Source organism: Pholcus phalangioides, unplaced genomic scaffold (genome assembly GCF_987345545.1).
Source record: "Pholcus phalangioides strain wild (caught in Gottingen) unplaced genomic scaffold, Ppha-v1.0 ptg000002l_1, whole genome shotgun sequence".
NCBI classification, from domain to species: Eukaryota; Metazoa; Arthropoda; class Arachnida; order Araneae; family Pholcidae; genus Pholcus; species Pholcus phalangioides.
Genome location: NW_028301595.1, coordinates 6000892 through 6206409, shown reverse-complemented (window position 1 = coordinate 6206409; position 205518 = coordinate 6000892). Strand labels below are relative to the sequence as shown.

The window sequence follows — 205518 nt, the reverse complement described above, 5'->3', positions numbered from 1 at the left end:
TGAATTATTTTCATTCTGAAATTATTTCTTTCATTACTTTTGATTTTTTTTTCATTCTGAAATTATTTCCTTCATTATTTTTGATTTTTTTTCATTCTGAAATTATTTCCTTCATTATTTTTGATTTTTTTTCATTCCGAAATTATTTCCTTCATTATTTTTGATTTTTTTCATTCTGAAATTATTTCCTTCATTATTTATGATCTTTTTTTCATTCTGAAATTATTTCCTTCATTATTTATGATTTTTTTTTTCATTCTGAAATTATTTCTTTCATTATTTTTGAATTATTTTCATTCTGAAATTATTTCCTTCATTACTTTTGATTTTTTTCATTCTGAAATTATTTCCTTCATTATTTTTGAATTATTTTCATTCTGAAATTATTTCCTTCATTATTTTTGATTGTTTTTTTCATTCTGAAATTATTTCCTTCATTATTTTTGAATTATTTTCATTCTGAAATTATTTCCTTCATTATTTTTTATTGTTTTTTTCATTCTGAAATTATTTCCTTCATTATTTTTGAATTATTTTCATTCTGAAATTATTTCTTTCATTACTCTTGATTTTTTTTTCATTCTGAAATTATTTCCTTCATTATTTTTGATTTTTTTTTTCATTCTAAAATTATTTCCTTCATTATTTTTGATTTTTTTCATTCCGAAATTATTTCCTTCATTATTTTTGATTTTTTTTTTCATTCTGAAATTATTTCTTTCATTATTTTTGAATTATTTTCATTCTGAAATTATTTCCTTCATTACTTTTGATTTTTTTCATTCTGAAATTATTTCCTTCATTATTTTTGATTTTTTTTCATTCTGAAATTATTTCCTTCATTATTTTTGATTTTTTTTTTCATTCTGAAATTATTTCTTTCATTATTTTTTATTTTTTTTTTTCATTCTGAAATTATTTCTTTCATTATTTTTGAATTATTTTCATTCTGAAATTATTTCCTTCATTATTTTTGAATTATTTTCATTCTGAAATTATTTCCTTCATTATTTTTGATTGTTTTTTTCATTCTGAAATTATTTCCTTCATTATTTTTGATTGTTTTTTTCATTCTGAAATTATTTCCTTCATTATTTTTGAATTATTTTCATTCTGAAATTATTTCCTTCATTATTTTTGATTGTTTTTTTCATTCTGAAATTATTTCCTTCATTATTTTTGATTGTTTTTTTCATTCTGAAATTATTTCCTTCATTATTTTTGATTGTTTTTTTCATTCTGAAATTATTTCCTTCATTATTTATGATCTTTTTTCAGAATTCTTTTTCATTCTGGAATTAATTCTTAATTCCTTTTTATAATGAATACGTTTTTATTTTGAAACTAACTATGAATCTTTTCTATTCGAAATCAATTACGATTCCGTTTTTTATTGGGAATTATTTCTTTCATTAGTTCCAAAATTATTTCTCACAGTAATTCCTGATCCTTTATCATTCTGATTTTTTTTCATTAACTCCGAATTTCTTCATTTCTGAAAGCATTTGCTACATGCAGTCAAATGCCGTTATAACGAACTCCAAGAGACCGGAGAAATCATTTCGTTATAAAGGAATTTTAGGTTTTTGCATTGTTCGTATGTAAACTTATCTGAGGGATTAGATAAATGCTCGTTAAAACGAGATTTTCGCTACAACGGTATTCGTTAAAACTGGATTCTACTGTATTAATTCTGAATTTTTTTTTTCCTCGTTCTGAAATTATTTATTTCATTAATGGACTGATGCCAAGGGGGTCATTCAAGTATTACGTCAACATCAATGGGGGTTTTCCGATTTGCTGACTGTTGATGACAAGGGGGGGGGGGTTGGATGATGCTTACGTCATCAACCACCCCCTTTATGAAAATATAAAATATTCTTCATGGCATCTTACTCGGTGCGCCAAAAACGAGGAAACTCTTTTGATAGTTTGTGGGCACCTGAACTAACATTCTCCTTATTGATAGGTCCTCTTTAATAGATCTACAATAGTGATCGCTAAATGTTCCGCGGGTCCTTTAAGTGATCTGGCAATGTGCCCGAACTGCTCACGTGCTCTAGAAATGCGTCGTGGACCGCTCAAGTGCTCTGATACTGTGCCGCGCGTCACTCAAGTGACCCGTAATTATGTCGCGGATCACTTAAGTAATCTGGGAATGTGCCGCGGGTAACTTGAGTGATGTAGAACGACACTAGGGGGGGCCGCTTAAGTGCTCTAAAACGGTACCACATGTCACTCAAGGGATCTCTCTAAATGCGCCACGGACCGCTTAAGTGTTCTGGAACTGTGTCGCGAATCATTTAAGTGTTCTGTGAATGTGCCACGGGCGTACTTGGGTGATCTTTTAAAAATGTGCCACGGGCCACTTGAATGCTCTGGAATTGCGCCACGGTATCTGCTCACATTTACAGCGATCTGTAAATGTGACGCTTAGTTCATTTTCACAAAATTAGGTTCAGGGTTGCAAGCTATATCAGATAACCCCCCAGGGCCACATTTGGTCCGCCGGCCAAGGGTTTACCATATAAGTCACTTAGAAGGTGGGTCGCAATGAATTTCTTTAAGATAAATTTTGAGTTTTTAGCCTTCAAACAGCATTGCCTGTGGTTCCCAACTTCGAGGCGCAAATGCGAGCCGATCTTCCCATTAAAAAGTCTCGCCACAGAGAGCAACAGGCCTACAAAACGATAAATCATTCAATCATTACACTTCACTGATAGTTAGAAAAACTGGTGGCAGATGGCAGCACTACACATAACAAGCATTACACAGAAACAAACTTCACGCCAGGTTTCACTCTACACGTATACACACATTCCAACATGTACCAATTCGTTAGAGGTTCAGCAGAGGAATATGGACGAGGTTCATGTCTGGTTTAGTAGTAGTAGTAGTAGTAGCAGTAGCATTGAAATTAAGAGAAGTTGATTGTAATAACACATGAAAGTATTTTATTTCGAAATTTTAACTTTTTTTAAATATTTTTTGCATTAAAAAAATTGATTTTTGACTGTCTGGGGAGGGGCGAGCCTCTCCTCTCCCTTCCCCCCCCCCCCCCGCGTACGTCTCCGACCCCATAATATGCGTTAGGAGGTAGGGGGGGCAAAGCTGACGAAATTTCGCTGACAAGGTGGGGGGGGGAGGTCAGAGTTTTGCGAACTTTTGCTGACAAGGGTGTGGGGTCAAAAATTTGCTAAAGCTTTGCTGACGTAATACTTAAACGGCCCCCAAGGCCCCGGCGGTTGAGAAACACTGCTGTAGTATACCGGTATTTATTTGTCACTATCTGCTTCATTTCTTCATATCTGAATTTTCTCACATACCTCTGTGACTCCCCCCCCCCCAAAACAGTTGTCATGGCTTCCCCTTCAACCTTGATTTTCACGCTTAGAATGTTCCATTACCACCACAAGAAGGGGGGGAGGGCATATGGTCCGAGATCGAGAACCACTTGTTTTTACTTTCTAACTTTATAATACCCAACCATTATAAATTCTTAACTTGATGGAGCTCCACCGTAATTTTTTCTCGGATCGCAAATCCCCCCCAGGAAAAATCAAGATCCAAAATCCCTTTTACGAGTCGTAAACACTCGGTGTCTCGTACTTAAAAAGCAGGAATCCGGCTATTTAAGTACCAGTTTCGAGTCCCCGGATGTGATTCATGGTACAATAATATAATCCTCCAGAAGAAATTTCCCAACGAAAATCTCTGTCTGAAGGTCACCTTTGATGGACAAAATGACACTCTTTTTCTTTCCGGGACCCGTCAATATTTTAAAGCACTTCCATTGATTAAAAGAGGGCGTAAAAATCACGGGTTATGTGTGTATTGAAAGTCCAAATTAGAGTCTTTCAAGTTTGCTTTTAGTATTTTACGGGCTCTTGTTATGCACTCGTAAAAGTAAAGCTTTGACTATATGAGCAGGTATTGGAAAAAAAACGTTCCCCTCCTGGCGCTCGTTACACTGGTTTTGACAAATTTTGACCAAGTTTGTACGTCTGGTCATTTCTTATGTAATGACCTTTCTCCTTACCCTATTTAATGTTATCCATTTTTCCTCATGTCGGACACAGTTTCATTGTTGTTCGGTGTCATTCACGTTGACTTTTAATAACAGAAAGTGTTGGTCGCATGTACAGACTTTGGGGTCTTGATTCGTAGCACGCGGAAAGAGCTTTTTCGAACGTCCCCAAGAGATTTCTCTAGTTCTTAAAGGAGAAGGAATGGCGGCGTCGCGTTGCGTTGATAACGACAACTGGTGGCTGTAAAACGGATGAAAATCCTTATTCCTAAATTGAAGACTATCCTTAATAATTAAGCGGGATCAAACGAACGTGTTCCAAGAGAAATGTCGGGACGTTGAAGGCAAACGTTTCCGGTGATGGAGGCCATTTCCATTTTCAATACATATGGCGGTGGCATTAGTTCGTTGATTGTCGGGTGGCTTCTTTTGTTTGTGTCCGGAAAATTCATCGCTGGGAAAATTCACCGACAAATAATTCTCCGACATCAGTTAGATATGAGTGAATGAATAATCGAGTGAGTGAATGAAAATGAGCGAAACCGGCCTGTCACTATTGAAAATAATTGTAGAGCTAAGACGCCTTCATATACAGGGGGTTCTAACTAGAGCTAGTTCGCTCGTTCTCTCACTCACGAGGTCATTCAATAGATCATTCAGTATCACTCATTCACTGGGTCTCTCATTGTATCGCTCACTCACTAGGTTGCTCATTACATCACTCACTCACTGGGTCATCCGCTTACTCCCTAAGTCGCTCACTTGCTCACTGACGTTGTCATTCACACCCTACGTCACTCATTCTACCATCAGCTCACTAGGATGCTCACTGTGTTACGCACTCAACCACCTGGTCGCTCACTCTGTCACTCGATCACTCACTATCCAAGTCGTTCACTCTGACACTCGCGTTCTCACTAATTGCGTCGCTCACTCTGCCGCTCCATGACTATTATTACTACTAAAAAACACATGTAACATGTACCTCGTCCATATTCCTCTGCGGAATTTCTAACGAATTGGTACATGTTGGGATGTGCATGCCCGTGTTGTGAACCTAACGTGAAGCTTGTTTCTGTGTAATGCTTGTTATAGTGCTGCCATCTACCACATATTTTTCGACGCCGCTCTATGACTAGGTCGCTTATTCAATCACTAACTCACCAGGTCGCTCGCCCTGTCACTCATTCACACACTAACTAGGTCGCTCATTCCGCACACGCACTCAATCACTACATCAGCACTTACTTACTCGCTCACTAGTCTACCACTACTTCACCAAACACCAACTCTGGCCATATCGCGATATTGCAATTTACTGCCATTAATGAGACGGGCTGCTGGAAATGAAGGCGCTGTCTACACGTGGTGGCCTCAAGTTCCGTTATAGGGAAAATATCCTATCTATATCCTCCCTCGTGTTGAAGATGTTATTAATTTCTTATCATTATGATTACAACGGGTCGCGGAATGGCAACAGTATGGCGTAAGAAGCGGGCAATTCATTAAATCACGTGTCCATCATGATATGGCAATCAAGAAAACAGTTTCACAGCGACCCTGTCACCGCCAAGACACTGTGACATTCCTACTTAAGACGCAAGAGCCTGGGTACAAGCCAGAAAGAAGTGGGTCTTGAATCTCCAGCAACCAAGGGCGAGGTATCACCCGCAATGCCAGGCTCCGACACCGCAGAAACAGGTAAGAAGACCCATCATCACAGACAACCTGGGAAAATGTAAGACGCCTTCATATACTGTATTAAGGGGTTCTAGGATAATGGATCTTGCACGGTCACAAGATCGGGTCACCTGGTGGAGCTTCCATCCAGGTTGACTTACTCTCACAAATTATAAAAAACATGGTTTCTGCCCCCTGAAGCATAGTTTCCTAACGTTTTTTTGCCTCATCGCCCCCCTTCTTCAGAAATTTTTTTTCTCCCATCGCCCCCAACGCAATCTAATCCATAAGATCCTATGGAAGGGGGGGGGGGCATTAACGCCCACGTTGGGAGTCACTGCCCTAAAGGAAGGAAAATGTTGAAGATGCTATTAATTTATTATCATTATAACGGGTCACGGAATGGCAACAGTATGTCATTCCAATGTCGGCTCGGTTGTTATGGTCATGAATGTCTCTGCTGGATGTTCATTAAAATTTTAGTTATGCTCTCGTTCGTAAGGGACCGTTCAAGTATTACGTAAGCAAATTTTAAGCCCCCTCCATTCCCCCCCCCCCACGTCAGCAAAATTTCGTCATCGGCTCTACCCCTCTGAATCCTAACTCATATTTTCATAAAGGGTGGTTGCTGACGTAAGCATTATCCAAACTCCCCTCCCTCCCCCCCCCTTGTCATCAAAAGTCAGCAAATCGGAAACCCCCTCCCCTCATCGATGATGACGTAATACTTGAACGGCCCTTAATCGATGTAGCATCGCATCATTAAACACCTCGGATTTGAACCCATGACCGTGACAGCCTTCCCCGTGGTAGACGAGCATCTTACCCCCATGCCACTCGGGTGCCTCAGTCTACCAATGGGTCGCTCATCATGATACCCACTCACTAGGTACTTTATTCTATCTCTAGGTCGCTCACTCTGTCACTCGCTCACTCACCAACACTAACCACTCTGTCACTCACTCACTAACTACTGATATCCACCCAACCCGTCATTCCTCACTCACTTACTGGTCCACTAGCTCGTGTCGAACTGTTGTCGGTGGATTTTCCGTAAACCCTTTTTTCACACGACATTTTAACCTTTCAAGCTCTCGGCGCTGTATCAGTGGCGTAGTTACGGGGGGAAGTGCTAGGTGAGCTATAGCCCAGGGCGGAAAATTTGAAGAATAAGTAGTCAAGAAAATTAGGGAAGCAGTGGATGATCGGTGGCAAGGTAAGTATAGCCCACAGGCGGTAAATCTACAAATCCGCTTCTGCCTAGAGAACGAGGGACTCAAAAGGGTCAGACTGAGCGAAAAAACGAGTGACTTGGAAAAGGAGGGACCCGGTCAGTTAGTGACGGGCTTAAGAAATCCGATTGCCTTTTCTCGTCACTTTTCTATAAAATGGAGTGAACTTTGACAATATTTTTTGATAGAAAGTGTCCCAAAATGTTGAAAACAACAATAAATTTTGGACTGACCCTTTGCCATTTTCTATGAAATTTTTATGCCAAATTTTAAGCAAAATTCTTGCAATATTCCAAAAACGATTGCAAAAAATTCTATGAATGAAATGGAATTTTAAAATCACATTCAACTATTAATGGTAAAGGTTATGAATCAAAATTCATGTACACTGCTCAAAACAATTAGGGAAGCACATGGTTCTAACAAAATTACGCAAAGATGTATACCGATAAGTAACATAAAATTGAATCATCCATAATTTAAAGCCTAGCAGGAAACGGAAGAAGAAAACTTCATATGCAAATCAAAGTTCATGACGTCAAAAACCAGAAAAAGGAGATAAGGGCAGAAATCGGGATGTTGCAGAAACGTCTGTTTTACTGCCGTAACTGTGAAATTCGATTGCTTTGAGACAAGGTGACTTGAGGATGTCTCAACAACGTGATTTACCGGAATCCATGGCATGGCGTGTTATAGGCAGACTGGAATCCGGGCAAACACAACGTAGTGTCGCGGACGCTGTTGGAGTCGCCAGAAGTGTTGTTGCGAGGCTGTGGAATCGATTCCAAGAAACAGAAAATGTTAGACGTCGACCAGGGCAAGGTCGGCCACGCGCCACTACAGCAACTGATGACCGGTATATACGGTTAACATCCCGTCGAAACAGAACAGAGAATGCTACGCAGCTGCAAAGACGGTTGCTCTTGGCAACAGGACGAAGGGTGTCCAGCCAAACAGTACGTAATGGGCTTCATGAGGGAGAGCTCTATGCACGTAGGCAATGGTCTGCATTCCGCTGACCCCACGCCACCGTGCGGCCCGAAGAAGATGGGCTGCTGAACATCGAGATTGGGAGCAACATGATTGGAGCCAAGTGCTGTTTACAGACGAGTCCCGATTCAGTCTGGAGTGTGACACCCGACGTGTTCTGGTATGGAGGGACAGGGGCACTCGAAATAACCCCGCATTCGTTCGTGAAAGGTCACAATACAGACGAGCTGGTTGGATGGTATGGGGTGGAATCAGCATAGGCGGACGTACGGACCTGCATATCATTCGGAATGGCACTTTGACGGCCCGAAGGTATGCAGACGAGATACTGAGACCTCATGCCATCCCTTACGCTGGAGCCATTGGAGATTCCTTTGTTTTCTAGGATGATAATGCCCGACCGCATAGAGCTCGTCTGGTGGAGAACATGCTTGAAGCTGAAACAATACAGCGTATGGAATGGCCAGCGTGCTCTCCTGACCCGAATCCATGCTCGGACGACGCATTGCTGCGCGACCAAGGCCGCCTGTTACTGTCCGAGACTTGCAGATTGCACTTCTTGAGGAGTGGAACAGTATTCCCCAAAGTCTGATCGATAACCTCATCGCATCCATGACAAACAGGTGTGCAGCAGTCTTAGCTGTTCGAGGAGACCACACGCTCTATTAAAACTCATGCATCATGTCTAAACAGTACTTTTTTTTATCGTTTACATGTAACCAAATTGTTGTCCTAAATCATCTTTTCATGTTTTTTCCATATTTTCAAAGAATTAAAGCTTAATTCCAAATTTTTTTACGTCTTTTTTCTGTATTGCGCATTGATACGCGTGTACTATCCATTGTATGCCAATACGTGGCTGTCTCGCACGGTTTTCTTCACTTTTTTGCTTGCTCCCCTAATTGTTTTGAGCAGTGTATGTTATAAATCTGTATCCTGTATGTTCTCAAATAATAGATACTGATTCCCCCCCTCAAAAATATGTATAATCAGGGTCCTAAATATTTCCTGCTGCCCCGAAATTGTTGGGACACACTTGGTCTCGACATGGTTTTCGCACCAGGGCCCGTATGCGGGTCATGTCAATGAGCGGGTCGAAGCGTCAACCATGCAATAATTTCTTCTTTTTTTCGAGACGAACATTGTCTCAATGTGACGTGGGCTCTGATACTAGTTTTTTGTTTTTCGTGGGGGGGAAAAGACCATAAAAACAGAAGCAAAAGTGACGGAAATATGACGTTATATCCGAGGTCGTTGCGTACTCATCGGGGTTATAAGCGAGGTTCGTTAACGTTATTCTCCGTGAGAGTCAGTCCGGAAAGACAATTTATTAACGTTTTAGCCGAGGTTTCGTAACAACCAGAAGCGGGTTTGTGATTTTTGCCGCTATTTTGCCGCTATTTTTGCTAATTTTGCCGCTGTTCTCCTATTTTAGTCAAATTCTTTTGACCACAAATTCTTTAAATTTGTCACCATGGGCTATAGCCCGCTCCTATAAATATGCCTCTGTCGTCAAGTCACTCCCTCGGTCACTCCCATGCTTGTAAACTTCTTTGGTTATTATTGGTCACGCTTATGGTCGATCAATGATCTCGTCCTCGCTTTTTGTCACCCCCCCCCTTACAGATTACCAATACAGCGATCCCTCTCGGAGTTGCTCCCGTGCTTACACATTCTCTAGGAGGTCAGGCTTTTTGTCTCTCCCATGCTCACGCACTCCCTAGGTCATTCTTTTCGTTGCTCACTGATCTACATATATATAGTCATTCTTTAAGTCACATTTTTGATTGTTCACATGCTTGCACACTCTTTTGGTCGCTCACATACTTGCACAGATTCTTGATCACTCTTTTGGTAGTTCACTGACTTGATCCCTCCCTCTCTAGGTCGCTATTTCGATCACTCCTATGCTAACACACAGAGTCGCAACTAGATGCTTGGTCAACCAGGGCAAGATCGAATTTTGACACCCCCACATCCCGCTAATGTTGATGGGGAGGTTAATGAGTGACATTTGCGCCCAATCTGGTCCGGCCCCAGGGGTAACAGACCCGCCTGCAACCCCTAGTTGCGGTTCTCCTTACACACTCTCTAATTCCTACTTTTGATTGTTCACTGATCTGACCCCTCACTCTCATGGTCACTCTTTTCATCATTCACATGCTTGCACACACCCTACCCGTACGCTCTTCGGTCAACCTCATCGACCTAGTCCCTCACTTTCCAAGTCAATCTTTAGGTCACTTTGCACACTGTTTCGGTCATTTACATGCTTGCACCCTGTTGTGGTCATTCACGTGCGTGCACACACACACATTAGGTCACTCTTAACGTTATTCACATGCTTACATACTTTCTTGGTCACTTTTTTTTGGTCAATCTTTTGGTCACTCACAGACCTAGTGCTTCGCTGTCTGGGCAGAAGCGGATTTATGCTATGCTTGCTTGCTATGCTTGCTTGCTATGCTTTTACTAGCTATGCTTGCTTGCTATGCTTTTACTTGCTATGCTTTTACTTGCTATGCTTTTACTTGCTATGCTTTTACTTGCTATGCTTTTACTTGCTATGCTTTTACTTGCTATGCTTTATGATATGCTTTTACTTGCTATGCTTTATGATATGCTTTTACTTGCTATGCTTTATGATATGCTTTTACTTGCTATGCTTTATGATATGCTTTTACTTGCTATGCTTTATGATATGCTTTTACTTGCTATGCTTGCTTGCTATGCTTTATGCTATGCTTGCTTGCTATGCTTTTACTAGCTATGCTTGCTTGCTATGCTTTTACTTGCTATGCTTTTACTTGCTATGCTTTATGATATGCTTTTACTTGCTATGCTTTATGATATGCTTTTACTTGCTATGCTTTATGATATGCTTTTACTTGCTATGCTTTATGATATGCTTTTACTTGCTATGCTTTATGATATGCTTTTACTTGCTATGCTTGCTTGCTATGCTTTATGCTATGCTTGCTTGCTATGCTTGCTTGCTATGCTTTATGCTATGCTTGCTTGCTATGCTTTATGCTATGCTTGCTTGCTATGCTTTTACTAATCATGCTTTATTATGCTGACTCTTGACAGCTCCTGTGAGCTGTTGACTCTTGCACAAATTGCTGCTCCCCGAACTTGCCGTCCTGGCCTATTATAGGTCGCTAAGCCCTCCTGGAAATATTCTTTTGGTTTCTTCGAGTTTGTGCTTATACTCTTCGACTATCATCATAACTTCTTCATCTTCCATCATCAATTATCAAGACTCGTTTTCGAGAAACTCCACAGCTCTCTCAAATCTCGTCCCATTTCTTTATTTCTCTGAAAAACGCAACGAAATTATGCAAATTATGTCGATGAACAAACAAGATAAACAAGTAAGAAGGGAAATTTGCATAAAAGCAATACGGAAGTAATAATATTCCGACAAAAGAATCGCCCGACGGACAGCAAAGCTTAGCTTAAGAAAAGCTTCCCGTTATCTTCACGGCACCCTTAAAACCCTGTCGATTCGAATAAAAATTCGTGGCGAATACAAATGTCTACTTTATGTACAGACACAACTGGCACGAAGCGTTTCGTGTTACGTAACTGGAGCGGCGTACACTCGTAGAACGCGGAATGGACTCATTATCCTCCAGCCATTGGGGGAGGGGGAGTTACGCGGCGGTCATTCTGTGTGGCTATCCGGGAGATTGAGGAAGAATGAGCGGGGCTGAATAATAAGGTCTGTTTCATAGAGCCTCTTTATAAACATGATACGTATACGAAGGCGTCTTAGCCCGAGTAGGTACAAGCTGACGTCATGAGTGACGTCATTGCTCAGACAGGACCGAGTGTGCCCGCTTTATACACCAGTGTTTCCCAAAGTGGGTAATATTGGCCCCTGGTGGGCGTCGGAATTGTCCAGGGGGGCGATAGAATCTGCGAGTACAACATAGGATCCTACGTGTTCGCTTAATTCGGGGGTGATGGAACAAAAACTTTGGGAAACAATGTTCTACACCAGCGTTTCTTAACCTTTTTTTTGCCCGTGGCCCCCCTTTGAACCACATTTTTTTTCTCGTGGCTCCCCTGTCTTACCCAGAGTTTTCGACCCTCATCTAGAAGCAAGACCCTTTATAAGTATAAAATTGATTTTTTAAGTAATTTATGCTGAACGAAAATTTTGCGAAGAAAATTGGCCTCCAGACCACTGGTCTAGAACTTATTGATCTCCCGAAACTAGTCCGAGTTCTATCAGGACCGTCTCAATATCATGGCCCTTCTCAGGCAAAGTGATGCTATGGTAGTCCCATACTTAGCTGGAAATAAACAGCCTACATATTTCCTACTAATTTTCAAAATTTATTGTACTATACAAAATATCATAAAATGGGGTCACTTATAGACATGAGACCTCGGGCATGGCCCCTCATAAGAGTGGGACTGACAGAGCAGCAGCCCGGGGCCTGATATGGTTTTCATCATTTTTTTTTTCACACTATATGTTTGATATAGAGGAGGGGTCTGTGAAAAATTTAGTTGGGGGCCTGCGAAAAACCCTATACTAGAGAACCTGCTGCAAAATGTAGGCGGCAAGGGCCGGGTGGGTCCATGCCCTAAGACGGCCGTGGTTTTATGGGTGGTTTCGTTGGATTCTGTAAGTGTATAGTCACTAATATGTATAGCATTAAATATAAAAGCTTTATTTCTTCACACCCTAATTTTTCTTTTCATCTCTCTGCAGCCCTCCAAACCACCTGTCATGGCCCCTTTCTCCATTTTCTTCCGTGGCCCCTTTCTCCATTTTCTTCCGTGGCCCCTTTGAAGTATATCAGTACCACTGGGGGGGGGGGCATATGGCTCCCGGTTGAGAACCACTGTTCTACACGATGGCCATATAAGTGACTGTCCTGGGCGCGTCCACACCAACATGTTTCACCACGGCACTGTATGAGATTTTTTTTTTCTTCTTTGTAGTGCTACACACTTTTTTTTTTTAGACAAAGGGAGAAAAGCCGTTTAGTTTAAGCTGCTCAATATGTTTTGTTGGCTTTTCAACGTTTTCAACAAATCTTGGCATTATCTTGTCTAGCATCTGTTACCCTATGCATTCGCCTTACTATCAGATATCAGATTGTTCTCCAAATTTAAAAAAAAAAAGTTCGTTCACTTTTAAGACAAAGCATCGTTATAGTGGAGAAATATGGAAGAACGACCTGTTAAGAAGTGCTGTCACTTATGACTATTTCGCATGGGCCCACCCGGGTGCGGCCCGGGGGCCTCGGAAAAATTAGAGGTAGTTGAATTGTCCGAGAATTGGCCAAGTAGGGCCTCGGAAAAATCACTTGGCCCGGGGGCCCATGATGTTCTTACGACGGCCCTGCTGTTAAGAAAATTTGTGCCGGGACTGGAAAGAACTACACATAGAGACAATTTCTATATCCTTTCGAGAAAAGGACTGATATGGTTTTATGATATGGACTTGATATGGGGCCTGATATGGTTTTCATCATTTTTTGTTTTCGCACTATAAATTTCATATAGAGGAGGGGTCTGTGAAAAATCTAGCCGGCGCTTGCGAAAAACCCCATCCTAGGGAACCTGCCCTAGGATAAGGAGGCACGGGTGGGTCCTTGCCCTAAGACAGCCCTGGTTTTATGGGTGGTTTTGTTGGATTCTGTAATTGTATAGTCACTAATATAAAAGCTTTATTTCTTCATACCTTAATTTTTCTTCTCAGCTCTCTGCAGCCCTCCTAATCACCTGTCATGGCCCATGTCTTCATTTTCTTCCGTGGCCCCCTTGAAATATCCCAGTACCACGTCAAAAACCATGATAATGGAGAATAGAACAACTTTATCAATACGTTTCTTCGTGAATTCAAATGAGAAAGGTATGCAGTTTATAATCGATGACGTTCATCATTAGTTGCAATAATAAATCATAACCAATAGTATTTTCCGTAAATTCCAATGCGAGATGAGAAACCATAAAGATCAACAACAATCATTTAGTATAAAAATATATTTCGTTCAAAGAATTGATTCATTTTTTTCTTGTCTCGCGAACATGCTAATCCCTAAACTCAGCTGTGGGAGGACTAATCGCCGATAAACTTTGATTTGCCCGATACGAGCCCATTCAGAGAGACCCCATCATCAGATAAACGGTTCCAAGCTGCCAACCTTGCCAGTGGTTTGCCTCATTAACATATACAAACGCCTCAAGTAGCTTTTCACACAGCTACTCGCTCTCGAACCTAAGGCGTGATCGAACCTAATCGAGGGGACCATAGGAGCATGTTACTTTCGGACGCTATGAAACTAAAGATCCGTTATATCCTCAGGGTGTTGAATCATGTTTGCTCCAATCCGAGGCCACTAGAAAATATCCTTCCGCGAAATCAATCCCGAACGGTCGTCCCTGATCGTAGAAAGCACCGATTGATCACCGAATCGTGCTCAAAACACATGCCGAAATTCTGAATCTTTGAAAAAAGACGGAAGAAAGCCAACTCGACTTCCCAACCTGGCATTTGGAACGAGTGGACTTTCCTCGTACGAAATTCTTCAGAAAGAGCCACCATTCGGCGCTCTCTCACCGACTCGAACAAAGTGTTGCGGCACTCGGCGTTCGAATTGATCAGAAAACCGTCACCAGGTTTGCAATGGAAACGCCAAAGAAACGAATCAATCGCAAGAGGTAGAGACATCTTTATGTGTCAACATGTGCTACAATCAGTTCAGAATCGCCGGAATAGATTCTTTGGAGGGAAGTTCTCAAGTGACCTCCCCGCGTGGATTGGCAATTGTCCTTCGAAACTAATGTCTTTTATAGGATGGACTATGGATTCGCAACAATAAAAAAATGGGGGCAAACAGAGACATTTTCAACAGAGATATCAAGCAACGCAGATATATATTCTCAAACAAACTAATTTTAACAATGAACCACACATACATTGTTAAGATGGATTGTTTCTTTCGGCAAGTTACAAGAAGATTACGGTAACATATTTCTTGGCATCAAGAAGTGAATTGCAATGGACATTAGTATTTCAATAATTACTAATTATAATACATTTAATGCCGCTTATTAAAATCAAATAACGCTGTCATTCGTGTATTGTTATCACTTTTTTTTTTCGCGCATTCTAAAGCTAAGGTTTGTCCAAACTTATTTTCTTCCCTGTAAGTTATAGTTATCCGGCTACAAGAGTATGTAGGAAACATACAAGGTGTTCTCTCCTCTCTCTCTCTCTTGTTGAAAAGCAATTCAACATTTCCGTAAGCTGTGCGTTCCCTGGTATATTCGCCATGATCCACGTGCGTGTGGAGCTACTACTTTTTCAACGGTCTTCCTACAGAACTTCCTACTGTACTAAGTGAATAATTAGATTGAGAAAAAAAAATCAGAGAAACGTCTTCCTTTTTTTTCGGAAGCTCAGTAGTAAAAATACACATTGTATATCCGTCTTCCGAACTATAGAGAATTATTCAGATGGTAATGTTTACGACTGAAAAATTCTCAAGCCTTCCTAGGGAAACATGACAGTTCAGAGGTTTCCAGGAAGGCACGCAATTAACACTCCAGAGGACAGTCGAAGTTGCCTCGCTCCGGGGCAGTCATCATCTAGAAATATCCATGCTACAGTCTACTATGGAACGTCAATAGTGGAAGCATCGCCAAAATGGAACTACAAACATTCACCTTGTGCGTACTATTGGTACCTCCAGACCAGATGGTAACTCCAACGAGATGGGAGGTTATTAAGGAGAAGAAATTTCCAGATGTCTTTTCTAGTCTTCCTTTTCGTTTGATGCTCTAAGCATGTTTTATTTTGGTTAATATAGCCCTGTTATTCTTCAATGGCAGAAAGAAAGGCCAGACTTTTTTAAGGGATAAAGAATGCGACCACATGCATAACATACACTCTTTTTTCTTTTAGAAATAAGCTACTGGCATACCTAATAACGCTAAAAATAATATTGTTGGGGCTTTAAACTGAAAGCCTCTTCTCCCCCCCCCCCCCCCCAAATACAAAAAAAAAAAAATTGATTTTACATTGACACCCTGTCCTAAAAAGACCCCAATTAGAAAGCTGTTTGCGACCGTCTCCGATCTTGTTCGTCGACCTTTCCGACTTGTCTCTGATCCCTGATCGGAGACAAGTTGTTAAAGAACAGCATAAATGAGGGAAAGAGGCGTTGTCCCTTAATTTACGATGTTCTTTCCCAACTTTTCGCAGATTTTTGTATTTGCAACAGCTTTCTAATTGGGGTCTTTTTAGGACAGGGTGTCAATGTAAAATCAATTTTTTTATTTTGTGACACACTGTATTTTCATTCTCAAAACTGAAACAGGGTGGTTTCTGGACACATTTTTAGCATTTTTCAAATTGGAACCATACCTCTACGACAAATATTTGATGAGATGAAGGGCGAATTAACAGAGGCTACCCTATATAGTAAATCCATGGTCTATCTGGAAAAAAAAAAAAAAGTTTGAAAACGTGCATTTTGGCAATTTAAAAAAAGGTAAAATTGACATGCAGGTCTCTTTATCTTGCATAATTTTAAAAATTAATCTTTTTTAACAAATCAAAACACTGAAAGGAAAATTTAAGATGCGTGAAGAAGCAAATAATGTGGGAAAAAAACCTTTTTGATTGAGGGGGGTCCATTTCCTCGATTAAAGTATGTACAAATATACAACCTCTGACAATAAAGTTCGGTGAATGAAGTCAGAACGGCCGATCTGGCAACACTGGCGAAGCAAAACGCTGCACGTGCGTAGCGGCAGGTGTTGACCATCTGCCGCCACCGTTGTTCAGTTGAGCGTCGTTTGTGTTCAGTGAAAGACTTGTTTTACAAAGTGCTTGTTTAGTGCGTTGGTTCTTAACTGAGAACAGGAAAATGAACGAACAAAAGATCAATTTGAAGTACCTGAGGGAACGACGATGAATGCTGCAAGGTACGTTGAAATTTTGACCCGTTTCATGAAACGTCTACGCAGGGTACGACCTCAGTACGCACAACAAGGTTCATGGTTTCTTGTTCACGACAATGCTCGTTCTTACACAGCCAATATTGTCAAACAGTTCCTGGCAAAAAAGGGGGTGGTGCAAATTGAACATCCACCATACTCGCCAGATCTCAATCCTCCAGACTTCTTCCTATTCCCACGACTCAAACTCGCTTTGAAAGGATTTGACGATATTCCTGACATCCAACGAAACGGGACGAGGCTTTTGAACTCCATCCCAAAAGAAGACTTCTTGCAATGTTTCCAGGACATGTATAGGAGATCTCAGCGGTGCATAGTAATGGGAGGTGACTATTTCGAACGACAGTAAGGTAACTTTCGTTAACATTTCATCTACGTTAATGTTACAGGACTATTCACCGAACTTTATTGTCAGAGATTGTATGATGGCTCATCTCTACTAAGTATAGAGACAAATGTGGCGAGTAGCATTAGTTTTAAAGATGTCATCTAAGACTTTGAGCTTTTAGATAGATGAAGTGAGTGCTCAGAAATATCCAGATCATATATTCAACCTCAGGCACAGTCACGGATCGACAGCGATGAGTCATGGGGAGGGAGGGCTCATTGTATATGATTGTAGGATTGTCCTGTATTTTAGGGACAAGCCATGTTTTACTTTATTATCCGAATTTTGGGAGGGGGTGTTTACTCCCCACCCTACTTCTGGATCCACGGCTGGTCTTAGATTAGTTACTTCTGAAGTACAAAGTTTTATTCGATATTTTTTTTTTCTATTGATAGATTCAACATTGTGTAAAATATACGTGTGGGCGGGGGGGGGGGGGGACCAAAATCATTTAATGGCTTAGGGCATTCAAACATCTTAATCCGGCCCTTCGCGGACACCTTCTGCTATAGATGGTGTTGGTAGAACAGCTCACACGAAGGAACTCCCGACGTAGAGCATCTGTATCAAGGGAGAACGCATCGAAAATATCATGGAGATTATTTTCGGCTTCGTGAACCGTGAAAATTGAAGTGCTTATGAGAACAAGGGAAACGGAAAATGTCCCATAGTGTTTTCAAATTTGAAGTTGTATTTTCACAGTAATTTCATTTTCTGTGAAACGTCGAGATGCGACACATAAATCCTATGAAAGTTATTTGCAATTTTTAGAATGATTATCAGCGCGAAAGTTGAATTCAAAATTCCAGTCACCCAATCAGCCAATGGTAAATGACCAATTCACAAACATCGATCTCCTTACTACGAAAGCAAAGTTTCGGGATGGGGGGGAATAATCATCATCATTTTCACGATTTATTCAGGAAAACACAGAAACAACAACTTTTACGCAAGAGGCGAAGATAAAAAGTTACTTGTTTTTGTTGCATTTTTCCTTCAAAAATGCTCGAGAGATGCACCCATTGTCGCGAGATTCATTATAGATTCGGGGCCATTGTTGAATCAGCTTAAAACATGGAATTCAACAAAGCGTTTGTTCAGTGTTCCAACAAGCATCCCTCTTTCAACCGGACGGACGCCCAAGTGACGATCGAGGAGGAATCATCCGAAGGAAAAAAAGGTCTGTTTCCCATTTCGATTTACCATTACATAATTATTTTAAATAACATTTAACTTAATTCTAATAGGTTCTCCAACCCCATCTTGTCTAATTTATTCGTTAAAATAATTCTGACTCTCTGATTATTAAATTATATGTTATTTAAATCCGTAAGGGGTCTCTTATTAAATTATTCAACCATAAGAAGAGAGAGAGAGAGCGCGTAGTCTCACAATTTCAATATGAAGTCCATCGAATAGCATTAAGAGCTATCAGTAAATAATTATTAGAATGAAATCTAAATAATATAGTCGAGCAATTTTGATTGCTTAAAAAATAATAATCCATAGAGAGAAGGGGGGAGGGGGGAGTCAATTATTGGGTTCAACTTGAAATCGTCACGTGATGATTGAAGAAATTAAGTATATTTGAAGCGGGCTAGTTCATGGTTTATACTCGTTACCATGTCTTGAGCCTCCACATTCTAAAACCTGGGCCCTCTGTAGAAAAAGATTTTTCACGGGATCATGAAGAGAGTGGGAGTTTTTCGGGGCCTTCTTTCACAGGTCCCATAAAGACCGGGAATGTCACGGTCCGCCTCAGGAAAGAATGAAATTCGGCTCCCATAAAGGCCGGGAATGTCAGGGGCCTCCTCAGGAAAGAATGAAAAGCGGCGCCCATAAAGGCCGGGAGTTTTGCCCACGGGGCATTCTCAGGAAAGAATTCTTCACGAGTCCACGATGGCCGGGAATTTTTCAATCATCGGGCTTCTAGGCTAGAGCCCTACCACATGAAGGAATCATTGGGGAAGAGCTCAAGGTTGTCAGTCTTCCCGTATATACGGGACTCAATATCATATGCAGGAGGAGGGAGTGGGGTGTATAGTCATTAGTTAATTTGGGGGCTGTGCTTCCTCATAGAATTCGTCAGGAGCTCAGACAGCCTGAGCTCCGAGGTTTTGGAACTCATGCTATCAACCTCGAATTGGGGGGGGGGGGGGTTATCATGGTCTTTTCTTGCAACCATTAGTAGGTACTGGTATCAAGTTCTCTTTAACACGAGATGACCATGAGGAAAAACTATGGTTCAAACAGGAACTACGGACTATGATATATCCTAGGGGTTAACAAATTTTCAGCCAATTTTCAGGCCAAGTTTATGGTGGAAAGAGTCTCCAACGGAAAGAGTCTTACAGGAATAATAGCCAAAAAAAAGGGTTAGAAACATCAGTACCAGACAAAGCCATAATACAATTACAATAAGATCTCGGTATAACGTCGATCACTTTTAACGTCACTCTGCTTATAACGTCATTTTTTAAAGGTCCTTGCAGAATAATCAACAAATCTGATTTACTCGTTATTTAAAATCTTTTTTTTTTAATCGGTTCCCAAGGATGGCGTTATACCGAGGTCTGACTATATAACGGAGTAGAACCTCGCGATAACGGATGACCACGGGAAGGAGGGAGTTGTAATCGACATCGTAAAAAAAACATTAAATACACATTAGGTATCTAGTAAAGAGAATAAATACAGTGGATACTTCCAATACAGGACATTTCCGTTAACAGACACCTCTGTCACACGTCCGTTGACTGACTTTTTTTTTCCGAGTATCGCGTGACAGGACTTTAACGTATTTCAGTTGTCACCAGCGGACACTACCCGTTAACGGACAATTTCGGTCGCATGGATGTCCGTTATCGTGAGGTTATGGTGCCTTTTTCCTTTTCGGCACTCCCTAAACTAGTAGTAATCATCACACAATCACTTGCGACACACTGATAACCACTATCAGGAATTCCAGGATAGTCCTGCTAAGGGGAGTAGCGAACGAAAAAAGGGACAGTGGCAGACTCACTTACTTGGCGTAGTGTGAAATTTTACTATTTATACCCATTAGATCGTTATTACACTCGGACACACCGGAATGTCATATTAAGCCTTATAAGCCGGGGTCGAGTGAACGTCGCTCATTGCGTAAATCTTCTCGGAGTAGTCCGCAAAACTCGAAGTAGCCACCATCATGGGTTCGACTATCGCTGCAGCGGTACCGCCCGGTGTTTATCTCTGTCCTGTGCGGGATGTTTTCTGTACGGGATGTTAAGGGGAGTAGCGGACGAAAGGGTCAAGTTGCAGACTCACTTACTTGGCGTAGTTCCATGGAAATTGACAGGGCATTAATTCGTCACTCTATGGTCACACCCGGACAAGTCTTAAGCACTTTATAAGCCGAGGTCGAGTGAACGTCGACAGTACGTAAAACTTCCCAGAGTAGTTCGCGAAACCAGAGTCATCATCACCAACACAACATGCGTGTCACATGTAACATGGTACGGTAAAACCTGCTCAAGTTGGACACCTACAGTTCCATTCAAAGTCTATCCAAATTAGAGAGGTATCCGCAAAAGATATAGAGCAGAGTTTAACAAAGTGGGCAATATATTCCCCCCTTGGGATGGTGGAATGGTCCGGGGGGGGGGGCGATGGAATGGTCCAGAAGGAGTAGAACCAGTGGTTATAATATAGGATCCTATGGGTTTTGTGTCTCGAGTTCAGGAATAAAAAGCAGGGCCGGAAATGGGCACGAAGATATATTTTAGGCTACCGGAAACGGAATTAGAATTTCATTACATTGAGTTACATTTGGACTTCGTGACTTAAAATTTTACACAAGACAGAGAAGCACAGGCCCAGGGATTTGACAGAACCCCTAAGTCAATATTTCTCGCGGCTTTGGTGCCCCGGGTGCTGAACCAGATAGAGCGCTGAATCCTAGCATTAATGAAGCATTTAAAACTACATATGGGGGTGGGGGGGGGGAGAGAGAGGTTGACAAAATGCATGCTTGGATCGGCTGAAAGAGTGCTCAGTTGCATCTCTGGGTTGATCCCCGCGAATCTTTCAGCAGGGCCCATAGACTGTGATCTTTGGTGAGCCCCCAAGACAAATTTTTCACGCTGGCTGTGATCTTTGGTAGACCCCAACAGGACTGCAACGAGGGGGTAGCAAGCGGGTCCTTTACCCCGGGCGCTGAACCAGAAGGAGCACCGAATGCACCCTTTAACCGCTTCCTTTTACATGGCAAGGGGCGCAAAAATGCAGGTTTGCCCCGGGTGACGAAGTATCCAGTTGCGGTTCTGGACCCCAGGACAACAACACAACAATTTTTTTTTGGGGGGGGGGGCACGATTATTCAGAAGTGTTTCTCGACGGCCTTCAAGTGCCCGGAGTAGAGAGTTTGGATTTTTCTCAATATTTTCTCATTCCCTTTCTTCCTATGTACCACTGGCTTTTGGATAACTCCGAGGAGACAATCGGGAGGACCTACCACATCGAAGAGAGGAGTCCTTCATCCTGAACTTGAGGCCCCCTATCCCAGAAACTAGGCGATCATCCGATGTTGGTTCCGACTCGCCGATACAGCAGCAGCGATTCTTATTAGACCTCATCCTTGTCGATGGTAGGCAGTGGAATGTACCGTAGAAAGAACTATATTTGTTCGCGACGTGTGTATAGCGACAGGAGTATTACAATAAATTGTGATGTATTTTTTGACGTATTTGAGTGCTTTTATTATTAACACTTTTAGTACTTATGTATATAAACATATAAACAGTTTTAGAACGTGGATTATATATATTAGCTTCAATCGGAACAGTTTTATTAATTTGTTGGAAACAGTACTGTATTTGCGGAATAATACCTTGATCGTTCATGTTGAGATTTTTTGAACGTTATATAAGTAAGAATATTAAAACGCACTACTTAAGTAATAATCATGCCCCCCCCCCGTAAGTTAGTGGGACTCTAGCCTGGGAACCTGGGAACCTAGGACAATTTTTTTTATCGTAACACTATAAATTCATTGCAGAGGACCAGTGGAAATAAAACACCTGACCTGGAAGCTCACTAAAGATTTCCGACTAGGTGTTCGGCTCACGGGTGTGGGGGGGGGGCACGGTAATTATACTAGGCATATATGAAATAGAATCTACGAAATGGAATGGAGTCCCTGCCGTTGTTGCCCCGCCCCCACTTTCAATCGAGATGTACTATTCCAGTTCCCGCAGTCGTTTGTGAATCAGACAGCTGGCAGGCCTATAACATGATATTGACATGAGATGAAAATGCAATAATTTACCATCTTTACTTCAAAATATGGAAGCCAGATGACAGCGCACAGGAACAACACAAACAAGCACAGTTTTGACAATATATTAAGGTATATTAGGGCCACACATACACTAAAAAATTACATTCCGGCATGCGTTGCAAATTCCGTAATTCAATGTCCGATTTACATGTACGGTTGAGTAGTAAAAGTCATATGACTGTGAATATGACTTACAAAACATATAAATTAAGGTATTTGCCATATTTTCACTTCAAAATATACAAAGCCGATGACAGCATCAGTATAACACGAAACGAACGTAACTTTGGTAATATAAATACGTACGTGAAAGCCTTGCATATATATGTAACCATAACTGTGATAAATTTATACGTGGTTTTTTTTTCCGTCTTGGCATAATCATTGTTCACAACCCCCTCCCCGCCCCCCAGGCTCGCAAGCCTATCTTGCTTATGATCATGCATCGTGTGATGATAAGCAATCATGTACCCAATATGAAGTTTGTTTCTGAGACATGCCTGTTATGTATACAAGAAGTGTTGCCATCTGTCTTTCGAATCCGGAAGCAACAAAACGGCAGAATATTAGTGCCTGTTCAATATTATGCGTGGATTTTAAATGCTGTAGGCGGCACGGTTGCTCTCTTTGCAGAGAGAGAGTTGGCTCACACGTTAATTTCACTTAATTTTGGCAATTATTTAATTCCATTCATTTATTAATATTGCAGAACATAACAAAACAATATAGCAACGAACAGAAGAAATCCATGAAGGGATCCTATAGGATTTATACTACTACTTAACCGTACACATTTCTCTAATTGTGGACAATTCCGGGGGGGCATTGCCCCCCCCCCCACGTCAAAGGTGGAGTCGTCTGATCTAATGTATATGTGTATATATATCGTCATCATGCCCCCAGCAATAATGACCGTGCTCCCCCCCCCAGACGTTCAAGTCTATCTCCGCCTATGAAGGGGGAGGGGCGGCACCAAAATCATTTATGTGCTTAGGGCCTTCAAACATCTTAACCCGGCCCTGGATGTATCTCATTGATTTTTAATTTTTAAGATAGTAAAATTTGCATCATCGATAGCCCGAAATAAAGCCAATCTGGGGCCCCACTAAAAGTAAGCGAAGACCCAAAAGTAATTGGTTGGGGGCACTGGATTTTATTCGTTGGTAAAATGAATACAAATGAAAAATAAATTTTCATAGCATTCGAATCGGGGGATGACCGACAAGCTTCCAAGTCGGGGGCCCCCATGTTTACAGGTTTCATTTTGGGTACCCTGGATGAATCTTATTCTTTTCTGTTGTTTAACACCGTAGAATTTGCAACAGCGGAAGCCCGAGATAAATAAAGTTTGGGTCCCCCAATAAAAGTATCCGAATTGGTGTCCCTGGTAATTGGTTGGGGGGCCCTGGATTTTATTCATTAGTAAAATGAATACATATGAATTTTTTTTCATGGCACTCGCAGTGGGGGTTGTCCGACAAGCTTCCTAGTCCGGGGGGGGGGGGGCATGTGGAAATTTACAGGTTTCATTTTGGGGGCCCTGAATGAATCTCATTCTTTTCTGTCGTTTAACATCGTAGAATTTGCAGCAGTGGAAGCCCGAGATAAATCCAGTTTGGGTCTCTCACTAAAAATCTGCGTATTGGGTCCCCGCTATTGGATGTGGGCCCTGGATTTTATTCGTCGTAAATTGATAAAAAATTTAACATTTTCGTGGCCCCTCACCGGGGGGGGGGGGGGATGTCCGACAAGCCTCCAGGTCGGGGCACCCCTGGAAATGTTGACAAGTTTCAATTTTGGGTGTCCCTGGATGAATCTCATTGATTTTTGTTGTTTAACATTGTAAAATTTGCTACACATCGGTAGCCCGAGATAAATCCAGTCTGAGGCCCCACTAAAATTCAGTGAATTGGAGTCTGGGGACCCCCCATGGGCAAGTTTTCTGGGGGGGGGGTAGGGGAAGGGTGGGCATAATGGCCACGCTAAGGAAAAATATTTTTTTCGGTAAGTAAATATTGAAAAAAACAAATGAAAGTTTTGTATAAGATATTTTAGATATTTAGGTTCAGGTGTGCAAAAATACTATTTTAATACTATTTAAAAAATATTTTCCCTCAACCCTACCAAGTGGCCATTTTGCCCGACGGGATAGGGAAAAATGGCCACCTAGTGGCCAATTTGCCCGATATAAAAAATAATTGTTTGATTGCATTTTAAAGAATATGAATGCGTATTCTCTCTCATGAAAGCAATATTATCATTCAATGGAAAGGTTGCGAAACTTTTTAGTACATTTTAAACTCATTTTATAACTGAAATTGCTCAGTTTATTTTAAAATTATTTCACATTTTGCTAGCTATTGTATTTTTTATTAATTTACTAGCTATAATACCCGGCGCTGCCCGGGTTTTCTTCAATGAGGCTTTTTGGATTACGTGATACCTCTCTCTTTGTGGGACATACAAACTGTGTCCACGTTAACCAATATGGCGACTTCCTGCGCGACTCATGAAATAAACAAATTTAGATTTAAAGAAACGTAGAAATTACTTTTTTCGTACTTTTTAAGGGGCGCTAAGTATTTCGCCGATGTGCGAAGTGCCGAAGTGCCGAAGTTTGCCGAAGTGCTTAATTAAAGCTGTGGAATTTTTTCGATGTACTTTTTACCGGCCCATAATTAATTTTATAATATCCTAACCCACATGAGCTTATTGCAGTTGAATATCAAAAGACAATACGGAGACATTAATTTTTTCATGCTATATAAATAAAAAAGTTGAAATCAATTTTATTTCAATTGAATATCCAACTCAAAAGTAGGTCTGGCTAATTACTTCATATTTAATCTCCTGGGGTTCGTATAGCTCTAAGCGAACTCATACTTCAAAAATCTAGAATTCTATGCAATTTTTAAAGTTATCGATGTGGCAGGAAACCCCCACTAAACTTCTGCATTTATATAGTAAAATCGGCAATTTTAACACTGATTTCTATGGGGGAATCATCCTTTGCCTGACCTTCAAAGTGATGCTGATGATGATTCTGACGATTATTGAAAAAATGGCAAACCATTATAAAGACATAAACTATTATACATACACTGTCAGCGTTAAAGAAGTGACAAACCATTGTAAAGGCATATACACGTCTGAAACGCATTGCTAGGGAACCACGGTAACCAAAGTATACGTTCGGAAAGTGATTGTTGAGGAACAAAAACCATTGTTGTCCGACATTTTTTGCCCTGGTCTGACGAAATTTTAAAGTAGGCTATCGTCCAAGTCGAGTCCCATTTGGTATATATGCAGAATTTGGTGACGATCGATCCAAAATTGTACATTTGTATAGAGAACACACACACAGAGACAGACAGAAAATCAGTTTTATATATATAGATTTACAAAAATCACAGATGAACTCATTGTCTTCTTCCTCGCAACCGGCACAAGCCTCGTGTGCTCAATGTAGACAGCTTGAGCATCTGATGAATCTTTCACTTTGTTCGAACTTGGAAAAATAGTGTCCACAGAGGAGGCAACCAGCATCACTGACGTCACTCATCAGAGTCCTCAAAGAAAGCACGCTTCGCCACTTTGGATATTTCTTTTTCCCTTTAACTTTTTCTTCTTTACCTCGTTTTCCTTTTTATAAATTGTTTTTCCTTTTCTTTAAATTCCAGTTTGAGTTTCTTCCGTCTTTAATTTTCTCCCTTTTCTTAATTCGCTATTATGAGGTCATTTTTATAAGGGCTTGAAGTCAAAACTGCTGCTGATCCCTTTTTTCGCTTATTTTTTCGTTTGGCAATGTTTGTTTTAGGGATTGGGACAATATCATGAGGGCTTACAGCAGATGAGGTACTGGGCCTTGATGAGTCTCTCGAGATGCGAAGAAATTGTATTGTTGGAATCTCCGGAACCTACAGTGAATGCGGCGTTGTCGTCACTAGAAAGTACAGGAAGTGCAGCGTTGGGGTGAGGGTCTGCAGATCCGCAATCCGTCTGAACAGAAGGATTGATTTGGGCCTGCGACACCCAATGAACTTCAGCTGGTAGGCAGGCGACAGAGGGATCATAGATATCTGTGGTCGCAGCTGCAGCGAAATCCACTAAATAAATCTCTGTTGATTGGGACTATACCACATCCTTTTACGGCAATGGTCGGAGTGTAGCTGCATTCAAAAAAGCCTCCCCAAGAAGTCGTAACACCTGATATTGAGTTACAAGCTTACCAGGGTTATTTTGCAAGAATCTCTCAATTGCTTGAACATAATAAATGTTGAATGGCCCCATGAAAGAGATACATCCAGGGGCAGCAGCTTGTGACAGCAATGAGTTGGAAGGCAAACTACAGTGGTATGATTATTCCCAGCTTATTCAATGAAGGGTATTCCTCGTGTGCGTAGCGCGTCCATCGAGTATTAGCAATACTGGGTCTTCTTTTGATGGTTTGGCATATTTCAAGAAGTGATCAAACCATTGGGGGAATATCTCAATTTGCATCCACCCTGAAGTTTGACAAACGAAATCTGTCCCAGGTGGAGCACCATCTTTAAGTTCTTCTTTCATCCGCTGCCTAAGAAATATGACGAAAGGAGGGATAAAAATTCTCCCCGCTGACATACAAACTGCAAAAGTAGAGAGAACACCTCTTTCGACAGATGTGAGGGAGTCAACGTGACGTCTACCTTTAAGTGCAAAAACTATTTTTATTAATTATTAAATTAAATCTTCTACGATTAAAATAAATTGCGATAACTGGGAGTCTTTTTGCTCAAGTCCAGGTTCTAGTTATCGAGATTTCGCTGTATATATAGGCCTATATATATATATATATATGTGTGTTTACCGTCGTGAAGGTATAAATATTTTTATTTACTGAAATTTTGTATAAAAATGTAATTAGGGTAATAATTTATTTATATATTTTGTACAAAAATATACAAGATTTTGTGTCGGTCAAAGTGACCATGGTTACACCTCTTCGGCGCCATCATATAAATGCGACTCCACAGCATAAACGACTAGCCCTAACTCTTACTTCGACATATATATTTATAGCTTAAATATTGTAGTTTCAAGGGGTGAATGCTAATCACATGTATTAGGAGCTTTTATTCAGTGAAAAACATTAATGAAACACGCTAATCTTACATCAGCACAGTGAAAAACAAGAAAATGTTGAATGATTTCCAAACAAATGGTCTGAACAGCTTCCAACTTCCATATAACAATGACGGTGGACTTTTTCTTTTTAACCGAGCACAATTCAGGTCTATCGTCATGGGAAATTTATTACCTAGTGAGTTGTGACGGAAGTGTAACTGGGTGTGTACCTAACGGTATGAACGCGTATGTAGTGTTGTGTTTGACTTTTCAGTGCTGCCATCTATACTGTAGAAGTGAAGTGAGTGATGTGTTATGATTGAATTACATTTGTATTGTTTGTAGGTCTGGTGCTCTCTGTGGCGAGTCTTTTTGAAGGGCTGATCGGCTCGCATTCGCGCCTTGAAGTTGGGAACCACAGAAAACCAACTTCAGCCGACCACCACTGTGGTGACGGTGGGGTTCGAACCCGGGACCTCGCGACGCGAGTCCGTCACTATGACCACTCGACCACCACAGCGGCTAATGATGGTGGACTAGCAGACAGCAGTTGAGGCGTTTGGAGCTTTGTGGCAGCACCTTACGGGGTGGAAATAGCCAGTGGCAATTTTGCTCACCATGGCCATTATGCCCACCCTTCCCCTTCCCCTACTTGATGAATCACATTTGTTTTTGTTTTTTTGTTGCTTTATTACTGTTAAATTCCCTTATTCAGTAAGCTGGTAAACCACAGAAAACCAACTTCAGCCGACCACCGTCGCCATAGTGGTGGTCGGCTGAAGTTGGTTTTCTGTGGTTCCCAGCTTCAAGGCGCGAATGCGAGCCGATCTCCCCGTTAAAATGTCTCGCCACAGAGAGCAACAGACCTGCAAACAGCACAAATTCAACCATAACACATCACTCACTTCACTTCTGAAATATAGATGGCAGCACTGAAAAATCAAACGCAACACTACACATGCACTCAGACTGTTAGGTATACACACAGTTACACCTCCGCCACAACTCACTAGGTAGTAAATCACCCATAAATGGTGATAGACCTGAGTTGTGCTCGGTTTGAAAGAAAGAAAAGAAAAGTAAGCTGGTGCTTTCACATTTCCCTTTCCATAGCACCAGGGCCCAAACTAGGGGGGTGCAGGTGGGTCTGGTGTCCCGGGCGCCGGACATGGGGGGGGCGCGTAAATTTCACTCTTTAACCTCTCCTTCAACATTATAAGGGGGCGTCAAAATGTGTGCTTGCCCTGGCTGACCAAACATCTAGTTGCGGCCCTGCATAGCACGCTGATGAAGTGGGACGAAATAAACAAGATATGTTGTGAATAGAAAAGAGGGGGTTGGCCACCAAAAGCAGGAGGGGGGGGGGGAGCCCAGAGGCCCCCCTAGTAGATCTATGTATTTCAAACTATATTAAAATAATTTATTGTCCCAAGTTGTTATCCTTCAAAGTAAATATTATTCACATGGAATATCTCTCTCTCTCTCAAATTTTTATATTCGACTGAAAAATTAGACTTGATCAATTAATATCATAAATAATTTGCACCATATAGGATATGAGATCGTTCTATATCATAGTTTCCCAACCCCTTTTTTGTCCCATTGCCCCCTCTTCAAAAATGTTTTCCTCCCAACTCAATCTAACCTGTAGAATCCTATGTTATGCCCGTAGCTTCTACCGCCCCTCGGGAGCATTCCATCGCCCCCAGGGGGCGTTAACGTCCACGTTGGGAATCACTGTTCTATATCATAGTTATGATATCTGATATTCCTCTGACGTTTCGATATATAATGATATGGTCCAGCTACTGGGGGGCATGACCTAGGGGGGCATCCTAGACCAGAGTCCCTAGGCTGAGATCTTTTGCGGGCGCTCCAGGCCAGAGTTTTACGCCCCCTCCCCCCCTTTATGCTGAATTTATAGCGTGAAAAAACAAAAAAAAAGATGAGAATCAGTCCCACCTTTGTGGGATCAATGGTGGGGCTTACAGGGCTAGAGCCCTCTCATTATTTTTTTGCTTTTTCACGCTGTAAATTAATTATTGAATGTACCGTGAAACTTCTGACCTGGCGGGCCCCCGCAAAAGCTCCCAGCGTAGTGGCCCCGTAGGTGGTGATAGACTTTAAAGTCTGGGGGGGAGCACGAGATGATGTGAATACATATATAAACACACACTTATACATTAGATCAGCCGACACCAGGGGCGTAACCAGAAATTTCGTTCGGGGGGGACCAAAGTGACAGAACAATGGATTTGGCCATCTTTTTCCCTTTTTTCGGTCATTTTCTCACATTTCGGCAGACCCCCAAGTCCCCCCCCCCCCGCTACGCCCTTGGCCGACACCACCTTTGACGCTGGGAGGGGGGGGCGTAGTATCTCCGCCCATGAGTGGCCCTGCTTCAAGATGTTGGAGGGGGGGGGCATTTTTGATGAGTTGATTTACCATGAATATATTCGATAATAAAGTTTTGGTTTCTTAAATAGGTTGATAGATGGCGCAAGCAGCCGACGCTTATCTGAGTTGTTATTATGGCGCGTAGGTTTGCCGCGGTAAATCTATTGTTGTGTCTTATCATCGATTGTTTTTTTGTTTACGTCGGTTGGTCACGGTCGTCGGCACGAAGAGTTTAGTTTTGGTTTCGTCGGGTACACGTGTGTACTGTGGATCCTCGACATTTATTTAGCATCGTCGAAAGAGGATGGATTACGACGCAATTCTCCGTCACATCGGCCACTGGGGAAAATACCAGTGGTACGTGATGCTGCTCGCCGGTATTTGCCAGATATTCGGCGGCATGCACCTCCACGCCGGCAACTTCTTATCCCCAATGTTCAAGACTAAGGCGCATCTGCACAGGTATGGTGTTATGTATAACGGTTTTTCCTTCAAAAAAAAAAACCCCGTCATGGAGAAAGTGCGCACAAAACGCTTTGGTACTGCTTACCATCACAACCTGAAAATGGCAATCATAAAATGTTTAGCTTTCATATTCATGCGGGAAAGAGGGGGATGAGACCAAAGTGGAGAAAGGAAACCGAGGAAGTGGTGCAAATAAAAATTATAATAACCGTATCCAAGCTTGCATGAATAAGACACAAGCCACTTAAAATCCAAAATCCCTCAAATCTGCTGCTGTTACAACTAAAGACCGTTTCTGGTATGCTATGATCTTCTTTTGTTTTTCTTCTGTACAATGGGATGAGTATTGCAGATACGAACAGCTGTGTGTGACTTGTTTTTCACTTCAAGTCGCTCCCAGTGGACAACCAGCCTTATTGTCACCAGCATCATTGTCTCATCATCGTGTTCGTCATCATTGAAATTTCTTTCAGAGAAAAACAGGTAAAAAATATTTCAACTTTTCCAGGACCGCAATCCTTTTCCATATTGATAGATATGCTGACATGAATTCTGAAAATTTCATGTTGTCTTACCCTGATTTAGAACACACCACATATAGAGAATTTTAGATGCAGATCCCAATTTTTTAATCAACGTGGCACCTGGGATTTATTTGTCCAGCACTGATGTAATTATCGTGTCGAAGGTTTGACTGCTCTCTGCGGAGAGACTTTTCGAAATAGGAGAGCTGATCGTATTCGTTACTCGAAAACCACAGAAGACCAACTTCAGCCAACCACCAATGTGTCATCAACTGCATTTGAACCTAGATCCTGGCGATGAGAGTCCAGGATGTGTTTTGGTCATTCACATGATTGCACCCAAGTTAGGTCACTCTTTTGATCATTCACGTGCTGACAGACTGTTTTGGTTGTTAACATGCTTATGCATGCTCTAGATCATTCTTACAATCGCTCATTGACATAGTCCACACTCTCTAGGTCACTCTCATGCTTACACTCTTATTAAGTAACCGGGTAGCACAAGGTACCGTTCTCTAAGTAGCAGAGACAGATTTATGGTTTACCACCTGTGAGCAAAACAAATTTTGCCGCCCTTCTCCCATTCTATTCATTTTTTCGACCATTCATCACTCAAATTCCCCCCCCCCTCCCCCACTAAGATAGAGTTACAAGACATCCTCTCTCTTGATGTCATTTCAAGTGTCTTCCTACGTTTAGAAAAATTTGCTCTTTTGTCTTCTTTTTCAGGTTTTTTGGCATTATTTTTCAATTTTCCCCCCACTTTGAAACACTTCATTGAATGTTTTTTTCTTTTTTTACGATTGACCAATAGCTATCGAAATTCCCAGAATTTTTTCTGTTTTCTCTTTTTTTTTTTAGTGCTTCGGTTTTAGTTTTGGAAAAATTGTTGTTGTGGGCGGTTTTATTGATGTATGGGCAGAGCAATGGCTCCATCTTCTGTGGCAATTAGGAAAAGTGAAGTTACTAAGGGTGCCCACACAGGTGTCCTCCTTTCTGAGTTTTCAAATCTGGTAACCTTATGCTAAGACCCCCTAAGTATAAATACATCTCTGCGTATAGACCTACTCGGGCAAGGTGTGGGAGCTCAAGTGAAAACAGCAGTAAATATGAAGAAAAAAAATGTCTCTGTGTGATTTTGAAGAGTTGTTAATTGTGCTGTTACTTTCCAACCAGGGGTGGGGGGGGATCACCCAGAATTTCACTTTGCCCTGTAGGCCCATGGTGTTGTTGAGATAGATGGCCCCAAAATTTTTTGAAGAGTAATTTCACTTTTAAAAGGTATGTGGCGTCATCTCTCGCCCCCTTATGCGCACCTTCTAATGCGTGGGTGGCAGAGGCGAAAATAGGGGACAAGCGAACTGTTTTCCCTTGCGTGACCTACTTCTTCTTCAGTGTGTTGCTCTCGCGAAGTGTATAGTTTCTCCTTTTTTTATTATGTGAAATTAATATTGTTAACCTATGTAAATAGTTTTCTAAAATTAAATGAACTTAAATATTATCAACCGTTTCATCAATTGGAGTCAGAATATACATTGTCCACAATGTGTGTCGATTCCCTATAGGTATTTTTGTAACAGCATTATTTTTAACGGCGAGAAATAACTCCATTAATTAAATGAATTACCTAAAATTTAAAGGGGTATTTTCACTCCTCGACAAAATTCAGAAGGGTATTATTGAATTTTGATGCATGAATTATGCATCTAGATGCGTATTGGCGAACACAAGAGATGGCCCTGCCAATATTTGATTATGAGGAAAAGCATGTGCTAGGAGGGTGTCTACAACACTATAGTCCTAAGGGTCTGTAGGCCAGAGCTTGCCAAATCCCAAGTGCCATGGCGACTAGAAAATCTGTATTGATGCCTAAAATTTTCTATATGTGATGTACTCATAAAATTACTCGTCCTAGCCATATAGGGCCATACAATTATTATTTTTTATTTTATTTTTGTCAATCAGACGCCAAGCTAGCAATACTACTTAGGGCTATGTTAATACAATTGTCTGCCTTTGGTTTCCTGGCGGTGCTATAGTCATTATTATAATTGTGCCACGATCGTCATCACGATCATCAGACGTATGATCGTGCCACATACACCTCATCCCTGTTTGGTCCCCTTTTCCCTTCTATTTAACATTCTTCTGGGAGGGACAATGTGGGGCGGGGTGCATGTGTGGTGTAGCAGTAGTAGGTAGGGCCTCCAAAAAATGGCTTGGGGATCCATGATGTTCTTAAGTCAGCCACCTCGTTGGGCAATTTGCCTGTTGTGGCATTGTATTTGTATTAATATTAGCTTATTAGTCCCAATAAAAAATTCAATTATTATTATTCTACATTTTGACCACACAGGACATGCTTATCCCTCATATGTAGGTAGTCATACATATGTCACACACAACCACCTACATGGCACTATACACATGTACAGTGTGCTCCCCATGACATATGTACATAACTATCTAACTATCTAACTAACATCATATAAAGTCCTTCAATTATTATGTTTACATATTGATTAAAAAGGCATGTCTATGCACTGCGCATAAGCCTTCACATATTTGTTACACACATCTACCTATGTAATAAAATATATCACAAACACAACATGCATTCCCGGATCACGTATATACATTACTCATCTCTTGTATACAGCATGAGTTATTATGATTTGTTTATTGTTTGCAGTTTGAATTCCAAATACTCCGGGCATTCACCCGAAAAGTGAAAGGACGTGGGTTCGATTCCTCACAGGGGCAGTTGAATTTTCTCTCTTTCCGAAATATATCTTCGCAACAGCCAGTTGTTAAAAACCTTCGTATGGTAGCGGAGAGTGACGTCATCCTTGTATAAGTCGCCATCTGGTGGCACGTCAGCAGTTGTGAGCTTGGCCTGAGTCTGGTCCGGCCACCCATGTACGGTCCCTTTCAATGTACACGAGCTCCAATGAGAGATTCTGTGCCTTTGTAGTCTAGTGGTCTATGGCGTTCACCCGGAAAGTGAAAGGACTTGGGTTCGATTCCCCGCAGGGGCAGTTGAATTTTCTCTCTTTCCGAAATATATCTTCGCAACAGCCAGTTGTTAAAAACCTTCGTGTTCTCTAACATATACAATTATATATATATATAGTGGTGCCTTCATACAGCTGATTCTCCACAGAAGATGCATCTGTATGGTGATGTGTGATGGCTAAGTCAGAGGCAATGATCACACAAAAAAAATTCTTATTTCATAATTAGGCCTATGTCTTCTAACTTTTTTTTTGGTGGGGGGGGGGTCGTCCTGAAAAGGAAAAAAAGAACTTTATTTAAAGGTTTAATAGATTTATTTTGCTTCAGAAAGGACCATGCTTGGCTCCTAAGAAATTTGACTGGCTCCTGAATAAATCTATTTGATGTAGGAGAGTTATTTTAGAAATAAATTACCTTTGGGTAAGATAATATACACATGAGAAATACAACGTAGATAAACCCAAAATATGAAGAGAACAACAGTTATGATATTGCTAGCTGCTGTTCTTTTCATATTTTGAGTTATTTTAGCTCATCCCAGTGCATGAAATGGCCATGCTGCGACAAGATGATGACTAATTCAGGCAGAGATCGTCCTTCGTCCATTACAAACCAACATGTTTTGAGGGGTGATCAATTAAATTATGCATGTAGTGGCAGTTCTAGTTTTAATATACAGGGTATTCTGTTTATAAAAAAATGGAGAGATGGTAGTACCCATCAATATGAACAATATTTACTGTGGAACCTGGGGGAAAAAAAGAAAGAAATTGTGAAATCAAGAGTTGCACAATCGGAGATTGTTTTGTTTTTTTATTGTTTTTGGTACACTTTCAAGGTTGCCAAAAAATTGTCCCATTTGTGTTTTACTGTTTACGACCCATGGAAGGATTATATCTGTTTGAGTCAAATAGTGTTAGTTTTGTAGGTTTCTTTTCGTCTTTGTGATATTTTTCCTAATAAAAAAAAATTGGTGTACGGAAACACCTGCAGACTCAGCGGAAGATCTCGTCACAAAAATCTTTGTTGCAGCAGACAAAATCAATTACAACACCAGGAATCTATGAGAGGGTGCGACAGTCTTTCATTCACAAATGTCAACTGTAGAGTGATACCCTTGAAGCCACTTTTTGATTTGTAACATGTGAATGACCAAAACAGTGTGCAGACATTTGAGTGACTGAAAAGGGGGCCTAAAAAGCAAGGATCTGGTCGGGGAGTGATCAGAAAGAATGAGATAGTGAGAGATCAAAATAGTGACCGACTTTTGAACAACAAATAAAACAGCGAAATAAAACAGTGAGCCTCTCACGGCCTGGTTTGATGTCAGGTCCCCGTACCGGGCCGCTGCCCGGCGGTTGGGAAACACTGGCCAAGAGAGCAAGAGTTGAAGCATGTGAGTGACCAAATGAGTGACTTGAAAACAGAGTCTCACTTACAGGGTGTGGCTAAGCGGGCGTTGAATTTGAGAAATAAATAGGCAAGAAAATTAGACTAGGAGGAGAAGAAGGCGGAAAAATTTGTGTAGCCGAGAGAGACAGGTGGCGAAACCATAAACCCGCCTCTGTTGGGAGCCAGCGATGTATATTGTATATGAATGCATGAGAAGGGAAATTCCCTTCGTTCTTTTTTTCTTCTACTTGTGTTTGGAAGAAACGCCTAAAAAATAATGGTTTGGCTGATAGATTAGAAATCATTCAATAATCTTGCTTACAAACCTGAAGAGGGGAAAAAAAATATGTATATTATCACTTTTTTTTTTCTCTTGTGACTTTCTTCTCTAATGTTTTATCTCTCAGATTCTCTGAATCAGCTCATTTTCCTGTTTCATTGATAAACGGAATCACAATTATTGATAGCTACTCGCAAAACCCCTTTTTTTCCCCTCTCGAAGTTTTGAGAATGGAATTTGGTTCTTTGGAAAATAGAAGATCAGAACCAGAGGTGAGTAACCAAAAGAGTGGATCCGGAAATTTCGCCCGTGTAAATTTCTCCTCGGACATTTTGCCTGCCATGACCGTATGAGCAGGGCCGTAAGTTGGGGGGGGGGGGCTACTGCTTTACCGCACACAACTCTAGTCATATATCGCCATATGTAAATTTCCAACTAGTGGAGTTGGGTGGGAAATGAAGGCGCTATCTATTGGTGGTCGCCCGAGGCTCGATGGGTAAAGAACGGTAGGCGGGTCTGGTGCCCCGGGCGCTAGACCAGAGAAGGCCAAATTTCACTCTTTAATCTCTCCTTCAACATTAGAAGGGGACGCCAAAAAAGAGTGCTCGCCCCGGCTGACCAAGCATCTAGTTGCGGCCCTGCTTATGAGTGACCAAATAAGTGACTGACTGTGTGAGTGATCAAGTAATTGGATGAATGACCGTATGAGTGACGCGATATAACCAGATCTTACAATAAGAGATCGGGACACCTGGAAAATTTGCTCTGAGGGCACTTTAGTATTGATTTGAATTGCAGGGTGATGGCTGAAACTTCCCAGAGCGGCCTGTAGGGGGGCATGCTACAGGTGGGGGCCGCACCGGGCTCCGCGCTTATAAGAGGGGGCCCGCAGTTGCATTAATAGAAACGAGGGGGAAAATAATATTACTTGTTTTTTTTCTAAAAGTGTGAAAGTGGCTGCCCTCGAACAATGAAAATAGTTATTAAAAGCTATTTATTTGTCCCACTAAACTGGGACTTATTAACAATTTCTGTGTCCCGAGGCCCAAACACTGTTATTTCATGTCGAAAATTTATGAAAGAAATCGTCCTAAAATCCTAATAATTTTGGATTGGATGAAAATCGAAATTAATGAAAGAAATAATTGAAAATTAATGAAATTTCAAAATTAATGCGAGGAATAACTCCAAAATTAAGACATCACACCCCGTAAAGGGAGGTGCGCTTGCGCTATTATTTTCTCACCAGGCCTCGAATCTGGAAAAGGCGTCATTGAAACTGTCGGGAAAAATCTGGACTAGGTTCCGATGCAAGGCACCAAAATCGCATAGTACTATAAAGTATAATAACAAAAATATAAATGGGGGCGCTAAATTTTTCAATTCGCGTTGATAAATTGACAGACCGACTCTAATGACAACCACGTAATGTTGTCACGTATTCCGTGAAATAACAAAAAATGTTGCTTGTGTGTAGGAAAGCCTATGCCACAGCTATACAAATCCCGGGTGACAGGTCGCCATGACGAATAAAAAAATTGTCATTTTGGTGCCTAAAAATTTTTTGGGTGCCTTAAAAAATTGTTCTGACGCCCAGATTTTTTGCGATTTGTCCAGCCCTGACCTATGCGGTAGAAGGTGTTTGTGTATTAACTTATTTTCTTGGTCCTAACAATAAGTAATTCTCATTAAAATTTCCCGTTTAAAGTGTTTTCCCTGCTTACAACGTTTTTTATGATAGTTTTTAAAAAAAACGTTATAAGCAGGATCCACTTTAATTAACAGTCAGAGGCACACATTTATATATTTACTAATAATCAGTCTATAAATTCCCTTCTGATTTTGATTTTACATTTCGTTAAAAAAAATCTTAGCACTTTCAATATCTTCTGATCAAATTTAAAGCAAATTCGATTTTCTCTCTCAGACACTTACCTTCTGATTCCCTATTCATACTTTGGTTTTCCTCATAAAATGATTTTAATTTCTCTCCCTGATGGTCCACCACTCTGATCTGTCGCCATTTAACTGCCACATATTTTCACACCTGAATATGAGAGCTATGTCAGATGTGTATTGGAGAAACTTAACAGTGTACTTATGTGTGTGCCCCCAGCATTTGGCGTGTTTTGTGTTCAGTAGATGGTGCCATCTACTAGCGCCGCAACTAGATACTTTCCCAATCTGGGCAAGCACACATTTTGGCACACCTATGTAATGTAGAAGAAGCAGTTATAAAGAAGAAGCAGGGTGAATTTGGTGCCCCCCCCCCCCGCTAGTCCAGCGCCACTACAACCGCCTGTCTCCCCTTCCCCCCCCCCCCAGTTGCGGCACCGCATCTATCCTCCAAACTGGTATAATGCGTGCATTGGAAGTTTAATGTATACATATTTGTGTTGTAGGTCTGTATGATCGCTGTGGCAACCAAAGTTTTTTTAAAGGAATAGCCAACTCAAAATTTGAAAATCTTAGAAAATCACATTTTTAGCCGATTACTATTTCGCAATCGCGGGTTCCAAACCCGGATTTTCACAAAAAGCAAAATTTGTGGGAGGGTTTATAAGGAGTCTCTTCCCTTGCCCCCCCCCCCCCCCCCGAAGATCAAAAATTAAAAATATTTTTGTAGAAAAGAATTAAAATATTGGAATAACATAATTTCATTTATACTATCTGTTAATTTTAAATTGTTTTCGAGTGTTAGTGAGAGATCCAAACTTCCTGTGAAGAATTAGATCCTTGTGTCTCTCCAATAACCGATTTTTTTTCTGCGTACACACCCGTGATTTTCGCGATGCGAAATGGTGACTACCACGTAGCAGCTAGTTGACAAAACTGTGGATATTCCCGGTAGAGTATATGTAACTGGAAGGGAGAAAATCCGCATGGGAATAAAAACTCTAAAATTCGACAATTACACGGCCCCTCACTCAGGGAAGCAAATAGATATCCTTCATCTTTACCAATGATGGTAACTGATGGGAAATTTCCCATATTCGTGGGAAAAATTGGCCAAAATTCGTCCACATGGGAAATTGTGAGAGGTCATCAAACAAAAGAATTTTTGTTGAAAAAATTCAAAATGAAATGCTTTTCTAGTGTAAATACTTGACTATATATTTCCACCGATAGATGGCAGCAGAAATTTCTGAATGTGGGGGGGGGGGAAGTTGGTCAAAAGGGAAGTTTTCGAGGGAAATTTTGCTTGACGAGGTTACCAGCACTGATCTTTATTCTTCAACAACCTGCATATACGGAGTGATTATAAAAAAACTATCCCGACATATGGGCCCCTAACTATCATACCATTCACAGAAACTGAATGAAATTTTGGCATAAGGTATTTTGAGGTATGCACTCTATAAACAACGGTGTCACTCTAACAGTTACGGTTACAGTGAGAAAATTTCGAAAATATCAAATGGCAACACCAAGTTTTTTGTATTGGAATGCGATCTCCATACTGAAAAACACTAAATAGCGTTGGAATGGCACCTGTAGCACGAAAATCCCCGGAGCTAGGCAAGGAAAAAGGACTTTGCCGTGCACCAGAGCATTAATGTTCGTTTCATTCGTCACACCGTTTGAGATCCCAGCCTGATTAGTCCTCCACAAGGTCATGTGGAAAATTTGTGAAACACAATAAAATGCTTTATTTTATGCTGCTTCTCTGTCCTTATTGGTTGTCCTCACTTTTAGCCTATCTACCGCCGGTGTTTTCATGCTACAGTTGCCGTTCGAACGCTATTTAGGGTTTTTCACAATAGAGATCACATTCCAATACCAAAAAACTTGGTGTTGCCATTTGATATTTTCGAAATTTTCTCACCGTAACTGTTAGAGTGACACTGTTGTTTTCCATATCATTCTTGAGCGCATACATCAAACTACCTTATGCCAAAATTTCATTCAGTTTCTGTGAATGGTATGATAGTTAGGGGCCCATATGTCGGGATAGTTTTTTTATAATCACCCTGTATATCAATACAGTGCAGCAGCGGTTCTCAACCGGTGCCCTGGGCAAGGGCTCCGCGGCGACTCAAGGAAAATAAAATAAATCAGTAAATTTGATAGATAAATAAAAAAAGAGGTCTGCAGGGGGTCCGCTATAAAAATTATATACGAAAAAGGGCTCCTCGAGTAAAACAGGGCTAAGCCAAAGAAATTATATGCTGAAAAGGGCTTCCGAGTCAAAAAAAAGGTTGAAAACCGCTGCAGTAGTGCACAAAGTAGTAAAACCACTTTTTCTAAGGTCGCGCGATCATGATACATGGTAAAAAAAAAAAGTTGGGGAGGTTTTCTCTCTATCTCTACTTTCTTCTTAACAACTAGCAAAGAACGCGTGAACAAAATTTTTATGCGTCCTTTTCCAAAATTCCGGGTATTTGCACGACCTCCTATATAGGTTATCTAGGTGGTTGTGGTATTTGACGCGTCAATGGCATCTCTACTACAACTAGTAGACCATTTCTACTCTGCTCTCCCAGTAGTTGCGGCCCTGGTGCTTCTCCACAGCCGGAAGGGTTTTATTTTTCTCCTCTGAGAGTCCACAAGTCTGTGGTCTACCCCCCATTGAACCGCCACATATTTCACACCTGAATATGGGAGCGAGCTATGTCAGATTTGTGTTGGTGAAATCATACAAGCGTGCTTGTGCGTTCGCCATTGTGAGTGTCTTGTGTTCAGTAGAAGTGGTGGCTATCCATTCAGAATGGATTGCGAATCCACGCATTAGTTTGATCTGGAGAATGATTCTCCAAATCAAACTAACACATACTGGGCCGAACTAATGCGGGGATTCGCCATTTAATGTATATTTGTGTCTGTAGGTCTGCTGGCAGGGGCGGCTCGAGACAAAATCTCTACCCGTGCAGGACCTGTTTCTGGCGCCCCTCCTGCCCACCCCCAATTTTTTTTCCCCCTATCCCAGCAATTCCTAAAAAAAAATTATAAAAAGTTTAATAAATAAATGTTGAGATTTCATTGACTCGATCTCGTTAAAAATTAAATTTTAAATAAGATTGAGTCAATGAAATCTCAGCCTTTTGCTTCATTCCGAGAAGTGCAGTTTCCTTTATTTTAAATTAATTTTTACATTCAATTACATTGATGTCATGGTATTTTATCATGCGCGCAAGTGGTTTTAAATGCATTTTCTTTTTTTGAAAATTTACAAAAAGTTAAGTTTCCAAGGTGGTGTAAAACTTCATAGCAGCATAGGATAGCACATACAATCAAGGACATGTGCAAAAAATTTAAAATAAATCGATAGTTATATAAACTGAAGAGCCAAAAAAACTGGTACAGGCATGCGTATGCAAATAAAGAGATATGGAACCAATCAGAGTACGGCGCTGCGCTCGGCAACGCCTATATAACACAAAAAGTGTCTGGCAAAGTTGTTAGATCGGTTACCGCTGCTACAATGGCAGGTTATCGAGATTTAAGTGAGTTTGAACGTGGTGTTATAGTCGGCGCACGAGAGATGGGGCATGGCATCTCCGAGGTAGCGATGAAATTTGGATTTTCACGTACGACCATTTCACGAGTGTACCGTGAATATCGGGAATCCTGTAAAAAATTAAATCTACGGCATCGCTCGACATCGGAAAAAGATCATGCAAGAACGGGACTGACGAGAATCATTAAACGTGACAGACGTGCAACCCTTCCGCAAATTGCTGCAGATTTCAATGCTGGGCCATCAACAAGTGTCAGCGTGCGAACCATTCAACGAAACATCATCGATATGGGCTTTCGGAGCCGAAGGCCCACTCGTGTACCCTTGATGACTGCACGACACAAAGCTTTACGCCTCGCCTGGGCCCGACAACACCGACATTGGACTGTTGAGGACTGGAAACATGGTCTGACGAGTCTCGGTTCCAATTGCTTCGAGCTGATGGACGTGTACGGGTATGGAGACAACCTCATGAATCCATGGACTCTACATGTCAACAGGGGACTGTTCAAGCTGGTGGAGGCTCTGTGATAGTATGGGGCGTGTGCAGTTGGCGTGATATGGGACCCCTGATACGTCTAGATACGACTCTGACAGGTACGTAAGCATCCTGTCTGATCACCTGCATCTATTCATGTCCATTGTGCATTCCGACGGACTGGGACAATTTCAGCAGGACAATGCGACACCCCACACGTCCAGAATTGCTACAAAGTGACTCCAGGAACTCTCTTCTGACTTTAGACACTTTCACTGGCCACCTAAATCCCCAGTCATGAGCATTATTGAACATATCTGGGATGCCTTGCAACGTGCTGTTCAGAAGAGATCTCCACCCCCTCTTACTCCTACGGATTTATGGACAGCCCTGCAGGATTCATGGTGTCAATTACCTCCAGCACTACTTCAGACATTAGTCGAGTCCATGCCACGTCGTGTTGCGGCACTTCTGCGTGCTCGCGGGGGCCCTACACGATATTAGGCAGGTGCACCAGTTTTTTGGCTCTTCAGTGTATATAAATAGTATTTTTAATGATATTTGTATTAGAGCATAGTTTTTCCTCCATGTTAAAGGTATCATCTAGGGCAGTAACTAGGATATTTGCCGCCCGGGGCAAACATTATTTTTTTCCCTTTTCGCCTCCACGACTTCACGTCCGTTGTAAAATTCGATAATTTTATAACTGTGTTCTTTGTTCCCACATAAATTTTGTCTCCCTGTGCAGTTGCCCCCCCCCCCCCGTAGCTCCGGCCCTAGTATCAACTTCCCTCCGGTGATGTGGAACTGCAGAGTGACCCGCGGTGCCGCGAGTCCCTCAAGGCAGTGTTTCCCCACCTTATTGAAAACGCGGACCGCCTGTAGCGTCTGAGCGTGTAATTTATTGTTGGGGGGGGGGGTCCCCGGGTTGGAGCCCTCTGTCAGCCCCCGCCCTTGTGGGGTGGGGCCATTTCCCATCCCCCAATTACTGAAGTGTTTTTAAATGGTTCAATGGGGGGCCTCCAAAAAAAAAAGCCATCTTGTCTAGAGGCGTTGAATGTGTTTATGCACCTTTGGGTGCTCGGCTTGAGCTTTATATGGCGAATTTTGATTTCTGAATGAATTATGTGGGAGGGGGTTCTCAGAACCTACTCCAACCAGGGCCGCCCTTATCACACGCTGGGCCTAGTTCGAAAAGAATGTCGGGGCTCCTTAGCCAAAATTTTATGTTTTGTGGGAGGAGGAGAATCGGGCATCCAAATATTCATGCATTATCACAGAATACACAGGAATTTTGAAAAATATCTACTCAAAAAAAATGTAGACACCATTGAGTGTAAATTAACACGAAAATTAATGTAAATTTGAAATCTATGAAAATTTGAAAATTCAAAACGGAAAAAAAATTGAATTGATGAAAGAAATAATTTCAAAACCAATGAGAAAATCTGAGCCTGATGATCTGAAAGGTAATGAAAACTTAGAATTGATGAATGAAAAATAATTGAAAGATATAATTCTAGCACCAATGAAAATTCAGATTTAGTTAATGAAAAAATATCGGAATTGATGAGAAAGCAGAACTAATGAGAGAGAAATCCCAGAATTGATGAAATTCAGAATTAATGAGAGAAATAATTTCAGAATTAATGAAAATTATACAATCAAATCAGTTGAAGCTCAGACACCTTGTTGACTACAAAAAAAAATTATTTGATTTTTGTATATTTTTTCACGCAAGTGCGGGGCCCGGTGCGACCGCACCTATCGCACACTCCTGAGCAGGGCGTAGCGTGCCTTCCCGAGGGCCCCCCCCCCCCCATGAAAGGACTATTATTATGCAAAATAAGTATTCTTTTGCGGGATCTCCCATTTGGTTCGGGACCCTGAGGTAGCGCCCTGGTTACCCCAGCCTTGTTACTGGCCTGACCCTAAGGCTCTGATACCACAAATCATACCCCGGGGCCCTCGAGCTTGTTATCAACGCGGGTCTGTGCACAATTTTCTTTGCCCCCCCCCCCCACCTCTACGCAGGGCCGTCTGAAGAGCATCGTGGGCCCCCCGGGTTAACTGGTTTTTACTGAGGCCCTACCTGGTAAATTCTAGAAAATTTCAACCGGATCTCATCTTTGTGAGGCCCTATTCTCTTGAGGCCCCCGGGCCGTGCCCCGGTGGGCCCATGCGTTAAGACGGCACTGCCTCTACGAGAGCTTCGTTCCCGCGCCATTTTATTCTCGTTCTCGATTCGTGCAAGAGATGGCGCCTCATGAAAGAGTTACGTCACGGCTTTTAAATGTCCCCACCTCCTTTTCTTTTCCTCCTACTCTGCCCGACAACGTAAACAAAAATGGATTGATCACTACTTGGAGCAGCTGTGCTTGTTTCTCTGGCGGATGCAAATGGGGGGGATATTTATTTATTTTACTGGTATTGTGGTCATTAATTTCTGGGGTTCGGAATGTCAATGTTTGTGATGACATCCATCCATCCCATTCCTACCCTTTGTTTTTTCCCTTTTGTTTCAGCTGTAAAGTAAAGGAAATACCTTACTTTCACTGGTAAATGATAATCTTTCCAGGTCAGTGATAAGTAGAGATCCCATGATAAATTCGCACACACATTTATCTTTCATACTGTTATAATTTACCTACATTAATAATCAAGCCACAGTCCCTCCAGATGGATTTCAACAAGATCTTGGATCATTTGGGGCATTTCGGAAGATATCAGGCATTCCTCTATGCTCTCTTGTGTTTTGCTGAGATTTTTGTTGGCATGCAAATGCTAGCAAATGTCTTCTTGATGGCAGAACCTAGACACAGGTACGATAAGTTGTGGATCTCTTTGATTTGGACGAGTTTTCTATAATTATTTGAGGATGTCTGTGTTTGAAGTTATGGTAATCAGTTTTGATGTCATAAAAAATTTGTTTTTATGTTTGATTTTGTTTACCATATCCCCCCCCCCTTTATTTCTAGATGTTACATCCCTAAGTGTGATAACAGGACAACTGGTTTCAACGAGTCTTTTGTTGATTTTGCTATACCAAAAAAACTTGCTGCTGATGATGAGCACTTCATACCTGATCCTTGTAATCAGTACAAATACATCGAAGGGGCTATGTCGTGTTCACCGCAATCATTCTCCAATGAAACTGAGCCATGTTCCAGATACGTGTGGGATAAATCTGAGTTTGAGATGACTACTGTGTCTCAGGTTGAACTTTACTGCTTTTCTTAATGTGCTGCTCAAATTTTACATTTGATTATATACAGTAGACTCTCGACTATCTGGCCTCCATACTATCTGGTCTATTTGAAAAGTAATTATGATTCTCCGTAATAAAAGATGAATAATTTATTTTTTCAATAAGTTAAATTAATTTTTGTAAGATTTGAACCTATGTTTTACATTAATATTTTGTTAATTTTAACCATTTCTGTGGCATGTTGTAAAAATCTCTAAACCCCCCCGTAAAATGTTATACATTTTTTAAATGAAGTAGGCTTTCTCTCTCCTCCAACCTTCAGCAGGTGCAAAATAAAGGTGTAGGTCGAGGTGTTCCATTGAGAAATCACCTATAAAAATATCTAGACTTTTCAATGCTAAAATAAGAAGCTATTAAGAAGGCAAGATATCTTGCCAGTGCCGCTAAGTGAATTAAAAGTGTTTGCATCCATACTGCACATGATTTCATGTTTCCTGCAATTACATTAAACATTAGAAAATTTATCTTGAAAGGTGTGTAATATTTTCATTCTTAGAACCTCCTTTCTCTGTGTATGACAAATTAAAAAAAAAAACACAGTGCAGTACATAACAAACATTTATAAAGTTCTGCCTTGTACAAAGAAGTCAGAAAATATGAATAAGGCCTGGATTACACTATACAAGTTTGATAAAAGTTCTTGTATAAGACTTGAAAATTTCAACCAATAAGCACCTTGGTACATTGAAACAAATGCAACCAATAGGCTTATTTGGTTTTTTTTTCAAGTTTTGTAAAAGATCTTTTATCTAACTTTTATAGTCTAAACCTGGCTTAGAAGCAGGTTTTGATATTAAAGGGGTGGTTTTTATTTTCGGGAAAGGAAGTGAGCATTTATAAAACTCTCGTCTATCCAACTTTTTTGTCATCTGGCCCGCCCTTACACCACATTATGCTGGATAGTTGAGAGTCTACTGTGCTTACAAGATTTGAAGATTACTCTGTGACTGATTACCTATTGCTTTTGTTCTGTTTAATGGCATAAATGTTTCCAGTCTTGCAAAACACCATAAATTTCACTTTCTACATTTAATTAATATTTCTGATGTTGAGTTGGTAACTGATAACTAACTATAAACTTCCGCATGGACATTTTCTACCATTAAAAAAACTGGAAATGCTGAATCCGTCCTCAATTTTTTTTATTACTTGGTTTTTGCAAAAGAATAAAAAAAACTGTACTCGTAACAGGTTGAGAAAAAATGTTCCTTTTCCACAATTTTATGTACAGTTGTTTTAATGTCAAGTATTCAATGCAATCATCACCATTGCTAGATTACACTAGACAACAATGAAATTGCGTTCAACATGAAAAATATACACTTCTCTCTGAATAGTTTGGACTTACTAAACAGGAATATCAGCATGAAAAAGTTTTATTGGCTCTTGCTTTTCGGAGATCTCAATGTTGAAGTATGCAAGCAGTATCACTGGATGACGATAAAACTTTGTCCAAACAGTTGAATCCTGTTATAACGAACTCCATGAGAGCAGAGAAATCACTTCATTATAAAAGAGTTCTAGATTTTTGCATTGTTCCTGCGTAAACTTATCTGGGGGAGAATTAGAAAAGTTTTCATTAAAATGAGATTTTTACTATAACAGTATTAGTTAAAACAGGAATCGACTGTATACAGTTCTGAAGGGTTTTGACCTGCTGAACACGAATATCCCCATGAAAATGTTTTATTAGCTCTTGTTTTTTATATATTAGGGTCTCTGTCCAGCCAAAATGTGGGTCTGTTTTCTGGACCCTTCACAAAATTACAGATCTGAAAAACAGACCATTCACAAAATAAAAATCAATGAAATCATGAATTTGATATTTCATTTCTTTTGTGATAAATTTACTAGATTATTTCACTTCCAACAAAATTGTTTATTTTTCACAAAAATAGGACCTTACAGATAAATCTGAACAGACTCTCTGATTACCCTGTTAACCCATTTTGGCCACTTTTCCAATTCATGACCAACTTGCATAATTTTTTATATATGATAACTGGGTGCGGTAGCCCGGATAAGATGCTTGCCTAAAGCACCAAAGGATGTTTAGAGACATTGCGAGTTCAAAATGCCCATACACCCTTGTCAAGTACTTTCGTGACACAGGGGCACAACAGAAAAGGCGACATGACCACAGTAAGATATTGATACTAAGAGTCCCAAATTGAGGGGTTAGCGTACCAACCTCTCGGTGAGTACTAAAAATAAGGCTGCTGTTCGAAATTCGCAATAAAATGTAGCTCCCAGTCTAATTCGCCCTTGTGTGCAGGAAATGACAGTGGTGCAACAAAAATGGTCAAATGTATGGTAACTGGTTGCATAAATAACATATTTGAGAAGTTTAAAAAAATTAGATGTTAATTTAGCATGTTTTGCAATTAATGTAAATTTCAAATTAATTATTTTTTAAAAATTAATATAAATTAATGTCATTTAATTAAAAGAATTGGTAATTATGATTTTTGAAAATCTCATGTGACAAAAGAAATTTGAGAAAAAAAATTATATTTTTAAATAGTTTATTTCTGTTCGTGGTCATGAAGAAAATAAAATTCCAGATCGAAAATCGGGATAAAATTTTGTTTCTCAAGTCACAAAAAATTAAATTTCTTTATGAACAAATTTTTTTAATTCTGTAGCACTGATTATAGAGCATTTAATTTCCACAAATGTTAATTTCATTCAAAAATGTGTATGAAAATTAATTTTTCAAAAAATTTCAAACAAAGTTTTGCATTTGTGCAACACTTTGTTTGAAATTTTGGTTACTAGTTGGAAAGTGCTTTAAGAGTTATTATTGTATGGTGAGAAAGTAACAAAGACCATAGAACAACTTTACCAGGGAAATGCAGGCACATCGATTTCAATGAAGATGTGATTGTGATGTACCAAAATGTAATGGAAAGTTATTCTCAGATTAAAATGGGACTGAGCTAATTCATTCTTAGTTTTCCTGACTTATTATATTAGTTGAGACATTAGCAGATATTTGTAGATTAAAGACACTATTTTTTTTTTTTCTTGAATTAAAAATTTGTGTGCAATCTTTGTATGAAACTTTTCCAGTTGCTAGCGCAATTGTGAAGCTTTAGTATGAAAATAAGAATTTTTCAGTGGTTCACCATATATATTTTTTTCAATTATATGGAAGGGCTGTTCCATAATCTGGAATCATTATTACGACTGAAAGCACAAAAAATAGGCTTTTGTGCTTAATTTATTTCAAGAAGTTTCAGATTTTGATATTTGTATCCCTATCAAAAATACTGAGATCTGCTTTCAACTACGAATCATTCAAGGTCCACCATCAGAATGCATTGATCACCTTTTTTGTGAACATTCCGAACTTCGACTTGGATGTACCAATCATCAGTTTTCATTGTAATAGCATTAGTCTCCTAAACAGCAATCTATTTTATGTCTGTCCTACCATACCGAGCTAACTCGTTAAGAAACTCTGTTTTTGTTTTTTTTCTCTCAGGAATGAAAGTTGTGTTTTGTTTTTCTGACGTGATTTTTTTCCCCTCCTTGTAGTGAATCGGAAAATTATGTACATATTTTGTTTGTATTATTATTTGTGCATTACTCCATGCTTGTCTGCATCACAATGTACTATGCTTTTTTTTTCACTACACTGTAATTGGACATTCCTGTTATGCAAGATAAATAATTATGGTTCTCGCTCTCTCTCCTGCTTATGATATTCTGAATAATGGAAAATAATTGTCATTAAAAATTATATATTCCATGGTTTATGTATGGAATAAAAATATTTTTTTTTTACCCCATAGTTTAATATCGTGTGCAAGAAAAGCTGGAGTGGTGCTACATCACAGTCCGTTTTTATGGGTGGAGTGTTACTTGGATCAGCAGGATTCGGATACATAGCAGATAGGTATGGCTAAAACTTGAAATTTTTGGCAGGTACAATATCTTTTGCATTCAAGAAATATTGTTTCAGACAATTTCCACAAAACTTCGAGATTGCAAAACAAGAAGCTGTTCGACTGGCAAACACAGATTTATTTACAGAACAGCAATTAACACATATTTACAAGCTAACAACTTTCTCGCAAAGTTCAATCACGATTGACTTTTCATAGTGTCTCTCTATTATTCTCATTCTCCTCCTGTGATCGTAGTATCGCTTTTTATAGGCTCAGAGAAATTTCTCGAGAGTTCTCATAGTTCCTGGAAAATGGCACCACTGTCTGGAGGGGCGGGGAATCTTCTGGAATGTTCTCCACCAATTGCACTTCTTTGCGATAAATAGAAACCGTATCGACCACCGTTGCCAACAGAAGATTGCAATTTTTCTTTAGAAGCTCTTTAAGAAAAATAATTGTGCCATCTATCATCTATTGGTCGTAACAATATCCAGCTACCAGGAAATACTAATTCTGTCAACATTTTTCATTATTGCAATTCAGTTTGTGCTCTTTAATTTTATTTTTTAGTATACAGGGAGTAAAACAGTGTTTTGACGGCAGATGGCAGCACTACACATAACAAGCACTGCACAGAAACAAATTTTGCATTAGGTTCAGAACAGGTACACACACATGCCACCATGTAGCAATTCATTAGAAATTCTGTAGAAGAATGTGTATGAGATGCATGTATATATACAGTTGAGTAGTAGTAGTAAAATACGTACTCAGCATAACCAGATTCATCTCACCTTACATCTTTTGCAAGGCATCAAAGCATTTCCCTAAGGTTGGGCAGATCTGGGTTTCTTTATTCTGAAACTTCAACTATTTCAGCAATTCCCTAAAATGGGCAACAATGTCAAAAAATAGTCTATAAGGTTTTCGCGGCCATCATTTGATAAAAATTGTTTTTTCGGGTTCGAAGACCATCGTCCGTTTGAGTTTGTTCTCAACGTTTCCCCAAACACTAGTGGTTGGCATCATCAGGAGAATTGATAAACTGGATCAAAGTCAAGTTTTCCGGAGTCTCAGGTTGTATTTATGCACATAAGTGGCTTGAACTACACTATTGTTTTGCGATTGGTCAGTTGATTCTATGGCTGGCAGCGTATTGTAAACAGTTGTTATGCTGGTAGAACCTGATTGGCCGAGAGACGTGGAGTTATCTGATTGGCTGTTGTCATCATTCTGTTGCTGGACCTTGAAGGGGAAGGTTCTTGTTCTTCTGAGAGCTGGTGTCCAGGATCTGCTCAATTTCAAAGTTTCTTCTCTTCTATTATAGCTGTTTTTGTGCTTGTATATTTCAATAGCCTCTCTGTAGATTCGTGGGAAGAAGTGGTCAACATTAGCTATTACCTGTGTTTTGCTGAACTGTGGTTGTCGCAAAGCGCATGCTCTGCCACCGCAGACTTTTCTGTTTGGCCCATTCTGCAGCATCGTTCGTGCTCTTTTATTCTCGTGGCCACAGATCTTTTTGTGGTTCCAATATATACCTGACCACAGGTGCACGGTATTCGGTAGATCCCCGGTGTTGATAGAGGGTCACGGTGGTCTTTTGCTGATCGCAGCATTTCACATATTTTTCTGGTTGGTTTGAAAATGGTCTTTATACGATGTTTTTTCATGACCTTGCTGATTCTTGCTGTCACTCCGGGGATAAAAGGCAGCACAGCTTTTCCAATTGATTGTGACTGCTCATTTTTCGTTGGTGATTCCTTGATGGAGCGTAAGGCTTTCTTGATGTCGTCTTTCGTGTACCCATTAGAGCGGAAAACTGATTTTAAGTGCTCAATCTCTTTACCTAGATCTTTTCCTTCACATAGTCTTCTTGCCCTCTCGATCAAGGTTTTCATTACGCCTCGTTTTTGGTGAGGATGATGATTGGAGAGCTTATGCACATATCTGTTGGTGTGAGTAGGCTTACGATAAATGCTGTGGCCTAAACGTTGACCTTGACGGCTGACCAGAACGTCCAAGAACAGGATCTGTCCTTCTTTCTCTATTTCCATAGTGAACTTGATGTTCGGATGGATTCCGTTGAGATGGTCCAAGAATCGGTGAAGATTTTCTCCACCATGCCCCCAAACAACGAATGTATCGTCAACGTAGCGGAGCCAAATTGTTGGTTTGAGAGGTGCTGTTGTTACTGCCTGCTCCTCGAATTTTTCCATAAAGAAGTTGGCAACTACCGGGCTCAAGGGGCTTCCCATAGCTACTCCATCCGTCTGTTCATAGATGACGTTGTTTCAGGTGAAATAGGTTGTAGTAAGGCAAAGCTGGAAAAGGCCTACTATATCTTTTTGGAATATTTCATCGAGTAGTGCTAAGACGTCTTTCAGTGGCACCTTGGTGAACAATGATACAATGTCGAAGCTCACCAGTATATCATCAGGTTGCAAGTTGATATTTCTTATTTTTTCGACGAAGTGACCAGAATCTTTCACAAATGTGCTTGTTTTTCCTATGTGTGGCTGCAAGATGGTGGTTAACACCTTGGCTAGATTGTAGGTGGGAGATCCAATGGAACTCACAATCGGCCGCAACGGAACCAGTTCTTTATGTATTTTCGGCAAACCATAAATGCGAGGAGAGAGTGCTTCTGTTCTGCAGATACCTTTTTTCTCATTCACAGGTAAAGACGAGGATTTTACCAAACTGTTCATCTTCCTCAGGATCTTTTGTGTTGGGTCTTTTTTTGAGCACTCTATACGTTGATGGATCCAAGAGTTCTGTCATTTTACGGCCGTATTCTTCTGTCTTCATTATTACTGTTGCATTTCCCTTGTCTGCTGACAGAATGAGAATATCTTTATCAGAGTTGAGGCTCCCAATCGCTCGTAGTTCGGCTGCTTTTAGATTTTTCCGGGGTGGCTTGGCTCTTGTCAGAATTCTGGATGTTTCTACTCGTATTTCTTCTGCTTGCTCTTCTGGCATGTTTCTCATGGCTGCTTCAACATTTGCGATGATTTCTTTAGTGGGAATTTCACGTGGGGTGATGGCAAAATTTCCTCCCTTGGCGAGCACTGATACTTCGTTTTCTGTAAGCACTCGATCTGTCAAGTTCACCACAGTCTTTTTCATGTCCATGGGTGGATGCTCAAACCGGCATTGGTTGATCTTATGAAACTTCACTTTTTGACGTTCTGTGTTGCGGTTGATGTGGTTCTTCATACTCCTGTACATGATCCCATCGATTTTATTCCAGTCCTCGGGACTCAGCTTGCTACTCAGGTGATAGAATATATCCAGTATGTTTTTGTCGGTTCTGGCAAGTTCTCTTCGTGTGAAGTGAATACGTTCGCGAAGCAACGATTTCTCCAATCGGTTGTAGATGCGGTGAGCTTGTGCAGTAACGAAGAGGCGTTTCATCTTCAGAAAGGCGGGAATGATATTCGAATCTCGGCAAAAAAGCTGTAACGTCATCAAAAGATAAAACTGGATCGTCAGCTTTGTGTCGTCATTGGTGAAACACAGTAAAATGTTTTTTATCCAAAATAAAGGGTGACTGAACCTATTTTGAACAAAACTAAATACTTATTATAATTTTCAAGTAGAAATTCCTTCTACCTGCTCTCAGGAGTTTTCGATGATTTCCCGTTTCCAAAAACTATCTGGAAATCTGGAAAAAGAGCCTTTTCAACCAAATACTACATCCAATGTGTTAAATCAATAATTAATTTTAGTAATTTTTACAGTGAATCAAGACCATAGCTGAGGGTATCTGGTGTCTTGTCGCTTTAAAGTCGGGAAAATCTCTGCTTATAGTTTTTGGTTCAGAATCAACATGTTTGTGAAAGTTCTACCAGCAAGCATGTTATTTCAATTTCAGCATCATATTCTTTAGTAAAGAAATGAGAATGGAACTGGTTCTGCTGTAGGTGTTTGAATTCCATAGAGGAATGTGTACGAGGTGCATGTACGGTTAAGTAGTAGTAGTGTAGATGTTGAGATATACTATGTGGAAACTTGAGAGATTTTGTCACATGTTTGTAAAACATCATCATGTGCACTCCAGTTTGCATAGAAACCATTTTCTTGTGGTGAATATGAAACTAATGTTACGAAAAAATATTGGTAGTGCAATTTTTGGAGAACCTCTCGGGACAGTAATCTCCTGTTGCCAAACCGGAAGTGTAAAAATAAACATTCGAATTGTGTGGAAAGATCGAGAAGGTCTTCATTGACCTCCATACGGTGGCCCGCCAGACTTGTACTATAGTAGAATTTCTGGAAAATTTGACCTGTCTTTAAAATCGATGCGAGGAATAGAAAGAGTAATCAGTGTTGTTGGACTTTATCCTCAATGCGAGATTGTAATCTGTAAATATGTGTAAATTAGCTGTTCTGTGTGAGTAAATCTGTGATGTCCTGAAAAATTGCTTCATCCTCTGATCAACTTGTGAGACATTATCCTTAACACTAATATTCTTTCATGAAAAAAATTCTCAAATTTTCATAGCTTTCTGATGGCAGCCACCCCCCCCCCCACCCCTGTTTACCAGATGCAGGATTTAGTGCAAAAAAAGTAACAGCTGGGCCCTTAGTGTCCAGGCTGTAGTGTCCATGTTTGGAACAATTACCTTCATTAAGTTCGGACTTTCATCAAATCTGAATTCTCATTAATTCTGGGATAATTTCATCAATTTTTGATTTTTTTTTTATCAATTCCAAATTTTCATTAGTTCTCAAATTATTCTTTTCATTAGTTTCACATTTTCATTATTTCTTAAATTCTATATAAAATTAGGCTCTAGAATCCTCCAAAAATGTTTGGGTCCCGGGACACCGAAATCGTTGATATTCTGATATAGGGGATGAGAAGCATAATTTAGCTTTTCATAAGCATTTTTCATTGTTGAAGGGCAGCTACCTTCAGGGGGCAGCTCTTAGGCTGTGCGCGCATATGATCGCTGTGGGCACTGCTGTAAGAGCACCAAATCAGAATTGAAAGGGCGGAAAAAAGCTTTGTGACCAAAAAAAAAACGTGTTCAGAGGTGCCAGAAATACATCCTGAGCAAGTAGAGATTTTTTTCTTGAGTCGCTTCTGACGACCTTGAAACTTTTTGACAGTGTTGCCAAAAAAAACCATTTAATGAATGTTTTTCTTTTTTCTGCCAATGTGAGTGAAGAGCATAGTGCGGCCAACCTGTTGCATACCCCTAAGGGCAGCTCTGCCTGATAGATAGTTAAGGCTGTAGACTGCTCAGAACATGCCAACTTTAAATATTTGTGCCCTCTGCATGCATATAAAAAATTATTTTTGTTCCGGATACAGGAGGTTTTACCGTAAAAATTTTTCCTCTTTTAATAATGTACTGCAATAATTTTTTTAAAGGTTTTCTTATGCAGTATATGTATATGTTTTGTAGGTATGGTCGTAAGGCAGTCATACTCGCATCATCTTTTGTGTTACTTTCATCTTCGATCGCTACTGCATTTGCTCCAAACTTCGATTCATTTTCAGTGCTCAGGTTTATAACTGCAGCTGCAGTCAGCGGTCTCTATCAAGCAGGCTTCATTATTGGTAAGGTTTTTTTTTCAATTAATGAGGGAAAGAAATCCCCCCCCCATTGTATGCAGTAATTAGCAACTGCAGTTTCGTTTGTTTCACACCTATTATTATTATTTATTTATTATGTTTTTTTTTTTGGGTTTTTTTTTTTTTTTTTGCAGCTATTGAATTTGTCGGAACATCAAAAAGATTATGGTGTGCCAACATAATGCAAATTATTTTTGCTATTGGAGAACTCGTACTGGGACTTATTGCATATTTCGTGCGAAAGTGGCGCATATTAGAACTGGTAATATCCGTTCCTGCTGCTATACTGTTGCTCTATTACTGGTAAGCTACGCCCGTCTGTCTGTATCATGTAATAACTGATGTTCTCAGATTTTTTTATATGCTTCTCCGAAATTGATTTTTTTTTTAACTGAAAACATATTGTTTCACAGAATGGAAGTAAAAATTTAAATAGCACGTATACAAATTATCTCTGAATTTCTTTTTTTCCATGAGTGTGATAAACTCCACCCTCCTCTCTGTAGAAGCAATTAATGAAACAATTCTTTCATTAACGTCATCCTTTATCTTACTTTACGTAGGTGGATGCCAGAATCTGTGCGGTGGCTCATTTCCAAAGGGAAGCATACCGAAGCGAAAAAGACTGTCATGAAGGCTGCCGAGTGGAACCGCAAAGTTGTGCCCGATCATCTTCTGCAGTCAGCTGAATATGTAAGGGTTGTATATGTGTTTTGACCCCTTTACTACAGTGGAACCTCCTCTAACAGACCCTTCCCTTTAATGAATACTTTTCTCATGCCCTGTCCCATGGAATAGGGCTTTAATGTATTTCACTTCCCATTAGTGGACACTCTCAATAGTGGACAGTATAATCACGCAAACTCAAATTAGAGTTTGGGGAAAAAAAATTAATTTTTGCTCTTAAATCAAGAATTTATTACATTCAACAGTGATTATGTATAATCCCAAGCTCTTGTATTAGCAAATATGATAATCCGTCAATTAATTACTTGATTACCTGTGCATAATTATGGTACAGGATGGTGATTCCAAATGGTAATGTTTGTTTTAGAGATAGACTGGTTTTTTTTTTGGCCCAATATATCAAGGAAACAGTTATTATCAGGATTTTGTGAAGAGGTGTATTCTGAAAGAACAGTCATCTGGTCTCTGCTGGACAAAAAAAAACTTATTTTCTTTCAAAAAATCTAGAAAATATCTGTTTCCTTGAATGTTGGTTTTGTTTGTTGATACATGGAAGCTAACATTACAAGACAGATAATGGTGATATTAATGTTTTTATTTTCTTTACACTTATTTTAATTTAATTTTTATTCCAAAATGTATGTTGTGCATGTATCATGTACAGGTAAAAATAATTAATTGGTTTAATGAAGAGAAGAAAGGTTATAAATTTTTCCTTATTTATCTAACTCTATTTGTATTTGGGAATTATGCATAATCGTAGTTAAAAGTAATAAGTGTAGTGAAATTTAATCAAACTTTCTTCATTGAGACAACTGGTGATTATGCATAACCACTGCATTGGTGTTCACCATGTTACAGTAGCATATACATTTTAAAATTAAAATTTATTGGAACCAATTGCGACCTAATCCAAATGTGTATAAATGTGAAAGTCGTGTAAACGAAGACCCACTGTATATTGTACCTCCCCATTTGCGGACACTTCCTGTTACTGGACAAAATTTTTGGCCTCATGGGTGTCCGTTATCAAGAGGTTCTACTGTATTACTTGACCATACATGCACCCTCTAAACATTCCCCTGTAGAATTTCTAACGAATTGGTAGATGCAGGAACATGTTGTGTGTATGCATGATCCTAATATATTTATGCTTGTTTCACATTACACTGGTGCTTTCATTTGTCTTCCATGTCATTATGAAATGAAAATAGCAAATGCCTGGATTTTTGTGTAATGTTAGTACCGTGGGAGGTCTGCCTGCTCTATGCAGTGAGACTTTTTACAAATGGGAGACTGGTTCTCATTCACACCTCAAAGTTTGAAAACAGCAGAAAAGCAACACTTCAGCTGACCACCACCATGCCGCCAACAAAGTTCAAACCTGGATCCTCACGATGAAACTCCAGCACAATGCCAACACAACAACATAGCGACTGATCCCTTTACTGTTAGATTTGCTAATACAGTCGAATGTTGTTGTAACGAACTCCGAGAAGACCGGAAAAATCACTTCGCTATAATAAGATTTCTTATAAAGGAATTCCATTGTTCCTATGCATTGTTCCTTACATTGTTCCTATGTAAACTTATCTGGAGGATTAGAAAAGTGTTCGTTAAAATGAGATTTTTGCTATAACAGTATTTGTTAAAATGAGATTCGACTGTACTACTAAACTTTTTATGCACATCATACACATTTATTTGTCTGGAAAATTTCTAACCAATTGCTGCATGACAAAAGCTGACATGTATATGTGTATGGACAAGATTTGTGTAATTGATTTTAGTTGAGGAGGGATTGTCAACATATTGTCAACTAATACAAATGTAGTAGATTGCAATTAATGTCAAAGCAGAAATTGTATCATTTTTCCACGTTATTTTGGGGTAGTGTGTACGTGGACCATTTGGTTTATTAATTTTTCTTTTGCTTAGTTTGAGGGTTCAACAAGTGGAGTAGTCATTAAAAGCTTCTATCTGGATGGAAAAAATACTTTGTATTTAGTACTCCATGGTCTTGGACAGTAAACTAACATTAATCAGTCAAAATTATAGTGCACATTTTGTGTATAAGTGAAACAACAGCTTGCATAACACAGCAGTTGGATACATAGGCCTATTCTAGGTTTTGTGACTCTGATGCTACCCAATAGCATTCAGTTGTCTTTTGTATTTTTGAAGGCATGAAGAGGCATAAACAATATTTACAATGCTCATCAAAGATCTAGAAATCAAAGTGATCCGTTTGTCAAAAAAAAAATTGCAGTGCATTAAAAACTTTTACTATGGCATTTACATTTTTATACCTTTCTGAAGACTCTTCTTGGCATATGGAAAATGGCGAGTGGGGGAGGAGGGGGGCAGATATTATTGTTTGGAAGGGGAGTCCTCCCCTCTATAAGAACCTTAGGTATCTAGGCACTATCTGAGGTTAATTCCCTTCTTGGTCTTTTGGCACTAAGACCAGCTTCAGAATCAGTGGACCCATGACGCACAAGAAAGCTGTCCACAGGGGTCTGGTTCTACCGCTTCTTTAAGACTTGACTAAAATGGGACAAAACAATCATTAAACAACTTGCAGTCGCCTTCTTGAAAGGGCTGCTGGCTCTGGAAACTTTCTTTAGTCCCATGGATTTGCTTGGCTAGATGTGTGGAGTGATTTTCAGACAATGAGAAACACTGCCACACTGAACAGGGGAACGAAAATTAGCAATGAGGTCACATGAGCATGCCAACGAAATCCGAGGTAAAACCGAGATATCACTGTGTTTACATTGGAACTTGTGATTTGCACATTTTGCTCTGTGCTTTTGAAAGTGGTCTCGAAAGAGCGTCATTCTTAGAAAACGTACATGCCTTCATAATTTTGTGGGCATCAAGGAAGAGAGTAGATAGACTGGACTGTGAAAGACTCCAAAAAAAGAATACAATATATATTGTGAAGAGAGACAGAAAAGAATTATCTGTGGTTATGCTAATACACTGTTTTGGCCAAAAATTGTTTTTGTTACCATGTCATATCTGTCATTTTGCTTTGGCTCAAGTCAATCTTACAGGTTACTGAAATGGTGCTATGATTTCTTTTTCAATTTTTAAAAGATGAGTAATTTTTGAAGGGATTTTTTTTTTTTATATCATGCTATGATTATGTTGTCTAAGAGGGGGGGGGGGACTATTCCCTGTCCTACTTTTTCTAATTTTTTGAGTGGGACCTGTGTAACTCGATATGTGAAGATACAATGTGGCATACGAAGACCTATGAATATTAGTTAATTGGTACCAAAATTTAGGAAAAACACCTATCTTTTGGTAAATATTACAATAAAAAATGGTTATTCCTGCGCAATGTACTGAATGTAAAGTAAAAATTTGTTTTTATAATGATAGCTTCATGAAATATAAATTTCCTCCTAGCTGTAATCAGGTTGTTAGAAAAGTCGATATTTCATGAAATTTGTGTGCAAACAGTCATCATGTATATAGCGTTCAAAATGTTTTCATAAAATCTTGGCAAGAAAACAATGTATGTTGAAATTGATTAAGAATTTGGGACTTAGGGATTATTATTGATGAGATAGTATCACATAGAGCAATTTTTTTTTTCTGTTTTTTGTTACTTAAGAATTAGTCTTTAAGTATGTGAAATCATGACCAGTCTGCAAAAATGGCAGATGCCATTTTTGCATTTGATTATAACTTGATAATTGCTTAGATTCAGCGATTTTCCTGAGAAAATACTTTGATTAGAGAAATTTGCATGTTTTACAGAAAATTGTGAGTACGCATAACTCTGGGTAGTATAAGTAGGGGTATTACCGTATGCGCTCTCCCTCCTCTCAAACTAATTTTTTATCTTTACCTCACACAGCCAAGACTCTCTTAACATCCCCCCCTCCCCAGTCTGCCACCAACAGAACTGCTTCTCAGTACTTTATTACACTAGTTTTTCTATGGAACTGGTTCTGAGCAAAAAGAACACATTTCATTTTTCATGTAAGTGTTTTTTTCCTCACAAAATTTTTACTGCCATGTCAATAAAGAAGTTTCACTTTGAAAAAATTGGTACACCTGTAGTTAAAGGAGTCCTGTAAAATATAGGTCATGTGATCACCCTATTCTTTTTTCATCTGTTCGTCTTTTCAGTGTAACTTTCGCAGAGAAACATTTCTCTTCCCTGAATCTGATGTCAAAAGCATTCAAGATTTGTTTGGAAGTGAGTCTAATTGAAAAAAAAAAGTTTTCAGAATGAGACAATGTTATGTGGGGTGACTTAAGTCGGGGTATTACTGTATTACATAAATTCATCAATAAAATTCATACAAGCTCAACCCATGGCCTATGGGACAAATGTGGTCGTCTGAGTCATCTGAGGACCTGCGGCACAATTCTAGATCACGGTGCAGTTGCACATCACTTAACTGGTCTGCACACACTTCCAAATCACCCTAACAGATGCTCTAACACATTTATAGATCACTCTAAGATGCCACTGATGCTCTTTAGCGTGACAAATACCGGAATTTCGGGAAAGGATGCATAAAAATTTTATATACGTATCCCACAGGCACATGCTTTCTGAATTTGAGGGAAAAAGTATGGAGAGTAAAACCTCTCTGTACAAACATTTTTCTTTTTTTCCTTTCCTCACCATCTGTCATGATCATGCTGTGTCATGACCTTAAAAAGTAATTCTGCTTAAGTAAAAAGAAAGTATTGGTATAAAATATATATAACCTGCAAGGTTATATCACGAATAGGCTGATGAAATATCAAGTTGCATCCTTGAAAATGGGGGATATTATACCAAATTTCCCAATTTTTGAAGATTTTTTTCTCCAGCAAAAGTATATATATCTAAAGTTACAGTACTTTTGCAGCTACCTACCCACATTCAGAGACAGTGTATTTAATGCATAAATTCGCTTTTGAAAAATCTTATGGCATTGGATCACCCACTCAAATTGTAAACAACTTTCCGAGATCGTCGGAGAGAAAAAGAAAACCAAGCTTGTGTAAAAATTCTACAGTGAATATCCACAGTTTTGTCATCTAGTCGCTACGCGGTCGTGAGTTTCACATCGTAAAAATCCGGGTTTGGGACCTGCTAATGCACTGTAACGATTGGCTAAATATGATTTTCTGATGTTTTCTAACTTTGTGTTGGTTATCCTTTTGAAAAAAAGGCGGCTCTTGAGGTATACAGCGACACAGGTCGCCGCTCTAGGTGGAGTGCCAAATCCAAATAAAAGGACGAGGGAAAAAATTTGATGGGAAAATCTTTGGATTGAACATGTTTTTAGAAATAAATTATTTCATTCACAGGGGCACTTGTAAATGGGGGGGGGGCGCAACCCAATTTCATTTTTATTTTTCCTGAGAGGGAACCACTGAGAAAGGACCCAGATTTTTCCAATAACCTGGATAGGACCCAGATGAATCAGAATAAAGTGGCATCTCTGTCATTTAAATGACCCACAGCACAGTTCCAGAGCAATTAAGCAGCCCATGGTGCAGTTCTACATCACTTAAGTGACCCACTCCACATTTCCAGATCACCTAACTGACCCATGGCACATTTATAGATCATTTGAGTGATCTGCTGTGCTGTTTCAGATCACTTAAGTGGCCCGTGCCAAGTTTTCAAAATGAAGTTTGTCACTCCCCTAAAGGTTGAGAACCCTTGATCTAATCCAATTCATTCAATTGTAAATAGCTGAGATGTGTTTTTACGCATAGTTTATGCCTACTGCCCTTCTCTTATTACAGACTGTAACACCAGAAGCAGCAGAGATGGAGATGCAGCAAGAACAAGGAGGTCCTTTGACTTTATTCAAGACGCCCAACATTCGTAAATGGTCCCTCAATCTATTTTTTAATTGGTTTGTAGTCCATGGCTTTTTCTATATTATTAGCAACTATATATTTAGTGTTATTTTTACTTTTACTTAGCCGTTTTCAAAACTTTAATTAGTTTTTCGGAATCCATAGGATTGTCAACTCCATGGTCTACTATGGTTTGTCTCTTAGTGCGGCTAATCTGAGTGGGAATACCTATCTTACTTTTGCCGTTCTTGCTGCTGTTGAGATTCCAGCGGTTTTTCTAGTCACAGTTGCCTTGTCATATTGTTCTCGTAGATGGGTTCTTTGTGTTGTTATGGTAGCCGGAGGTTTAGCATGCGGCTCCACCATCTTTGTACCTGTGTGTAAGTTTTTTTGTTGTTGTTTTTTGTTTGTTTTTTTTGGTGTGCTAATGTGTATGAATGTGAAATGTTATTGGCTATCGTATGTTCTAAAAATTTATTACATGTAGATTTAGGATGGTTGTCAACAACGTTGGCAGTTATTGGGAAGAGTGCAATTGCTGCATCATTTGCTGTTGTGTACATATATTCAGCAGAAATATATCCTACTGTGATACGAAGCACTGGTCTTGGAATGAGTAGCATGTTTTCACGGCTGGGTGCTATTATTGCTCCTATCATAAACGAGCTTGTAAGAAAAGTATCTTGTTTTGTTTCGATAATTTATTGTATAGTCATCATTCCAATCATTTAATTTTATACAGATTTTCCAAATATGTTATGTTAGTAATATATCACCGTTATTTTCATTTCAGCGTAGAGTTTATCACCCGCTGCCGATGATCATATTTTCAATTGCAGCAATAATATCTGGAATTTTAGCACTGGCATTACCTGAAACGCAGGGTAAAGAGCTGCCTGAGACAGTGGAGGAAGCTGAAAGATTTGGCATGTAAGTCGCTCATTATTTCTTGAAGAAAGATTTTTTTTCTCTTTCTCTTAGAATTAAAGAAAAATACAGTATTTGGATCAGTCAAAGATGTCCAAAACAATAATGCATGAACATTTTCAATTGACATTTTAACGCATGACGCATTTTAACAATGGTTTATAGATTGATTACCATATTTAGTGTAAAATATAGAAGTACAATAGATGCCGCTTATTGGAATCATGGATAATATTATTCAGTTATTGTTATCACATTCGCAGTGTAGGGAATGGACATATATCATGACATCAGAAAAATTTTGTCTGTAGTTATCAGGATTTAAGTTCATATTATCTTTTTTTTTAATCCACACTTTTTCTTTCACATTTTAAAGCTGAAGTTGTACCAGACTTTCTTTCCCTCTATGAGTTATCATTATTAGAATGCAGACTATGCTGGCTGAAAGTGAACCCCTTCCCTTGTTGACTAACATTTCCATGCTTCATTCATGCCCTCCTCATAAAGCCATAGTAGCCAATATGGTTAGTATATGTATGGCGCTGCAGACACAATAGACTTCCTATAAAGGAGACAAATTTAAGGTTTAAAAAAAAGCCAGTTCCTTCAGTTCTTGGACAGTTTCTTTCAGAGATTAAAGATTTACATTTTGTAAGCAGAAAAACTTAAGCGAATATTTAAAAAATATTGTAATCGACATTAAACGGTTCTGCCCCAACTCTTCACAATGGTTGAACAAAAAAAAAAGATTTTAGGTTTAAAAAAACAAATACTTTAGAATACTAGTATAAGTTGCTGAAAAAGAACCAGTGGAATGCAGCGGTGTGATTGAACATTTTGAAACAAGTTTGTGTAAAAAAGAAATGCAGCTATGTCCAGCTTTTCACACAAACTGGACACCCAGGCACCAAGTCACCATGGCGACTGAAAATTGGTACTCTGCGCCTCCAAAGCAGAATGTGCCAAAATCTGTGACGTACGTCGCAGAAAAATTAGCGCTACTGCAGAACAATTTGGAAGAATTTTAAGAAAAAGTGCAAAAAAAAAAACACTATTACATTTTTGGGGATTTTTACCACAGAACATTTCCAGTCAGCTGAGGGTTCGTCGCAGAACAGTGTTAAACATTCTGCTTTGGGACTCTGCGCTTAAAATTTTCTTTACTTATCTCTTTGGATAATTTTTTTCTCCGCTCCTAATTAATTGTTTTGCCACCTCGATTTTTTTGTGATTTGTCCAGCCCTGTCTTATACACATATAGGTTAGTGGTGGATTTGCAGTCTGACCCACTTATAACGAAGTTGGAGAAAACAGCAAAACTATTCGTTATGTTTGAGCTTTGTTATATCTGCACGGCTTGAAAAATTATGCATTTAAGCAAAATGAAACATTTTACATGCATGATACACATTTTTCAGTAATCTCAGAATTCCTAAAATGAATAGAATAAAACAAAATATTTTAATGACTTAATTTAAAAATTTAATTAAAATCTCACATAATTGAATAAATCAACAAAAAATATGTTTCAATCTTTTGTTTTGTTTTCTTGATATTTTGGTGAACGTTTTGCGTTTAAATCATTTTTTTCAAAAAAGCATGCAAAATATAATGCATCACTTTTCTTTTAGTAAGAGCAAAGACACAAAGTTTTTCATCTCATCTTTTCAAACCATTTAAAGAAAGAATAACAATAACTTCAAGTAATTTTGATTTTTTTTTTTTTTTAACCTCACTTTCATGCTTCAATTTTTCAAGTAATGAGTAGTGTTTTGCACTTGGGCATTCTCGAAATTAATTTGCACACAATAAAACCATTGCAACCAATGTCTGAATCTAGCTTGAGAAAGGCAAATGTGCACTAAAAGTGGTTTGGAGATTAGATTCTCTTGTGAATAAATAACCTCAACCCTTTCTTTGTAGTGGGATTTTTTTTTGCAAACAAAATAAGATTTAACAGAAAAAGTAGAAGGGGAAAAAAAAAGCAAAATAGGATTGTACAGTACCCAAAACAGCCCTACTAGAATGTCTTCCATGGAAGGTAAGGAGACATTATCATTTACAGACACATTTTCATGAGATTATGAAGAAATTTGTAATAGATGCACTTTGCTGAAATAGTTGTTCACTATTTGAGCAATCAAAATAGCATGGATAAGCAATTCAAAATTCATGGAATGCTGGAAAAACATTGTATATGTAAAAAAGATTGCAATGTTAGTATTCGTTACAAGTGAGTCAGACTATAGTTATCAATTGGTTACTGTTATAAAAAAACTCCCAATGTGGTCATGTTAAGCAGTGTACACTGTATTTAGAAATATGTGTTATAAGTAAATGAGCTCTGATGTCCATCAAATTACTGGAGGCTGAAGTTCAAAGTTGAATCCACATACTTATATGCCTATTATTGTCCCACTGATATGTATGACCTGTATCATGATGATTTTTAAAAAATGGAGTGTGTGCTTTTCTTGATTGTGAGGAAAAATACCTACACTCTTGAAATAGTTGAATGCGTAACTATAACTGTATTATTAATTTGCTTCTTCGGCTTAGTACTAACATTCTCGTTATAACAAACATGTTTTATTCCATCAAAACATTTGTTAAGTAGATAATTTGTTATAGGGAAATAGTTTTCAATACAAAGTAAATTTGCAAAAATGTGTGTTTCTGTAAAAATTATGGTTTTGATGTGTGCATTTTTCGATATTTATAAATTTCTCAATTTAGAGATGTATGTTGGATTCTCTAATGTTTTATTTATTTATTTATTTATTCTTCCATATATGTGTATCAATGTATCACAAGTTGTTAAAATAAAGAGCTCAACTTCAAATAGATTCAATTGAATAAAACGATTTCAATGAATATTATCTCGAGCTTCATTGCAGAATGTTTTGTATGGTTCTGCAATGAGTCCTCAGCTAACTAAAAATATTCTGCCTTGAAAATTTCCTGGATAGTGTTTTCTACACAAGAGTTTTTTCCCTTAAGATTGTTCTTGAAATTGTTCTGCGGCAACACCAGTTGTTTTGTGACGTACATCACAGGTTTTTGATGCATTCTGCTTTGGGATCCTGATTTACTTTGAAAACTCTTCAAAATCAACTGTGTGATTCACATTATCAAGAATGTTCACGTCAAAAATTAAAAATCATAAATTTATGATATTAACATAATATTTGACATTTCTACTTGATTGATTCAAGTGAATCTATTGAACTGTTAAATTAGTTTATTAAAACATGAATAAAGGAAACCTTGGTTTATGTTGTGATTTTGGTGGTCCTTGAATGAAGGGGAGTCAACTACATATTGTACAAGGTGAAAATATGGCTTTGGAAACAAAAATATTGTAGATTTTTAAAATAATTTTATTGTAATTAAAAACAAAATTACATGTTTGATTGAATAAGTGGCAGTTGTGAGCAATGTAGTGCTCAATCCATTTTCATTCACCAGAGGAATTTTATTGCTTCTTATATCCAACCACAGAATAATCCATAAAATGGTGATTGTCCTTTATTGGTATATTGGTACTGTCCTTTACTGGTATATATACTGAAGAGCCAAAAAAACTGGTACACCTGCCTAATATCGTGTAGGGAGCCCGCAGAAGTGCCGCAACATGACGTGGCATGGACTCAACTAATGTCTGAAGTAGTACTGGAGGTAATTGACACCATGAATCCTGCAGGGCTGTCCATAAATCCGTAGGAGTAAGAGGGGCTGGAGATCTCTTCTGAACAGCACGTTGCAAGGCATCCCAGATATGTTCAATAATGTTCATGACTGGGGATTTAGGTGGCCAGCGGAAGTGTCTAAAGTCAGGAGAGTGTTCCTGAAGCTACTTTATCGAAGCAATTAGAACCGAGACTCGTCAGACCAGGCAACGTGTTTCCAGTCCTCAACAGTCTAATGTCGGTGTTGTCGGGCCCAGGCGAGGCGTAAAGCTTTGTGTCGTGTAGTCATCAAGTGTACACGAGTGGGCCTTCAGCTCTGAAAGCCCATATCGATGATGTTTCATTGAATGGTTCGCACGCTGACACTTGTTGATGGCCCAGCATTGAAATCTGCAGCAATTTGCGGAAGGGTTGCATGTCTGTCACGTTTAATGATTCTTGCCAGTCCCGTTCTTGCATGATCTTTTTCCGGCCGCAGCGATGTCGTAGATTTAATTTTTTACCGGATTCCTGATACTCACGGTAGACTCATGAAATGGTCGTACGTGAAAATCCAAATTTCATCGCTACTTCAGAGATGCTATGTCCCATCTCTCGTGCGCCGACTATAACACCACGTTCAAACTCACTTAAATCTCGATAACCTGCCATTGTAGCAGCACTAACCGATCTAACAACTATGTCAGACACTTGTTGTGTTATATAGACATTGCCGACTGCAGCGCCATACTCTGATTGGTTCCATATCTCTTTATTTGCATACGCATGCCTGTACCAGTTTTTTTGGTTCTTCAGTTTATATAGAAACCAGTTTCTCATTATCGATGAATGGACCAACTGTGAACTGAGCGCATCAGATAAATTTATGAACTGAGTAGCTATTTTAAGTGGGGATAAATTTGGGTTAAGCTAAATAAAACCCTCTGCCCGTCTTATAACGAGGAGCTAATTATCAGCAAAAAATGCTAGTTAAGTGTGGTCCCTCACTAAATCCATTTTCAAGTTTAAAAAAAATGTTATTTCGAAAATTAAGTGCTTCTAGTGAGTATATACAAGATTTTATCAATATTTTAGCTTTTTTAATTTTTTTTTTTTTTATAGTATAAGTTGGTGATTCCTATTTAATGTTGAGAGCAGAAACTTTGTTTTTTTCACTCCAAAAAATAAATAACATAACACATGGGAAAGAAAAATTCCGCTAGTAATCCTCACACTGAGATGCTGATATAAATTCCAAACATTTTGTGCTGCTCTCAGCCTACAATTTAGTAACTACTAATAAACTAACTACTTAATAAACTTCAGGTTTATTATAAGAAGGGAGGAATGAGCATAAAAATAAAGATGTCAAACTGATCAATCAGTTTTTGAATTTAGAAAAATGGCTAATCCAACCCTTGCTCCACCACCAGTGCGGACTATATGTGTCTTTGTCAACATGAAAGAGGGTCGCTATGCCTTGAAAAGTCAAAAGAAGTTATTTTGGACCTTTTTATTCAGGCAAAAAAAAAAAAATTTGGCACCTTAAAAATTGTTTTGATGCCTAGAGTTAGTTGTAATTTGCCAAACTCTGTGCTATTGGTTTCTCTGAATAATGATTGCCACACAAAAAACAAAATTGATCCAATCACTTGCATTAGAAACTGTTGAGATTGAACTCATACCAGCAACAGCCAATTCAGCCTGAGAAACTCTCTTTCAATAGCCAATAACCCTAATGAAAACCTGATCAGGTCCAGTAAGGTATCAAATCACAAACATTAGACCAATGGTTTCCAACCTTCTTAGGTTATCCCTACTAAAGCATCTTTAAAATCCTGATGCCCCGCCCCCCAAAACTTCATAGTTCCATAAGTTTTTCTTTTTTTGCAAATGTAAGAACCTTTATTTCTTGCTTTGCCTCCTTAAATTTTAAAGCCAAAGGTCTTTCCTCTGCTCCCCCCCCCCCATTCTGTTTACTTTTATTTAGTCAAAAGCTGTGATTCTTAATCAAGGGTTCTCTAAGGGACTTCAGGGGCCCTGTGAGCTTGGATGAGAAAACAATTAATTCGTTTTTAAATTGCTATACACACAATATTTTTTAAGTTTCGTAGCCTTCATTTTTCTTCATTTTATTGGTATAGGGGGTCCGTGGGCTTTATCTTACTGGAAAATGGAACACAAGTATTAAGAACCCTTGGTCAAATCCCTTCCACTGAAAGAAAAAAATAAAGGAAGTCATCAAGAAATTGTTAAAAAATGAAAAATTTTAACTGATATAAAAAATTAAGGGAGCTTGGAAAGGTTCCAAGCATTCTCTCTTGCTTCTTCTCTCTTCAAATTGCCCACTTAAAAATCATATTTCCCCTTTGTGGGACGTGGGCTCCACTTTGGGAATCACCACAATAGACTCGTACAAAAACACTCAATACTGATTTATACAATAAACTTTATTTGGAGCAAATCATTACAGTTATTTGAAACAATATGAAAATTTGATAGAGCAGCCTCTTGGATGTCTGTGATGTAATATATATGTAAGCAACAGTATGAAAGAAATATTATTAGCTTAGTTGATATCCGATTGTATGCCTGGAATTGAGTGATAACATAGCTCTATAAACCTTTGTTAGTGAGACTATTTTTCCATCGTGTATTCATCTTTTCTGCTTCTGGTGGTTTTCTGTGCCTCTATGTGTGAATGGAATTACACATCTTTAGTACAAGATGTGCAGGAAACACACATACACATTACACAAATACTGGACAATTACGAACAAAAAGAATAAATACAAAGAAAAAAACATATATATGTAACGAATATACACTATGTAAAGTCCTTCCAAAAGAAGCTGAAAAGGATTTGTACTATTTGTTTCATTGCCATTGTGATCCAAGTACACAGTATAATACATAAAAAAGAACAAAAAATTTAAGACTTGTATAACAGTTCAAAGTTAAATGATGTCTGATTTAGTGAATTTTGAACAAAATGATGCGAGTATATTCTGGAAATGCTTACAATATTAATACACAGTAATAATATATAATATAATGTTATTTTTACTTATACTAACTATGCAATGAATAGTTTTGGAACATGTCTTCATAATTGTAAATGCTTTTTTGCATGTTTGTAAATTTCGTATTTGTGGTTAGTATTACTAGTTGTTGATTTTTTTGACTGAAATTAATTCGTTATTTTAGGAGCAGTAAATGAGAAACACTTTTGAAAGGGATGTTTTCTTGTATTTGGCACTTCAAAATCATGTTTGAATCTTGTTGCAGTTCTATTTGTTTTTCTATGAAGCGAATCTTTATTTTTTGTCACAAAGTTTATCGTTCTGTAAATATATAATTGTCTGATGTTCAGCGTGTGACAGTTTATTTTTCTGTTGTTTTCATTATAGGTTTGTGTTATCATAGTTCTTACTTTGTTACTTAGTTTTGTGATATTACAATGATATGCTCCACCCAAAGTTCATAAACCGTAAGTTATAATTGAAAAAACCCAGGCATCTTTCAAAAAATCTTCCCCTATCAGAGATGCCACTCCACTCTTATTCGCGTGGGTCTTGGGACCCAGGTTATCAGCAAAATGTGGGTCCATCTAAAAAAAAAATAAAGTTGAGTTTTTGGGTCGGGTTTGGCATCCCTCCAATGAGTGGACAGAAACATTTTTCTTTTTTTTACCAATAATTTTTTTTTGTCCCTTCATCTCAGATTTGCCGTCCCACCTAGAGGGGACAGACATATTTTCCCTCATTTTTTGAAATCAAAAAAATTTTTACTCCCCCTCATCCCAAATTTTGCACCCCTCCCACAGCAGTGCCCCACGTGGCCTCTCTGTGACGTGGCAGCAGAGCTTTTTCAAAGGAATAGCCAACTCAAAAGTTGTAAAACCTTAGTAAGTAGTATTTAGCCAACCACCACTATGCATTAGTGGGACATAAACCCGAATTTTCATGATATGAAACTCATGACCGCATAGTAGCTAGATGGCAAAACTTGGATATTTATATCCATTTTTATGGATTCAGTTTTCTTTTCTCCACCGAAATTTTTTTATAATTTGAACGGGCGATCCAATCTTATGCGATTTTTCAAAAGGGCACATGTGTTTGGTGAATGAAGAGAATTTGCGCAGTCAATACACTGTCCCATAATGTGAGTCGTAGCTGCAAAAGTACCATAATTTCTGATACATAACCCACAGGAGGAAAAACCTCTCTAAAATTGGAAAATTTGGTGGCCTCTCATTCAGGGGACACATCTAGATATTTCGTCAGCCTCTTTGTGATAGCCCTCCCTTCACCCGGGTTTTATACCAATAGGCACTACAGTACTTCCTCTTCACATGCTAAAAAGTTCCAGGTCACGACATAGCATGATCATGACAGCATGGCTGTCAAGAGCAGTGTGGGCCCCCTGGCCAAGTTATTCTTCTGAGGCCCTACTTGGCAAATTCTTGAAAATTTCAACCAGATTGCATTTTTGTGAGGCCTCTGGGTGAGCACCATGGGTTAAGATGGCACTGCATGGCAGATGGTAAGAAGGAAAATAGAAAAAACAGAAGATTTTCTCTTTGCACTTTTTTCCTCAGAGCTTGGAAAAAAATGCATCCCATGGGGTGCATGAACAACATTTTTATGCATCCTTTCCTGAAATTCTGGATATTTGACACAGGCTATAGTGCATCAGCACCATCTCTGTCCTATTAACTGCTTTAACTTGTATAAAAGAGCTGTGTAAAATAAATTTTTTTAAATTATTTTATTGCAAAGTATTCAATTTCAATCAAGTCCATTTCAAGTCTTGTATGGTTAACCCATAAGTTTTCGTATTCATGTACTCTTTGAATTTTTTGGCAGTTGCAGCTTTGTTGTGATTGAGGGCGATAGATATGATCTTTAATTGAGATTTCTGTGTAGGAATTTAAGCTTCTCATAAAAGTACTCTGATATTTGGTTTTTTGTGCATTCAATTCAAGTTTGTTTGCCATCATCCACTGATTAATACGTCTTGGATTGTTGTTTGTTATGCTGTCATCCTCTACATACAGAGTTGTCATTGGCAAATGAAATCAATTGACTGTTTATTTTTAGTTTACAAAAGTCATTTATGAAAATTAAAAATAATGTGGCACCCAAAACAGATCCCTGGGCGATCCCTTTTCGAACCTGGAGATAACTACTCCTTTTCTGATTTATAATTAATGCTTGTTGTCTGTTGAAGTAATGTTTTGAACCATTTCCAATATTTTTTCCTCGTATACCAGTCCTATACAATACTTTATTAGTCAGAAATGAGGAATACAGAAAAAAAAATTACCAAGGAGCCAAATGACCCTTACTGGCAATCACAATTTAATTTATGTAATTTTTCGATCAATATGTTCTAATATCCACATTTTTGGAAAGAATTTCGGAACTCAAACCACAACCCTCTGGCAGTCCGGGCAACTGTGCTACCACTACGAGATAGAACAGAGTTTTCTCAGTGACCAGGAAAGTCAGGGAAATTAAATATTGTCTGGGAAAATGTGAAATATTTGATAAATATGAGGAAAACACTTTGTGAAGAGAAACTCTATGAACAAAAATTTGTGGAATGTTAAGATTTTGAATTATGTTGTCGTTTTTTTGTCAGGGAAGTTTTTGAATTCTGGTTAGAGAAGGATAGGGAAATGATCAAGTAAATTTTGCTGGGAACCCTGTGGAAGCAATGAGATATTTCTTCCTTGGAGCATATATAGCTTAAGCTGGACAGTACCAGTTGTCCGAGTCCCGGATAGAAGCAAATGTGAATATTCTTTCCAAAAATCAACATCTTTACATAACAGTAATCAGTTTCAGCATATATCAGTTTCCTGCATATCTTGCATTAACAAATACAGAGGACATTTTTCTCTACATATATTGCCATATGTAGGCTCCTGGTGGCCTTGATGTCATTTATGAGCCATTCGCTGATTGTTGTCATCATCCATTACATGGTACTGTTCAGCATATATATCTAAAGAAGAAATTTGTCATTGCTTCTATAGCATAGTTGTGGCACATTCCCTCGGCCTGAGGAGATCAAAGGACTAGGTCAATTTGTGACCAAAACAGTATGTAAGCATATGAATGACAAGAAGAGTTACCTAGTGAGCAAGTTGCTAGTTGGTCAGTAAGTGACCAAAAAAGTGATCTAGAGAGTTCCTGAGTGTAAGAGTAACCTGGAAATCAACGGACCAGGTCAGTGAGTGACCAAGAAAGTTTACAAGCATGTGAGGGACTAAGAAATTGACCTAGAGAGTGATGTACTAGGACACGGTAGCCTGGTCGATAAGATACTCGCCTAAAGTGCCAAAGGATGTTTAGAGGTGTCGCGAGTTCGATACCCGGTTCGTCCTTGTCAGAAAACTTTCCTGACATAGGGGTACAACGAAAACACTGCGACTTGACCGCAGCAAAAAATTGCTACTGCAGGGATTCCCCCATCGTGGGATTAGCGCAGCAACCTCTCGATGAGTATAAAAAACAAGCCTGCCGTTCTGAATTGGCAATAAATTGTAGGTCCCGGTCTAATTATCCCTCGTGTGCAGAAAATGACAGTGGTGCTACAAAAATGATCAGCGATCAAAGTGAAGTACTATGTCAGTGAGTGACCAAAATAGTGGCCCAGGGTGTTTAGGAGCATCATAGTTGACCTAAAGAGCTAGGGACCAGGTTAGTGAATGATGAAAAGAGCCACCTAGAATGTGTGCAATTAAATTACTATAAGAGTGATCCAGAGACAGATGCATTTGCAGGGGCAAACAGGTTCATGACACAGGGCTGCAAATTTTAGTCAATAAAATTAGACTTGAATATGATAAGGGTGGCAAAATTTGCATAGCCCACAGGCAGCAAAACCATAAGCACACCTCTGCTTGTATTAAGTGGAAAGGGCGCCTTTCTCTGCACACATCTTTAGTATCCTGTAATAGAACAACTGGTCTTGGAATAAATAAATAAATTATCTGTGCTTTGCTCATCTCTCATCCCTTGTTGTCTGATTATAATCTGAGATTCAATTTTCGGCAGTTTTCTATTAAATGAGATACCACTTAGTGGTGGAAAGAAAAATGAAAAAAGCCATTTTTAGATTCATTATATAGTAGAACCTCCCATATCAAAAATGAAAGAGACTGAATCTTTTATTGGATGAGAAATTTTGGGTATGAATAAATATATTAGTGTCATTATTAGATACAGGGTCCTTGAATGGAGGGGAGTGGTTGTAAACTCTCCAGATGCCAATTTTTTTCTCTCTCTGAATGGGTGGGGCCAATCGTCCCCATTGCTCCCTCCTCTCTCCTTTATCTTACTATGATTAAAGTAGAGCTGTAAAAGCGATAAAATTCAAATTATTTTTTTTTTAAATCTGGAAAAATATTGTTGTTACTGATTGTCTCCAAACTAAGGAGGCAAAAATCTCACAGTTAGTGTCACCGTCCATCCTTGTATGATACAAAAAATTCAGGCACATCTTCCAACTTCTGATAAGGTGGTGAAAAAAAAAGACAACTGAAAAACTGTCATATCTTGAAAACTTGTGTTTATATATACAGTCAAATCCCGTTTTAGCGAATACCATTATAGCAAAAATCTTGTTTTAGTGAACATTTTTCTAATCCCCCAAATAAGTTTACATAGGAAAAATACAAATTCCTTTATAATGAAATCGATTTCTCTGGTCTCTTGGAGTTCATTATAATGGGATTCAACTGTATGTATGAAAATTTTAGAGTGATAACTACAATTGTATTTAAACTTGTTCCAGTGAAAATAATTTAGATGAGTGCTACGTTGTTTCAGGAATTTTTTTGAAAATTATAGTAAAGGTCGAAACCTGTGGAAAATAGTATAATTAAAAATTATGCACAAAAATTTCATTTTAATTAAACGAGACAACTTTTTTCTTGGCAATCTTTATCTTTAGGGATGTCATTGATACAGCAACCGTATACAGTTCTTAATCTTTTAATTCTTCTCACCATTTCATGACCAGGCATTACGTTTTCTCGGAGGACAAGCTTTTCGCCCCTTCATTATAATATAAATATGCTGTCTTTGGCATCTTCACTCTTTCTGAAAAAACATTTAACCTTATAGCGCATGACTGATGAAAAGTCTCAATCAGCTGACATGAGAAAAATTCAGATTTCTTTCTCTGACAGCAGAAAACATGTCCTTATACTTTTTTCTAAGTTTTGACCTTTACTATAATTTAAACAATTTTTTCTGAAAAAAAAAAAAACCAGCACCCATCAAAATTATTTTCAGCAGAAAATGTTTAATTCCACTTGTAATTATTACTCTAAAATTTTCATGCATCTACAAGCACAAGTTTTCAAGATATGGTGGTTTTTCGGTTGGCCTTAAACTTTTTTCCATCACCTTACAGATGGCAGCACTCCTCAAACTTTGAAACATGCATCACTCGGACATCATAAGTATGTTAGGGCCACACATATAACACACCCTTTTTGGGGTGTGCCAATTTGTTAGAAATTCCCCGGAAGAATGTTTATACATGGTGCGTCTATTGTGAGATGCTTGTTAGTCTTGCAAGATGCGTTTCTGCATCAGTTGTTGAGAATTTTTTTTTAATTTAAAATTTAAGTGCAAAAAAAAAACTTATACCATCAAGCTCCAATTAAAACTAAATAAATATACATGTTAAAATAAAATAATTTAAGGAACCCTTTTTACCAAAAATTTGGTCTTGAAAAATAAGGGGAGGGGGGGTTCTTATACATTGATAGAATTATAGATACTAACAAATTACTCGATTCCTGGGAACTCGAATCTTTATAACTTGCAACACCTCAAGTCACTTGTTCATTGCTACAGCGCACATGTAAACCTACCATTGCTAACGATAAGCTTATATAGGCAGTAATGGCGTAACATACTTTTTGCTATTGATTTAATTTTTAAACAAAGGTGTGGGGGATTTAACAAAATTTAAATATGTCTGTCAATTCAGTTTTTCCTGAAGATCCGCAAGATGTTGACTCCAACCTAACGCCTACAGGAAAAATTGGGAAACAAAAAATTAGTGAAGCTTGCAGCTGGGTGAAAAAGTTGAGGAATGGTGGGGAGAGAAATGATTGCAGAGCCTTTAAAAAGTGTGGCATAAGCAACAATACATGGATAGTGCTGCGGATGATGCAATCATCCGAGTCATCATAATAATGAACTAGTTGGGGGAGCTGATTGTAATGTAGAGATGGAAGTGATGAGGAATTTAATGATTTCTATGATGAATAAAAGATATACATTTTTATACATCTTAAAATAAAGATATCTTTGTGTGATAAACGTTTCCAAATTTTAAGTACAAAAATTCATGGGATTCCTTATACACTTTAAAATATGGTAGATACAGTTAATATAATTTAAAAAGAAGCAAGATGAGTAATAAAATTATCAGTAATTTAAAATACATGATTGAAAAGGCAAATCCCCTGCAAAAAAAATTGCATCAAAAAATTTGCACGAAAAAGTTAGAGTTGATGTGAATACATTCTTCGCACCTTAAGTCGTATGTGGGTAATGGTATGATTAAATTGGTAATATCAGATTTGTCTTCAGAATAGCTAACAGACGATACCAATTTCATCTACATGCATTGCGAACCTCTCAAGATACAATGCAAAATGATTTCATTCAAAAAGCGTGCGGAAGCCTGGTGCGCCAGACCAGAAGAGGTATTAAAACCAGAGTGGTATCATTCGATTTGTCTTAGAAATGCCTATCAGACAACACCATTGGCTTCTATTTGTGTTGCGAACCTCTTGAGCTATAGCTGAAACACACCCAGTTTTGTTACGAAAGTGGGCAGTGAGTCTGGTGTCTAGACCAGAAGAAGTATTGGTACCAATTAAGTATCGTTGAATTTTTTGAAAAAATGTCTATCAGACAATACCATGGGTTTTTGTCTGATAGGCATTATTTGTATTGCAAACCTCAGAAGATATAGCGGAAAATTTTTTGTTACGAAAGCAAGCCGGAAGCCTGGTGTCCAGACCATAAGAGGAATAAAAACCAGAGTTGTATGATTGGATTTGCCTTAACAGGATCTACCTGCAGGCATCAAAAGCAATGAATACTTCTTGGGATATGAGCGTTTAAATTATTCCAACTTTTCGCAAATGCTCTCTGTATCGTCAGGTGATTTAAAACATGTATTCACATCAAAAAGAGTTATCTTCCCCTGAAAAATTAAGGATATGCATTCCGTAATGTTCAAAAACTAGATAAAACTAAACAAGGTGAAATTACTCTAAAATTTAAATCAAAGAGTTTAGGAAATACAGTAAGAGTCTGTCAAAATCAGAGTTACAATCATGGGGAAAATTGTCTTTATAGCAGACTTTTCATCATAAGCAAATTTCATTTTTTTACTCTGTGAAGCTATAAATTGGAAAAATTCTCTTCATATTGCAATCGTTTTTATTTGAAGATTATGTCATTCTCCATCAGGAATGGGACAAATATGGTGATTTGGTGAATATCGAATATTCTGCTAATGTTTTGGCTTAACTGAATTTTTCCTCTTTAGATGTTCTTTGCCCCTTTTGCCTCCTTCAAGTAGCTTAATACGTATCTTGTCTAGATACATCCTTCAGTACTGAATTTTTTTTTCCATTTATGTTAAAATTCTGATACAGATATTCGGCTGAATACCTAAGTAACATTCAGCCGAACCAAATATTTGGCAAAAGGGCCAAATGCCAACCAAATATTTGTCCTATCGTTATTCACACAAAGGCTTTTAACATTTGGCTGATTTACACACAAATACAACGCCACAACAGGCAAATTGCCCAACGAAGTGGCTGACTTAAGAACATCATGGATCCCCGAGCCCCTACCTACTACTGCTACACCACACATGCACCCCCCCCCCCCCCGCGGAACCCCCCAACGAATCGGTACATGCGGGAATGTGCGTGTACATGTAGTGCAACCTAACGTAAAGTTTGTTTCTGTGTAATGCTTGTTATGTGTAGTGCTGTCATCTGCCCCCAGTTTTACTAACTATGAGTGAAGTGTTATGGTTGAATGATTTACCGTTGTAGGACTGTTGCTCTCTGTGGCGAGACTTTTTAACGGGGAGATCGGCTCACATTTGCGCCTTGAAGTTGGGAACCACAGAAAACCAACTTCAGCCGACCACCACTGTGGGGTTCGAACCCGGATCCTCGCATCACGAGTCCGGCACTATAACCACTCGACCACCACAGCGGCCATTTGAAGATGGATTCAAGAAAGAAAATTAAACTTTGCCTACAGGGAAAAAAACGAACCCACTTCCTCTCGCATGCCGGGTTTGATTACCCCTCAGAGGCCATTGAATTTTCTTTCCTTAATTCATCTTCACATCAGCCTTCATATGAATAGCAGAAAGTGGCATCGTACACATCCTCAGATAAGTTGCCATCTGGTGACTGTCAGTAATTACGAACTGTTGGTTGAGTTAGGTCTGACTGTCCATGTACGCTCTGGGTCATCACGTACAAGCTCTAAGGAAAGAGGTTTGTTGCCTTTTACCAAAGGATCACTGAAAGCAATGTTTGCTGTGCAATTCATTGTATGGGATATCAAAACTGAAAACCAATTCAAACATCGTTGCTGTCTGCAGCTAACTAGGAAAAGCATCTGGAATGCACTCAAGAGCGCAAGGATTGAAAAGTGGATTACCGGACACAAGTTATCTGGTCTGATGTATCACATTTTCAGTTACACCATACAGATGGGCGAGTGAGAATTTCACCACGAAAGCATGGATGGCGGCAAGTGCATTGTTACAACCCTTCAAGCTAATGGAGGCAATGTGATTTTTTATGGAATGTTTTCCCCAGCATGCTTCTGACCCTTTAATTCATTTTCATTACCTTCTGAATAAGACATCGTATCTAAACATTTTTGCTCACCAAGTATATGCTGTTATGTTGATGGTTTTTTCCAAAAGCCATGGCTACTTTCAACAAGATAATGTGTTCTGCCATAGTGCTGACATTGTACAGGATTGGTTCAAGGAACATGAAAGCGAGTTTACTTTGCTTAGGTGCCCCCTCCCTGAAATCCTCAGATCTCAATCCCATTAAGCATTTGTGGGATGAAGTCAAAAGAACCATCAGACATCCACACTCAATGATCCAATCTCACACTATTGAGAAGTGCTGTTCATCAAGCGTGGTCTCAGATTTCACAGACGACCTATTAATATCTCGTAGAGTCCATTCTAAGAAGAATCATTGTTGTATTTAAAACAAAAGGTGACCTAACAAAATAATCACAAGGTGGTCATAATAGAATGAATTTTTTTTTTCCAGCCCTGATAGATATGAAGACAAAGATACTCACTGAACAAAGTTCCTAGTAACGAGAATCTGCAAACTATTCTTTACTCCTAAAGGGAATCATTTTAGATGTAAAGAAAGGGAAAAAAAGAATCATGTATGCTCTAAAAATTTTTCTCAGGGTTCTTAGCCAGAAATTATATTGACGTTCAACCAAATTGTAAAGAACTTGGACATGTTTAACAAGAAGCCATCCCCAGATTTTTGTTTAATAGGCCCAGATAACTGGATGATGATGTGAATGTAAACACAGACTGTTTATCTTTGTTCTTTCGTTAATATTGTTTGTGGATAAATCTCTCAACTTGTTTGCAGAGTGGCTATCATAGCAAATTAGCAAATAATCCAAATTTGCATCAAAATATTTACGGAACATGTTCATGTGCAAAGATTGTGATTGCCGATTTGAATTGACGTAGTCAGTTCTGGTTGGCTAACTTGGATTTACTTCACTGAAGAAAGGAAATTTTATTGACAATAATAATAGTATAGTAATTGAGTTATCAGAATAATGTTTAATAGACACTATTTTATCTCTCTTGATTAAAAAAAAAAAAAAAAAAAACCTTTTCCAAACTCTTAATTCATATAAAACAACTCAAAAACTTAACAGTTGTTCATTTCAAATAATTTATTCATTTCAAAGATCATAACTTTCCATCTCTCACTGTAAATTCTGGTGGTACTCAGGGATTGGTTCTTTTCCCACTATTATTCTTAATGTATATTAATGATCTTCCAGAAACCCTCATTAGATTTTTTTGCCGATGACTGCATAATTTACCATATCATTAATTAAGAGTCCAATCAAGCGAAACCAACATAATTTGACTTCCATCTTTTGACTAGTGCTCATTATGTCGAACGCCTGGCAACATTTCACAAATAGTGCCCATAAGATTTTCTTGTGAATTATTTCCTCTCAAATTTTCATAGTTGATCAATAACTTAACTATATCGCAAGATTCACAAATTAAATACTTCTGCGTCATTATATCAGTATATGTTTGCTAGAATCTATATGTCAATTACATTCACCAGGTGTCTCCAAAAACTTTTCTACCTTTGCTGTAACCTTATGCATAGTTGCAGAGTCTCCCAAATTTCTACTCCATCTCCCAGACTCCTAAATAATTCTTGTATCTCCCAAATTTCGGCTGTGATTGTAAAAAATCCCTAATTTTAGGGAAGAATTATTCCTAAAGAATTTACTTGGAAGAAAGACATGCTTTCGTCGTTAATCCTCGGAAATGACGTCACAAGCATGATGTAAATTGTCACCATTGCATCAAATAACAAAGAAAGTATTTCATTTTCAGGGGGTAAAAGACACAATCAATCAATCAGCCAGCATCAATTCAGCCTCGTGACATCCAAAATTGGCAAGATAACTTGTATTTGCTTTCACCATATGTCTTATTTAGAGCCGATGGCAACTTTTTTGTTGGCGTGATTTGATTGGAAAGTAGTAAAGACAGATAATTTAACCTACTGGTTAGCGCCTTAGTATTCTTGGGCGATGTTTTTCGTACAATGTCATGTTTTTGCACAAGGGAGAAATCCCTTCATTAATGAGAAATCCTTACATTATTTTCCAAAAAATCCCTCTTATATTAATTTTTATACTGAATTGAATCTGCGTAAAAACCTCCCTAATTCTAACTTTTAAAAGTTGGCAGCTATGTCTTACGAATTCTACTCATGATGTCCGATCCTCTGTTACCATAGTTCAGTTTTTCCCATATTCTCCTATGTGTCCGAAATCTGAGACTCCCTTCACCATGCTATGTAAAATTCTTCATGGACATCTGAACTTCCATTTTAGCATTTTATCTAAGCCAACATATTTCTCTAATAGACTTAACAACTCCCAGAAATTGAAACCCTTCTTCGCTTCTGCAGACTCTTGCATACCATAGTTGACTGGAACAAACTTTCCTCCGCTATTGTCAATTCAGCCACGACTGTTGAATATTTAAAAAATGTAAAACAATATCTCTGTCACCACATTAAATGCATTTTTTTGTATAGGCCTCAGCCAAACAATGGTGTATAAATAAATAAATAACCTGTTTTAGGGTGAAACTTTCGTATAGAGAGAGAATACCATATTTTAATATGTATAAGGAACCCCTTTTGTACCAGAAATTGGGTCTCAAAAATAAGGGGGAGAACCTTATATATGAATAGTATTATAAATACAGTCGAATCCCATTATAGCGAACTCCAAGAGAACAGAAAAATCACTTCGTTATAACGAAATTTCGTTATAAAGGAATTCCAGGTTTTTGCATTTTTCCTGTGAAAACTTATCTGGGGGATTAGAAAAGTGTTCGTTGAAACAAGACTTTCACTATAATGGTATTCATTAAAACGGGATTCGACTGTATCTCTTCATTTTTTTTTTTCACATTCCAAGCCCAAAACAATCGGGGTTCCTTATACATATTAAAATACAGTATATAGTTAAATATGTATTTTTGCTTGTTATTTCAATTGCATTGATCTAGGCTAATTAATGGTTTATGTTTCGTTGACAGAAGCAGAGTGAATGATATCCTGAATGTTCCACGCTCAAGAATTCTGGGCAGGTTTTCATCAGGGCGCTCAAGGAGGATGGTCGACGAAACTCGAAATTTGTTATCTGGATTGACATAAGTTTTCCTAGAAGATACTATTCTTGGAAATGAAACCTCCTCAACTGTGTGTGTGTGTGTGAGTGAGTGTTTTTAATTTTTGTCTTCAGTTAATTTAATTTTCAATGTAGAATGCATAAACTTAATTTTTTTTTTCCGTTTGCTAAAAAAACATGTAACAAGAACCTGGATTTTATTTATGTGTAAAACGCTAAAAGTATTGATAACACGAGTGTATATGCATGAGCAGAAATGGATGGATTAATGTCAAATCTCGTGATGGTACGTGTATTATGTTTTGTATCAGATAATTTGATCACTCGCTGTTCAGGATGCAGTCCTTATTTCTACTAAATCAGGATTTGGAACTATTTTTGGAATTTAAATTGGTGTGCCCTACAAACATGAAAACGTATTACCAAGTAGAGATATTTAAATTTTGCCAAAAAAACATCAAAATTTTGCAAAAAAAATTAGCTCAAAAATTTCTCATTTATTTGAAGAGGAAGAAAAATTCAAATCAACAATATCTTGGTTTCTTGAAAAGCAGAATGAATGGTGTAGCAAGGTCTGGTTACACCCGGTGCGGAGTTGTTTTAACTTGTCACCCCATGTCCACCAAAATATAAAATGAAATTAACTGTGGAAGCAATTTTTGTTATTCAATTGGTTAAGTAAAGCTGAATGAGTTTACTGTGGACGCCGTCAGGCTGCAACACTAATCAGACCCCTCTAGATTCAAACAATGGTGTTCGGAAATCCCAACTAATCGGTATAACCCCCGCTCTTCCCTAAGCAATCTGTGGAACATTTAGAGTGACATGTGGCACAGATTTAGAGCACTTAAGTAGCACCCAGTGTGGTTCTACATCACTCAAGTTACCTGCGGCCCACTCCCAGATTACTTAAGTGATCCGCAGCATAATTACGAATCACTTGATTGATGTGTGACACAGTTCCAGAGTGCTTGAGCGGCCCAGACACATTTCCAGATCACTTGGATTCACAAAACATTTAGAGGGGTACAACTCTGTAGGGGACTTGTCAATAGGGAGAAATAGTAGTTCAGGTGCCCACAAACTAGCGAAAGGTTTTTTGTCATTTTTAGCGGATCGAGTAAGATGCCATTAAGACTATATCATATTTTCATGAAGGATGGTTGATGACGTAAGCATAATCCAACCCCCTCCCCCCCCCCCCACCTTTGTCAGCAAATCGGAATCCACCCCATGCAATAATATTAAATGATTACAGCATCACATCGTTCTTCACCTGCAATTTGCTTCAATTAGCGATTTTAAAGGCCTATGTTAATTATTTGACATAATATTTTATGTAACAAAAAGACACATTAATATGAAATCGGCATTTTTTTGTCACCCCTCGGAGCTGGTACCCGGTGCGGGCCGCACCCACTGCACCTGCCTTCCTACACCAGTGGGTCACAGTAGATTTTGATCTGTAAACAATCGTGTGCAGCTTTGTGCAAAAAGAAAAAAAATCATGTTTATCCCAGGGTCCCCGAAGCTGAAGCCCTGTCAGCCTCTTACCAGAGTTGCCTTTAGAGGTGGCACGTGAGGCTTTTCACTTAACGGGTAAGCTAAAGCCGAGCCTGCTGACGATAATAGTCGTTCTTTCAGTTCCAGATGGGCCTGTTGTTCTGGTTTTTTTTTTTTTTAGATACATATCAGCGATTGTATGTTTCTGCAAAGTATCTAGCAGCAGTAAAGTGTCCATTAAGCATCCAGCTTGCTAATGGGGAGTGTCAGTTATTGGAGGTTCCAATGTGTCACTAAAAGTAGTAGCAAAGTTAACCATCAATAACAAAAATATACATGCGTTTTCAAGCCCTCTGACTAACTCAGTAGCTCTGTATACATGAAAAATAAGAGATTTTTTTTCATTTGACAATTGGGGAAAAACCACAAAGAATTACAGGAAAGGGACATATATAAACTGCAAAAGTCCACCAAAGAAGAGGATGTAAATTTTTTCCTCCCCTTTCTTTTCCTGGGGGGGGGGGGGGGGAAAGGAATTTCCATTCACATGTTCTATTCACCAAACCAACTCCACTGAAACCCCCTCCCAATCTCGAGCATGTAAACAGGGCTAGTAGTAGGGGAGGGAGAAGAATGGATTCCCAAGGTTTCTCTTTCAAGCACGCTTGCAAGTACTGAGCAAGATGATAGCTTTTTCACTTTAAAAAAAAATGTAAATTGCTGAGATTTCATGGAAAGTAATCAAAAATTAAATTTTTTCATTTGTTTGTCAGAATTATCGAATTTCATATTTACATTAGATTCTCGCTAATCCGACATATCAAACCAAGGTATGCCGAGAATTATCGAAAGTACCAGATTACTGGAAGTCAATTGAAAAAGCCCATTTAAACAATATAAACTTCTGTGCACAGACACAGTGGCATGTTTTCCTCTTCTATGATTGAAGAAAACCTGCCTATATAAAAAACGCCAGATCAGTAGATGAGCCAGATTATCAAGTCTACTGTATTTTGTAAATTTCACATTTATCACTTTCATTTCGTAAATACAAAATTTATGTATCCCTATTACTACGTCAAAAAATAATAATTATGTATCTCATTTCTTCATCTCTTGCAATCGCTTCGTTTCAGTAAGAGATGTTTATGAATTATCACACTGATGTGATGGGTGTGTCAAATATTTTTTATCTATGGGGGTGGGGGGTAGGTGATCTACTAGTATAAGGCTTCAAATAAACTCAGACAGTGACCTCATACATTTGTTTAGAGAGAAGGAGCCAGAGTAGTTAAGGATAGATATGATCCATGTAGGCTTATAGAGAAGCTGATTACATGTAGCAATTGTTGAATCTGACGAATGTCTTCTGAATAGAATCAAATTATGCGGTGCAGTGATTGGACCAGCCCAACTGCAGATTGATTGAGTTACTATCAATCGATGAAAAGTGTCAATGAAAATCCCTGAAGAGAAGTTGATCAAATTTTATCAAGAACTATTCTTGATTATGATGATTAAGTGAATTCTAACTTTGATTTATTTACCTCTATCATCATTTTTCGATTATAAATTTTATACCTGTTTACTGGTGAAGTGCATAATTCAGACCTGCCTACCTATATATCTTTATCTTGTTCAAGCTTAATAAATGGTTAGATTCCCTGGAGGCACAAAAGTCCCCTGGGACAATGCGCTTATATCACAGTGTGACAGACCCTGGGTGTGTCTCAGTCCTATCACTATCATCTGTTTTTCAAACTCTTAAGTGAAATGTAAGGATTGAATATTCGTACCATTGTAGGCCTGTTGCTCTCTGTGACAAGACTTTTTAATGGGGAAATCGACTCGTAATCATGCCTCAAAGTTCGAACCACAGAAAACCAACTTCAGCCGACCACCAACTGTGCCTCCAGTGGGAGTGAGCCCCAGGCCCTCGCAATGCATTTGCCACTATAACCACACTGTACATGACAGGGTTACTGTACCTCAAACGGCTACTTATGGAACTAGTGAAAAAATTACTTGCAATCAAAATTCTGACTTATTTTTGGATTCCCCCCCCCCATTTCCCGTCCCCAAGAAAATGCATTACTTCTGAAAAAAGTTCAACCTTTCAGATGTTGCTTATCTTTCAAAAATTTCTGCATTTTATTTTCGGTATTACTTATCCTTTGAATTACATCATAAGGAGGAGGAAAACCTTTTGAGACAGACCAACTCACTTCCTCTTTGTTCTGTTTAAATTCAAGTTATTGATTCCCGTGCAAAACAATGATCTGTGGAATTAGGTCATGCAGCTTGTATACGAGTTATGCAGTAATGAGAAATTTTACTATATAGGGAAATGTATGTTTATTTTTATAATACAGTGATACCTCGGCTAATGAATAATGATTCAGCTAACAAAAAAAAAACATCTTAGTTGATATGAATGCACGCACTAACATAAAACAGCTGCATTGTGAGCTGAATTTTACACAATCATCATCAAGTTTGCAGTCATTTGAGCCTGATTAACTCATGTCCACTTCAGAATGTTTTTCAAGATTTATCTCCACTTCTCTTTCTGGAAGTTTTTGAGCCATTTCATGCGAAATAAAACATTCAGCTAATAATAAATGCATTAAAAAAAGGGATCCTATGTTTTTAGAGGACACGTTACTTCAGTGGAAGACTCTAAGCATCAAACGGAACAGGCTTGACATTCTAGGAGATTGTCTCTTATTTACTCAGATGGAAAAGATACAGAAATGAGCTGACGATATCACAAATGAATGCAGACACAGAGTAACTCAACTGGGTTGTTAAATACCAGCTTCAGAAGACTACTGCTGGTGATTTACCTCCACTTCTCTTTCTGAAAGTTTTTGAGCAAGTTTTGTTCATTTAAGCCTTTTGTCGGTTTTGTCTTTTTTATAGCACTCCTTGGTATTTTAAGAAGACTTATCTTTTTAAATTTTGGGCAATTCCTGGAACAAATTAAACAATTTTCCATAGAAACCTCTGGAAAATCGTGTTTCAGCAAAGATTTTGGCTAATGAACGTGATTCTGGAACAAATTATCTTTGTTAACCAAGGTATTACTGTATTCTAAAAATTTGTGTGCTTGAAAATTTTATAAATATAAAACAAGTGCAAAATATCATTACTTATTATTATTCACGTATTTTCAGTGTGCCAACGCCCTCAGCGAACATTCACAGTTCCTTTTACACTCGCTAGATGGCGTCACCATATCGTGGTGTATTTTTCTGTGCGTTAAGTGTACAACTTGACACATGCACATTATTGTTGTTATTATCTTGTCACACTGGAGGCGATGCACAGTCCCTATCTTGTGTCACAGAAACAATTCTTATTATACAGTCTGCGCTCGTTATAATGACCCCACATTATAGTGACTATTCCATTGGAATGAGTGATATTATAAGTCCCAAATGTTTTCATAGAATGACTATCATATATGTTTTACTTTCGTTATAATGACCCTCCGAATATAACGTCAGTTTTCGACGGTATATTGGTCTATATTCGTTATATCAAGCTTCGATTGCATATAATTTAGTTAAATATCTCTAATCCAGTTAAAATTACATTTTCCTTCTGAACATCTTGGAGTCATCATTACTTCCCGCATATTTAGTGATAAAAAATATTTTTTGTCTTTTCAGATGCAGTTTGGACTTGTGTTATATCGCCAGACATTATCCAAGTGTGTTTTTGTTTTTCCAAACAAAGTACGAACTGGTTTAAAGTGCAAATATCTGCATTTTTTATGTAAATTTTTCGAGAGTTGTCAGTATACTCAAGTGTTGTTTTTTTTTTAATATTTATTTCCCTGTAAATTTTAAAAAGCAAGCGGAAAGATCATTTAATCACTTACCATATTTCTTAACCTATCAGCTGCAGCACTTAGGCTTTCAAAAACAATTCTGGAGGCTTATTCTGCTCTTACACTGATATGGCTGCTATCTTAGTTTCATGAAACACAATTACCAAGAAATTGACTGTGATTGTATAACTTTTGCTTGTAAATTAATTAACTGCATTTCAAACATTCTGAATTGGTTCTGAGCATTTAGCGAGTAATGCCTATCAGTTTGTAGAGTACACGAAAATGATATTTACATGAAAGAAATGAATGGGTTCTGTCCTTGGAAAGTGTGTCATATATATAATGCTGATGCAGCACTTACATCAAGCTCGCTAATATGTTTTGATGCAGTTTCTTTCCCGAGCTGTGGCCCTTATGGTAGTCGACGCTCATTTTTTATGAACCCATACAGACTTGATAATTAATTCATAAAATCAAAAGTTTGTAAATGGGGGAGAGACAATAAAAAATAATACGGGAAATAAAAAAGTCAGTTAAAAATGTTATTGATGATTTTCATAAAAATCACTTATTTTTGTTTGCTTCATCACAACATTTCGTCAAATATAAAATTCCATGGAATTTATCTAGGATAACATTTCATGTGAATCTCTCTTCTCTGAAATATTTTCATGGTATGGGGTGGAACGTGGCTGGAATCGCTTGCTGTAAAAACAGTCTTTCGCTGATCTTCGATTAGAGGACTGTGTGTAATTTTTTTTAATCCCATACTTTTTGGTAATTTCTGTAAAAAGTAAGAGATCACACACGCACGTTAAGTTCTTTCGAAATACTTTTTTCGTACTTTGTCACACAAGCAGTCTTTTCCATTGCGAAAAGAAAAGTAAACAAACAGCAGTTGACTGAAATAGAGTTTGATCCATTCTCAAACAATTAAATTGAAGTTTACTTTTGATTATAACTAACTCAGACACAGCTGGAAGACGAGGAACAATCAAGCAAAAAATAAATAAATAGGGGATGAAAAATAAAGAGAGTTGATAGAAATTAGAGTTCATAAGATAGAGCAAATTTTATTAGCCTTGTGGCTTGCTGTTCGAGACAGAGAACCAGTTCGTAAAACCGACCGTCGACTGTATAAGAAATTTGGTAATTTATTTTCTCAGTTGAAATACAGTAGAGTCTCAATAACTTAAGTTGAATGAGATAGAAGACCACTGCAGATTACTGAAAAGTAATAGAAAATTACTTTGTAATGGGGGTGGAGTTACTTACTGTTGTACCTGTTTAGCCCTTAATTCACAGGCTTAATTCATTTCACAACTTCCATGTAAATGCAACTGCAATTATGAAGACACAGATTTATAAGACGACTCTTTATATATATATAAAAGGGACCTCCCCCACTTTATAAATAACAGAAGCACTCCAGTCATATGGGGTTTTTACTCTATAAATCTACTTAAAAAAGACCCGCAAAAAATTCTGGCCTTGGAGTCGATCAAGACCCTCCTTCAGTACATGACAAAATCCCTTCAATCTGAAATTACTTTCATTCGTGGGGAAAATGAAATGCGTTGTTAGCAGAAAACAGGTTTTGAGAAGACATTGCGGAAAATTATTTGGAACCTCAAAGTTTTGAGACTCAAACTGTCAAGAATCTACTATTCAACTAAATAAGTTGAGCAAATGGAAGAAAAGCAGTGTATAAAATGTGTTAATGTTTTCATTTAACGCAGACACTAATAGATTTTGTTTTTGTATATACAGTGAAACATCATTTCAGTGATACTCCCTCTGCAGCGATATTTTTTTCTTTGTATGCAGAGTATCACTATATGAAGATTACACTGTATCTCAAATACAATTTATGCTAAATGTTTCTTTTTTTGTATTAACGGAGTCTTTTTTTAAACCCAAAAAGTTATTCAGTGCTTCTCCTCCCCGTCTCATTAGGGACAGGGCCATCTTAGAGCATCACAGCCATCGAGCCAAATAATTTTTCTGAGGCCTTTCCAGACAAATTCTTGAAAATTTCAACGATGTCTCTTTTGTGAGGCCCCTGGGCCCATGTGTTAAGAGGGCACTGATTAAGGACTGGCATCTTGACATCCTTAGATAAGAAACAGCAAGCAATCTGATCAATTGTCTAATTTTTTTGATCGCCTGGGAACAAAGAGGGTCAGAGGAAGCAGTGAAGCTCATCAGGACGTTGATCATGGCTCCGAAGTATATCAGACCCTGATATAAAAATAGAACATACTGCAGGATGACCATAAATTTCGTTTGTTTAAAATTCTGGAGATTCTTCAAACCAAGTTCAGCTATGATGGGCAGCATAACTTTTTCATTTTATTATTTCAATATAAATATTTGAACTTTCAAAACTTTATAGAGATAAAACTGAGTAAATTTTTTTTAATGGTATATTAGCATTTGTTTTCTTCTTTCAATGTGTAATGGAGAAACCTTTATTTCAACTCTTCGAAAAGACTGATTCAGCATTTTGTTTTTTGAAAAAAAGATGCATCTACAGTCTGTTTCAGGTTAACTTTGCAGTGCAGAGAAAGGTAGAAAATGTATTCCATCGCCGCAAAATATAGTTTCCATGTATCGGAGGCTTACGATGATCATTTATGCAGAATATTTCAATTTTTTGAATGATTGAAAAAATACTGAGAAAATATCGTTCTGAACCGATTTTTGTTCATTTAAAATTTTTAAATTAGAAAAAATATTGGTTAATATTATACGTAAAAAAAATATTTTTCTCAGTGAGATTAGTGATAATCACCCATACCTTACCGAGACCGTGCATCGATATATTGGTTGAAAGGCTTTCGTTGTCATAGCAACATGTGATGCGGTTTCCTCATAGCTTCCCTTTTACTGCAAAGTTAACTTGAAACGAACTGTACAATGTTTTGTTTCAATAAAATTGCCTAGCTACAGGAGTGCTAGTAACGATGAGGGAAATTTTTTTGTTTATGCTAGTTATGTTTATTTCTCAAATCTATTTTATTTGGGCATTCATCACAGGGCTGGACAAATCTATTGCTCAACATGCCTGAGGTATGTGGAAACTTTGATCTGGGATGATATGTTTTTTTACTACATGTGCAACAAGGCATGTAAAGAAAAACAATGCATGCTTTCATTTTTTTATCAGCAATGATGCAAGTGCTCCTATACACATGCTTGAAATACCACAGAATTCGTTAGGCAGTCATGGTGATGTCTGTATGCAGTGAGATCTATTTTTTACGGTCCTGTGTGACCATGGACCTCAAATGCTGTGATTGGCCAGGCTCATAAAACCAGGATTTCCCACACGCCTGCCTCTCTGTAGTAAGAATATAAGTAAAAAATAATAATGGGATTCATCCCAGGCTGTGGAGCCCTGCCATTTTTCCTCTTATGTGGGAGTCGGCCACACCTGCCCAAATTCAATCCTATGATAAATCATAACTGACTTACGAACACCCAAGTGGTGTGATTGTAAGATGCTCATCTACCACAGTGAAGATTGCCGTCAGGTCCCAGGTTCGAACTGGAGGGAAGGATATAGATAATAAGATATTCTCCCTAATGAGCTTGAGGCGACCCTTGATAGATGGCTTCTCCATTTCCAACACAACTTAATGGCAGTAAATTTCAGTATAGCGATATGGCTAGAGTTGGAGTGTGGCGAGGTAGTTATGATTTATGATAATGATGCAATGATTTATCGCAAATCAAAACTGTAAATCGGTTCTGATACTATATCATGGAATGCCCTTGCGTCAAATCCAATTGCAATTGTGTGCAAACGTAAAAGGTTGGTAGATATTTCTATTTAGGTGTGTGTGTAGGGGAGGGGACAAGTCCCTTGGAAAAAAAGTATTTTGTCCAGGGACGTATGATACTCTTAAGACAGACCAGGATGAACGGTTTGGCGACTTTCTTCCCAATGTCAACAGGGTAGAAAATTAAATTAGGCTGTTCGACTGATTTTAGATTTTTAATTAAGGACCACATTTTGCTTTTGAATTTTTGTATTTCTTTCAAAATTTCAATTTTACATTCAAATTAACTTTAAAAAAAATTTTTTTTAAGTAAATCCAGTATTAGTATTATTTTTCGGGCTTATAAATATAAATTTGGACATCCATTATTTGAGTCTCATGCAAATTTTTCTAGATTCGTCCAGCCCCGATTTGTCGGGACTTAAATATTCTGTTGAGAAACTGTTGTTTCATTCATCCTCGACAGAATTTCATTCTCTATGTTTGCGATGTTTTGTATTTATTATATCAATTTTCTAAATAGTATTAACATGAAAGGTTGCATCAACATGATTGAATGTTTTTGTTTTTGTAATGTCATGGTTTCGATTTGTGTGATTAATTACCATCAAAAAAGAATTTCTTGCTTATCATTGATGTGAATCGTCATTTGTATACTTTGCTATATCTTGTGTGTAAATAGAAATTGAAATATATTTGGTCGTATGACATTGATTTATTTCTGACTACATTCTGTGTGAAAGAGGATTAATTTATTTTTTGTATAAATATTCGAAACAAACAAAATATCAAAGAATATTTTGATCATTTGGGGGAAAATTTTTTTTTTTTTTCTCCCACATAATTATACGTATTTATTACATTTGCAGATCACAATGGGTTGCGGAACAGTTTTCAGTGCATTCATAAGTTGATTTTTATTCCCTCGAATTTTGTTCCTTTGTGTGCACGTTACATGCAGTTGTTGACACATAACAGTTTCTTGTTACAGATCCATCAATAATTCACTTCTTAAGTTTTGTGATAATTAAAACATCCTTATATGGTGGAGAACGATATGATTAATAATATGTGACGACGTGATTATTCTTTCTCTCACACTCCCCCCGCCCATAAAATATTTTCTATTTCCACAGATACATCACAGCTCAGTGCTTGCTAGGTGTCACCGCTTGTTTGATTCGAAGAACCCATTTCATATGGATTTCCTTGAAAGCAAGGGTTTCGTTGAATAATGCAATCACTCCTAGTTGTACCATTCACGTGATTCTTGTTCGTTTGCTTCTCTCTCTCAACGTTAAGCTTGACCTTTTGCTCCTGGACTTGGTAGAGTCATCTTCGTCATCCAGGTTGAACTCGTCGAAACAGCTTCTGTCCTCGTTGTTAGATTGTTTTGTCTGTTTGTGATTGGAGCACTGCAGATCTACTGCGATGGTGTCGTCTTCAACTGGATTTTGGGGCTTCGTCTGATGCTTGGTCATCAGTTTGGTCACTATGCTGTCTACTCTTTTACCCTGCTCTTCAGCATTTGTGCTGGCCACAGTTGGCTTCGAAGTGTTTGTATTTGTGCATTTGTTGCTGACCTTTTGGCTTCCAGATTTGGCCCTCATGTATTCTGGAAGCGGTATTGGTATCGGAATCGGTATGGGGACGGGTAATGGCACGACCAGCGGATAAGGCAACATCACAGTAGCTGGCGGCATGAGCGAGCTCGTGGCGCTCAAATTCAGTGGACTAGTGCGTACCGGTGGGTCCGGGTATGTTGTCCGATGGCTACCCGGTGGTGGCGGAGGTATTCCGAACCGACTCGTCTGAGACGCGAAGAGTGCCGCTTCGAATTGTTGCTGGGCGAGTAGTCCGAACTGATTCGGCTGTTGCTGGTATAGTTGTGGGTGTAAAGTTAGCGGGCACTGCAGCATGTCGCTGCTCAGCAGGGGTGGCATGGGGGGTAGGCGTGGACTGCCTGCGGCAGCCGAGGGCATCGGCGACGAGCTCCTAGACCGCGCGGCACTGATTCTTTTGGAAGACACGTTGCCGTTTATGAGTGGAGGCGGCGGGAACGTCGGCGGTGGTGGGGACAACTGGTTGTTGAATGTCCGTGGGTCTGTGAAACCGTGCGAGTGTTTGCTGTTAGGTCGACTGGTGCCGGGTTTCGTGCCACGTATTGAATAGTCTGTGAGGCCAATGGAAGACCGTAGGCGCGAAGACGACCTTTCGTGGCGTAACACGCTGTCCAATAGAGAGGTCGACCTTTTCCGGTGTTCATCCGCGTAGCGTGATGGTGCTGGTAGTGCGTCCTGTTTTTTCGGAACCTGAACCGAAGTCGTTTCCGAAGAACCCTTCTCGTTTTGTAGTTTGGATTGCGAATTCTTGGTTAAGATGCCGCCGTGGTCAAAGATGAGTCCAGCGGCGATCTCGGGCTTGAAGCCGTCTCGGAAACTGCTCTTTCCTGGATGAGTTAGTCTCAGTAGTTCGTCGTCACACACTGGATCGCTTCTACCGGTCGACGTGATCGCCGTCGTCTCGGCAGAGCTAGCACAACCGTAGTCGTCCGTGGCAGCACATCCTCCTCCGCCGTTAGTGGATTCTTTGCAGTCTTTCAACCACAGGTCCGGCGTTATGAGGTTCGATCGACCAGCGGCCGAACTGCCTCCGCTCTCCGCCGAGTCCTTCAGGTGCGGGTGCATCTGCAGGTAGGCCTGGGTCTCCTTGCAGAAGATGTTCATCTTGTACTGGTTGAGGCACTTGTCGCTGCAGAATTGCAGCTGGTGGTCCTTGTCCTGGAAGTCTACGTAGCTGACGGTGTGCCGGACGTGCTTGCACCAGTCGCAGACGCGGTTCTTCTTAAAAGTCGCCCTCCTGCACTGGTCGAAGCAGAGCTCGCTGCAGAAGGCTTTCGTCTCGTTCTCCGCCGTCTTCAGAGTGAACAGTTTCAGTCCGCTCTTTAGGCACCAGGCGCACGTTATCTTGCCGTTGGTACCAGCACTTGATTGGCCCAGTGATTCTGTCACAGAAAAAACAGTAAGAAATGAGCTTTCCAATACACTCTTACCATAAAATAATAAATTTTTTTTTAATGTTTCAAGAAATTAAAACTTCGTCAACCTGAATCAGGTCGTCATCAACCTTTCAGACACTGCGGGAAAAATTAAAACTTTCAATGAATATCCTGCGGGCTACCAAATCATGTTGCTGTATTTAGAATTATAAGATGTACACACACAGATTTCAAGGGCTTGATGTACAGTGGCGTCTTAACCGGGCCAATGAGCCAAAAAAAAGAGCGTCGCCTATCAAAAAAATTGCAATTTATCATGTTCTATGTTAAACAGATACCAAAAGAGATCATTTCAACACCTAAAATCTTTGTGTTACTCCATACACTCGTGTGGTCTCGAAAAGGTTAAGACGGAACTGGCAACGTATCCAATTGCAGCTTTACTGGAGATTCTAGGAAACGTATCACAATTCGAAAGTACAGTAACACCCACGAAGTTACGAAAAAATGGGATCGGCGGCAACCGCGTAAGTCGAATTCAAGCAATTTTAACGTGACTGTATGGTTTTTCCCGCGCATCGGCCGGCATGCCGCCAAACTGGAGGGACACCACATTTTTGAATGTTGAGGGTCTGGTCCGTTCCTGGTTGCTTGGAGACGAGAAAAGCAACACGAGTTGAAAGTTACAGACCAGTTGCATCACTGATTAAACAAATTTTATTTCGAATTGGCGTTGCCCTTATGGTATGAAATTGTGACCTTTTACAGATGCCAGATACAAAACAAGCCTTCGGATTCCATTTCTGAATCCCAGCAAAGTTTCCATCTTTATACCTCTCAAAAAATCAGTGCAGATTCATCACATATCACGTTCTGATGGAATAAAGCAATTCTTTACTTGATCATCACTTAATATTCTCTACTATTTCAGAAATAATCCTCCCGTGATTATGATTGAACTTCAGAAATGTGAATTTTTCACAGAATATCGCGCAACTCGGGGTACTTACTGTATGGCAGCGTTTTTATCCCGCGACGAATTCGAACTTATAGTTGAGCTTCCATGGCACACTTAAATTGAGATCTTAAAAATCACACTTTCAATTATTTATTAACAAAAGTTTTTAATCAGGTATCAATACACGAAACCATTTATTTCTATTCATAGTGAAAAAGAATTGAAATTCCTGAAACAAAACTGCGCTTGACAAAAGTGTGCTTGACAAATTTGGAGAATAGGCAATTTTTTTTTTTTTTTTTGGAAAGGCACACACTCTTTTACACGACCGCAACTAGAAGCTTGGTCACCCGGGTCAAGCCACGACCTTTATCGTGGGCAAACGCGCATTCTGACGCTCCCTTGTAATGTTGAAGGAGAGGTTTCAGAATGAAATTTGCTCCCCCTCGGGATTGACCGTGAGTCCAGCTCCCGGGGCACGAAATCCGCCTGCTCTCCCCCCCCCCCCAGTTGCGGCCCTGCTCTTATATATAAAGATTGGTTTTCATTTTTAGTAACTTTTATTACACAAAAACTGGTTTTCTCACAAGTGTATTTGATAAGAAAAGAACAGAATTATTATTATTTTGTTTTTCTCTAACATTTAAAAAATGTGTCATTAATCGGTTCCTGAATCTATTATTTACCAAATTAGATCACAATTTAATATAAACGGTCGTCCCTCGGTATTCGCGGGGGTTACGTTCCGGGGTTGACCGCGAAGAATAACCGAAACCACAAAACTTCTGTTTTTTAGGCGTCTCGTTTATGCTGTATTTATGCTGTATCTGCTTTTTGTAGGGGGGGGGGGGTTTGAGGACGGTATCCGTACAAAAAGCTGTTTTTTATATTTTAATATGGATACAGCTCCTTGCAACATGAATGACGGGTCCAAGTTCTACACGTTATTTGGATACTTTTTCCTAATTGGAAGTAGGCCTCTAGAGAGGATCAACGATTCCTCAGTAAAAATATGGCTTAGAGACTTTCCTTACTACTCTGTATATTAGTGGGTGTAGCTACAGCAAACGACTATGGTCGAACTTTGAATTCTTATTTCTTGATATACAGTCGAATCCCGTTATAACGAACTCCAAGAGACCGGGGAAATCACTTCGTTACAACGAAATTTCGTCATAAAGAAATTCCAGGTTTTTGCATTGTTCCCATGTAAACTTATGAGGGATTAGAAAAGCGTTCGTTAAAATGAGGTTTTCTCTATAACGTGATTCGACTGTATATGATTGTAGATTCATTGTCGGGAAATCGCAGCCATGAACCTAACCTTTGTCAATATTTCGAATTTTTTTTTGCAAGTTTTTCACTTCAAAAAAGGGTCTTGTAGAAACAATTTCAGAAGCACCAGAGAAAACCTTAGGAGAGATTTTTTTTAACGTGTAACTTATATTTTGTTCCGATAAGAGAGAGAATTATCACCGCAACAGTGTTTTCCAGAAAACTGCGGAAGAGACCGCGAATACGAAAACCGGCAATATGAAATCCGCGAATACCGAAGGCCGACTACATTTCTTGATGGTGTAATATTGTGCGATCCTCTGTCATTTTCCTAAAATATTCTATTTTTACTGTGTGTTTTTTCTTCTTGGTTCTTCTCTGTTATGTTTTTAATTCGCTGACTCTCGCATTCTTCAAACCAACGGTTCCAAAACTTTTTTTGACTCGAGGAGCCATTTTTGAAAATAAAATTCTCTGTTTGAGTCCCTTGGCAGGACCGTAACTCTAATCGTCTAATTTTGTAGCAGTGTTCTTTGTTCCCGCATAAAACTGCCGCCCGGGGCAATTGCCTCCCCCCCCCCGTCCCCTCTTGTTACGGTCCTGCCCTTGGGCATCCTTTTGTACTTAATGACTAAATTTACTGATCAATTTCATTTTATTGGAGTGGCCACAAAGCACAGGTTGTAAACCACTGCCTTAATCAATGGAATTGCTCACGCAATCCGGAGAATCTTTGATACTCTTATACAGGCTGTTTCACCGTAATTGACCGAAAGGAATATAAATTCTATGGGTTAAGTTTAAAAATTCAACAAAAAATATGAAAAATGATCAGCAAAAGGGAACGGAATTTATCTGTGACTGACAGAAATATCCGGTGCTTCCCGGGTTTTCTTCAATTACTGGGAGGATTGAAAAAGTGTCAAACCATTATAAAGGAATAAACTATTATACATAATACTGGCAGCATCAAAGAAGTTAAAAACCATTGTAAAGGCATGTGAATGTCTGAAACGCATTGTCAGGGAACCATGGTAATAGAAGCAAACATTTCGAAAGTGATTGTTGGGGCCCAGGAACCATTGTTGCCCTACGGTTTTTTGCCCATTTCGAGCATTGCCCGAATTTAGTCTTTGCCCAGCTCTGGCGAACTTTTAATGTAGCCTATGGTTCAATCCCGGCTCTGTTTGGTATACAGTAAAACCTCGTTAAGTCGTCATTTTTCTTCAGACCCTTCCAGCTCTCATAGACCACAATGTTATTAAACCCTCGTTTACTCGTCGCTAATTTCGGTTAACTCGTCACTATGAAAAGTTTGAGAAAGAGGAACAAACTATTTTTATGGCTCCCATTAAAAAAAATAGCTTATTAACAACATTTCCATATGCTTAAAAGTCACCATAAAATCCTATATACCCAAACGGAACAGTTTAAGTAACAAAAGTTACGCTGGGGAAGTTCATTTGCCGAATAAGGTTTTTGGAACGTTGGGGACTGCTCAAGCTAGATCTCATTTCTGCTGGGCTCCATTGGAGAAACTGGACAAACCGCGAGACACCCAAGCTCTGACACAAGAAGCAACGTAAGCACTTCGCCCCCCACCCCAGGGAGGTACCAGGGCATCTCCGGCAAACCAAAATTTATTGATATGTCAAAGATTACTTAAAGGAAATTCAAATTATGTAAATCGAAGAATCAAATTAATCAAGTTAAAGTCAAAGTGCAACGCTGGTACGGATAATAAATAATAATAGAAAGCATGGACTCTACTAATTTAGGGCTTGAAATTTAAACAAAATATCTTTGGTGAAAAAAAATTAGACATTCTTTCCCAAGTTGAGGTCTTCTGTTTACTTTTCCTTGCCCAGGGCCCCTCCACCAAGTCAAAAGTGTTCGAGATTACTTTGTAGTTGCATCATGAACTACTGATGAAGAATTAAAATACTAAAATTTTTTAAATTTTATGTCTATGTAAAATTAATGTGCAATAGAGAGTTCTGTTATGAAGAAAAGCTACTTATTCAAACAGTTGCTGTGTTAGTCTAAATTAAAAATTACTAGTATAAATCAAAGTGTGCAGTACATTTTACCACAATAATTTAAGTAATAAGAGATAAAAAAGGAAAAAATTGCTATTATTAGTTCTTTCGCAATCTATAAATTTTATTAAAATTGTTATTCTGATTCATACTTTAATAAATGGCATGTTACTTTAAATTTATACGATTTTCATAACATTGCACATTAAAACTGACGGAACTCCGCTTAAGCCGTCATAATTTTTCGATAACTTGAGGTGACGACTCATCGAGGTTTTACTGAATATGCAAAATTTGGCGACGATCGGTCTATAATTGTAGATTTGTATAAAAAAACATAGATATATACTTTCACTTTTATACATAAGATTGAACCCTTCAAAAATCATTATTAAGGGAAATTACGAAAATTGAAATTTATATACGGACCCCAACCTGAAAAATGTTAATTAGTAAATTTGAACTCGAAGAAATTTACCCCGTAAAATTTGGATCAATAATTCGTCGAGATATTACGGTTTTTCTCATCTGAAGGTATTTAGGGGAACTAACCACTAATTGAAAAGGGGAAAAATATAAAATGAGACAATACTGAAGGAGAGAGAGAAGAATTTTTCTGAAATGAAGAAAAATAAATGATGAATAATTATTTCTTTACCGCGACAATTATTAGATATTTATCGAAGAAGGATTTTTCGCTTTCTGAAAAGAAACGCGCGCACATTGCTCACTTAATTATTCTAAATTAAACGCAAGAAAATTCGCGAATCAAGAATTGAAACTATTCAGATTCAACATTTTCAACGATTTATGCAAATTTTCAACACGTTTAATACCGTGTTTTATTATATTCTTGCTTTTACATTTAGATCTTTCTACACTTAAATCAGAGGTCTTTTTCCAGTCGCGAGCATTGCCTGCACCCGTTATCAAAAGAAGAGCACCCTTACGGCAAGTTTGACGTACGAATGCATGCAATCGGGGTGATTTCAATCCTTGAATGCAGTTTGTACAAGGTGTTTAACTGGAACGTTGATCAAGTGCTCGCGAGCACGAAATCGGATACGAACGTCGAGCACTCCGGGTGCTCGCGAGCAATGTGTTGATGATGCCTGACTTAGAGAATAAATGAATAACATTAAAAAATTTTCACTATATCCTTTTTTTATCATTAAACTCCATCTTGCATTATGGTTGAAAAGACGAAATTTACTCTATTCCTTTATATGGAATGCTGGTCTAGCATTTTTACAAACATAAATTTATTGATACTTTTTGGCTCCTCGAAGGCAAAATCGACTTAGAAATTTTTTTTCTTTAAAAACTGCTATTAAAAACACACGAGTTATGACTATTAATATCACGATGAATTCCAATCAAGGGGGTAAATTTATTTGAGTGAGTTTCACAGAGAAAGGCGCAAAATTTAGAAATTGGCATTTTTCAGATTGGGGGGGGGCGTATACAAATTTTCGTATTTCCCCCAATAATGATTTTTGGAGGATTCAACTGTCACAGATAAATTCCGTTCTCTTTGCTGATTATTTTTCATAGCTTCGCTGAATTTCAAAATGAACCATACAGAATGTGTATATATTCCTTTCAGTCAATTATGGTGAAACAGCCTGTAGTGTGAAGTGCATAAAAATAGTTCTTTCAAAATTTAAAAAAAAATTGTTTACTAAGAAAGAACCTCATCGACTTTACACCCCTCCAGTTGTTGAAATGTTTCTATTGTATTTTCTGTTTGAACCCTTTCTCACGAATTTAATAGTTCCGTCTAGAACTTGTTATCAATTCACGTGCTTTTGATACTTCTTTTCGTATACGACAGCGTGTGTTTGTGTAAAAACATTCTTCAGAATTTGTTTTTCCCCATTTCCATAATAATGAAGAGAAAAAAAACCCATACCACATAATTACTCGTAATAGTGTCTCGATTTTTGTTTGGACATTCAACACTATAGTCTTTTTTTATGGAAAAAGAAATTATGTAATTTTGTCTGAAATTTTTCGCGGCACACCGATTGAAAAACCCTGCTCTAGAGATGGACAGATACCAGAAAGAAAAGGGCGGCTGTTTCTCACCTCCCTCCCCCCCTTAACTTCATCCTCGGATTACTTTTGACACCTTTTTTTCCTCCAAAAGCCACGCTCCACTTCCATATTCGCTTCCTTTCAATATTATCACCAGTATTTTTAAAAAGGGTGGCTCCCCTCCCCATCATCATCATGTTATCATCTGGCCCATTGAACATCCATTACGGGGCTGGCTTTTCTTTATAGAGGGAGAATCGAATTGAGAAAAGAACCGACGCGATGTCCCCCCCCCCCCCTTTTAAACATCTCCCCGATTTTTACACGTTTTCGATTGAATGGGGAGCTACAAAACAAGTCGATTCGGAAGACAACCTGCAGTCAGTCCATAACTATGTGCAATAATAATGATGATAATAATAATAACAGCTGTATGAGAGAGGAAAATGGCGACATACGGTGAGCGTTAAGGCGTGGAAATTTAATTTGGGTCTTATTCAAAAAGAAAATGGAGTGTCAATCTTGTTTCTTCCGCTCTTTTTTTTTTTTTTTTTTTGGTGCTTCCCTCCACTTTTCTCGTGATTGTTTGTTCCCTCCATTTGCACTTCCCAAAAAGATGGCGGCAGCCTGTATGAACGGTTTGTATAGCCTCGAAGTAGTTGGAGGGGGAAAAAGTAATGATGAAATGATCCCGAGAGGAAATGGACTCGTAATCCCTCCTGTTCAATCACATTCGCACAATAAAGCTGTTTGCTCACCTTGTCCGTCCCGTTGATGTTGTCTTTCTATATAGTCACCAAATTTGGGAGTAGGCCCTGTCAAAATGGTGGTCACTTGGCTTTGAGTATGATTACAGCCAGAGGCGCATTTATGGCTTTGCCGCCTGTGAGCTCCACGAATTTTGCCGCCCTTCTCCCATTCTAGTCAAATTCTCTTGATCACTCTTTCCTCGAATTCGCCGCCCTGTGCTATAACCCGCTTGACCTCTCTCCACTCCTGCAAGTACGCATGTGCCACTAAGTAACTCTTTTGGTCACTCCCGTGATCACACACTCTCTGAGTTATTTCTTTTAATCATTTAACTCAATCTTTTAATCATTCACATATACTTGCGCACTGTTTTAGTGAATTACATACTTGCACTCACTGTAGGTCGCTCAGTGGCATGGTTCCTTGCTTTATAGGTCACTCTTTTGACCATTTACTCGTTTACACAAGCTCTAGGTCATTCTTTTGGTCATTCAATGCTTGTCCACTCTGTCAAGCTCATTCTTTTGGTCATTCAATGCTTGTCCACTCTGTCAAGCTCATTCTTTCGGTCATTCACATGCTCCACATCACTCACTGACGTGGTCCCTCGCTTTGTAGGTCACTCTTTTGTTCACTCACATGCTCGCTCGCATTACAAATCACTCTTTTATCCACTCACGTGCTTGCAATTTCTCTAGGTCACCTCTGCTCCTGAGGGAGGGAGGAGGGGAGGCGGGTAAGACCATGCGTCAAGGCAGCACTGCTCGGCAGACGCGGATTTATATAGGGTTATACAAATTTTGCTACCCTTCTCCCATTCCACTAATTTTCTCGGAAACTCATTCCTCAAATTTGCCGCCTTATGCTACATCACCCCCTCCCCCGTAAATACGCCACTGGCCTGATAGCGCCCGTTGGAAATTAATTATCATTTGGTAAACAGGCATCCCCTCGCTTTACGCGATTAATTGGTTTCACAAAATAATCGCTTTAGACGAAATCGCGTAACGCGAGTTGAATCTAGCAATAGTTAGAAAAGGGTTTTCTTCGGAAGGATAAGAAAAGAGATAAACCCAATTTCTCCAACAGCAAAATAAAATTTTTTGAATGAATTAATTAATTATCCGAACTTGTAAATAAATTTCGTCAATTTAGGATACATAAATAAATTTGATTACTAATACTTTTTACCTATGTCTTCTCTGTTTCTTATTGATTCAAGTGTGTATATACAGGGATTGGACAAAATAATATGAACACCTGTGAAATGAGACAAGATCTTTATTAATAGGCTGTTGGCCCCCCTTTTCCATTAATTACAGCTTGTATCCGTCGTGGGATGGACAAATACAAGTCATGCACAACAGTCACAGGGATACATAGCCACTCCTCCTGCAAAAAAGGCTACTAATTCAGAACGTGTCTTTGGAGGTGTAAACCTACTGCACATTTTGGCCTGCAAAATACCCCACAAAGGTTCAATTATATTAAGATAAGGGGACCGAGCGGGCCACACGAGGTGTTGCAGCTCATCGTCGTGTTCATCAAGCCAGTCTCCGACAATTCCAGCAGTGTGAACGGGCGAATTATCTTCTTGGAACACAGGTCGAGAATCAGGGAACAAATATTGCACCATTGGATGAAGATGGTCGGCCAGAATACTGACATAAACCGCTGCATTAACCCGCCCATCCAGAACAACAAGTGGGCCGAGACCACGGTGAGACATCGTGCCCCACAGTATCACTGATCCCTCTCCATGCTTCACAGTAGAAAGGAGACAATCAACATCATAGGCTTGGGCTGGCGTTCTCCAAACGTAAACACGTCCGTTAGTCTGGAATAATGTGAACGACGATTCGTCTGACCAGATGACATTCTCCCATTGTTGTTGTTGTGTCCAATTTTTATGTTCGTGACACCATGTTCATCGTTTCAAGGCATTGCATAGTGTCACCAATGATTTTGGAATAGCCGCTCTACCTTGTATGTTTGCTGCATGCAGTTCACGGCGGATAGTTTTTGTCGATACACCTTCCTGTAGATGTGTGTTAATCTCAGATGTTATCTGGGATGCTGTTATCTTGTGCTTTCTGGCCACAATCCGCTTCAAAACCCTTCTGTCTCTATCAGTCATCTTCGACTTTCGGCCACTGTTATGCTTGGTAGATGATGTCTTTCCCTGTTTGCTATAAGGTGTCGTGTCATTACCATCGACACAGTACTTCTCCCGACACCAACAAGGGAGGCCGTTTTCGTTAGTGTGGCCCCGGGAAGACGGGCTCCAACAATCATGCCTCTTTCGAAATCTGTGAGATCAGCCATAACGAAGTTTTAACGCCCCAATATGCATTGCATCCGAACGCTACCACTGCTACGACTAGACTGATGTGTGCACATTATCGCCCACTAAGCGGAACTCTTCCACACTAGAGGGCGGGCGTATACGACAGGTTCCCTCGAGTGTTTTTTTTTGCACAGGTATTCACATTATTTTGTCCAACCCCTGTATTTCTTTTCCTGAAGAATCTGAAGAATCTGATATGGTAATCCGAGATAACATTTTTTAAATGAAAAGTCAAGATTCAGCTGACAAGCAGCATTCTTCGTCTCTTTATGAAAAAAATTTAGAAGGAAAGCTATAAAAGAGAGAGGAATTCTGAATATTCTACAGGCGAATATACAAGGCTTATATATGACAATTCTAGATTCATTAGGGTCGTTTTCGATTACAATTATGATGGCATTGGTCGATGTGTTACCAAAAGATTCTCACTCATTAGCGAGATATGGATTTGAGCTTTTCTTCCATACTTTTCATCTACATCAACGAATCCAACGGATTTTGCTATTTAATTTTACCAATTTGCGAGTCCATTTTCAGGATTGAAATCAAACAGACAAAATTTTGCGGGCCTCAGTTTCTAAAATTAACTTTTCAAAATCTCGTTATAGCGAAGGATTCCCGTGGTGAAGTGGTTTTTTTTTTGGGGGGGGGCGAATCGGTGGTGTTTTTTATTTGTTTTTTTTTAAATTCCGATGACCCTCTTGGTGGAGTACCTAGAGAAGGAGTTTCCAGAATAAAATTTCTCGCGGAACGTATGTCTATTACGATAATATATGTGATACGATAGTATGGTTCTGAGGTACAGAGTTATAAGGCTGTTTCGCGGAACCCTTGATGACTGTTCTCGGAACTCAAACAAATTTTTAAAAACTTATCAAAGAAACAAAAGTATGTCCCTAACTGCTGTGTGAACAGCATCATAGCCCCAGGGTAAAACGAAAGAGGGCTTCATCACCATACATTACAATTAATATACATATTTATTGTCATTTACCACATTGTGCCAGATCTCGCCGTGGAAGCCTCTGTTCAACTGAAGTCCCCACAAGAGGTGGAGCCAGTGATAATTCTCATCACTTTTTGTTTTTCACGCTATAAATTCATAATAGAGGGGGCAATGAAGACTCTGACTTGGGGGGGGGGGTCCACCAGAGATATCAGCCTAGCGCCTTACTGTGGGATGTGGGTCGCGGTTGAACTCATTGTTGGGACCAGGTACGGAACTAAATACTTTTGCATCCAGAGCAAGCATGCGTTTTGGCATCCCTCTGTAATGTTGAAAGATAGGTTGGGGGGGGGGGGTGAAATTTGCACCCCACTGGTACAGCGCCCGATGCAAAAGACCCGTCTGCTCCCCGTAGTTGCGGCCCTGGTTGGGACTTACAAGGTTCGAGCCATGTCAGACTAATGAGAAGCTTATTCACGAATCAAGAGCTTTGTTATAAACATCACGAGAAGAAAAGCTCCCGCAAGCGAACTCTATCATATGCTTTAACTGAAATAATCATAATAATAAATAGTTCATAAGGTATTCGTCTGAGTTGTCGGTGAATATCGCCTGAATACGAAATCAAGCAGCTATTCTCAATGGTTTAAATGAGAACCATGGCCTCTTTAAGGGTAGAGAAGGCAGGACTCCAGCACAGGGACCAGGGACAAATCGTATTATTTTTGTTTTTCTACCCTATAAATTCAATACAGAGAAGGCCCTACCAAACATCTCAGTCTAGGTGGGCCTGGTTCTAGGATAAGAGGGAGGCATTACGAGCACCGAGATGCTCGCGGGTAAAGGGGAATTTTTTCCCCAACTGGAAATGTGCGCTCTAACTTTCCCCCCCCCCCGATGGAAAAAATATTGTCTTTTATTTCATCTGCACAGACCTATTTCTCTGCTCACAGAATTTCGATGTCTGTGCGTAAAAATAACATGCTACCTTATACAATATGGGAGAATGTTTTTTCTGCGCTGCAAAAAAACTCGTATGTACACGGAAGCATTCTCAGACTCGAAATTTCCATATTTTTTAAACACCATCAAATAAAAATGATGCCTTTCTTAATTAATTTTGCTTCACAACCAACAAACGGGTGAAAATAAACATTTTATCAGCCAAAATATGCCTTGTAGAAAATAACTATACAGTACAGTATGCATTATATATATTGAGAAATACCATTAAACTGGAATTTGGATTCTGCCACCTATCAAATAAAAAACACAACTTTTATGATTTTTCGACTGGAATCAAACACCGGTTTTTGACTAATGCGCCGCATGAAAAAATTCAATATGGTATGATATTAATATTTTTTAAGCAATAATATAAATTAAATTATTAAGTTTTCCATAAAACTGTAACAGTTGATGTTTGCGTATTGTAAAATAACATTATTAAAACCCGTGTAAAGAACACAAACATCAACTGTTAATATTATGGCAAATTTATATTATTCTTCCGAAAATATTTATTAATATTATACTATATTGCATTTTTTCATGCGATGCATTGATCAAAAACCGGTGTTAGTTTCCAGTCTAAAAATCATAAAAGTTGTGTTTTTTATTTGATAGGTGGCAGAACTCAAATTCCAGTTTAATGATATTTCTCAATATAATGCATACTTTACTGTAGTTATTTTCTACAAGGCATACTTTGGCTGATAAAATTTTTATTTTCACCCGTTTGTTGTTCGTGAAGCAAAATTAATTAAGAAAGGCACCATTTTTATTTTATGGAGTTTACGAAATGTGTAAATTTCGAGTCTGAGAATGCTTCCGTGTACATAAGAGTTTTTTTGCTGCGCAAAAATAAAATGCTTCCGTGTACATAAGAGTTTTTTTGCTGCGCAAAAAAAAAAATTCACCCATATTGTACAAGGTAGCATGTTATTTTGTCATTCCACACAGATATCGAAATTCTGTGCAGGTGAAATATAAGAGAGCCCCCCTCTCCTCATTCTGGAAAAAAAAGGATTGTCGGCCCAGCTCAGAGGGGTTTTTTTAAACATGTTTGATATTTTCTATATTTCATATATACTGATAGCAGAGGTTCCGATTTGGGTGTGTGCAACAACATTATTTATTATTTACGCACTCAATTTGCAAGAGAAAGCGTTAAAATATAATTACCAGAAATTCTCCTAAACTTGGACGTGAGGACGCATGCGCACGCATCTTTGGCTATGTCCCTACCTTTGTTTGCGACAGATGGCGCCACTACACCAACAAAAACAACAGTTTCCCAGTCAAAGCAGAACCGCTTTTAATATATATTTTGTGCATTTTATTATGACGGTGCTTTTCAACGGAGGATATTTATTTATTATTAGGCATTGAATGATGTTTCACCAGTTTAGTTTCTGGATTGAAGAAGGAAGATATTGCCTGATTCTTTAATAAATTACTGCAGGGCAGGGACGTAGCCAGAAATTTTGTTCGGGGGGGGGGGGGGCACTTTCATTTCGGGGGACCAAAGTGATAGAACAATAGATCTGGCCATCTTTTTATCCTTTTTTCGGTCATTTTCTCACATTTCGGGAGAGACCAGACCCCCAAGCCCCCCCCCCCCTCGCTACGCCCTTGCCACAGGGCCGTCTTAACGCGTGGGCAAGCGAAGTACGGCTAGGAGGCCATAAGGCTGTCCACAATAATTGAATCAGGTGCTATGATAAATAGTTCCGCTTGGGCAAAAAAAAAAGTCTAATTTTTCCATGCAGAAATTCGAGCAATTGACATGGACCACATAATTTTAGGCTCCCTGCCATGAGGGCTTTGCCCGGACGTCCCCTCTTCAGAGGTGGATTTACAGTTTTGTGGACTGTGGGCAATACATATTTTTCCGCCCTTCATCCATTCTTGTCTAGCTTTATTGACTACTCATTAGTCGCCCTCCCCTAACCGTAAATAAGCCTCTGTGTCTAAGTAACTCTTTCGATCGATCATATGTTTTCACACTCTCTAGGTCACTGTTTTCGTTCCTCGCTCACCGGGTCATTCTTTTGGTCACTCACATACTTGCACACTGTTTTAGTCATTCACATGGTTCCACACTATCTTGGTTAGTCCTCCAACTCAGGGCCGTAACCAGGATTTCTGCCGCCCGGGGCAAACACATGATTTTGTTGCCTCCCACAACTTTAAAATTCGATAATTTTACAACGGTGTCTTTTGTTCCCTTCATTCTCTAGGTCCCGCTTTTGGATGCTCACTAACCTGTTCGCTGCCTAAATTTCACTCTTACAATCGCTCTATGACCTATAGTCCAGTGGTTCTTTAACCTTTACATCTCCAGTGCAATTCGATACACCTTCTCCCCCCCCCCCGAATTCACAACATTCGTATATTGTCTATTTGATGGAAATTCCGTTTTTTGCAATTAATTACATTAGTTTTGTGTCCACTAATTAATTCTTATAAAAATTCCAAACTTAGAAGATAGTAGCGAAATTGAAGAAAAAAATGAACACATTGAGGTGGCCAACGCAACCGAAACTAAAATTACTGCACGTGTCGATTTTCAGTGACTAATTTTTCATCGTGTTTTGATAATATTTGAAAATTCAGGTTCCATCTTTGATGGGGGGGGGGGGGAAGCTATACCAACACCTTCTAAAGCAGAAATCTAGCTAAAGATGGCGTTGGCTATACCCACATATTATCACTTATATTTAAGCAGGGCCGTCTCAAGAACATCAGGGTTTACGGAAAATTCGTAATCGCCATGCAGTTCAGTTCACCGCCAAGAAAATTCACCGCTGGGAAAATTCAGTTCGACGCGAGTCAGTGAGAGAAGAATGACCGACTGACTGAATCAGTAAATCATATAGTAGTTATTAAGTGAGTGAATGGCAGAGTGGTTTTATATAAATAGTGTTGGCGAGTGACATAGTGAGCGACCTAATGAGTGAGTGTCATGAAGCGACCCAGTGGTAGACTGCGGGATCTAGTGAGAGAGCTATTGACAGATTGATTGATTGATTGATGACCGCTCACGCCCAAAGCTGTTGGGCAAGACAACTTCCTCTCTTCACCTCCTAGGAGGCTGGGTAGCTATTGACAGATGAGTGACCTAGTGAGAGAGCTATTGACAGAATGAGTGACCATAGTGATTGAGTGAGTGGCCTGGTGATTGAGTGCGTGTGACAGAGTGAACGAACTAGTTAGTTAATGAGTGAGAGAATGACACAGTGAGCAATGATGATACGATGAGTGAGCAATGATGATACGATGAGTGACCTAGAGAGTTTGAGCGATCTAGAGATCAAGTGAGTGACCGGCCTACAGAGAGAGCGACATTGTGAGTTACCTTATGAGTAAGTAACTGACCTATGAAGTAAGTGAGTGATCTAGGGAGTAAGTCAGTGTGACCTGGTGAGTGAGTGATATAATGAGCAACCTATAGTGAGTGAGTAAGAGAGGGAGTGACTCACTTAGTGATAGAATGAGCAAACTAGTGATTATAACAGAGTGACCTAGTGAATGAATGAGCGAGACCGAGCTAGCTCTAGTGACAGGCCAGTTTCGCTCATTCACTCACTCGTTCACTCTCTCTTGCTCACTCGATCCATTCATTCACTCATGTCGGTGAATTGTTTGTCAGTGAATTTAACCTGGGGGGGGGGAGAGACTGAGGCTACTTCTGCCTCCCCCAATAAATTTTGTAAGGGGCTAAAACTCCCCAATATTTAATAAATACACAATGCAATGCATCCTATCTGCTTGCCACATGGGCTTGAGTCCCGTATATACGGCACGACTTACAACTTCCAGGCACCCCCCTTCCCAGTGTTTTCATCACGTAGGCTCCTTTGACTATTTCGAAGACGCGGAAAAGGAAACTTGTCACCCTAGGCCACCAACACCAAACATGACCCCCACTCTGTCCCTTGCGAGATATAACACCCTAGACCAGACATCTTCAACCTCGCGAGCATCACGGTGCTCTCTAAAGCATCCGATACTTGCGTCCGATTTCGTGCTCGCGAGCACTTGCTCAACGTTGCAATTAAGCACCTTTTACAAATTGCATTCAAGGATTGAAATCAATCTTGATTCCACGTATTCGCATGCCCAACTTGCCGTAAGGGTGCTCTTCTTTTGATGACGGGTACAGGCAGTGCTCGAAAAAAGACCTCTGCTATAGCCCTCAAAGAGCGCTCCCACCCCCTCCTTCTTGGGAATACGCCTCTGATATTCGGGATAGGCTTAAGAGCATCGTGGGCCCTCGGGCCAAATGATATTTCCGAGGCCCTACCTGGCCGATTCTCGAAAAATTCAACTACTTCTCGTTTTTCAGAGGCCCCCGGGCCGTGCCCTGGTGGGCCCACGCGTTAAGGCGACACAGCTGATATTGTTGCGTGCGTTACGTGTGTGTGTGTGTGTGTGTGTACGAGTATAACGAGTATAGACGGTATACGTACCGACGTCGAGGATAGGCGTACCGGTCCCGCCGGTATCGCGGCTGTTTCCAGTCTCGGACGTGTTGTCGTCGCTGGACTTTGGGGACGAGGACGATGATGACGAACATGCCCTGATGTCTCCGAGTTTCCTCGCCTCGATGCTGCTCACCTTGTCGTACCCGTACCAACCCAGAAGCTCGTTCATCGCCGTCTCCGCATAATCCTGCGCAAACACAGACAACAACAATTAAGCCTTTAATTGGCGAACGGTGAAATATGCATAGAAAAAAAAACATTTTGACGAGTTATAGAATAAAAGAGAAAGTCTCTTGAATGTCAATTCAAGCACGGGGAGAAAAAATTATTGTTAATATTTGAAGAAAATATGTGATGTTGCTTGTAAGGGGCCGTTCAAGTATTACGTCAGCAAATTTTTTGCCATTTTTGACTCCCTCCCACCCCCTTATCAGCAAAATTTCGTCATCTCTTCATCTCTCTCTGCCCCCCTCCCCAACCTCCTAATATATATTGATGGGATCAGAGACATACGCGCGGGGGAGGGGGGGGAAATACCTTTATTTAGAGCATAGTTTCCCAACCTTTTTTTCCCCATCGCCCCACTCTTCAGAAATTTTCTTCTCCCATCGCCCCCAACGCAATCTAACCCATAGGAACCTATGTTATACACGTAGCTTCTACCGCCCGCCCCCCGGAACATTCCACCGCCCCCCAGAATGAATGAACGCCAGGGTCTCTGCCACCGGACTTATCCCGTTGTCGAGATCTCTTCCAGCCCAGCTTCGTGGCAGAGTCTGGAACAAAGTGAGTGCACCTAACAGTCTGAGTGTGTAGCTAGTGTTGTGTATGATATTTCAGTGCTGCCATCTATACTTCAAAGTGTGAGTGAAGTGTAATGATTGAATATTTGTTACGTTGTAGGCCTGTTGCTCTCTGTGGCGAGACTTTTTAACTGGGAGATCGGCTCGCATTCGCGCCTTGAAGTTGGGAAACACAGAAAACCTTCTTCAGCCAACCACCACTGTGGGGTTCGAACCCGGATCCTCACATCGCGAGTCCGTCACTATAACCACTCGACCGCCACAGTGGCTCCACCACCTCCCCCAGAGGGCGTTAACGCCCACATTGGGAATCACTGATTTAGAGCCTGGAAGTTTAGGAACTAAAAATGGTCGAAATAGGCAGGCACTAAAAATGCATAAAATAGGCACTAAAAAAAGGCATTTACAATTTATGGGAAAAAAGGAAAAATAACAGAAACTAAAGTATTAAGGGTCTAAAAACTAGATGAAAAATTGATTGCATTTGATCGCGCTCTACCGCTTTAATTATGGTTTATAATAACTGCATTATAATGCAAGTTAAACTAATTTCAAGCCCAAAATAAAATGTCAGTAGACCCTCATTATTAGGTCAGTTCCAGGACCACAATCGCCAGACGCGGAGCCCATAGAGAAAATGGAGGCTCCTTCGAGTTACGAATAACTCTCGTTTATTTGTTGTATTATTTGGAATGAGATCATTATCATTTCTCCATTAGTTGAAACATAGCTAACTTGCTCTAATGTATTGAAAAAAAAAAATTAGTTTTTTTCTTATTACCACATATGCGGGACTCATTCAAGCGCGGGTCCCTGTATGACCGTATCTGTCCCACACTCCTGAGGGCGACTGATAAATTTAATCGAGTACTAAATAAGTATAATAAAAAAATGAATAGCCTCGGTTGTTTGCAGTGCATTTGTGGTGTGAAAAACAAAAGCAGCAGAACAACGTGGGGTCCCATAGGCCCGTCTGATCCAACTCTGCCTTGTGTGAGCCATGACGTCAATTGATGACCTGTTGGGATGGTTATTGGTCAGCTATATGTATACAATGCAGTCCAATGCCTAAGCAAGAAATTTTCATGTGAAGCCCGAGAGGAGAAACAAAAATTTCTAATTTTCGTCTGCTTTTTTAACAGGGGCTGCGTTCACCTGAAGCAAAATCATTCACGTCTAACACCATCCGGTCAAAGCAAAGTTTATTGCGCGGCAACACCAAGTTCTCCATCTCTCAGATCACTTATTCGCATTTAAATGCGGCTGGAAGGGGTGAAGCTTTCTGATGATAATTAGTACCGACAGAGATGGAAAATTAAAACAGCAATTCTTTTGTTCTCAATGCTCGAACTATTCGAGTTGTATAGATTATGGCCTCTGAAATTCACTAACAAACTTAAAAATGTGTTAAAATAGGCATTTCTGGCAGGAAAACTTCAAAAAAAGGCATTTTTTACATGAGCAAAAAAAGGGCATTTATGGCATTTTTCCTGAACTTCCGGGCTCTACTTCTTATAATCAATTTCTGTTAGTTTCAATACTATTTGAAGTCTAAAAACTCAAAATTTCTTTTTAAGAAATTCATTGCGACCCGCCCTCTAAGCCATGGTAAACCCCTGGCCCCGACAACAAAATGTGGCCCTGGGGGTTATGGACTGCCTCCCCAACTTAATTTTGTAAAAATAAACTAAGCGGCACATTTACAGATCGCTTAGATAATCCGTGGCACAATTCAAGAGCATTTAAGCGGCCCGTGCCAAATTTTCAGATCACTCTCAATTAGGCCCATGCCATATTTTCAGATCACTCTCAAGTAGGCCCACGGCGCATTCACAGATCACTTAAGTGACCCACGATACAGTTCCAGAACACTTGAGCGATCCGTGGCACATTTAGAGATTCTTTGAGTGACATGTGGCACAGTTTGAGAGCACTTAAGCGGCCCCCAGTACGGCTTTACAGCACTCAAGTTACCCGCGGCGCATTTCCAGATTACTTAGGTGATCCGCGGCAACGGATTACGGATCATTCGAGTGATGCATGGTAGTTCCAGAGCACTTAAGCGGTTAGGACACATTTCCAGATTACTTGGAGCCACGAAACATTTAGAGATCACTAAAGTGGCTCTATAAAGGACTTATGAATAGGGAAAATGTTAGTTCAGGTGTCCACAAACTAGCGAAAGGTACTTCTCATTTTTGGTACATCCAGTAAGATGCCATTGAGAATATCTCATATTTTTATAAAGGGTGGTTGATAACGTAAGCATCATCCAAACCCCCCCCCCCCCGTCGTTAAAAGTCGGCAAATCGGAACACACATCCCCCCCTCCGCCCCGTCGATGCTGACGTAATACTTAACTTGAATGAACCCTAAGCAACATTGCCAACCCATTAGCGGTATACAAAAACGAAACTAAAATGCTGCCTGTAAGAGGTCATTCAAGCATTACGTTAGCATCCATAGCAGGCGGGGAGGGGGGGGATGTTTAAATTATGCTTACGACATCAACCACACTTTATAAAAATATGGAATATTCTTAATGACATCTTACTCTGCATGCCAAAAACGAGAAGAACCTTAGGGGCCGTTCAAGTATTACGTCATCATCGATGGGAGGGGGGAAGAGGGTTTCCGATTTGCTGGCTTTTGATGACAAGGGGGGGGGGTTGGATAATGCTTACGTCATCAACTACACTTTATGAAAATATTAGTTAGGATTCAGAGGGGCAGAGCTGATGACGAAATTTCGCTGGCAGGGGGGGGGGGTCAAAAATAGCTAAAAATTTGCTTACGTAATACTTGAACGGCCCCTTTCCCTATTTTGCGGACACCTCAACTAACATTCTCCCTATTGATAAATCCTCTATAGAGCCAATTCAGTGATCTCTAAATGTTCCACGGATCCAAGATACTTGGGTACTTGACGTAATCATCGGTAAAAGTGATTATTAATTTAGAGAAATTTATCAAACCTACTAAAATGCTCGGCGATTATTATGCCAAAAACTGGTTGATATATGCATAACAGGATTTATCACATATATATTTTCTTCATCAGTGAAAAATAACTATTAAAAAAATTTCCTAAAATTTGAAGTAGTATTTTCACAAGTCATCGAAATTTGCAGGAGTGAATTTGGAATTCGTGAATCAAGCATCCAAAAAATTGTGCTCCTGTAAAAAAACGCTTGATATGGTCACCCCATACGTTTCTAGTTAATAACATTCATCGTCCAGTTTATATCGTGCTATTTCTGGCCACGTATAAAAGAGCGCCGGGGGATACTACTGCCATCTTAATACACTCATGTTCATAAATTAAGGATAATTCAGAATCCCACGGAAATCGTAATCTAAAGTAAAAATTTCACCTGTAGAATTATCACACACATCTGTAAGAATGATAAGCAAATTTCAGGAAGCCACCAGATGATGTCAATAGTACGTCACAATGACAAGAGTGTAAGAGGGGGTATATAAGGAATGGTGGCAAAGAAGTGAAATTGTTCACCAGAGTTCTGTAAGGCGCTCAGTGCCATAAGCGAATAGTTATAACACAGAGGACGCATGTGGATGATTTTTTACGTGGTAGAATTATCGGCCGCCTGGAATGTGGGCGTACTCAGATGGAAGTATCCGAGGAACTTCGAATTGCCCAAAGTGCCATCTCTAGGCTTTGGCAACGATTCCAAGATAACAGAAATGTCAGTAGACGTTACAGTACAGGTCGCCCCCGAGTTACAACACCGAATGAAAACCGGTATTTGGCAGTAACTGCCAAAAGAAGCAGACGGAGCACAGCATCCGATCTGTCTCGTCAGCTATCTGCAGCCACGGGTACCACAGTTTCAAGGCAAACCGTGTACAGACGTTTGGGAGATATTGGTCTATATGCTCTCAGGCCTGTCAGATGTGTTCCGCTCACGGCAATTCACTGTCGGCAGCGATTAGCCTGGAGTAGAGAACATGCAATGTGGACATCGTCACAGTGGGCTTGTGTGATGTTTTCCGACGAGTCCAGGTTTAGCTTGCAGTCTGATTCACGTCGGACTTTCATATGAAGAACGCCAGGTACCCGTTGCCACCAAGACAACATCATTGAACGACACCGTTACGGTGGTGCAGCATTGCTCATTTGGGGTGGAGTTATACTGGGTTCCTGAACAGATCTGCATGTTCAAACCGGAACCATGAAAGCCCAAATTTATCGGACATCATTCTGGAACAACATGTACGTTTGTTTAGGGATGCCATGGGCGCAGAATTTGTGTTTATGGATGACAACGCCCGTCCTCACCAAGCAAACATCGTAAACGAATGCCTTGAATCTGAGGATATAACCCGTATGGAATGGCCAGCATTCTCACCTGACTTGAATCCGATAGAGCATGTGTGGGACATGCTTGGCCGACGAGTTGCAGCCCGTCAACCCCCTTCTACATGTGTACGGGAACTTTGGAGAGCATTGCTTGCTGAGTGGAGTGATCTTCCCCAACATCAGCTCGATAATTTGATACTCAGCATGCCTAGGCGTCGTACGGACTGTATTTCATCGCATGGGAGACATACAATGTATTAACCATCATACCAACCATGTAATAGAAAGTTTTTGTAAAGGAGATATTTTTTGCAATTGCTCCGGGGAGCAAAAATCGTAGTTTTTATGAATGGTATCATACATACACCATCGTTTTTGTTCTTTATCTTTTGTTTAATAAATGGGCTTTATGAATAAGTAACGTTTGTTTTGTTTCTGAACGTTTATTTGCCGGAGCTGGCATTATCCTTAATTTATGGACATGAGTGTAAATTAGAATCTATTTTAATTATAATTTAGAATGTAATTAAAACTAGTAATATATTATGCTTGTATCTTATAATACTAATAATATTATTATTTATATATTATCCATATATCTTCTTTATACTTCTTCTTCCTGTAAGCGCTAATGCTGCCTTTACCTCATCAACCGTCCTTCGTAGAGATACGATTCCACTTTAAAAAATGCTCAAAAAGCGTTAAAAAATTATTAGCACGTACCAGTTTTGAGAGTGAAAATACAGTGTGTCACAAAAGAAAATCTAAATTTTTATACGGTCCTCTTCAAGGCCGTAAAAGGGGGGGGGGACTTGGGGGTCTGGTCACTTCCCCAAAATGTGAGAAAACGACGGAAAGGGGGGGAAAAAGATAACAAAATCTATTGTTCTATCACTTTGGTTGCTGCCCCCCTCCCCGAAATGAAAGTGGTCCTCCCTCCGAACGAAATTTCTGGCTACGGACCCGGTCCTCCTGTCCTCTAACCTCCAATTATAAAGTTGTTGTCGCGTATCTCCTGAGGCAAACAGACAAATTCAATGTTTCTAAGTGCAATATTCGCTAAAATGTTTTTCAATTCAAAAACCGGAGAAAAGTTACGAAACGGCAGCAAAAAAACTAAACTCCTTTCCCAACTTTACTTTTCTGCGATTTTTGAATGCGAATATTGCACGTAGAAACTTGGAATTTTTTTTTTGCCTCAGAAGAGATAGGGCAGCAACTTTCTAACTGAAAGTTAGATGACAAGGGGGGGCGTATAAAAATTTAGATTTGTTTATTTAGTTACACGCTGTATTTTCACTCTCAAAACTGATACGGGGTAATTTTGAAACGCCTTATGAGCATTTTTTTAAACTGAAACTATACCTCTACAATAGACGGTTGATGAGATGGATTAGCACTTACAGGGCACCCTGTGGATTAGAATATAATACATGGTGTTTGAAAGTGCATTGAAAGTGATTTTTCCCCCCAGAATTTGCAAAAAACTGCTGAACATAAAACGATGATTTTGAACATTGTTGAGATGTCGATCAGGACCCACTGCACAAATCCTTCAATGATGCGTAGATAGAGAGCATTATTATTACTGTTTTACTGCATACAGATAATGAGAAAAATGATTTGAAGAAGAGAAAAAAAAGTAGATTGTTCGTATCCAGGGCACGATTTTGGGGCCCTGGGCAAAGCGAAAATTTGTGGGGGGGGGGGGGGGTTCTCCCTGCAACTAGAGTAAAAAATATTTGGTTGGTCAAAAAATATATGTTTAAGTTATGGGGCCCCAAATTCATGAGGTTCAGGGCAAACGTCCCCATTTGCCCATGTGCAAATTGGGCCCTGTCTGTATTTTAGTACAGTACCATGAAAGACGATTTTGGCGTCTTCCAGAGTTTTTGTGACTGGTAGAAAAATTGACGGCAGATGGCAGCACTACACATAACAAGGTTTACACAGAAACAAGCTTCACATCAGGTTCACGATACGCACGTGCACCTTCCGGCATGTACCAATTCGTTAGAAATTCCAGATCGCGTCGGTAAAGCAATGTCCACGTGGTGCATGTACGGCTAAGTAGTAGTAGTAGTAGAATTTATGCCGCCACTGACCTTTTTTGGTTGGAAATCTCCGGTTTGGTCGTTTGCGATCGGGCCGAGTTCAATCGATAATTGGAACCAATGACGAAACTGAAGACGCATTTGGATCAGATCTTATTCTGGGAATGGTTTCCTCCCTCCCAACAAGAAAAAAAAAAAGAGAAGGTGTTGCTCGGTGTCGAGTATCAGTTTGGCCTGGAGCCCGAAACGAGGCGGGAATCCATCCTGTGATCATCCATACTCTGTGGAATCTCTCTCTCTCTCATTTTTTTTTCTGCTGTTGGTGAGTCTCCTTGGTGGTGCTTGATCCTCTTTAGCTCTGCTTCTTCTGCCTCTTCTTGTTCTGATGATAAGTTTTCGTCTGCTGTTTGCCTGTACCAGCAATTGCCATCGTGTTCGTCGTCATCTCCTTCTCGATGGAAATAGCATCTTCCTTCTCTTCTTCTATTTCAGCCTCTCGTAATCCCTTGTCCTCTCTCTTCTTTTCACCAATTTGGCTCCTCCTTCGCTTCCGTCCGACCTCAGCGTGCTCTTATTATCGGCATCGAATTTCTTGGCTCGGTGCGGCCTCGCACTAGAATCCCAGCCGAGAGAGAGAGAGTTGGTTGGATTTTTTTTTTTTTTCAACTAACTACGAACTGTGGTCGATTCCGAATCGAATCCGTTGAAATCTTAGCCTCTGTCTCTGTCAGCATGTGGCCCAGGCCAAATTGAAATTGCCCAGTGGTGACACATCGGAGATTGCTTGATTTAGAAAAGTGGTTCCCATCCCATAGGTGCCAATGCTTCCGATTTTTTAGTTGAATCATCCGGTAGGGAAACCAGAACTGATTCCCCCACCGAACGAACCAGAACTGAACGAAAACTGATTCTTCTGGTTTTTCGTCTCCTCGTAGAAAAATAATCAATTGATTAATTAATTTTCATTCCTTTGAATGAAAAAAATCCATAAATAAAATACAGTAAACCCTCGGTTTGTGAACAATTTGGTTTGCGAACTAACTACAGTCGAATCCCGTTTTAACGAACACCGTTATAGGGAAATCTAGTTTTAACGAACACTTTTCTAATCCCCCCCCCCAGATAAGTTTACATAGGAACAATGCAAAAACCTGGAATTCCTTTATAACGAAGTGATTTCTCCGGTCTCTTGAAGTTCGTTATAACGGGATTCGATTGTATTATCACATATTATTTATCACTTATTTTGTTTTATTATTATTATTATCACTTGTTATTCCAGTCTTGGTTAACGAACAAACAAAAAGGACTTAATCTCGAGGGAAGGATATCTCAGAACTCTGTGGTCACGTGACTTTTTTTTTTTCTTTGAAATTGAAATTTTGTTAACATTACACACACACATATGCATAAATACACCAGAAAGTAATTACAGGACATACAAACATACATAAACACATACATGGTCCGCTTGAGAGAGAAGAGTTTTTTCTTCTTATTAAACAATTTGATTTCATCTGAGTAATGTTCACTGAGTAAACCCAGGGTCGTCTTAAAAGCATCGTGGGCCCCCCCCCCAGGCCAAGTGAGTTTTCTGAGGCCCTACCAAATCAAATTCAATGCTAACTCTTGAAAATTTCAACAATATCTCATTTTTTGTGAGGGCCGCGCCCGGGTGGGGCTCTTGCGTTAAGACGGCACTAGCATCAGTCTCGTTACAAACTATTCGAATATATCCAGAATGGCGGTGAATCTAGAAATGCGCGTGCTTTCGCCGATCCCCCGAAAGATCTCGTAACGTAATACCCGAGTTTCTGATTTTTATCCATTTATTTGTAGCCCAAGAGTATTAGTATCGTGTTGCGGCCCATGTAGGCCCATACATAGAGTAAATCGAGTATACTATAAGGCTTTCTCTCTCTCTTTCACTTCTTTTTTTTTTTCCTTCTGGTCAAGAGGCTCACTCAAAACTGAGCCTGGGCTTCCCCGTCGCCACAAAACGCCTCGAATTACGCATATATCCGATTACTACGAAACATATAGGGATGTGGATTGAAAGTACCTCTTCTTGTTCTCAACGTGCCCGTAACCAGATAGCGCCCCCAGGGTTTCGCGTTACCTAAAAAAAAAAATCCACGTTTATTTGTTTATTTTTGGTCATTCTAAGAAGGGGGGGGGGTGAAAGGACCTGGGGAGAAAGGACCCTTGTGTGTTATTAAGTGTTTTATTGAATTTCTTGAAATGAAAACATTTTTCACAAAGCCGCCCCCCCCCCCCAACATATTTTGAGAACCTTTTTAGACAGGGTGCTCAACCTCCGGGTCGCGTGCCGAATCATTACCCTCTAGATCAGAGTTTCCCCTCAAAATTTTTTCATGATGCGGACCTCCCCAGCGGTAAAGGTTAATGCTCCGCGGACCCCCCCTGCAATATCAGAAGGCTCATTTTGAAACCGACCCCACAAGAATGGAGCTGGCAAGTCTCTAGTCCGGGGACCCGAGATGATTCTTATCAATTCTTTTGTTTTTCGCACAAAAAAAAATCCAATACAGTAAGGCCCATGAAAAACCTGATCGGGGCCCGCTCAAGATCCTAGCCTAGAAGATCCCACCCCCTGCAATATCCAATTTTGTTTTGTAATTTGCACATCCAGAAAAAAAAAAAATTAAATAAATTACAATTTCACAACACAACATTCCTGCAATGATAGTAAGGGGGTAAGTAATCGGGGCTAAGGGCCCCCCGAAATAATTAAGAAGCTTCTGGCTTGCTATTATTGTCGCATAGGGGGCCCCACGTCTTTCAAGGGCTGTCTTGTCACCGTGGGGCGCACAGAGTTGCAACTCTAAGCTCAGACAAAATATTTAGGAGTCATTCTGGACAAGAAACCAAAGCCAACATTCAAGAGGCGAAAGAACGAGCAGCTGAGGCTGATGGGCTTCTTCTCCGTAGAGTGTGTTATTTACGCTCTGCACTCTCAGCCTAAAAAAATATAACCATCATGTACAAATCAGTCATCAGACCAATTATACACCTGCTACACTGCACCATGTTTTTCCATAGCCAAGCCTTTTGCATTATCAAGCAACTACAAAAAAGAATAAGATCCTGTGGTGTTATAACCGAGGCACCACGGTTTATAATAGTGTTTCTCAACCCTACCGGTCGAGTGGTCATAGTGACGGACTCACATCGCGAGGGTCCCGGGTACGAACCCCAGTGGACGAACGTCACAGTGGTGGTCGGCTGAAGTTGGTTTTCTGTGGTTCTTAACTTCGAGGCACGAATGACAGCCGATCTCCCCGTTAAAAAGTCTTGCCACAGAGAGCAACAGACCTACAAACAGTACAAGTATTCAATCATTACACTTCACTTCTGAAATATAGATGGCAGAGCTGAAAAGTCAGGCAACTCTAGATACGCACTCAGACTGTCAGGTATACACACTTGCGGCACAACTCACTAGGTAGTGAATTGCCCATAGATGGCGGTAGACCTGAGTTGTGCTGAGTTTGAAAGAAAGTTTCTCAACCCGTAGTCCGTGACGATGGCATAGGTGGTCCGCAGACATAATTTATAATTTCATTCTAACTGAATGAAAAATTATTCTTTTTTTTTGCAATTGGTGTTAGTAATACCCAGTGGGTTCAAATGAAAATCCTACCTGCATACTGTGGTTTACAATACCGCATAGAGCAGTGTGTCTCAGCTGCCGGGCATTGACATCATAGGCGGAATAGACTTGGAAGTCTGGGGGGGGGGGGGCACGGTCATTATTTCTGGGGGGGGGCAGGATGATGATGATGTCAATTCATATATGCATATATACATTAGATCAGTCGACTTCACTTTGACGCTGACCCTCCCCCCCCCCTCCCCAAGTCTGCGCTGTGTTGTGATATTTCATTTTCCGTGGTCCGATGCGTATGTTTTGTGCCGTCTACCGTACGGTTTTGCTTTTCCATAAGTATTCGCACCTCGAGCCTGGAGAACGTATCTAAAACCGGGTGTTTCGCGTCGAACTGGGTTTTCGTTTATTCAAAAAGAGCATAACTCCCAGCTTTAACCTAGTGCCAGGGCCGCAACTAAGGGGGAGCAAGCGGGTCTGCAGCCCCGGGTGCTGAACAAAGTAGGGCGCCAATTTAACCCTTTAACCTCTTTTTCAGCATTACGAGGGGCGCCCAAGTGCGTACTTGCCCCGGCTGACCAAGTATCTAGTTATGGTCCTGCCTAGTATAGATGTAAATTTTTGAAACACTCCAAAATAAAAGATTAATTTTTCAATCTCTTCGCGGAGCACAGAAGCTGTCAGCGCTGCAGAGAGAAGAGAATGCTCTAAACACAACAACGGTTTTCAAACAAAATTTCAAAGATGTTTCAAACAACAGAGGTTTTCTAGCAATGCTCCAGGCACAACAGCAGTTCGTTAAAAATACTCCAAACACAACGATTTCCAAACAGAGTATCATATCAAAGATGCTCCAGACAAGAGTGGTTTTCTAGTAATGCTCCAAACACAACAAAGCTTCTCTAGCAATGGCTCCAAAATGCAAAAACGATTTCCAAATGAAGTATCAAGATACAATAAAACTTCTCTTTTGCCCACACTGGTGGGACCAAAAAATTCGTCAGTAAAAAAAAGGGGGGGGGGGAGGGGGGTTGGAGTGACCGTTAATCGGGGTTTGAAATGCATACTTTTATTATACGGGGGAAATTATAATTTGGTAGTAAAAGAGGATTGTCCATTAAGGGGGGGTTATACCGTACTTCAAATAGCGGCGGCTTTCTAGCAATGCTCCAAATGAAACAACGATTTCCCAACGAAGTATTAAATCACTGTGTACTTGAAACAGCGGTGGTTCTCTAGCAATACTCCCAGTGCTGTCTTAACGCATGGCCGTGGCCCAGGGGCCTCAGAAAAACGAAAAGTAGTTGCATTTTTTGAGAATTTTCCTAGGTAGGGCCTCAAGAAAATCACTTGGCCCAGGGGCCCATGATGCTCCAAATGCAGCAATGGTTCTCTAAACACAACAAGGTCAGGGCCGTCTCAAGAGCATAATGGGCCCCGGGCCAATTGCTTTTCCTGAAGCCCTACCTCGTAAATTCTAGAAAATTTCAACCGAATCTCATTTTTGTGAGGCCCCTTTTCTCCTGAAGCCCCCGGGCCGTGACCGGGTGGGCCCATGCGTTAAGACGGCACTGACCAAGGGTCTCTACCAATGCCCCCAACACACAACTGTGGCTCTCCAGCAATGGGAAACAGAAACTCTCCAAACGGAACAACGATTCCCCCAACGAAGTATCAAAATATTATAAACCCATTGATATTTCATATCAAAATAAAGAGAATCCAGTCTCCGCGGCCATCGTGATGGCCATCAAGTCCGCCAAAATGAAATAAAAGGAAATAAATACGAATTACGCCAAGTTGAAAGATGACCGAAGCTCTCAAAGAAAGAAAAATGACAAGTGAGAGGAAATTCTTCGACTGTACACAAGCTGCTGCTGCTACCTCTAGAGAAGGTGAGGGTCACACACGGGCGCCATTTTGAATCATGTTCCCGGATGTTAGACAGGAACACAATGGAGAAGTGGACATGTCATTATTAAATTATTACATATATATATATTTTTTTCTTTCTTTACCGAATAAGAAAAACTCTTCTGCGTCTTGGGAAGAAGTTGCAACAAAAAAAAAAAAGAAGAAGCTGTCAGCGCTGCAGAGAGAAGAGATTACCATTCGCAAATCAAACGTCAAAACCATGTTCTAGTTCAGGTTTTTCGTTTCTCATTCTTTTCCCTCAATTCCATCTTTCTTTTTCTTCTTCTTCTCAACAAATCCAATGGCCATCTTCTTCTTCTAGTCGAGATGCAATTAGAGCTAGTTTAATAAATTGTTATTGCCGTTGTCAATCCTAGAAGTTCTTTTCAACGGGTCATTGCGCGTTCTTTCTTTCTTTTTTCTTTCTTTCTGGCCGAAAATCATCATCTTAAAAAGAAGAAAACCTCTTATTCTTTAAGAAAATTCTTCTTCTTTTTTTTTAATGTATACTTGAAGAAGAATGGCAAAAATATATATATATATAGAGAGAGAGAGAGACGCAATAGTAGAAATGGATGAATAATCTCCGTCTTCTACTAATTCAAACTCCCGATGCGAATTAGTACAGTTTAAACAGCAAGCGTTGCGTGTCGAGAGCAATGCACTTCGAATCATTTTCTTTTATGGTAATAATGATGATGATAATAATAACATTATGCCTTTTTTTGTTATTATTACTCTTTCCGAGAGACTGATTGAGTCTTTCTTCTTTTTTTTGAATATATATCAATCTTATCTGCCATTTTTTTTTTTTTTTGGTTTTTTTTGCCTGCAAAAATGGCTTCTGTTGGATAATTTCGTCCCCTTGTCATTTCAATTTTTGCTTTCACATTGATATAATTTAGTCAATTTCCATCGATTATGAGGTTTTTTTTTTCGCGTGTGAAGTGATTTTTTTTTTTCAGGAGTTTTCTCGTATTGAGTTGTTGAAGGTTACTGATGTAAATTACACTTGGCTTCCAAAAGTTTACCCTTAAATGCATGATTTTTTTTTTTTTTTCATGGTTAATGACACGTATATAGAAAGCTGGAAAAATAAATGAAAAAAAAAATCTATTTCGAATCGTACGGTTTATACAGAGGAATCTCAATTATACGTCGCTCAGTTATATGACTCACGTTCATACGACGTTTGCCTTAAGTCGCAATTGGTCGCTATACATTTTAATGTGTTAAAATATAATTCATTTACTCGACGCAAAAAAAAAACCCCTCAATTATTTGACGTTTTCACTTCCACTCGAACTCCGAATCTTTTGAAAAAATTACATTACGTCATTTACATCCATCAAATGCGCACAATTTTTGTATGCAGTGAAAATGCGTTGCTGCAACGGTTCTTCTTGCATATGGTCACCGCAAAATCCATAAATTTTAGAGGGGATTACGAGAACAGCCAGTGATCTGGCTGATGGCCATTTAGAGTGGACACTTGGGTGATTTGTTTATTGCTTGTTTCTGAAGATATGCAGACGCGGTGAGCTCCAAATAAGCGTGTTTTAATTGTTTTGACGGACGTATATCCATTCAGAATATATTTTTTTTCTCCCAATGCTTTCAGCGTTATTCGGTAAAAAGGTATAAATTATAATCATTTGGAGGGTGCAGGTCTGCCGATAAGAGACATATATGGTACGCTCAATAAGTTCTTTCTATCATTTCCTGTAGAATTTTCTTTCGTTGTAGTTTTGCTAGCTGGCTGAGTCAAATCAGCACCTCCTAGAGATAGAGGTAGACCTAGAGATAGAGATAGATCTATCTCTAGGAGGTACTGGTCAAATCCGTCGTTCATATTGACCAGAAAACGGAAAACGATTTTTTAAGTGGTCACACTACTCTATCGACTTGAAAAAGTCGAATTTTCAAAAATGACTTCAAAAAATATTTCATTTGATTGAAGTCAAATATTTAGCAAATAAAATGCTAAAAATTTAGTGTCAATCGGTTAGTTTGTTCTTCCATAATTAAAGAAAGAAATACTTGATTATAGTGTAAACGTATACTAGAAAAAACACTTTGAACGCGATTTTCTCAGATTGCAGTTTTTGAGCTCATCCATAAGATTTGAAGAAAACTACTGCTCCAAAAATTCTTAATTTTTTGCAGAAAAGTTAAGTCGATATGTGTTAGCAGAATAGACCTCGGACTTCGATATCTGACCATCCGTTAGAATTTTATGAATTTATAAAGTTTGAGGGAAAAAATATACAAATTTCAAAAATCTAAAAATTCAACATTTTTTAAAAAATACTTCCCATTAGTCAATTGCTAAATCCTAGGGCTATTCTACTAACACATATCGACTAAACTTTCCTGCAAAAATTCAGAATTTTCGGAGCAGTAGTTTTCTTCAAATCTTACGGATGAGCTCAAAAACTGCAATCTGAGAAAACCGCGTTCAGTGTTCTTTCTAGTATACGTTTACACTATAATCCGGTATTTCTTTCTTCAATTATGAAAGAACAAACTAACCGATTGATACTAAATTTTTAGCATTTTATTTGCAATCAAATGAAATATTTTTTGAAGTCATTTTTGAAAATTCGACTTTTTCAAGTCGAAAGATTAGCGAGACCCCTTCAAAGAAATTAGAAGTTTTGGGAGAATTCGACAAGAATTTTAAATTAATGACGAAAGTTGATCGTTGAAAATAGTTGAATATCCCCGTGCCAATTTTGAAAACGATTATGAAGCAGAGGAAACGAAGCCAAAGACGAAGCTGTGGTTGCGAATCAAAATGGGAGTCCAAGATGGGAAATTTTTCCAAATCGAGAAGATTTTGTCGCAATTTCTTTTACCGAGTGTCGTGTCCTAAAGATGACGCTCTGATAAATTCTATTTCATTAAGCGATTTCAAATGCGATTCAATTTTTTATCCCTCAAGTATGATTGAAATAACATATTTTTTAATAACCGAATTGGAGATGCAATTAAACACATTGAATTTAATAATATTGTTACGAAAACTATGTAAACAGTCGTCATTTATCATTTATTATGTCATTTTCCGGCTGTAAATAGTGCAAATAATCATTATCTTATGTAAAAATGAAATTAACGCATTTCTCTGTAAATCTCACTGAATTGGTGACAAACTGCTATAATTTGACGATGCCATGGCGCCAGAGAAATATGTAGAAAGGAAAGATATTTTCAAAGATTCCCGACTTTTCTTTCATGTATGAAAGCGCCGCCAAAGCGGGACTAAAGCAGAGTTGAGTAGTTGAATGCGAGATTTCTTGCATGTTAGAGAAGCCATATGCCAGGAGCTTTCTGTTTAGCATATACAGTATTTTCAAATCGCTGCTTCTGCAGGGCCCGTCTTAAGAGCATCATGGGTCCCCCGGCCAAGTAATGTTTCTGAGGCCCTATCTGGAAAATTCTCGAAAATTTCAACCACTTCTCATTTTTGTGAGGCCCCCTGGCCGTGCCTAGGTGGGCCCCATGCGTTAAGACGGCTCTGTGCTTGTGAAAGCGTGTAAATAGCTGTTCTATAAATGTAAAACAAATTTGTATTGTCCTTCAAATTGGCTTCGTGGTTTGCCATCTCGAGTGCTTGTCAGAGACATTATATTTATATGTCTATAAGACATATAAAATATTACACAATATTTTATATGTCTGGGGGTGTGGGGGGGGGTGTATTCCTTTTTTAAAAAAGTCTCAGTTATTCAACTTACACATTTATACAACGTTTCGACTCGGGTTCTTGAACGTCATATAAACGAGATTTCACTGCAAAGGATCTCTAGTAAACATCTTGAACAAGCTGTACAAAATTCCATATGAAACCCAAATCTGCCTTATTACCCATTCATGCAGTTGTTGTGGGTGAGCTGCAAAATGGCAAAATGATTCCCCCCCCCCCGCGGCCTTGTGGTAATTTCAGTAACATAAAAATTAGTCTTTTAAGGGCCTTTATTTCAAATGTCTTAAGGAAGAGATCGTGAGAAGAAGCACTTGCATTGCCACCGATGATCATAATAGAAACACAAAGGGTTTTTATGTATTTATTTATTTTATGTTTTACGTGCCCGCGTCGGGCATGAGGTTGAAAAAAATACATGCCCCTTGCATGTCGGGCAATAGATTTGTCCAGCCCTACTGGGCACAGGTCTCCGATCAACCTATTTGGAACTGTTTCCACAATCAGTGTACTGCTAATTGCAGCCAAGGGGTCATTCAAGTATTACGTCAGCATCGAGGGGAGGGAGGGGGTTTTGGATTTGCTGACTTTTGATGACAAGTGGGGGGGGGGGGGGGTTTGAAGGTTGCTTATGTCATCAACCACCCCTTGTTGAAGATATGAAATATTCTAAGCTGCTGACGGGGGGGGGGGGGTCAAATGGCTGAAAATCTGCTTACGTAATACTTGAATATGGCCCCCAAGTGGAATCAACGAGAGACCTCTTGAAGGGGTTTCCCAAAATGGGCAATATCGCACTCTGGTGGGTGATGGAATGGTCCGGGGGGGGGGAGCGATAGAAGCTACGGATTTAACATAGGATCCTAGGTAGGGGTTCACTTGAGTTGGGGGGGGGGCGATGAGAGAAAAAAATTTCTGATGGAGGGGGCGATGGAGCGAAAAGTTTGGGAAACTAAGGGTTAAAGTATGAATTTTGTGGTTCCCCATCCGATACGACACAAGAGGCTCCAGTTTCGCCTGATGCTCTCCAGTTGCCGCCCTGCTCCAGAGGGGTGATGACACCCACTTTGGGCAACACTGCACAATAACAACGCGAATCGTATCGACCGAATGAATTCACGATCCTTGGGTCCTCCAGACGCGTGGTTCATCATCGTTACGCAACAAACTAAAGACGCGATTTTTCGGACACGCGGAAATTCGATTCGGATTTATTTCTGACGCGCGAAATCCTTTTTTATTTTTGTTTGTTCAGTTCGCTATTTAGAGAGGATCAGTAGCCTCTTCTTCTTTCGCAGTTTGTGTGTATGTACACAATATGGCAGTTTGAACGAGAGGTCAGGGTCCGTCTTTCCAAAAGTTCTGTGGTTTCGAATTACTCCGAGCTTTTTAAGGAGGTTTTTACTCCTTTTTTTTTTTAAAGATTTTTCTAGAATTTCTCTCATTGAAACAGATGCTTTTCTTGCCGAGTATTCGTTCGCGGTTGCCGTGGCTATTTTAGTATTAACTTGTGTGTGTTTGTGTCTCTTTCTTCCCACCTCTCAACGGATATATCGGGTATCGCCCCGGATCTTGTTCCGTTTTAAAAACCCAACACGTGGCGCGCGTGAATCTCTCTCTCTCTCTCTCTCGGAAGATACACATGTAAAATTGCATAGGTCGGGATTGTATATAGAATATTTTGGACGGTGACCTATCTCGCATGATCGAGACATTAATATCCGCCCGATATCAGTTGGGGGGGTCAGCATCCAAGGTGGGGGGGGGGGAGATGGGTTCGGATTTGATAACTTTTGATGACAATTTGAGAGGGTTTGAAGGATGCTTACGTCATCAAACACCCTTTATAAAAAATATGAAACATTCTTAATGACATCTCTTTACTGAGTGTGCCAAAAACCTTTTCCCTTAGTTTATTGGCACCTGAACTAATATTCCCTCGTTGATAAGTCCTCTACACACAGCCAATTCAGTGATTTCTAGATGTTTCCCTAGATGTTCGCAGACCTTCTAAGAGATCTGGAAATTTTTCCGGGGTCACACTTAAATGCTCTAGAAATGTGTTTCGGGCCGCTCAAGTGCTCTGAAACTGCTCCGCGCGTCACTCAAATGATCCTTAAATATGGCGCGGATCACTAAAGTGATCTGGGAATATGCGGCAGGTAACTTGAGTGTTGTAGAACTACGCAACGGGCCGCTCAAGTGCTCTAAAACTGTGCCTGTCACTTAAGATATCTCTGAATGTGCCAAGGACCTCTTAAATATTGTGGGACTGTGCCGCGGGTCACTCAAGTGATCTATAAATGTGCCACAGGCTACTTGCGTGATCTGAAAATGTGCCGCTTAAATGCTCTGGAATGAATCCACTCTAGCGATCTGTAAATGTAACCACTTAGTTCATTTTAAAAAAATTAGGTTTGTGGAGGCAGGCCACATCAAATAACCTCGAGGGCCACATTTGGCCCGCGGGCCATGGGTTGAGCATATATGGCTTAGAGGGTGTGTCGCGATGAATTTCTTAAAAGTAAATTTTGAGTTCTTAGCCATCAAATAAAAACATTGAAATTAACAGAAATTTATTTTAACAACATATAAAGGTATTTTCTTCCGAAATTTATCTATTTTAAAAGACTTTAGCGCTATTTTACTGACTGGGGAGGGGGGGTCAAAAATGGCTAAAAATCTGTTGACGTAATACTTATATGGCCCCTTAGGCACAGTGGTGGAGAAAAACTTTTAGGAAATGTGAAAAAAATGGCGATTGAAAAAAAAAAATAACAGAATATTCGGAGGTGAGGTCCTGGGGGGGGGGGCATGGCTGTCTTAAGAGCATCATGGGCCCCCGTGCCAAGTGATATTTCTGAGGCCCTACCAGGTAAATTCTTGAAAATCTCAACCAAATATCATTTTTGTGAGGCCCCCGCGTGGGCCCCCATGTTCTAAGACGGTACCGCCTGGGGGGACCATATAGCCTCCATGTTAAAAAGCACAGCTCTAAAACCAGTACGGTACATAAATTCAATGGAATGCCCTTCTAGGGCATGGTATTCTGGGGCATTAAGTTTTCTCTAAAGCAGTGTTAACATTTTTGTTCGCCCTTGGGTCCTCCGTCTTTCAATGATTTTTTTTTTTTCGATTATCATTACGGGGCAAATATGGAAAAAAATTGTATAAGGCCCTTTTCCTCTCACGTCACTTAACTTATTTGCAGGGGTCATTCAAGTATTACGTCAGCATCGAGGGGAGGGAGGGGGTTTCGGATTTGCTGACTATTGATGACAAGGGTGGGAGGGGGGTTTGAAGGTTGCTTACGTCATCAACCACCCCTTTTTGAAGATATGAAATATTCTAAGCTGCTAACGAAATTTTGCTGACAAGGGGGGGGGGGTCAAAAATGACTGAAAATCTGCTTACGTAATACTTGAATGGCATCTCATGGATAGGCATCACTTCTTGGAGCTTCTTGAGTAATTCGAGACGTGGTTGTTTCCCCGCAAAACTAGATTCATAAAGATGATGTGGCGAGGCACGAGAGGCTATCTCTGATAGAAAAAAGGTAAGATCCTCGTTTTAAAAAACGAAAAGCATCGATTTTAAATTTATCGTGAGAAATTGGATAGAATATTAACATCGAAACCTTCGTAGTAATAGCGTAGAGTGACATCATCTTCGGATAAGTCGCCATCTAGTGGCGGTGTCAGAAATTGTGAGCTTTGACCAGAGTCAGGCCTGGCTGTCCATGTACGGCCCCGTTTAGCTCTCACGAGTTCTAAGGAAAGGGGAGTCGTTGGCTTTGTAGTCTAGTGGCCAAAGGCAGTGATGCACAAACTTGCTGAAGCCCAACTCATTCTTGACCAAAAAGTTTATCGTCGACCCGTTTACAGGCTGACCATATGTCCCGCGACCCCCACATCGGTCAATAGGACCATATGTTCTGGTTTTCCGGGACATTCTAATTTTTTGCAAGTAAAATGTGTTGTCCCGAAAGCCCTTTTCGGAACGCTTGTTTCGATTTTTATTAGGCGGTATCAACTTCCAAAGACGTTAAAATTTTTATAAATATCATATAAATACTTTGTTTTTTGATGTACTCAGTGTCCCTTATGCAAGATGGAAGTGTAGCGAGGTGTGTGGTCCTTGATTTGTCCCTGTATACTGGGTGATTAAAAGGGAATCATCCGATTTCAAAATGATTCTACACTTGAAAAATCGACCATTAAAAAAAAATTATTCATAAAACGTAGACACATTTCCCTCCGTATATTTACACTCATGTCCATAAATTAAGGATAATTCAGAATCACGCGGAAATCAAAATCTAAAGTAAAAATTTCACCTGTAGAATTATCACACACATCTGTAAGAATGATAAGCAAATTTCAGGAAGCCACCAGATGATGCCGATAGTACGTCACAATGACGAGAGTGTAAGAGGGGGGTATATAAGGAATGGTGGCAAAGAAGTGAAATTGTTCACCAGAGTTCTGTAAGGCGCTCAGTGCCGTACGCGAATAGTTATGACACAGAGGACGCATGTGGATGGTTTTTCACGTGGTAGAATTATTGGCCGCCTGGAATGTGGGCGTACTCAGATGGAAGTATCCGAGGAACTTGGTATTGCCCAAAGTGTCATCTCTAGGCTTTGGCAACGATCGGAAATGTCAGTAGACGTTACAGTACAGGTCGCCCCCGAGTTACAACGCCGAATGAAGACCGGTATTTGGCAGTAACTGTCAAAAGCAGCAGACGGAGCACAGCATCCGACCTGTCTCGTCAGCTATCTGCAGCCACTGGTACCACAGTTACAAGGCAAACCGTGTACAGAGGTTTGGGAAATATTGGTCTATATGCTCGCAGGCCTGTCAGATGTGTTCTGCTCGCGGCAACTCACTGTCGGCAGCGATTAGCCTGGAGTAGAGAACATGCAATGTGGACATCGTCACAGTGGGCTTGTGTGATGTTTTCCGACGAGTCCAGGTTTAGCTTGTAGTCTGATTCACGTCGGACTTTCATATGGAGAACGCCAGGTACCCTGTAGGGTTCGTTTTTAATGACTTTTATGATTGTCACAATCATAATCACTGCCACTTTTATATATATTACTTGGTTTATTCATAATTTCTCACAATAACATATTACACGTCCTCCTCGCTTACAGCGAGCCTTTTATTACCTCCTGAGTCCACAGGAGCCACTCTCTAACTAACTGAAAACACACCAAGCTTCTTTTCTCTTCGTGGAGGGTCTTTCTCCCCCACCCACGCTTTCTACTCCCATCATGCTCCTTCCCAATGGGGGAAAACCTTACATACCCGTTGCCACCAAGACAACATCATTGAACGACACCGTTACGGTAGTGCAGCATTGCTCGTTTGGGGTGGAGTTATACTGGGTTCCTGAACAGATCTGCATGTTCAAACCGGAACCATGAAAGCCCAAATTTATCGGGACATCATTCTGGAACAACGTGTACGTTTGTTTAGGGGTGCCATGGGCGCAGAATTTGTGTTTATGGATGACAACGCCCGTCCTCACCGAGCAAACATCGTGAACGAATGCCTTGAATCTGAGGATATAACCCGTATGGAATGGCCAGCATTCTCACCTGACTTGAATCCGATAGAGCATGTGTGGACATGCTTGGCCGACGAGTTGCAGCCCATCAACTACCTCCTACATGTGTACCGGAACTTCGGAGAGCCTTGCTTGCTGAGTGGAGTGATCTTCCCCAAGATCAGATCGATAATTTTATACTCAGCATCCCTAGGCGTTGTACGGACTGTATTTCATCGCATGGGAGACATACAATGTATTAACCATCATACCAACCATGTAATAGTAAGTTTTTGTAAAGGAGATATTTTTTACAATTGCTCCAGGGAGCAAAAATCGTAGTTTTTATGAATGGTATCATACATACACCATCGTTTCTGTTCTTTATCTTTTGTTTAATAAATGGACTTTATGAATAAGTAACGTTTGTTTTGTTTCTGAACCTTTATTTGCCGGAGCTAGCATTATCCTCAATTTATGGACATGAGTGTACATAAAGGGTGTGCAAAAAGTCCGTAGAAACTTTAATAAAAACCGGAAAAATAACCGAAATAAAAAACGGTTTGCAGGGTTAGCATCGCTAGGTCACGGGAATTTTTTTAAGACAGGGATAAAAATAACTAAAAAAACAGCCGATAGGTGGCGCTGGTACGAGTGACCTAGGTGGAAATATGCAAATGAGACGGTTATAAGAACTTGCGCTTCTAATCCACAACAGTTCACCGTTATAAACCGTGTATGAGGACCTGCTGCACTCTACCGTTGCTGGATTTGTGACTCGCCTGCAATGTGTTATTCCTTGTGGTGGTGTGGTCACGTGGAACATATACTGCTGTAATAAACGATTTGGAGGCATTTTGTTCGTTATTTGCGTATCTTTTCTTTGACTTGTGTACGTAAGTGCCACCTATCGTCTGTTTTTTTTTCTCGTCTTGAAAAATTTCCTTGACCTAGCGATGCTAACCCTGCAAACCGTTTTTTATTTCGGTTATTTTTCCGGTTTTTATGAATTTTTAAAGTTTTTGCGGTCTTTTTGCCCACCCTGTACTACTATCATTCTATGCTGGGTTTTTAATTTTCGAAAATATACAATTTTTTCAAATCAGGTGATTCTCTCCAAAAGTTACCCTGTAAAAGTACTAACTTCATATCGTCCGCCGCATGCCAGAAGCATGAAATGTATACAGGGTGTTGCATGGCCTCCACATCCTGAAGCAGGGCCCCTAGGCTGGGATCTTTTACGGGGCCCCCGACCACACTTTCACGGGGCCCCTTTATGATGAATTTATAGCGTGAAAAAACAAAAAAGGGATTAAAATCACACCGGGCCCCAGGGCTGGAGCCTTGTCAGCCCACCCCTTGTGGAGTCCATGGGGTGCTGGACGAAGCCGATAATTATATTGATTATTGTGCAAGTATAGAATCTGATGAAATTACATTGTATGATACATGATAATTAGCTCACAGCTAAATAAAGACTTTCTTTAGTTTTGACATATTTTTAAGTAAATATGAATTTCTATTTGTGGAGATTTTTATTTTGTGGGGAATCTCTCGCGACCCCTCCCCCCTCCCATAGCCAGTGGCGGATTGAAGTCGGTCGAGACCCCAGGCACAAAAGAAAATATTGGGTCCCCTTAAATTAGCAAAAAAGTGAAGTTCGGGGGTCTTTAGAAGTCGAAACCCCGGTGTGCACCGACCGTAAAATCCGCCTCTGCCCCTAGCTCACTGACGAGACCCTAGGGGGGTTGCAACCACTGGTCTAAGACCCTCACCCTGGGACGTGGGACCGATTCCCCGCAAGTCCAGCTGAATTTTCTTTCCTGGAGTTATCTTCGCATCAACCAGCTGTCGGAACCTTCGTAGTAATAGCGGAGAGTGACATCACATCTTCAGAATACTAACATGTCTGTGTGTGTGAGTCACTGGTTAATAAAATTTCCCGAATAACAGCGTATTCAAATGGACGCTTAGGCCGTCTTCTTCAACAGGCTGGCAGAGCAGGATTATCAATAACTTGAGATGCGAACAGAAGAAAAAAATGTCTTCTGAGAAAAATATTGCGGACGATTCAGATCTTGTCTTGTACCAATAGAAATGTTCACAATAGAAGGTTTGGAGGTCCGCATACAGCGTTCTCGAAAGTAAACCCCCTGCTAAAAGGTATCAAACTTAAAAGGGGATAAACGTTTGAACTTTTATATCATCTTTCTACGAGTTAAAAACTGAAACAAGACAACATTTTACCGCGTTCGTTCCCCTTAAAGTTAATGGAAATTCATTCCCCTAAAATTAACTTCTTTAAAACGAGGATCCTCACCTTTTTTCCTATCGGAGATAGTCCTTTCATCTCATGCCATCTTCATGAATCGAGCTCCGCGGAAAACAACCAAGTCTCGAATTTAACAAGCTCCAAGAAATGACGCCTATCCTCGAGGATATGCAAATAAGATAAGTGACGTGAGAGAAAAAGGGCCTTATATTTTCTTTCCCCCCCCCCCCATTCGCATTGTAATGATAGTCATGGCCCCCACATCCTGGAGTAGGGTACTTTTGTGGGCCCCTTTATGATGAATTTTTAGCGTGAAAAAACAAAAAATAACGGAAATCGTCCCGGGCCCCAGGGCTGGAGCCTTGCCAGCCCACCCCTTGTGGGAGCCATGATCACATCACAGCTCAAAAAAATTATACAGTGTGTCCTGTAAGTGCTAATGCGTCCTTTATCTCATCAACCGTCCATCGAAGAGGTACGATTCCAATTTAAAAAGGCGTTCGAAAATTACCCTGTACCAGCTTCGAGAGTGAAAATACAGTGTGTCATAAAATAAAAATATCTTAATTTTTATACGGTCTCCTTGCCCTGTAACTTCCACTTAGAAAGTTGTTGCCCTGTACCCCCTGAGGCCAACAGAAAAATGTCCATGTTTGAAAGTACAATACCAACAATTTTGTAATTAAAAGTTGTAGGACAGGGGGGGGGGGGAGCGGATAAAAATTTAGATTTTTTTCATTTTGTCACACACTGTATTTTCACACTCAAAACTGGTACAGGGTAATTTTTGAACGAATTTTTAGATTGAAACTTTACCTCTACGACGGAACGATTGATGAGATTTAGGGCCGCAATAGCACTTACAGGACACCGTGTATATATATTTCAAGGAAACTTTGAATGGTTTTACATTGAGATAATGCATACTCTCAGCATTTCAATACAGTCTGCAGCCACTAATATTTGCGTCGATGTTTTGCTTTGAACTTTTTTTATTTATTTTCGTATTTTATTCAATACATTATTATATTTATATCACGATCAGGCATGAGTGGTCTCCAAGGGTGTAACGAACGGGGGGGGGGGGGACTTGGGGGTCTGCCCCCTCCCCTCCCGAAATGAAAGCGGTCCTCTCCCGAACGAAATTTCGGGCTACGCCCCTGGTGGTCTTCATATATATTGACACTAATAGCTATAATACCCGACGCTGCCCGGGTTTTCTTCAATGAGGCTTTTTGGATCACGTGATATCTCCTCTTTCTTTGAGGGACATACAAACCGTGTCTAAGTTAACCAATATGGCGACTTCCTGCGCGCGACTTCATGAAATAAACAAATATAGATTTAAAGAAAAGTAGAAATGAATTGTTTTTCCCTTTTTTAAGGGGCGCGCGCGCGCCTGGTATTTCAGTCCCCCTCCCACTTGAACTTCAAGTTATCCACCTCTGCCTGTTCCTCCTTCCAAAAATGCTTACTTAAAGCTGTGGAATTACTTCGATGTACTTTTTACGGCAACTATATGTGAATTGGTGCAGTTGAATATTAAAAGACAATACGGAGACATCCATTTTCATGCTTGAGAAGAAGTTGAAATCAATGTTATTGCATGAATATCCAACTCAAAAGTATAGGTCCGGGGCTAATTACTTTATATTTAATCTCCTGGGCTTCGTATATCTCTAAGCGAACTCAATATTTCAAAAATCGAGAATTCAATACAATTTTTAAAATTATTGATGTGGTGGAAAACCCCACTAAAAATTTCCGCATTTCTTTCTTTCAAACCGAGCACAACTCAGGTCTATCACCATCTACGGGCGATTTACTACCTAGTGAGCTGTGCTGGAAGTTTAACTGTGCGGTTTTTTTTATTTTTCAGTGCTGCCACCTATATTTCAAAAGTGAAGTGAGTGATGTGTTATGATTGAATTACATTTGTAGGTCTGTTGCGAGACTTCTTTACAGTAGGAGACTTCTTTACAGTTGAAGTTGGAAACCACAGAAAAACAACTTCAGCCGACCACCACTATGGTGAGGTTCGAACCCGGGACCTCACGACGGGAGTCCGTCACTATGACCACTCGACCACCACAGCGGCTATTTCCGTATTTCTACAGTAAATTCTGGGGACTTCCTGCCTGTTGTTTCCCATAGTCCCTACATGGGCCCTCAGGCCAAGTGATTTTTCTGAGGCTCTACCTGGCGAATTATAGAAAATTTCAAACAGATCTCACTTTTGTGAGGCCCCTTCTTCTCTTGAGGCCCCCGTCCGTGCCCGGGTGGGCCCATGCGTAAAGACGGCATGACTTCTAGACTGGAATCTTTTGTGGGGGCCAAGCCAGATGTCCCATGGAGCCCCTCCTACAGTTAACTTATAGAGTAATTAAAAAGAAAAATTATAAGGATTTTTAGTCCCGGGTCCAAAAGCCCTCATGCCCCCCTCCCTCACAATTTATCTCAAAACAATTTCTTACAAAAATTTTTTTTTTCGTCCTTTCATCTCGAATTTGGCGTCCCCTTCAGAGCCGACAGAAAACATTTCCTTCGATTTTTTTCGGCCAATAGAAATTGTTTTTACCCATTCACCTCGGATTTAGCACCCCTCTTGAGTGGCGCCCCGTGCGGCCACAATGGGGTGCATGTCCAAGTGCTGCCTCTGTACTCTATCATAAGGAGCAAGAGTGCATTTTGGTTCCCTCACCCATGGCCCCTACAAGAGCCCGGGGCAATTCTCATATTATTTTGGCTTTTTCACGCTATAAATTAACTATAGAAGGGCCCGTGAGCAGTTTGACTGAGGGGGGCGATCTCAGTCTTGGGGTGGGGGAGGGGGGCTTAGCTCCATTGCCTTTTATTACACCTACACAGACCTGTTTCTTTGCTCACAGAATTTAGATATCTGTGCGCAATTGTAAAATAAGATACTGCCTTATACAATACAGCGAAATTGTTTCTGCCCTCAGGCAGAACTGCCCGCAGGAGATATTATTCTCCTCAGGCGGCAGAATTTCTAGAACCGGCCCTGACTGGAGGCGTGCCACGGGTCACTCAAGTGATTCGGGAATGTGCTTAGGGTCGCTCAATTGATCTGAATGTGTGCCAGTGGAGCAGCTTAAATAATCTTGAAATGCGCCGAGAGAAACTTAAGTGATTTGATTATCTTCCGTGGGTCACTCGAGTGGTTTTTTTATTTGTCAAGGGCCACATCAGATGACTCCGAGGGCCACATTTGGTCCGCGAGTCATGGGCGGAGCATGTATGGTTAAAACTGTTGTAGGTGATACGTGGCCTCACGGATCATTCGGCAAAAATTCGTTCTGATCAGTGTTCTTCAACCGCTAAGAAATTCTGACCAGTGCAGGATTTAATTTGAATGTTATACCGCTCTATATTGATTTTTACTTCTTGGTCGTCAGCGCACAGGTCTGCAAATAATTTCTCCCATTTCTTTTTATTTTTTTGCCAGTCCGCAAATAATTTCTCCTATTTACTTCTATTTATTTATTTATTTTCCCAGTCTGGAAATTACTTCCTCTTTTAATTAATAGTCGCCAATTATTTATCTTACTTATATCTTTTGCCGGACCGCAAATTATTTTTTACAGACAAACAAATTATTTGTCTCATTTATTTTTCGCCGGTCCGCTGATTTATTTAATTTTTGCCAGACAGAAAATAATCTCTTGTCTATTTATTGCCCGCTCGTAAATAATTTCATTTATTTATTTTTGCCGTCCGTAAATTATTTCTTCTGCTTATTTTTTATTTTTATTTTTTTTGCCAGGCCGTAAATTATTTCAATTATTTATTTTTTCCCCCGGACCGAAAATTATTTCTCTTCTGATTATTTGTTTTTTGTCGGTTCGCAATTTTTTTTTCTAATTTTTCTTTTTTCTTCAATTTATTTATTTTTCGTCAGCCCGCAAATTATTTCTTCTATTTATTTATTTTCTGTCGGTCCGCCAAGTATTTCATTTATTTATTCTTTTTTGTCTCGGTCCGCCAAGTATTTCATTAATTTATTCTTTTTTGTCTCGGTCCGCCAATTATTTCATTTATTTATTCTTTTTTGTCTCGGTCCGCAAATTATTTCATTTATTTATTCTTTTTTGTCTCGGTCCGCCAATTATTTCATTCATTTATTTTTTTGTCTCGGTCCGCCAGTTATTTCATTTATTTATTCTTTTTTGTCTCGGTCCGCAAATTATTTCATTTATTTATTCTTTTTTGTATCGGTCCGCAAATTATTTTATTCATTTATTCTTTTTGTCTCGGTCCGCAAATTATTTTATTTATTTATTCTTTTTTGTCTCGGTCCGCAAATTATTTCATTTATTCGTTCTTTTTTGTCTCGGTCCGCAAATTATTTCATTTATTCATTCCTTTTTGTCTCGGTCCGCAAATTATTTCATTTATTCATTCTTTTTTGTCTCGGTCCGCAAATTATTTCATTTATTCATTCTTTTTTGTCTCGGTCCGCAAATTATTTCATTCATTTATTCTTTTTTGTCTCGGTCCGCAAATTATTTCATTCATTTATTCTTTTTTGTCTCGGTCCGCAAATTATTTCATTCATTTATTCTTTTTTGTCTCGGTCCGCAAATTATTTCATTTATTTATTCTTTTTTGTCTCGGTCCGCCAATTATTTCATTCATTTATTCTTTATCGGTCCGCAAAGTATTTTATTTATTTATTTTTTGTCGTGCAAACAAATAATTTCTTCAAATTATTTATTTTTTACCGTTCCTCATTTATTTCTCCCATTTATTTATTTTTTACTGGTCCGCAATTTTTTTTTTCATTTTCGCTGGTTCCGGGAAATTGTTCAACTTTCTCCAGTGGTCCGCAGTTATTAAAAGATTTAACAACACTGCTTTTTAGATCACATGTGTGCTCTATTTATTTTTTTTGCCAGTCAGTAAATTATTTCATTTATTTATTTTTGCCGTCCGCAAATTATTAGTTCTACTTATTATTTATGGCCCGCTGACCAAAACACGCCACTAGGAGTCATTTTAATGTTGCTCGTGACCTCACATCTAATTCTGATAAAATGAACTAAGCGGCGCATTTCTAAATCACTCAAGTCACTCGCGGTACAGTTTCACATCACTCAAGTGGCTCGCGGTACAGTTTCACATCACTCAAGTGGCTCGCGGTACAGTTTCACATCACTCAAGTGGCTCGCGGTACAGTTTCACATCACTCAACTGGCTCGCGATACATTCCTAGATCCCTTAAGTGGCCCGTAATGTATTTCGGATCGCTTGCATCGCCCTCCCTCCCCACATCCTGTAGTAGGACCCCTGGGCTGGAATCTTTGGCGGGCCCCGGTCACTTTTTACGGTCTCATAGGTGGCAACAGACTTGGAAGTCTGGACGGGGAAAGGGGCACGATGATGATGTTAATTCATATATTATACACATATATATATATATATATGATCAGTCGACTCCACCTTCGACGCTGGGGGGGGGGGGGTGTATTCCACCCATGCATGGGCTCCTTTATAGTGAATTACATACATAGAATTACATACATACATAGAATGAAAAAAATCTGTGGGATTGCCTCTGCCCCCGTCAGGGCTGGAGCCCTGTCTTCCCCCAACTTTTTAGGAGGTCCATAATCACTCTGAGTGATTCACTGCACCGTTCTAAATTACTTGAGTGGCCTACGGGCACATTCCCAGACCACTTGACTGACCCGCGGTACATTTGCAGATAATTTAAGTGATTCGCGTTACAGTTTCCCATCAAGTAATTGACCCGCGGCACATTCTCAGATAACTTAAGTCATCCGCGACATATTCACAGATCAGTTGAGTGGAACGCGACACATTTTAAAACCAATTAAGTGGCCCGCATTTTCCAAAAGGGTGAGCACCCTTGGTTTAGTTCGTTAAAGAAAGGAGGCTTTTCTTATCCACGTGAGGCAGGGAATTGGTCGCTTGCCAATAACGATCTGTAATTTTCTCAATTGGTTTTATCTGCATGTAAATCTCTCTCTCGCGCCCTTTTCTTCGCCTTCGTTTGTAAATCTGATTAATTACAACAATTAATTACCCTTTTTCCAATTAAAAAAAGAAGTAATAAAGAGGGAATTGAGGAATTGCACTTCATCATGCATCTAAATGTGTGCTGCAAAAAGGTTTCTCGCTTGAAATTCTGTAAGGCCGGGGATTTCACTACACAAAATTTGATAAAAGATCTTTTATCAAACTCTTTACAGCGTAATCCTGGCCTCAGAAAGGAAGAAAAATCGATTAACATCTCTCTTTAGAGCAGGCATCTTCAACCCGTTGCTCTCGAATACCAGGGTGCTTGCTCTCTGAAGCACGCAGCGTGCTCGATGCTCGTGTCCGATTACGTGCTCGATGCTCGTGTCCGATTACGTGCTCGATGCTCGTGTCCGATTACGTGCTCGCGAGCACTTGGATCAACGTCCCAATAAGACAACTTGTGCAAATACGCATTCATGGATTGAAATCATCTTGATTTTTCAAGCATTACGGTAAGGGGTGCTCTCCTTTTGATTATGGGGACAAGCAGTGCTCTTGACTAGAAAAACGTTGAAGACTTCTGCTTTAGAGATTAGTCCAGTTGTCAAAAGTAGTTTTTTCCCTGTGAGCGAAGTGAATGCATATTCATTCCACGAAAATACACCATTCCTTAGAGGCCGTTCAAGTATTATGTAAGCAAATGTTTTGCCATTTTTGACCCCCTTGTCAACAAAATTTCGTCATCAGCTCTGCCCCTCTGAATCCTAACGCATATTTGTGGGACCAGACGTACACAGGGGAGGGGGCAAAACTCTCACCCCCTCCCCTGTGTACGGGGGGGGGGGGGGTGGGCGCGAGCCCCACCCTGGACGATCAAAAAATTATTTTTTTAATGCAAAATAATATTTTTTTAATTGAAATTTCAGCAGAAAATACCTTTATATGTTACTATAACCAATTTCCGTTAATTTCAATGCCATTTGAAGGCTATGAACTCACACAAAATTTATCTTTAATAAATTCATTGCGACCCACCCTCTAAGCCATATAATGATAAATCGCATAAAGGCCCTTGGCCCGCGGACCAAATATGGACCCGGGGGATTATCTGATGCGGCCTGCCCTCCTCGAACCTAATTATATAAAATTGAACTAACCGGCACATTTACAGATCGTTAAGTGTTCCGTGGTACGATTCCAGAGCATTTAAACGGCCCGTGGCACATTTTCAGATCACTTAAATGATCCGGGACACATTTAGAGATCCCTTGAGTGACATGTGACGTAGTTTTAGAGCACTTAAGTGGCCCCCCAGTGCGGTTCTGCATCACTCAAGTTACCCGCGGCACATTCTAAGATTATTTAAGTGGTCCGCGCGGCATATAATTACGGATCACTTCAGTGATGCGTGGCACAGTTCCAGAGCACTTAAGCGGCCCGGACACATTTCCAGAGCACTTGGATCCGCGAAACATTTAGAGATCACTAAAGTGGCTCTGTGTAGGCACTTATCAATAGGGGGAATGTTGCTTCAAGTGGCCCACAAACTATCGAAAGGTTTTTCTCGTTTTTGGCGCACCGAGTAAGATGCCAGTAAAAATAATTCTTATTTTCATAAAAGGTGGTTGATGACGTAAGCATTATCCCCCCCCCCCTTGTCAGCAAAAGTCAGCAAAATGCTGACCCCCTTACCTCCCACCCCCTTGTCAGCAAAATTTCGTCATCAGCTCTGCCCCTCTGAATCCTAACTCATATTTTCATAAAGGGTGGTTGATGACGTAAGCATTATCCAAACCCCCCCCCCATCATCAAAAGTCAGCAAATCGGAAACCCCCTCCCTCCCCATCGATGATGGCGTAATACTTGAATGGTCCCTTATATATGTTGCGGTAAATGCGATAAATCGGTTATTATACATAATAACCAGATATTATACATATTCACCGATCGTCTTAGTAAGTTTGATAGAAATTTTTATCATTTTTACTGGTGAATATGCATAATTAACATGCATAATGCCACAAGCGTCGTAGATAAATTTCATAAATACTGAAAAAATTGTGCGTGGTTCACTTAAAAGTGATCAAAGAATGTACCGCTTATTTGAAATCGCGTCCGCATCAGATGATTCCGAGGGGCACATTCGACCCGCGGGTTGAGCATGTATGGGCTACCTCAAAACGGGTGAAAGGGTGCTCATATTAAAATGTGGTAGATTCACGCGGTGCAATTCGTAACAAACATTAATTTTACGCTGTTTTTTTTGCCGCATTTTACGTCATAACGAGTTTTTCGTGACGCACACTGCCATCTCTGAATGAAATTTTGAACGTTTTTGTTATCTATCAAAAAAAACTCGACGCCTCCCGAGGGGCCGTTCAAGTATTACGTCATCATAGATCGGGGGACGGGGGTTTCCGATTTGCTGACGTTTGATGACAAGTGGGAGGTGGAGTTTGGATAATGCTTACGTCATCAACCACGATTTATGAAAATATGAAATATTCTTAATGCCATCGTACTCAGTGCGCCAAAAACGAGAAAAACCTTTCGATAGTTCGCGGGCACTTGAAGTAACATTCTCCCCCGCCCCCCGCCCCCCACTATTGATAAGTGCCCTACAGAGCCACTTTTAGTAATCTGTAAATTTTTCGCGGATCCAAGTGATCTGGAAATGTGTCCGGGCCGCTTAAGTGATCTGGAACTGTGCCACGCATCACTCAAGTGATTCGTAATTATATGCCGCGGATCACTTAAATAATTTGAGAATGGCCGCGTGTAACTTGAGTGATGTAGAACCGCACTGGGGGGCCCTTAAGTGCTCTAAAACTACCTCACAGGTCACTCAAGGGATCTCTAAATGTGCCACGGATCGCTTAAGAGTTCTAGAACTGTGTCCCGGGTCATTTAAGTGATCTGAAAATGTGCCACGGGCCGCTTAAATGCTCTGGAATTGTGCCACAGGCCGCTTAAATGTTCTGGAATTGTACCACGGGAAACTTAAGTGATCTGTTCATTGTTCATTTTTACAAAATTGGGTTTGAGGAGGGCAGGCCGCATCAGAAGACCCCCAGGGCCATATTTGGTCCGCGGGGCCAAGGGTCTTTATGCGATTTATCATTATATGGCTTAGAGGGTGGGTCGCAATGAATTTATTAAAGATACATTTTGCGTTCATAGCCTTCAAATAACATTGAAATTAACAGAAATTGGTTATAATAACATATAAAAAGGTATTGTCTTCCGAAATTCCAAATTTGCAAAAAAATATATTTTTTTGCATTAAAAACTTTTTTTTGATGGTGAAAGGGGGCACGAGGATCTCCTATGCCCCCCCCCCCCACCCGTGTACGGCTCTGATCCCACCAATATGCGTTAGGATTCAGAGGGGCAGAGCTGATGACGAAATTTTGCTGACAAGGGGGGGGGGGAATCAAAAATGACTAAACAGTTGCTTACGTAATACTTGAACGGCCCCCAATAAGTATTCCGGTGCAAACCGCACTTTTTTTTACGTCAACTGTTTGACTTTTTTTTAAAAATTTTTAAAGTGTGTCCGGGACTTTTCGCCCACCCTGTATACGTCTGAAGGATTTACTGCCGCCTTAAAATGACTTTACACTTAAAAAAAAGAAGAAATTGCTAACAAACTACGCCATTGCTTTGCGTTTGTCTCGGAAATGCAAGATCTGCGGATTCTGTTTCTTTTTCGCCCCCACGAATCTTCTCCTCGAAGGAAATATCATCATCATAGAGGGTCCTATTTTTGGAATGGATTTCGACGCCCCCCCCCCTCCCCTCCCCCTCCCTCTCTTGTGGGAGGTATTTATTAATACAGTTACAAAAACTTACAGTAAAACTCACTTTTACAAGGTTTTTCTTTTGCAACGTGTTCCGCTCGTTTCTTCGCTGCCGTAAATTTTCTGCGTGAGATGGAAAATCCATCCAGTAAACACTCACCTAAAATGTTTGTGTTTACTCTCCTGTCTTTTCTCATGTTTTTCAGCTACTACGTAACTGCCCCGGGGTGGGGGGAGGGAATCATCTCCATTCCTCTACAGCAGTGTTTTCCCGAAATGGGCAATATCGCCCTCTTGGAGGAAAGAGACGTTTCAACAGGCCAACCAGCGAGGCGGTAAAACATAATGGTAAAATTTAGGACATCGGGGGGGGGGGGGGGGTGCACTTCTTTCATTCGAAAACGTGTCGCGGGCCACTTAATTAAGTGATCTAGAACAGTACACACTACAGGTTACTTGAATGATATATATATATGTGCCGTGGGCCGCTTTAGTGATCTAAAGCTGTGACTCCGGTGGAGTGGGAGAAACCTTATTACTATATATATATATTTTTTTTTTTGCACTATAACTTCAATATAGAGGAGGCCCCACCAAATATCACAATCTAAGGAGCCTGGCTCCAGGCTAGAGATGGGGCATGATGAGCAGGGCCGCAACTAGATGCTTGGTCACCCGGGACAAACGAGCATTTTTACGTCTCCTTGTAATGTTGAAGGAGAAGTTTCAGAATGAAATTTGCGCCCCCTTGGGTCTAGCGCCCAGGGCACGAGATCCGCCTGCTCCTCCCCCCCCCCCCCCAGTTGCGGTCCTGATGATGAGCACCAAAATGCTCGCGGGGAGAGCAAAAATTCATTCCAACGTGAAATGTGCCCTCCAGCATTTTTTTTCCTGGTGGGGAGCACATTGTCTTTTATTTCATCTGCACAGACCCGTTGTTTCTTTGCGCATAGAATTTCGGTATCTGTGCGAAATGTCAAAAAACAACATGCTTGCTACTTTATGCAATATTGCATTTTTTTTTCTGCGCATCAAAAAACCCTGTGTAGTCAAGAACAATTTTCTCACAGACTCTAAATCATACTCAACCCATGATTTGATCCGCGGGACAAATCTGCCCCTCGGAACCATCTGATGTGAAACGCGACTTCAGAGCTAATTTTACAAAAAAATTAACTAAGCAGCACATAACCACATTCCTTAAGTGACCCGCGGCAAATTTTCAGAGCACCCAAGTGCCTTGCGGCACATTCTCAGACCATTTAAGTGGCTCATGCATAGGGCCGGAAACTGGGGGGAAGCCGAGGCTAGTTGAGTCCTCTCCTCCCTATAAATTTTATGAAGGGCTGAGCTTCACAATAATTAATGAATATACAATGCACCAATCAACTCCCCCTCCTGCATAAGGGTTTGAGTCAGTCCTGTATATACGGGGATAACTGACAATTTTCAGCCTCCCTTCTTTCATTTTGGTGCCTCTGATGACATGAGGCGGAGGGGTCCTTGGTTACCCTCCGGTGTTTGACCAAGCCTCGCCTCCCCCCTCCCCCGGCTAAGGGCTGATGGATAAAACACCAGGCTGTGCTCCCACAGAATTGAATTAGTCTGTTTTCATCACTTCTTTCATGTTACATTAGGAAGTCCTGACCGTATTTATTCGAGACAAACGTTGATGTCTCCATCGTGATATTGTGTTTATGTAGAAGGCACGTTTTTTGGCACTGAAATAGCACAGAACATACTCAAATCGATTCGTTCATTGGCCATGTGCACTGCCATTATCGCGTGTTTCCATCCAGGCTCGTGTTTACGGGCCGTGCAATCTTCAAGCTACTTCTCCGTACGTGATATTTTACAGTTTATAGTTATTCAGCCCTTCGATACGTCTTGGAAATTCGAAACTAAATCAGCGTAACGAAGATCGCGTCACGTGTCGGCGTTTGTTTTACTGCCGCCGCCATTTTTTTTTTCCTCTTTACTTTGAGATAATATGATAATATCTTTGATAATTCATATAATATTGTAAGATAACATCTGTTTTCGATCGATCGAGACACTGAAAGTACTACGGCAAATAACATTATCACTGTTTATCATATACACTGCTTTCCGAAAGTTAAGCACGTGATAATAAATTCAACACAACTCCAAAAAACAAGATTATAGTATTTATCTATAATCTTAATTAAGATAAGTTTATTATCTATAATCTTATCAGAGAGACATATTTGTCAATTATGATAGAAAAACATAATAAAATCTCGATAAATTAAGGAAAAAAACCTCTCGATGTTTCCATATTGTGCTCAACTTTTAGAAAGCAGTGTATTTTCGCCATCCCGTTGTCCCGGTTTTGCTCTAAATGAAATATGGTCAACCTAGATAGTGGTCGAAACACCCACGCCTTTCTCTCCCAGGTCTTTCTTGTTGTGTTTCTACCATGGCCTCCACATCCTTGAGCAGGGCCCCCAAACCAGACATTTCACGGGCACAGGGCTGGAGTACTGTAACCTACCCCCCGCGGGGGCCATGGTTTCTACCATTTTTAAATCTCTTTGAATGCACCCCATAATACAGGTCTATGCTTTATGCCCGGCTTTCAACTGTTACGGGAACTGGGGCTCACACATTTTTGGGATTCTCCCCCCCCCCTTCCTGATCCCGGATTTTATGTATTTTAGGCGATTGGTTGGCATCCGTAAAAAGCATACATTTATTTATTTTATTTATCGATTTATTAACTGTTATCTAAACCTGTGAAAGGAATGCAGGCTCTAACCATTATTACAGAATGCACGGGAATGCTAAAGAACAGGGGTTCTGCACATGCAAAACCTTTTTAGTAAATTTTAACAAAGGCAAGTAAAGTTGTCAAGAAACTGCAATTGGCAACTTTACTTTGCTTTGACAATTTTTTGGCAGAAATTACTGATATATCCCGACATGGATCTTGATTTCACGTATTTTTTTATGAAGGAAATATGGTTCATGAGCACTAAGTATTTTTTCGTGTTGTGTGTATTAGTACCGGAACACATGGAACCCCCGGGTGGCCCGATTTGGCCGGAGGCTGTTCACCCCTCCCCACCGCTGAAGAACATGAACACATTAAAAGGGCCATTCAAGTATTACGTAAGCAGATTTTCAGCCATTTTTGACCCCCCTCCCTCCCCCCTGTCAGCAAAATTTCGTCAGCAGCTTAGAAAATTTCATTTCTTAAAAAAGGGGTGGTTGATGACGTAAGCAACCTTCAAACTCCCCTCCCCTCCCCCTTGTCATCAAAAGTCAGCAAATACGAAACCCCCCCCCCTCGATACTGACGTAATACTTGAATGACCCCCAAACAAAAATTAATGAAATAAATAATTGGAGCACTAAATCAGGAATCAATGTGAGATAATAGTTCTAAAATCAATTATAAAATTAGGAATTATAATGAAATGAATAATTGCGGATTTAATGAAAGTTCGTAATTAATGGAAGGAGATAATTTAAAAATTAATGTTAGAAAAGTAATTCCATAACTCATGTAATAGATAATTTTCAGAATTATAGTGAGTCTTCAATAATTTTAAGGATTTTCGTGTTTGATTGATGCCCCGTTAAGAAACCACCGGCAACATGACAATGACTTCCGAATCAACACAGTAAGACTCGGTATAACCAGTGCCGTCTTAACGCATGGGGCCACCCGGGCCTCAAGAGAAGAGGGGCCTCACAAAAATGAGATTCGGTTGAAAATTTCCTAGAATTTACCAGGTAGGGCCTCAGAAAAACCACTTATCCCGGGGGCCCATGATGCTGTTAAGACGGTCCTGGGTATAACAACACTATAATAGCCTATAATGTCAGTTTTTGAAGGCCCCCGGTGCCAGCATAATTAGTGAATTAAGATTACTCATCCTTTTAAGTCGTTACTCCGCTTATTGTCATTTTTATTGTCTCCCCCACCCCCCCGGGTGACGTTATATCGAGTTCTGGCTGTATTTACGTCATTCATAATGACTCGATAACACAGCGCGCACGACATTTAAAACTTGTCACGTCAAATAAAATTTGACAGAACGGACGACAAAAAGATTGTCTCAAAGTGTCTAAGCGTCTACACACACACACACACGCACACACATGCTCAACACGTGATCAATAGGCCAAATGTGGCTCTCGGAGTCATCGGACGTGGCCGGCGTCCTCAAACCTAATTTTGTAAAAATGAACTAAGTGGCGCATTTAAAGATCACTTATGTGCACCCCTCCCATATTTACACATTATTTAAGTGACCTACGGCACAGTTCCGGATCACCAAAGTGACCGTGCAGTTGCACATCACTTAAGAGGCCAGCGGTACATTTCCAGATCACTTAAGGGACTCGTGGTGCAGTTTCAAATCACTCAAGCGGCCCGTAGCACACTCCCAGGTCGCTTAAGCGAACCGCAGCATATTTACAGATCATTTGATGAACTCGCTACACATTAACAGATCACTTCAGTAGCCTACGGTACAGTTCCAGATCACTCAAGCGGGCCGCGTCACATTTCCGGATCACATACGTGACCTTCGGCAGTGTTCCAGATCGAGAAAGTGGCCCGCGACACGTTTTCAAACCAATGAAATGGCCCCGCACTCTCCTAAAGGTTCTAGCAGAAGCCAAATAGGAGCCGAATTTGAATTTGGCAGATAGTTAGTTACCTTACTGCAAGGGCGTAGCGGAGGGGGGGGGGAGGGAGGGGACTTGGGGGTCCTCCCCCCCGAAATGTGAGAAAATGACCGGAAAAAGGGAAAAAGATGGCCAAATCTATTGTTCTATCACTTTGGTCCCCCCCCCCCGAACGAAATTTCTGGCTACGCCCTTGCCTTACTGACAGACAGACCTTACTTCACAACTGCCATTTTGTTGTTTTATTTTTCTCTATCATGGATCCGATGTGCCCTTCAGAAGCTTTAGACCAGGGGTCTTCAACGCATGGGCTGCGTGCCACATGCAGAGACGTATTTATGGTTTTGCCACTTGTGGGCGCTTCACAAATTTTGCCACTCTTTTCCCATTCTAGTCTTTTCTTGACCGCTCATTCCTGGAATTTTAAGTCGATAGCTATATCCCACTTGGGCCCCCCCCCGGCCCCCTATCCCTGCTCTCTCCCGCTCACACACACTCTCTAGGTCACTATTTTGGTCATTCACATGCTTGCTTGCGCATTGTTTTGGTCACTCACATGCTTGCACAATTTTGGTTCCGTAGTCTCTAGGTCACTCTTTCGGTCATTCCCATGCTCACAGACTCTGTAGGTCATTCTTTTGATCCATTCACATGCTAGCACACTGTTTTGGTTACTCGCATGCTTGCACAAGCTCTAGGTCAGTCATCTTCAACTTGTTCCTTGTGAGCAACCATGATGCTCCTAGAGGCACCGAAAGTGCTCAATGCTCATGCCCGATTTCATGCTCACGAGCTTCACGCTTCAATGTAAATACTGTGTAAAAATTGCATTCAAGGATTACAATTATGTGGATTTCAGGTCATAAGTATGTTGTAAGTTGCTGTGAGGGTGCGCTTCGTTTGATGATGGGTACAGGCAGTCAAGGGCGTAGCGGGGGGGGGGAGACTTGGGGGTCTGGTCCCCCTCCCAAATGTGAGAAAATGACCGAAAAAAGGGAAAAAGATGGCAAAATCTATTGTTCTATCACTTTGCCTCCCTTCCCCGAAATGAAAGTGGTCCCGCCCCCGAACGAAATTTCTGGTTACGCCCCTGCAGGCAGCGCTCGTGACTCGAGAAAGATTAAACAATCCTGCTCTAGGTCACTTACAAGCTTTCACACACTCTAGATCACTGTTTTGGACATTCACTGACAGGGTCCGTTACTCTCTGTGTCGCTCTTTTGGTTATTACCATGATCATACACTCTTTAGGTCACCCTTTTGGTTACTCACTGACCGGTTTCCTTGCTCTCTAGGTGATTTTGATCATTCGCATGCTCGTAAACTCTCTAGGTCACTCATTGACTTGGTCCGTCGTTTTCTCGTCAGAGGAGTATTCATTAAGAGCAGGCCGCCCTTCTCCTATTCTACTAATTTTCTTGGCCACTCGTTCCTCAAATTCGCCGCCGCTCCAAACTTGCCGCCCTGGGAACTTTAATAGCCCGCTAAAGCGTCCCCCCCCCCATAGATACGCCACTAGCCACATGTGACCATTGAATCTTTTGCAGTGGCCCGCCAGCGGACAGAATCCATAGTAATGATTAGAAAATAAAATCCTCAATATAAAGTTTTCCGAGATTTTTTTAAAGAAATTATTTCATAATTGTTTTTGAAAGAAATCATTCCAGTGACCCCCCCCCCCCCAGTGTGTCTCTTGAACGGTGGCATCACGTTTTTATAAGATGCTTTGGTGGGTCATAACGAAACAAAATGTTGGGAACTACTGGCCTAGTACCAGGGCCTGGCATAGGCAAATGTGAAGAAAGCCATCACACCATCGCTGTAAAATGGGATTAAAATACATTGACTGTGTGCATATCTGTCCAAGGGCCATGGCCCCCACATAGGGTGGGCTGACAGGGCTCTAGCCCTGGAGCCCTGGACGGTTATCATCATTTTTTTACTTTCTCACGCTATAAATTAACTACACAAGGGGCCCGTTAAAAGTCTGACCGAGGGGCCCGCAAAAGATCCCAGCCTAGGGGCCCCGCTACAGGATGTGGGGACCATGCCAAGGGCCGTTACAACATCATCATGGATAAAGGTACTGTTCTGTGGGGCCCCTATGCCTACCTCGAAGTAACAACCTACCAGTTTATATATAGTCGCACTCGAAAAAATCATAATTCTCTCTCTCTATATATCTTTTTATCTCACTCCATATTATCTCCTTAATGTCGGGGACGTTGTTTTTCAAATTTTGTACTACCCTTAGAGATGCTATTCAGCTTTCTTACGGCCCTTGAAGAATTTATTCGGCATTTAAACAATCCTTAAAAAAAATGTTCGGATTTTGTACTACTAAAAACTGAAACTGAACTACTAAAAACTAGAAGCTGAAACTATTCAGCTTCTAGAGACGGCCCTCAAATTTTTTTACTGCCCTTCCAAGAAACTATTCAGCTCTATACGGCCTTTAAAGAAGCTATTCACCTTCCATATGGTTCTTGAAGAATTAATTCGGCATTCAAAAACCTATAGGAATAATTTTTCAGCTTTTGTACTGCCCTTCAAGAATTTATTCAGCTTTCATACAGCTCTTCAAGAATTTTTCAACTTTATTTTACAGCCCTCCAAGAATTTATTCAGGTTCTATATGGCCCTCGAAAAAACTATTCATCTTTCATACGATTCTTGAAGAATTTATTCAGCATTTATAAGAGTTGTTCAGCTTTTGTACTGCCTGCCGAGAAGCTATTCAGCTTTTAAACGGCCCTCGAAGAAATTCAATAGCTTATCTAATCTCCAACTTTTTAAATTCTATCAATTTATGGGCATTTCATACGGAAAAAAAATGTGTCTTGCACTTCATTAAAAAAGACATGGAGGACCTTAGGCTTTTTAAGGCCTTCTATATCTGTGCTAGGCTCATACCTAGTTGTCAGCCGACGTTAACATTGAGCCATGCATGCGGACACTGTAGACGGCCACCAAATATATAAGCTCTACCTTAGCAGGAGCTCTTGGAACAATTTCATATTCAGGGCGCCACTAGCGGAGAGGAGGGGTGTAGGGTGGCTCGGGCGCCAGAGTAAGAGTCGTTGAATTTACCTATCGATACTTTGACCTAGCTTAATCAATACTAGAATGGGGGCACCATATTACATGTCTGTCCTGGGTGACAAAGTGATCTAGTCACTGTCCTGTTTATATACACAGGCGTACGCAGGGGGCATGGGACCCCATGCCCTCAAGCCTTTTGTGCCCCTTTCAAATGTTGATCCTGCGTACGCTCCTGTTTATATATGCCCCCTATTCTGGGTATTATTCTGTGAAAGGGGCTTAGTACCCACCATCTTATTACCTTCTTGTGGTAACAAGGGGTCCGATATTTTTTAAAAGTTCAAACAACCCTCCCCCCTCCCCTGGCTTGAACCGTGATGACGTCAGATGCGTAATTACGGGGGAGGCAAAATTTGAGGAATGAATAGTCAAGAAAATTAGTGAAGAATGGGAGAAGTGCAGCAAAATATATATAGCCCATTATATAATCCGCCCTGCCTAGAGAGTGTGGGAATACGTCAGAGTGATTAAAAGAGTGACTAAGAGAGTAAGAGACCAAGTCAGCGACCAGAAAGAGTAGAGACTTCACAAGCATGTGAGTAACCTTGAGAGTTTGCAAGCATGTGAGTAACCTTGAGAGTTTGCAAGCATGTGAGTAACCTTGAGAGTTTGCAAGCATGTGAGTGACCTAAAGATTTCGCAAGCATAAAGAGTGATATAGAGAGTGTGTGAGCATAAAAGTTACCCAGAGAGAGAGAGAGAGGGGGGGGTACCAGGTCACCGACGACCAAAGAATGGCCAAGAAAAGACTCGAGCATTTTAGTGACCAAATGAGCGAGTCAGAGGCATAATTTGCAGGGGCAAAGCGGTCAATTGTCCATGGCAGAAAATTTGAGAAATTAGTGGTCAGAAAAATTAAACCGTAATTAGAAGGGCAGCAGGGAATGCTCCAGCCTATCTGCCGCCCCTAAAAACGACCCTGATGGGAGGCTGCATGGGCTGCATGGGATGCTCTGCGATGAAACTGATTTTCTTTTTATCCGTCCCAGAAGCCGTACTCTTTGTTTACCCAAGGAAATGTACTTGACCATCTGTTTTTGTCTTTAACATACTTGCACACTGTTTTGGTCACTCACATACTTGCACACTGTTCTGGTCACTTACATACTTGCATACTGTTTTGGTCACTCACATACTTGCACCCTTTTTCGGTCGCTCACATACTTGCACACTTTTTTGGTCACTCACTACACGGTCCCTTGCTCTGTAGGTTACTCGTTTGGTCATTCACACGTTTGCTTATGCTCTGTAGGTCACTCGTTTGTTCATTCACACGTTTGCTTATGCTCTGTAGGTCACTCGTTTGATCATTCTCATGCTTGCTCATGCTCTGTTGGCCGCTCGTTTGGTCATTTACATACTTGGTCACTCATTTGGTCATTTACATACTTGGTCACTCATTTGGTCATTTACATACTTGGTCACTCATTTGGTCATTCATATGCTTGCCATAATCTAAATCACTCTTTTGCTCACTCACGTGCTTGCCACTTACTGACCTAATCCTTTGCTGTTTGGGCAGAGGCGGTTTTATTGAGGACTACACAAATTTCGCTGCTCTTCTCTCCTTCTATTAATTTTCTTGGCTATACTCCTCCCCCAGATTTTCCGCCCCCAAACTTGCCGCGATGGGCGGCCCGCTAAAAAAAGCCCCCATCCTGCAAATACGCTACTGAGCGCGTGATGTGTTATCAATTTTTATTATTCAAAAATTTAAAAAATTTATGTGTCTAAGGGAGCCGTTTAATTATTACGTCATCAGATTTTTAGGACTCTCCTTCCTCGTCAGCACTTCCCCTGCCTCCTAACGCATATTGGTGGGATGGGATCAGAGTCGTACGCGGGGGGGGGGGTGCATGCAAAAAATACTTTTAAAAACAAATTAAAATTTCGGAAGAAAATACCTCTTTATGTGTTATTATAATCAATTTCTGTTAATTTCAATGCTATTTGAAGTCTAAGAACTCAAAATTTCTCAAACAAACTCATTACGACAAACCCTCTAAGCCATATATGTTAAACCTATGGCCCTCGGGCCAAATGTTGCCCACCACCTCAAACCTAATTTTGTAAAAATGAACTAAGTGGCACATTTACAGATAGCTTAAGTGACCCGTGGCACATTTTCAGATCACTCAAATAGGCCCGTGGCGCATTCACATATCACTCAAGTGATTCGTGATACATTTACATATCACTTGAGTGGCCCACAGCATAGTTCCAGTTCCAGAACACTTAAGCGGTCTCTGTGCACATCTAGAGATCCGTTATGCGGCATAGGTTTGGAGTCCGTTTTGCAGTTCTACATGACATCTAAGTTACCCGAGGACATTCCCAGATTATTTAAGTGATCCGCGGCATACTCACAGAGCACTTGAGTGGCAGCTACACATTTCTAGAACACTTGAAGGATCATTGAGACATTTAGAAATCACTAAGGTTCTATAGTGGAGGACTTATCAATAGGGAGAATGTTAGTTCAGGTGCCCACAAACTAGGGAAAGGTTTTTTCTCGTTTTTGGCACACCGAGTAAGATGCCCTTAAGAATATTTCACATTTTTTTAAAGGGTGGTTGATGACGTAAACATCATTCAACCCCCCCCCCATCAAAAGTCAGCAAACACGGAACCCCCTCTCCCCCCCATCGATGCTGGCGTAATACTTGAATTATTTCCCCCCCCCTAAAGCAAAAGCGTCGGCTACCGCCCCTTCAAACCAGCCACCCGGGTGCACCGCACCCCTTGCACCCTCGCTTGAGCCACCCCCCTGAATAGCAGCAAAATTCGTGTAACCCACAAGCTGAGAGAATATCATAGATCCGCCTCTGGGTGACGACGGTACGGGGCATCCGATTATAAACAAACAAACAAAACGGGATAAATTCAGAAGAGACAAGAATATCGTATAAAATGGCGAAATTGCAGCTTGAGAACAACTCTCAAGAGCTGTAAGAGAGTCTTAAATTTCTGGATTGGGAAGGGGGGGGGGATGGAGTGTCTTATAAGACTCGTTGCTGCTGCTGCATCGTCAAAAGAGAACCGAGTCTAAATTCAGATGAAGACTCCTCAAAGACAAGAAGAGATGGTCCAAAGTTGGTTTCCTACCGGTATCGGTTTACAACACACTTCTCTCTTTCTCTCTCTCTCTCTCTCTCTCCATCTTTCCTTGTTTAAATATACATACGTAACGCGTGTAAGAATATATAAAGGGATCTCTTCTACATTTCAGGGCCAAGTTTGGAAACCGACGTTGGCTCCCCCCTCCCCCCCAGTTCGCGTTTCTTCTCCCCTATCAACTAAGCCGTGATCTTTATGACGTTTTCTTTTTTTCATTTTTCGCTGAACTGAAAAGCGTCGATCTATTTTTTTTTTTTTTTTCGAATAAAACGTGAGGGCGTGAAAATTATCGAAAATACGCAGTGGCCAACGAGACTCGGGATTTAAGCCGGGTTTTCCTAGGAGTAGAATTTCTGCGCCGTGTGCAGCGTGAAAACGCTGATTGGTTAAAAACTTGAAATTCAGGTTTTTTTTTAGTTTTCACGCTGCACGCGCTGTAGAAACCTGCTTCTAGGAAAACGTGGCTTTAGCAAGAAAGACATAAGCCGCCATATATGCTGAGATATTTGAATTCAAAAATTAGAGGGGAAAATTCGGGGTGGGGAGGGGAGAACAGCGTGAACGAGGGAAAGAAGCATTGCTTGTTAGTTTATGTTGTTTTTTTCCCCAAACGTTTCTCCATTTTTTTAAATTCAAATATTTCAGCAAATGTTGGAGCCGCTGTGCGGTCGTGTGGGCATCATACTGGACTCTCGTGCCGAGGATCCAGGTTCGAACCCCGTTGACGGAACAGTGGTAGGCGGCTGAATTTGGCTTTCCGCGGGTTTTCCAGTTTCGAGGCACGAATGTGAGCCGGTCTCCCATCTGAAAAAGTCTCTCCGCAGAGAACAGGCAGACGTACAACACGATACCGACAGAACATGAAAATTCGAGCATTTTCCATCTTTACTTCAGAAAATGGAAGCCAGATGGCAGCATGAGCACTAAACAAGCGCAACTCAACAACATAAATACGTTAGGGCCAAACACACATTCCGGCATATGCCGATTCGTTAGAAATTCCGTAGAGGAATGTGTACGGTACGAGGTGCATGTCGGTTAAGTAATTAGCAAATATTGGAATTAAAAACGTGGATTCTTTTTTGCATCAGAAGAGACAGGGCAACTTTCTAATTGAAAGTTAGAGGTCAGAGTGTCCTCCGTATAAATAGTTAATTTCTATATTTTAATAACTATACGATCCATTGCAATATGAATGACGTATCTGAAATCTACATGTTATTTGGATACTTTTTCGAATTGGAAGTATGTCTCTAGGACCAATGGTTCACCAGTAAAATGCAGCAAGGGGTATTATGGAATCACACTGTATAATACAGTCATGTAATACAGAACATGGTTAATTCGAAGTAAGAAGGCATTGGAAACTGCATCTGTAAAATGACTACAATTTGCAACTCAATCATCAACATTTACATAGAGAAATAATTATCAATTATTAAAATTTTATCGTCAGTTACATTGTTTTCCAAATTTTAATAATTTATAATAATTATGATTGGATTGGTACATTACTCCACTGTTCTGGAATCAGCATCGCAGTAGAATTCCTTGCCTATGGTTCAAAACCTGATTTACGTTACGGAAAGCAAGTTCGTGATCACCAGTTAAGAAAATATTTCACAAATTTTGTTTATTAATCTATAGTCTTATGTTATCAAGGAAATGTATGTACTCTCATTAACGTATTACACAATCCGTACTTTCTGATACTTTCCATACTCTTAATGGCGGTGAAGAGATTCAGATTTTGAATGGTACCCCTCCCGCTTGATCTATAGCAGGCATCTACAACTCGATACTCGCGAGCACCAAAGTGCTCCCTGAAGCACCTAGAGTGCTCGATGCTCGTGTCTGATTTCGTGCTCGCGAGCACTTGATCGACGTCCCAAGTAAACACCTTGTGCGAATCGCACTGAAGGATTGAAACAATCCTGATTTCATGTATTCGTACATCAAACTTGCCGTAAGAGTGCTCTTCTTTTGATGATGGGTACTAAAAAAAGATGAAATCCTCTGATCTATAGCATAGTTTCCTAAACTTTTTGTTCCATCAACCCTTTCTTAAAAGTGTTTTGTTCTCATCGCCCCAACTCGAAAATTTTCTCTCATAGGATCCTATACCAAAACCACAGATTCTACCCCCGCCCTGGACCATTCCATCGCCCCCCCCCCCTTCCCAGGTGGTGATATTGCTTACTTTGGGAAACTGACCCATAGGTTGAAGAGCATAATCGGCATCAAATGTTACACATCCTCGACACACTCTAGCTGATCAATGTTAAAATGAGCATAAAGTTATCAAAAAAAAAAGTAGATAAAAACCGAATTTTCAAACTGTCTTTGATCCCTTTACGATCATGGACGAAATATTTCGTCTTAACTCAAGTGGAATAAATTCAATGTAGTTCTCCGTGTTTTCTTTTCTCTCTCTCTCCTCACCACCGCGAAGCTTGATTGTAACCCTTTCTATGAACCGAAATGTTCCTTCCCCCCACACTTTTTCTTATACCCGTGTTTGTGATTTTTTTCCCTCACATATACTGTATCTTTCTTCTATGTAAACGTGAGAGCGAAAGAGAACACACGTAGTGTGAGGGTGAAAAGAGAAATATACTGTAAACTCTTTTTTATCTACTTATCTATTTTATACTGTTTTTCCTTATTTCTATCAATTTTGTTTTCTTCCTTTTTCAGGTTAAAAGATTCATCGCCAATTCCTCAAATAAATTTCATCCAAATTTGTTGCCAAAAAATTTTATATGAAGGGGGTTATAAAAATATAGTGCTTAACATCCTGATCGAGAAAAGCAAAGTCTGGCTTCTTGAATCATGGGTCTTGGAATTATGCAAAAAATTCGAATTAAACAAGAAATTGAAAACTCAAGGGAGTATATGTAATGGCGGGGGCACCCATAAATTTTGGGGGGGGGGGGATCTCTCCGAATGAACCACGACCGTTGTCCATCTGTTACGGTAAATGTGATAAATGTGGTTATTATATACGTAATAACCGGTTATTATGTATACTTATCAAGCATTTTGGTAATTTCGATAAATATCCCTAAATTTATAACTTTTACCGGTGATTACGCATAGCACCCAAGCGTCACGTTATTGATAACCATGATAAATTGTACTACGTATATGATATATATTGCACGTGATAATTCATCCATGTATCGCATCATTATATCAGGGTACGATCATAAAATTTGTTATCGTTATATCGGTGTCCGACTATATTTCATCACACACATACTAGACTCATTTGGATTTTTTTTTCTTTTTTTTCATATTTATCGAATTCACCAATTACACTAGAGTATTATGCATAATTACAGATAGAGGCGATAAAAAAATTTCAGATATTTATCAAACTTACCGATGACGCTTGGATATTATGCATATTCGCCGGTAAAAGTGATAAATTTATCCAACTTACCAAAACGAATTGGTAAGTATGCATAATAACCGCTTATTGTGTGTAATATAACCGGCCTACAACTTATGACATCCAACGCACGCGGACGGACTGACCAACGGAACTTGGGTTATCGAGTCCAGACGAGCTAAGGACGCTACAATATTAATTTAGGCTTCGATTCTTAGACCACGATTTAGCATATTGATTGTGTAGATTGTTGATTTTGTTGATTTCTACGTGTGTGTGTATATATATACATACAAGTGTGTTGTATATATATATATTATTCATTTAATAAAATTCCGGATGCACCCATCTTTCGGGAAAGCTTCGATATCTCCTTGAGATGGGAAACGGGGTGTGTCCGGTCCTTCCATGTTCACAATGCGTATGAAAACCGATTTAACACATTTACCGCAACATATCCAATACAATTTTCTAGCTCGATCTGCATGTAACAAGATCGGATGAACAAGAGGAGCATGTAACATGTTGATGTCTTGAATAATCTAAATAATCTTTTGTATGTGTGTGTGTCCCAGAGTCACGATTCTGGCATCTTGAAGAGCGTCACGTGTCTGCGTCTACTTGAAAACACGAATCCGACTCTGACTGATATATTTTTAACTTTAAGAGAGGGGGAGAGACGAGATGAATGAGAATACACAAATGTTCGCCCACAGACATGGCTATCGAAAACCGTGAAATTGATACAGTCACGTCACTTATATTTGCTACTTAGGAAGGCAGTGTGCTATTGTCTACAGGGGTCCCGGAGATAATCTTTCTGGGCCGTATAAAGGCCGGGGCCCGCATGGAAGCCTCCTTCGAGTGCAATGCAGAATCCGAATACAGTCGAAGCTCGTTTTTATGAACCCGTACGGAAGTGAAAAATACGTGGTAGTTCGTAAAATCAAAAATTCGTAAATGGGAAAGACGTTTAAACAGAGGCGCATTTATGGTTTGCCGCCTGCGGGCTACGCGAATTTGACGGTCCTCCAACTCCCCCCCCCCCCACTTCTGGTCCAATTTTCTTGACTACTCTTTCCCTGAATTCGCCACCCGCTTGCCCCCCCTCCCCCGCAAGTACATTTGTCTTTTTTGAGTCACTCCCATGCATGCAAATTGTTTTGGTAACTCATATGCTTGCACACGCTCTAGATCACTTTTTTGATTGCTCATTGGCATGGGTTCCTTGCTGGATCACTCTTTTGATCATTTACACCTTTACACATGCTCTAGCTCATTCTTTTGGTCATTCACATGCTTGCACGCACTCTAGGTCACTCTTTTGGTCATTCAGTCATTCATATGCTTTCACGCGCTCTATGCCACTCACTGATCTGGTCCCTCGCCTTGTAGGTCAGTCTTTTGGCCATTCGCATGCTTGGTCATTGACACGCTTTCCACGTCGCTTTTTTGGTCATTCACATATTTGTACGCACTCTAGGTCACTCTTTTTGGTCATTCGAAGCTTGCACACACACTCTAGGTCACTCACTGGCATGGTTTCTCGCTCTGTAAGTCATTCATGTGCTTGCTCACGCTCTAAGTCACTCTTTTGGTCAAACTCTCTAGGTCATTCTCTTATGTGTACATACAACTAATGGTAAGTAAGTTTGGGGAAAAAACCCCGAATCATTCGCAGTCCGGTGCTTGAGAAACGCTCACCTACAGCTTGTGTAAAGCACGCGAGTGACCATAACAGTGTGCAAGCATGCGCATGACCAAAAGAGTGACCTAGATGGTATGTAAGGGCGGAAATGACCAAAAAAGGTGACCCAGATAGCATCTAGAATGGGAATGATAAAAAAAAGTGACCTAGACGAGACCAAAGAGTGACCAAGAAAGTGTGCAAGTATGTGTGCTAGCACATGCAAAGGTGAGAGGTGGGGCGAATTTGAGGAATGAAAAAATGGTCAAGAAAATTCATACGAGGATGGGAGAAAGGCGCCAAAACGATAAATATCCGTCTCTGGTTGGAGCCGTTTTCAAGAACTCGGAACGAAAGCACACGTTTCATCTGCAGCTGCGATGGGAATCTTCTATTGGCTATAGGGCAAATCACAATGTCATTAAATGTCTGAAAATCATCTCCAGGCCAGGATTGCACTATAAAAGTTGATAAAAGAAGACTTTTTACAAAACTTAAAAAAATGACCAATTAGGCCGAGATTATATTTCGATATAAGAAGTTTGATAAAAGATCTTTTACAAAACTTGAACAAAACAGGCAATAAGCAGCATGTTGTTGCATTCGTACGAATCTAACCGATACGCTTATTGGTTAAATTTTTCAAGTTTTATAAAATAACTTTTGTTAAACTTTTATAGTGTTGTACCGGCCTCATTCGAACCAAAAATATTGTAGTATTCAAACCAAATTGCCATTGATCTACATTTTTGCAATCTGTTCTTGATGGAGGGGCAGGGGCGGTTCCAACTTCCCTGCCCCCCGGGTGCAAAGCTTCATGAGCCGTCCCTAAAGATGATTCTTGCGGGAGACTGGCAAGGCTCCCAGCGGTGCCGTCGGAACCGGCGGTGCTCGCACACCCGCAGAATTGTCAAGCACGGTCCTGAGCACTGTCCCCCCCCCCCTCCTCCTCCGGAATCAATCCAAGAATCAAAAATTCCTACACAAAGCCCAAAACGAGCACCCACGGATCTTGCACACTTCCGACAACCCTGGGATAAACCTGATTTTTCCTAGCACAAAGACGCACACCAGTTTTTTTACTGTGAAAAATATCCATTACCATACGTCCCGCTTTTAAAGAAACTATCCCATTTCCCGGTTCAGGATTATTTTATCGTTTGATCTAAATATATTAAATATTTTATCATTCTCAATCATGCCAGATAACTTGATATCCACATTACAGCTCTTAAAATTAGCAATCATTTCTTACACTTGAGCACCCCGATACACACTGAGAAAGTATAACGTGCGACTTTTACTAAGAAAATTTATTTCAAAGGCGTTTCTCTCTCTCTCTCTCTCTCTCTGGTGCTTCATAGACCGGACGAGCGAGAAGTCTAATATTTCTTTCGCCTTCATTTGACCAGAAATATTACTGGGTGAGGGCACCAAAACGCACACTTGCCCTCCTTGTGACAGAGTACATTATTATCGCTGTGGCATAACAGTTTCAGGCCTTGTCTGTTCTCTCAAGTTTCCTCAACGTTTGTCTCGTGAAGGTATGGCTGAAAAAAATTTTACTATTGGCAATTTTTTGTAAATTATATGATTTCTAGCTAAAGTCTCAGCTGCCGCCCGGGTCCACCGCACGCCTTGGACACTCGCTTAAGCTGCCCCCGCGGAGGAGTAACAAGAACATTCTTCCAACTAATTTTTAAAAGTATGCGTATCTTATGAGCAGCGGCCCCCTGAAATCCTGGAGAGAGTGAGACCTTCACCGATTCCTCCCCCTTATTAATTTTCTGAAAATGTACAGTGGGAGAAAAAAAAAAGTTCGAACTGCAGACCAGAGTCAGACCCAGGTTGGGGAAGAGGGGGGTATACGGGGGTATACACGACCCTTCGTGGGGAAACTAATGAAGCCGGGCCTCCTAAGTTCTGAATGTTTTCTTTAATTCTGCAATTATTTTTTTACTAACCACTTTACCATCAAGGACGTAATATTGCGTCCAAACGCCAGCGGAAAAAATTTTTGAACACGTTCTCTCTGTTTTCTTTCCTCCCTCCTTAACATCACGAAGCTTTGTTGTAACATATATAGTTCCCCCTGGTTTTTTCTAAACCCTGATAGTGATTTTTTTTTCCACATACAGAAGATACTATATACATAAAAAAGAGAACAAGTAGAGTGAGTGCGAAAAGATAAATCTACTTTATAAATAGTATAGGCTACTACTCTCTTACCTATTATACTGTTTTACCCTTTTTCTTGTTGTTTTTCTCCCTTCCTTTTCTCTATTTTATTTCCTTCTCCTTCTTTCCCTTTCTCTAACGTGCGGTTAGGCTAGGACACGGTAACCATATTTATCGCCGATTCGTCAAATAGAGATCATCCGAATTTGTCGCCAATCGCTTGTAAGCGAAGTAGTTAATTCTGTCAGTGTTTGTTTGATTCTCAATCTAAAATAAATCGGAAACTATTTCTTTCATTTTCATCAACTTTGAAATTACATTTTTGGTGCTGAATTTTCATCGATCTCTGAATTTTCATGAGTATCATGAAATTAATTCTTTCATTAATTCTGAATTTTCATTAGCAATATGTGGAATTTTTTAAATAAATGAAATAATTTTTCATTCTTACCTTTCATTAATTCTGAGATTATCCCTTCAATTCTCGGCTTTCACTAATCTTAAGATTTTTCCATTAATTCTTAAGCTTCATTAATTCTATTAATCCTGAAATTTCTTTAATTCTCAATTTCATCAATTCTGAAATCATTATTTTAATTTTTTAACTTTCATTAATACTGAAGTCACTCTTCAGATTTAAAAAAAAACTCATTAATTCTAAAATTACTTCTTCAATTCTCAGCTGTCATTAATCCTGAATTGGCATCATTCCAATTAATTCTTGTGTTTGGTGGATTTTATTTTCATATTTTTATACAGATCTTTCCCAGCATTCATGTACGCATTCTGTTACTAACGTACGTTTTATTTGGATGCCTATTCCCTTTTCGAAAAAAATAAAATCGGGGTTCAAGGAAAGGGGGGGGGCGGGAACAAGGGAGGTCGACGATGCAATTCCCCGGGGCGGCAGGTTTTTGGGGAGATACCGTTAAAAAAAAATCACGGATTTTAACAGTGAAGAGAGAGGGACAAAATTACGCTCCCCCCCCTCTCCCTTCCCGAAAGATCCTAGTTATTTGCCCTGAACCCGAAAATGTTTAGGCCAGAGGTCTTCAACCATTTTCTAGTCACGAGCACTGCCTGTGCCCTTCATCAAAAGAGCCCCCTTAAGGCGAGTTTGACATGCGAATGAATGAATTCCGGATGATTTCAATACTTGAATGCAATTTGAACAAGGTGTTTAATTGGAACGTTGATCAAGAGTACTCGCGAGCACGAAATCGGACACGAGCATCGAGCACTCTGGGTGCTTCAGAGAGCACCGTGGTGCTCGCGAGCAACGGGTTGAGGATGCCTAGTTTAGGCACTTGGTGGAAAATATATGATGCGAATTTGCAGGTGTCATTGGTGACGTTAAATTAATAGGTGTAGTCAGCGCTGCTCTTGACAGACACGGGGGCCCGGTGAGAGAATATAATGGACCAGAGGAGTCATTATAATTTCGGGGCCCCTTAGCCCTATTTTATATATATTCTGTAGGAAAAGGGGAACCGGCACATTAAAAAAAAATTCCTACAAAATATACGAGTGCTAAAAAAACTTCCACATAAAAATATAGACAATTAAATTTTAATTAACAAAGCAATTTAATGAAAATTTCTTTCGGGGAAAAAATTTATGAAAGAAATAGTTTCAAAACCAATTAAAAATTGGTTATTCGGTCAAAATGATCAAAAATGAGAAGAATAATTAGTAGAAATAAAATCTCAGCACAATCCCATGAAAATTCAGAATAAATGAAAGAAATAATTCCCTGATTTTTTCGTAATTGAAGAAAATTCGGAATAAACAGAATAAATGAAAGAAATAATTCCCTGATTTTTTCGTAATTGAAGAAAATTCGGAATAAACAGAATAAATGAAAGAAATATTTCTAGAAAAATTCAGAATAAATGCAATAAATAATTCCACAGATGAAAATTTAGAATGAATGCAATAAATAATTTCCTGATTTTCATAATTGAAGAAAATTCAAAATTGAAGAATTGAAGAAAATTCAGAATTGAAGAAAATTCAGAATTGAAGAAAATTCAGAATTGAAGAAAATTCAGAATTGAAGAAAATTCAGAATTGAAGAAAATTCAGAATTGAAGAAAATTCAGAATTGAAGAAAATTCAGAATTGAAGAAAATTCAGAATTGAAGAATTGAAGAAAATTCAGAATTGAAGAATTGAAGAAAATTCAGAATTGAAGAATTGAAGAAAATTCAGAATTGAAGAATTGAAGAAAATTCAGAATTGAAGAATTGAAGAAAATTCAGAATTGAAGAATTGAAGAAAATTCAGAATTGAAGAAAATTCAGAATTGAAGAAAATTCAGAATTGAAGAAAATTAAGAATTGAAGAAAATTAAGAATTGAAGAATTGAAGAAAATTCAGAATTGAAGAAAATTCAGAATTTCTGAATTGAAGAAAATTCGGAATTTCAGAATTGAAGAAAATTCGGAATTTCAGAATTGAAGAAAATTCAGAATTTCAGAATTGAAGAAAATTCAGAATTTCAGAATTGAAGAAAATTCAGAATTTCAGAATTGAAGAAAATTCAGAATTTCAGAATTGAAGAAAATTCGGAATAAGCAGAATAAATGAAAGAAATAATTCCAGCAGGAATTTTCATCATTTTGATTTGATTGATTTTAAATGATTTTTTTTTTCATTTTGATCCTGAAAATTTCTTTCATTTATTAGAATAACAAATGACAAAAATACTTCCACAATTGATGAAATTGCAGAATTCCAGGATTTATGAAAATTCGCATTTCCAGAATTTGCTGAAAAAATTATCATTACCGTAAGTGTGTGTGTGTGTGTGGGGGGGGGGGGCAAGAACGCGGGGCCCGGTGCGGACGCACCTGTCGCACATCCCTAAGGGCGACTCTGGGTGTAGTCGGAAATCAAAGCGATGAGGAATTGCTCAAAACCAATGTTTTTTTTTGAACATATTTCAGCTCACCGTAATTTCCGGTAGATCTTTACTTCTCGTTATATTGATAATCGCTCAGCAAATTCAGCAACAATTGGTGATTTTGCCATCTTTGGCAGCATTTTTAGTGACAAAAGGCGATCGGAATTCCCGTTGTTTTTTTTTTCGATGAAAATATTATCAATATTAGTCATGTTCTTTTTTCCCCGAGGCTACTTTATTTACTTCGACTTACAGCAATTAACTCACCTTTTAGTGATTTTAGCAATAATATGCACACATTTCTTTTGGATATGTTTAGTGATATCCCGTACTTAGGATCGGAATTCCCTCTGCATTTTTCTCTCTATGATTACCATCAGTGAAGGTCCAACTTTTATTTGAACCCAGAGGGATAAAAATTACTAATATCACAATTACAACAATTGAATAGTTTTTCATTTGATCATTTTTGTCGCACCACGGTCATTTTCTGCACACGAGGGCTAGTTAGACCGGGACCTACAATTTATTGCCGATTCCGAACGGCAGGCTTGTTTTTTATACTCATCGAGAGGTTGGTGCGCTAACCCCTCGATGAGGGACTCCCTGCGGTAGCAATTTTTTGCTGCGGTCAAGTCGCCGTTTTTTTGTTGTGCTCCTGCGTCGGGAAAGTTTTCTGACAAGGACGAACCGGGTATCGAACTCGCGACACCTCTAAACATCCTCTGGTATTTTAGGCGAGTATCTTATCGACCTGGGCTACCGCGCCCAAAATAGTTTTTCATTAAATTAGAGGTTATCATGTCTGCCTGAGGGACCACCTCTGGTCCACGAGCCATAGAATGAGAAACACTGCATTAGAACGTTAGCGGGCATGCAAGGCTTGAGCTACGAATAGAGACTTGATTCATTGAAATATTATTTCTTTGCAATCGGAACAGCTTAAGCGTTAGGGTTCTTAAAGCAGATTTTCAATGGGATTGATAAGATGGATCACGAAATATTGCTACGGCCGTCATTCAAATGATTCGACCCGTGACGAGTAGAAGTTTCGGTTAGTTAGGGATAATTTCAGGTTGTTGTGAGACCCAGAGAGTTTTTCTCCAACAGGATGGTAACAGTACATGCATGGAATCATATATAGGCGCCGGAACCTACGAGCTGAGGCCATTTGAGCCCCCCCCCCCCGAATAAATTTTGTTAAGGGGCTGAGCCCCCCCCCCCAATAATTTATAAAAAAACAATGCAATGCACCTTCCTCCTCCTGCGTACGCGCTTGAGTCCCGTATGTACGGGACGAAAAGCAACTTTCAGCCCCCCTCCAATGTTTTCTCCCTGCTGGCACCTCTGCATGGAATAGCTTATATTCCGATGTCGTGAATCCCTCCCATTCAAGAGGAAATATGATAAAGAGGGTGGGAGTAATCGAGAAGCTATTTAAATGAATGACAACCATAGTTTTTTACGGACAGTTTATTATAGTTTACTTCAATTCTTCCCGGGGTTTTTTTTTCAGATTTGTTGCTATTGGGTTGCTGTATTTAGGCTTACGATCGCATTTTTATGGACTTTCCAATATTATTTAACGGTTTAAGCGATTTTTAAAATTTTCCTGATCCTCGTTATAGCTGCCATATTGGAAATAAAAGCGTGTTAAGAATCCGAAATATTTCGGGGTGACCGAAATAAAGCAGATCAAGTTTGACGAGATATCTCGGGATTGCCGCTGTAAGGGTTAAATTAATTTTTTTTAAATTTATTCTTTCCAGCCACCTTGTTGGGCTGTTTTGTGGCTTCTGATTTTGTATTCGTAGATACATATGACTGCCATTGCCATAAATTACATAGAATATAAACAATTGTTTGAGTCGAATTAAAACTGGCTTACTTTCATGTCTTCTTCGTCGTGGGGTGGTTCAGTTTTGACGACGTCGTGTTGGATTAATCCATCGCCGACGGCAAGTCTTTTCCTATTGCCGACGACCACGAAGTTGTGCCGGCGGCGACTGGAGTTCGGTGTGGACGCTCTGCAGCTCATGCATGCGCCGCCCTTCCTTGAGGAATATTGAGCACCTCACTCACACTCACTCCAACATCAAACACACTCTACGGCTGACGAGCACCGACTGAACAAGAATAGCAGACGACGCGATGATGAATCTCGCACGAAACACAACAGCGCCAAACTATCAACTCCGTCATCAGCCAATCCGCGGCTGCTTCTCTCCTCTTCCCGTTCTGTCATCTCTCTACTATACTCTCGTGATGATTATTACTATTCACCGTGGAAGATTATTAATCACAGAGCCGCTCTTAGGGGTGAGCGACAGGTGCGGTCACACCCCCCCCCCCCTCCCTATACTTACGGTATAATAATAATTTCTTTCATAAATTTGAATTTTTAACGATTCTGGAATTGTTTCGTTAAAATAAATTTTAGAGTTTCAATCTTTTTTGGAATTCTGCCCTTTTTATCATTTTCTGGAATTCTGAATTATTTCTTTCACTTATTCTGAGTTTTCCTCAATTCTGAAAAAATATTTCCTACATTTATTCTGAATTTTCCTTATACTCATTTTATGAATTTTCGATTTTCCTCTTCCACAGAATATACGGGGTCAATAGCAAATAGAGCTGCATAGCAAACAGGGGTCAATAGCAAATAGTTGCATAGCAAACACGGGTCAATAGCAAATAGAGTTGCACAGCAAACAGGGGTCAATAGCAAATAGTTGCACAGCAAACAGGGGCCAATAGCAAATAGTTGCACAGCAAACACGGGTCAATAGCAAATACAGTCGAATCCCGTTATAACGAACTCCAAGAGACCGGAGAAATCACTTCGTTATAAAGGAATTTCAGGTTGTTTGCATTGTTCCTATACTTGAGAGATTAGAAAAGTGTTCGTTAAAATGGGATTCGACTGCAGCTGCATAGCAAACCGGGTGTGGGGGTTTACTGGCCATTTTACTGGCAAATTGTTGATCCTAGAGGCGTACTTCCAATTAGAAAAAGTTTCCAAATAACGTGTAGTACAGTCAAACCTCGTTAGTGAGTCACTCTTGCTAGAGCAAAAATATGACTTGATAAGCGGAGTGAGCCATAGCTGTGCCAATTCCTGGTTGAGGATGATTGGTACTTTCAAAAAGTGATCCGGTAAGCGGAGTGACGTGTTAACCGGGTGATGCACTAACGAGGTTTGACTGTATTCGGATATGTCATTCATGCTTCAAGGGAATAGTTATTAAAATGAAAAATTAACTTCTTATACAGTTCCCGTGTGCCCCAAACTCAATTAGAAAGTTGTTGCCCCGTCTCTTCTGACGAAAAAAAAAAATCCATGTTTCCAAGTGCAATATTCACTGAGATATTGGAATTCGAAAAACGGAGGAAAGGTGGTAAGGAGGGGGAGAGAAACACAGCATTAAATGCATGGTAAAACAATTTTTCCGCATTTTGAGGTTTTTCTCAAATTTTCTCCGCGATTTTTTTTTTTTGTAATCCCTCTACAACGATATTTTTTCACATCGTGTTTGGAATTGCCTATAATTCAATGTTAAATTTCTCTCGATATAACGATATCCTTTATTACGATAAATCCCTCTATAACCATAGGCACCGAAATCTGGGAGCTGAGCAGAGGGCCCCGAGCCGAATGGAGGCCTCACAAATAATGTGCATTTATTTTGCATATTTTTCCCTTCTGAGGGGGGGGGGCGAAAAAACAAGCTACTGCCCTGGAGCTGAGGCACCCCCAATAAATCTTGTGGGGGAGGGGCTGAGCCCTCCCAATAATTCATTAATATACAATACAACGGGCTTGAGTCCCTTGTATACGGGATGAAAGATGATTTTCAGCCCCACCCATTACCAATGTTTTCTTCTTGTCGGCTCTTCTGTCAATAACGATATCTTCTCCAGAGATTTCGAAACTGCTACAACGATAGACAAACTTCTCGGCTATTTTTCGCCCAGGAAAAATTTTGCGGGCCGTGTAAGAGCTGAACAACTTAAAGGACCAAATATGAATTTTAAAAAAAAAACCACTAATAGAGCCAATTCAAACACTTAACTTTGATTGAGGTAGAAGTTTCTTACATCATAAACCATAATAAATAATGAATGCAGTGACCAACAGAGCCTGAGCTCATACACTTCAAATTTTATTGAAGATTTTCATTAATTTCATTTCAGTGTGCTCATATGGCGTGTTCCAGTGCAGAGCCGCAACAAGGGGGAGCAGGCAGGGTCTGGTGCCCCCAGGCGACGGATAAGAGAGGGCATAAAAATTTCAACCTTTTAATTTCTTCAACTTTACAAGGAACAGCCTAAATACGTACTTGCCCCCAGCCTGCTGGTGCACCCTGTTCCAGTGTACACATACTTTTGTGTGGGTGACTGGTTACCCTGGTGTTCAAAATCAAGAGAATTTTCACTTTTGGTTTTTTTTCTCCAGAACTTCTGGACAAATTTAACTGAAATTTGATTGCACATAGGTTGATATAATACAAACAAAGCAGGCATACAAGTTATTTTGCACATTTAAATGATTGTGCACAAGACGCATCAGTGCCAGATGGTCTAACACAAAACTAACAATAGGGAATAAAATAAAAAATTAATGGGGTTAGGTCCAGTGCTGTCTTAAGGCATGGGCCCACCCAGGCATGGCTCAAGAGAAAAGGGGCCTCACAAAAATGAGATCTGATTGAAATTTCCGAGAATTTGCCTGGTAGGGCTTCAGAAAGATCACTTGGCCCGGGGCCCATGATGCTCTTAAGACGGCTCTGGTTAGGTCTAATGGTTAAGAACACTAGACTGCCTAGCGGTGATTTCTGGTATGAATTAATGTTGTGCAACCTGCATAACAGTAAGAGAGGAATTAATACTCTGGAGGTACTATCCTCTCTGACTGTGTAGATCTGGATTCGGATCCCGGTTCGGGCATGGATGTCTACTAACACTAAAATTCCCTGGACAGATCTTATGAATCTCTTGAGAATATGCGACACATGTTATTATTAAAAGTAAAAATCAGGCCATTTGGAAGTTCCTGTGGTAGTCAGCCCAATTCTTCCATAAATACGGTTATCAGTTCATGTATGACCAGTTCCCAACTTGGAGGCGCAAATGCAGGCTGATCTTCCTGTTAAAAAGTCTCGCCACAGACCTACAATGACACAATCATTACACTTTACTCATAGTTAGAAAAACTGATGGCAGATGGCGGCACTACACACAAGTATTACACAGAAAAGAACTTCACTTCAGGTTCACTGCATGTACACGCACATTCCAACATGTATCAATTCGTAAGAAGTTCCGCAGAGGAATATGAACGAGGTACATGTGTGGTTTAGTAGTAGTTCATGTATGGCCCTAATTGCCCATGGCGATAGGACTGATAGTTGTGCTTAGTTTAAAGAAAAGCTCCTAGATGATTCTGGGAGGGAGGTGACGAGCTGCAATCGTTCTCCTAAGAGCGTCCCAGGCATGATCTATAGGATTTTGGTCTGGAGATTAGACTAGCCCCCCATCTAGCAAATATCTTCCCTTTACAAAAATTTGTTGATCACATCTGCAGTATGTGGACACGTGTTTTGGTGTCCATTAAAATGAAATTAGCATCAATTGCACTGATGAAAAGCTAAACATAGAGATCAACAATGTCATCCCAATATCTCACAGTAGTCACGGATCCCCTGGTAAAGATATGGAGGCCTATGTACCAATCCAATATGATGCTTGCCAAATCATCACCCCGCGTGCTAAAGTCATTCCCCCCCCAAGGTTGGGGCTGACAAGGCTGCAGCCCTGTGACGATAATGTTTTGTTTTTTCATGTTATAAACTCACTTTAAAAGGGCCCATGGAAAGTCTGGTCTGGGAGCCCATCAAAGGTCCTCGCCTGGGAATCCTGCTCTACGATGTGCGGGTTGTGGCCACAGTGGTCTTTTTCTCTGATGTTGGAGGACAGGTAGCAAGTTGCAAGTTGATTTGACAGGCATCATGTTGGACGAGTGCACAGGCCTCCATGTCTTTACCAGAGGATCTGTGAGAGCTGTGAAGTATAGGGATGACATCTTGGATCCCTATGTTTACATTTTCAGGGGTGCAGTTGGGACTGATTTTATTTTAATGGACAACAATGGGGGTCCACATAGGGCTGATAAGGTAGACATATTTCTGGAAAAAGGAAGATATTTGCTAGATGGAGTGGCCAGCCATACCTTGGTTCTTGGTAGAGTAATTGCATCTCGTCACACAGCCCCCTCCCCTTCCAGTTCAATTCACATTGTGTGACCTGTATAACAGAAAGAGGGAAGTATAAGCGTAAAGTTATATATTGGAAAGGCTCAGAATTATTGGGTCCACCCCCTCAAAACCAATATTTTTGTAAGTTACTATGGAGATGGTGGCAAATTTTGGGGGGGGGGCCATGGAGAGAGAGAGAGAACCGGATACAAGTTTACACCTAAAGAGGGGGACAATACTCCCAAAAACTTTTTTTTGTTCGATATAGTAATCTTGCTAGATCTTTAGGCATTAGTGCATCTTATGCAAGGCATGATTTCGGCATGCACAACATGGGCATTGGCCCAGGGCTTCATGTTTTGAGGGGACCCCAAATTTAAAGTAGCATATATTTTACTCAAATTTTTATAAATTTTATTTGGTAAAATTTTGGAAAATCAAAGTATTTTTCCAGCGACCTGGGCCCTAACTTCTAAAACCCCTGCAAAACCACAACTTCACACTTTTTTCTTTACGGATCCCAATATTTTCTTCTGTGCCCACTGCCTCAACCCATCTTAACCGTCTCTGAATTTTCCCTAAATTCCATCATATTATTTCCAAAGTGTCCATTATTAGCAAACACCATCAATTTTAATATTGTAAGAATCAGTAATAGACTACACAGCATGTGTAATGCACCTATTGCAAGATTAACTCCACAACAACAAAAATATGTTTCAATGTGGCACAATCTTTTGTTCAATTCCTTGAATTCACATCTTTTTGATAGTAGAATGATTTATAAACGATGACAAGAAAGTTTGCATGTTTGATCAACATGAAATCTTCAAATCTTCATGAAGATTCTGTAATCTATAATTGCAATGCAAAACTTTATGTGCATCTGATCTTGCAAACACTTTTTCAGACAAGCTGCAACAATTTTCATCCTTGGTTCAGGTTAGTGACACTGTCACCAATGCTTTAGAAGAGACACGAGACAGTTTCTAATGTTGAGATAGCATTGAATCATCATTGACAACCCATCACCAATATCAAACACTGTTCTAGAGAAAGATCATTCTTCTTATTAAAAAGGATAAAATCATTAGTTCGTTCTAGTCTTTTACAAGAAAATCTGTCATCTTTAGCTTTTTCATGGAGAATTTTACATTACATTTTTTCATTAAAAAAAAAATAATATTGCATATCCCCTTTTTTGATGTTACACACAACATGTACTGTATTTGCTAACATACCAAACCTCTTCGACCACAGTCGAGAGGGCCAATACCACTTTTCCCTATTGCCCCATCAAGTCAAAGTCTGGCCCTTTTCTTATACATGACCATGCATTGTGTAAAATAGCTTTTGTATGCCTATTCTGTTTGTATTATATCAACCTATGTGCAAATCAAATTTCATTAAAATTTGTCCAGAAGTTCTGGAGATTGTTTGTCCACAAGTGAAAATTCTCTTAACTTTGAATACCAGTGTATTAAACATTTCTGGACATTCCAACTATGTCTATTTTTTCTAAATTTTCTTACCCCAAAACACATAAAATTGGGACCTCAAGGGGGCACCAGAAAGTGTTTGGTCACGAGCTTCCTAAATCATTGAAACCAAACAAGAGAGTTGGATGAAGGAGAACAAACAGTAAATGCAGACAATAGAAAAGAAATTACTGTAACATAATATATCTAACAGAAACACTGATACTACAGAATTATGAAGCTTCGATATTTATATTCTGCATCTATTTTATTCATAGTCTTCAAACAAAAAAAAGAAAGTTCATATATTCTGGAGCAAGCTGCTTGAGCTACAAAAAATTCAACAGAAACCTATGACATGTAACGCAATGTATCTACAATAAATAAGAAATATATACATTTCATTATAAATGAATAAATACACCTGATGAATGAAAGTAACTTCCACAATGCTAGTAGTGTTTACAGCTTTAATCAAGTTCAAGGTAAAATCAAATCCTGAAATCGCAGGACTATTGAATAATTTGAGTAACGACTTGCGATTACGTCAGAATATTGGCGAATGTCTTTCCCGTGGTTCCGCATATCATCAACCAAGCAGATAAACCTATGCCACCTGCAAAATGAGGAAATAAAAATCATTAACATTATCACAAATTTCAAAAGCTTTATAAGAGTGCATTCAGTGGCGTCAGAACCGGGGCTGCTGTGAGTACTTGAGCACCATAGAATTTTGATTCCTGGGTTAATAAAAATTATTCAACTCTATCCCACAAATCCCAAAAGTATAACAGGTCCAAGCACCTTAAAAATTGATTCAGAAATAAAAAGTTTCCCACATGAAACTAGAGACGAGCACCCACAGGTTCGAAACACTTCTGATGCCCCTGCCTACGGAATACAATCTACACAAACCTTCAACACAATACTAACATAGCATGAAAATTCAGACATTTGCCATATTCACTTAGGAAGATTTTTGCACTGACCCAAATTCCACACAATAAAAATTCTACATAAAAAGGATTTTTGAAGAACAAAGTAGGGATTTTTTCCCCTTTTAAAAATAAATGTCTTGTCTTGCTAATCATTGCCATCAGTACACTAGAATCAAATCACGCCAACAAAAAATCACCATCAGGCCCAAAAATGGGGCACACAGATTTAATGGAACGTATGATGATTTTGGATACAAGTTCTCTCGCCTATTTGACGAATTTTGTCTTTTTCCTGTAAAAATGAAACTTTTTCCACGATTTGACGCAATGGTGCGAATTTATATTGATTATGCTTGTGACGTAATTTCGGGGTGGAAACAGTGGTCTTTTTTCCGGGTAAATTCTTTGTGAGAAATGATTTTTGAAGTAACAGATAAAATTCGAGCAATATAAGATTTTTTTGGGAGTCCAAGAGATGGAATAGAAATCTAGGAAACAGGAGCAACCACTTAAAACACATTCTGGCATGTACTAATTTGTTAGAAATTTTTCAGAATAATGTTTAAGGTGCATGTACAGTTAAGCATATACAGTAAGTAGTAGTACAGTGGAACTTGGTTAATTCGAAGCTCAAGTAGACAGCAAAAGAGTTTGAATTACCAAAAATTCAAATTATCCAATTAATCTATACTGGATTTGTAGAATGACTATAAATTTCAACTTCATCAATATTCACATAGGAGTAATAAATTATCTTAGCTGCTACACTATTCCACTGTACTGGAATCGGCATCACTGCAGAATTCTTCAATTCTTTTCATGGAATCTAAATTTTTTGTAAAATATTTACTACCAACAATGCATTGGTCCTAAGTCCCTAAGTGCATATTTGTGATCATATCCACCGAAAGTTAACAATTTCATTCGATTTAGCAAACAAAAATTTCGATCTCACACCCAGTTCATTAAATTACAGTTTCACTGCATATTATCAAAATCCAAATGCAATTTACTAATACTGTATAAGATTAAAATTTAGTACTTGATTTTGTAAAATCAAAACATCAGAAATTTGTTAAGAGACTGTTGCATCAAATTAGACATAATTACCAGGCACATTAGTAGGAAAAGCCAATATCGAACCAAATGGATACAGCCAATGCTCTGGCAGGATCATGATAGCAACATTGCCGTAGTTCAACATTATCATCATGATGATTCCCAACTAAATAAAGAGAAGAAAAAAAAAATTTTTTTTAAACACATAATCTTCAATTATCTAATTGTTTGACACACTGCAGTCATTTAACGTGCATTAGGGGGCTAATTAGACAAAGACCCGCATTTTCAAGCTTGTTCATAACCAAATATGCTTGCAGCTTCATATTTGGATGGTTCTGAGCCACAGCTTTTTCAAAATGGAGTTGGGAATTAATTACAAGGTATTAATTCCATAAGGTGACGCAGAACTTTGATTTAAAGGGTGGTGGAAAAAATAAAAATAGACCATATCCATACAAAAACCATGGCAAGAAATGTCTGATGAATATGATAGGAAGCATTGCCCATCAGCGCTCCAGTTTGACAGTCCGTGAAGAAGAGATAAAAGATATGGTTTAGGAAACATATACTGCCTCTGAAATTGTACCTCATAAAATAATGGTAATACATTGATTGCTACACATTTATTAAAAATAGCTAATTTTGGAATTTCGTGAAAGTTTCACTAGCAAAAATTCAAATTCTTGCAGCGAGATTCATTTCAGAGGCAACACATGCTGCGTACATCAATGTTCTTCAACCTTAAATAATTTTTGGACTAGGTAAAAAGAAACACAGGATAAATAATTTTAAGGAATTGGTGAAATACATGAACAATATGAGAAGATTGTATTTTATCCATTAAATCTAAAAGTATATATCAGTTACATGAATTGGAGGTAAATGTTTAGCAACCCGGCAGTCAAAGAACACTGATATAGTGGATCCTGCTTAAAACATTCCCACTTGGAAAGACATTTTCGTGACTCCAACTCTTACTAATACTCATTGACATTTCCCGCTTACTATGTTTTTTCATGATGGTTTTTTGTAAAACTTTATAAACTGGGATCAACTCTGATACACCATTTCCTGTATACTTCAGACTTCATCTAAATATGCAAAGCATCTGGTTATTTTGTGAACTAACCAAACTTTGAGTTGGCCATGAGCCATGACATGTAAGCTACAAGGGTTATCAAGTATCCATGTTTCTGTGTACGTTTATTAAAAAATAGAATATCGCTCACCTCAATAGCATATAATGCTCCAATTGTAATAAGACGAACTTTAAATACATAGGATGCCCTCATTTTTGCTGAAAGAAATGAAAAACTAAGGTCAACATTTGGCAGTATGAAAACTTAAATGAACGAAATCAAAACAGGCATATAAACAAGCATCCCAACAAGTGAAAATTGTCAATTGTTCACTAGTTCTATGTCCAGTTTCTGTGTGTGAGCAACTTCATATTTTTCACATCTTATCTTATGATGAGAAAGCAATTATTACTTCAAGATGAAATATTTTTTAGTGCATGCATGATGCTGATGATAAATTAACATTCTCTTCTTTTAACATACTTTTCTTTTCCCAACAACTCCAATTGTGAGAAGCGAGTTGCATTACAATATTTTGCTGGGTGTGAAAATGTTGTGTTCAGGTGATGATCCATCATCCATCACCTTTAGAATCGCAACTGAAAAATATCACCAAGTAAATTAATTTTTCAGTTTTGTGAGTATGCTATGATACATAGTCAAACCTCAATTTGATGGCACTACCCGTTTCAAAGAATTCTGGTGCTATAAAGAGTTTGGCATTGTAATTAATCACAGTTGAGCCTTGTGACTCTTGTATTGATTTATTCACTGCAAATTTATAGCATTAAATTAGGGTTCGACTATAGTATAGACCAGAGTTTGACAAATCCCAGGCTTCAGGTCACCATGGCGATAAAAAATCAGTTCTGGCCAGGGTTGGCAGGGTTTTTGCTGCATGCCAGTGTTTTCACAGTTTAAACTGTTGTGTTAAAAACCTCAAATACTGCTTTTCAATACAAAAACTCCCATTAGAAAAATACACATGTTAATTGCATGTAATGTTTAAAGTGAGTATGTTTGTTTTTTTTCTTATAAATATACAATTTGAATAAAGAATAGCATAAAAGCTGAAAGAAAAACTATGGAGTGATTCGATATTCTTCAATTTAAGATGATTCTTGACCTTCCAAAATTTTACTGCTTATATATATATGTGTATGGATATAATATCTGCTGCATTCTTTTTACAACAAATAGGTGTTTAAAAAGTTATTTTATGCCGTGTATGTAATGCTGGTTTCTGTTATTAAATTATCTCGATAATCACTGATACTTAAAACAATACCCTTATTTTGCATAACATTAGAATTTATCTAGCAATCAAAATACTAAATTGTAGGACTAAGATGCCCTTTATTTTGGCAGTGCTGACTTGTATATAATGCTTAAGAAGCTCTTATAAGTTATTCTTAGTGCAAAAGTAAGAATAACTAAGTTTGATTATGATATGGTACATTTACTAGCATTTATAATGCAATGATTTTACAACTGCAAAAAAACTGTATCTAAACATGAAAAACAATGCTTTGTGTGTGCCAGCTTTGCCTTCATTGAAAAATACTCTTTAAAAGTATGGATTTATACAACCAGAAATGTTTAGGTCAGAATAAATAAGTTTAATTAATATATATTAACAGATGCTGAGCAAGAATTTTTATATGGAATAAAATTTTGGGCAAATCAAAAAATTTAAAGCATAAAAATAGATATTTTTTCTCAGTAATTATATATAATTCAAAAAAATATATATATATTTATAAAAAACACTTTAATCTACATAAAAGTGTGTTTTGAAAATAAGTCTGAAATAAGTTTTTGACTGATTTAATACAGAGATCAAAAATCTAACCCTTATGGCCTATCACACCTATTTAAACAAATTTAACTTCACTTAGCAAATTGAACACAAATATTTAATATAGTTTAGATAAATAAATCATAAAATCATATTTTATATGTTCTAGAATGGTTGTGTTTCTCAACCCTGACATCAATCAAGCAGGGTTGCGCGAGTGATTCACTGTTTAATTTTTTCTTATTTATTTCTCATCAGTCGTGTGTATGACCGGGCCTTTCACTCACAAAAAAAAGGATTCAACCAGGCCATGGGCTTCCCAAGGTTGAGAACCACTGTTCTAAACTCTTTTTATGTCAAAAAATTCTAAATTGCAAATTATAATTGATATTTTGTTTTAATTATTGTAATAAATTAATGTTTAATAATATAACATTGTAATATGCAAAAAAATTAAGTTTTTCATCATGTTATATACTTAGTGTTCAAAGCATTATCCAAAAGTATTCATGTAGGTTTTTGACATCGAAAATCCAACCCATTCTGGCATTTAAAATTTTCCAGAAAATACGTCAACCACCATAGTCAAATTTCCAGAAAATCAAAAAAAAACAAAAACATTACTATGGAACAGTTTTCCTTGAAACAACAATCTCTGGCTCCTAAAAAAATCAGCCAGAGCCTAGATTTGTTTTTGATTTGTCAAGCCTTGATATAGATAAATGTTTTTAAATTTTCACATTTTTTTATATTGTATTGCAGTACAATGAAACTATACTCACACTGATTGGCTAATTCATCTGTCACTTTATTCACTTTTCTTTGGATTTTAGCATACTTGGCGAATTCATCTACCATGCTGATGCCGCCAAGTTCGGCTTTCAGGTCACAGGCTTGTCTTCGAAGATTAGACTCCATATCGGTTTCCCTCAAAAGAATTTGCATAACCTGAAATTTTAGGTGGCGATAAAATAAATAATTCTCCATAAGGAAAATGTTTCTCGTTCTTTGCACAATTGCATAATAATCTCAAAAATACTTTAAATGGCAGAAATAAAAATTATACGCTTCATATGACTTGTATTATGAAAAACTATCTTTGTATTTTTGGTTATTACACTATAAAAAATTACTAAGAACTGAAGTATCAATATACAGTGAAACCTCCCATAATAGTCAGCGCAGAACAAGGGTGGGGGGAGGAAGGGGGGGGGAACCTCTGAACAACAGCTACATTTCCTTGAAATGAAATGCATCCAGTTGGATTAACATATGGTTACCAGATATCCTCTTTTTTTGTCATTTTTAAGTGTCCTCCTAGGTTTTGGAAAATTTTAACTTTTGACCTGTTTTTAAGGTTCAAGGATTTCTCTGTTAACTAAGGAAATTTTTTTTATCACTGAAACATATATTTACTTTTTCCTCACACATTTGTACATACGCTCTTTGACCAATCACCATCAAAAGTTCCCAGAATACAAGAAATCAAGTTGCCTCCAAGCAGGGATAATTCTGTTTCAGCCACAGCTGTTTGTTCCAGGAAAATATGAAAAAGGTAGTCCGAATCTGATAAACAGCTTTGGAAGAAAACTGCAACAACCACTTTAAGAATATCATTGTTTGCTCCCCAACAGCTGATACCATATACTGAAATGGGGAAGGAGAGGGTTTTCACTTCTCCCATTCAGAAGTAATAAAAAAGAATAATGATGCAAACTATGGAGGTATCATGCTGCATAATACCTCCACAATGCGAACAACACTCAATGCTGATTCCTACGGCAAATCGTCTCTAACAAAAAAAGCAATGCTCCCAAAGAAAAAAAACTTCTGAGGGTAGAAAAGGAAAATCTCTCGCCTTGCTCCAGACAAAGCAATACAACTGACTAAACTGTGTGAATGAGGAACAAGCGAGGAAAGACGGATCATTTTTTATTTTCAGCAATTCTGTTTTAGTTTAGAAAAACTACTACTACTAAACCACACATGTACCTCGTCCATATTCCTCTATGGAATTGCTAGCAAATTGGTACATGTTGAAATGTGTATGTTGTGAATCTGACGTGAAGTTTCATTTCCGTGTAATTCTTGTTATGTGTAGTGCTGACATCAACTTTTCTCACTATGAATGAAGTGTAATTATTGAATAATTTTATTGTTGTAGGGTTGTTGCTCTCTGTGGCGTGTGGCGAGACTTTTAAGCAGGGAGATTGGCTCACATTCGTGCCTTGAAGTTGGGAACCTGGGAAAACTACTGTGGGTGCAGTTTTTTTTAATTAATATTATTATAGTGGCACCACCTGTTGTAAAAATTAGGAAAAGTGACATCACCAAGGATACATGCCTTTCTCAGTTTTTGAATCTGATAACCCTAGATTAACGTTAAAGTCAACTTCCAAATAGGGATGTCTGAATAACCGCCAATTTTGGACATTAAAATAAAACAAAAATCAGAATTTTTGTTTAAAAAAAAAACATAAGAAAAATAGCCATCAAGATTTGTTTTAAAAAAAAAATCTTCCTTGAACATCAATATAAAAATAAGCACAGGGTTTTTTTCCCTTTACATCAGTAGTTTTCAAAATATGGGCCGCAGACCACACGGTTCCATAAGAAGGTGCCAGATGCATTTCAGAAAAGAACTAAGTAGAAATTTGGGTTAAACTAAGGTGGATCATAACTTGTTTAAACTATAGCAAGTGACTATGTCCAGGGAGTCCTTGGTTTCCATGCTGTTTCAATGATGGAGCTCGGGTGAGCACCAATTTAAAAATACTGACCTGTATAACAAAAAAAAAGCTGATTATACCAGAAGATGATGCTGATCTCTGAAAAAGAATGTATTTCTGCCCAAGCAAGCGGGGGTAGGGGAAGCAAGTGGGTTGTGCCTGGGCCAAAATGGGTGCTAAATTGCCAAATTCACCCTTTACCTGCTTTTCAAAAAAATTTTCACCAAAATTCTGGCTGGCCCCGGGTGACAAAATATCTAGTTGTGCCCTTGCATGCAAGGATCACAGAGTGGCACTACTGTAAACTAGGGTGACAGGTAAACAGTGAAATTTCTTATTTTAGATGAAGCCATAGCCACTGTGAATGAAATAAAGAGGCGATTCCAAGTCCAGCCACCAAAGTAAGCCTCCACAACTAAGAGGTGTGTGTTGGCCTAAATCTCTTGTAATTATCTTCCTTTTCCCCCGGCTACTTTTATCATAACCTGGGTTTCAAGGTGTCATGAACACATTGCAAAACTTCTTTAGTCGTGATAGAATTTTGCTTTGGTAAGTACAAAAGGGTATTGTTTTAACTATGGATGATAGTCTAATTAAATGAGTTTGTTAAACACTGGTTATTTTGTTAGTGAAGTATTTAATATTTGCGGGGTGACTCGAGGATTAGGGCATTGCCGTGCCTTCTCTGGGGGCCTCTGGGACAACCTTTTTCTTGGGAGCCCTGGAAAAGGTAATGTTCAAAGAAAGAGGAGAAATCCCCTACCCTCTCTTATTTTTTTCAATGATTCATTTTTAAATTCTACAATTAATTTTGGAAGCAAGTCTTTCTTGCAGATTACTTTAAACAAGAAATTCAATTTTTTTTATGAAACATGCAAAATAAGTGTAATTTTTTTTGTGGGGGAGGAGGCATTTGGCTTGGGGCCCTGATTGCCCCAACCTAGTTACGAGCCTGTTGAATACAATATTTTATATTCGTAAAGCATATAAGAAAATCTTAGGCTCCAAGCCCTATAGAAACTACAAAAATCAGATTAAGTTTCATTAATTTAAGAGATTATCACTACATTTAAAGATTAACACCAAACTGCTTCCACTAGGCAGATTTACATTGTAGACATAAATGATGTCAAAAACAAAATTCGTGTATTTATTCTCTTTTATTTGTCCTTAATTATTTACAGTTGGGCGAGATGGAAACATATGCTTTGAAAAGGGAAATATCAAGGCAATATAGAGCAGTGTTTCAAAAACTTTTCTGAAACAAGGGCCAGTGAAATGTCTGAAACAATTTGATGAACTTGTTTCCCGTATTATGGAGCATTCCTGTAGTTTTTGTTGTTCCGATTTTTTTAACACATTTTTTTCCAACAATACTTTTCACTTTTTAGTATTTACTAAAGTCAGGAATGAACAGCATTAGTGTCATTTAAGATCTCAATTTCCTGCATTCACTTTGATGATATATGCAGAACCTACGTATGAAGGTATAATTTTATTTGAACCCATACAGATATTACTAATATCAATTACAACAGGGTGAATAACTTTTATCAAATCAGCCTGTGGATCATCCTATGCCATCGACCACCACTACTATTACTAAACCAGCCATGCACCTAGTCCATATTCCTCTGCGGAACTTCCAATGAATTGGCACATGTTGGAATGTGTATGTATGTATAGTGAGCCTTCCGTGAAGTTTGTTTCAGTGTCATGCTTATTATGTGAAGTGCTGACACCTGCAATCAATTTTTTAAAATATGAGTTTTTTCTCAGTGAAGTGTAATGAATGAATAATTGTAACGTTGTAGGCCTGTTGCTCTCTGCAGCGAGACTTTTTAACGGGGAGATCGGCTGGCATTATCAGCCATCACTGGTGGGGCCGGCTGAAGTTGATTCAGTTGCTTCATGGTTTCAGGAACAGCCTTGCATAGAGCCCGCACAAGAGAAAAGCTCTCTGGCCTCCAGTTCAGGGGTCTGCAGATCACACTCACATAAAATTTTTGGTTCACGAGAATTTACTGATTTAATAAGTAGAGAGGGTCTCGTTCCTGGATCCAGATTAAAGTCTCGGGATAAGACAAGGGGAGCCCATGGGCAAGAAAATGTTGAGAAACACTACACTACTCTATTACTTTATACCTAATTCACCCCCTTCAGATGGGGTGACTTTTTGCAATAATTTTTTCCTCGACATTATAATAAGTTATAAAACAATTATCCTTGTCTAAACAAAATACAAAAAATTTCTTTCTGGTGATACAACACGTTTAGTAAAAAAATATTAATTCATAAGGGAAATAATACAAAAAATGTGCAAAACCTGTACTCAAGTCACCCCAATCTACAGTATGCATTTTTCTTTTGTGAAGTTGTCATTTTTTTGCCGAAACCAGTTTCATTTTGTACATGGAACTTAGTTTGTTGTTTGAATGAAATCAGTGAAAAAAAAAAGTGTTAAATCACAAAGATCTTCAAGCAAAATTAACACATTTCAATGCAAAATAAATGACATTGTGTTACAAAACAGCAGGTTTGCCACACCATAGGGGAAAAATTTATAAATGCACCCTTCTTCGAGACCAGTGATAGGCAAACTTCTTTTAGGAGCAGTCCAAAAGAAGAAAAACGACAAAAATTTTGTGATGGGGAGAACACAGCCACGGTTTCATTGCAAATGCGACACAATGGTTTAGCCTATCTTTTACAACTGTAAAAATAGATTTTAATAACGTATGTGTGTATTAGGGTCTATTCCATTTTTTGTGTATACAAAAGTTTTTAAATCAATTTTTATTTAAATTCTCACAACTATAATTTGCATATGCAAAAAAAATTAGAACAGACAATTAAATGTATTTTTTTAAAACACCGAAATTGAAAATTTCTACACTATTATTTAAAAATCGCCAGCGCGCCAGATGTAACCTCTAAGCAGGCCGCATCTGGCCTGCAGGCAATAATTTGCCCATCACTATTCTAGACACCCATTTGTAGTTATAGCAGTGTTTCCCAAAATGAGCAATATTGCCCCCTGGTGGGTGATGGAATGGTCCAGGGGGCAATAAAAGCTACTGGTTTAACATATGATCTTATCCGAGAGAAAAAAATTCTGAAGAAGGGGGCAATGCAACAAAGTTTGGAAAACCATGAATTACAATATGGATTGTTCTAAAGTCCAATGAAAAAAAAAAAATTCAGAAATATCAAACCTTTTAACAACAGTGACCTCTCAATAACGACCACATTCTGTAAGTGGTCGCCCTTAGATTTGACTGTGTATGAATGTCAAAAAGAAAAATACATAATATACACAGGAAGTATACATATACACTCTTACTTACTCACCTTAAATCAGATCTTCGAATATTCCTTGCTTGTAGATATGATGAATTTTTCTCTGAATGATTATCGATTTATTACTTTGGTTGATGCGACTAAAATGTTAAATATCTTGTTGTCCTTGCCTGATTTTTAGGGTGCAGTAAAAACTCTCTTAATGGTAGCCCCTCTTTCTTTCACAGGCAAGCAATTGCAGTTTCCTTATGCATTTAGAATCCCTGATTAATAATCATATATACTATTTTCAGTAGACACTAGAAAGAAAAAGGAGTCTTCCTATCATTTCAGTACATTTCTCCTCCCTCAGTTTTATGATAACCTTGTTAGAGATGGGCTACTATCTCCCTATTGCCATTTCTTGGCAACTTTTTTACATTTCATAGAATCAATTGATACATCTTTTTCTAGAGCGGTTGAGAGAGAACATTTGGAGGATCAGAGGGGGGGGGGGTGAAATATATATTCATATATTAAGTATATGTTCTTTGCCCCCCCCCTGGAAAAAGTTGAAATGATGAGCCTGCCATGGCCCCTGTAGAATATCTTAGGGAACCTCCATAAGGGAGCCATATGTGGCCGCAGGTTGAGTACCACTGGGTTAGAACCCCTATATGAACAAAAATATTTCTTTGTTTGAATATTCCTATACACTACCACAAGTCCTAAGAATTTTCCCGTAATAAAGCCATGTCCCCACCTCATATCCTGAAGAAGAGGCCCCTAGGCTAGATCTTTGTCTCGGCATCAGACATGTTTTTTTTTTTTGTCTCATGGACCCCGCGTTTTGTGAATTTATTTTTTTATTTTTTTGTCTCACACAGAAAATAGCAATACCAACAACTTTATTAACACTTTATGATCATGGGATGAAAAATTGATTAGATGCCCTCAAAAGAACGACAAAAATAAAAAATAAAAGAAGTTAAAATTAAATTCAAGAGGATTTTGAGCAAAATATGGAAATATATATATATATATTGTATTCACATTATCAAAAAAATATCATTATAGACGGATTTACCGTAGCAAAGTATATCATTGTATTGAGAGTTCAACATTGTACTATAAGTAATTTCAGAAAAGATTTGAAAAAAAAAATTGTTGAAAATGTGTTTTATCATTATATCGAGTATTATATTGTTGTAGAAATGTTACACTGTATTGGTTAGCTAAATATACAAAGTTGAATTTTATTTTTGTGTTTCTTTTTTTGAATGAAAATAATTTGCGGCTTATACAGGGTGATCAGCGAATAATCCCTTATTTCAAAATTAAATATCTCTGCAACAAAGATCAATAGAATTATGCGATAAATGGTACGTTTATTAGCAAAACTGTATGAATGTTGTACAGAAATTTCGAAAATTTAGTTACAAAAACTGTTAACAGGTGCCACTCTGCGCTGAAAACTCTTTCTCTGAAAGGTGTCTAAAACAAAAATAATAATAAAGTCAGGCAGTCGTTGCAATCAGAACACAATTTTTTCAAAATGTTCACCGTTTGTAACAATGAGGTGGCGTAAACGAACAATGAAATTTGACATCACGTCTTGCAATGTCTCAACGGAAATGGAATCACATGCAACTCCAATCAATGATTCAAGCTCATCCAGAGTAGCGGGATTGTTTCGATAGACAGTGTCTTTCAATGTGCCCCACAGAAAGAAGTCACAAGGAGTCAGATCGGGAGAATATGGAGGCCAATCTATTCCTGTGTCAGGATTTCGGATAATCTAACGCAATTACTCTACTCCCAAAGTATTCATGAAGAAAGCGAAAAACTTTATCTGTTTGATGTGGTCGAGCCCCATCTTGCACGAACCAGTCGATACCTGGTCGATCCTCCAACGCTAGATGTGTGCTGACAAATTGTTCCAAAATTGTAACGTAATGTTCAGTAGTAATCGTTTCTCACACGAAGAAGGAGCCGATAATGCCTCTGCCACATACCTCAGCCCATGTAGTAACTTTAGGCGAATGCAGTGGTTTCTCTTCACACAAATGAGGATTTTTGGAACCCCAAAATCTCCAGTTTTGTTTATTTACGAATCCATTCAAGTGAAAATGTGCTTCATCTGTGAACCAGATGCAGCCCACATCAAATCTTTCATTGTCTATCATTGTGAGAATCTGATTCGCAATGTGTCGAACAGCTTTTGACAACCCTTTGTCGAACAGCTTTCATGGGTATGGCCTGATGACTTTGGATTTTGTATGGAAACATCCGTAGGCTATTTCTCAATATTTTTTGCGTGCTCGTGTACTGCAAACCAGTCTCTGATGCAATTCTTTGGATGCTTTTCCTAGGATTTTGCTGAACAATTCCAGAAACTTTAGCTGCATTTTCAGGAGTGACTACAGTTTGCCTAGACCCAACATTTCCCTTTCGATCATCATCCACGCTGCCAGTCCGTTCGAATTTGGCGAAGAGCATGCGAATGGTTTTCGCATTGGGTCCAACTGGAACATTGAATCGGTTTTGAAAACTGCATCTTGTTGCCGTAGGACTGTGTTCTAATCTGTGATATTCCAGTAACAAAAAAACATGTTGTTCAATGGAATAAATTATTTCAATTTCTACACGCTGGCCTCTTTTCACTATCCAACAGTCATACTGATCGCTTTATACTTCGAAGCACGTTTTAAAGGCTATTTATAGGTATCATTCCGATTACAGCGCCATCTGTTAACAGTTTCTGTAACTAAATTTTCGAAATTTCTGTGCAACATTCTTACAGTTTTGCTAATAAACGTACCGTTTACCGCATAATTCTATTGATCTTTGTTGTAGAGATATTTAATTTTGAAATAAGGGCTTATTCGCTGATCACCCTGTATGAAGTTACGGTGAATAAGCAATCAGGGCATTTCTATGAAAATGTATGTCCATTATAAATTAAATAGCAAAAGTATTTGTTCAAAAGTATCAGTTGAAACCCTTACACGACCCCAATATTACACCAAACCTGCTTAGCACCAGAAATTTTCAGTGAATAACTCTCCTAATTCTAAAGATTACACATATTAAACCGTGATTCAATATAACAACCAACCCATTATATTTGTCAGCCTTTGCCTCTCAATGCTTGCCACTTTTTAAAATCACTTTTATTCAGATGATTTTGATTTTATTAACCAAATTTATAAAATTTTGATTTTAATTTAGTATTTTGATTTTTATAAGCGGCAAATCAAAACCTAAAATTAAAAATACATATTTTTAAGAATGAAAGTTCTGTATAGTAAAAAATATACTGACAAATTGCTAATTTTATTAATATAATTTATTGTTAAGTAAATTAACACTGCAGTGTACGAGATTTGTTCAAAAAATATCCTGCCATTATTTTTCGTGAGTGAAACAATGAAGTGGTTTGGTGCACAAATGTGGGCAATCCTAGTGAGCATGCATGTAAATTTTTTCTCACCTGCAGAAGCTTCTAGTCATCTGCAGACTAACAATGAGTGAGATAGTGTGAGTGAGTGCAGTGCCGCATTTTCGATTTGGCAAAATAGCAGGAAGAACTTCAACAATGCTACTGAATTAACCATAATGGAGTCACCAATTGTGACGCAGTACCTCCTGGTATTGTTCCTTTGCAATGATTGTGCCATGTGGCACTGCCTACTCATGATGAACCATGCCACTAGAGCCAAAAAAAAATATGTCGGCATGACTTTGACATTGCATCCCATGAAGACAAAATCGTCAGTCAAAATAAAATGAACAAATCCAGTGCTAACACTCACCTTGTCTGCAAGTTCTCTGATCATGATTTAATGATCCTGTATCACCTTAGTTCTCACTTGGTTGATTACGTTCTCATTTCTGGATGTTGATGGCCTACCAGAACATGCTTCACTCTCCATTGATGTGAAACAATCTTTGAAGTGGTCGCACCACTCCATCAGTGTGGGTGCCCAGTTCATCTCTGAAGGCCCGTTGAATCTTGCAGATTGTTTCCACTTAGGAATCACCCAAGCTTCACACAAAACTTAATGTAGTAGTGCTGTTTCCTGCTATTTCATCAAAAATACGAATGTGCTCACTTACACTTCCTCATTCATTAGCGGTCTGGCAGGAAAAAAAATTCAAGCATGCCCACCAGGATTGCCAACAAATGTGCACCAAACCCTGCTACCTTAGCTTTATTGGTTTACGAACAAAAAATTATGTCGGATACTTTTTGAACAAACCACTATTTAGTTTTTGTACAAAAGGTTCTCAAGAAAATTATACCCTGCATTTTCTCGAAGACCTGAATTAGTCTTTTTTTTTTGGCAGAGTCTGTCATTTTTCCAATATCATTAAAAAAACTTTTACATAATTTTATTCAGATCAGTTCTTTCTCTTGATTTTAAGATTTACAGATTTTTTATTGTAATAAATTGCCAATAACGGCAGTAGATGGGGTGTAGCTACTCAATTTAGAAGTAGAAATCTTCATTTCCGAGTTCCCAGTTTCTTCTGTAACTTTTCCAATAGTTCGTGTAAATATTTGCAAACAAATTCCAGATGCCAAAAATAAGACCAAATAATCCAAAAGTTTGAATTTTTCCTTTAGAGTTTCACTCAGTTTCAAAGAAACTGATATTTTCTGGATATTATGCTAAGGTGAACTTGGAAATAAAAGTCATCTGGTCTCCGCTGGGACTCTAACCCAGGTCCTCTTGTAAACAAGGCACGCATGCTACCACGTCACCATAGACACAACCTGACCTTCCTCATTTCACTCACTGTGGTGTGACGTGCTGAAGCAAAGACATTAGCAGCCTCTCTTAACTTCAGCAAATGGCCCCCAGGTGGGATGGTAGAGAGAGATAGCTTTTTCTCAGCCCAACATATCAAGGAAGCATTTTTCAGATATTATACCAAGGCAGGGTTTAAGCTAGATAAAAAATTCCTTTTCCAAAAAAGTGAAAATGGGGGAGAAAAGCTTTAGCAAAATGCTACAATGCTAATGTAATGATTGATGGTTGGATGTCTGCTCGTTCTGTACCTCCTGTACGCATTTTTGCGAAAGTGGCTACCAGTTCTTTCGCATTCTAAGATTTTTTTTGCAAAATGCGACCGTAGCTTAAACCCTATACCAAGGTGAGCTTGAAAATAAAGAGGATTATGGTTGTTTCAGAGTTCACCTTGGCATAATATCCAGAAAATAGTTGTTTCCTTGATATATTGGACCAAGAAAAGGCCGTTTATCCCACTTCACTCAGTCTCTTAACACATAAGATTTATTTTAAATATGTTTTTGAATGAAATGATGCTTGATTTCATCAATTATAAATTTCATAACATAACTGGTATTAGTCTATAAGGTTTTCGCGGCCATCATTTGATAAAAATTGTTTTTTCGGGTTCGAAGACCGTCGTCCGTTTGAGTTTGTTCTCAACGTTTCCCCAACACTAGTGGTTGGCATCATCAGGAGAATTGATAAACTGGATCAAAGTCAAGTTTTCCGGAGTCTCAGGTTGTATTTATGCACATAAGTGGCTTGAACTACACTATTGTTTTGCGATTGGTCAGTTGATTCTATGGCTGGCAGCGTATTGTAAACAGTTGTTATGCTGGTAGAACCTGATTGGCCGAGAGATGTGGAGTTATCTGATTGGCTGTTGTCATCATTCTGTTGCTGGACCTTGAAGGGGAAGGTTCTTGTTCTTCTGAGAGCTGGTGTCCAGGATCTGCTCAATTTCAAAGTTTCTTCTCTTCTATTATAGCTGTTTTTGTGCTTGTATATTTCAATAGCCTCTCTGTAGATTCGTGGGAAGAAGTGGTCAACATTAGCTATTACCTGTGTTTTGCTGAACTGTACACTGTGGTTGTCGTAAAGCGCATGCTCTGCCACCGCCGACTTTTCTGTTTGGCCCATTCTGCAGCATCGTTCGTGCTCTTTTATTCTCGTGGCCACAGATCTTTTTGTGGTTCCAATATATACCTGACCACAGGTGCACGGTATTCTGTAGATCCCCGGTGTTGATAGAGGGTCACGGTGGTCTTTTGCTGATCGCAGCATTTCACATATTTTTCTGGTTGGAATCAACTGACCAATCGCAAAACAATAGTGTAGTTCAAGCCACTTATGTGCATAAATACAACCTGAGACTCCGGAAAACTTGACTTTGATCCAGTTTATCAATTCTCCTGATGATGCCAACCACTAGTGTTGGGGAAACGTTGAGAACAAACTCAAACGAACGACGGTCTTCGAACCCGAAAAAACAATTTTTATCATAATTGGTATTGATTCAATTTTGAGTTTTAACGATTTTATTTTATCAAGTGGTTGATTTTATTAGTGACAGGTACGTACTGTCACTTTCTTAACCACTCATTTTTCAAATCTACCACCCCTCCAAACTTGTTGCCCTAGGCTATAGTCCGTTAAGTACCCCCCCCTCCCCCTACCCCGGCTGTAAATATGCTGCAGATCTCAGCCTTCAGCTTTGGCATCCATACAATTTTTAACGTGAACGACTGTCTACCTATTCCGATACCTATTCTGCTTCCCAAAGTGGCAGATATCGACCCTGGTTGGAAATGGAATGGTCCAGGGGGGATAGAAGCTACAGATTTAACATTGGATCCTATGAGTCCACTGGAGTTTGGGGGCGATAAGAGAAAAAATTGCTGATGAAGGGGGCAACAAAAAAAAAATTTGGGAAACAATGCGACACTCAATTATGAATGATGATTAGGGATTTTTACCTGTTGGCATTTTCATAATCGAGCAGAGGATTTACTATTGCTACACTAGAGGAAAAAAAATAACTCGTACAAAGTCATAATAAAGAAAAACGAGCAATAAACAAAAAAAATTGTATATTGTTACATTCGAATTAACATTGATTATCGATACGATCATAGAATAAAAAACAATAATATCACATTATCCAGTTCTTAATTATTTCCAAACTTTGACTATGCCATTTCTGCTCGCCGAAATGGTCAGGAGCTGCGACGACTGCACGATCGAGAGACCACTGATGCAATCACTGTGTCCAGGTTGTGGAACCTCGGGATATCGCTTCGGGGGATCGTAGCTGGTGTGCGACCTGGAACGGGTGAACATCTCTTGGATGACATTGGTGCCATCTATGAGCCTCGATCTGTAGCTACCCACTCCAGGACACACCGGATCATTGATCGCACTTGCGACTACTGTCGATTCTGCGGGACAATCGATGTTCCAGTAGCGGATCCTCATGTCCGAACCACCCGTAAGTAAGGCAGCGTCGGAACTGCCCTGCAACCAACACATGGAATAAACAGAGTGTTCAGACGCTTGGGTCTGCGACAGTGGTGGAGCACTACTGGCCCATAGCGTCATGGCCCTGGCTTGCGTCTCGATGTCCCACATCGAAACTTCATTGTTGCCTTGCACTGCAGTCAACACGCACGACTGGTGTTTCGGATGTATCAATAAGGTGTGTATACGGGAACCATTAGGATGGCTGATGTTTGCGATCGGTAGCTGGAATCGAAGATCCCAGCAAATGATCTTACCACTGGCAGTGCCCAATACCAACCAGGAATGGTTGTAGTGTACACAGAAGGACGTAACCAATCCGTGACGGGGATGATTCTCTAATTTCCACGCTGTACCAGGCGAACGTAGATCCCATCCCACTAAAGAGCCGTATAACGTGGCATAGGTGAGAATTGACTGACTTCCGATATCAAAATACGACAGATCAACTGCACACCCTTCTTCCTGCGGATCTAGGACCCTGGTATGAAGCGTCTGTGGCTTGCTACTATCCTGAGCGATCCGAAAAACATGTATATTGCCGTTGTCTGAGGCAGCTGCAAGAGATTGCATGTTCTGGCACGATGTAAGGCAAGAGACCGGACCTTCGAGTCTGGAATACGTAAGTCTCGAGCGATTCGCGATGTTCTTGCCCTCCATCTTCTCACAGTCCCAGACTTTGACAGTCCCGTCGCTGGAACAAGTTGCGAAAAGCGTGGTATTTGGTATGGATTGAACTTTATTCACCGCCCTCTTGTGCTCATGTAAGTGTGCTATAAGAAAACCACGGGGCGGTTTCACTTGCTTTCCAGATCGATCTTCTTTCAATGCACAGGTGGAAGATTCGTTCAATATCTCGTCGCACAACCACTCCTCTTGCTTCTTTTCGATGACAGAGTTTAGTTCTTTCTGACAGGGAGTGCACAGGCATGAAATGTAAAACTGATCCTCGAACAACAGGAAGGTTGGGGAGGCGGGATCTTCAGAAACGGATTCTGGATTGTTGACATCTGCCATGTTTATTGGCGTTGATTCTCTGCTACCCTGATTTCGCACAGGAGAATCGGAATTCATACGCAGTTTGGTCAATTCGGCCGACCTCACATCTGAGGCACCAAACATATGCTGCCATTCTTCATTCATGACAACAGTAGGCGATTCTTGACTGTTAGTCTTTTTCTTCAGTGACTTCTTACTCGGCGACAATCTCATAACTTTCTTGTAAGGTAGGTTCTCGAAAGTAAGCAACATGGAACGAACTTTTGGCATGTATTCCAGAGAGCTCAGATCTACGACATCGTCTTCAGACTTATCAGTGGAATTAATTTCACCGATTATTTTCTTTGAATGAGCTTTCAGAAGGTAATCTTTCATTGCGAGTATTTGATCTTCCATTGCGTCCGTCATGCCATCTGAATTCAATCGGCGATAGATGGCCTTGATACTCGAATCAACCTCCCTGTATGCAGTCGCGTGACCATGTTTGGATAGACCCTGTATGAATCTACGCTCGCTTAGCGAGTCCAAGAATGTAGACAGGCAAGACGATCTGATCAAGTAATCGAAGATGCTCCGAGGAAGGGCATTCTGCACGGAATTCAAGAGCACTAGCTCACTATTAACCTGCACAATGTTTTGCTTCAGGAAAGGTTGAAGCCTGGGAATCAAATGGCACTGGATATCTGCCAAGCTCAGGCCTCTAGCCACGGCACAGACGAAACCTACAGCACCTTGTCTGATCCACAAATTAGGATGCAGCAAAAGTGGGGCAGATTCCGTGATCAGATCATAAAGCATTTGCTTCTGAATCAAACCAAGTTCAGTCAGGTGCACGAGAGATCTTAACGCTTTGGTGATGACAAATTCCTCAGAATCCGAGAGACCCTGCTGCAGCAGAGGTTTCAGTATTGGATAACACTGCCAACCGATGTATATGGCTACACCGACCACAGCATCGAAAAATGCTCCCCGCAAGTTACTATCCTGCTTGTCGTTCAGGTATGTGATCATGTGAGACAGAAGTACATCGTTACCTTTCTGTTTACCGAAGAAGATGCAAAGTCTAGTGATACCTTTCTCTAGGAGAATTTGTTTCACTGAGTTCGACGGATCACTCAAAAGTACCGTCACACACTGTTGTATAAGCTCTTGAAGAGTCTTCAGCTCTTGATCGTAGGATATGTGATAATGGCTGTATCTTATTTCGCTTATGCTGCTACTCCTCTCTACGTTTTGCTCAGCCTGGATCTGTGTAGCTTCTAGGAATCTCAGCGCGGTTTCAGCTAAATAAGCTATGTTTTCCGCAAAGGCCATTCGCACTATAACAGCATCATCGCTGGCGACGTGAATCATATTAGGCAGAACATATTCTGGAAATATGTTGCAACCGCTCTGCGGGATGTTTTTGATCTGTCCTAGGCACTCAGTCATCGTTTCAATAACAGCAACTCGAACTTTTGGATCAGAGTCTTTGATCAGAAATATCATGCTCGGCAACAAACGATCCAGTATAATATCTGGGCTCAAGTGTTGCTGCAACTCTAGCAGGATATCTAGGGCATTCAATTTCGCAGTGCAATGCTTCAGCGCCCTCAAGGAAGATGTTAAAAAGGACGCGATAATAACAAGACCTTCACTATGGTTAGAGCAATACGAGTCAGTTGAATCGGACATGCTGAGCTCCTCAGATTTTGTGATCGCTTCAATCAAGTGTCTCACATCTTTCTTCAAACAATGAACCCTTTCATCGGGAGACATAATAGGAAATTTAGCGAATGCCCGCAAATATTTCTCCAAGACAGAATAGAAATATTCTGGGAACACTTTGTTCCTTTGCTCTTCTAAATACTCTGATGGTTTCTTCCGCTTTGACGCATCTTTGTCCATCATACTGAAAACTAGACCTCTTATATTTAAATCTTCTATCTTCTCCAGCATTTTCCACGGGGTGTATTCATCGCCCCTATAAGCTAACAACTGAGAGAAATCGAACGGGGAATGTCCTTCTGTGAAAAGTTCAGTTAGAGCACAACCAAGAGAGAAAACATCCATCGACAGAGTCAGATCACCTTTCTTTACTTCTTCATCTGGTAAGGCCAAGCTCGAAATAGAAGCATTATTCAGAGCCCCGGCATTAAGAGTCTTGACAAACCTCTCTGGTGCAATGTAGCAAGTTCTCCTCCTGGACGTATCGAAGAAATATGAGAAATCGGCAGGGTTATCTTCAGGAAGATAAGTCGGCTTGTAACTGGCAAAGTCGGTCAAAAACACCCAGTTCCAACTGGTCACCATTATATTCTCGAGTTTTATATCGCCGTGACACACGCCTGCGTTTTCACACTGGTTCAACGCCAGCAGCAGCTGGAAAGCTATCCACCTCTTCTCTACATTGTTCAGAAACGGCCTCGTACTGATCCTGTCATAAAGATTGTCCTTGACGTACTGTCGGATGAGGATCCCGGCCTTGTCCGTGAGCATGCACTTCTGGAACGGTAGGCAATTGGTCGAGGTGTTCAGCCGCTCCTTGAGATCCTCGATGCAATCTCTGTGATACTTCAACGGCAAAGACGGATCATTTATAGCAAATACTTTAACGACCGCCAAACCTTCCTTACATATTGCTCTGGCAACTTTGAAAAACCTCGTGCTACCCAGACTGGCGTCATAGGTGATATCTGGGAGATCCGAAACATAATATTCCACTGGGAAAATCTGAAGAGGAGCAATTCCAGCCAATTGGTTTCCCATTCTTGTTAATGATTCAATTTTATCATGCGTGAGATATACCTTTGCTCAGGTTCTAAGTTGATTTATGTCGGCCAAATTCAAACTTTGGCGCATTTTTTTTTGTTTTGTCACCGCGCCAAGGATGGACGTTAGAGTCTTTCTCCGATGTCGAGGAATATGGAAAGAAGGCCAGCAATTATATAAGGCGGATAGTCATGCAATGATTGACATGGCCACTCCCCCAGCGGAGATAAAACACATTAAAACAATACGTCATTGATAACAACAACAATCATTTTTTTTTTAGTAGGAAATGGATGCGCCTACCATTTTAACAAGGAAAGGTATGAACGAGCCACCAAAGGCACAAGCGGTGACTATCCAAAATATAGTTCGCTCAATGAATAAATTCTCTTCCATTGAAGTGATAAAGGCTCTTTCAAATTTATTTTTCCTCTATAAATTGATTTAAGTGAATAATAAACAAACACTGCTTGAGAGATATCGCTTCACATTGGCGCGGGCCATTCAGTGGAATGAGGTCTGCTCGCCTATTTCATCATATCACTTAAAAGTGACGTCACACTGTCATTTATCAGAAATACGATAAATTTTTATCATATTTGTGAGCAGAGGAAACAAAAAAGTTCTGTCATTGAAAACGAAATAAGAAATAATTAGGTGATCTTTTTCCTCTCAGGTCATCGAAGTTTCCTAAGCCAGGGAATGCAGGTTTGAAAAATTGCATATGGGACACTTTCACAAAATATAGACGGCAGCACCTAACATACCTGATTATTTGTAGGGAAAATTCGTTTACCTCTCTCTTTACCTTACACCAAAGCAAAGCTGCATCTTTCAAGCGGCTTTTCACCAAAGCGACTTAAGATTTTTAATACAGCTTTGCCATACTCCGGTCATACATCGCCATACAGCCATTACCAACCAGAGGAGTTGGGTAGGAAATGAAGGCTCGGTAGGTAAAGAACTTGCTTCTAACGTTATATGCCCGGATTCGAACCCATGGACCTTGATGGTATAACCTTCATAGTGGAAGACGAGCATCTTACCATAGCGCCACTCGAGCACTCGTTTACCTCTCTCTTCGACAGATGGCGCCGCCACAAAAACTACTTTTTCACTCCCCCCCCCCCCCCGTTCTCAGATACTAGCATCCCTGCGGTAGGGTTACCGGATTCGAAAACTGAAAAAACGCTTGCGTGAGCACTTCTGGTACAACACCACTTTTCCCAATCTGCACAATAGATTCCACCAATAAAAAAAAACTTCCCAAAAAACATTTTTTCCCAGTTAAAACAGAATTGCCAAGATGAGGAAAAACATAACAAATAACGATTTGAAGAGAAAAATTCCTGGGGGGAAAAAAAGGAAATATTTCCTGAAACCTAAAAAAGAGAAATTCGAATTTTCCAAAACGTAGAAGGACACATGAAATGGCATTGGAAAGGGGGACGTTGAAAATTCTGAAGACAGACGTGTGTGCCTTTCACAGGCAATGACATTTACCTTTGTTTGCAATAAATTGCACTATACCATACTAAAAACGGAGGTTTTCAGAGGGTAACCAAATTCCGAAACTTAGATATGAGAACACATACGCGCACGCTTAGCAATGCCAGTCAATGCCAGAACTAGGGGAGGAGGAGGCAATTGACCCGGGTGGTAAAATTTAAAGGGGTGGCAAGTTTATAGGTGGAAACAAATAACACTATTATAAAATTATCGAATTTTAAATTGGTGGGAACTGCAAAATCGTGTTTGCCCCAGGCGACAAAAATCCTAGATACGGCCCTGGTGTCACATGTTTTCACAAAAGATGACGCCTCTACACCAACGAAACACCATAAAGGTCCCTCGAGTACAGGTGTGAGATATCTCGTCCCAACGCAAATGGAAGAAAATCATTGCAGCTCTCTTTGTATCCTTTACCTCTTTTTTCATCATCGTGAAGCTTCGTCATAACTCCATGAATGGAAGTTGTTTCTTTCTTACGAATGTTTTCTAACAATTGGCTGTTGCGAAGATATATGTTGGGAAGAGATAAAATTCAACTGCCCCGCACTAGACTACAGAGGCACCGAATTTGTTAGAAAACCTTCTTATGGTAGCGGAGAGTGACGTCATCCTTGTAATGTTTCTTTTTATACACCTGTTTAGTGATTTTTCTCCCAACATATAATGCAGCGCTTGACAAATCAAAAGAAAATTTAGGCGCCAGTAAAATATCATTACCATCAAGAAATTCTGCACAAAATCTGTACAAAAATGACATGTTGTTTGGCCAGGACTCGGGGACCCCCTTACATGCTAGCAGACAAGCTGGCATAATTTGCGATGGTCATCGAGTTCAACTAAGTCATCACACATAAAAAATATGTGAACGGATGACCTGGCGCCTGGAATTTCTCCTGCTCTGATATGATGTATTTGTACTATATACAAGGTAAAATACAAATAATCTGCCTAACGAAAACGACTGATAGACGAGCCCGAGTGAAACAAAAACACCATAGCAACCCAGGGCCGTCTTATGACCATTCGGAGCCCCCGACCAAATGATTTTTTTGAGCCTCCATCCCTTCTTTCCCTATCTGTGAGATATGTTAACGTTCGAAATTTTTGCCAGATCTCATTTCATGAGGCTTCTTCCCCCCCCCCCCTTCCATGCAACCCCACTGGCCGCATGGGCCGAACGGGTGTTGACAGTGCCATGTTGGTTAAGATGGCACTGTAGCAACCATGTCCTATCTCTAACCGTTTTCGAATTATGACGGTGGAAAATGGTGTATGGAACTAAAGTGCGTCAAGTCTGAAAAAAAAAATGTTTAGTTTCTGAAAGACCTACAGTAACTAAATATTTGTAAGTGCATATTTGGAAATAGCAGAAAAGGTCCTATTTCCAAATCAGAATGTCTGGATTTAATGGCGGGCTACAAGCGTTGAGAGATTAGCGAACTGCAAAATCGAATTGTCAACAAAATCTACAAAAATGCCTACTTCGGCATACTGATATCCGTGATGTACTGTATTGCGAACAAAAGGCTAAATTTCTCCTGAACTAGAGCTCCAATATCGTTTATTGTAGGCTATTTCGAAGGCTGGCGCAATAAGAAATCTCACGCTGACCGAGGATCCCATTCGGATTGGTCACAAAATCTAAGAGTTTTATGTTTTTCTTGTATTTGCCTTTTCCGTTGGTGATTTTTCTGAGTTATTTCTGTTTTTTTTCATTAAAAAAATACCCTGCTTTTCATAAAATTATCCCGTTAAAATTTTGGAGAGGAGTGAAATTAGTCTTCAAAACTGTTTTTTCTGCTAATGCTTATCCCGAGTACAGGAAAATACGGGATATCACTAAAATCTCGCCTATAAAAAGATACCAAATGTCAAAGCAATTGCTAAAAAGTTGTTAATGCGATTAAAAGTCTTTTTTTTCTTCTCTGGACATTTAAATACGGGACAATAAAAACTAGTTCTGCTTTTGCGGCATTAGCACATTTCTTTAAACTGTTGTTTTCACCCATGAAAACCGATAGTGCTATCATCTGACACTTTTCGGAAACACAAAAGATATTGAGTATTATGCTGACTATTTATTTCATCAAACTAAAAATGAGCCATAAGCCAATCATAGCCAAGGGGTCATTCAAGTATTAAGTCAGCATCGATGGGGGGAGGGGGTTTCCGATTTGCTGACTTTTGATGACAAGGGATGGGAGGGGGGGTTCGGATGATGCTTACGTCATCAACCACCATTTATAAAAATATATAATATTCTTAATGTCATCTTATTCGGTGCGCCAAAAACGGAAAAAAAAAACTTTTCGATAGTTATTGGGCACTTGAACTACTCTATAGGTAGCGATTCTACCTATTGATGAGTCCCCTACAGAACCACTTTAGTGATCTCTAAATGTTTCACGGATCCTTCAAGTGCTCTGGAAATGTTTCCGGGCCACTGAAGTGCTCTGGAACTGTGCCACGCATCACTCAAGTGATCAGTAATTATGCCACGGATCACTTAAGAAATCTGGAAAATGTTCCGCGAGTAACTTGAGTGATGTAGAACCTCACTGGGGGCCGCTTAAGTGCTCTAAAACTGTGCCACATGTCACTCAAGGGTGCCCTACATGTCACTCTAAGTGTGCCACGGATCTTTTAAGTGTTCTGTAACTGTGTTGCGGGTTACTTAGGTCATCTTTGAATGTGAAAATGGTGTCTTTGAGGCCTATTTCAGTGATCTGAAAATGTGCCACGGGCCAATTAAATGCTCGGAATTGTGCCACGGGTCATTTAAACGATTTGTAAATGTGCCGCTTAGTTCCTTTTTACAAAATTAGGTTTGAGGAGCAAGCCACATCAGATAACCTTCAGGGCACATTTGGTTTGCGGGTCAAGTGTTTACCATTATGACTTAAAGTAACGGTCGCAATGAATTTTTTAAAGAGAATTTTTGAGTTCTTATCCTTCAAATAGCACTGAAATTAACAGAAATCGACTATAATTACATATAAAGATACGTTCTTTCAAAATTTTAATTTTTTTAAAAATATTTTTTGCATTAAAATTTTTTTTCTTCTGGGGGAGGTGCACGAGCCCCCATGCCTCCTCCCGCGTACGTTTCTGATCCCACCAATATGCGTTAGGAGGTAGGGGGTAGTGATGACGAAATTTTGCTGACAAGGGGGGAGGGGGTCAAAAATGGCTAAAAATTTGCTTACGTAATACTTGAACAGCCCCCAGTCACCTTTAATGCTCGTCGGTTACCAATAGGGTGACTATATGACACGTGATTGCAAAGACACGTTCCCATATTTCCACATAACTTTTTTTAAAATAAAAATTCCCATTCTCCCCCCCCCCTCCCCCGTACTTTCAATGAATCCAACTTCAATTTTTCTTTAACTGTCGCGCTTTATTTTTTGTCAATTGGCAATTTTTCAGTGATTTCAGATGTACTCTAATAAGCAGTTCCACTTATCCTTGGCATCATTTTCAGTGACAATTTCTCCATATTGACCCGTTTTTCGGTTACCGTATTTTTCTTGAAGGAATATGGTCTGCCCACTCATTCCTAATGCAGCATGTATAAATTACTGGCGATATATCAGCATTTTTAACTTCATTCAAACAAATTTAACAATTAGAAACTGTTAAATATTTATCTCGTCAGTCGTTTAATTTTTCTCAGTACGAAATTTAAACTAAAAGACAAAAAAAAGCGCATCCATTTTTAAAGCTAGTTTCGGTTTTTCGATTTTTAGTTTGAGATTATAAGCAATTAAACGGCTCTGTTACAAAATTTATTTCATCAATAAAATTAGAAATTTAACAATATTTTATACGAAAAATATTTTTAAAAATTGAACTAAAATCGCAAATTGATTCATAAGTTTGAATTTATTCTTGCCGATTAATTGAAAACAATTGCGAAGGTAATATCCGCTACAACAGATGACAGGAGAGGCGGGGCCAAAATAATTGGTCCAATGATTGTTGTCTGCCCCTTCCTCCATCCTCACCTTTCTATTGTTTAACACGTCAGTGGCGGCCTTTTTGAACGACGTGATAAGGAATATGGAGGAACACAATCGCCGTATCTTACGATTCCGAGGTGAGAAGTCCTTCCGAATAATTCTAGCACCAATCATTTATCGATGATTAAAATATATATATACGTATCACCTCCTATTAAAATTATCATTACTGATTGATCCGAAAAATTAACGTCGACGTTAAAGTAAAGAAAAATATCGATTAACTGTTTTGAATATGCTGAAGAAAATATCGATTACGTATGATAACTGTCTGGAAATTTTTAAAACAAGAAAAATATCAAATTCAAATTTAAGTTCGTTAATTAATAATACAACTTGATGCTAATTGATATGGACGAATCATACGTCGTTTCTTATTTGGTTGTAGTGACATAGTTAACTGAAGCTCGTCGTTGATTCGCTGCCGCACTGTAGAGCTTGATTCAAATATTTTCAGACGAGCGTATATTTAGAGAGGTTTAATTTATTTTTATTTCTTCAAATCCACCTTTTGTTTCATCCGGGTTTGTTGAGGGATAGAGAAACCCGCTTTTGCAGACGATTATAGTCTCGATGACATTAAACGAGACTAGATCTCAATGAGCTCCGATGTCCCGAGTTTGAAAAGGATGTAAATGAAACTCGGATTATTGAGCTCGGATTTCAGGATTGAAATATATTCAAGGTAAATAAAAAATATATTTTTTATTCAATTTTTTAAGTATAGTATTTTTACCGTGGAACCTCCCATAACGGGCATTCCTCGCGTTAGCGGACAGTTTTTTTAAAATTACATGGATGAGCTTCAATGTATTTTACTACCCATTAACGGACACTCAGTTAGCGGACAAAATCTTCAGACCCAAGGGTGTCCGTTAGTGAGAGATTCCACTGTATTTTGAGCCCCAATAACATTGAGGGATATTCGACATTTTTCTTAGTAAATTAAGTTGATTTATCATCAATGACGAAAAATTTGAATTCAGTTCTCATTAAAATTGCGATACAGTGAAACCTCGATGTAACGATACTCTGTGGACCGAGAGAAAATATTGTTGTAGAGAGGTTATCGTTATATCGAGAGGACACCAAATTTATGCAGGGGTTCTTATATTATGGGTAGCAGGGGGCTTCCGAGATGGGTCGCTCTAATCCACTTACAACCAGGGATTCTTGAGCTACGGGTCCCGACCCGGGCTTGACTCGCAGGGGCTTCCGAAATGGGTCGAATGAATCCACTAAGAGCCAGGGATTTTCGCAATCTTTTAGTAATACTAACTACGGCACTGGTTAATGTAATTTCGAAAAACAATGCAGTCCCATGGGTCACAAAGCTGATCTAGTTGTTGATTTTTGGTCACGGCAGAAAAAGGTATAGAAAATTAATTAGTTGATTTATCATCAACGACGAAAAATTTGAAGTCACTTCTCATTAAAATTTCAATACAGTGAAACCTCGATATAACGATACTCTGCGGACCAAGAAAAAATATCGTTGCAGAGCAGGGGTTCTTAACCTATGGGTCGTGACTCAAAACTTGACTCGCAGGGCTTCCGAGATGGGTCATTCAAATCCATTAACAGCCAGGGTTCTTGTAAACCCGTTAGTAATACACTAACTGCGTCACTGGTTTCACTAATTTCGAGAAAGAAGCAGTCCCATGGGTCGCAAAGCTGATCTTATTGTTCACTTGGGGTCGTGGCCAAAAGAAATTAAGAAAATTGAGTAGATTAGTTAAGAGTTGATTTATCATCAATGGCGAAAAATTTGAAGTCACTTCTCATTAAAATTTCAATACAGTGAAACCTCTATATAACGATAATCTGCGGACCAAGAAAAAATATCGTTGTAGAGGGATTATCGTTATATCGAGAGGCAGAAAAGTTTAAAGTTTAACATTAGAGCAGTGGTTCTCACCCTTTGGAAGCCCACATCCTGATTGATTTCTTTTTTTGTGAATAGAAGACCCAGTTATACGCACGACTAATGTGGTAAAAATGACTTTCAATGTGGCAAACAAGTGGGTAAAAATGAAACGGTGAGCCACTTACGACCCGGTTTTACTGATGTCGGGGCCCCGGTATCGGTCCCCGCCCCGTTAGTTGAGTATCGCTGTATAGAGTACATAGGTGTAAAGTTATTGGAAAGCTATTGGGAGAGCTCGGAATTAATGGGGGGGGGGGGGTGCTTCAAGCCTAATATTTGCATAGGTTACTATGGAGATGGTGGCAAATGTTAAGAGAGGGGCTAGGGTCCATGAGCCGGATGTAAGTTTACGCCTATGATCGAGTATGGACATTTCCAAACAAGACTTGGGAAAAACAAGAATGTTGTAGAGGGGATTTATATTGTTATATCAAGTGCCGTTGTAATGAGATTCCACTGAATTACGAACGTGACTGTTTTGGACCTAAGGCTTAACTCATGACCTGAGGGCCAAATGTGGTATTTGGAGTCCTGATGTGGTAAGTAATCTCAAACCTGATTTTGTACAAATGAACTAACAGGTAGGTTCCCAGGTCACTTAAGTGATTCGCGATACATTTACAGCTACTGTGCGGCCTGTAGCACATTCTAACCTCAATTAAGTGGTCTGCAGCACGTGCCCAATTCACTTAAGTGGGTCTTTAAACATATCCAGATCACACTCAAGTGACCAGCGACACATTTACAGATCACTTAAGTGGGTCTTTAAACATATCTAGATCACACTCAAGTGACCAGCGACACATTTACAGATCACTTAAGTGACTTGCGGCACATTTAGCAATCACCGAAGTCACCCGTGGCACACCCCTCATTTCAATTAAGTGGTTCGTGGCATATTTCCAGATCACTTACATGGCTCGATAATGAAGTGGCTCACACTCACCAAAAGATTGAGCACCCTTGGTTTAGGACGCCTTCAAAGGCCTGAGGCCAGAACTTTTTTGGGGAGGGGAGTGGCTTGAGGCAACTTCAAGTTCTGATCGTCCCCCCCCCCCCCACACACCAGGCTAGAACATATAATCTTCACTTTCCCCAAGAGATCGACGTGATCATGGCTCACCACTCATCCTGGTGAGAGGTCCCTAGGCTGAGATCTTTAGTGGCCGTAGGCCACACTTTTCATTCCCCCCCCCCTTAAGTTAATTTATGGCATGAAAAAAAATGGTGAGAATCAACTCGATCCCAAGGGATGGAGGGCCATGGAGACTGTGTGTTACCAGGCCAGGGAAGTTACCAGGCCAAAGGCGTTTGCTGTAAGACATCCATACTGGAACCGGAATGTGAGCCCAGGCCCGCGCAGCCAAGACTAGCAAGTTAGCCGCTCGATTGCCAGATGGCAATATCTACACAGGAACGCAACTAAGGAAGGTCAAAGGAATCAACCGCCCCGGGTACTGGATCAGGAAGGGCACTGCGTTTGTTCCCCGCCCCCTCTTCTAGTTGCGGCCAGTATCTACCTACCAATTTCATTTTTAATTTTTACTCTCGATAATCATCGTACAAAATCACATTACCATGAGTTCCCCGGGTAGGCTCATGTGTGTTAAGATGGCCCTGGTTTAGCCCCTATTTGACTCTGGTTCTGATGTTAGTTTCCTCCCTCTTCCCATATTTCCATAAAACGAAACATCACGAAGGTCCCGGTCTGAGCCCCGTTGATTTACCAATTTCTCAACCTTTTCTCGCCATACTTTCCCCCTCCAGAGGCGGGACTATAGGGATTATAGTTTTTCCACCTGTGGGCAATGCAAATTTTGCCACCCTTCACTTATTCTTACCCTAATTTTCTTTACCCGTCATTGCGCAAATTGGCCGCACCAGGCTATAAGCCCGCTTAGCAACTCGCCCGCTTTTCCCGTAAATATCTCTCTGTCTGCAAGCCGGAGAAGATTAGCATGGCTCCTGCACAAGGATAGCACGTAAAATCATGCCACATTTTTATTTACAATGACCAGCGTGATACCTGATTATGCCACTGCGATACCAGATTTTCCACTGCTAAAATAGCAAATCTACTCATTGTGAATGTTTTTGTGACATGAATAGAGAATAGAAAAAAAATACCGGACACCCACACACACACCCCACTTCACATCTCTCAGAGAGATATCGAAGTGTTCCCGAAGGATGGATGTGTCCGGAAATTTGATTAAATAACAAGTGACATAGAGCCGTTCCGACAAAGGCAACAAAAGTAAATTGATTGGTGGTTTCAACAATCATCCATATAACAATATTATGCACTTGAAAACATAATTATAGATTTAGGGCAATCGGGCCCAATAACAATGACTAATCTAGAAATCTCGCGTACAGCGCCCATCGATGCCGGGAGCGTCCTGTGCTAAACGGTAACCTAGGGGATGATGACATTTCACTCATGGTTACATATTCAGTTTAGGTTCTTGCACCGCAGTTTACGTTGTTGCGGAGACTGGACGTCCAGCGCCATAGTGTTCGTCCTCGTTTAGATGAAATGTCTACATTGCTATAGTCATGTCACAAAAAGACGCATCTACAATGAGTAGATTTGCTATTTTAGCAGTGTAAAATCTGGTATCGCAGTGGTATAATCGGGTATCACGGTGGTGACCGTAAATAAAAATGTGGAACGCTTCACGATTTTGCATGTCATTCCCATGCTTATACATTCTCTAGGTCACTCTTTTGGTCACTCACTGATCTGGCTCCTCACTGTTTAGCTAAGTGGTGCTCAAACAGCCGGTCATATGGCCCTCTTGAAGTACTGGGGTATTTTAAGGAGGCCACGAGGGAAAAATAAAGTGGGAGAGGAGCTATACGAGGTGTCCTGTAAGTCCTAATGCGGCCTTCATCTCATCAACCGTTCGTTGTAGAGGTATATTTTCAATTTAAAAAATGCTTAAAATGTGTTCAGAAATCACTCTGTACCAGCTTTGAGAGTGAAAACAAAGTAGGTCATAAAATGAAAAAAAATTTACATTTTTATACGGTCCCCCTTGTTCCCCCAACTCCCAGTTAGAAACTTGTTGTCCTGTCTTTCCCGAGGCCAACAAAAAAAAGTTCTACGTTTCTAAGTGCAATATTTGTGGAAATATTTTTGAATTCAAAAACTGTAGAAAAGTTGGGAAAGAACAGCATAAGTGAGGGAAAGGAGCGTTGACCACCGTTAGTTTATGCTATTCTTCTCCAACTATTCTCCGCTTTTTTTATTTCAAAAATATCTCAGTATATGTATATTGCACTTAGAAACGTAGAATTTTTTTTGTTGGCTTCAGGAAAGGCAGGGCAATAACTTTCACATTGGAAGTTAGGGAACAGGGGGGGGGGATCGTATAAAAATTTAAATTTTTTTCATTTTGATTTCTGAACACATTTTGAGCATTTTTAAACTGAAAATATACCTCTACAACGAACGGTTGATGAGATGAAGGCCGTGTTAGGACTTACAGGACACCCTATATATGAGACTAAGGGCAAGGCCGGTTCTGGATGTTTTTCAAGTGTAAGCGAATAATATAATAAGGTGGTGATAAAAATCACCCCCTCCCCATCAGCCTCCCCTTCAATTGGCGCATTCTGCGGCTGCATAATTCGCAGGATTCAAGGGGTTCGGCCCTGGCACAGGGAACTGAGTAAAAGACATTCAGACGTGAAGAAAGTGGAGAAATAAAGCTCTGGAGTGAAAAATACAGTGGGGGGGGGGGGAAATGTATCTACTTTAGAAGCCCATAGACATAACCCCCTCAAGGGTGGGGCCTAAATGATGAGATCTGGCGTTTTCTCTTCGAGAGTAATCATACTATCTATGCATGTGGTCCCTGAACACAGCGTGAGAATTAAAAAATAAAAGTGGGATCAGTGGGACTACGCGAGCCTACTGGTCCGCTAAACAAAATCTATTCTAAATAATGATATACTACACTATCTACCAATAAGTATTTGGACACCTGTGATAGAAAAGAAAAACTAACTTTATTCAAAACCAATAGTTGGTAGAGCCTCCACGAGAGGCAATTACAGCGTGAACCCTCCGGGGCATACTTTCCACAAGTCCTTGTGTGACGGCTAGTGGTATTTTCTTCCACTCGGCTTGGAGGAGACATGTCAGTTCCTTCACCAATTTTGGACGGGTAGGGCACCCCTTAATTCGGCGATCCAACTCGTCCCAGAGGTTCTCGATAGGGTTCAGGTCTGGGCTCTGGGCAGGCCAGTCCATTCGATGAACCCCATTGGCACCATACCAAGCCTTGGTTAACCTCGCAGTATGACAGCTGGCATTGTCGTCCTGGAAGTAACAGGGGTCCACCCCGTAAAACTGCCACAACGTAGGAAGCACATTGTCATCCAAAATAGTGCAGTAGGCATCGGCGTTGAGCTTACCCATGAATGGGGACCAAGGGTCCCAGTCCATACCAGGAGAAACACCCCCAGACCATAATTCCACCTCCGCCGAACTTGACTGTTGGCACAATGCATTCCGGCAGGAGACGTTCTCCAGGCAAACGCCAGACCCAGACCCTGCCATCCGAACGGTAGAGGGTGAACCTTGATTCGTCGTTCCAAAGAACCCGTTTCCACTGATCTACGGTCCAATTTCGATGTGCTTTGCACCACATTAACCGAGCAACGCGGTTGGACTTTGTGATCAA

At 39.6% G+C, this 205518-nt stretch overlaps 4 protein-coding genes and 1 non-coding gene across 8 annotated transcripts; 2 read left to right on the top strand and 3 right to left on the bottom strand.

The window, feature by feature from the left end:
• The first annotated feature begins 30251 nt into the window (after nt 1–30251).
• LOC149089140 (organic cation transporter protein-like) lies at nt 30252–90473 on the top strand. Of its 4 annotated transcripts, none has more exons than XR_016193387.1 (12): nt 30252–30584; nt 44713–44950; nt 48800–48903; nt 54310–54464; nt 54614–54782; nt 55043–55172; nt 60936–61048; nt 61158–61372; nt 61480–61661; nt 61786–61922; nt 80528–80702; nt 85797–90473. XR_016193387.1 is itself a non-coding variant. In XM_089237464.1 (11 exons), exons 1-11 carry the CDS (start codon nt 30427–30429, stop codon nt 68805–68807), a joined length of 1614 nt encoding a protein of 537 aa, XP_089093590.1. In that variant the 5' UTR covers nt 30328–30426; the 3' UTR covers nt 68808–68955. The 4 variants fall into 4 exon arrangements, 1 of the variants encoding a protein (XP_089093590.1); XR_016193386.1 differs by having other exon boundaries at nt 80528–80706; XR_016193388.1 differs by lacking the exon at nt 30252–30584 and adding an exon at nt 44052–44556 and having other exon boundaries at nt 80528–80706.
• TRNAS-GGA (transfer RNA serine (anticodon GGA)) lies at nt 34076–34149 on the top strand. The gene has a single exon. It is a non-coding gene; the product is annotated as a tRNA-Ser (tRNA).
• Nucleotides 90444–165843, bottom strand: LOC149089139 (uncharacterized). Its single transcript, XM_089237441.1, has 3 exons — nt 165569–165843; nt 108570–108771; nt 90444–92749 (listed from the first exon to the last, which is right to left on the bottom strand). The coding sequence occupies exons 1-3, from the start codon at nt 165716–165718 to the stop codon at nt 91005–91007; spliced, it is 2097 nt and encodes a 698-aa protein (XP_089093567.1). The 5' UTR covers nt 165719–165843; the 3' UTR covers nt 90444–91004.
• Nucleotides 165844–171661: 5818 nt separating this feature from the next.
• Nucleotides 171662–193858, bottom strand: LOC149089137 (guided entry of tail-anchored proteins factor 1-like). Its single transcript, XM_089237428.1, has 5 exons — nt 193667–193858; nt 177072–177237; nt 174642–174709; nt 173461–173575; nt 171662–172028 (listed from the first exon to the last, which is right to left on the bottom strand). Exons 1-5 carry the CDS (start codon nt 193757–193759, stop codon nt 171955–171957), a joined length of 516 nt encoding a protein of 171 aa, XP_089093554.1. The 5' UTR covers nt 193760–193858; the 3' UTR covers nt 171662–171954.
• Vps15 (vacuolar protein sorting 15) lies at nt 189170–193667 on the bottom strand. The gene has a single exon (XM_089237418.1). The coding sequence runs from the start codon at nt 193358–193360 to the stop codon at nt 189269–189271; it is 4092 nt and encodes a 1363-aa protein (XP_089093544.1). The 5' UTR covers nt 193361–193667; the 3' UTR covers nt 189170–189268.
• Nucleotides 193859–205518: the final 11660 nt, after the last annotated feature.

Bases quoted from the DNA above. Each gene is read 5' to 3' on its own strand.
- LOC149089137 (XM_089237428.1), bottom strand. From the start codon at position 193,759: ATGGAAGAGAATTTATTCATTGAGCGAACTATATTTTGGATAGTCACC. The intron at 177,238-193,666 runs GTAGGCGCATCC...CTAAAATTTCAG, and splicing joins TACCTTTCCTTGTTAAAATG to GTTATGCAAATTCTTTTGAG. The intron at 174,710-177,071 runs GTGAGTATAGTT...CATTTCTTTCAG, and splicing joins AGATGAATTAGCCAATCAGT to CAAAAATGAGGGCATCCTAT.
- Vps15 (XM_089237418.1), bottom strand. From the start codon at position 193,360: ATGGGAAACCAATTGGCTGGAATTGCTCCTCTTCAGATTTTCCCAGTG.
- LOC149089140 (XM_089237464.1), top strand. From the start codon at position 30,427: ATGGATTACGACGCAATTCTCCGTCACATCGGCCACTGGGGAAAATAC. The intron at 44,951-48,799 runs GTTGAACTTTAC...TTTACCCCATAG, and splicing joins AGATGACTACTGTGTCTCAG to TTTAATATCGTGTGCAAGAA. The intron at 54,783-55,042 runs GTAAGCTACGCC...TACTTTACGTAG, and splicing joins ATACTGTTGCTCTATTACTG to GTGGATGCCAGAATCTGTGC.
- LOC149089139 (XM_089237441.1), bottom strand. From the start codon at position 165,718: ATGAGCTGCAGAGCGTCCACACCGAACTCCAGTCGCCGCCGGCACAAC. The intron at 108,772-165,568 runs GTAAGCCAGTTT...GTGTTTGCGCAG, and splicing joins ACGACGAAGAAGACATGAAA to GATTATGCGGAGACGGCGAT. The intron at 92,750-108,569 runs GTACGTATACCG...TTTCTGTGACAG, and splicing joins TACGCCTATCCTCGACGTCG to AATCACTGGGCCAATCAAGT.